The 288358-nt window shown below is 42.9% G+C and overlaps 1 protein-coding gene across 4 annotated transcripts; it reads right to left on the minus strand.

Moving 5' to 3' along the window:
- Positions 1–31800: 31800 nt before the first annotated feature.
- On the minus strand, positions 31801–181653 carry LOC137423023 (uncharacterized). 4 transcript variants are annotated; one of them, XM_078771129.1, is made up of 4 exons: positions 181561–181653; positions 174132–175479; positions 170711–170923; positions 31801–32820 (listed from the first exon to the last, which is right to left on the minus strand). In XM_078771129.1, exons 2-4 carry the CDS (start codon positions 175287–175289, stop codon positions 32458–32460), a joined length of 1734 nt encoding a protein of 577 aa, XP_078627255.1. In that variant the 5' UTR covers positions 175290–175479; positions 181561–181653; the 3' UTR covers positions 31801–32457. The 4 variants fall into 4 exon arrangements, with proteins under 4 accessions (XP_078627255.1, XP_067965912.1, XP_067965903.1 ...); XM_068109811.2 differs by having other exon boundaries at positions 174132–175253; positions 181561–181627; XM_068109802.2 differs by lacking the exon at positions 181561–181653 and adding an exon at positions 181313–181483 and having other exon boundaries at positions 174132–175253.
- Positions 181654–288358: the final 106705 nt, after the last annotated feature.

The raw sequence follows: 288358 nt of genomic DNA on the forward strand, positions 1-288358 counted from the left end.
CTCAATACCCGCTCCACCCCATCATGCATCTCTGCCATCAAATCAAATGGACTCCTCCGACGACCCAGGTACATTCACCGTGGCTCCGGTCGCAAGTTTGTTTATTTGCAATCAGGTCACTCCATCCCCGTCCTCTGGTCGGCTCAGCGCACTCTCACTCTTCGTCCCAGCGCACCTGGTCACAGCAACCCACACGATCGCACCTCTTGCCTACGAACCCTGGCTAAATCACCTGAATTCATCCCTGCTGTTCAAAACAACATCAAGCTCACCCTGTTCAACACCCGGTCCCTCAACAATAAATGCCTCATCCTGAACGAATACATCCTGGATAACAAACTGGACTTTCTCTGTCTCACCGAAACCTGGCAACAACCTCTGGACTACTACACACTCAACCTCACCACACCCAATGGATATTCCTACGTCAATAAACCACGCTCGGAGGGCCGAGGTGGTGGAATTGCCGTTATCCACCGTCAAGACATCAAGACCAACCTCATCTCCATCTCATCTGCTCCATCATTTGAACACCTGGCTTTAAAACTCTCTGGTCACACGCAGTCAGTCATGGCTGTCGTCTACCGCCCTCCCAAACCACACCCATCATTCCTGTCTGACTTCTCCTACTTTCTGACCCAGCTATGTTCCCTCTCCCCCTCAATCCTCCTCCTTGGTGATTTCAATATCCACATGGACTCCACTGACTCCACAATAACCACTGACTTCACTGATTTACTCACCTGCTTTAACCTCACTCAACATGTCGACTTTCCTACCCATATCCGTGGTCACATTTTGGACCTTGTCTGCTCCACTGGATTAAATTTGCACCATCTCTATGGCTCCGACCTCACCCTCTCTGACCACTTAGCCATCACTCTGACCATCAACATCCCCGCCCCAACACCAAGGCATTATCGCACAATCAACTTCCGTAAGCTAAACGCTCTTTCACCTACCTCATTCTCATCCACCCTCTCTGAAAAAATGTCCACTTCTCCCTTCATTGACCTCCACACCCCTTCCGACCTCACTGACTACTACAACCACACTCTCTCCTCCTGCCTTGACCAGCTTGCGCCTGTAAAAACCAAAACAGTTTCTTTCACCCATTCTGCTCCCTGGTTTACCCCTGAACTCCACCTGATGAAAACTCGTGCTCGCCAACTTGAAAGACTCCGCAATAAAACGGGTCTCACAGTTCACTCCCAAGCCTACAAGGACCACATACAACACTACAAAGATGCCCTCTCCCGCGCCCGCTCTGCCTACTACTCTCAAATTATCCACTCTGGCTCCGGAAACCCAAAAGCACTCTTCTCGACAATAAACAAACTCCTCCGCCCCCTGAACACCACCACCCAGTCATTCACAGTAGACAACTGCATCTCCTTCCTCTCTTTCTTCCAACGCAAAATTGACAACATCTACAACAGCTTGACCACCGCCGCACCCGCTCCCCCTCCAACCACCTGCCCCCCCTTGTCCTGCCATCCCCTGTCTCGGTTCTCCCCAATCTCTCCTACTGACCTCTCTGAACTCCTCATAGGAATGAAAACTGCCACCTGCACTCTTGACCCCATCCCCTCCAGCTTTGTCAAAGCCTCCCTCCCTGCTCTCTCTCCACTTATCATTGCAACAATAAACTCCTCCCTGTCTACAGGCATCGTCCCACCTTCCCTCAAAATTGCTGCTGTTACCCCCATTCTAAAAAAACCTGGTCTAAACCCTGACACCCTAAACAACTTCAGACCCATCTCCAACCTACCCTTTCTGTCAAAAGTTTTGGAACGCGCTGTAGCCACTCAACTCAAACATCATCTCTCTGCCAATAACTTGTATGAAACATTCCAATCCGGATTCCGCTCCAACCACAGTACTGAAACTGCTCTCCTCAAAATCACCAACGACCTTCTCCTCTCCTCTGACGCTGGCAACCTCAACATTCTCGTCCTCCTCGACCTCAGCGCTGCCTTTGACACCATCGATCACACTATCCTCCTCACCCGACTTGAATCCACCTTTAACGTCACCGGCACTGCCCTCTCTTGGATTAAATCATACCTCTCTGACAGATGCCAGTTCATCTCCATCAATAACTGCAAATCGCCCACTGCTCCCCTCCCCCAAGGTGTCCCCCAAGGTTCAGTTCTTGGCCCCCTCCTCTTCATCCTTTACCTGTCCCCGCTCGGTCACTTAATCCGCCGTCATGGTCTCCAATTCCACTGCTTCGCCGATGACATCCAGCTTTTCATCTCCACCAAGTCCGTCTCCACCGACACCCACTCTATCCTGACAAACTGCATCACTGAAATAAAATCCTGGCTTCAAATCAACTTCCTCAAGCTTAACTGTGATAAATCTGAAATAATCATCATTGGCCCAAAAACGCTCACAAAATCCACCCATAACTTTGCCCTCAACATCGACGGTATCCCAGTATCCACCTCCCCTCACATCCGGAATCTTGGCGTCATCTTTGACCAAACCCTTTCCTTCGACAAATACACTAAACAGATCACAAAGTCAGCCTTCTTTCACCTGAAAAACATTGCCCGTCTCCGCTCATCCCTCTCCTCCACGGCTGCAGAAACCCTCATCCACGCCTTCATCACCTCCCGTCTGGACTACTGCAATAGCCTCCTCTATGGTTCACCCTCAAAAATCACCAATAAACTCCAATACATTCAGAACTCCGCTGCCCGTCTACTCACTCATTCCCGGACCCGTGACCACATCACCCCCGTCCTTTACAAGCTTCACTGGCTCCCCATCCCCCAGAGAATCCAGTACAAAATCCTCCTCCTGACATACAAAGCCCTCCATAACCTGGCCCCATCCTACCTGGCTGACCTCCTCTCCAGACACACTCCCACCCGCAACCTCCGCTCTGCTGGTACCAACCTCCTGACCCCCTCCATCCGGACCAAATTCAGATCCTGGGGGGACAGGGCCTTCTCCATCGCTGCTCCCACCCTCTGGAACTCACTACCTCACACCATCAGAGACTCCTCCTCACTCACCACATTCAAAACATCACTAAAGACCCACCTGTTCAACGCTGCATTCAACATTCAACCCACAGCATTTAACCCCTGACTATCTCTTCTCCTTCTCCCTCCTTTTGCTTTAAATATTTCCCTATTGATTCTTGTCTTGTCTTTTTGATTCTTGTCTTATATATATGCCGTATATCGCTGCTGTTTGTTTTCTTGATTCTTGTCTTTTTGCAATTGTTGTTTTCATGTATTGTTATGCATTATGTTTTCCACTCTGTCAAAGCGCCTTTGGGCTTCTGGAAAAGCGCTATACAAAATAAATGAATTATTATTATTATTATTATTACAATGCAGAGTCAATCTAGTGGGAAACACATATTTAGCCTACATAGAATAAGGAAATAAACTATTTAAAAAGATATATCGTGGCCTGTGTGTAAGTTTCATGGAATTAACTAGGAGGCCAGCTGCGACCATTATTTACATTACGAGGGTGTTACACACAACAAAACCATACTTTTCACATTCGTTACACTTTCTCAAAATTGTTACACTTCTCGAAACCGTTACACTTCTCAAATTCGTTACAATATATATATATATATATATATATATATATATATATATACATATATATATATATATATATATATATATATATATATATATATATATATATATATATATATATATATATATATATATATAAGGCATATATATATTCCCCGTGCTTCTCCCACGGGCAACTATACGTAGGATGTGGTCGGGTAGGACAAGAGAACAATATATACATCCTATCCGAACAAGGAAAGACAAAGAACATTGTTTACAAGGAAGCACTGCGTAATTAACTACGTGTCTGGTGTGTTGTGATGATTGTGAGAATATCGATTCTGATTTTATGCGTACACTAATACATTTTTGAAACAATCATTTTCTGTAAACATCGCCCTTCTTAAATTATTATACAGGGCTTGGTTTCTGTCCGTGGGGCTTTTTGTCCGGGAGGGCCCAGTGAAGCGGGTGAAGCCTAATATAAGAGAGATGTACTATATAAGAGAGATCTACTATATAAGAGAGATGTCTGTCTGTGTCACCATTTTTCTCAGAGATGGCTGAACGGATCTTTGTCAAACTTTCAGAGGTTCATCAGTGAGTGAGTAGTGAGTAGACAGTAGAAGTGAGTAGAGTAGTAGAAGTGAGTCACACATCAGTGAGTAGACAAAAAAAAAAAAAAAAACGTTATTTATTTTTTTATAAATCGCTCGATGGTGCCTAAGACTTTTTCAATTAATGAAAGTTATATACAAGTACACATTCGCATAAAAAAAAAAAAAAACAATCACCAGACATTTGAATACAAACAAATCAAACAATTCCGGCAGTGTACCAAGTTGGTGGTACGGCTTCTTCTTCTTCCTGATCAGCATAACACTTACCTCAGAAACGTGATGAACGCCACATTCACACACCAGCATATATATGAACCCCCTTCCTCTCCTGCCTCCCCCCTCCCCTGCCTCCCCTTCCCCCCTCCTCTCATCCCCCCCTCCCCTTCCCATCTCTTCCTCCCTCCTCCTCCCCCTCCTCCCATACCTCACCCCCCTTCCCTCCCCCCTCCTCCTCTCCACTCCCCCCCCTCCCCTCCTCCCCTGCCCGGCAACGCCGGGTACTTCTGCTGGTGTATATACATACGTATATACATACACACACATGTACCAAGTTTGACTTAGTTCCCTTCAGCCGTTCTAAGTCTATAAGGGCACCAAAAACCTATTACAAACTATTACTAATATTACAAAAAACCTATTGGGTTTTGACATATTGATGCTGAAATATTATAGTTTCTTCCTTTCATCATAATATATACTTATACCATGTTTGGTCAAAATTCCATCACTGGTTCACAAATTAGCTCAATAACAAATTTTTTACTGAACGGGATATCTGATATTTGACCTCTTGACCCCATAATCTCATCATTCCATCTTTGCGTCATAATACATACTTGTGCCCAGTTTCACTTGGTTCTTTTAAGCCATTCTTATTATCGCGGTAACGAAAACCTATTACAGACTCTGACCTTTGACCTCTTAATACCATAATCTAATGAGTTCATCTTTGCACTGTGGAAGTGTAAAAAAAAACACTCGATCAATATTGAAAGACTATTAATTGAACAAATACCATCAAAGCCTATGTGTTTGAAAGCAAGGATGTTAAACTATAAGCCACTGCAGCTTTTGCTTGGGCCACTCTAATACAAGCCCTTTTGCTTTTATATCTATATAATTAATATAGTAGATTTGATTAGAATTCACTATACATGCATTCATAATATAAGCCTCAGTAAAATAAATATTTTAGTGGAACATTTTTTTTATTAAATAAAGTCCTCCTTGGTGCCAGAGTCTGGCTTGGGATAAACACATGCCTGTTTAGGTTCAACAGTCCTTGAGAGAAGCCATTTTTTTCATTCCAGCAAAAGGACATGTTTTATATGTTTCTTGTAACCTCATCCCTTATTCACGGGTCAAAGTTGTTTGCAAGGGATGAATGCTCTCTGAGCCTGAAGGCGTATCTAAGCCTGGTGTTGGCTTCGTGGTTAGGGTGCCAGCTTGGAATCCGAGGATCCTGGGTTCAAATCCCAATCGATTGCTGAATTAACGCCAGGGGGCTTGACTCAGCCCGTCAACCTTCCGAGGTCAGCAAATTGAGTACCAGCTTGCTGGTAATTCCCTGTCACAAGAGGTGACTAACAGGGTTGGCGGCAGGAAGGGCATCCGGCCGTAAAACATTGCTTCAAAAAAGGGGACCACGGTGCCCAAAAAAGGACAACCCCTGCTCTGCGGGCAAAAATGACCTCGAAAGGCAGTTCCTGAAGGCTTATCTCTCTGTTCACAGTCTTATCATTGTTTACATGCCATACTTTACCAGACACCCTATTCTCCCCCTCCCTGCTTTTCTTTCCGCTATTCCTATATGATACCTTGTTCGAGTGCTGGAAAGCCAGTAAGTGGACCATATGTACTGCTGTTTGGTATTCTGTGTATTGTTTTATTGATCTACTTACTCCATGCACATGTATCAACTAGATGGTATTCATAGAATACTTACCCTGCGGAGTCAACTTGGTAATGAGCCAACTCTTCTGTTTTTGAACGTTTCTTTTTTGTGATCCAATGTGGCTGCCAGACCATGTGAGCGATGACATCATAAATTTATATTCTCTAAATAATTGTTGCATAGATCATGCTCAAAAATTTCAAACTGATCAGACTAAGCGTTGTCCCTGTCAAATTATGACGTCATAATTATGGCACCAATGACGTCATCGTTAACAACACCTACTCCCCATATGGAGTTATTTACAATGAGCCACGTTTCAATTTTTTCCATAGAGCGGTTTTGGAGATATAGAGAGGTGCAATGTTTTTCGGTTTTTCCAAGATGGCGCCTGTAACACATGACATACGACGTCATCATTATCATTAAAATATTCTAAAGGAGGAGGCGATCTTATAGTGAAAATTTCGTGTCCATCAGACCAAGTTGCTGAAATTTTTAAAATAATGATCGGATGGATAAGTGTTGTATTTGTCGAATTATGACGACATAACAAAGGCACGGTTGACATCATCATTAACATATCTTATTCCCCATGGGAAGTCGGTGACAATGAGCCAGGTCTCAATTTTTTAGATGGAATGGTTTCAGAGATATAGAGGTGCGAAGTTTTTCAAATATGGCGCCTGTACCACATGACCTATGACGTCATAATAATTGAAATATTCTACAGGAGGCCCTCCTATGGTGAAAATCTCGTGTCAATCGGACCAAGAATTGCAGAGAAAAAAATTCATACGGATCAAATCAAGCATTGTACTTGTCGAATTATGACTCATAATTAAAGTACCGATGACATCATCATTAACATATCTTATTCCCCAAGCGGAGTACTTGACAATGAGCCATGTTTCAGTTTTTTTCCATGGAGCGGTTTTAGAGATATAGAGGTGCAACCTTTTTCGATTTTTCAAGATGGCGCCTGTACCATGTGACATATGACATCATAATTATAATTTAAAAAATTCCACAGGAGCTGCTCATATTCTGAAAATGACCTGCCAATCGGACTAACAGTTGCAGAGGAAATTTTTTTTTCATAATGATCAGATAAAACATTGCACTTGTCGAATTATGACGTCATAATTAAGGCACCGGTGACATCATCATCAACATATTTTATTCCCCATGGTGAGTACTTGACAATGAGCCATGTTTCCATTGAGCAGTTTGGGAGATATAGAGGTGTAACCTTTTTCCAAGATGGCGCCGGTACCACATGACCTATGACGTCATAATATTCACTACAATATTATGCAGGAGGAGGCCCTCCTATGGTGAAAATTTCATGTCAATCGGACCAACGGTTGCCGAGAAAATGAATTTTTAAAATGCAGACACGGCACACACTTTACTTTACTGAAATGCAGACACGTACGTACGTGCCCGAATGCTTAACCCCGTTTTTTGCTTCGCGAGCGCAGGGTAATACATACTTCATATTCACTATGTGAAGACCTGAATTTTCCGCAACAATTGGCGAGTCAGGCAGCAGATACATCCTGGTGGGACTGGAGGGGACGGCTACAATTGCAGTGACGGTGAATGCGAGAGCTCTCATAGAAGTGAGGTACAGGAACATTTCGAACCCTTGTGATAGGTGTTCGCTCTCACTTACTGTGTGCCTCTTTGGGCCCAAAGGCTAACGTATCTCGAACTAATTGAAGTATTTATTGTGTGGGGAATTGGAATTTGATTGCAATGAATTTCAATCGAGGTTGGAGTCCTGGTCCGAATCAGACGAATGCCACGGTGTACACCCAAATCATATGGTTAGAGTCCAGTCGGCTAAGATATGATAAATGTCTCGGTGTACACCTAAAGGATATTTTAACTGCTCACATGGAGGTGAGGGAATTATGTGTTTGATTTTGATTGAGGTAGAAAGAATAGAGCTCTTGTGTCTTGTGTTTCGTATTTGCATTTGAAGGCGTATTTGCACTTTAATTAATTTGCAGACTGTGTTCAGTGGTGTACTGTGTGAAGTAGTTTCGCCAAGAAAGTGGCATGGGTAACTATCTTGATAAGGGGAGTCAGGTAGGGAGGCCTGTAAGACGTACTTTGTACACTACATGTATGAGAATTATGGACTGGAGTCAATACAGGATGTTGACAAGTGGTGTCAATTGACAGGGAAACACAAAAATGTGTTCCCTAGAGATGGCACTTTTGATACTTTTTGACACTTGGCACTTTTCAACAATCAAATGTGTGCAGCCTCTTTCTAATGGTAGACTCGTGCACTTTGACATCAACTGTGGCAAGAGCTACCTGTAGGTCCCGTGACAACATTCTGGGGTTCTTAGAAACTTCATTCAGCATCTTGCGGTCTGCTCTTGGGCTGAACTTGCTGGGGCAGCCTGGCCTGAACAAGTTGGCAGTTGTTTGGAATCTTCTCCACTTGTAGATGATCTTCCGGACAGTCAAATGATTGATTTCAAATTGTTTGGAGATCATTTTAAATCCCTTCCCAGACTCGAAGGCACCAATAACCTTCTTTCTGAAGGCCTCGGAGAGCTCTTTTGATCTAGGCATGGTGATGCCACACACTTCAACAACAAAGAGCAAACCAAACTAAATGTCTGAGGTTTAAATAAGACAGGTTCCTCCAAGATCCTCTCCAACTATGTTCTAATCAATTGCACCTGCGCTGGTGCACCTGATTCTAATTTTAGGTATTTGAAGTAGTGATAAATGTAGGGGTGTACTTACTTTTTCCACATGCGAAATTTGCATTTATGTTCATTTAAATTATACAATGGACTACAAAATGTAAATGTTTCATGATATTTTTTACATTATATCACCTTTATCTATCAATATTGTTGAAATTAAGATCAAATAGCTGTATGTTGAAATATGTTGAAAAAGTCAAAACTTTACATGGGGTGTACTTACTTTTTCACATGACTGTACTTTCTCAATGATCCTCTCAAAGAAGTTCTGTCACTCAAATGTTTGGGTCTCACTATCTGCCATTATTTTTCCAGGGAAAACCACATTTCCAAGCTGGCCTCCAAAGCCAGTCGCCGACTGGGCATCCTCCGTTGTATGAAGTCCTTTCTGGGCACTTCTGAGCTCCTTACCACATACAAAGCTTTCATCTGCAGCTCAATGGAATAGTGCTCTCCCCTCTGGGCTGGTGCCCCTGCCTCACACCTAGCTCGGCTTCATGCTGTGGAAACCAAAACTTTCAGAATCATTGGCATCTCCCGTGATGAAGCTGATTCTGAGGGCCTATCAATTTATCAGGCAGGTTGGTGGTCTTTCTGTCTTCTACAGACTCCTCTACAGCCTTGCTTCCCCTGCTCTGTCTGTGCTCTGTCCCCCACATATTCCTGTAGGACACACAAGATCTGCCAGCAACCCTCTTCTGGTGAAACTGCCAAAATCAAGACTCTCTGCTGACCTTCATTCTTTCATTCCTTTTTTCTCCCACCTCTGGAACAAACTCCCACACTCTCTTCAATCCCACTCCTCCCTCCATGTCTTTAAACAGCTGTTCACCACCATCTCTTATCTTCCCCCACCCAAAACCTTGATCTTATCTACCCCCCAGTCCTCTTCCTTCCACAGATCTACTGACATCCCTGTTCTCTACTATTGTTGTGCTTGTGTCCTTCCCTCTTTCTCCCCCTCTTATCTCCTGCTCCCTTCATTGTATGTTTTATGTGTCTGTGCATGTTTTCATGTTTAATGTGTTAGCTGATTCTGTATTAAAACAAAACAAAACATGGGAATGGCAGCACCATCAGCTCCACCATGCCCTAAAATGTATCCCCAGCCAGCTATAAATGGGATAAGTTGTGAAGAAGAGACCCCTGCACCTCACAGACGGCCACCTGCTTACTCAAAGGAACGTGCCCACCACATTTAGGATCAGGCAGCGTAACCTCGTGAGGAGGAACCAAGCAATGCTGTTGAAAAGTTCATATAAAGGGGCACCCTACATCTGGCAAATAAAATATTTACTTCTTCATGCAGCTGTATGAATCAAATTGTCACCCCTTTATGTGAACTTTTCTAGAGCATTACTTGTTAAAGTTTGATACTTTAACACTTGTTAAAACTTATTTTGATAAAATAAATAGTTGAAGTAGCTATTCATTGTGCACGACTGCTAGAAAATAAAAATATGGAAGCTGCCACAAAATTCATGCAGCTGCAGTTAGTTACCGATTACCGATCACCATCACTGTGATGATACAAAGTGAGGAGGCTTTCCGAGAATAGTGCAGAATTGCCTACATTGAACACTACACTTTCACCCACAATTTAGAAATGGTTCCCAATGTGGGGGCAACTAGAATGATTGAACATGTTGCCATTGTGTATAAGGGGATCGGTCAGGAGGAAGGCTGAGGTGATTGGCCTGCTTTGGAGGTTCTCTTCCTGTCATGCTGCCTGGACTACTAAAACGTTTACCCGTGGAGACCCATGCGGACCTTCGGGCCAGGACCCTTTGGTAATGTAGGAAATAGATTAACCTTAGGCCGTAACTTAATTATGAAAAGTAGGATATTATTCATGAAAGCAGACTGAAATTAAATGACTACCTTAATTAAATTGAATACTTAAAAGTTGTCCTGGGAGGCCGAAAGGAAAGAATGTGGAAGTGTAAACAAAAAAATACCCGATCAATATTGAAAGACTATTAATTGAACAAATACCATCAAAGCCTATGTGTTTGAAAGCAAGACGGTTAAACAATAATCCACTGCAGCTTTTGCTTGGGCCACTCTAAAACAAGCCCTTTTGCTTTTATATCTCTATAGTTAATATTGTTACAGTTCTCCGCCGCCCTTTTTACCCCTACCAAGGGGGGACTAAGCCCCTTGTTCTTTCTGGGTTTGGCGGAACCGAGAGACTTGAAACGCCTCTTCCGGGCAAACGCAAGGTAGGGTTTCGGGACCAAGTCTCGCTCGTACCTAACTCCCTGCACCGCCATGGAAGCGGGGAAGCAAGCCTCACACGAGCCACGTGTAATTTGGGGTACACCGAGCGGATTGAGTACCACGTGGTCCTTGCAGTCACCGTTAATTATATTGGACCCCGATTCGAGCGGTTCTACTCGTACCACGCTTTGCCAATGAGGAAATCACGAGAACGATCGAATGGAAAAGGAAGAACACAGGTTTAATTATTATTCCCACACGTATGTACAATGATCGGTAGGCAGAGACAGAGCAGCACTTAGTCAGTCTTATTCTTAACCCCCAGAGTCGGTCAAGGTCACACTCACACAGGGAATTGCAGGCAGGTTGATGTTCAGGCCAACCGCGCCGACGTGGTCATCCAGGAATGGTCCCGTCCAGCTCTCCACGGTCCCAGCACGTCCCGCGAAGATGGCAAGCAGGCGGTGGAAGGATCCTCGTAGCGCGTCTCCTGAACAAAAGGCAGCCGATGAGGTAAGAAGGAAAATACGCGTCTCTAAGCGCGGCTGGTGGTTACACAGCACGCTATATCTCGCGCAGCTCAATGCACTGTACGCGGCTCGGCTTCAAGCTCAAACCGAGTGTTGCTTTATATTAGCGCGTATCCTGGTTCAATGCGCGTCTTTCTCCACTCACGTATCTCTCAAAAGTCCTCTTTGGCTCACCGCGCTGCTGAGTTTGCAGCAAGGTGCTGCATAGCAGAGGTGCAAGGCCACAAGACTTGTGGTCCATAAGTGTAATGTGTGCAGCAAAGTGTTTGTGGCAGCAAGGTGCTGCACATGTGCAGCAAAGTTATACAAAAGTATATGGCAGCAAAGTGCTGCACAGTTCGGCTGCACAGATGTAGTAAAGTGCAGCAGGGGTGCTGCACAGGTCGATGGTGCTGCACAGTTCCACCTCCAAAATGGTCCTGGGGTGGGGGGGAGAGACAAAGCATGACCAGCAAACTGTGTCCTTGCACAATTTTGGGGCTGGGTCGTGTGGGTCCACGAGCAGGTCCAACTACCTGCGCACCTCCACCACTGAAGTCGCCACCTGAGCTTACCTGCTCCTGCGACTACCTAACTGGGGAAGGCCCTCCCTGGCTCTTTACCCCCCTGATGCGCTCCTTGGCATTAGGCAACCCGGCTCCTTCCCTTGGATCCTCGGGCCTCACTCAACAACTCACAACTACCCTAACTGGCTCCCAAAGCCTAGCTGCGGCCTCACCTAGCCGACAAACTACCAGTGTCGGAGTGCCCCAATAACCATACTCACCAAGTAAACCACACGCCCAGCCATTTCACTGACTCATGCACCCTCCAAAGCACTACTTTGCCACTACTCGCACCACAGGTGTCAATATCCATACAAATTTCGCCTACGCCCTCTACCTGGTTTTACACTACCCCCCCCCCCGGGCTTTCGCGAATGGGTTCCACTCTTCCCCCCATTCAGTCCTTCGCACCATGCATTCCACACCTTTTATTCCACACCAAGCATTCCACACCACTTATCTCACACACCTCTTCTGTCTTGCACACCTTTTGTGCTCTCATACCAAATATCTGGCACACCTCTTGTGCTCACACTCCTCTTTCCATACACTCCAACACAATTCCACTTGTCTCATCACAATTCCTCACACACACACACAGCATCATCTAGCTACCTCCTTTTCCCCTAAAACTCGTGCTTTCCCGTCATCCCTTTAAACTATGCACTCCCTCGTCGTTATCATCCATCAAATCTCTCTACGCCCCCACTATAGGTACAAATGTCTCTACTTAAATCTCATGTCCTCTACAGTCTGCCTTCTAAATCCCTATCAATTATCCTAGCCCTCCCTTGGCTAGCTTCGGTGCCCCATGGAGGTAACCATCGCTGGCCCCCCATGTGCCTGTTACTGCCATCCCCCTAATCTAATGCTCATAGGCCCTGGTCGTGTGAGGAATGGTTAAACTACCATTCCCCCACGTAGGGTACACTATTTCCATCAGTCCGCTCTACTTGAGCCTCTCCAAGTGGGAATACATCGTCACAGCTCGGCTTCGAAAAGCCGAGCGATCCATGCGGGTGGTTAGTCTACTGTAGGTTGGGTCCATCCGGCATTTTCGATCCAGGGGAGGAGTCATGGATGGGCCGAGGTTCAGGGCTCCATCTCTGCGCGGGGCCTCGTGGTCCCACGCACGATGGCCCAACCGCGCAAGGTCGGAGAATCGCACCCGCAAAGGTGCGTGGCTCCGAACTCTCCTACCTCCCCTTGAACCTCGCCGTTCGCCTTTACCACCACGGCGCGGCACCAACCATACGGGGCGGGGGCCGGCGCGAATCGTGCACGCCGGTCCTTGTGACATGGCCATGGCATCGATCCCCGCTGGTCCCTGCCGCACACAACTCACCGAGGGCTCACGTCGGCTATCCGTCGCGCTAAACGCTACCCCGGTCGGTGTCAATGCTTGAGCCGCGTTCTCACCACTCGCGACCCACTCCGCATTCGCACCCCAAGGCGTCCTCACGCCTTCCATACACTCTGTTACCGCACACTCTCCTTTCACGTCCTCTGGTGTGCATTCTCCATCGCACACCGTACTCGCACCTGCACACCCAGGTGCACTCATACCTTCCACACAATCCGTTACACGCTTTTCTGTTATGTACTCAGTAACACCCACGGGTGTGCACTCTCCTGGTACACACCCAATCCTCACACACTTTTTCTCCATGCACTCGGGTGTGCACTCTTTCGCACACTCTGCAACACACTCTGGTGTGCACTCCTGCACACTCTCTGTAACACACTCTCCCCACACACATTCCGTCATACACTTTTCTCGCTCACACTCACGCTCCGGTGCACACTTTTCTCTCACACGTGCACCAGTCGCCCTTGTACACCGCACAATGGACCTTCCACGACCGCCCGGGTTTCGTCTCTTTCCCAAGCGCGCCAAAACCCTTTTCACGCCAAACACATTCCTACTCATCTTGGGGACCTTCTTCTCCGGCAACACCTGCAAACTTTTATTGGGGTTAGCAAGCACGGCATCACAGTGCAAATGCACTTTGTGCAAATCCCATTTCTTCCCTCTGTGCTATACTTTCCGACTCTGCCGTCTCTTCGGCCCCAATTATTTCTTTATCTAACTCGACGACCGCCGGCGCGCATGAATTTTCCCTGTCCAATTTGGCGGCTGTCGGCTTTTCTACACCCCGTGTCGCGATCTCGATACTCCCGGTCAACTTGCTGTGCTCTGCTCTAGCTCACTCCCCACGCGTTCCTTGCACTGCTTCACCCCGTTGCGTCCCAATGTGACCTCCTCGCTCAACCTGCGCCTTATGTCCTTCCCCATTTCTTTATTTCTTTCTTTGACACCACCCTCATTTTTTCCAATTCCCGGGTGGATTTGTCCCCCATTTCTTTCAATTGGTTCTTTTGGATGTCCATTTTGTTTTCCAACCCCTTTTTCACCTCTTCCAATTCCCGGGTGGATTTGTCCCCCCAATTCTTTCCTTTCCCGGGTGGATTGGTCACTTTGGGCGTCCATTTTTGCAGTCACTTTACCTATTTCTTCTCCCATATACGCCCTGAGTTGCATCATAAAAATGCCCATATCTGTTGGCGCTGTGGGCTCGGCCTTCACTGCCACGTGTGAGGCGCCGCCATTTTCTACCCCTGCTGCCGGCCCCTCTTCAATTCTCCCTTCGTCTACCAGCTCTTCCTGTGGGTCCTGGGTCATCAATTCTTCCTTATCATCTACCCCCACCGGCATTCGACCGCCTTGGCTAGCCATGGTATGAATATAATTTTTGCTTTTAAAAACTAAATTTCGGTCGCTCGCAATTTTGGGGCCAATTTGTCCAAAAAAAATTTGTTAGGGTTCCAAATCCCACTCCCAGACACCAATTGTTACGGTTCTCCGCCACCCTTCTTACCACTACCAAGGAGGGATTACGCCCCTTGTTCTTTCTGGGCTTGACGGAACCGAGACTTGAAACGCCTCTTCCGGGCAAACACAAGGTAGGGATTCGGGACCAAGTCTCGCTCGTACCTAACTCCCTGCCCCGCCACGGAAGCGGGGAAGCAAGCCTTGCACAAGCCATGTGTAATTTGGGGTACACCGAGCGGATTGGGTACCACGTGGTCCGTGCAGTCACCGTTAATTATTGGACCCCGATTCGAGCGGATCTACTCGTACCACGCTTAGCCAATGAGGAAATCACGAGAACGATCGAATGGAAAAGGAAGAACACAGGTTTAATTACTATTCCCACACGTATGTACAATGATCGGTAGGCAGATACACAGAGCAGCACTTAGTCAGTATTATTCTTAACCCCCAGACTTGGGCCCATCACACTCACACAGGGAATTGCAGGCAGGTTGATGTTCAGGCCAACCGCGCTGACGTGGTCGTCCAGGAACGGTCCCGTCCGGCTCTCCACGGTCCCAGCACGTCCCGCGAAGATGGCAAGCAGGCGGTGGAAGGATCCTCGTAGCGCTTCTCCCGAACAAAAGACAGCCGATGAGGTAAGAAGGAAAGTACGCGTCAGCGCGGCTGGCAGTTTCACAGCGCGCTATCACTCGCGCATCTCAATGCACTGTACGCGGCTCGGCTTCAAGCTCAAACCAAGTGTTGCTTTATATTAGCAACTTTATATTTATCCTGGTTCAATGCGCGTCTTTCTCCACTCGCGTATCTCTCAAAAGTCCTCTTCGGCTCACCGCGCAGCTGTAACTCAACTCTCAATGCTCTCATCTTCTCACGCGAGTCCTCTTGCTCACCGCACGCTCTTTCAACTCTCGAGTCCTTTGACGCTCTCCACTCGCAAGTCCTTCTACTCGCAAGTGTTACTGATTCGTCACTTCCGCTGTTGTGGTTTTCACCCACTTGACATATTTCTGATATTATGTATTATTATTATTCTCAAAAGGTTTATTATTCAGGAACAGCTATCTAAAGTTAAAAAGGTTAACTTAAAATGATACAGGAAACCGAACCGGGAGATGAGGAGGTGAAGAGGAAGAGGTGGCGTGAGCAAAGTTGGAGAAGACACGTGACGTCAAGGCTCCATAGCGAGGCTGGTCTACCGAAAGTCGTGAGGGAATTTTAAGTTTCTTGAAGGGACATCCGGCGATAGGAATTATCGCTGGAGTGGAAAATCTGCGTTGTCAGATTTGGGCGCTGAGATTTCGACGAATCCTCACCTAGTCACATCGGCTCAAGTAAGAGCCGTCGGCCATTTTGAACCCCGCGCTTTGGACACATACAAAGGTTTTGCCTTGCGTCATCTTCACCCCAACATCCTACCGTTTGTCGGGGATGTGTGTGTGCGACCGCTTCGTCTTCAATTACGTTGCGGTTCGCTGAGTGAGCGATGAAGGTGCCCCTCTGAAGGGCGCCGTTGTACAGTTTCGGCGGGGGCGATCACCAATGTCAACTGTACGCGATTCTAATATCGACTGGAGAGCGAGATTCGGGCTTCGACTGGATATCGTTTTAGCGACCGCTGGAGCGCATCACATTCACCTTGGGAAAAGTTATAGAGACATTGAGGAGTGTCCTTTTCACTCGCTGGGAGTGCAGTGAGTTCTGACTTTATTGATGGTATATAGAGTGCACTCTTAATTGCCATTTGTTGTACTGTTATTCCTGTGTGATTTTCAATATATCATTTGTTCATTTATAATCATTGGTGTGGTTTCACTATTGATTTCTAACACAGGGTAACATATTTTTCTGCTGTGGCTCCTCTCGGGGTTCGGAGGTGTACCGAGACCAGGAGATCGTAGAGGAACACGTAACAGAAATTGGGGGCTCGTCCAATTGACTCGTGGGCTCGAAATTGGGTCTGCGTCCGGGATATAAAATTTCCTAAATTTAGTCCGGGAAAGAATTCCCTAACATTCCCAGAATTCCCAAACTTGGAACTTTTTCCAACATTCCCAAATTTTTCCAAAAAAAATTAAAAAAATTGGTTTTTTTATAATTTCTTGTGTGAAGGTTAACAGGTGTTACCAATAGTCACCATGGAGTTTGACGCAGAGAAGTTTGCAGTGACCCCTAGTGAGGCACAGTTGAGAGCGTTATTAAAATCGGACCTCTTGGTATTGGCCAGACATTTTAGCTTGGAGGTCCGAGCTAAAATGAAGAAAACAGAGATGCAGACAGTGGTGATACAATATATGGTGGAACTAGGAACATGGAGAGAGGTAGCCTTGGATTGGTTTCCAGAAGAACAAGAAAATGTGGAGCTCCAGAAAGTGGAGATGCAATTGCAGAGCCAAGAAAGGATCAAAGCAGAGGAAAGGAGAGTTGAAAGAGAACTCCAGGAAAGGTTAGAAAAGGAAAAAGCAGAGGAAAGGAGAGCTGCAAGAGAACTTGAGGAAAGAGGAGCAGCACAGGAAAGAGAACTCCAGGAAAGGTTAGAAAAGGAAAAAGCAGAGGAAAGGAGAGCTGCAAGAGAACTCGAGGAAAGGTTAGAAAAGGAAAAAGCAGAGGAAAGGAGAGCTGCAAGAGAACTCAAGGAAAGGTTAGAAAAGGAAAAAGCAGAGGAAAGGAGAGCTGCAAGAGAACTCGAGGAAAGGTTAGAAAAGGAAAAAGCAGAGGAAAGGAGAGCTGCAAGAGAACTCGAGGAAAGGTTAGAGGAGAAAAGAACAGAGGAAAGGAGAGTTGCAAGGGAACTCGAAGCAGAGGAGAAAAAAGCCGAAAGAGAGTTAAGGGCACATTAAATGGCGCTTCAGCAGGAAATTAAAGTCAAGGAGCTGGATTTAATGAGACAACGAGGAGAGGTTCCACCCATGCCGACTGGTTCGACAACTAGTCAAAACACCTGGGATGTTGGCAGACATGTTAGGCTGGTTCCACTCTTCAATGAAAAGGAGGTAGACAAGTTTTTTTAACACTTTGAGAAAGTGGCTCGAATGCTAAAATGGCCGGAGGAGTCCTGGACCATGTTAGTGCAAAGTGTTCTGGTGGGTAAAGCTCAGGATATTTATTCGGCTTTACCGATTGAGCAATGTGCAGATTATGAGATAGTGAAGAAAATCATTCTCAAAGCCTATGAATTGGTCCCTGAAGCTTACCGGCAAAAATTCCGGAATGCCAGGAAGAGGGATAGTGAGACCCATGTGGAGTTGGCCAGAATGAAAGAAACCATGTTTGATCGGTGGTGTGATTCAAGAGGGGTTGGGAAAGACTTCGAACTATTATGACAATTGATCCTGGTGGAGGAATTCCAACAGTGTGTCCACGAGGACATTAAAGTACATCTGGAGGAAAGGAAAGTACCAAAGTTGTATGAGGCAGCAACCATGGCAGATGACTATGCTTTAACACACAGGATGGGGTTCCACAAACCTAACTACTCGCCTAGACTTAGCCAGGGGAGCTATGGTACATCAGGGGCGGAGAACGAAAATTCATGGGTGCGGCCTCGAGATGACTATGAGGACCACTCTGATACCACGACTTCTAGAAATCCGAAGACAACAGTTCCAGGGCAGACTTATCCTCCGGGGGGCTCGAGGCAGACCACAAGGTTCTCCTCCGGGCCTACTTGCGCATTTTGCCATAAACCGGGACACTTGATGTCCTACTGTTATGCTCTGGGAAAGGAAAATCAGGAGCGGAGTTCGACTAGTACAACTCCGAATGCAATGGCAAATGTGAGAAATCGCCCTCAAAAGGGTTACCAACCATTTATTTCAGAGGGGTTTGTGTCCTTGGATGGAGACTCGACTAACCAGAAACCGGTTATGGTCTTGAGGGACACAGGAGCACATCAGTCTTTGATGCTTGAAGGCATTTTGCCATTGTCAGAGGAGACGGCAACTGGTGATAGTGTTCGTTTACAGGGGATTGGTGGCTGTGTTAGAGCTCCACTTCATGTCATCCATTTGGAGTCTGATTTGGTGTCAGGACCGGTCACCGTAGGTTTACAAGCCACTCTTCCTGTAGAGGGAGTATCTTTTGTTATCAGGAATGATTTGGCCGGTGGTCAAGTTTCTGATAACCCGATGTTGGTTGAAAAGCCTAGGAGGAAGTACCCTGAAACTAAGTGTCAGCACACGCAAGTCAGGGATGGAGGCAATATTGGCAAGCTCTTTGTAGGGGGACTGAACTTCAAAACAAAGGAAGATGTTCTGGAGTCTGCTTTCAGCAAATATGGACCGCTTCTGGAAGTGCTGCTGATAAAGGACAGGGAGACACAAAAGTCAAGAGGGTTTGGCTTTGTCACGTTTGAAGACTCAAAGGACGCCAGAGACGCAGGAAAGGATCTGAATAGCAAGGAATTGGAGGGTCGGACCATAACAGTAGGGAAGGCATTTCATAGGTGTCGAGGGGGCTACAGAAGAGGACCACAGAGCAGTAGTTTTGGTGGTGGCCACAATCGATATTATTATGGAGGCTCCCAGAGTTATGGCAGCTCCCGAAGGAAGGATTGTCAGAGTAGTGGCCGAGAAGGAGACCGCTATTCATGTGACTACAGTGACAAGCGGTCCCACTGTAATTATTATGAAAGTTCGGAAAAGTTGAAGCATTGAATGCTGCGGAGCCGCCGAGCCAAGATTCCTACATGGATTAACCGTGAACGCCGCGTTCCTAAAGGCGTCCATGTAGTGAACTTTCCTGCACGGACTAACCGTGAACTCCACGTTCCTAAAGGCGTCCATGTAGTGAATACTTCCAGGCCTCACCACCCAACCACCATGGAACCAGGCTTTCAGCTCGGCCTCCCGGGGAAAAGTGCTGTAGACTTGCTTGACTTTGGATTTTGATCATAGCCCCTTAACCTTCATTCAAAAGAAACTAAAAGTAAAAATCAGAGGGTGCTGAGATGGAGTTTGGCTTTGCAGGGGTTCAATGGGGAAATTGAACATGTAAAGGGCAGGGACAATGTCGTTGCTGATGCTTTGTCCAGAGTGAAATTTTGTTGCTTTATTTTTGAGATGTTGATAATTGTTGCTCACAGGAATTGTTGATTTGGGTTGTGAGTTTATTTTTGTTTGTTTAAAGAGTTTGCATGCAAAGAAAGTTTTCGCTGTGTTCAAACTTTCTTTCTTGAGGGGGGGAGGTGTTACGGATTCATCACTTCCGCTGTTGTGGTTTTAACCCACTTGACATATTTCTGATATTATGTATTATTATTATTCTCAAAAGGTTTATTATTCAGGAACAGCTATCTAAAGTTAAAAAGGTTAACTTAAAGTGATACAGGAAACCGAACCGGGAGACGAGGAGGTGAAGAGGAAGAGGCGGCACGAGCAAAGTTGGAGAAGACGCGTGACGTCAAGGCTCCATAGCGAGGCTGGTCTACCGAAAGTCGTGAGGGAATTTTAAGTTCCTTGAAGGGACATCCGGCGATAGGAATTATCGCTGGAGTGGAACATCTGCGAAGTCAGATTTGGGCGCTGAGATTTAAACGAATCCTCGCCTAGTCGCATCGGCTCAAGTAAGAGCCGTCAGCCATTTTGAACCCCGCGCTTTGGACACCTACAAAGGTTTTGCCTCGCGTCATCTTCACCCCAACATGCTACCGTTTGTCGGGGATGTGTGTGTGTGACCGCTTCGTCTCCAATTACGTTGCGGTTCGCTGAGTGAGCGGTGAAGGTGCCCCTCTGAAGGGCGCCGTTGTACAGTTCCGGCGTGGGCGATCACCATTGTCAACTGTAAGGGATTTGAATATCGACTGGAGAGCGAGATTCGGGCTTCGACTGGATATCGTTTTAGCGACTGCTGGAGCGAATCACATTCGCCTTGGGAAAAGTTATAGAGACATTGAGGAGTGTTCTTTTCACTCGCTGGGAGCACAGTGAGTTCTGACTTTATTGATGGTATATAGAGTGCACTATTAATTGCCATTTGTTGTACCGTTATTTGTGTGATTTTCAATATATTATTTGTTCATTTATAATCATTGGTGTGGTTTCACTATAAATTTCTAACACAGGGTAACATATTTTTCTGCCGTGGCTCCTCTCGGGGTTCGGAGGTGTACCGAGACCAGGAGATCATAGAGGAACACGTAACACAAGTCCTTCTCGCAAGTCATTTGATGCTCAGTCCTTCTCGTGTGAGTCCTCTTGCAAGTCCTTTGATGCTCAGTCCTTCTAGCATGAGTCCTCTCGCAAGTCCTCTTGGGGGGGCTTTGCGCAACCGCTTATATTGGTACGCCCCGAACCTTCTCGAACCTTCCAACCACGCCCTGTGACGCAGTGCTGCCGCCACACCCTCTGAGCCCTGATTGGCAGCTCGCGCTTACCGTCAGCTCCTCTGCCGCCCTCATTCGGCCCCGCCCCGACCCTCCTAGCCGGCCTCATGTTAATTCGCGCCAAAATGAACCAAAGGCAGTGCAAAGGGGCATGAGGCTAGGTAGGCGGGATAGTCAATGAAAGTAGGAGTAGGACCTATTCTACTTACTCTACTCAACGCAGAACTAACATAGGAAAAGGACTAAGCTCACAAATACAAAGAGATAACTACACTATCGTGAGGCTACATGTTGCTTGTGTGACTAACTATGAGGGGGAAATTTTAACCTTTATTATACTGACTGTACAAAACTCAAAACCACAACAATATAGATGATTTGATTAGAATGCATTTTGATTAGAATTCACTATACATGTATTCATATATAAGCCCAAGTAAAATAAATATATTAGTGGAACATTTTAATTAAATAAAGTCCTCCTTGGTGCCAGGGAGTCCGGCTTGGGATAAACACATGCCTGTTTCGGTTCAACAGTCCTTGAGAGAAGCCATTGTTTCATGTAAGCAACAGGACATGTTTATAAATGTTTCCTGTGACCTCTTGCCCCAGTCACCTGGTCAAAGTTGTTTGCAAGGGATGAATTCTCTCTGAGCCTGAAGGCTTATCTCTCTGCTCACAGTCTTATCATTGTCTACATGTCATACTTAGCTTTGAGTTTTACCAGACACCCTATTCTGTTCGAGTGATAGAAAGCTAGTAAGTGGACCATGTGCATTGCTGTTTGGTATTCTGTGTATTGTTTTATTGGTCTACTTACTCCGTGTGCATATTTCAATAAATACTTAATAAAATCTACTACATAAAAGAGATGTCTGTCTGTCTCAGAAATTTTTCACCATTTTTCTCAGAAATGGTTGAACGGATCTTCGACAAACTTTCAGAGGTTCATCAGTAAGTGCCTGCGAGTGTTTTAGGCAAAAAAAAAGAAGAAAAAAAAGATCGTTTGTTTGGAGTTAAAAAATAAATATATAAATATATAAATAAATCCCTCGATAGTGCCGAAGCCTTTTTAAATTCATGACAGTTATATACAAGCACACATTCACATAAATAAATACAAAACAATCACCAGACATTTGAATACAAATAAATCAAACTATTCAGGAATGTTCGAAGTTGGTAGTACGGCTTCTTCTTCTTCCTGATCGGCATCACAGTTTACTCAGAAACGTGATGAACGCCACATTCACCCACCAGCATATAAATGAACCCCCTTCCTCACCTGCCTCACCCCCCATCCCCTCCCCTCTCCTCCCCCCTCCCCTCCATCCCCCTTCCCCCCATCCGTCCCCTTTCCCCGCCCACTCCCCTCCAACCCCCCCTTGCCCCCCTCCCCTGCCCGGCAACACCGGGTACTTCTGCTAGTACTTAATATTCACGACGTGAGGACCTGAATTCTTCCTCAACAGCACCATAATACATACTTGTACCAACTTAGGTCAAAATCACATCACTGGCTCACATGTTATTGCGGGATAAGGATTTTTACCAAACATGACTTCAAACCTTTGACATTGTGACCCCAAAATCTAATCAGTTCATATTTACATAATCATACATACCTGCAGCAAGTTTGATTTATCTTCATTCAGTGATTCTCCAGTAATAAACATATTATAGTGGGGCGGCATAGCTCAATATATATCCACAATCGTTCATTTTTATGATAGAAGCACCAAATTCGGCAGATGTGTTGACAAATATATTTAGAACAAATATGGATATTGGGGCATCAGAAACTCGCCCCCTGGTGGCCATAGCAGCCATTTGATTCATAAACGATTAAAAAATATATAAATACATTTAAATACACATTAAATTAAGAAAAATACAATTAGACACACACACAGTCACTGACACACATTTTCTGCGAAGCTACCCTCCACAGCCACCCCCACCCACCGCTAGCAGGCCAGCCAGCACATGCGTCATGCCACAACCAGTGCAGTCGACTGTCCATCAAGACATGTTAAACATTTTATTTGAACTGCAATAACTATTATATTATATAATCGTTACACATGTTGAACACCATAGGTAAAGTGTTATACATCTGGCCCGGTGTATAAAGAAGTGAATCAGGTGAGCGATCTTAGCTTTCTAGCTAGCTAAATTAGCTTTCTGACTAGCTATAGTATTAGGCCAAGCTAGGCTAGGTTGAGCAATTTTAGCTTACTACAGTAAAACTCGCATAAGTCGGCACTTTTGGGACCAGCATTTTAGTGCCGACTTACGAAAATGACGATGTACGCATTAGTCGTCATTTTGGCGACTTCTGTGTAAGTCGTCAAAATGACCGACTTATGCGTATATCGTCATTTTACGACATTTATCGACCAGAGATTTATCGACATTTATCGACCAGAGTGCATACCCAGCAAAGTCAGCAGCCTTAACCATCGCACAACTGCTTAAGTTTAACAGCGTCAAGCACAGACGGCTTGAAGGATCCACATCTGTCAACGTCAGACATAATGCCACTCAGGAAACACCTGTTCCAATGTATATAGGCCTGATGGTCCATGCCCAAACCAGGAAGAGGGAAGTTGTGGAACGGCTTTCACATCTCGGTGTCAGTATCACATATGACCGTGTGCTTCGTCTGTCAGCCCAGCTAGGAGAAAGTGTCATACAGCAGTACCACAAGGATCAGGTGGTCTGCCCTCCTAAGATGCGTGGTGGCGTCTTCACAACTGCTGCGGTTGATAATATTGACCATAATCCTAGCTCAACTACCTCAAATGAGTCCTTCCATGGCACAGGTATCTCACTCTTTCAACTCCCTGCCTTTGCAGGTCAAGGAGTTGACCGCAGTATTGCGATTGTTGGAGGTTCTGCAGGCAAAAAGACAGTGGGCCATTTGCCAAGCTACTACACAGACGTTCCACATGTTGTCGGTAGCACCACAAAGGCACCTGTACCACCTAGCACTGTGGCATCTTTGAGCAGGGAGAACTCTGACCAGAGCATCAAGGAAGAGTACTGCTGGCTAGAAAATGTGCGGAACATTATAGCACTTCATCTGAAGATGAAGAGAATCAGAGTGTGGACAACATGTCCTGGGCTGCATACCATGCAAGTCACCAGCCTGCCGGGGAGGAAATCATATGCCCAAGTGCGCTACTCCCTCTGTTCCACGAGAGTGCCCACACCATGGCAATGATCAAACACGTGATGGACATAGTCAGAAAGGCTGTTCAACATCTGAATGCTGAGCAGACACCGGTACTAGCATTTGATCAACCCTTGTATGCGATTGCCAAGCAGATCCAGTGGAAGTGGCCAGAGATGTATGGGGAAGACAAGATTGTTGTGATGTTTGGTGGCCTGCATATAGAGATGGCAGCTCTGAAGACCCTGGGTGATTGGTTGAAAGGCAGTGGCTGGGTTGAAGCACTGGTACAAGCGGAGATAACAACAGCAGGCACTGCCGACTCCTTCTTGTGTGCAGCACATGTTACTCGCACCCGACGTGCCCACCAAGTCACAGTGGCTGCATTATACATCCTGCAACATCGGGCCTACAGTAACCGTGACACAGATACAGAAGACGATCCTTTGAGCTTTGACGAATGGTGCCGAAAGAGGGGCGAGAGCTGCCCTCAATTCCAGTACTGGGCAACAGTCATGGAATTGGAGCTGTGTTTACTGGTCTATGTGCGATCCCTGCGTCAGTCCTCTTTCAGCATGTACCTCGATGCTCTGACAGAACTCGTCCCCTGGTTCTTTGCTCTGGACCACACTAACTATGCCCGCTGGATCCCAGTTCATCTCCATGACATGTCTGAACTACCAACAAGACACCCAGATGTTGCCAGAGAATTCAATGCTGGGAATTTCACCATTCAGAAGAGCAACAGGGTCTTCTCAGCAATCCCTATCGACCAAGCACATGAGCAAAATAATGCTTGCATCAAGAGTGATGGAGGGGCAGTAGGTCTTACAGACAACCCTAGTGCCCTTCGGCTGTGGATGGTAGCTGGCCCTGAGGTTGCCACAGTGATTGAGGACTTTGAAGATGCACACCAGCTCATGGGAAGAGGAGATTAGGTGCTCCACCATAACCAGACAGCAAGTGTGCAGAAAGCATTTAAGAAAGACGTCTGCTCCCTCATCAATGTATTGGAAGAACTGGGCAATCCATTTGAAGAGGAGAGCAAAGACCTGCTTGTCCTTGACAGCAAAGACATTGCTGAACCATCGGCAGTGGCGACTGTTAAAAAGGCACAGAAGATTGGTCAACAGCAGTTTCAAGCATTCGCAAAAGAATGTCTTGTGGAGAGAACAAAGCCCATTGATGACCCAATCCACCGCAACCGGTTGACACTGTTTGTTGGCTCAACAAAAAAGATGGCAAGTAAGCAGAAGCAGCAGCTGACCTCAATGTAAAGTGATGTCAAGCTGTTCTCACGACTCTACATTAGCTGTCAAACAAGAGATGGAAACCTGGAAGACTTCTTTCAGCATGAGAACCAAGCATGGCCACCAGCGCTCTCCGATGGAGGAAGATTACGACTTGGGGCCAAGAGTGACCTTCTGAGATGCCTGGAGGACCTGTCTCCAGCTCAGACTAAAGCCCCTGATGCTACTTGTGTAGTTCTTGATGGAGCTGCCATCATTCCGATGATGAGGCCAGCAGGTGCCAAGACATTTGATGAATATGCCCAGCAGATATTCATCCCATACATCTCTTCTCATCTGCGCAGTGTGTCACGCGTGGACCTCGTTTGGGATACTTACAAGGATGACTCCCTGAAAGGCACAGCAAGAGCCAAGCGTGGAAAGGGTGTAAGGAGACGTGTGGTTGGGAAGGCTGCCATACCAGGAAACTGGCAGAACTTTCTGCGGGTTGACAGCAACAAAACTGAACGATTCAGTTTCTTGTCCAGGGTCCTCCTTCAGGTGTTCTGTGAAGAAGACAAGGAAGTTGTCCTCACTGATGGGCAGGGTGTGCTCAGCACACAGCTACTTCAAGATCTCCACACCCTGGCCCCATGCAGCCAGGAAGAGGCTGATAGTCGTATGCTACTGCACGTATCACATGCTGCACAGCATGGCCACCAACAGGTGCTGATTCGGACTGTTGACACTGATGTTGTGGTCTTGGCTGTGTTTGCCGTAAGTCTACTACCATCTGGATGTGAACTCTGGCTAGCATTTGGAACAGGCAAGAGCTTTCGCTACCTGGCAGCCCCCCAAATGGCTGCATGTCTCGGACCAGAGATGTCATGTGCCCTTCCAATGTTTCATGCTTTGACAGGCTGTGACACCGTATCCAGCTTTGCTGGACATGGAAAGAAGGCAGCATGGTCTACATGGAAGTCGCTTCCAGAATTGACAGATGCACTACTGATGCTGGCAAGTGGATCAAACGAGATCCCAGATGATGCAATGAACATTATTGAGAGGTTTGTCATACTTATCTTTGACAGAACAAGCACCTGCACCAAGGTGGACGATGTAAGAAGGAAGCTCTTTCTACGGAAAAACTCAGTGCGGAAAATACCACCTACCCGAGCTGCTCTGGTGGAGCACGTCAAGAGAGCAGTTTACCAGCGTGGTCACATCTGGGGAAAGACACTGCTACCAGACCCTGTGTTGCCATCACCAACTGACTGGGGATGGGTGAAGACAGAAGGATTGTATGAGCCCCACTGGACGACATTACCACAAGCATCAAAATCCTGCTACGAGCTGATCTCTTGTGGCTGCAACAGTGGTTGCAGAATGCGCTGCAAGTGTAAGAAGGCTGCTCTTCAGTGCACAGGCCTCTGCTTCTGTGAAGGAGAATGTGAGAGCTGACCCTAAAATTATCTGACCCAAAAAAACATCAAATGACACGCAGGTGTCCGGAAGAACCACACATTTTGGAATTGCACCCCAGAGACACGGAAAACACTGCAGGTGTTTTTCACACTATAAAAAATTGGTTGAAAATCTGCAAAATGCCCCTTTAATGGCTTCAGTACATTCACTGAACATTGTTAGATATCGTATGTTCAAACTGTTACAGTGTAATTGTTAGTATGTTCACTGAACGTTGTTAAATGGCCTTTGGTAATACAGCTACAGTGTAATCCACTATATCACACCATGTTGTTAGATTTCTTGAATTTAATATTGTCCTACATTGGAATACATTTTTTTTCACTTTAACTGGTCTTTAAATTATATTTGTGGTGCTGAAAACATGGTAATAGCAGCTTGGGGGTGACCAAAGTGTTCTATTCCAGTAACCGCTGGCAGCCATTTTGGAAAATGGCTGCCACTGTCATCAGAATGCCAATCTGCAATGCCCCAATATCCAGATTCATTCAACATATATTAAGCTATAAATGTAGAAAATCTGGCGCTTCTATCACAAAAATGAACGATTTTTTAGCTATGCCGCCTCACTATTACAGACTCTGAACTTTGACCTATTGACACCAAAATCAAATCAGTTAATCTTTACCTCATACATACCTGCACCAAGTTTGACTTAGATCCCTTCAGCTATTCTCAAGTTATCGCCGAAATGAAAACCTATCAAGAACAGATGGACTGACAGACGGATGGACAACCCAAAAACATAATGCCTCTGGTGACTTCGTCGGAGGCATATAAACAGATAATTTGGATTTGTGAGTCGGTGGAGGTGCAATGAAAAAATGTATCCATTTTCATTGTGCAAAAGACATCTTAAATACTTTTTACTACGAATGTTTGGGCGAGCAAGACAACTTCGAGGTACAGTATGGGCACTCGTCTTTGGGCTGTCTCACCTGTGTTCAAATCTAAACGCAGCTATAAACTGTCATCATGGTGTTAACACATGCAGAGCAAGGTAACAATGTGTGCCCCATTCATCGGAAAGACATTAAGCTGGAGGACCCGTCCACAAGCAATAGTCGTTGGTGGACTATGTGTTTTGACGAGTATGCAAGCTACCACCAGCACCCTGAACAAATTACAAATCCAAATCAATCGATAGGGGGAACTGAATCAGCGATTCAGCTGCACCCCAGCAATGCTGCGACATGCAGCATGATGCAGCACATGAAACAAACAAACTATTAATGCTCAACTGTTGGAATCCTTGAAGCTCGATGTTATTTTGGACACTATTTTGTGCATTTTGTTTTTAATTGCTCTTCCCCCTCCTCAAATAACACCTCACTGTGCCTCACCCAATCTCCATCAAACCTTTTGTCCGCCCCATTCTTCCCTTTCTCCAAGCTATTCTGAAATCTCTGACACACCTTCAACAGCTCTCCCTACCTCTTCCTCCTCTTCCACATCTTACCCTACCCCTCCCCCCCCTGTTCTGGACCCAATGCTCCCCCTTCCTCTTCATTAACGGTATGGACCTCAAACATCCGGGGCCTTCGCTCAAACTTGACTGACCTCTCCATACAGGTTGCTTCTGACAAACCAGATGTGATCTGCTTAACAGAAACTTTCCTCCTTCATGATGTCTCTGATGCCTTGGTATCTCTCCCAGGATACTCCCTCCTCCGGTATGATAGACCTGAGCCTCGTCCTGGAGGTGGGGTTGCTATCTTTATAAAAAACTCTCTTCCTCACTCGCCCTCCACTGCCCTCTCTCCACCTCACCCCCAGGAATACCTTTGGCTACGGCTTCCCCTTCGCTCCCACCTTTTGTTCATATGTGTGTTGTACCGTCCACCAATCAGCGATGACTCCATCTACATCTCACTGTCTGATAATATGGACCAACTTCTATCTACCCATCCCAACTCTCTCTTCCTCATATGTGGTGATTTCAATTGTCACCATGCCAGTTGGCTGGGTGTGGGTACCTCTCTCACCAGCCATGGCTCTTCAGCAAAGGACTTCTGCGACTCACTGGGACTGACACAATTTGTCAATTTCCCGACCCGGATCTCAGTCAACGGAGCATCTTCTCTTCTGGATTTGGTTATGACAAACTTCCCTGAAAATGTCTGCTGCTCTTCTTCTGCTCCAATCGGCTCATCTGATCATGTGCTTGTCAAAGTGGACATCTCTCTGACCATTCTCAGAGAGCCTCCTCAGCGTCGACGAGTCTGGCATTTCACTCAGGCCAACTGGCACGGTCTTCAAGCAGCCATCAATCATCTGGACTGGTCTCCCATCTCTACCGCCTCTGACATCAACTCATCCTGGGAATTCTTTCAAAGTAAATTGCTCTCTCTCATGCACAGATTTATACCATCTCGTCTTCAGTTGTCATACCCTTCCTCCCGTCCATGGTACACGGAATCTTGTGGTGAGGCTGTTGCCCTGAAACAACTTGCTTTCGTCTCCTGGAAAGCAAATCCAACGGAAGGAAATCTCATTTCCTTTCACAAAGCCCGAAACAAGTGTGTGTCCACCCTCAGGAGAGCCAGGAAACAATATCTCACCATTCTCAAGACCGAACTCTCTTATCTGTCTCCCTCTTCCAAATCCTGGTGGCGTCTGGTCAAATCTGTTTCTGGTGTTTGTTCCCCCTCCATCCCCTCCCTCACCTCAAACGGCTTAACGGCTGACTCCGCACATGAAAAAGCTGAATGCCTCAACTCTGTGTTTGCCTCTAAATCTTGTGTCCCAAACCCATCCCTCTCTGTACCCACCGTACCCAGTCGTACCCAGCTGCTCCTGGACTCTGTGTCCTTTCCTCCTGACAAGGTGGAAAAGTTTCTGTCAACCCTCGACTCTGATTCTGCAACTGGTCCTGACGGCATCAGCCCACGGGTCCTAAAATCATGTTCTTCTGCTCTTTCACTCCCTCTTTCTGTTCTCTTCACCCTCTCTTTTGCTCAAGGTCATCTGCCATCTACTTGGAAATCAGCCAACATCACCGCTTTGCACAAAAAAGGTGCAAAAACAGATCCCAGCAACTACAGACCAATCAGCCTTCTCCCAATTATCAGCAAAGTCATCGAATCCATCATTGCTTCAGATATTAAATCTTTCCTCTTCTCCAATGGCTTGATCTCTGATCATCAATTTGGTTTCAGACCTGGTCACTCTACTCTGGACATGCTGCTTCTGCTTTCTCAACAATGGATGGAGGTCCTCAACACCAAACAGGAAATTAGAGCTGTCTCCCTTGACATTTCACGTGCCTTCGATACGGTCTGGCACCCTGCTCTGCTCTCCAAACTCTCCTCCTTTGGTATCCATGGAAATCTCCACGCATGGCTGGCAGACTTCCTCTCTGGTCGTAGTCAACGTGTGGCCCTGAATGGGTTTCTCTCATCTCCTCTTCCTGTTCAGGCTGGAGTTCCCCAAGGTAGTGTTCTGGGCCCTGTGCTTTTTCTGGTCTTCATCAATGATCTCTCTGACTCTCTTGAAAATCCTCTCTATCTCTTTGCTGAGGACTCTACTCTCTGTCGCTCCATTCCTCATCCCTCAGATCGGCAGTCTGCAGCCTCCTCACTCTCTGCAGACCTGGACAAAATCACAGACTGGTCAAACAAGTGGAACATGTCTTTCAATCCTGACAAATCTCACACTCTTACAATGTCTCTCCGAAAGGACCGACTGGACAACCCTCCCATCTACTTTCTCAACAATCCTCTCCAAGAAGTTCTGTCGCTCAAGCTTTTGGGTCTCACTATCTGCCATGATCTTTCTTGGGAAAACCACATTTCCAAGCTGGCCTCCAAAGCCAGTCGCCGACTGGGCATCCTCCGTCGTGCGAAGTCCTTCCTTGGCACACCTGAGCTCCTCACCACATACAAGGCTTTCATCCGCAGCTCAATGGAATACTGTTCCCCCCTCTGGGCTGGTGCTCCTGCCTCACACCTTGCTCGGCTTCACGCTGTTGAGGCCAAAGCTTTCAGAATCATTGGAATCTCCTGCGATGTAGTCAACGCCGAGGGCCTTTCACTCACTCACCGCAGGCAGGTTGGTGGTCTTTCTGTCTTCTACCGACTCCTCTCCGGTCTTGCTCCCCCAGCTCTCTCTGTGCTCTGTCCCCCCAATATTCCTTCAGGTCGCACAAGATCTGCCTGCAACCCTCTTATGGTTAAACTGCCAAAGTCTAGGCTCTCTGCTCACCTTCACTCTTTCATTCCCCTTTTTTCCCGCCTCTGGAACAAACTCCCCCACTCCCTTCAATCCCACTCCTCCCTCCAGGTCTTTAAAACAGCTGTTCACCACCATCTCTTATCGTCCCCCATCGAAAACCTTGATCTTTTCTACCCCCGGTAATTCACCCCAGAGTCCTTGCAGTGTTCATATGTTTTAATCCTCTCCCACCTCCCCCCAAATCCTCCCGATGTCCCTGCTCTCAAATGTTGTGTTTGTGTCCTTCCCCCTCTTCCCCCTCTCTTTTGTGTCCTTCCCCCTCTCTCCCCATCTTGTCTGCCGCTCCCTTTGTTTTTTGTGTGTCGGTTTGTCTTTTTGTGTGATTAATGTTAGCTCTTTCACGAGCCTCGATCTTGTATACAAAAAAAAAAAAAAAAAAAAAAAAAAATTAAACGTGACATGTATTTGTCCACTCTTTAAAGAACATTGAACAGGTTTTAATGAAGTAGATGTACTTTAAGAGGAAAATAATGAGCAACAATATCATAAAATTAATACTAATCAGTATTTACATCTGGAAATAAAAATAAGACACCTATCAAAACAATAAACGACTTTTATATAAAGCGGCAACAAAATACTGGAAAAACAAGGAATGGTCAGTGTTTGGAGTAAATAAGATTTTACCATTACCAAAACAAAAATTGGACAAAATTACCATTACCAAAACACAAAAAGGATTTGAATTGTAAACCGCCAAAAATAAATAAAATAAAACTTCAGTTGGAAGGGAAAATATTTTCAATATTTGACGACTAATCATGGTAAATTAATTAACAGTTTCCAAAGTTCAAAGCAAGCAAGGATTACCATTTATACCGGTGGATGTGCGAAACTAGGGTTCCGTCAACCAAAATCATTGCATGCCATACCAAACTATTTTGTGCAATTAACATGGATGACAGCACAAAAATATACAAAAATGACGGAAGAAGAAAAATAAAGCGTAAAACAGAGCCAGAACAGCAAATTCAGTGCAATTTGTTTCTCAATAAGCAACACATAACATCCGAGTGAATAATATTTTCTTCCTCGTTACAAAATAGAAAAAAAAGAAGAAAAATGAAAAGGAAGAAAGCTTATGGCTTTTTACTTTGCACCACAGATGCCAAATCTTTCCTCCACTTCTGCCGTAAACGAATGAAACGTTCACGGTCTTCGTCCAGAAATGGCGTGTGGAAATCTTCGCCGGCAAAATTCTCATCATTCAGCTTTTCATTTCCAAGTGGAGGAATTGCAACAGTGTCATTTTCTATACAGAAAGCAGAGCTTGCCAACTCGTTTGCTTCACCAGAATGTGCCAGTGATTGTTCAGAATGTGTCTTTGCTTTGTTGTCTCCATGGCATGATTCCAATACATCTTCCTTTCGTTTCACTTTGCTTTTTGACTTGGAAGCATTATTTTTCCTTTTTCTTTTAGTGGTCTTACTGCCATTATCAACCTGTACACAAACATGGTAAGCAACGGTGAGTGAAACCACACTTTCTTTTTCAATACAGATGTCTCAGCTAATAGAATAGCAAAATGACAACTATACTATGTGTGAATGTGAAGCGAGGTCAAGGCCGTTTTTTCATGATACGTGAAACACCCTAGATACAATGCATGGGGGAAAACGGATTTTTTGGAACACTGACCGCATTTTCCATCCAATCATCATGTAACTTCGTTTGAAGCTTCGACCTTTTACCATTGCAAACATTTATTATTTCATCAACTTGGTTGTGGGATGGCGTTGAAGGCCATAAAATACAAGTTGAGGAGTCTTCCCTTAGTGTTGGGAAAGGATGTGCACAGAGTACACTCCTCAAGCTTTTCTACATTTGCCACAAGAGATGGTTCGATGCAAAATTTTCTGAGCCTGAACCAGTAAAACCGAGAATTTCACCAGAATTCCAAGTCTATTTTCATCGGAATTGTATGTGTCGTTTCTGAGAAGAAAGCAAATATCTAATTTGGGAGGCAACATCCCTGTAAACCCCCATAGGGCCCGATTTTTTTTAAAGTCGTGAACAAACTTTGGTACATCATGGGTGATGAAGGTTGTGGTGAGGTTTCATCGAAATAGTGTGTAGTTTCAGAGGAAAAAGCAATTTCCTATTATGGGGTCTCCCTTGCATGGTGGATTTGAATTGTAAACCCCCAACGTTAACCACCTTAAACCCCCATGTTAACCGCCTTAAACCTGAAATATTTTTAATGCCATGAACAAACGTTGGTACATCACAAGTGATGAATGGAACGTTGTTGTCAAGTTTCATCGGAATTGTATGCGTGGTTTCTGAAAAGAAAACAAATACCGAAGGGCCGATTTTTTATGCCTCTGCTGACGAAGGCATTATCTTTTCAGGTTGTCCGTCCAGCCGTCCGGCTGTCCGTCCATCCATGATAGGTTTTCGTTACCGCTATAACTTGAGACAAGCTAAAGGGATCTTAGTCAAACCTGGTGCAGGTATGTATAATGAGGTAAATATGAACAGATTTAGATTTTGGGGTCACGGGGTCAAAGGTCAGAGGTCATGTTACATAAAAATAGTTACCGCGATAACTTCTGAACCAGTGATGAGATTCTGACCAAATTAGGTACACTTATGTAGAATGATGTAAAGATGAAATTATTAGATTTTGGGGTCAAGAGATCAAAGTCTGTAAGAGGTCTATAACTTGAGAACGGCTGAAGTGATCTCATTCAAACTTGGTGCAGGCATGTATAATGTTGTAAGGATCAAGTGATTAGATTTTTGGGTCATAGGTCAAAGGTCAAAGTCTGTAATCGGTCTATAACTTGAGAATGGCTGAAGTGATCCAATTCAAATTTGGTGCAGGTACATAAAATGATGTTAAGATTAATAGATTTGATTTTGGGGATCCCGAGATCAAAGGTCATGTCAGGTAAAAATGAGAGAACTTGTGAACAGCTGAAGTCATTTAAATTAAAACTTGGTACAGGTATCTATAATGATGGAAACATGAACTGATTAAATTTTGGGCTAAATAGGTCAATGGTCAGAGGTTATGTCAGGTAAAAATATGCTAACTTGGGAACAGCTGAATAGATTTAAATCAAACTTGATACAAGTATTACAGTGATGGTCGGAGGCATTTCAGTCTATGTCATGACGTCGATGAGTGCCGTTCTACTTTAATGCTGGGAACAAACTTTGGTGCATGACGGGTTATGAAGGTTGTGGACAAGTTTAATCAGAATTGCGTGTGTAGCTTCTGAGAAGAAAGCAAATACATATTTTAGGGGAGGAGTGGGGCATGGGGGTGGTGGGCTGAAGGTCAAACCTGGATCCACTTTGACCCCAGTAGATCCCCTTAGACCACGATTTCTTTCATGCCATGAACAAACTTGAGTTGCAACATACTAAATAGAATTTGTGCCTAGTCTGGTCACAATCCCATCAGCAGTTTCAGAGGAGAAGTTGCAAGTGTTTACGGACTGACAGACGATGCGCCACTGCATAAGCTCCCCAGAACCACGATCCAGGTGAGCGAAAAACTGGAACGGCAATCTTCAACGTCGCAATAATGACCACTATACCTCCACCCACATAATTACATCACGATGCATACTTGTACCAAGTTTGATTTAAATCCCTTCAGCTGTTCTCATGTATCACATTTTTACCCAACATGACCTCTGACCTTTGAAGCCAAAATCAAATCAGTTCATCTTTTTATCCATCACAATACAGTCAAAACTGCCTCAGCAACCATCTTTACCGAGTGACCACCTGCTCATAGCGGCCATTTAAATTCCTCCTCACAGAGACGTGTGTTAAACAACATCGATAAATGCATGTCCAAGAGAAGGTTAAAGAGGTGTTCAATATCGTTTTTTTTTTTTTACAACGAAATGGCCGCCAGTCTACCAGTCGGCCATCTTTGATCAGATCGCAAAATAAAGTAAGTCCAGATATATGCCATCATCCACTATGCTGGTGCCAAGTTTGAACAAAATTGGACCATGCATGTCCGAGAAAATGTTGGAGACATGTTTAAGTAACGAAATGGCCGCTAGTTATCCATCTTGGATCTGATCTCGAAAAAAAATGACGTGCATATGCAAGCCATAATTCAACATGTGTGCCAAGTTTGAACAACATCGGCAAATGCATATCCGAGAAATGGGCGAGTACGTGTTCAACATCAGATATTTTTATGCCACTGCCGACGAAATCGAAGGAGGCATTATGTTTTCAGTTTGACCGTCCAGCTGTCTGCCCATCCTTTCTTGATAGGTTTTTGTTACCGCAATAACTTGAGAACGGCAGAAGGGATCTCAGTCAAACTTGGTGCAGGTATGTCTAATGAGGTAAAGATGAACCGATTCGAATCATTAGATTTTGGGGTCACAACGTCAAAGGCCAAAGGCAAGGTCAGAGTCCATGTTAGGTAAAAATCCTGTTACCACGATAACTTGTGAACCAGTGATGGGATTCTGACCAAAGTTGGAACAATTATGTCTTTCTAGCTGAATGTACCCGGTGTTTCCCAGGTTCTTTTTGAATGAATTTAATCTTCTGTTCATAGGTCTGACGCGAGCCCAGTATCAGTTAGTGCTCAAAGATTCCTTGTTCTTTCTTCTGTCGGGCCCCACGAGAGAGAATTTTGAAAGCATGTGTTGCAATCAGTCAGATATTCCTATTAAGTGCATAAGTTGTACTTCAAGAGAATTTTGAAAGAAGAAGATTTATTGCAAAATGGGCCCAGCCCAGCCAAGGCGGCCTCGACCGGCCTCGCCACCAGGCCTATAACCTTCCCGGGGCCCGTCCCGACATTTTTTGTTTCAGAGGTTTACTCCTATCTTTCACCGTTCAGGAGTAAGCACATGCAGACAAACAAACAAACAAACAAGAAGAAGGCATGCGGAGCACAATACTTGCAAAATCCACCCCCCACCCCCAAGAAAAAAATTCCATTAAAAAAAAAAAAAACACCTTTAGAGGCCATTTTTCCCCGCAAGCGGGGGTTGGCCTTTTTCGGGAACCGTGGTTGTTGTTGTTTTTCGGTCCCCATTTTGAAGCAATGTTTTACGGCCGGATGCCCTTCCTGACGCCAACCCTTTTTGCCGCCTTTAACGACAAACAGGGAATTACCAGTGAACTGGTCCTCAATTAGCCGACCTCGGAAGGATGACAGGCTGAGTCAACCCCCCTGGCGTTAATTCAGCGATCGACCTGGATTCGAACCCAGGATCCTAGGACCCTAAGCTGACACCCTAGCCACTAGCCCAACACCATTGATACAGCAAATTGTCCATTTCATCAAGATTAAAATTGACAATCTTGATCAAAGCTCGGGTCAACAGAAAGCAAAGTGACGATTTTTCAGATGAAAAATGATGATTTTGCAAGGTTGACCTTGAGTTGACCTTTGACCTCAAAAATAGTTTGTTTCACAATCTATTGAGGCAAGATGCAAATGCTGTTCAATTTCAAGTCAATCGGATGAAAATTGAGGATTTTAAAAACTTGGCCTATGTTGACCTTTTGGCCCATGTTGACCTCAAAAATAGTTGGTGGTTGAATTCAGTAACCATACGTGTAAATCCTCTTAGAATTTCAAGTCAATCAAATGAATATTGGTGATTTTAGAAATTCAGCCGATGATGATCTTTTGGCCGATATTCACCTAAAATATAATTTGTGGTTGAATTCAGTGACCAGATATGCAAGTCATCTTCAAATTTCAAGCCAATTGTATGAAAATTGAGGATTTTAGAAATTTGGCCTAAGTTGACCTTAAATATACTTGGTGGTTGAATTCAGTGACCACATATGCAAGTCCTCTTCAAATTTCAAGTCAATCGGATGAAAATTGAGGATTTTAGAAATTTGGCCTATGTTGACCTTTTGGCCTATGTTGACCTTTTGGCCGATGTTGACCTCAAAAATACTTGGTGGTTGAATTCAGTGACCAGATATGCAAGTCCTCTTCAAATTTCAAGTCAATCGGATGAAAATTGAGGATTTTAGAAATTTGGCCTATGTTGACGTTTTGGCCTATGTTGACCTCAAATATACTTGGTGGTTGAATTCAGTGACCAGATATGCAAGTCCTCTTCAAATTTCAAGTCATTCGGATGAAAATTGAGGATTTTAGAAATTCGACCTATGTTTACCTTTTTGCCGATGTTGACCTCAAATATACTTGGTGGTTGAATTCAGTGACCAGATATGCAAGTCCTCTTCAAATTTCAAGTCAATCGGATGAAAATTGAGGATTTTAAAAATTTAGCAAAGTTGGTGACCTTTGGGCTATGTTGACCTTTTTAACTATTGACCCCAAAAACAATAGGCTTCTTGCTTTTGACCAACTCTACCATTTGGTGAAGTTTCGCGAAGATCGGCTTAGAATTGTGACCTGCAGGCCGGTGACAAACAAACAGACAAACAAACAAGAAAACGTCATGCGTAGCACGATACTTGCAAAATACGCCCTCCCCCAAAAGTTTACCATTGATACAGCAAATTGTCCATTTCATGAAGATTTAAATTTACAATCTTGATCAAAGCTCGGGTCAACAGGATGAAAAGTGATGATTTTAGAAATTTGGCCCATGTTGACCTTTTGGCCTATGTTGACCTCAAGAACACTTGGTGGTTGAAGTCAGTGACCAGATATGCAAGTCCTCTTCAAATTTCAAGTCAATTGGATGAAAATTGAGGACTTTAGAAATTTGGCCTATGTTGATCTTTTGGCCTATGTTGACCTCAAATATACTTGGTGGTTGAATTCAGTGACCAATTATGCAAGGCCTCTTCAAATTTCAAGTCAATTGAAAGGATAGGCAATTGAATTGATAGGATAGGATAGGCAGCCGTGAGGAGAATGGCGCGCTGGTTGCGTGAAGACTGCAGTACCTCAGAGATCGCGTTGAGGAGATTTTCCCGCCCGTCTCGATCACCCGATATTTCACATCTCCTCAGGACTCTGCGCTTCGGGCCCCTCCACCCATCCGAAGCGCAGCTTGACTCAGCTGTGAGACGAGGCATCCTTGAGGATAATGGCGCGCTGGTTGCCTGAAGACCACAGTACCTCAGAGATCGCGTTGAGGAGATTTTCCCGCCCGTCTCGATCACCCGATATTTCACATCTCCTCAGGACTCTGCGCTTCGGCCCCTCCACCCATCCCAAGCGCAGCTTAACTCGTTAACAGTTAAAATAAACTTCACGAACGGTTGACTTATTGTGCTTTCAATCGTTTCATGGCCAAATAATTGAGGTGATGAAGCTTGTCCCGAAACCTCGATATGTCAATGCGTTGGACATTTTGTCTCGGGAATGATATTATAACAATACAGGTGATGGACATGACACAAAGTCCCGTGTGGAATGCCGAATACAACAAGGTCCAGATGCGAGACGGACTTTGAACCGTTTAATATCCAGATTTAGTGAATTATCTCATGTTTACAAAAAGTATTCACACACTGGAAGACGTGAAGGTTTGAAAAATTCTGGATGCTTCCAACCAGGTGAAGTCCGATTGGGTGGATCAGTGACGTGGCTGATGTTGCTCTGAACAATCAAAATGGCGATCATCACGTGGTACGAGCAAAGGTAGCTCTATAATACATTAATGACACGTGCTCATGTCAGCAGCACAGACAGGCAAGACGTCGTTATATATGTTAGACATAATCGTTACCTGCCCTGCCATCTCCTTCAACACTCCCGGATGTTTATCCGGCCCCAAAGCTTTATCTTATTTCGTCAACTCCAGGAAACACACCAGGTAATGGGAAAAAACAACGGAATAACTCGTACGGGTCGACAGGATGTCCAGTTTAACGTCCATCCGAGGGACGGTGCACACACTGATGCATCTCCCTACCTGGGAAATACCTTGATTACAGTCTATAGCTCTGTCGGGATTCGAACCCAGGATTGAACAGGTTCGAGGCGCGTGTGCACATCTCTAGGCCATCCTATCAGCCCTTACCTGAGGTACTAAATAAAAAAACTTCTTTATTTAAATATACTAGGGGGCCCGTTGGTCCGTTGTACCAAATTTTCATTGGTCTTTACGGCCTTGTAGCATACCTGCCTTCCGAACTCATGAAGCTCTTTTGGGTTTACACCTGTAAGTTTGAATTCGCTTTAATGCCCTTCTGTTTAGTCCCCTTGACCCACTCCTCCCTCTCACAGATGGATGAAAGGACCGATAACATATACTCCTCGTGGCGGTTTTAAACATCCACGTGGTTTTAAACAACATCCATGCGAACATCCACGTGGTTTAATCACCGACCTGTATGCAAATCACAGATGACCGTGGGGACCTATCACTTGACATGCGAACATACAATATGCACCTGACATGTCAATGCATGTGATGAGGCCTATGTTGACCTTTTGGCCTATGTTGACCTCAAATATACTTGGTGGTTGAATCAGTCACCAGATATGCAAGTCCTCTTCAAATTTCAAGTCAATTGGATGAAAAATGAGGATTTTAGAAATTTGGCCTATGTTGACCTTTTGGCCTATGTTTAGCTTTTGGCCTATGTTCACCAAAAATATAATTTGTGGTTGAATTCAGTGAACAGATATGCAAGTCCTCTTCAAATTTAAAGTCAATTGGATGAAAATTGAGGATTTTAGAAATTTGGCCTATGTTGACCTTTTGGCCTAAGTTGACTTCAAGAATACTTGGTGGTTGAATTCAGTGACCAGATATGCAAGTCCTCTTCAAATTTCAAGTCAATTGGATAAAAATTGAGGATTTTAGAAATTTGGCCTATGTTGACCATTTGGCCTATGTTGACCTCAAAAATACTTGGTGGTTGAATTCAGTGACCAGATATGCAAGTGGTCTTCAAATTTCAAGTCAATCGGACGAAAATTGGGGATTTTAGAAATTTAGCAAATTTGGTGACCTTTGGCCTATGTTGACCTTTTGACCTATTGACCCCAAAACAATTGGCTTCTGGCTTTTCACCAACTCTACCATTTGGGGAAGTTTGGTGAAGATCGGTTGAAAATTGTGACCTGTAGGCCGGTGACAAACAAACAAACAAGAAAACGTCATGCGTAGCATGATACTTGCAAAATACGCCCCCCCCCCACCCCCCCCAAAGTTTTCCAATGATACAGCAAATTGTCCATTTCATGAAGTTTAAAATTTACAATCTTGATCAAAGCTCGGGTCAACAGGATGAAAAGTGATGATTTTTCAGATGAAAAAAGATTTTGGAAGGTTGACCTTCAGTTGACCTTTAACCTTTTGACCTCAAAAATAGTTAGTTTCCCTATTTAGTGACTCAATGTGCAAATGCTGTTCAATTTTCAAGTCAATTCGATGAAAATAGAGGATTTTAGAAATTTGGCCTATGTTGACCTTTTGGCCTATGTTGACCTCAAGAATACTTGGTGGTTGAATTCAGTGACCAGATGTGCAAGTCCTCTCCAAATTTCAAGTCAATTGGATGAAAATTGAGGATTTTAGAAATTTGGCCTATGTTGACCATTTGGCCTATGTTGACTTCAAAAATTCTTGGTGGTTGAATTAAATGACCAGATATGCAAGTGGTCTTCAAATTTCAAGTCAATCGGATGAAAATTGAGGATTTTAGAAATTTAGCAAAGTTGGTGACCTTTGGCCTATGTTGACCTTTTGACCTATTGACCCCAAAAACAATAGGCTTCTGGCATTTGACCAACTCTACCACTTGGTGAAGTTTGGTGAAGATCGGTTGAAAATTGTGACCTGTAGGCCGGTGACAAACAAACAAACAAACAAACAAACAAGAAAACGTCATGCGTAGCACGATACTTGCAAAATACGCCCTCCCCCAAAAGTTTTCAATGTGACATGATGGCCTATGGTGACCTCAAAAATACTTGGTGGTTGAATTCAGTGACCAGATATGCAAGTCCTCTTCAAATTTCATGTCAATTGGATGAAAATTGAGGATTTTAGAAATTTGGCCTATGTTGACCTTTTGGCCTATGTTGACCTCAAAGATACTTGGTGGTTGAATTCACTGACCAGATATGCAAGTCCTCTTCAAATTTCAAGTCAATTGGATGAAAATTGAGGATTTTAGAAATTTGGCCTATGTTGACCTTTTGACCTATGTTCACCTAAAATATAATTTGTGGTTGAATTCAGTGACAAGATATGCAAGTCCTTTTCAAATTTCAAGTCAATTGGATGAAAATTGAGGATTTTAGAAATTTGGCCTATGTTGACCATTTGGCCTATGTTTACCTCAAGAATACTTGGTGGTTGAATTCAATGCAAGTCCTCTCCAAATTTCAAGTCAATTGGATGAAAATTGAGGATTTTAGAAATTTGGCCTATGTTGACCATTTGGCCTATGTTGACCTCAAAAATTCTTGGTGGTTGAATTCAATGACCAGATATGCAAGTGGTCTTCAAATTTCAAGTCAATCGGATGAAAATTGAGGATTTTAGAAATTTAGCAAAGTTGGTGACCTTTGGCCTATGTTGACCTTTTGACCTATTGACCCCCAAAACAATAGCCTTCTGGCATTTGACCAACTCTACCACTTGGTGAAGTTTGGTGAAGATCGGTTGAAAATTGTGACCTGTAGGCCAGTGACAAACAAACAAACAAGCAAACAAACAAACAGACAGACAGTCACAAACACAACCGACCAATATACTTGTAAAATCTTCGATTTTGCAAGTAACAAGAAAACGTCATGCGTAGCATGATACTTGCAAAATACACCCTCCCCCAAAAGTTTTCAATTTGACATGATGGCCTATGGTGACCTCAAAAATACTTGGTGGTTGAATTCAGTGACCAGATATGCAAGTCCTCTTCAAATTTCATGTCAATTGGATGAAAATTGAGGATTTTAGAAATTTGGCCTATGTTGACCTTTTGGCCTATGTTGACCTCAAATATACTTGGTGGTTGAATTCAGTGACCAATTATGCAAGTCCTCTTCAAATTTCAAGTCAATTGAAAGGATAGGCAATTTAATTGATAGGATAGGATAGGCAGCCGTGAGGAGAATGGCGCGCTGGTTGTGTGAAGACTGCAGTACCTCAGAGATCGCGTTGAGGAGATTTTCCCGCCCGTCTCGATCACCCGATATTTCACATCTCCTCAGGACTCTGCGCTTCGGGCCCCTCCACCCATCCGAAGCGCAGCTTGACTCAGCTGTGAGACGAGGCATCCTTGAGGATAATGGCGCGCTGGTTGCGTGAAGACCACAGTACCTCAGCGATCGTGTTGAGGAGATTTTCCCGCCCGTCTCGATCACCCGATATTTCACATCTCCTCAGGACTCTGCGCTTCGGCCCCTCCACCCATCCCAAGCGCAGCTTAACTCGTTAACAGTTAAAATAAACTTCACGAACGGTTGACTTATTGTGCTTTCAATCGTTTCATGGCCAAATAATTGAGGTGATGAAGCTTGTCCCGAAACCTCGATATGTCAATGCGTTGGACATTTTGTCTCGGGAATGATATTATAACAATACAGGTGATGGACATGACACAAAGTCCCGTGTGGAATGCCGAATACAACAAGGTCCAGATGCGAGACGGACTTTGAACCGTTTAATATCCAGATTTAGTGAATTATCTCATGTTTACAAAAAGTATTCACACACTGGAAGACGTGAAGGTTTGAAAAATTCTGGATGCTTCCAACCAGGTGAAGTCCGATTGGGTGGATCAGTGACGTGGCTGATGTTGCTCTGAACAATCAAAATGGCGATCATCACGTGGTACGAGCAAAGGTAGCTCTATAATACATTAATGACACGTGCTCATGTCAGCAGCACAGACAGGCAAGACGTCGTTATATATGTTAGACATAATCGTTACCTGCCCTGCCATCTCCTTCAACACTCCCGGATGTTTATCCGGCCCCAAAGCTTTATCTTATTTCGTCAACTCCAGGAAACACACCAGGTAATGTGAAAAAACAACGGAATAACTCGTACGGGTTGACAGGATGTCCAGTTTAACGTCCATCCGAGGGACGGTGCACACACTGATGCATCTCCCTACCTGGGAAATACCTTGATTACAGTCTATAGCTCTGTCGGGATTCGAACCCAGGATTGAACAGGTTCGAGGCGCGTGTGCACATCTCTAGGCCATCCTATCAGCCCTTACCTGAGGTACTAAATAAAAAAACTTCTTTATTTAAATATACTAGGGGGCCCGTTGGTCCGTTGTACCAAATTTTCATTGGTCTTTACGGCCTTGTAGCATACCTGCCTTGTAGCATACCTGCCTTCCGAACTCATGAAGCTCTTTTGGGTTTACACCTGTAAGTTTGAATTCGCTTTAATGCCCTTCTGTTTAGTCCCCTTGACCCACTCCTCCCTCTCACAGATGGATGAAAGGACCGATAACATATACTCCTCGTGGCGGTTTTAAACATCCACGTGGTTTTAAACAACATCCATGCGAACATCCACGTGGTTTTAAACAACATCCATGCGAACATCCATGTGGTTTAATCACCGACCTGTATGCAAATCACAGATGACCGTGGGGACCTATCACTTGACATGCGAACATACAATATGCACCTGACATGTCAATGCATGTGATGAGGCCTATGTTGACCTTTTGGCCTATGTTGACCTCAAATATACTTGGTGGTTGAATCAGTCACCAGATATGCAAGTCCTCTTCAAATTTCAAGTCAATTGGATGAAAAATGAGGATTTTAGAAATTTGGCCTATGTTGACCTTTTGGCCTATGTTTAGCTTTTGGCCTATGTTCACCAAAAATATAATTTGTGGTTGAATTCAGTGAACAGATATGCAAGTCCTCTTCAAATTTAAAGTCAATTGGATGAAAATTAAGGATTTTAGAAATTTGGCCTATGTTGACCTTTTGGCCTAAGTTGACTTCAAGAATACTTGGTGGTTGAATTCAGTGACCAGATATGCAGGTCCTCTTCAAATTTCAAGTCAATTGGATAAAAATTGAGGATTTTAGAAATTTGGCCTATGTTGACCATTTGGCCTATGTTGACCTCAAAAATACTTGGTGGTTGAATTCAGTGACCAGATATGCAAGTGGTCTTCAAATTTCAAGTCAATCGGACGAAAATTGGGGATTTTAGGAATTTAGCAAATTTGGTGACCTTTGGCCTATGTTGACCTTTTGACCTATTGACCCCAAAACAATTGGCTTCTGGCTTTTCACCAACTCTACCATTTGGGGAAGTTTGGTGAAGATCGGTTGAAAATTGTGACCTGTAGGCCGGTGACAAACAAACAAACAAACAAGAAAACGTCATGCGTAGCATGATACTTGCAAAATACGCCCCCCGCCACCCCCCCCAAAGTTTTCCAATGATACAGCAAATTGTCCATTTCATGAAGTTTAAAATTTACAATCTTGATCAAAGCTCGGGTCAACAGGATGAAAAGTGATGATTTTTCAGATGAAAAAAGATTTTGGAAGGTTGACCTTCAGTTGACCTTTAACCTTTTGACCTCAAAAATAGTTAGTTTCCCTATTTAGTGACTCAATGTGCAAATGCTGTTCAATTTTCAAGTCAATTCGATGAAAATAGAGGATTTTAGAAATTTGGCCTATGTTGACCTTTTGGCCTATGTTGACCTTTTGGCCTATGTTGACCTCAAGAATACTTGGTGGTTGAATTCAGTGACCAGATGTGCAAGTCCTCTCCAAATTTCAAGTCAATTGGATGAAAATTGAGGATTTTAGAAATTTGGCCTATGTTGACCATTTGGCCTATGTTGACTTCAAAAATTCTTGGTGGTTGAATTCAATGACCAGATATGCAAGTGGTCTTCAAATTTCAAGTCAATCGGATGAAAATTGAGGATTTTAGAAATTTAGCAAAGTTGGTGACCTTTGGCCTATGTTGACCTTTTGACCTATTGACCCCAAAAACAATAGGCTTCTGACATTTGACCAACTCTACCACTTGGTGAAGTTTGGTGAAGATCGGTTGAAAATTGTGACCTGTAGGCCGGTGACAAACAAACAAACAAACAAACAAACAAGCAAACGTCATGCGTAGCACGATACTTGCAAAATACGCCCTCCCCCAAAAGTTTTCAATGTGACATGATGGCCTATGGTGACCTCAAAAATACTTGGTGGTTGAATTCAGTGACCAGATATGCAAGTCCTCTTCAAATTTCATGTCAATTGGATGAAAATTGAGGATTTTAGAAATTTGGCCTATGTTGACCTTTTGGCCTATGTTGACCTCAAAGATACTTGGTGGTTGAATTCACTGACCAGATATGCAAGTCCTCTTCAAATTTCAAGTCAATTGGATGAAAATTGAGGATTTTAGAAATTTGGCCTATGTTGACCTTTTGACCTATGTTCACCTAAAATATAATTTGTGGTTGAATTCAGTGACAAGATATGCAAGTCCTTTTCAAATTTCAAGTCAATTGGATGAAAATTGAGGATTTTAGAAATTTGGCCTATGTTGACCATTTGGCCTATGTTTACCTCAAGAATACTTGGTGGTTGAATTCAATGCAAGTCCTCTCCAAATTTCAAGTCAATTGGATGAAAATTGAGGATTTTAGAAATTTGGCCTATGTTGACCATTTGGCCTATGTTGACCTCAAAAATTCTTGGTGGTTGAATTCAATGACCAGATATGCAAGTGGTCTTCAAATTTCAAGTCAATCGGATGAAAATTGAGGATTTTAGAAATTTAGCAAAGTTGGTGACCTTTGGCCTATGTTGACCTTTTGACCTATTGACCCCCAAAACAATAGCCTTCTGGCATTTGACCAACTCTACCACTTGGTGAAGTTTGGTGAAGATCGGTTGAAAATTGTGACCTGTAGGCCAGTGACAAACAAACAAACAAGCAAACAAACAAACAGACAGACAGTCACAAACACAACCGACCAATATACTTGTAAAATCTTCGATTTTGCAAGTAACAAGAAAACGTCATGCGTAGCATGATACTTGCAAAATACACCCTCCCCCAAAAGTTTTCAATTTGACATGATGGCCTATGGTGACCTCAAAAATACTTGGTGGTTGAATTCAGTGACCAGATATGCAAGTCCTCTTCAAATTTCATGTCAATTGGATGAAAATTGAGGATTTTAGAAATTTGGCCTATGTTGACCTTTTGGCCTATGTTGACCTCAAAGATACTTGGTGGTTGAATTCAGTGACCAGATATGCAAGTCCTCTTCAAATTTCAAGTCAATTGGATGAAAATTGAGGATTTTAGAAATTTGGCCTATGTTGACCTTTTGACCTATGTTCACCTCAAATATAATTTGTGGTTGAATTCAGTGACGAGATATGCAAGTCCTTTTCAAATTTCAAGTCAATTGGATGAAAATTGAGGATTTTAGAAATTTGGCCTATGTTGACCATTTGGCCTATGTTGACCTCAAGAATAGTTGGTGGTTGAATTCAATGCAAGTCCTCTCCAAATTTCAAGTCAATTGGATGAAAATTGAGAATTTTAGAAATTTGGCCTATGTTGACCATTTGGCCTATGTTGACCTCAAAATTACTTAGTGGTTGAATTCAGTGACCAGATATGCAAGTGGTCTTCAAATGTCAAGTCAATCGGATGAAAATTGGAGATTTTAGAAATTTAGCAAATTTGGTGACCTTTGGCCTATGTTGACCTTTTGACCTATTGACCCCAAAACAATAGGCTTCTGGCATTTGACCAACTCTACCATTTGGTGACGTTTGGTGAAGATCGGTTGAAAATTGTGACCTGTAGGCCGGTGACAAACAAACAAGCAAACAAACAAGCAAACAAACAAACAGAGTCACAAACACAACCGACCAATATACTTGAAAAATCTTCGATTTTGCAAGTAACAAACAGACAGACAGACAGACAGTCACAAACACAACCGACCAATATACTTGAAAAATCTTCGATTTTGCAAGTAACAAGAAGACGTCATGTGGAGCACGATACGTGCAAAATCCACCCCCCACCCATAAGAAAAAAATTCCATTGATACAGCAAATTGTCCATTTCATCAAGATTAAAATTGACAATCTTGATCAAAGCTCGGGTCAACAGAAATAGTAAGGGCATTTTATGAGATATTTCACAAATCTGTTAACTAAATTGTTACCAAAAAATTTCTTCACCAATATGTTTGTAAAGGTGTGTTAAAATGTTGTGTTAAAATGTTGAAGTTCAACTCCCGTGGGAAACCCAGAAAAAAAGCTGTTGAATTCGGGTACCGAAAAATTATTTTCGAGAATTTTTTTTTTTTTTAATCGGCCCTTAAGTAACTTATGAGGGGTCAAATAAGGGTTTTTCATGATTCTGAGTTGATTGTTAACATTTATATTTCACCACAGACACTCCTTTGTGGAAAAATAATTTCTAAATATATCTCATTTTCTACTTTGCAGGACATAGAGTCTAGCAATATGGATGAAGACGTTACTCCACCTGTGCTCAATTGCTTCATCTGTGCACGCTCGGATACACCAGCTGAAAGGCTCAAACAGGCAACTCCAAAGGGATACTCAACTTTATTGAAACAAGCAGAAACTGTCGAAAATGTTACTGTTGTGGAACGTATGAAGGAGGCTCAAAAGGAAGGAAAACTGAGGTACCACCAGAAGTGTAAAAATGATCTGTACAACAACTTTGTTGCAACCACCAAGAAGTCAGCTCAAGCATCAAAGGCAGAGAAAGAGTCATCAAAGTTGAAGAGAAGACGCACTACTTGTGAGTTCAGTTCATCAACTGGCTGCAGTTCTAGAAGATCACAGTCAGTTGACCTCCTGTATAAGGATGTATGCATTCTTTGCAACCAACCAGCCCAGCTCTACAAAAATAATCCAGCACAAGCTAGAAAGAAATACAGAGTGCCAGATAATTTGACTGCAGATACACTGAAGGCAAGCTTGCTGAAGACAGCACGGAGTCGCGGGGATGACTGGGGCACTGAAGTCACTGGACGCCTGGAAGGGATCAACGACTTGGTAGCAGAAGAAACACTGTACCATTTGCGATGCAAACTTATGTTTGCGAGAGGTGACAGTTTGTCCAAGACTGATGAGGAAGGAAAAAGGAAGAGAGGACAGAGGAGTATTGATGAGGAGCGAGAGGCAGTTTTTATTGAATTCTGCGACTCAGTGTATCCCAGCCGGTGGAACTTGTTGAGCATCCATTTTGACCCAAATCTATGATCAAGTTGTATGGCAAGCCCCATTTGGTGTGGCAATACTCCAGACCGAGGTCGACAGGCCATAATAAAATTCTGCCCCCAAACGGCAACTCTTTCGTCTGTCTTGACAATCGGTCTCAAGAACATCTGAAGGCTTGCAGGAACAAGTGTCAGCTGACTATCGATGTCAGTCATACTGTGTGTGGTGGGGTATGACTTTGGACCTAAATCAATCAAGGCAATATCATTGGATATGAACTTGAGTGCCGTCTTTATGATCCGAGTCTTCTCATGTCCATGGTCAAGATTAGCATGATGCTCTCGCAGAATATTGTCGGTGCCATCTTTGAGACAGAGTACATCTGCCCTTCTTTCCTGTGTTGTGAAATACAAGGTGTCTTCGTATTTCTCTAGAAGTTTTATCTTTAGCCAATGCTTTGAATAAGAAAGGCTCTTCTCTGGTGACTGATCAAACTCCTGCAGCTTTTCATGGACTTGGTCCATGTTCATTACCCCATGCTCTAATTCTGAGTCTAACCATTCGCAGAATTCAATAAAAACTGCCTCTCGCTCCTCATCAATACTCCTCTGTCCTCTCTTCCTTTTTCCTTCCTCATCAGTCTTGGACAAACTGTCACCTCTCGCAAACATAAGTTTGCATCGCAAATGGTACAGTGTTTCTTCTGCTACCAAGTCGTTGATCCCTTCCAGGCGTCCAGTGACTTCAGTGCCCCAGTCATCCCCGCGACTCCGTGCTGTCTTCAGCAAGCTTGCCTGCAGTGTATCTGCAGTCAAATTATCTGGCACTCTGTATTTCTTTCTAGCTTGTGCTGGATTATTTTTGTAGAGCTGGGCTGGTTGGTTGCAAAGAATGCATACATCCTTATACAGGAGGTCAACTGACTGTGATCTTCTAGAACTGCAGCCAGTTGATGAACTGAACTCACAAGTAGTGCGTCTTCTCTTCAACTTTGATGACTCTTTCTCTGCCTTTGATGCTTGAGCTGACTTCTTGGTGGTTGCAACAAAGTTGTTGTACAGATCATTTTTACACTTCTGGTGGTACCTCAGTTTTCCTTCCTTTTGAGCCTCCTTCATACGTTCCACAACAGTAACATTTTCGACAGTTTCTGCTTGTTTCAATAAAGTTGAGTATCCCTTTGGAGTTGCCTGTATGAGCCTTTCAGCTGGTGTATCCGAGCGTGCACAGATGAAGCAATTGAGCACAGGTGGAGTAATGTCTTCATCCATATTGCTGGACTCCATGTCCTGCAAAGTAGAAAATGAGATATATTTAGAAATTATTTTTCCACAAAGGAGTGTCTGTGGTGAAATATAAATGTTAGCAATCAACTCAGAATCATGAAAAACCCTTATTTGACCCCTCATAAGTTACTTAAGGACCGATTTAAAAAAATAAAAATTCTCGAAAATAATTTTTCGGTACCCGAATTCAACAGCTTTTTTTCTGGGTTTCCCACGGGAGTTGACCTTCAACATTTTAACACATGTTATTACACACCTTTACAAACATATTGGTGAAGAAATTTTTTGGTAACAATTTAGTTAACAGATTTTCATATGTTTCCCTTACTAAAAGCAAAATGACGATTTTTCAGATGAAAAATGATGATTTTGCAAGGTTGACCTTGAGTTGACCTTTGACCTCAAAAATAGTTGATTTCACAATCCATTGAGGCAATATGCAAATGCTGTTCAATTTCAAGTCAATCGGATGAAAATTTAGGATTTTAAAAACATGGCCTATGTTGACCTTTTGGCCCATGTTGACCTCAAAAATAGTTGTGTGGTTGAATTCAGTAACCATACGTGTAAATCCTCTTAGAATTTCAAGTCAATCAAATGAATATTGGTGATTTTAGAAATTCAGCCGATGATGATCGTTTGGCCGATATTCACCTAAAATATAATTTGTGGTTGAATTCAGTGACCAGATTTGCAAGTCCTCTTCAAATTTCAAGTCAATCAGATGAAACTTGAGGATTTTAGAAATGTGGCCCATGTTGACCTTTTTGCCTATGTTGACCTCAAAAATACTTGGTGGGTGAATTCAGTCAGCAGATATGCACATGCTGTTCAATTTTCAAGTCAATCGGATGAAAATTGAGGATTTTAGAAATTTGGCCTATGTTGACCTTTTGGCCGATGTTGACCTCAAAAATACTTGGTGATTAAATTCAGTGACCAGATATGCAAGTCCTCTTCAAATTTCAAGTCAATTGGATGAAAATTGAGGATTTTAGAAATTTGGCCTATGTTGACCTTTTGGCCTGTTTACCTAAAATATAATACGTGATTGAATTCAGTGACCAAATATGCAAGTCCTCTTCAAATTTCAGGTCAATTGGATGAAAATTGAGGATTTTAGAAATTTGGCCTTTGTTGACCTTTTGGCCTATGTTGACCTCAAGTATACTTGGTGGTTGAATTCAGTGACCAGATTTGCAAGTCCTCTTCAAATTTCAAGTCAATCAGATGAAAATTGAGGATTTTAGAAATTTGGCCTTTGTTGACCTTTTGGCCTATGTTGACCTCAAGTATACTTGGTGGTTGAATTCAGTGACCAGATATGCAAGTCCTCTTCAAATTTCAAGTCAATTGGAGGAAAATTGAGGATTTTAGAAATTTGGCCTATGTTGACCTTTTAGCCAATGTTGACCTCAAAAATACTTGGTGGGTGAATTCAGTCAGCAGATATGCAAATGCTGTTCAATTTTCAAGTCAATCAGGTGAAAATTGAGGATTTTAGAAATTTGGCCTATGTTGACCTTTTGGCCTGTGTTTACCTAAAATATAATACGTGGTTGAATTCAGTGACCAGATATGCAAGTCCTCTTCAAATTTCAGGTCAAATGGATGAAAATTGAGGATTTTAGAAATTTGGCCTATGTTGACCTTTTGGCCTGCGTTTACCTAAAATATAATACGTGGTTGAATTCAGTGACCAGATATGCAAGTCATCTTCAAATTTCAGGTCAAATGGATGAAAATTGAGGATTTTAGAAATTTGGCCTATGTTGACCTTTTGGCCTATGTTGACCTTTTGGCCTATGTTGACCTTTTGGCCTATGTTGACCTTTTGGCCTATGTTGACCTCAAGAATACTTGGTGGTTGAATTCAGTGACCAGATATGCAAGTCCTCTTCAAATTTCAAGTCAATTGGATGAAAATTGAGGATTTTAGAAATTTGGCCTATTTCGACCTTTTGGCCGATGTTGACCTCAAGAATACTTGGTGGTTGAATTCAGTGACCAGATATGCAAGTCCTCTTCAAATTTCAAGTCAATCGGGTGAAAATTCAGGATTTTAGAAATTTGGCCTGTGTTGACCTTTTGCCTGTGTTTACCTAAAATATAATACGTGGTTGAATTCAGTGACCAGATATGCAAGTCCTCTTCAAATTTCAGGTCAAATGGATGAAAATTGAGGATTTTAGAAATTTGGCCTATGTTGATGTTTTGGCCTATGTTGACTGCAAGTATACCTGGTGGTTGAATTCAGTGACCAGATTTGCAAGTCCTCTTCAAATTTCAAGTCAGATGAAAATTGAGGATTTTAGAAATGTGGCCCATGTTGACCTTTTCGCCAATGTTGACCTCAAAAATACTTGGTGGGTGAATTCAGTCAGCAGATATGCAAATGCTGTTCAATTTTCAAGTCAATCGGATGAAAATTGAGGATTTTAGAAATTTGGCCTATGTTGACCTTTTGGCCTGTGTTTACCTAAAATACAATACGTGGTTGAATTCATTGACCAGATATGCAAGTCATCTTCAAATTTCAGGTCAAATGGATGAAAATTGAGGATTTTAGAAATTTGGCCTATGTTGATCTTTTGGCCTATGTTGACCGCAAGTATACCTGGTGGTTGAATTCAGTGACCAGATTTGCAAGTCCTCTTCAAATTTCAGGTCAATCAGATGAAAATTGAGGATTTTAGAAATGTGGCCCATGTTGACCTTTTCGCCTGTGCTTACCTAAAATATAATACGTGGTTGAATTCAGTGACCAGATATGCAAGTCCTCTTCAAATTTCAAGTCAATTGGATGAAAATTGAGGATTTTAGAAATTTGGCCTATGTTGACCTTTTCGCCTGTGTTTACCGAAAATATAATACGTGGTTGAATTCAGTGACCAGATATGCAAGTCCTCTTCAAATTTCAAGTCAATTGGATGAAAATTTAGGATTTTAGAAATTTGGCCTATGTTGACCTTTTGGCCTGCGTTTACCTAAAATATAATACGTGGTTGAATTCAGTGACCAGATATGCAAGTCATCTTCAAATTTCAAGTCAAATGGATGAAAATTGAGGATTTTAGAAATTTGGCCTATGTTGACCTTTTCGCCTGTTTCCCTAAAATATAATACGTGGTTGAATTCAGTGACCAGATATGCAAGTCCTCTTCAAATTTCAAGTCAATTGGATGAAAATTGAGGATTTTTGAAATTTGGCCTATGTTGACCTTTTGGCCTATGTTGACCTTTTGGCCTATGTTGACCTCAAGAATACTTGGTGGTTTAATTCAGTGACCAGATATGCAAGTCCTCTTCAAATTTCAAGTCAATTGGATGAAAATTGAGGATTTTAGAAATTTGGCCTATGTTGACCTTTTGGCCTGTGATGACCTTTTGGCCTATGTTTACCTAAAATATAATACGTGGTTGAATTCAGTGACCAGATATGCAAGTCCTCTTCAAATTTCAAGTCAATTGGATGAAAATTGAGGATTTTAGAAATTTGGCCTATGTTGACCTTTTGGCCTGTGTTTACCTAAAATATAATAAGTGGTTGAATTCAGTGACCAAATATGCAAGTCCTCTTCAAATTTCAAGTCAATTGGATGAAAATTGAGGATTTTAGAAATTTAGCCTTTGTTGACCTTTTGTCCTATCTTGACCTCAAGTATACTTGGTGGTTGAATTCAGTGACCAGATTTGCAAGTCCTCTTCAAATTTCAAGTCAATCAGATGAAAATTGAGGATTTTAGAAATTTGGCCTTTGTTGACCTTTTGGCCTATGTTGACCTCAAGTATACTTGGTGGTTGAATTCACTGACCAGATATGCAAGTCCTCTTCAAATTTCAAGTCAATTGGATGAAAATTGAGGATTTTAGAAATTTGGCCTATGTTGATCTTTTGGCCTATGTTGACCGCAAGTATACCTGGTGGTTGAATTCAGTGACCAGATTTGCAAGTCCTCTTCAAATTTCAAGTCAGATGAAAATTGAGGATTTTAGAAATGTGGCCCATGTTGACCTTTTCGCCAATGTTGACCTCAAAAATACTTGGTGGGTGAATTCAGTCAGCAGATATGCAAATGCTGTTCAATTTTCAAGTCAATCGGGTGAAAATTGAGGATTTTAGAAATTTGGCCTATGTTGACCTTTTGGCCTGTGTTTACCTAAAATATAATAAGTGGTTGAATTCAGTGACCAGATATGCAAGTCCTCTTCAAATTTCAGGTCAAATGGATGAAAATTGAGGATTTTAGAAATTTGGCCTATGTTGACCTTTTGGCCTGCGTTTACCTAAAATATAATACGTGGTTGAATTCAGTGACCAGATATGCAAGTCATCTTCAAATTTCAGGTCAAATGGATGAAAATTGAGGATTTTAGAAATTTGGCCTATGTTGACCTTTTGGCCTATGTTGACCTTTTGGCCTATGTTGACCTCAAGAATACTTGGTGGTTGAATTCAGTGACCAGATATGCAAGTCCTCTTCAAATTTCAAGTCAATTGGATGAAAATTGAGGATTTTAGAAATTTGGCCTATTTTGACCTTTTGTCCGATGTTGACCTCAAGAATACTTGGTGGTTGAATTCAGTGACCAGATATGCAAGTCCTCTTCAAATTTCAAGTCAATCGGGTGAAAATTCAGGATTTTAGAAATTTGGCCTATGTTGACCTTTTGCCTGTGTTTACCTAAAATATAATACGTGGTTGAATTCAGTGACCAGATATGCAAGTCCTCTTCAAATTTCAGGTCAAATGCATGAAAATTGAGGATTTTAGAAATTTGGCCTATGTTGATGTTTTGGCCTATGTTGACTGCAAGTATACCTGGTGGTTGAATTCAGTGACCAGATTTGCAAGTCCTCTTCAAATTTCAAGTCAGATGAAAATTGAGGATTTTAGAAATGTGGCCCATGTTGACCTTTTAGCCAATGTTGACCTCAAAAATACTTGGTGGGTGAATTCAGTCAGCAGATATGCAAATGCTGTTCATATTTTCACGTCAATCGGATGAAAATTGAGGATTTTAGAAATTTGGCCTATGTTGACCTTTTGGCCTGGTTTACCGAAAATACAATACGTGGTTGAATTCAATGACCAGATATGCAAGTCATCTTCAAATTTCAGGTCAAATGGATGAAAATTGAGGATTTTAGAAATTTGGCCTATGTTGACCGCAAGTATACCTGGTGGTTGAATTCAGTGACCAGATTTGCAAGTCCTATTCAAATTTCACGTCAATCAGATGAAAATTGAGGATTTTAGAAATGTGGCCCATGTTGACCTTTTCGCCTGTGTTTTCCTAAAATATAATACGTGGTTGAATTCAGTGACCAGATATGCAAGTCCTCTTCAAATTTCAGGTCAAATGGATGAAAATTGAGGATTTTAGAAATTTGGCCTATGTTGACCTTTTGGCCTGCGTTTACCTAAAATATAATACGTGGTTGAATTCAGTGACCAGATATGCAAGTCATCTTCAAATTTCAGGTCAAATGGATGAAAATTGAGGCTTTTAGAAATTTGGCCTATGTTGACCTTTTCGCCTGTTTCCCTAAAATATAATACGTGGTTGAATTCAGTGACCAGATATGCAAGTCCTCTTCAAATTTCAAGTCAATTGGATGAAAACTGAGGATTTTTGAAATTTGGCCTATGTTGACCTTTTGGCCTATGTTGACCTTTTGGCCTATGTTGACCTCAAGAATACTTGGTGGTTTAATTCAGTGACCAGATATGCACGTCCTCTTCAAATTTCAAGTCAATTGGATGAAAATTCAGGATTTTAGAAATTTGGCCTATGTTGACCTTTTGGCCTGTGATGACCTTTTGGCCTATGTTTACCTAAAATATAATACGTGGTTGAATTCAGTGACCAGATATGCAAGTCCTTTTCAAATTTCAAGTCAATTGGATGAAAATTGAGTATTTTAGAAATTTGGCCTATGTTGACCTTTTCGCCTGTGTTTCCCTAAAATATAATACGTGGTTGAATTCAGTGACCAGATATGCAAGTCCTCTTCAAATTTCAAGTAAATTGGATGAAAATTGAGGATTTTAGAAATTTGGCCTATGTTGACCTTTTGGCCTATGTTGACCGCAAGTATACCTGGTGGTTGAATTCAGTGACCAGATTTGCAAGTCCTCTTCAAATTTCAAGTCAGATGAAAATTGAGGATTTTAGAAAATTTGGCCCATGTTGACCTTTTCACCAATGTTGACCTCAAAAATACTTGGTGGGTGAATTCAGTCAGCAGATATGCAAATGCTGTTCAATTTTCAAGTCAATCGGGTGAAAATTGAGGATTTTAGAAATTTGGCCTATGTTGACCTTTTGGCCTGTGTTTACCTAAAATATAATACGTGGTTGAATTCAGTGACCAGATATGCAAGTCATCTTCAAATTTCAGGTCAAATGGATGAAAATTGAGGATTTTAGAAATTTGGCCTGTGTTGACCTTTTGGCCTATGTTGACCTTTTGGCCTAAGTTGACCTCAAGAATACTTGGTGGTTGAATTCAGTGACCAGATATGCAAGTCCTCTTCAAATTTCAAGTCAATTGGATGAAAATTGAGGATTTTAGAAATTTGGCCTATTTTGACCTTTTGGCCGATGTTGACCTCAAGAATACTTGGTGGGTGAATTCAGTCAGCAGATATGCAAATGCTGTTCAATTTTCAAGTCAATCGGATGAAAATTGAGGATTTTAGAAATTTGGCCTATGTTGACCTTTTGGCCTGTGTTTACCTAAAATACAATACGTGGTTGAATTCAATGACCAGATATGCAAGTCCTCTTCAAATTTCAAGTCAATTGGATGAAAATTGAGGATTTTAGAAATTTGGCCTATGTTGACCTTTTCGCCTGTGTTTACCGAAAATATAATACGTGGTTGAATTCAGTGACCAGATATGCAAGTCCTCTTCAAATTTCAAGTCAATTGGATGAAAATTTAGGATTTTAGAAATTTGGCCTATGTTGACCTTTTGGCCTGCGTTTACCTAAAATATAATACGTGGTTGAATTCAGTGACCAGATATGCAAGTCATCTTCAAATTTCAGGTCAAATGGATGAAAATTGAGGATTTTAGAAATTTGGCCTATGTTGACCTTTTCGCTTGTTTCCCTAAAATATAATACGTGGTTGAATTCAGTGACCAGATATGCAAGTCCTCTTCAAATTTCAAGTCAATTGGATGAAAATTGAGGATTTTTGAAATTTGGCCTATGTTGACCTTTTGGCCTATGTTGACCTTTTGGCCTATGTTGACCTCAAGAATACTTGGTGGTTTAATTCAGTGACCAGATATGCACGTCCTCTTCAGATTTCAAGTCAATTGGATGAAAATTGAGGATTTTAGAAATTTGGCCTATGTTGACCTTTTGGCCTGTGATGACCTTTTGGCCTATGTTTACCTAAAATATAATACGTGGTTGAATTCAGTGACCAGATATGCAAGTCCTCTTCAAATTTCAAGTCAATTGGATGAAAATTGAGGATTTTAGAAATTTAGCCTTTGTTGACCTTTTGGCCTATGTTGACCTCAAGTATACTTGGTGGTTGAATTCAGTGACCAGATTTGCAAGTCCTCTTCAAATTTCAAGTCAATCAGATGAAAATTGAGGATTTTAGAAATTTGGCCTTTGTTGACCTTTTGGACTATGTTGACCTCAAGTATACTTGGTGGTTGAATTCACTGACCAGATATGCAAGTCCTCTTCAAATTTCAAGTCAATTGGATGAAAATTGAGGATTTTAGAAATTTGGCCTATGTTGATCTTTTGGCCTATGTTGACCGCAAGTATACCTGGTGGTTGAATTCAGTGACCAGATTTGCAAGTCCTCTTCAAATTTCAAGTCAGATGAAAATTGAGGATTTTAGAAATGTGGCCCATGTTGACCTTTTTGCCAATGTTGACCTCAAAAATACTTGGTGGGTGAATTCAGTCAGCAGATATGCAAATGCTGTTCAATTTTCAAGTCAATCGGGTGAAAATTGAGGATTTTAGAAATTTGGCCTATGTTGACCTTTTGGCCTGTGTTTACCTAAAATATAATACGTGGTTGAATTCAGTGACCAGATATGCAAGTCCTCTTCAAATTCGAGGTCAAATGGATGAAAATTGAGGATTTTAGAAATTTGGCCTATGTTGACCTTTTGGCCTGCGTTTACCTAAAATATAATACGTGGTTGAATTCAGTGACCAGATATGCAAGTCATCTTCAAATTTCAGGTCAAATGGATGAAAATTGAGGATTTTAGAAATTTGGCCTATGTTGACCTTTTGGCCTATGTTGACCTTTTGGCCTATGTTGACCTCAAGAATACTTGGTGGTTGAATTCAGTGACCAGATATGCAAGTCCTCTTCAAATTTCAAGTCAATTGGATGAAAATTGAGGATTTTAGAAATTTGGCCTATTTTGACCTTTTGTCCGATGTTGACCTCAAGAATACTTGGTGGTTGAATTCAGTGACCAGATATGCAAGTCCTCTTCAAATTTCAAGTCAATCGGGTGAAAATTCAGGATTTTAGAAATTTGGCCTATGTTGACCTTTTGCCTGTGTTTACCTAAAATATAATACGTGGTTGAATTCAGTGACCAGATATGCAAGTCCTCTTCAAATTTCAGGTCAAATGCATGAAAATTGAGGATTTTAGAAATTTGGCCTATGTTGATGTTTTGGCCAATGTTGACTGCAAGTATACCTGGTGGTTGAATTCAGTGACCAGATTTGCAAGTCCTCTTCAAATTTCAAGTCAGATGAAAATTGAGGATTTTAGAAATGTGGCCCATGTTGACCTTTTAGCCAATGTTGACCTCAAAAATACTTGGTGGGTGAATTCAGTCAGCAGATATGCAAATGCTGTTCATATTTTCAAGTCAATCGGATGAAAATTGAGGATTTTAGAAATTTGGCCTATGTTGACCTTTTGGCCTGGTTTACCTAAAATACAATACGTGGTTGAATTCAATGACCAGATATGCAAGTCATCTTCAAATTTCAGGTCAAATGGATGAAAATTGAGGATTTTAGAAATTTGGCCTATGTTGACCGCAAGTATACCTGGTGGTTGAATTCAGTGACCAGATTTGCAAGTCCTATTCAAATTTCACGTCAATCAGATGAAAATTGAGGATTTTAGAAATGTGGCCCATGTTGACCTTTTCGCCTGTGTTTTCCTAAAATATAATACGTGGTTGAATTCAGTGACCAGATATGCAAGTCCTCTTCAAATTTCAGGTTAAATGGATGAAAATTGAGGATTTTAGAAATTTGGCCTATGTTGACCTTTTGGCCTGCGTTTACCTAAAATATAATACGTGGTTGAATTCAGTGACCAGATATGCAAGTCATCTTCAAATTTCAGGTCAAATGGATGAAAATTGAGGCTTTTAGAAATTTGGCCTATGTTGACCTTTTCGCCTGTTTCCCTAAAATATAATACGTGGTTGAATTCAGTGACCAGATATGCAAGTCCTCTTCAAATTTCAAGTCAATTGGATGAAAACTGAGGATTTTTGAAATTTGGCCTATGTTGACCTTTTGGCCTATGTTGACCTTTTGGCCTATGTTGACCTCAAGAATACTTGGTGGTTTAATTCAGTGACCAGAGTAGTGTAATAATGTTGCTTCTGGGACACCTCCGTTTAACATGGGAAATCCCTATCTAATGTCATTTACCCCCTTGTCTTTTTCAAAAATCATAAACACCTCTATTTCTCCCACCCTCATCTTTATGAACCTTTTGTCTGTAGTACCTATCCTTAATGTTGTTCATTAGACCACTCAAACACTACAAATATTTGTTTTCTCTTATAGACCTATCATCCTTCTTCTACATATCATCTGGCAGATTAATCTTTGACCCACTCAAACATTGACCCATTCACTTCCATATTAATTCTTTCCCTCCCTCATTGCCCCTAAACACCTATATTTCTCTCACCCTGTTCTTTACGAACCTTCTAACCTTTTGACATGTTATCCTTATTCATTAGACCACTTAAACACCTGTGATCCTTCTGACCTCATGGACCTTTTAACCTTTTACTCTTAATATCATCTGGTGAATATAACCCACTCAAACAACGACCCTACAAATATTTGTTTATGCGTGGGAAATAATTTAATTCTCCTACAACTCTCTTCACCATCTAATATATTAACAAAAAATATGTTTGAGTTTGGTTCTTTATTAAGATATTTTAACTGAGCTAAGATAAAATGGTAAACCTCCCTCAATGTTCTTGTTTGAGCGCCTCCAGTGCCACATACCATTTTTTTGGTAAGCTCCGCCCACTTTTTGGTAAACCACGCCCATTTTTTACTAAGCCCCGCCCACTTTTTGTTAAGCCACGCCCACTTTTTACTAAGCCCCGCCCACTTTTGCTAAGCTCCTCCCACTTTTGCTAAGTCCCACCCACTTTATAAACTCTTCAGCATTGTATCATTTCCAGGTAATACATTACATCATTTTCAGGGAATTTCCATCACATCATTTCCAGTTAAGACACGCCCAGGGAATTTCCACAGGAAGACACACCCAGTCCTTATAAAAGGCACCGACCACACAGGCTTTTTCAAACACGCTTTCTGCTTCACTTGAGAATGGACTACTATGCCGAAATGGAATGGGATAACTTTGCTATTCCATGGAGTCCTACTACCTGTGTAGAACTCAACCTTCAGATTGATGAACTGGACTCGAACCTCTTATCAATGGAGGTAAGTTTGTTTATTTATTTATTTATTTATTTAATTTTTTTTTTTTTTTTTTTTTTTTTTTTTTAAGATGAGACTCGTGTAAGAGTTAACAAAGTTTATTTTAATATTCATAGAGCTTGATTTATACAAATAAAAAATATTGTATTAAATTAATACATTGTTATTTTCTTTCACAGGAAATTGTATCTGAGATACGAAATGAAAATTCTGCTTTTAACACAACTTGGGATGAAGTTATTTTTTTGTTTGAAGACATTTTGAACAACCAAGACCCCCAGAACGAGTTCTACCTTGATGACCCAGCCAAAGAGTTATACCTTGGAGATCCACAAAATCCTGAAAAAGAGTTTTACCATGATGATACTTGTTGTGAGTTATCAAAACAAAACCCACTGAACAAGTTCTACCTTGATGAGCCAGAATACAAGTCATACATTGGAGACCCACAAATTTCTGAAAATTGGGAAAGGAGAGTTCTCCCTGATGGTCCGCAGTTATACTATGTGAGACACATCATAGAAACCCTAAAAAATTGGGCAAGGAGAGTTCTCCCTGATGGTCCGCAGTTATACTATGTGAGACACATCATAGAAACCCTAAAAAATTGGGCAAGGAGAGTTCTCCCTGATGGTCCGCAGTTATACTATGTGAGACACATCATAGAAACCCTAAAAAATTGGGCAAGGAGAGTTCTCCCTGATGGTCCGCAGTTATACTATGTGAGACACATCATAGAAACCCTAAAAAATTGGGCAAGGAGAGTTCTCCCTGATGGTCCGCAGTTATACTATGTGAGACACATCATAGAAACCCTAAAAAATTGGGCAAGGAGAGTTCTCCCTGATGGTCCGCAGTTATACTATGTGAGACACATCATAGAAACCCTAAAAAATTGGGAAAGGGAAGTTTTCCCTGATGGTCCGCAGTTATACTATGTGAGACTTATCACGGAAACCCCCAATATTTCTGAAAATTGTGGTTTTACCTTGGGGACTTGGAAAGATGGTTATATTTTTGGAGACTCGGAATGGGGGTTTTGTTTTGATGACTCGGAATGTGATACCTATCTTGGAGGCTCAACAGGAATGTGGTTATACCTTGGGAACTTGGAAAGTTGGTTTTATTTTGGAGACTCTACCTGTGGGGTTCCTCTTGGAGACTCTTTGGATTCTAAAGCAATGAACAATGTTCTTTATTTAATGACGCTTGATTTAAGCAATATCAAGAAAGTTCGAGGAAGAAAATGCTGGAAAATTCTTTCTTCCCATTTCTACTTCTTCAAACTTAAAAGCCTTGAAAGACAGAATTGGAGGAAGAGGAAAAAAAAAAAGAAATACGTATTTAAAAAAGAAGAAAAGAAAGATTATGTTAGGGTTTGGGTGGGATTTTGAATGTGAGGGTTAGGGATGGGGTTGGGTTAGGGTTGGGATTTTGAATGTGAGGGTTAGGGTTGGGGTTGGGTTAGGGATGGGGTTGGGTTAGGGATGGGGTTGGGTTAGGGATGGGTTGGGTTAGGGTTGGGATTTTGAATGTGAGGGTTAGGGTTGGGGTTGGGTTAGGGATGGGATTGGGTTAGGGTTGGGATTTTGAATGTGAGGGTTAGGGATGGGTTGGGTTAGGGATGGGGTTGGGTTAGGGATGGGGTTGGGTTAGGGTTGGGGTTGGGTTAGGGATGGGGTTGGGTTAGGGATGGGGTTGGGTTAGGGATGGGGTTGGGTTAGGGATGGGGTTGGGTTAGGGATGGGGTTGGGTTAGGGATGGGTTGGGTTAGGGATGGGTTTGGGTTAGGGATGGGGTTGGGTTAGGGCTTGGGTTGGGTTAGGGTTTGTATATTATTATGACTCACTCGCACATACACACACACACAAAAGTTAAGCCCCAACTAAAAAGTTGTGGGATTCTGTGTTTGGGGTTCACAGATTTAAAAACGTATCCCCATTATACACACACAAAAGTTAAGCCCCAACTAAAAAGTTGTGGGATTCTGTGTTTGGGGTTCACAGATTTAAAAACGTATCCCCATTATACACACACAAAAGTTAAGCCCCAACTAAAAAGTTGTGGGATTCTGTGTTTGGGGTTCACAGATTAAAAACGTATCCCCATTATACACACACAAAAGTTAAGCCCCAACTAAAAAGTTGTGGGATTCTGTGTTTGGGGTTCACAGATTTAAAAACGTATCCCCATTATACACACACAAAAGTTAAGCCCCAACTAAAAAGTTGTGGGATTCTGTGTTTGGGGTTCACAGATTTAAAAACGTATCCCCATTATACACACACAAAAGTTAAGCCCCAACTAAAAAGTTGTGGGATTCTGTGTTTGGGGTTCACAGATTTAAAAACGTATCCCCATTATACACACACAAAAGTTAAGCCCCAACTAAAAAGTTGTGGGATTCTGTGTTTGGGGTTCACAGATTTAAAAACGTATCCCCATTACATTTTATTTATTTATTTATTATTTTCAAGGGTATTATCTGCTTACTTGTGTTTTTTGTAATTCTTGTGAGTAAAATGAACCCAAGATTTCTTCTCCATTTAAATCATATAATTTGTAGGTCCAAGGGACTGTATCCATTACATCAATGATTTTAAATAATTCACGAGTCCATTTTTGTGTATAACCTTTCTCAAAATGACTTTTCCATTTGTATATTCTTACAATATCACCAACTTTAAACTTGGGCTTTCTCAAATTAATCTCCTTTTCATATTCTAATTTTGTAAATGTTTCTGATGGTTTTGATTGTGTTGATGAATGAACTGTATTATTGTAATTATCTACAATATCCTGAATTAAATACACCCATTTTTGAGAACCGAGTTGTGTGAATTTTTTATATAATTTCTCTTTTAAAGTACGATTAAAACGCTCAATAACAACTGCCTTTCCTTCATTAAAGGTGCTGTATAATTTAATACCCTTCCCCTTAAGAAATTTCATGAATATTTTGTTATAGAACTCTGTTCCCTCATCAGTCCATAACTTCTTTGGTTTCCTTTTATCCCGATCAAATATTAGCTTAAAGGCTAACATTAAAGTATCACCCCTTTTATTTTTTAAAGGGACAACCCAGGCAAATCTACTCCTCAAATCAATAACGGTTAAAGCATACCTGTATCCCCTGTCATTATTCAATTCAATTAAATCAGCGGACCATATGTGGTCAGTGTATTTAGAATAAACCTTCCTTCTTTTAAACTTTGTGATTATAGGTTTGTGTAATTCTTCAGCCAAAAGCTCCTCAGTCTTGATGGCATCATTAGAGCCTAATAGTTTTTTGAGGAATAACCAAGACCAAGTTTCAATTTAGCATTTATCAAATTTCTCACAATAAACCTATCAACTTTCTCTCTCAACGTTGGATTTTGTATCAAAGACAAATTATACAACATTTCGCTGTCGGCTTTATGTTTTTCAGTCAACGTAGTGGTTTTCCCATAAGCAATATCATGCTTCATACACACTTCGTCAACCCTATTTGTAGGTTTAGACCAAGGTTTAGGATTGTCAGCCTCATCTAATCTTTTATCCAAGTTTGTTCCTGGACCACAGAAAGAATACCCTGGAAGGTGTAATTCCCCTGGAATTCCAGTTGTTGTAAATTTACTTCCTGACAGAAACTTTTGTATGTCTCCTCCTCTTTTAGGAGAGATGAATTGGCACTTTTTAGAGCCACATACTTGACATATTCCTTTTTGATAAACTCTATTATTTTTAGCTTTAACATAAGAGATATTTTTAGATTTAGTTTTCTTTTTACATTTGAGACAATAACTCATATTTATTTATCAGAAAAATTCCGACAGAGTATCAAAACCTTTTTGGTTTTCAACATATACATTTCAATCTTTATTTTTAAAACATAAAGAATCCTAAGGAATGCCTTCACTCTCTCCTCCATTTATTTACAAATAAAAACTAACTAAAGTCAATGACACCAACATCATCAATCACATAATCTTTTCCTTCTTCTTCTTCTTCTTCTTCACCACTTTCTCGTTTAAATCTCCTCCCTGAAATTGAAGACATTGACGTTCTTATTTTTGAAACCATTATCTTCATAAGAGTTGTTAATTCTTTAATTTCCTCTTCGGTGCGTTGAGATTGATTTATTTGCTTTAATACACTCAATCTTTTATGAATCTCAGTGATTTCCATCTTTTTATATTTTTCCTCCCTCTCTCTTTGCTCCCTCTCCTCCTCCTCCATTTTCTCCCTCTCCTCCTTCTCCTTTTTCTCCCTTTTCTCCCTTTCCTCCTTCTCCCTTTTCTCCCTTTCCTCCTTCTCCTTTTTCTCCCTCTCCTCCTTCTCCTCCTTTTTCTCCCTCTCCTCCTTCTCCTCCCTCTCCCTTTCCTCCTTCTCCTTTTTCTCTCTTTCCTCCTTCTCTTCTTCAACTCCTTCCTCATCCCTTGCTACCCTTGAGTTTGAACCCCAAAGAATATTATACATATACTCATCTGGGTTTTGAGATATTCTTGTATCTATAATTATTTTTCTCATAATAGGATACCAATAAGATTTGTTGACGATTTCTAAAAGAGTTTTATATTTCATAACTTTGAGAAGTTCATTTTTATTTAATATTTTAAACAAGTCTCTATTTGTGGGTTTAACAATATCAGTATAAGGCCAGTTTTTTATGACAAAATTCCCATGTATATGCTCCAAATCATAAGGTATGTAATACCGAGCACCCTTTTCTTGTAGGTATCCTTGAATACAAAAATTATAATTCTCTTGTAGTCTTCTTCCTGCCATTTATGTATCAGAAATATATGTGAGATTAATATTATGACAGGTAATACCACCCCATCTTCCCACTACCAAATCGGTTTGTATTCCTCGGCTTTCTATCCTTATCTCATTACCTTCCTTCTTTGTCATGCGAACCATCGCTATACTATCATATATTTTTATTTTCTTAAAATCACGTATTTGTTGTTTACTAATTGTACTTCCACATAAATCCTTATCTTCACCAAGTGGATAATATTCTTCTTTACGAGACTGATTTAAATCATGTAGGTCTTCTATGTTTATTGAAAAAGACCAATTATACCCTAAATCAGGCATATCATACCCCCATTTATTAATTCGCATATTAACTAAATGTCCTTCTTTATAAAATTTAATTGTAAGCAGGTAGTTAAATTCAATGAGGAAAGGTGTATGGTCAGTATAACCAGGTGTTGTGGTTGTAAATTTTACTTGTTTCACAAAACGTGCTGTTTTCTTTAAAGATATATATTGTGATAAATCACTGAATCTAATCAAGTCATTCGCATCTGTAGGGTTTGGATAATTGATTAATTTATAAGTATTCTTCATATTAATATTTTTACTTACACTATATTTTTGTCGTTCAGCCTGTGCCTTTGTATAATAATTTGATAAATCAATATCCTGAGAGGATTTTCCAAAGATAGAACCATCTTTTCCAACATAGGTCATTTATATTAGATAAAAAATGATATAAAAATTTTCATTATTGTTGAGTTGAAATAATACATATAAACATAATTGGCCACAACATTTAGAATTAATTTCTTGAACTTGGAATGTTTGATAAACACCATTCTGTAAGAATTGTATTACTTCAACAGGTGGTGGCATACCATAACTATCAAAATAATATTTATCCTGACTATTATGAATACAAACCCAATGAGAACCATTCTGTGTGTCTAAATTCATAATAATATTCTTTGTATTCTTATTTATATGTGTTAATTCATCTCTCATACAAATAACCACATTATCAATTTTTAGTGTTTTACAATACTTAGCTAGTTCTATATTTGACGTTGTATTCTTTCCAAATTGTTTAAACCATTTATCCATTTATTTATGAGAAAGATACAATCCATTACCCCGTTTAGTTAGTTTAACACCCGCTTGAGCGATAGAGGAAAGCATATCTCCAACCAACAATCTAGCTTTATCAGGTAGACTTTCAAGTTTTTGAGCAAAATCTACAATTACACCACTTCCACTAATTTGTTTCTCCAACTCCTTGTTATGTCTTTCCAATTCTTTTTGAGCTTTTAGTTGTGCCTTCCTTTCGTTAGCAGTTTTTACCGCTGCTGAAATACCACCAGTCAATGCTCCCGCCGCACTTAAACCAGCAAATAAAGGAATTAGAAACGGGAGAAATCCTCCTCTTGACTCGTCTATTGAATATTTCTTTAACATAGGTTTCGTCATTTTAATTTTAAGTGATCCAACATCATTTAGTGTTTTTACTTGTGTGTGTGTGAGTAAAACATCAATTCTTACAGCTCCTTTTCTTTGAATTGTATTAACATTAATAATACAAGGCTTTTGATTTTGAATACAAGATGTTAATTTATTAAGATTGATTTGATTAACATATACCCCAACCATTTATTTATGAGAAAAAACCTATGTGATATTAATCATAACACCATTATCTGTATTAATCTGTAATTCTGTTTCCTCCAAAAGCAAACAATATGCATTAACCTCTTCACTCTCCCCTCTTTCAATGTATAGAGAAGTATCCACTCGATTAGACTTTATAGTTTCCTTTTGAGAACTCAGGTCAATTGCGTAGATTGTATAAAGTTTTTGAAACGCAACCATATCCAAAATAGGATCATTATTACCATTACTTTCACACACCTTTTGGTAGGACTTGTAGGCTTCCGCATAATCATTTTTTTCCCAATCAATTTCCAATCTATCTCGCGGATAAAATGTGCCATCAAGAGAAACCCGAAGTTGTTTCACCTTTGCATTATCACTCAGGGCATTATTCTTATTAGTACCGTCCTCTCCATCTGGTTTTTTAAAAATGAGCCAGAGGTATCGTGGCTTTCCTTGAAGAACACCTAAATTCCAAGTGTAGGTAGTGTGTTCCAGTTTAACGTGTTGACATCTTCTTTTAAGGTATGATACATTTAGCGGTTTCTTTGAGTTAAGTCTTCTATTTAACATCTCTTCCGTTTTAAGATTAGGAGTATATTCACTGATATACCAACACAAATCATTAATAACAAATTTATTATTTTCTCCAAAAGCATTTTCATCCCCAAAAAGCAATCTATTTACATTATCATTCCTTTGTAGTTGAAATCTAATTTTAAGCCCATACAAAACTTTATCATAATCACAAAATCCAAATATACCTTTCAGAGGTACTGCTACGGTAAAACTATTCTCAGCTTTTGCGTCATCATTATACATTGACTTCCTTTGACTATAACCAGGGTCTGCGTTTGTACCCGTTGACATATCAGGAATAAAACCCTCAACAGCTCCCTTACCCATTCTATCACTAAACGAATATAGTGTAAATTTCATCATTTCAGATGTAGCAGAGACATAATCAACCGCTTCAACCTCTTGTGTTCCAATATACAGGCGGACACTGTCAAACATTTTCCAGAAGAAATCATTTACGAGTGTAGCATTAGTATTATTCGCAGCCTTAGTGAATTTAAATTTACACAGCAAGAAACTATCAGCTATATTCAAGTAAGTTTGTTGATTATTTATTTCAAAACTTTTTGTTCCGTTTGAATTCCAGTCTGTTCCTGTTATAGCATTTACCTTAAAATAGTCTTCCTTTTTAGTGGAGTTTGAAATGATAATCGTATCATCCAAATCATAGATACTATCAATCGCTTCCATACTTGTATTTATATAGCATTAAAATTGTTGAAACCCTGACCCAAGTATTTTAATGATTTTTTGTCGTTCTTGTGAAGATAGTTGAGTTTTACCTTTTTTTATTTCTTTGATTGCTTGTAATTTATGAGACTCCTTTTGAGCATCTTTTATACTCTTTATAGCACCCGCAACGGAGCCCATGGCAGAAGCAGTTGAACCAATTAGGTCTTTATGTTTAAGGATGGTTGAACCAATACCCATTAGAGTATCAATTATCACATCTCCTTTATTTCGAAATTGATGACCTACACCTCGTTGTCTCTTAGGTTTATAGTATCCTCTACCCACATACCTTGTATAGTCTGGTGAAAGGAACATGCCCTCCCCTGTAATTATTTTATATTTTCCCAACTCGTGTTTTCTCACAATAACCATTATTTATTTATTGAAAAACTTCACGTAGGTGAATTCTGATGGATATAATTTCATCATTAAAGGATATTGTTGCGAATATGGAATTTGGCCTCCATATCCGCTTGTAAATATTCCCCTATTTTCTCCAATACTCCCCAACTTTCCCCAATCCCCCATTCCCTAGTCCCATTGCATGTAAATAACAATCAGTAGAGCCGACCTTCCCCTTATTCCCCCATTAAATGTCGTGCCCAGGTCCACCGCACCACACGTAGACAACTTTCGGACATCTTCCTAGTTATTCTTAATCTATGTCAGTTAAGGCCTCGTTTCCATTAATTATGACTCTTCGTTGCACCAGAATGTGATTATATGGCACCAGTAGTGAGTTTAGGACCTTCCCATACCTCCTCCCATCTTCTTCCCCAAACAACAACAACAACAACAACTACAGCTACAACAACAATAACAACAACTACAACAACAACTACAACAACAATTACAACAACAACAGAAGAGATGGCGGCGGAGCGGGGGAGGATGCGTCCTCACACCGGCTCGATTAGCTCCAGACCATGCGCTCCACGGGGTTACCCCGAAGGGGCTGGCTGTCAGCTCCTCGTCAGGGGCGGAGCCAGTAACCCCCCCCGCACGCACCCAATGAGAAGCAACGTGCCGATTCCACGAGGCGGAGCTAACGAGCCGAGGGCGTGTCACTCCCCGCCGGATATACGCAGCCGCTTGCCGGACGTGAGGAGAGATGCGCCCCCAGCTTGAGACGACAAGACGCCACCTCGAGCGCTGAGAGACCTCCTGCATCTTTTGGGCCGCGCCATCCTGTCCCTGAGCACAAGGTGCACCTTGTGCTGGCCATCGAATACCCGCTTTCCTTGTCATCAATCCCCGTGTGAGTCAGTTTTTGTCCTGTTTCTCTGTGGTCTGTCGGGAATAATATAAGGTTGTGTCTAAGTGCCTGTCTTCCTATGATGTACCTCTCGTCCCTGTAATCTAACCTTCCGCCTTAATATAACCTCCTCCGGAGGTCTTGAGAACTGAACCCCTGGTGTCGTATTGTGTCATTATAACCCAGCCGGGTGTCTTCTCTTTCCTATTGAGCCAGCGTAGCGCGGCTTCGTCGACGTTCGAGTACAATCGGGTAATTTGTGCGGACACGGCGGCCATTCCGCTCGGCCCACCTTAACATCAAAGTCGTGTCTGTAACAATTGGTGTCGAGGAGTGGAATTCGAACCCGGGACTAAATTAGTTAGGCCCAAATTTTGGGAGGGAAAATCGATTCGGAGCGCGTTTCCCGCGCGAAATTATAACGGCGAAATTTCAATTTGTTTTACGAAAATAAAAAAATACAAACCGAATTTTGAAAGTCGCGCTATGGCGGATCAAGACAGCTGGGGTCCGGTAGGGGAGAGTGAAGCAGGGTCGATCCAGGACCAAAATGAGGGACAGGAGGAGAGCGAAGCAGTGAGGGCGGCAGGTTCGCAAAATAGCGCCGTCACGCACGAAGAAGCGGGCGCGCAAAATGGCGCCTCGCTGATCACCGCGCCAGCGACCGTGGCAGCGCCCCCGATGGATTTGAACTTGTTTTTTATACAAATGACGGCCCTTATGGCCCAGTATAATGAAGAAAGGAAAAACAGTATGGAGCAAATGAGGGCTCAGAGTGAGCGATTGGAGGGCCAATTGGGGGTAATGGGAAACCAAATGGGGGTAATGGGAAACGAAATGGGGGTAATGAGGGACGAAGCGAGGGGTACCAGTGAGGGATTAGACAATAATTTTAAGGGATTAGACAATAATTTTAAGGGATTAGACAATAATTTTAAGGGATTAGACATGAAATTTGGGAAATTAGACGATAGATTAGGGGAAATACAGGAGGGGTTAACGGGGGTAGAAAACAGAATGGCCGCTCAAGAGAATCAAATGGAAGGGATGCAAAAAGGGTTAGAGGGGTTAGAAAACACCATGGAAGGCAAATTGAGGGACATGAGGGACCAAGCGGAAAGGGAAGTTAACCAAATGGGGCAGCAGATAGAGGGGGTCAGAATGGGGGTAGAAACCAAACTGGATGCTCACAGGGAGGAAATGGAGCAGATGAGGGTGGCATCTGGGCAGGAGATGCAAGTGATGGGAGAAGAGATCAGAAGAGGAGTGAGTGAGGAGGTCGGAGGAGTGCGCGAGGAGGTGAGGCACTGTGAGGAGCACATGGAAAAGGAGGTGAGAAAGGCGACTGTAAAGTTACAAGGGGGCATAGAGGACCTGACGCAAGAGGTGGAGCAGCTGACGGTGGGACAGACGGAGTTAGTGGAGCAGGTTCAAAGGAACACTGCGGTATTAGGAGGTTTAAAGGCGACACAGAAAGAACTAAAAGATGACTTGGTAGCGACGAAGAGGGAATGCCAGATGGTACGTGAGGGACTGACAACGAGGTTGGACGAGGTGATAGAGGTAATGGAGACGAAGGACCGGCAGGTGAGGACGCACCTGGAAACGGTCAAGGTAGCCTTAGAGGATGAGCTTGAGGAGACGTACCGGGACATAAAAGAGGTGAAGCAGAAACTAGAAGAAGTGGAAGAAGGGATGAGCGAAATTAAGAAGCGACGGAGAGGGGATAACAAAGAGATAAAAGAGGAAGTAAAAGAATTGGTCCAAAGTCTGTGTTTGGATCGTGATGATGTGCTCATTAACCGGATGAGGGATTCGCAGGTGATGGAGGAGAAGCGAAGAGGAAGAGGACCCGGTGTAAGTGGTGACCAATATGGTCGTGCGTATGATGCGCCAGGGGATTTAAGAAGCTTGGGGGTCGAGATAGACCCGGGTGTTCGTGAGAGGCCGTTGGTGAAGTGTGCGACAGGTCTGGTGTGCGAAAAAGGAGGTGTGCGAGAAAGTCCGACTCTGGGGTGTGTGAGGAACAAGTGCGTGCCAAGGAGTGAGGGTGCTGGCGAGAGTGAGTCGGTCGTAGCGCGTGTGCGAGGGGGGCACATGGAAGCGCGGTGTGGTGAGTGTTACAGAGGGTGTAACGGGAGAGTGTGCGCGAGAAAGGTGTGTGACGGACAGGTGCATGGGGAAAGAGTGCGCTGTCAAAGGCAAGGAAGAATGCACACCTGTGGTGAGTGTTACAGAGGGTGTAACGGGAGAGTGTGCGCGAGAAAGGTGTGTAACGGACAGGTGCATGGGGAAAGAGTGCGCTGTCAAGAGTAAGGGTGAGTGCGCTGTCAGGAATGGAGGTGAAAGTAGTGAGAGTGACCAGGAGAGTGAGCTAGTTGTGACAGGTGAGCGAGGATGTACACCTGGGATGGAAGGATGCACACCTGGAATGGTAGAGCGTGAGTGGGAATGCACGCTGGAGTTGGTGGTGAGGCACGTGGTTGGGTGTGCGAATGAGAGCACACCTGTGATTGTCACAGAGGAGGTGACCGAGGAGGGGGCGCGAAGAGGTGTATTGGTGAGGTGTGCGAGCAACGAATGTGTGCCAAAGTGTTCGGTGGTCAGGTGTGTGACCAAGGCTGTGAGTGGAATGGGTGTGCCTGGGTGTGTAAGGAAAGGTACGAGGAGCATGAGCACGGCTGGATGTGTGAGCAAGGAACGGGCTTCGGGGTGTAAGCATGCAGGTGAAGCATCGACATTAAACGGGTTAGAGGTTAGAGCGACTTTTAGCCGAAGCAGGCCCTCGGTGCGTGCCGGGCCTCGCTTTGAACGGCCGCGTCCAGGCTCCACTAGGCGGAGCTGGCAGCCCGATAGAAAGGGTCGTCATGGCGACCACTTTTTGGTGAGACGTGCCGGCAGGTCGAGAGCGGGGCATTGGATGGCTCCGTGCCGAGGTGGTGCGTGGGATCTCGGCACGGGTAAGCCCCCGTCCCTGCACCGAAGGCAGGATGCAGCCAGCCGCTGGCACAAAACAACCAGCATCCATTGCTTGGCTTTACGAAGCCGGGCTTTGGACAGGAATTGGCGCACCGAGAGGTATTAGTGAGTCGACTGGGTGATGAGGTTAGTGTTTTGGACCCAAAATTGGAGAAAAACAAAATTTGATGATTGGCAAGGGATTGGCAGTAGTGATTGGCAGATGATGGGTAGTGATTGGCAAATTTTTAATTTGTTGAAATTTGATGTGCAAAATTGGTAGTGAGAGACCCCCGATGTGGTGGGATGGCATCCCTGCCACCCTTCCCATGTGGGGGGCAAAGGAGCAATAGCTTATGGGGTGTATGGCAGTGAAAACTAGCCCAGGTGGGTTAGGATATTGTGTGTAGGGATCTAGCGAAGATTGACATTAGGTAACGTTAAGTTTAGTTAGTGACTGATACCTGTAGTGGGGACGCAGGTAGATTAGTATGGATGATAATGACGTGGGAGCGCAATAGTTTAAAGGGACGACTGGGAAGCGCAAGTTTCAGAAGGGAGTAGTTAGCTGAGATGATGCCGTGTGTGTGAGAATTGAACAGGTGTGATTGCACAGGTGTGCAACTGGACAGGTGTGTGGAGCAGTGTATGAGTAGTGAGTGTGTGGATCAGCGCGAATGCGCTTGGGGAGAGAAGGGTGCAGGTGGCACCAGGTGTGAGAGCACAGGTGTGCAGGTACAGGTGTGTTGAGAGAGTTGGAGTAAGTGGTACGGAGTGGTGCGAAGGTGTGGATGGGGGAAGAGTGGACCCCTTTCACGAGTACCCGGGGTGGGTAGTGTAAGTGTTAGGTAGAGGGTGCAGGTAAATTGTGGTTGGATATTGGCATTTGTGGTGCGGTTGCAGAATGGTGTTGTGAATGGGTGCATTAGTGTTGTGGAAATGGCTGGGCGTGTAGCCTGTTAGTGTGTGTAGTTGGTTGGGCACTCCACCACTGTGAGGATGTCGGCCAGGTGAGGCCGCAGGTGGGCTCTGGGAGCCGGTAGTTGTGAGTGGGTGCCTGAGGATCCCGGGTGTGGATCGGGCAGCCCAGTGCCAGAGAGGGCACGGAGTGGGGAGAGAGCCAGAGGGCCTTCCCCTGGTAGTTAGGTTAGGGTAAGGAGCAGGTAAGCTCGGAGGCAACTGCAGTGGTGGAGGTGTGCAGGTGGGTAGACCCACTGGGAGAGGTACACGTCGCAGCCCAGAAATTGTACGAGGGCACCGGGAGATGAATCGGGGGAGTGAGACCCCAAATTGAAAAGCACCACAGTTTGGCCAATGGGAATTGGTTTTTAGAACCCATAGTGTAAGAGGGCCAATGGTTTGGCCGGAGAAAGACCCCGGGTAGTGTAAAGTTGTTAAAGTCATTTAGGAGATAGTTAGGATTGATGAACCTGTCGCACCATACGCAGCCACTTGCCTGTGGTGATGATGATGACTCCACACCTGTGTTTTCTTTGTTTTGTGCAGGAAATGAAATTGCTGTGGATTTGTGAGACGCATCACGACGTGGATGAGACATTGGGGTGATTCCATCTCTCCCTCCCTAGGAGGGACTGATGATGAATTGGTAATGGCAAATTTTGATGTTGAGTTGAAAATGGCAAATTTTGATGAGAGTTGAAAATGGCAAATTTGATTGGTTAGGAGGGAGAGAAGACGAATTTGGTTTATGGGAGGAATGGGGAAGACAGTAGGGATGTTTGTCGATTTGTAAAGTAGATGTTTATGGGTAGTGTTGTGTTTTGTGGATACAGTAAGGGGTAAGGGAGGGGCCATGTAGGTTACCTGGTGGGGGGGGGCGTACGATAGGAACGTACCTGTCTCACCTGGTTCCCATGTGCCCCCAGTGTGCATCACCTTACATTGCGTGCACTTTTGCGCCCTTACCACCTTACTCACTTGTCTGCTTCTTTTGTCTCCCACCTCCGAGGATCTGGCTTTGGGGTAGAGAGAGAGGAGAGAGAGGTGCTGGCTGCGCAGTTGTGGGCCTGCACTTTCGCTGTTTGCTGCCGGGATCGATACACCATATGGACCGCAATGTTTGTGGCCACCCACAATGGACCGCAGTTCGTTTGCGGCCAAGCACCACCCGGGGATGGACCTATGGGTCAACGTGGCACCTATGCCATAAAGGTGAACCACTGTTAATTAACACCACTGAAGGCCACACGAAGAGCAAGAGACACCTGCAGGGTTAGGGGTTGTCGCATTTATTTTTAATCATTGAACAATGGTGACTGCACCGATTGGTGGTGGGGTGGTGCTTTTGATGCTGGGAAAGGGTGCTCTGCACGTTATTAAAGGCCGTCGGCCACAGAGCACTCGTGGGTTGGTGTATCGATGCTGGCAAGCGCGCTCTCTCTATGCATAACATCTGCATGTGTCCCTCCAAAAACAGGTCCTGGATCGTAGTGTAAATAGCAGGGTAGTCGTGTAAATAATGCTCCCTACCAGCTGTATGTGTAGTTTGAGAATTCTTTCCGGATTCGGTTATCCTGTGGGTGTGTTTCTGTGAGGAGAAGGGTGCAACGTCGCAGGGGGACATATTTACTCATTTGTGAATATCTGTAAAACTGTCGCACTCAGGGTAGAGTTAATAGTAGAGGGAACTACATTGCGTGCCACACTAAAGTAGGTAAAAATTTATCGGGTCGGGACGCCCCGAGGGTAGAGAAGGGTGCAATGTTGCGAATATGGAATTTGGCCTCCATATCCGCTTGTAAATATTCCCCTATTTTCTCCAATACTCCCCAACTTTCCCCAATCCCCCATTCCCTAGTCCCATTGCATGTAAATAACAATCAGTAGAGCCGACCTTCCCCTTATTCCCCCATTAAATGTCGTGCCCAGGTCCACCGCACCACACGTAGACAACTTTCGGACATCTTCCTAGTTATTCTTAATCTATGTCAGTTAAGGCCTCGTTTCCATTAATTATGACTCTTCGTTGCACCAGAATGTGATTATATGGCACCAGTAGTGAGTTTAGGACCTTCCCATACCTCCTCCCATCTTCTTCCCCAAACAACAACAACAACAACAACTACAGCTACAACAACAATAACAACAACTACAACAACAACTACAACAACAATTACAACAACAACAGAAGAGATGGCGGCGGAGCGGGGGAGGATGCGTCCTCACACCGGCTCGATTAGCTCCAGACCATGCGCTCCACGGGGTTACCCCGAAGGGGCTGGCTGTCAGCTCCTCGTCAGGGGCGGAGCCAGTAACCCCCCCCGCACGCACCCAATGAGAAGCAACGTGCCGATTCCACGAGGCGGAGCTAACGAGCCGAGGGCGTGTCACTCCCCGCCGGATATACGCAGCCGCTTGCCGGACGTGAGGAGAGATGCGCCCCCAGCTTGAGACGACAAGACGCCACCTCGAGCGCTGAGAGACCTCCTGCATCTTTTGGGCCGCGCCATCCTGTCCCTGAGCACAAGGTGCACCTTGTGCTGGCCATCGAATACCCGCTTTCCTTGTCATCAATCCCCGTGTGAGTCAGTTTTTGTCCTGTTTCTCTGTGGTCTGTCGGGAATAATATAAGGTTGTGTCTAAGTGCCTGTCTTCCTATGATGTACCTCTCGTCCCTGTAATCTAACCTTCCGCCTTAATATAACCTCCTCCGGAGGTCTTGAGAACTGAACCCCTGGTGTCGTATTGTGTCATTATAACCCAGCCGGGTGTCTTCTCTTTCCTATTGAGCCAGCGTAGCGCGGCTTCGTCGACGTTCGAGTACAATCGGGTAATTTGTGCGGACACGGCGGCCATTCCGCTCGGCCCACCTTAACATCAAAGTCGTGTCTGTAACAATATCATACGATTATCTTGGTCGGTTATCCTAAAATTTACTCTGTATATGGTTTTTCCTGACACAGGTAAATAGACAAGATTTTTTGGTTCCATATTAAATTTATAACCAATCGGGGTTGAGTATGCACTGAATGAAAATATTGTATTTGTTCTTATTCCATCGTTATAAGCACCATCAATCAAATCACAATGAATTAATACTGAATTTATACCGGAGGATATTTGGATAACATTATCACTGTAAAACGTCCCGTTATTTTCAATCTTTTTTGAAGAGAAACCCAATAGCTCTCTAAACGAATTTTCAATCGTGAAATCAACTTTATAATTATTTTTAAGTTTAATAGTTGATTTTGAAGTGTGTTTTTGAATATCTATTACAATATTTTTTGGTTCATCACCTTTTTCTTTCATAAGGCGAGAGACTTCTGAAGATATTTGAGAAATCTCGTAAGCTCCAGGTGAAACGGTTATAGTTTTATATCCACTTCCTGGATTATAACTAAACTTGTTGTTTTTCTCTGTGATATTAAAAAGGGTATTGTAAGTTTCCATTGACAACAAAGATGCCTCATATGAGGTAAGGGGGTCAAGTTGTAGTGGGTAAGGGAATGAAGCTGTGTAATCGCTCGTTGTGAAATTAAAACTAAGAATTGTGCTTCTCATCTTATTTAATATCTAATAAAATATCTTTGTATTGACATTTATTAATTATTTTCATGTTCATCAACTGATCTAAAATGGCTGAGGATTCATTAAAACAATTGTTGTTTCCAGCCTTCTTACTACCTAACAACAATAATAGCCTATTAACTAATTGTGATGGGTCATTTGGAAGAAAACTAACACCCGAACCAAGCTTACTTAAAGCATCAATAATATGTTTCTCCTTCTCATTCTTCTTACTTTTACCAGCAACAGAAACTCCATAATCAAGTGCATTTAGCAACTCAATATATACCCTATCTTCCTCTCTTTCCATATCAAGTGGTTCCTCAAAATATTTTGAACCGCTGAATCCGGGGTTTGTTAGAAGAAACATTAATCTTGGAGTTAATTTAACATTTGGTTGAGTAGAACTCAAGAACATCAATTCATCATTAAATATCAATACCTTTTCTTCCACAAGATGAAACACTGCTGGTTCTTCTGTTGGAATGAGACCTGCTCTGGTTTTTGAACCCGCCGAATATTCATTGTTTTGAAGAGCTTCCACAACATAATTAGGGGGTTGATTTACCTCCTCAAGTTTCCGAAATAATCCCTCGTCATCATATTCTAATTCACCAAGTTCTTGTTTTGTTATCTGACTAAAATCTTTGAGCATTTGAAGTTTTTTCGGAGTAAATTCTACCGTGGGAACTGTAGGGTGTTGAGTTTTCAAAAGTGGTTTAAAGAATTTCTCTTGTTTTCTTTCAAAGGCTTCTTCACCAGTTAGTTTCTGTCTCCGTTTCTTCTTTATCTCTTCCTGTTGTTTAACAACTTTTGAAACTAATTGTTGATGTTCCTTAAACTTTCTTTCTCTTTCTTCAGTATTCATTTTCTGTCTTTATTTATTGAAAAATATCATTTAGTATCTCATCTTGTTTCACAACAATATATTTATATTTTCCAATCGTGTGTTTCATATAATTTTCAAATTCTTTTTTACTACATAACGTAGAGCAATTATCTCTCCAAAAATTATTTACATCTATTGAATTTAACTTAAATAAAATAAAAGTATTGGCATTGTTTCTTATTGAGCGTCGAGGGAGTTGAAAATATGATTGACTAAGATATATACAATTACAAGAAGAATGTCTCCCTCTTGTATAGTAGCTATCCATTACTGTTTGGTTTCTCTCATTAACACAATCATCAAAGATGACAAGGTTCTTTTTTGATTTATCTAAATCTTGAGGTGAAGGTATATCATCCGTATTATCACTGAGAATACAAGTTATGGGTTTCGATTTTGATTTCTGTGTATCACAAAATAATTGTATTATATCATCAATATTATAATCATTTAGTTTGTTTTGAAGTTTAAATAAACCGATAATGTCTTCCTTTTTAAGACCCGCATTAAAACCCTGTGAGAGTAGTTGATACTCGGGTTGAAAACTTGACTTTGTAAAAATTATTAAATTATCATAATCTAAAAAATTATTACCAAGGAGCATCTTTAAAAGTAAACAGGTTTTTCCACATCCGCTTGAACCAACTATTAGACATCTCAATGAATTTGGAATGTTTTTATGGTTATTAAATTTTATCTTATTTTCCCAAACGGGTAAAAAATCATTCATTTATATATTTGGAAAACAAGTTATCCAACTTTTTTTGAGCTATTTGAGAAACTCTATATTTTATCCTGAGTTCGGGTTTAATTTCAAAATAATCCATTATTTTATTTATATAGTATCTTGTATTAACATTTCCATTAAAATTATTTTGAATAATAAATATCATTAAACCCTTATACATTTCCTCAATACAATTAGTCTCTTCCCTTGAAAGAAATGGTGTATTATCATCACAATACTTAACATTCATCTCTCTTATTAATCTTGTAAAGTAATTCATTTTTGGTTCTAATTTAAAAGAGTTATATATTTTTTTATATTTCTTATTATCATTAATTAAAATTAAATCACAGAAAATACATTGTTTATATGAATCCTCATCATTAAGCCCCACTCTATCACAAGCCGGACAATTCTCTAATTTATCATATGGAGAGTCTGGAAATTCTAAATATCCTTCAGAACTTATCATATTTATGTGGTAAATTTTTACTTAAACTAAACGCAAGTTTATTCATTAATAAATACAATGTTTCAAAGCACAAAAGACAAATTTCAATCAATCTCTACTTCGGTGGAAGATATAGAAAAATATGTCAAAGATGTTAAATTGAACAAAGATAAATATGGAAATTTTTGGGTAAAACCAGTTATGGAAAATAACATGAGCCCCTCTATTTCATTTAAAGGAAGAGCTCTAACTATACCTGGAAAGACATCCATTAAAGTAAATCTAACAAAAGTTTCTCCTCTACTCCTGGCAATTTATTCAAAGCTTGAAAAAGTGATTGACCACGATACTTTGAAAAAGAATGATAAGACCATTAATAATTCTAGAGGAGACATTTGTATTTTCTTTAATAATCCAAAGGGTGTAGATCTAAGTAAAATGAATGATGTTAATATTTCTGGTGAAATGTCATTTCGTTCTATGATAGTTAGAGATTATTTAAAGATAACTTTTGATATAAAAATTGTAGAGATTGAATCTGTTAATGAAAGAAAGTATATAGATATTGATGGGAATATTTTTCTTGCTAATTAAATATGAGTCAATACAGCAGTGAAGATTTTACTATTTCATTGAACTCAGACGATAGTGATGATAGTATTTCATTGAACTTGGACGATGGTGATGATAGTATTTCATTGAACACAGATGATAGTTATGATACTAATAGTTTGTGCTCAAATGATAGTTATGAGAGTAGCTTTATTGATGACTCTGAGTATGATTCTGAGTATTCATGTGATAGTTATGACTTAGATGATTCTGAGTGAAAAAGTGTTTTAGTTTAAGCACAGCGATATATATAAAACGGAGCTGTAAAGCTCAAAAGTGTTTTATTTTAAGCACAGTGATATATATAAAACACCACGTTTTCTCACGCTATAAATATGGTTTATTGTGATACTTGCGAGAAGGAAGTAAAATATTATAAACAACATATTCTCACCGCAAAACATACATACAACATTTTAAACAAACTTTCCCCTCTTCCACCTGAAACAAAACACTGTTCTACATGTAATAAAAATATCCTCAAGAAAGGCTTCAAAATACATCTTAAAACAAATCTACATTTATCAAATTTTATCACAACTAAAAACTCTGATGGAGCATTCAAAGGACATATTAAAATAAGAGTCTTTAACTTCAAACCTCCTGAACCAGAGTCTATAGTTGATGCTGTAGAAATAGTTAAACCTGCTGTTCAAACGTTGATTGAAAAAACACTAAAGGAAATGAAACCACTTAAATTTTATATGGGAGTAAAATTAGAAATGACAAAGGATGAAGGAGTTATAGATGCACCATACATGAGAACTGAGCCACACTTTATATCTTCATATCAAGATTTTAAAACATCAGGAGTCTATGATGAACTTATTAAACAAGAGCAAGATGTGGATAATTCAATCGTAGGAAGTGGATTCAATATAGGAAAAATTATTTACATAGACATTCATATTCTTAAATCAGATCCTCTAAAAGCTTCTTCTTACATTGATTTACCCAGTGTTATCAAAAATAGAAAAGCAGTTATCAATATCAAAAATAAAGACAATAAATGTTTTCTCTGGTCTATTTTAGCACACTTACATCCTCCACATTTTCATGATGAAAGAGTATCTCATTATAAAAAATATGAGAATACATTAAATACGAAAGATCTAAAGTTTCCGATGACTTTAAATGATATTCCTAAATTTGAAAAGATGAATAATTTATCAGTTAATGTTTATGGTCTAACAGAAACAAACAACATTCAGGTTTTAAAGCTTTCTGACAATTGTAAACAAACTCATATTAATCTTCTATATTTTAATTCAGACGAAAATTCACATTATACATACATCAAAGATATTGCTAAATTAATAAAACCACAAGTCTGTAAGAGAACAAATAAAATATATATTTGTTTGCGTTGTCTTAACTTCTTCAATTCACAAGAAAGATTAGATAAACATTCAAATTATTGTGGCGAACATAAATCAACGGTAATCAATATGCCTAAAGAAGGCTCAAAGATCACATTCAAAGATGAAAATAAAAAGATCAAACATCCATTTGTTATATATGCTGATTTTGAAAGTATTTTAGAAAAAATTGATACTGCTTCTCAAGATCCAAAAGAATCATACACAAATAAATATCAAAAACATACTCCTTGTGGTTTTTGTTATTATATCAAATCATCCGTTGGTGATAAATATAACAAGTTAGAGATGTATAGAGGCTCAAATACCCCAGAGGAGTTTGTGAAACGACTAGAAAAAGACTGTGTTCGATTAACCAAGATAATGAGAGAAACCAATAAACCAATGTCCTTAACAAGTAAAGAAAAAAGGGAATTTATAAAAAACAATGTCTGTCATATTTGTGAGGAGAAAATTGGTAAAGGTCTAAAGGTTAGAGACCATTGTCATCTCACTGGTAAATATAGAGGTCCGGCTCATCAAAGTTGTAATATTAATTATCAACTCCCCTCTTTCATTCCTGTCTTTCTTCATAACAACGCTCATTATGATACACATCTATTTATCAAGGAACTCTCAAAGACTTCTGGAAGTATCTCAGCAATTCCAAACACGGATCAGAAATACATTTCATTCACAAAAACAATTCACACATCTCCTATTACTCATATCAGATTTCTTGATACATTTAAATTCATGGCAAGTCCATTGGTTAACTTGGTTCAAAATCTAAAAGAGTTTCCATGTCTTTCAGAGTATTTTTTAGATAAAGATTTTCTAACACAAAAGGGAATTTACCCCTATGACTATATGGACTCATTTGAGAGATTCAATGAAACACAACTTCCTTCAAAAGAAAATTTCTATAACAAATTAAATAATAGTCATATATCTGATAAAGATTATGTACACGCACAAAATGTTTGGGAAAAATATAACATCAAGAATCTTGGCGAGTATCACGATTTGTATCTCAAAACTGATGTGCTTTTATTGGCCGATGTATTTGAAGCCTTTAGATCTGTTTGTCGCATTGGATATGGATTGGATCCTGCTCACTACTACACAGCACCTGGATTGGCCTGGAGTGTGATGTTGAAAATGACAAAACAAGATTTGGATTTGATAACCGATGTTGATATGCTTTTGATGATTGAAAAGGCAAAAAGAGGTGGAATTTCACAAGTCTGCTCGAGTAGATACGCAAAAGCAAATAACAAATATCTTCCAAATTATGATCCAACGAAAGAGAGTTCTTACTTGATGTACTATGACGCGAACAACCTGTATGGCTGGGCAATGTCTCAGGCTCTTCCTTATGGAAAACTTAGATGGGTAAAGGAAAAAGACTACAAAAACGTTTTACAAGATGTATGTATCTCTACACAAAAAGAATTGGATGAAGAAAAAGTTGGTTATTATTTTGAAATTGATTTAAAATATCCAGAGGAACTCCATAACCTACACAAAGATCTCCCATTTGCTTGTGAGAAAGCAAGTCCAAAGAAAGAATGGTTGAGTGATTATCAACGATCGTTTGATATAGGTGAATCAACAGAAAAATTACTTACTACATTATATAACAAGAAAAATTATGTTCTACACCAAAGAAATTTGCGACAATATTTATCAAAAGGTCTAAGAGTAGAGAAGATCCATAGGGTTCTAAAGTTCAATCAAAGTCATTGGTTAAAGGGGTACATTGATTTTAATACACAAAGAAGAACAGAGTCAAAAACAGATTTTGAGAAAGACTTTTATAAATTGATGAATAATGCGGTCTTTGGTAAGACTATGGAGAATGTGAGGAAAAGACAAAATATCAGACTATCAACATCTTGGGAACAAGCATCAAAATTAATTAATAGACCGAGTTTTACTCGAGCTGAGGTCTTTACTGAGAACTTTTGTGCGATCCATTTGATTAAAGAGAGTATTGAAATGAACAAACCTATTTATATTGGAACAACAATTCTTGATTTATCAAAGTCATTAATGTATGATTACTTTTATAATAACTTGAGGAAGAAATATCAAAATGATGTTAATCTACTTTATATGGATACAGATAGTTTTATTTTGAAAATTAATACCAACGATGTTTATTCAGACATGAAAAGAGACATTAATATCTATGACACGAGTAATTACAGTCCAGAGAGTGAGTTGTTCTCTTCTAAAAATAAAAAGGTGATTGGAAAGTTCAAGGATGAATTAGGAGGAAATGTTATGAGTGAATTTGTGGGATTGAGGTCAAAGGCTTATGCTTATAAATACATTGTGAATAACGTTGAAAAGACTGATAAGAAGTTAAAAGGTGTAAAGAAAAATGTTATTAAAGAAACAATAAACTTTAAGGATTATTATAACTGTTTAACAACAAAGAAAGAAGAGTTTAGAAAGATTAATGGAATAAGAAGTTATAAACATCAATTATATTCAGAAGAGATAAATAAGAAAGCATTGGGGGCTTTTGATGATAAGAGGTTTATTTTAGAAAATGGAATTGATAGTCTCCCTTATGGTTATATAAGTATATAAGTGATAAGATATATATATAAGTGATAAGATATATATAAGTGATAAGATATATATAAGTGATAAGTTAAAAAGGGGGGGGGGGGGGGTTGGGGATTTTAACGGGCTACCGCCGCCTTTTTTACTATTATATAAATGATAGAACCAAGTATCAACCAGACTAAAGAGTGGAGGTGTAATCAACCTTGGTATATAAATGGAAAACATAATGAATGTGAAAAATATCAAATAGGTATAATTGAAAAGGCAACTGGTAAAAAAGTTCACAAAACAAATAAGAGAATTAATTTAAATACCGGTGAATTGGGTAAAAAAGATGGAAATATTTTTGAGTGGACGGAAAACTTTGATGGTTGTCAGGAAAATATATACTTTAATTTAAAAATGGTATGTGGCACTGGAGGCGCTCAAGCAAGAACATTGAGGGAGGTTTACCATTTTACCTTAGCTCAGTTAAAATATCTTAATAAAGAACCAAACTCAAACATATTTTTTGTTAATATATTAGATGGTGAAGAGAGTTGTAGGAGAATTAAATTATCTCCCACGCATAAACAAATATTTGTAGGGTCGTTGTTTGAGTGGGTTATATTCACCAGATGATATTAAGAGTAAAAGGTTAAAAGGTCCATGAGGTCAGAAGGATCACAGGTGTTTAAGTGGTCTAATGAATAAGGATAACATGTCAAAAGGTTAGAAGGTTCGTAAAGAACAGGGTGAGAGAAATATAGGTGTTTAGGGGCAATGAGGGAGGGAAAGAATTAATATGGAAGTGAATGGGTCAATGTTTGAGTGGGTCAAAGATTAATCTGCCAGATGATATGTAGAAGAAGGATGATAGGTCTATAAGAGAAAACAAATATTTGTAGTGTTTGAGTGGTCTAATGAACAACATTAAGGATAGGTACTACAGACAAAAGGTTCATAAAGATGAGGGTGGGAGAAATAGAGGTGTTTATGATTTTTGAAAAAGACAAGGGGGTAAATGACATTAGATAGGGATTTCCCATGTTAAACGGAGGTGTCCCAGAAGCAACATTATTACACTACTGACCAGATATGCACGTCCTCTTCAAATTTCAAGTCAATTGGATGAAAATTGAGGATTTTAGAAATTTGGCCTATGTTGACCTTTTGGCCTGTGATGACCTTTTGGCCTATGTTTACCTAAAATATAATACGTGGTTGAATTCAGTGACCAGATATGCAAGTCCTTTTCAAATTTCAAGTCAATTGGATGAAAATTGAGTATTTTAGAAATTTGGCCTATGTTGACCTTTTCACCTGTGTTTCCCTAAAATATAATACGTGGTTGAATTCAGTGACCAGATATGCAAGTCCTCTTCAAATTTCAAGTAAATTGGATGAAAATTGAGGATTTTAGAAATTTGGCCTATGTTGACCTTTTGGCCTATGTTGACCGCAAGTATACCTGGTGGTTGAATTCAGTGACCAGATTTGCAAGTCCTCTTCAAATTTCAAGTCAGATGAAAATTGAGGATTTTAGAAAATTTGGCCCATGTTGACCTTTTAACCAATGTTGACCTCAAAAATACTTGGTGGGTGAATTCAGTCAGCAGATCTGCAAATGCTGTTCAATTTTCAAGTCAATCGGGTGAAAATTGAGGATTTTAGAAATTTGGCCTATGTTGACCTTTTGGCCTGTGTTTACCTAAAATATAATACGTGGTTGAATTCAGTGACCAGATATGCAAGTCCTCTTCAAATTTCAGGTCAAATGGATGAAAATTGAGGATTTTAGAAATTTGGCCTATGTTGACCTTTTGGCCTGCGTTTACCTAAAATATAATACGTGGTTGAATTCAGTGACCAGATATGCAAGTCATCTTCAAATTTCAGGTCAAATGGATGAAAATTGAGGATTTTAGAAATGTGGCCTGTGTTGACCTTTTGGCCTATGTTGACCTTTTGGCCTATGTTGACCTCAAGAATACTTGGTGGTTGAATTCAGTGACCAGATATGCAAGTCCTCTTCAAATTTCAAGTCAATTGGATGAAAATTGAGGATTTTAGAAATTTGGCCTATTTTGACCTTTTGGCCGATGTTGACCTCAAGAATACTTGGTGGGTGAATTCAGTCAGCAGATATGCAAATGCTGTTCAATTTTCAAGTCAATCGGATGAAAATTGAGGATTTTAGAAATTTGGCCTATGTTGACCTTTTGGCCTGTGTTTACCTAAAATACAATACGTGGTTGAATTCAATGACCAGATATGCAAGTCATCTTCAAATTTCAGGTCAAATGGATGAAAATTGAGGATTTTAGAAATTTGGCCTATGTTGACCTTTTGGCCGATGTTGACCTAAAGAATACTTGGTGGTTGAATTCAGTGACCAGATATGCAAGTCCTCTTCAAATTTCAAGTAAATCGGGTGAAAATTCAGGATTTTAGAAATTTGGCCTATGTTGACCTTTTGCCTGTGTTTACCTAAAATATAATACGTGGTTGAATTCAGTGACCAGATATGCAAGTCCTCTTCAAATTTCAGGTCAAATGGATGAAAATTGAGGATTTTAGAAATTTGGCCTATGTTGATGTTTTGGCCTATGTTGACTGCAAGTATACCTGGTGGTTGAATTCAGTGACCAGATTTGCAAGTCCTCTTCAAATTTCAAGTCAGATGAAAATTGAGGATTTTAGAAATGTGGCCCATGTTGGATTTCGCCAATGTTGACCTCAAAAATACTTGGTGGGTGAATTCAGTCAGCAGATATGCAAATGCTGTTCAATTTTCAAGTCAATCGGATGAAAATTGAGGATTTTAGAAATTTGGCCTATGTTGACCTTTTGGCCTGTGTTTACCTAAAATACAATACGTGGTTGAATTCATTGACCAGATATGCAAGTCATCTTCAAATTTCAGGTCAAATGGATGAAAATTGAGGATTTTAGAAATTTGGCCTATGTTGATCTTTTGGCCTATGTTGACCGCAAGTATACCTGGTGGTTGAATTCAGTGACCAGATTTGCAAGTCCTCTTCAAATTTCAAGTCAGATGAAAATTGAGGATTTTAGAAAATTTGGCCCATGTTGACCTTTTAACCAATGTTGACCTCAAAAATACTTGGTGGGTGAATTCAGTCAGCAGATCTGCAAATGCTGTTCAATTTTCAAGTCAATCGGGTGAAAATTGAGGATTTTAGAAATTTGGCCTATGTTGACCTTTTGGCCTGTGTTTACCTAAAATATAATACGTGGTTGAATTCAGTGACCAGATATGCAAGTCCTCTTCAAATTTCAGGTCAAATGGATGAAAATTGAGGATTTTAGAAATTTGGCCTATGTTGACCTTTTGGCCTGCGTTTACCTAAAATATAATACGTGGTTGAATTCAGTGACCAGATATGCAAGTCATCTTCAAATTTCAGGTCAAATGGATGAAAATTGAGGATTTTAGAAATGTGGCCTGTGTTGACCTTTTGGCCTATGTTGACCTTTTGGCCTATGTTGACCTCAAGAATACTTGGTGGTTGAATTCAGTGACCAGATATGCAAGTCCTCTTCAAATTTCAAGTCAATTGGATGAAAATTGAGGATTTTAGAAATTTGGCCTATTTTGACCTTTTGGCCGATGTTGACCTCAAGAATACTTGGTGGGTGAATTCAGTCAGCAGATATGCAAATGCTGTTCAATTTTCAAGTCAATCGGATGAAAATTGAGGATTTTAGAAATTTGGCCTATGTTGACCTTTTGGCCTGTGTTTACCTAAAATACAATACGTGGTTGAATTCAATGACCAGATATGCAAGTCATCTTCAAATTTCAGGTCAAATGGATGAAAATTGAGGATTTTAGAAATTTGGCCTATGTTGACCTTTTGGCCGATGTTGACCTCAAGAATACTTGGTGGTTGAATTCAGTGACCAGATATGCAAGTCCTCTTCAAATTTCAAGTAAATCGGGTGAAAATTCAGGATTTTAGAAATTTGGCCTATGTTGACCTTTTGCCTGTGTTTACCTAAAATATAATACGTGGTTGAATTCAGTGACCAGATATGCAAGTCCTCTTCAAATTTCAGGTCAAATGGATGAAAATTGAGGATTTTAGAAATTTGGCCTATGTTGATGTTTTGGCCTATGTTGACTGCAAGTATACCTGGTGGTTGAATTCAGTGACCAGATTTGCAAGTCCTCTTCAAATTTCAAGTCAGATGAAAATTGAGGATTTTAGAAATGTGGCCCATGTTGGATTTCGCCAATGTTGACCTCAAAAATACTTGGTGGGTGAATTCAGTCAGCAGATATGCAAATGCTGTTCAATTTTCAAGTCAATCGGATGAAAATTGAGGATTTTAGAAATTTGGCCTATGTTGACCTTTTGGCCTGTGTTTACCTAAAATACAATACGTGGTTGAATTCATTGACCAGATATGCAAGTCATCTTCAAATTTCAGGTCAAATGGATGAAAATTGAGGATTTTAGAAATTTGGCCTATGTTGATCTTTTGGCCTATGTTGACCGCAAGTATACCTGGTGGTTGAATTCAGTGACCAGATTTGCAAGTCCTCTTCAAATTTCAGGTCAATCAGATGAAAATTGAGGATTTTAGAAATGTGGCCCATGTTGACCTTTTCGCCTGTGTTTACCTAAAATATAATACGTGGTTGAATTCAGTGACCAGATATGCAAGTCCTCTTCAAATTTCAAGTCAATTGGATGAAAATTGAGGATTTTAGAAATTTGGCCTATGTTGACCTTTTCGCCTGTGTTTACCGAAAATATAATACGTGGTTGAATTCAGTGACCAGATATGCAAGTCCTCTTCAAATTTCAAGTCAATTGGATGAAAATTTAGGATTTTAGAAATTTGGCCTATGTTGACCTTTTGGCCTGCGTTTACCTAAAATATAATACGTGGTTGAATTCAGTGACCAGATATGCAAGTCATATTCAAATTTCAGGTCAAATGGATGAAAATTGAGGATTTTAGAAATTTGGCCGATGTTGACCTCAAGAATACTTGGTGGTTGAATTCAGTGACCAGATATGCAAGTCCTCTTCAAATTTCAAGTCAATTGGATGAAAATTGAGGATTTTAGAAATTTGGCCTATGTTGACCTTTTGGCCTGTGATGACCTTTTGGCCTGTGTTTACCTAAAATACAATACGTGGTTGAATTCAATGACCAGATATGCAAGTCATCTTCAAATTTCAGGTCAAATGGATGAAAATTGAGGATTTTATAAATTTGGCCTATGTTGATCTTTTGGCCTATGTTGACCGCAAGTATACCTGGTGGTTGAATTCAGTGACCAGATTTGCGAGTCCTCTTCAAATTTCAGGTCAATCAGATGAAAATTGAGGATTTTATAAATGTGGCCCATGTTGACCTTTTCGCCTGTGTTTACCTAAAATATAATACGTGGTTGAATTCAGTGACCAGATATGCAAGTCCTCTTCAAATTTCAAGTCAATTGGATGAAAATTGAGGATTTTAGAAATTTGGCCTATGTTGACCTTTTTGCCTGTGTTTACCGAAAATATACTTGGTGGTTGAATTCAGTGACCAGATATGCAAGTCCTCTTCAAATTTCAAGTCAATTGGATGAAAATTTAGGATTTTAGAAATTTGGCCTATGCTGACCTTTTGGCCTATGTTGACCTTTTGGCCTATGTTGACCTCAAGAATACTTGGTGGTTGAATTCAGTGACCAGATATGCAAGTCCTCTTCAAATTTCAAGTCAAATGGATGAAAATTTAGGATTTTAGAAATTTGGCCTATTTTGACCTTTTGGCCGATGTTGACCTCAAGAATACTTGATGGTTGAATTCACTGACCAGATATGCAAGTCCTCTTCAAATTACAAGTCAATCAGATGAAAATTGAGGATTATAGAAATGTGGCCCATGTTGACCTTTTCGCCAATGTTGACCTCAAAAATACTTGGTGGGTGAATTCAGTCTGCAGATATGCAAATGCTGTTCAATTTTCAAGTCAATCGGATGAAAATTGAGGATTTTAGAAATTTGGCCTATGTTGACCTTTTGGCCTGTGTTTCCCTAAAATATAATACGTGGTTGAATTCAGTGACCAGATATGCAAGTCCTCTTCAAATTTCAGGTCAAATGGATGAAAATTGAGGATTTTAGAAATTTGGCCTATGTTGACCTTTTGGCCTGTGTTTACCTAAAATATAATACGTCGTTGAATTCAGTGACCAGATATGCACGTCCTCTTCAAATTGCAGGTCAAATGGATGAAAATTGAGGATTTTAGAAATTTGTCCTATGTTGACCTTTTGGCCTATGTTGACCACAAGTATACCTGGTGGTTGAATTCAGTGACCAGATTTGCAAGTCCTCTTCAAATTTCAAGTCAATCAGATGAAAATTGAGGATTTTAGAAATTTGGCCCTATGTTGACCTTTTGGCCTATGTTGGCCTTTTGGCCCATGTTGACCTCAAAAATACTTGGTGGTTTAATTCAGTGACAAGATCTGCAAGTCCTCTTCAAATTTCAAGTCAATTAGATGAAAATTGAGGATTCTAGAAATTTGGCCTATTTTGACCTTTTGGCCGATGTTGACCTCAAGAATACTTGGTGGTTGAATTCAGTGACCAGATAGGCAAGTCCTCTTCAAATTTCAAGTCAATTCGATGAAAATTGAGGATTTTAGAAATTTGGCCTATGTTGACCTTTTGCCTGTGTTTACCTAAAATATAATACGTGGTTGAATTCAGTGACCAGATATGCAAGTCCTCTTCAAATTTCAAGTCAATTGGAGGAAAATTTAGGATTTTAGAAATTTGGCCTATGTTGACCTTTTGGCCTGGGTTTACCTAAAATATAATACGTGGTTGAATTCAGTGACCAGATATGCAAGTCATCTTCAAATTTCAGGTCAAATGGATGAAAATTGAGGATTTTAGAAATTTGGCCTATGTTGACCTTTTCGCCTGTTTCCCTAAAATATAATACGTGGTTGAATTCAGTGACCAGATATGCAAGTCCTCTTCAAATTTCAAGTCAATTGGATGAAAATTGAGGATTTTAGAAATTTGGCCTATGTTGACCTTTTGGCCTATGTTGACCTTTTGGCCTATGTTGACCTCAAGAATACTTGTTGGTTGAATTCAATGACCAGATATGCAAGTCCTCTTCAAATTTCAAGTCAATTGGATGAAAAGAGGATTTTAGAAATTTGGCCTATGTTGACCTTTTGGCCTGTGATGACCTTTTGGCCTATGTTTACCTAAAATATAATACGTGGTTGAATTCAGTGACCAGATATACAAGTCTCCTTCAAATTTCAAGTCAATTGGATGAAAATTGAGGATTTTAGAAATTTGGCCTATGTTGACATTTTTGCCTGTGTTTCCCTAAAATACAATACGTGGTTGAATTCAGTGACCAGATATGCAAGTCCTCTTCAAATTTCAAGTCAATTGGATGAAAATTGAGGATTTTAGAAATTTGGCCTATGTTGACCTTTTGGCCTATGTTGACCTTTTGGCCGATGTTGACCTCAAAAATACTTGGTGGTTGAATTCAGTGACCAGATATGCAAGTCCTCTTCAAATTTCAAGTCAATTAGATGAAAATTGAGGATTTTAGAAATTTGGCCTATTTTGACCTTTTGGCCGATGTTGACCTCAAGAATACTTGGTGGTTGAATTCAGTGACCAGATATGCAAGTCCTCTTCAAATTTCAAGTCAATTAGATGAAAATTGAGGATTTTAGAAATTTGGCCTATGTTGACCTTTTGGCCTATGTTGACCTCAAAAATACTTGGTGGTTGAATTAATTGACCAGATATGCAAGTCCTCTTCAAATTTCAAGTCAATCAGGTGAAAATTCAGGATTTTAGAAATTTGGCCTATGTTGACCTTTTGCCTGTGTTTACCTAAAATATAATACGTGGTTGAATTCAGTGACCAGATATGCAAGTCCTCTTCAAATTTCAGGTCAAATGGATGAAAATTGACGATTTTAGAAATTTGGCCTATGTTGATCTTTTGGCCTATGTTGACCGCAAGTATACCTGGTGGTTGAATTCAGTGACCAGATTTGCAAGTCCTCTTCAAATTTCAAGTCAGATGAAAATTGAGGATTTTAGAAATGTGGCCCATGTTGACCTTTTCGCCAATGTTGACCTCAAAAATACTTGGTGGATGAATTCAGTCAGCAGATATGCAAATGCTGTTCAATTTTCAAGTCAATCGGATGAAAATTGAGGATTTTAGAAATTTGGCCTTTGTTGACCTTTTGGCCTGTGTTTACCTAAAATATAATTCGTGGTTGAATTCAGTGACCAGATATGCAAGTCCTCTTCAAATTTCAGGTCAAATGGATGAAAATTGAGGATTTTAGGAATTTGGCCTATGTTGACCTTTTCGCCTGTTTACCGAAAATATAATACGTGGTTGAATTCAGTGACCAGATATGCAAGTCCTCTTCAAATTTCAAGTCAATTGGATGAAAATTGAGGATTTTAGAAATTCATTCATTTTTAGAAATTGAGGAATTTAGAGGAAATGACGTCATCATTAACATATTTTATTCCCCATGGAGAGTTCTTTACAATGAGCCATGTCTCAATTTTTTCTGTTCAGCACTTTCGGAGCTATCGAGGTGCAAAGTTTTTCCAAGATGGCGGCCGAACCACGTGACCGATGACGTCATCATTAACATATTTTATTCCCCATGGAGAGTTCTTTCCAATGAGCCATGTCTCAATTTTTTCTATTCAGCACTTTCGGAGATATGGAGGTGCAAAATGTTTCCGTTTTTCCAAGATGGCGGCCGACCACGTGACTGATGACGTCATCATTAACATATTTTATTCCCCATGGAGAGTTGTTTACAATGAGCCATGTCTCAATTTTTTCTATTCAGCACTTTCGGAGATATGGAGGTGCGAGGTTTTTCGGTTTTTCCAAGATGGCGGCCGAACCACGTGACTGCTGACATCATCATTAACATATTTCATTCCCCATGGAGAGTTCTTTACAATGGGCCATGTCTCAATTTTTTCTATTGAGCACTTTCAGAGATATGGAGGTGCAACGTTTTTCGGTTTTTCCAAGATGGCGGCCGAACCACGTGACTGATGACGTCATCATTTGGGCACAACATATTAGAGGGCAATACAAATACGTGTGCAAAGTTTGGCGATTCTACGTGCAACGGTGTAGACGTAGTGCTGCAAACAGACAAACAGACAAACAGACAGATGAAAAATCGGTCAGAGACCGAGGACTTGCCGGAATGTACTTTTTTATCGGCCATTTAGGACAAATAGGGCGGCCGAACCACGTGACCGATGACGTCATAATTAACATATTTTATTCCCCATGGAGAGTTCTTTACAATGAGCCATACCTCAATTTTTTCTATTCAGGACTTTTGGAGATGTGGAGGTGCAGAGTTTTTCGGTTTTTCCAAGATGGCGGCCGAACCACGTGACCGATGACATCATCATTAACATATTTTGTTCCCCATGGAGAGTTCTTTACAATGAGCCATGTCTCAATTTTTTCTATTCAGCACTTTCGGAGATATGGAGGTGCTAAGTTTTTCGGTTTTTCCAAGATGGCGGCCGACCACGTGACTGATGACGTCATCATTAACATATTTTATGCCCCATGGAGAGTTCTTTACAATGAGCCATGTCTCAATTTTTTCTGTTCAGCACTTTTGGAGATATAGTGGTGCAAATTTTTGCCGTTTTTCCAAGATGGCGGCCGACCACGTGACATATGACGTCATCATTAACATATTTTATTCCCCATGGAGAGTTCTTTACAATGAGCCATGTCTCAATTTTTTCTGTTCAGTACTTTCGGAGATATAGAGGTGCAAATTTATTCGGTTTTTCCAAGATGGCGGCCGAACCACGTCACCGATGACGTCATCATTGAGGCACAGTATATTAGAGGGCAAGACCATTATGTGTGCAAAGTTTGGCGATTCTCCGTGCAACGGTGTAGACGCAGTGCTGCAAACAGACAAACAGACAGATGAAAAATCGGTCAGAGACCGAGGACTTGCCGGAATGTACTTTTTTATCGGCCATTTTGGACAAATATGGCGGTCGAAACACGTGAACGATGACGTCATCAATAACATATTTTATTCCCCATGGAGAGTTCTTTACAATGAGCCATGTCTCAATTTTTTCTATTCAGCACTTTTGGAGATATGGTGGTGCAACGTTTTGCCGTTTTTCCAAGATGGCGGCCGAAACACGTGAACGATGACGTCATCATTAACATATTTTATTCCCCATGGAGAGTTCTTTCCAATGAGCCATGTCTCAATTTTTTCTATTCAGCACTTTTGGAGATATGGTGGTGAAACGTTTTGCCGTTTTTCCAAAATGGCGGCCGAAGCACGTGACTGATGACGTCATCATTAACATATTTTATTCCCCATGGAGAGTTCTTTCCAATGAGCCATGTCTCAATTTTTTCTATTCAGCACTTCCGGAGATATGGAGGTGCAACGTTTTTCGGTTTTTGCAAGATGGCGGCCGAAACACGTGACCGATGACGTCATCATTAACATATTTTATTCCCCATGGAGAGTTCTTTCCAATGAGCCATGTCTCAATTTTTTCTATTGAGCACTTTCGGAGATATGGAGGTGCAACGTTTTTCGGTTTTTCCAAGATGGCGACCGAACCACGTGACTGATGACGTCATCATTTATATATTTTATTCCCCATGGAGAGTTCTTTACAATGAGCCATGCCTCAATTTTTTCTATTGAGCACTTTCGGAGATATGGAGGTGCAACGTTTTTCGGTTTTTCCAAGATGGCGGCCAAACCACGTGACTAATGACGTCATCATTTGGGCACAATATATTAGAGGGCAAGACAAATACGTGTGCAAAGTTTGGCGATTCTATGTGCAACGGTGTAGACGTAGTGCTGCAAACAGACAAACAGACAGACAAACAGACAGACAAACAAACGAACAGATCAACATACTTGCCGGAATCTTTTCCGGCAAGTAACAAACAGACAAACAGACAAACAGACAAACAGACAAATGAAAAATCGGTCAGAGACCGAGGACTTGCCGGAATGTACTCTTTTATCGGCCATTTAAGACAAATATGGCGTCCGAACCACGTGATAGATGACGTCATCATTAACATATATTATTCCCCATGGAGAGTTCTTCACAAAGAGCCATGTCTCAACTTTTTCTATTCAGCACTTTTGGAGATATGGAGGTGCTACGTTTTTCGGTTTTTCCAAGATGGCAGCCGAACCACGTGACATATGATGTCATCATTAACATATTTTATTCCCCATGGAGAGTTCTTTACAATGAGCCATGTCTCAATTTTTTCTATTCAGCACTTTCAGAGATATGGAGGTGCACAATTTTTCGGTTTTTCCAAGATGGCGGCCGAACCACGTGACATATGACGTCATCATTAACATATTTTATTCCCCATTGAGAGTTCTTTACAATGAGCCATGTCTCAATTTTTTCCATTCTGCACTTTTGGAGATATAGTGGTGCAAAGTTTTCCCATTTTTCCAAGATGGCGGCCGAACCACGTGACCGATGGCGTCATCATTAACATATTTTATTCCCCATGGAGAGTTCTTTACAATGAGCCATGTCTCAATTTTTTCTGTTCAGCACTTTTGGAGATTTTGTGGTGCAAAGTTTTGCCGTTTTTCCAAGATGGCGGCCGACCACGTGACTGATGACGTCATCATTAACATATTTTATTCCCCATGGAGAGTTCTTTACAATGAGCCATGTCTCAATTATTCTGTTCAGCACTTTTGGAGATATAGTGGTGCAAAGTTTTGCCGTTTTTCCAAGATGGCGGCCGACCACGTGACATATGACGTCATCATTAACATATTTTATTCCCCATGGAGAGTTCTTTCCAATGAGCCATGTCTCAATTTTTTCTGTTCAGCACTTTTGGAGATATAGTGGCGCAACGATTTGCCGTTTTTCCAAGATGGCGACCGAACCACGTGACTGATGACGTCATCATTTACATATTTTATTCCCCATGGAGAGTTCTTTACAATGAGCCATGTCTCAATTTTTTCTGTTCAGCACTTTTGGAGATATAGTGGTGCAAATTTTTGCCGTTTTTCCAAGATGGCGGCCGACCACGTGACATATGACGTCATCATTAACATATTTTATTCCCCATGGAGAGTTCTTTACAATGAGCCATGTCTCAATTTTTTCTGTTCAGTACTTTCGGAGATATAGAGGTGCAAATTTATTCGGTTTTTCCAAGATGGCGGCCGAACCACGTCACTGATGACGTCATCATTGAGGCACAGTATATTAGAGGGCAAGACCATTATGTGTGCAAAGTTTGGCGATTCTCCGTGCAACGGTGTAGACGCAGTGCTGCAAACAGACAAACAGACAGACAAACAGACAGACAAACAGACAGACAGACAAACAAACGAACAGATCAACATACTTGCCGGAAAATTTTTCCGGCAAGTAACAAACGAACAGATCAACATACTTGCCGGAAAATTTTTCCGGCAAGTAATGAAAAATCGGTCAGAGACCGAGGCCTTGCCAGAATTTACTTTTTTATCGGCCATTTAGGACAAATATGGCGGCCGAACCACATGGCCGATGACGTCATCATTAACATATTTTATTCCCCATGGAGAGTTCTTTACAATGAGCCATGTCTCAATTTTTTCTGTTTAGCACTTTTGGAGATATGGTGGTGCAAAGTTTTGCCGTTTTTCCAAGATGGCGGCCGAACCACGTGACTGATGAGGTAATCATTAACATATTTTATTCCCCATGGAGAGTTCTTTACAATGAGCCATGTCTCAATTTTTTCTATTCAGCACTTTCGGAGATATGGAGGTGCAAAGTTTTTCGGATTTTCCAAGATAGCGGCCGAATCACGTGACTGGTGACGTCATCATTAACATATTGTATTCTCCATGGAGAGTTATTTGCAATGAGCCATGTCTCAATTTTTTCTATTCAGTACATTCAGAGATATGGATGTGCAAAGTTTTTCGGTTTTTCCAAGATGGCGGCCGAACCACGTGACTGATGACGTCATCATTAACATATTTTATTCCCCATGGAGAGTTCTTTACAATGAGCCATGTCTCAATTTTTTCTATTCTGCACATTCAGAGATATGGAGGTGCAAAATTTTTCGGTTTTTCCAAGATGGCGGCCGAACCACGTGACATATGACGTCATCATTAACAAATTTTATTGCCCATGGAGAGTTCTTTACAATGAGCCATGTCTCAATTTTTTCTATTCAGCACTTTTGGAGATATGGAGGTGCAAAGTTTTTAGGTTTTTCCAAGATGGCGGCCGAACCACGTGATAGATGACGTCATCAACATGTTTTATTCCCCATGGAGAGTTCTTTACAATGAGCCATGTCTCAATTTTTTCTATTCAGTACTTTCAGAGATATGGAGGTGCAAAGTTTTGCCGTTTTTCCAAGATGGCGGCCGAACCACGTGACCTATGACGTCATCATTAACATATTTTATTCCCCATGGAGAGTTCTTTACAATGAGCCATGTCTCAATTTTTTCTGTTCAGCACTTTTGGAGATATAGTGGTGCAAAGTTTTGCCGTTTTTCCAAGATGGCGACCGACCACGTGACATATGACATCATCATTAACATATTTTATTCCCCATGGAGAGTTCTTTACATTGAGCCATGTCTCAATTTTTCTGTTCTGCACTTTTGGAGATTTCATGGTGCAAAGTGTTTCGGTTTTTCCAAGATGGCGGCCGAACCACATGACTCATGACGCCAGCATTAACATATTTTATTCCCCATGGAGAGTTCTTTACAATGAGACATGTCTCATTTTTTTTTCTGTTCAGCACTTTTGGAGACATAGTAGTGCAAAATTTTGCCGTTTTTCCAAGATGGCGGCCGAACCACGTGACTGATGACGTCATCATTAACATATTTTATTCCCCATGGAGAGTTCTTGACAATGAGCCATGTCTCATTTTTTTCTGTTCAGCACTTTTGGAGATAGAGTGGTGCAAAGTTTTGCCGTTTTTCCAAGATGGCAGCCAAACCACGTGACTGATGACATCATCATTAACATATTTTATTCCCCAGGGAGAGTTCTTTACAATGAGCCATGTCTCAATTTTTTGTGTTCCGTACTTTCGGAGATATGGAGGAGCAAAGTTTTTCGATTTTCCAAGATGGCGGCCGAACCACGTGACCGATGACATCATCAATTGGGCACAGTCTATTCCTGGGCAAGACCAATATGTGTGCAAAGTTTGGCGATTCTGCATGCAACGGTGTAGACGTAGTGCTGCAAACAGACAGACAAACAGACAGACAGACAGATGAAAAATCGGTCAGAGACCGAGGACTTGCCGGAATGTACTTTTTTATCGGCCATTTAGGACAAATAGGGCGGCCGAACCACGTGACCGATGACGTCATAATTAACATATTTTATTCCCCATGGAGAGTTCTTTACAATGAGCCATACCTCAATTTTTTCTATTCAGGACTTTTGGAGATGTGGAGGTGCAGAGTTTTTCGGTTTTTCCAAGATGGCGGCCGAACCACGTGACCGATGACATCATCATTAACATATTTTGTTCCCCATGGAGAGTTCTTTACAATGAGCCATGTCTCAATTTTTTCTATTCAGCACTTTCGGAGATATGGAGGTGCTAAGTTTTTCGGTTTTTCCAAGATGGCGGCCGACCACGTGACTGATGACGTCATCATTAACATATTTTATGCCCCATGGAGAGTTCTTTACAATGAGCCATGTCTCAATTTTTTCTGTTCAGCACTTTTGGAGATATAGTGGTGCAAATTTTTGCCGTTTTTCCAAGATGGCGGCCGACCACGTGACATATGACGTCATCATTAACATATTTTATTCCCCATGGAGAGTTCTTTACAATGAGCCATGTCTCAATTTTTTCTGTTCAGTACTTTCGGAGATATAGAGGTGCAAATTTATTCGGTTTTTCCAAGATGGCGGCCGAACCACGTCACCGATGACGTCATCATTGAGGCACAGTATATTAGAGGGCAAGACCATTATGTGTGCAAAGTTTGGCGATTCTCCGTGCAACGGTGTAGACGCAGTGCTGCAAACAGACAAACAGACAGATGAAAAATCGGTCAGAGACCGAGGACTTGCCGGAATGTACTTTTTTATCGGCCATTTTGGACAAATATGGCGGTCGAAACACGTGAACGATGACGTCATCAATAACATATTTTATTCCCCATGGAGAGTTCTTTACAATGAGCCATGTCTCAATTTTTTCTATTCAGCACTTTTGGAGATATGGTGGTGCAACGTTTTGCCGTTTTTCCAAGATGGCGGCCGAAACACGTGAACGATGACGTCATCATTAACATATTTTATTCCCCATGGAGAGTTCTTTCCAATGAGCCATGTCTCAATTTTTTCTATTCAGCACTTTTGGAGATATGGTGGTGAAACGTTTTGCCGTTTTTCCAAAATGGCGGCCGAAGCACGTGACTGATGACGTCATCATTAACATATTTTATTCCCCATGGAGAGTTCTTTCCAATGAGCCATGTCTCAATTTTTTCTATTCAGAACTTCCGGAGATATGGAGGTGCAACGTTTTTCGGTTTTTGCAAGATGGCGGCCGAAACACGTGACCGATGACGTCATCATTAACATATTTTATTCCCCATGGAGAGTTCTTTCCAATGAGCCATGTCTCAATTTTTTCTATTGAGCACTTTCGGAGATATGGAGGTGCAACGTTTTTCGGTTTTTCCAAGATGGCGACCGAACCACGTGACTGATGACGTCATCATTTATATATTTTATTCCCCATGGAGAGTTCTTTACAATGAGCCATGCCTCAATTTTTTCTATTGAGCACTTTCGGAGATATGGAGGTGCAACGTTTTTCGGTTTTTCCAAGATGGCGGCCAAACCACGTGACTAATGACGTCATCATTTGGGCACAATATATTAGAGGGCAAGACAAATACGTGTGCAAAGTTTGGCGATTCTATGTGCAACGGTGTAGACGTAGTGCTGCAAACAGACAAACAGACAGACAAACAGACAGACAAACAAACGAACAGATCAACATACTTGCCGGAATCTTTTCCGGCAAGTAACAAACAGACAAACAGACAAACAGACAAACAGACAAATGAAAAATCGGTCAGAGACCGAGGACTTGCCGGAATGTACTCTTTTATCGGCCATTTAAGACAAATATGGCGTCCGAACCACGTGATAGATGACGTCATCATTAACATATATTATTCCCCATGGAGAGTTCTTCACAAAGAGCCATGTCTCAACTTTTTCTATTCAGCACTTTTGGAGATATGGAGGTGCTACGTTTTTCGGTTTTTCCAAGATGGCAGCCGAACCACGTGACATATGATGTCATCATTAACATATTTTATTCCCCATGGAGAGTTCTTTACAATGAGCCATGTCTCAATTTTTTCTATTCAGCACTTTCAGAGATATGGAGGTGCACAATTTTTCGGTTTTTCCAAGATGGCGGCCGAACCACGTGACATATGACGTCATCATTAACATATTTTATTCCCCATTGAGAGTTCTTTACAATGAGCCATGTCTCAATTTTTTCCATTCTGCACTTTTGGAGATATAGTGGTGCAAAGTTTTCCCATTTTTCCAAGATGGCGGCCGAACCACGTGACCGATGGCGTCATCATTAACATATTTTATTCCCCATGGAGAGTTCTTTACAATGAGCCATGTCTCAATTTTTTCTGTTCAGCACTTTTGGAGATTTTGTGGTGCAAAGTTTTGCCGTTTTTCCAAGATGGCGGCCGACCACGTGACTGATGACGTCATCATTAACATATTTTATTCCCCATGGAGAGTTCTTTACAATGAGCCATGTCTCAATTATTCTGTTCAGCACTTTTGGAGATATAGTGGTGCAAAGTTTTGCCGTTTTTCCAAGATGGCGGCCGACCACGTGACATATGACGTCATCATTAACATATTTTATTCCCCATGGAGAGTTCTTTCCAATGAGCCATGTCTCAATTTTTTCTGTTCAGCACTTTTGGAGATATAGTGGCGCAACGATTTGCCGTTTTTCCAAGATGGCGACCGAACCACGTGACTGATGACGTCATCATTTACATATTTTATTCCCCATGGAGAGTTCTTTACAATGAGCCATGTCTCAATTTTTTCTGTTCAGCACTTTTGGAGATATAGTGGTGCAAATTTTTGCCGTTTTTCCAAGATGGCGGCCGACCACGTGACATATGACGTCATCATTAACATATTTTATTCCCCATGGAGAGTTCTTTACAATGAGCCATGTCTCAATTTTTTCTGTTCAGTACTTTCGGAGATATAGAGGTGCAAATTTATTCGGTTTTTCCAAGATGGCGGCCGAACCACGTCACTGATGACGTCATCATTGAGGCACAGTATATTAGAGGGCAAGACCATTATGTGTGCAAAGTTTGGCGATTCTCCGTGCAACGGTGTAGACGCAGTGCTGCAAACAGACAAACAGACAGACAAACAGACAGACAAACAGACAGACAGACAAACAAACGAACAGATCAACATACTTGCCGGAAAATTTTTCCGGCAAGTAATGAATGAAAAATCGGTCAGAGACCGAGGACTTGCCGGAATGTACTTTTTTATCGACCATTTAGGATAAATATGGCGGCCGAACCACGTGACTGATGAGGTCATCATTAACATATTTTATTCCCCATGGAGAGTTCTTTACAATGAGCCATGTCTCAATTTTTTGTGTTCCGTACTTTCGGAGATATAGAGGTGCAAAGTTTTTCGGTTTTTCCAAGATGGCGGCCGAACCACGTCACCGATGACGTCATCAATTGGGCACAGTCTATTCCAGGGCAAGACCAATATGTGTGCAAAGTTTGGCGATTCTACGTGCAACGGTGTAGACGCAGTGCTGCAAACAGACAGACAGCCAGACAAATGATTCATTCTTCCCACCAGCTCCTGTCATTCTTCCCACCAGCTCCTATCATTCTTCCCACCAGCTCCTGTCAATCTTCCCACCAGCTCCTGTCATTCTTCCCACCAGCTCCTGTCATTCTTCCCACCAGCTCCTGTCAATCTTCCCACCAGCTCCTGTCATTCTTCCCACCAGCTCCTGTCATTCTTCCCACCAGCTCCTGTCATTCTTCCCACCAGCTCCTGTCATTCTTCCCACCAGCTCCTGTCATTCTTCCCACCAGCTCCTGTCAATCTTCCCACCAGCTCCTGTCAGTCTTCCCACCAGCTCCTGTCAATCTTCCCACCAGCTCCTGTCATTCTTCCCACCAGCTCCTGTCAGTCTTCCCACCAGCTCCTGTCAGTCTTCCCACCAGCTCCTGTCAGTCTTCCCACCAGCTCCTGTCAGTCTTCCCACCAGCTCCTGTCAGTCTTCCCACCAGCTCCTGTCAGTCTTCCCACCAGCTCCTGTCAGTCTTCCCACCAGCTCCTGTCAGTCTTCCCACCAGCTCCTGTCAGTCTTCCTGTAACACCAGATCCTGTAACACCAGATCCATGTCAGCACTTTCAGAGATATGGAGGTGCAAAGTTTTTCGGTTTTTCCGAAATGGCGGCCGACCACGTGACTGATGACGTCATCATTAACATATTTTATTCCCCATGGAGAGTTCTTTACAATGAGCCATGTCTCAATTTTTTCTGTTCAGCACTTTTGGAGATATAGTGGTGCAAATTTTTGCCGTTTTTCCAAGATGGCGGCCGACCACGTGACATATGACGTCATCATTAACATATTTTATTCCCCATGGAGAGTTCTTTACAATGAGCCATGTCTCAATTTTTTCTGTTCAGCACTTTTGGAGATATAGTGGCGCAACGTTTTGCCGTTTTTCCAAGATGGCGCCCGAACCACGTGACTGATGACGTCATCATTTACATATTTTATTCCCCATGGAGAGTTCTTTACAATGAGCCATGTCTCAATTTTTTCTGTTCAGCACTTTTGGAGATATAGTGGTGCAAAGTTTTGCCGTTTTTCCAAGATGGCGGTCGAACCACGTGACCGATGACGTCATCATTAACATATTTTATTCCCCATGGAGAGTTCTTTACAATGGGCCATGTCTCAATTTTTTCTATTGAGCACTTTCAGAGATATGGAGGTGCAACGTTTTTCGGTTTTTCCAAGATGGCGGCCGAACCACGTGACTGATGACGTCATCATTTGGGCACAACATATTAGAGGGCAATACAAATACGTGTGCAAAGTTTGGCGATTCTACGTGCAACGGTGTAGACGTAGTGCTGCAAACAGACAAACAGACAAACAGACAGATGAAAAATCGGTCAGAGACCGAGGACTTGCCGGAATGTACTTTTTTATCGGCCATTTAGGACAAATAGGGCGGCCGAACCACGTGACCGATGACGTCATAATTAACATATTTTATTCCCCATGGAGAGTTCTTTACAATGAGCCATACCTCAATTTTTTCTATTCAGGACTTTTGGAGATGTGGAGGTGCAGAGTTTTTCGGTTTTTCCAAGATGGCGGCCGAACCACGTGACCGATGACATCATCATTAACATATTTTGTTCCCCATGGAGAGTTCTTTACAATGAGCCATGTCTCAATTTTTTCTATTCAGCACTTTCGGAGATATGGAGGTGCTAAGTTTTTCGGTTTTTCCAAGATGGCGGCCGACCACGTGACTGATGACGTCATCATTAACATATTTTATGCCCCATGGAGAGTTCTTTACAATGAGCCATGTCTCAATTTTTTCTGTTCAGCACTTTTGGAGATATAGTGGTGCAAATTTTTGCCGTTTTTCCAAGATGGCGGCCGACCACGTGACATATGACGTCATCATTAACATATTTTATTCCCCATGGAGAGTTCTTTACAATGAGCCATGTCTCAATTTTTTCTGTTCAGTACTTTCGGAGATATAGAGGTGCAAATTTATTCGGTTTTTCCAAGATGGCGGCCGAACCACGTCACCGATGACGTCATCATTGAGGCACAGTATATTAGAGGGCAAGACCATTATGTGTGCAAAGTTTGGCGATTCTCCGTGCAACGGTGTAGACGCAGTGCTGCAAACAGACAAACAGACAGATGAAAAATCGGTCAGAGACCGAGGACTTGCCGGAATGTACTTTTTTATCGGCCATTTTGGACAAATATGGCGGTCGAAACACGTGAACGATGACGTCATCAATAACATATTTTATTCCCCATGGAGAGTTCTTTACAATGAGCCATGTCTCAATTTTTTCTATTCAGCACTTTTGGAGATATGGTGGTGCAACGTTTTGCCGTTTTTCCAAGATGGCGGCCGAAACACGTGAACGATGACGTCATCATTAACATATTTTATTCCCCATGGAGAGTTCTTTCCAATGAGCCATGTCTCAATTTTTTCTATTCAGCACTTTTGGAGATATGGTGGTGAAACGTTTTGCCGTTTTTCCAAAATGGCGGCCGAAGCACGTGACTGATGACGTCATCATTAACATATTTTATTCCCCATGGAGAGTTCTTTCCAATGAGCCATGTCTCAATTTTTTCTATTCAGCACTTCCGGAGATATGGAGGTGCAACGTTTTTCGGTTTTTGCAAGATGGCGGCCGAAACACGTGACCGATGACGTCATCATTAACATATTTTATTCCCCATGGAGAGTTCTTTCCAATGAGCCATGTCTCAATTTTTTCTATTGAGCACTTTCGGAGATATGGAGGTGCAACGTTTTTCGGTTTTTCCAAGATGGCGACCGAACCACGTGACTGATGACGTCATCATTTATATATTTTATTCCCCATGGAGAGTTCTTTACAATGAGCCATGCCTCAATTTTTTCTATTGAGCACTTTCGGAGATATGGAGGTGCAACGTTTTTCGGTTTTTCCAAGATGGCGGCCAAACCACGTGACTAATGACGTCATCATTTGGGCACAATATATTAGAGGGCAAGACAAATACGTGTGCAAAGTTTGGCGATTCTATGTGCAACGGTGTAGACGTAGTGCTGCAAACAGACAAACAGACAGACAAACAGACAGACAAACAAATGAAAAATCGGTCAGAGACCGAGGACTTGCCGGAATGTACTCTTTTATCGGCCATTTAAGACAAATATGGCGGCAGAAGCACTTGACCGATGACGTCATCATTAACATGTTTTATTCCCCATGGAGAGTTCTTTACAATGAGCCATGTCTCAATTTTATCTGTTCAGCACTTTTGGAGATACAGTGGAACAAAGTTTTGCCGTTTTTCCAAGATGGCGGCCGACCACGTGACATATGACGTCATCATTAACATATTTTATTCCCCATGGAGAGTTCTTTACAATGAGCCATGTCTCAATTTTTTCATTTCAGCACTTTCGGAGATGTTGAGGTGCAAAGTTTTCCCATTTTTCCAAGATGGCGGCCGAACCACGTGACCGATGGCGTCATCATTAACATATTTTATTCCCCATGGAGAGTTCTTTACAATGAGCCATGTCTCAATTTTTTCTGTTCAGCACTTTTGGAGATTTTGTGGTGCAAAGTTTTGCCGTTTTTCCAAGATGGCGGCCGACCACGTGACTGATGACGTCATCATTAACATATTTTATTCCCCATGGAGAGTTCTTTACAATGAGCCATGTCTCAATTATTCTGTTCAGCACTTTTGGAGATATAGTGGTGCAAAGTTTTGCCGTTTTTCCAAGATGGCGGCCGACCACGTGACATATGACGTCATCATTAACATATTTTATTCCCCATGGAGAGTTCTTTCCAATGAGCCATGTCTCAATTTTTTCTGTTCAGCACTTTTGGAGATATAGTGGCGCAACGATTTGCCGTTTTTCCAAGATGGCGACCGAACCACGTGACTGATGACGTCATCATTTACATATTTTATTCCCCATGGAGAGTTCTTTACAATGAGCCATGTCTCAATTTTTTCTGTTCAGCACTTTTGGAGATATAGTGGTGCAAATTTTTGCCGTTTTTCCAAGATGGCGGCCGACCACGTGACATATGACGTCATCATTAACATATTTTATTCCCCATGGAGAGTTCTTTACAATGAGCCATGTCTCAATTTTTTCTGTTCAGTACTTTCGGAGATATAGAGGTGCAAATTTATTCGGTTTATCCAAGATGGCGGCCGAACCACGTCACTGATGACGTCATCATTGAGGCACAGTATATTAGAGGGCAAGACCATTATGTGTGCAAAGTTTGGCGATTCTCCGTGCAACGGTGTAGACGCAGTGCTGCAAACAGACAAACAGACAGACAAACAGACAGACAAACAGACAGACAGACAAACAAACGAACAGATCAACATACTTGCCGGAAAATTTTTCCGGCAAGTAATGAAAAATCGGTCAGAGACCGAGGACTTGCCGGAATGTACTTTTTTATCGGCCATTTAGGACAAATAGGGCGGCCGAACCACGTGACCGATGACGTCATCATTAACATATTTTATTCCCCATGGAGAGTTCTTTACAATGAGCCATACCTCAATTTTTTCTATTCAGGACTTTTGGAGATGTGGAGGTGCAGAGTTTTTCGGTTTTTCCAAGATGGCGGCCGAACCACGTGACCGATGACATCATCATTACCATATTTTGTTCCCCATGGAGAGTTCTTTACAATGAGCCATGTCTCAATTTTTTCTATTCAGCACTTTCGGAGATATGGAGGTGCTAATTTTTTCGGTTTTTCCAAGATGGCGGCCGACCACGTGACTGATGACGTCATCATTAACATATTTTATTCCCCATGGAGAGTTCTTTACAATGAGCCATGTCTCAATTTTTTCTGTTCAGCACTTTTGGAGATATAGTGGTGCAAATTTTTGCCGTTTTTCCAAGATGGCGGCCGACCACGTGACATATGACGTCATCATTAACACATTTTATTCCCCATGGAGAGTTCTTTACAATGAGCCATGTCTCAATTTTTTCTGTTCAGTACTTTCGGAGATATAGAGGTGCAAATTTATTCGGTTTTTCCAAGATGGCGGCCGAACCACGTCACCAATGACGTCATCATTGAGGCACAGTATATTAGAGGGCAAGACCATTATGTGTGCAAAGTTTGGCGATTCTCCGTGCAACGGTGTAGACGCAGTGCTGCAAACAGACAAACAGACAGACAAACAGACAAATGAAAAATCGGTCAGAGACCGAGGACTTGCCGGAATGTACTCTTTTATCGGCCATTTAAGACAAATATGGCGTCCGAACCACGTGACCTATGATGTCATTATTAACATATTTTATTCCCCATGGAGAGTTCTTTACAATGAGCCATGTCTCAATTATTTCTGTTCAGCACTTTTGGAGATATAGTGGTGCAAAGTTTTGCCGTTTTTCCAAGATGGCGGCCGACCACGTGACTGATGACGTCATCATTAACATATTTTATTCCCCATGGAGAGTTCTTTACAATGAGCCATGTCTCAATTATTTCTGTTCAGCACTTTTGGAGATATAGTGGTGCAAAGTTTTGCCGTTTTTCCAAGATGGCGCCAGAACCACGTGACTGATGACGTCATCATTTACGTGTTTTATTCCCCATGGAGAGTTCTTTACAATGAGCCATGTCTCAATTTTTTCTGTTCAGTACTTTCGGAGATATAGAGGTGCAAAGTTTTTCGGTTTTTCCAAGATGGCGGCCGAACCACGTCACCGATGACGTCATCAATTGGGCACAGTCTATTCCAGGGCAAGACCAATATGTGTGCAAAGTTTGGCGATTCTCCGTGCAACAGTGTAGACGCAGTGCTGTAAACAGACAGACAAACAGACAAACAGACAAACAGATGAAAAATCGGTCAGAGACCGAGGACTTGCCGGAATGTACTCTTTTATCGGCCATTTAAGACAAATATGGCGTCCGAACCACGTGATAGATGACGTCATCATTAACATATATTATTCCCCATGGAGAGTTCTTCACAAAGAGCCATGTCTCAACTTTTTCTATTCAGCACTTTTGGAGATATGGAGGTGCTACGTTTTTCGGTTTTTCCAAGATGGCAGCCGAACCACGTGACCTATGATGTCATCATTAACATATTTTATTCCCCATGGAGAGTTCTTTACAATGAGCCATGTCTCAATTTTTTCTATTCAGCACTTTCAGAGATATGGAGGTGCACAATTTTTCGGTTTTTCCAAGATGGCGGCCGAACCACGTGACATATGACGTCATCATTAACATATTTTATTCCCCATTGAGAGTTCTTTACAATGAGCCATGTCTCAATTTTTTCCATTCTGCACTTTTGGAGATATAGTGGTGCAAAGTTTTCCCATTTTTCCAAGATGGCGGCCGAACCACGTGACCGATGGCGTCATCATTAACATATTTTATTCCCCATGGAGAGTTCTTTACAATGAGCCATGTCTCAATTTTTTCTGTTCAGCACTTTTGGAGATTTTGTGGTGCAAAGTTTTGCCGTTTTTCCAAGATGGCGGCCGACCACGTGACTGATGACGTCATCATTAACATATTTTATTCCCCATGGAGAGTTCTTTACAATGAGCCATGTCTCAATTATTCTGTTCAGCACTTTTGGAGATATAGTGGTGCAAAGTTTTGCCGTTTTTCCAAGATGGCGGCCGACCACGTGACATATGACGTCATCATTAACATATTTTATTCCCCATGGAGAGTTCTTTCCAATGAGCCATGTCTCAATTTTTTCTGTTCAGCACTTTTGGAGATATAGTGGCGCAACGATTTGCCGTTTTTCCAAGATGGCGACCGAACCACGTGACTGATGACGTCATCATTTACATATTTTATTCCCCATGGAGAGTTCTTTACAATGAGCCATGTCTCAATTTTTTCTGTTCAGCACTTTTGGAGATATAGTGGTGCAAATTTTTGGCGTTTTTCCAAGATGGCGGCCGACCACGTGACATATGACGTCATCATTAACATATTTTATTCCCCATGGAGAGTTCTTTACAATGAGCCATGTCTCAATTTTTTCTGTTCAGTACTTTCGGAGATATAGAGGTGCAAATTTATTCGGTTTTTCCAAGATGGCGGCCGAACCACGTCACTGATGACGTCATCATTGAGGCACAGTATATTAGAGGGCAAGACCATTATGTGTGCAAAGTTTGGCGATTCTCCGTGCAACGGTGTAGACGCAGTGCTGCAAACAGACAAACAGACAGACAAACAGACAGACAAACAGACAGACAGACAAACAAACGAACAGATCAACATACTTGCCGGAAAATTTTTCCGGCAAGTAACAAACGAACAGATCAACATACTTGCCGGAAAATTTTTCCGGCAAGTAACAAACGAACAGATCAACATACTTGCCGGAATCTTTTCCGGCAAGTAACAAACAGACAAACAGACAAACAGACAAACAAACGAACAGATCAACATACTTGCCGGAAAATTTTTCCGGCAAGTAATGAAAAATCGGTCAGAGACCGAGGCCTTGCCAGAATTTACTTTTTTATCGGCCATTTAGGACAAATATGGCGGCCGAACCACATGGCCGATGACGTCATCATTAACATATTTTATTCCCCATGGAGAGTTCTTTACAATGAGCCATGTCTCAATTTTTTCTGTTTAGCACTTTTGGAGATATGGTGGTGCAAAGTTTTGCCGTTTTTCCAAGATGGCGGCCGAACCACGTGACTGATGAGGTAATCATTAACATATTTTATTCCCCATGGAGAGTTCTTTACAATGAGCCATGTCTCAATTTTTTCTATTCAGCACTTTCGGAGATATGGAGGTGCAAAGTTTTTCGGATTTTCCAAGATAGCGGCCGAATCACGTGACTGGTGACGTCATCATTAACATATTGTATTCTCCATGGAGAGTTATTTGCAATGAGCCATGTCTCAATTTTTTCTATTCAGTACATTCAGAGATATGGATGTGCAAAGTTTTTCGGTTTTTCCAAGATGGCGGCCGAACCACGTGACTGATGACGTCATCATTAACATATTTTATTCCCCATGGAGAGTTCTTTACAATGAGCCATGTCTCAATTTTTTCTATTCTGCACATTCAGAGATATGGAGGTGCAAAATTTTTCGGTTTTTCCAAGATGGCGGCCGAACCACGTGACATATGACGTCATCATTAACAAATTTTATTGCCCATGGAGAGTTCTTTACAATGAGCCATGTCTCAATTTTTTCTATTCAGCACTTTTGGAGATATGGAGGTGCAAAGTTTTTAGGTTTTTCCAAGATGGCGGCCGAACCACGTGACAGATGACGTCATCAACATGTTTTATTCCCCATGGAGAGTTCTTTACAATGAGCCATGTCTCAATTTTTTCTATTCAGTACTTTCAGAGATATGGAGGTGCAAAGTTTTGCCGTTTTTCCAAGATGGCGGCCGAACCACGTGACCTATGACGTCATCATTAACATATTTTATTCCCCATGGAGAGTTCTTTACAATGAGCCATGTCTCAATTTTTTCTGTTCAGCACTTTTGGAGATATAGTGGTGCAAAGTTTTGCCGTTTTTCCAAGATGGCGACCGACCACGTGACATATGACATCATCATTAACATATTTTATTCCCCATGGAGAGTTCTTTACATTGAGCCATGTCTCAATTTTTCTGTTCTGCACTTTTGGAGATTTCATGGTGCAAAGTGTTTCGGTTTTTCCAAGATGGCGGCCGAACCACATGACTCATGACGCCAGCATTAACATATTTTATTCCCCATGGAGAGTTCTTTACAATGAGACATGTCTCATTTTTTTTTCTGTTCAGCACTTTTGGAGACATAGTAGTGCAAAATTTTGCCGTTTTTCCAAGATGGCGGCCGAACCACGTGACTGATGACGTCATCATTAACATATTTTATTCCCCATGGAGAGTTCTTGACAATGAGCCATGTCTCATTTTTTTCTGTTCAGCACTTTTGGAGATAGAGTGGTGCAAAGTTTTGCCGTTTTTCCAAGATGGCAGCCAAACCACGTGACTGATGACATCATCATTAACATATTTTATTCCCCAGGGAGAGTTCTTTACAATGAGCCATGTCTCAATTTTTTGTGTTCCGTACTTTCGGAGATATGGAGGAGCAAAGTTTTTCGATTTTCCAAGATGGCGGCCGAACCACGTGACCGATGACATCATCAATTGGGCACAGTCTATTCCTGGGCAAGACCAATATGTGTGCAAAGTTTGGCGATTCTGCATGCAACGGTGTAGACGTAGTGCTGCAAACAGACAGACAAACAGACAGACAGACAGATGAATGAAAAATCGGTCAGAGACCGAGGACTTGCCGGAATGTACTTTTTTATCGACCATTTAGGATAAATATGGCGGCCGAACCACGTGACTGATGAGGTCATCATTAACATATTTTATTCCCCATGGAGAGTTCTTTACAATGAGCCATGTCTCAATTTTTTGTGTTCCGTACTTTCGGAGATATAGAGGTGCAAAGTTTTTCGGTTTTTCCAAGATGGCGGCCGAACCACGTCACCGATGACGTCATCAATTGGGCACAGTCTATTCCAGGGCAAGACCAATATGTGTGCAAAGTTTGGCGATTCTACGTGCAACGGTGTAGACGCAGTGCTGCAAACAGACAGACAGCCAGACAAATGATTCATTCTTCCCACCAGCTCCTGTCATTCTTCCCACCAGCTCCTATCATTCTTCCCACCAGCTCCTGTCAATCTTCCCACCAGCTCCTGTCATTCTTCCCACCAGCTCCTGTCATTCTTCCCACCAGCTCCTGTCAATCTTCCCACCAGCTCCTGTCATTCTTCCCACCAGCTCCTGTCATTCTTCCCACCAGCTCCTGTCATTCTTCCCACCAGCTCCTGTCATTCTTCCCACCAGCTCCTGTCATTCTTCCCACCAGCTCCTGTCAATCTTCCCACCAGCTCCTGTCAGTCTTCCCACCAGCTCCTGTCAATCTTCCCACCAGCTCCTGTCATTCTTCCCACCAGCTCCTGTCAGTCTTCCCACCAGCTCCTGTCAGTCTTCCCACCAGCTCCTGTCAGTCTTCCCACCAGCTCCTGTCAGTCTTCCCACCAGCTCCTGTCAGTCTTCCCACCAGCTCCTGTCAGTCTTCCCACCAGCTCCTGTCAGTCTTCCCACCAGCTCCTGTCAGTCTTCCTGTAACACCAGATCCTGTAACACCAGATCCATGTCAGCACTTTCAGAGATATGGAGGTGCAAAGTTTTTCGGTTTTTCCGAGATGGCGGCCGACCACGTGACTGATGACGTCATCATTAACATATTTTATTCCCCATGGAGAGTTCTTTACAATGAGCCATGTCTCAATTTTTTCTGTTCAGCACTTTTGGAGATATAGTGGTGCAAATTTTTGCCGTTTTTCCAAGATGGCGGCCGACCACGTGACATATGACGTCATCATTAACATATTTTATTCCCCATGGAGAGTTCTTTACAATGAGCCATGTCTCAATTTTTTCTGTTCAGCACTTTTGGAGATATAGTGGCGCAACGTTTTGCCGTTTTTCCAAGATGGCGCCCGAACCACGTGACTGATGACGTCATCATTTACATATTTTATTCCCCATGGAGAGTTCTTTACAATGAGCCATGTCTCAATTTTTTCTGTTCAGCACTTTTGGAGATATAGTGGTGCAAAGTTTTGCCGTTTTTCCAAGATGGCGGTCGAACCACGTGACCGATGACGTCATCATTAACATATTTTATTCCCCATGGAGAATTATTTACAATGAGCCATGTCTCGATTTTGTCTGTTAATTACTTTTGGAGATATAGAGGTGCAACGTTTTTCGGTTTTTCCAAGATGGCGGCCGAACCACGTGACCGATGACGTCATCATTTGGGCACAATATATTAGAGGGCAAGACAAATACGTGTGCAAAGTTTGGCGATTCTACGTGCAACGGTGTAGACGTAGTGCTGCAAACAGACAAACAGACAGACAAACAGACAAACAGACAGATGAAAAATCGGTCAGAGACCGAGGACTTGCCGGAATGTACTCTTTTATCGGCCATTTAAGACAAATATGGCGTCCGAACCACGTGATAGATGACGTCATCATTAACATATATTATTCCCCATGGAGAGTTCTTCACAAAGAGCCATGTCTCAACTTTTTCTATTCAGCACTTTTGGAGATATGGAGGTGCTACGTTTTTCGGTTTTTCCAAGATGGCAGCCGAACCACGTGACCTATGATGTCATCATTAACATATTTTATTCCCCATGGAGAGTTCTTTACAATGAGCCATGTCTCAATTTTTTCTATTCAGCACTTTCAGAGATATGGAGGTGCACAATTTTTCGGTTTTTCCAAGATGGCGGCCGAACCACGTGACATATGACGTCATCATTAACATATTTTATTCCCCATTGAGAGTTCTTTACAATGAGCCATGTCTCAATTTTTTCCATTCTGCACTTTTGGAGATATAGTGGTGCAAAGTTTTCCCATTTTTCCAAGATGGCGGCCGAACCACGTGACCGATGGCGTCATCATTAACATATTTTATTCCCCATGGAGAGTTCTTTACAATGAGCCATGTCTCAATTTTTTCTGTTCAGCACTTTTGGAGATTTTGTGGTGCAAAGTTTTGCCGTTTTTCCAAGATGGCGGCCGACCACGTGACTGATGACGTCATCATTAACATATTTTATTCCCCATGGAGAGTTCTTTACAATGAGCCATGTCTCAATTATTCTGTTCAGCACTTTTGGAGATATAGTGGTGCAAAGTTTTGCCGTTTTTCCAAGATGGCGGCCGACCACGTGACATATGACGTCATCATTAACATATTTTATTCCCCATGGAGAGTTCTTTCCAATGAGCCATGTCTCAATTTTTTCTGTTCAGCACTTTTGGAGATATAGTGGCGCAACGATTTGCCGTTTTTCCAAGATGGCGACCGAACCACGTGACTGATGACGTCATCATTTACATATTTTATTCCCCATGGAGAGTTCTTTACAATGAGCCATGTCTCAATTTTTTCTGTTCAGCACTTTTGGAGATATAGTGGTGCAAATTTTTGCCGTTTTTCCAAGATGGCGGCCGACCACGTGACATATGACGTCATCATTAACATATTTTATTCCCCATGGAGAGTTCTTTACAATGAGCCATGTCTCAATTTTTTCTGTTCAGTACTTTCGGAGATATAGAGGTGCAAATTTATTCGGTTTTTCCAAGATGGCGGCCGAACCACGTCACTGATGACGTCATCATTGAGGCACAGTATATTAGAGGGCAAGACCATTATGTGTGCAAAGTTTGGCGATTCTCCGTGCAACGGTGTAGACGCAGTGCTGCAAACAGACAAACAGACAGACAAACAGACAGACAAACAGACAGACAGACAAATGAAAAATCGGTCAGAGACCGAGGACTTGCCGGAATGTACTCTTTTATCGGCCATTTAAGACAAATATGGCGTCCGAACCACGTGACCTATGATGTCATTATTAACATATTTTATTCCCCATGGAGAGTTCTTTACAATGAGCCATGTCTCAATTATTTCTGTTCAGCACTTTTGGAGATATAGTGGTGCAAAGTTTTGCCGTTTTTCCAAGATGGCGGCCGACCACGTGACTGATGACGTCATCATTAACATATTTTATTCCCCATGGAGAGTTCTTTACAATGAGCCATGTCTCAATTATTTCTGTTCAGCACTTTTGGAGATATAGTGGTGCAAAGTTTTGCCGTTTTTCCAAGATGGCGCCAGAACCACGTGACTGATGACGTCATCATTTACGTGTTTTATTCCCCATGGAGAGTTCTTTACAATGAGCCATGTCTCAATTTTTTCTGTTCAGTACTTTCGGAGATATAGAGGTGCAAAGTTTTTCGGTTTTTCCAAGATGGCGGCCGAACCACGTCACCGATGACGTCATCAATTGGGCACAGTCTATTCCAGGGCAAGACCAATATGTGTGCAAAGTTTGGCGATTCTCCGTGCAACAGTGTAGACGCAGTGCTGTAAACAGACAGACAAACAGACAAACAGACAAACAGATGAAAAATCGGTCAGAGACCGAGGACTTGCCGGAATGTACTCTTTTATCGGCCATTTAAGACAAATATGGCGTCCGAACCACGTGATAGATGACGTCATCATTAACATATATTATTCCCCATGGAGAGTTCTTCACAAAGAGCCATGTCTCAACTTTTTCTATTCAGCACTTTTGGAGATATGGAGGTGCTACGTTTTTCGGTTTTTCCAAGATGGCAGCCGAACCACGTGACCTATGATGTCATCATTAACATATTTTATTCCCCATGGAGAGTTCTTTACAATGAGCCATGTCTCAATTTTTTCTATTCAGCACTTTCAGAGATATGGAGGTGCACAATTTTTCGGTTTTTCCAAGATGGCGGCCGAACCACGTGACATATGACGTCATCATTAACATATTTTATTCCCCATTGAGAGTTCTTTACAATGAGCCATGTCTCAATTTTTTCCATTCTGCACTTTTGGAGATATAGTGGTGCAAAGTTTTCCCATTTTTCCAAGATGGCGGCCGAACCACGTGACCGATGGCGTCATCATTAACATATTTTATTCCCCATGGAGAGTTCTTTACAATGAGCCATGTCTCAATTTTTTCTGTTCAGCACTTTTGGAGATTTTGTGGTGCAAAGTTTTGCCGTTTTTCCAAGATGGCGGCCGACCACGTGACTGATGACGTCATCATTAACATATTTTATTCCCCATGGAGAGTTCTTTACAATGAGCCATGTCTCAATTATTCTGTTCAGCACTTTTGGAGATATAGTGGTGCAAAGTTTTGCCGTTTTTCCAAGATGGCGGCCGACCACGTGACATATGACGTCATCATTAACATATTTTATTCCCCATGGAGAGTTCTTTCCAATGAGCCATGTCTCAATTTTTTCTGTTCAGCACTTTTGGAGATATAGTGGCGCAACGATTTGCCGTTTTTCCAAGATGGCGACCGAACCACGTGACTGATGACGTCATCATTTACATATTTTATTCCCCATGGAGAGTTCTTTACAATGAGCCATGTCTCAATTTTTTCTGTTCAGCACTTTTGGAGATATAGTGGTGCAAATTTTTGGCGTTTTTCCAAGATGGCGGCCGACCACGTGACATATGACGTCATCATTAACATATTTTATTCCCCATGGAGAGTTCTTTACAATGAGCCATGTCTCAATTTTTTCTGTTCAGTACTTTCGGAGATATAGAGGTGCAAATTTATTCGGTTTTTCCAAGATGGCGGCCGAACCACGTCACTGATGACGTCATCATTGAGGCACAGTATATTAGAGGGCAAGACCATTATGTGTGCAAAGTTTGGCGATTCTCCGTGCAACGGTGTAGACGCAGTGCTGCAAACAGACAAACAGACAGACAAACAGACAGACAAACAGACAGACAGACAAACAAACGAACAGATCAACATACTTGCCGGAAAATTTTTCCGGCAAGTAATGAAAAATCGGTCAGAGACCGAGGACTTGCCGGAATGTACTTTTTTATCGGCCATTTAGGACAAATAGGGCGGCCGAACCACGTGACCGATGACGTCATCATTAACATATTTTATTCCCCATGGAGAGTTCTTTACAATGAGCCATACCTCAATTTTTTCTATTCAGGACTTTTGGAGATGTGGAGGTGCAGAGTTTTTCGGTTTTTCCAAGATGGCGGCCGAACCACGTGACCGATGACATCATCATTAACATATTTTGTTCCCCATGGAGAGTTCTTTACAATGAGCCATGTCTCAATTTTTTCTATTCAGCACTTTCGGAGATATGGAGGTGCTAAGTTTTTCGGTTTTTCCAAGATGGCGGCCGACCACGTGACTGATGACGTCATCATTAACATATTTTATTCCCCATGGAGAGTTCTTTACAATGAGCCATGTCTCAATTTTTTCTGTTCAGCACTTTTGGAAATATAGTGGTGCAAATTTTTGCCGTTTTTCCAAGATGGCGGCCGACCACGTGACATATGACATCATCATTAACATATTTTATTCCACATGGAGAGTTCTTTACAATGAGCCATGTCTCAATTTTTTCTGTTCAGCACTTTTGGAGATCTAGTGGTGCAAAGCTTTGCTGTTTTTCCAAGATGGCGGCCGACCACGTGACTGATGACGTCATCATTAACATATTTTATTCCCCATGGAGAGTTCTTTACAATGAGCCATGTCTCAATTTTTTCTGTTCAGTACTTTCGGAGATATAGAGGTGCAAATTTTTTCGGTTTTTCCAAGATGGCGGCCGAACCACGTCACTGATGACGTCATCATTGAGGCACAGTATATTAGAGGGCAAGACCATTATGTGTGCAAAGTTTGGCGATTCTCCGTGCAACGGTGTAGACGCAGTGCTGCAAACAGACAAACAGACAGACAAACAGACAGACAAACAGACAGACAGACAAACAAACGAACAGATCAACATACTTGCCGGAAAATTTTTCCGGCAAGTAACAAACGAACAGATCAACATACTTGCCGGAAAATTTTTCCGGCAAGTAATGAAAAATCGGTCAGAGACCGAAGACTTGCCGGAATGTACTTTTTATCGGCCATTTTGGACAAATATGGCGGCCGAAACACGTGAACGATGACGTCATCATAAACATATTTTATTCCCCATGGAGAGTTCTTTTCAATAAGCCATGTCTCAATTTTTTCTATTCAGCACTTTCGGAGATATGGACGTGCAAAGTTTTTCGGTTTTTCCAAGATGGCGGCCAAACCACGTGACTGATGACATCATCATTAACATATTTTATTCCCCATGGAGATTTCTTTACAATGAGCCATGTCTCAATTTTTTCTATTCAGGACTTTCGGAGATATGGAGGTGCTAAGTTTTTCGGTTTTTCCAAAATGGCGGCCGAACCACGTTATCTATGACGTCATCATTAACATATTTTATTCTCCATGGAGTGTTCTTTACAATGAGCCATGTCTCAATTTTTTCTGTTCAGCACTTTTGGAGATATGGTGGTGCAAATTTTTGACGTTTTTCCAAGATGGCGACCGAACCACGTGACTGATGACGTCATCATTAACATATTTTGTTCCCCATGGAGAGTTCTTTTCAATGAGCCATGTCTCAATTTTTTCTATTCAGCACTTTCGGAGATATGGAGGTGCTAAGTTTTTCGGTTTTTCCAAAATGGCGGCCGAACCACGTTATCTATGACGTCATCATTAACATATTTTATTCTCCATGGAGTGTTCTTTACAATGAGCCATGTCTCAATTTTTTCTGTTCAGCACTTTTGGAGATATAGTGGTGCAAAGTTTTGCCGTTTTTCCAAGATGGCGGCCGAACCACGTGACTGATGACGTCATCGTTTGGGCACAGTATATTAGAGGGCAAGACAAATACGTGTGCAAAGTTTGGCGATTCTACGTGCAACGGTGTGGATGTAGTGCTGCAAACAGACAAACAGACAAACAGACAAACAGACAAACAGACAAACGAACAGATCAACATACTTGCCGGAATCTTTTCCGGCAAGTAACAAACAGACAAACAGACAGACAAACGAACAGATCAACATACTTGCCGGAAAAATTTTTCCGGCAAGTAATGAAAAATCGGTCAGAGACCGAGGACTTGCCGGAATTTACTTTTTTGTCGGCCATTTAGGACAAATATGGCGGCCGAACCATGTGACCGATGACATCATCATTAACATATTTTATTCCCCATGGAGAGTTCGTTACAATGAGCCACGTCTCAATTTTTTCTATTCAGCACTTCCGGAGATATATCGAGGTGCTAAGTTTTTCGGTTTTTCCAAGATGGCGGCCGACCACGTGACTGATGACGTCATCATTAACATATTTTATTCCCCATGGAGAGTTCTTTACAATGAGCCATGTCTCAATTTTTTCTGTTCAGCACTTTTGGAGATATAGTGGTGCAAAGTTTTGCCGTTTTTCCAAGATGGCGGCCGACCACGTGACATATGACGTCATCATTAACATATTTTATTCCCCATGGAGAGTTCTTCACAATGAGCCATGTCTCAATTTTTTCTGTTCAGCACTTTTGGAGTTATAGTGGCGCAACGTTTTGCCGTTTTTCCAAGATGGCGACCGAACCACGTGACTGATGACGTCATCATTTATATATTTTATTCCCCATGGAGAGTTCTTTACAATGAGCCATGTCTCAATTTTTTCTGTTGAGCACTTTCGGAGATATGGAGGTGCAACGTTTTTCGGTTTTTCCAAGATGGCGGCCGAACCACGTCACCGATGACGTCATCATTAACATATTTTATTCCCCATGGAGAGTTCTTTCCAATGAGCCATGTCTCAATTTTTTCTGTTCAGCACTTTTGGAGATATAGTGGTGCAAAGTTTTGCCGTTTTTCCAAGATGGCGGCCGACCACGTGACATATGACGTCATCATTAACATATTTTATTCCCCATGGAGTTCTTTACAATGAGCCATGTCTCAATTTGTTCTGTTCAGCACTTTTGGAGATATAGTGGTGCAAAGTTTTGCCGTTTTTCCAAGATGGCGGCCGACCACGTGACTGATGACATCATCATTAACATATTTTATTCCCCATGGAGAGTGCTTTACAATGAGCCATGTCTCAATTTTTTCTGTTCAGCACTTTTGGAGATATAGTGGTGCAAAGTTTTGCCGTTTTTCCAAGATGGCGGCCGACCACGTGACATATGACGTCATCATTAACATATTTTATTCCCCATGGAGTTCTTTACAATGAGCCATGTCTCAATTTTTTCTGTTCAGCACTTTTGGAGATATCGAGGTGCAAAGTTTTTCCAAGATGGCGGCCGAACAACGTGACCGAGACGTCATCAATTGGGCACAGTCTATTCCAGGGCAAGACCAATATGTGTGCAAAGTTTGGCGATTCTACGTGCAACGGTGTAGACGCAGTGCTGCAAACAGACAGACAGACAGACAAACAGACAAATGAAAAATCGGTCAGAGACCGAGGACTTGCCGGAATGTACTTTTTTATCGGCCATTTAGAACAAATATGGCGGCCGAACTATGTGATACATGACGTCATCATTAACATATTTTATTCCCCATGGAGAGTTCTTTACAATGAGCCATACCTCAATTTTTTCTGTTCAGGACTTTTGGAGATGTGGAGGTGCAGAGTTTTTCGGTTTTTCCAAGATGGCGGCCGACCACGTGACTGATGACGTCATCATTAACATATTTTATTCCCCATGGAGAGTTCTTTACAATGAGCCATGTCTCAATTTTTTCTGTTCAGCACTTTTGGAGTTATAGTGGTGAAAATTTTTGCCGTTTTTCCAAGATGGCGGCCGACCACGTGACATATGACGTCATCATTAACATATTTTATTCCCCATGGAGAGTTCTTTACAATGAGCCAAGTCTCAATTTTTTCTGTTCAGCACTTTTGGAGATATAGTGGCGCAACGTTTTTCGGTTTTTCCAAGATGGCGCCAGAACCACGTGACTGATGACGTCATCATTTACGTATTTTATTCCCCATGGAGAGTTCTTTACAACGAGCCATGTCTCAATTTTTTCTGTTCAGTACTTTCGGAGATATAAAGGTGCAAAGTTTTTCGGTTTTTCCAAGATGGCGGCCGAACCACGTCACCGATGACGTCATCAATTGGGCACAGTCTATTCCAGGGCAAGACCAATATGTGTGCAAAGTTTGGCGATTCTACGTGCAACGGTGTAGACGCAGTGCTGCAAACAGACAGACAGACAGACAGACAGACAGACAAACAGACAAACAGACAGACAAACGAACAGATCAACATACTTGCCGGAAAATTTTTTCCGGCAAGTAACAAACGAACAGATCAACATACTTGCCGGAATCTTTTCCGGCAAGTAACAAACGAACAGATCAACATACTTGCCGGAAAATTTTTTCCGGCAAGTAACAAACGAACAGATCAACATACTTGCCGGAATCTTTTCCGGCAAGTAATGAATGAAAAATCGGTCAGAGACCGAGGACTTGCCGGAATGTACTTTTTTATCGACCATTTAGGATAAATATGGCGGCCGAACCACGTGACTGATGAGGTCATCATTAACATATTTTATTCCCCATGGAGAGTTCTTTACAATGAGCCATGTCTCAATTTTTTGTGTTCCGTACTTTCGGAGATATAGAGGTGCAAAGTTTTTCGGTTTTTCCAAGATGGCGGCCGAACCACGTCACCGATGACGTCATCAATTGGGCACAGTCTATTCCAGGGCAAGACCAATATGTGTGCAAAGTTTGGCGATTCTACGTGCAACGGTGTAGACGCAGTGCTGCAAACAGACAGACAGACAGACAAACAGACAGACAAACAGACAAATGATTCATTCTTCCCACCAGCTCCTGTCATTCTTCCCACCAGCTCCTATCATTCTTCCCACCAGCTCCTGTCAATCTTCCCACCAGCTCCTGTCATTCTTCCCACCAGCTCCTGTCATTCTTCCCACCAGCTCCTGTCATTCTTCCCACCAGCTCCTGTCATTCTTCCCACCAGCTCCTGTCATTCTTCCCACCAGCTCCTGTCATTCTTCCCACCAGCTCCTGTCAATCTTCCCACCAGCTCCTGTCAGTCTTCCCACCAGCTCCTGTCATTCTTCCCACCAGCTCCTGTCAGTCTTCCCACCAGCTCCTGTCAGTCTTCCCACCAGCTCCTGTCAGTCTTCCCACCAGCTCCTGTCAGTCTTCCCACCAGCTCCTGTCAGTCTTCCCACCAGCTCCTGTCAGTCTTCCCACCAGCTCCTGTCAGTCTTCCCACCAGCTCCTGTCAGTCTTCCCACCAGCTCCTGTCAGTCTTCCCACCAGCTCCTGTCAGTCTTCCCACCAGCTCCTGTCAGTCTTCCCACCAGCTCCTGTCAGTCTTCCCACCAGCTCCTGTCAGTCTTCCTGTAACACCAGATCCTGTAACACCAGATCCATGTCAGCACTTTCAGAGATATGGAGGTGCAAAGTTTTTCGGTTTTTCCAAGATGGCGGCCGAACCACGTGACCTATGACGTCATCATTAACATATTTTACTCCACATGGAGAGTTCTTTACAATGAGCCATGTCTCAATTTTTTCTGTTCAGCACTTTTGGAGATATAGTGGCGCAACGTTTTTCGGTTTTTCCAAGATGGCGGCCGAACCACGTGACCTATGACGTCATCATTAACATGTTTTATTCCCAATGGAGAGTTCTTTACAATGAGCCATGTCTCAATTTTTTCTATTCAGTACTTTCGGAGATATGGAGGTGCAAATTTTCTTCGGTTTTTCCAAGATGGCGGCCGAACCACGTGACCTATGACGTCATCATTAACATGTTTTATTCCCAATGGAGTGTTCTTTACAATGATCCATGTCTCAATTTTTTCTGTTCAGCACTTTCGGAGAAAAAGAGGTGCAAAGTTTTTCCAAGATGGCGGCCGAACCACGTCACCGATGACGTCATCAAATGGGCACAGTCTATTCCAGGGCAAGACCAATATGTGTGCAAAGTTTGGTGATTCTACGTGCAACGGTGTAGACGCAGTGCTGCAAACAGACAGACAAACAGATGAAAAATCGGTCAGAGACCGAGGACTTGCCGGAATGTACTTTTTATCGGCCATTTAGAACAAATATGGCGGCCGAACCACGTGACCGATGATATCATCATTAACATATTTTATTCCCCATGGAGAGTTCTTTACAATGAGCCATGTCTCAATTTTTTATATTCAGCACTTTCGGAGATATGGAGGTGCAAAGTTTTTCGGTTTTTCCAAGATGGCGGCCGACCACGTGACATATGACGTCATCATTAACATATTTTATTCCCCATGGAGAGTTCTTACCAATGAGCCATGTCTCAATTTTTTCTGTTCAGCACTTCCGGAGATATGGAGGTGCAAAGTTTTTCGGTTTTTCCAAGATGGCGGCCGACCACGTGACATATGACGTCATCATTAACATATTTTATTCGCCATGGAGAGTTCTTTACAATGAGCCATGTCTCAATTTTTTCTGTTCAGCACTTTTGGAGATATCGTGGTGCAAAGTTTTGCCGTTTTTCCAAGATGGCGGCCGACCACGTGACTGATGACGTCATCATTAACATATTTTATTCCCCATGGAGAGTTCTTTACAATGAGCCATGTCTCAATTTTTTCTGTTCAGCACTTTCGGAGATATGGAGGTGCAAAGTTTTTCGGTTTTTCCAAGATGGCGGCCGAACCACGTGACTGATGACTTCATCAGTAACATATTTTATTCCCCATGGAGAGTTATTTACAATGAGCCATGTCTCAATTTTTTCTGTTCAGCACTTTCGGAGATATGGAGGTGTAAAGTTTTTCGGTTTTTCCAAGATGGCGGCCGAACCACGTCACCGATGACGTCATCATTTGGGCACAGTATATTAGAGGGCAAGACCAATATGTGTGCCAAGTTTGGCGATTCTGCGTGCAACGGTGTAGACGTAGTGCTGCAAACAGACAAACAGACAGACAGACAGACAAACAAACGAACAGATCAACATACTTGCCGGAAAATTTTTCCGGCAAGTAACAAACAGACAAACAAACGAACAGATCAACATACTTGCCGGAAAATTTTTCCGGCAAGTAACAAACGAACAGATCAACATACTTGCCGGAATCTTTTCCGGCAAGTAATGAAAAATCGGTCAGAGACCGAGGACTTGCCGGAATATACTTTTTTATCGGCCATTTAGAACAAATATGGCGGCTGAACCACGTGATAGATGATGTCATCATTAACATATTTTATTCCCCATGGAGAGTTCTTTACAATGAGCCATGTCTCAATTTTTTCCATTCTGCACTTTTGGAGATTTCGTGGTGCAAAGTTTTTCGGTTTTCCCAAGATGGCGGCCGCACCACGTGACCGATGACATCATCATTAACATGTTTTATTCCCCATGGAGAGTTCTTTACAATGAGCCATGTCTCAATTTTTTCTGTTCAGCACTTTTGGAGATATAGTGGTGCAAAGTTTTGCCGTTTTTCCAAGATGGCGGCCGAACCACCTGACTGATGAGGTCATCATTAACATATTTTATTCCCCATGGAGAGTTCTTTACAATGAGCCATGTCTCAATTTTTTCTATTCAGCACTTTCGGAGATATGGAGGTGCATAGTTTTTCGTTTTCCAAGATGGCGGCCGAATCACGTGACCGATGACGTCATCATTAACATATTGTATTCTCCATGGAGAGTTCTTTGCAATGAGCCATGTCTCAATTTTTTCTATTCAGTACATTCAGAGATATGGATGTGCAAAGTTTTTCGGTTTTTCCAAGATGGCGGCCGAACCACGTGACTGATGACGTCATCATTAACATATTTTATTCCACATGGAGAGTTCTTCACAATGAGCCATGTCTCCATTTTTTCTGTTCAGCACTTTTGGAGATATAGTGGTGCAAAGTTTTTCGGTTTTCCCAAGATGGCGGCCGAACCACGTGACTGATGACGTCATCATTAACATATTTTATTCCCCATGGAGAGTTCTTTACAATGAGCCATGTCTCAATTTTTTCTGTTCAGGACTTTCGGAGATATGGAGGTGCAAAAAATTTCGGTTTTTCCAAGATGGCGGCCGAACCACGTGACTGATGACGTCATCATTAACATATTTTATTCCCCATGGAGAGTTCTTTACAATGAGCCATGTCTCAATTTTTTCTGTTCAGGACTTTCGGAGATATGGAGGTGCAAAAATTTTCGTTTTTTCCAAGATGGCGGCCGAACCACGTGACCGATGACGTCATCATTAACATATTTTATTCCCCATGGAGAGTTCTTTACAATGAGCCATGTCTCAATTTTTTCTGTCAGCACTTTGAGATATCGAGGTGCAAAAATTTTCGGTTTTTCCAAGATGGCGGCCGAACCACGTGACCGATGACGTCATCATTTGGGCACAGTATATTAGAGGGCAAGACAAATACGTGTGCAAAGTTTGGTGATTCTACGTGCAACGGTGTAGACGTAGTGCTGCAAACAGACAAACAGACAAACAGACAAACAGATGAAAAATCGGTCAGAGACCGAGGACTTGCCGGAATGTACTCTTTTATCGGCCATTTAAGACAAATATGGCGTCCGAACCACGTGACCTATGATGTCATTATTAACATATTTTATTCCCCATGGAGAGTTCTTTACAATGAGCCATGTCTCAATTTTTTCTATTCAGCACTTTCAGAGATATGGAGGTGCACAATTTTTCGGTTTTTCCAAGATGGCGGCCGAACCACGTGACATATGACGTCATCATTAACATATTTTATTCCCCATTGAGAGTTCTTTGCAATGAGCCATGTCTCAATTTTTTCCATTCTGCACTTTTGGAGATATAGTGGTGCAAAGTTTTCCCATTTTTCCAAGATGGCGGCCGAACCACGTGACCGATGCCGTCATCATTAACATATTTTATTCCCCATGGAGAGTTCTTTACAATGAGCCATGTCTCAATTTTTTCTGTTCAGCACTTTTGGAGATTTTGTGGTGCAAAGTTTTGCCGTTTTTCCAAGATGGCGGCCGACCACGTGACTGATGACGTCATCATTAACATATTTTATTCCCCATGGAGAGTTCTTTACAATGAGCCATGTCTCAATTATTTCTGTTCAGCACTTTTGGAGATATAGTGGTGCAAAGTTTTGCCGTTTTTCCAAGATGGCGGCCGACCACGTGACATATGACGTCATCATTAACATATTTTATTCCCCATGGAGAGTTCTTTCCAATGAGCCATGTCTCAATTTTTTCTGTTCAGCACTTTTGGAGATATAGTGGCGCAACGATTTGCCGTTTTTCCAAGATGGCGACCGAACCACGTGACTGATGACGTCATCATTTACATATTTTATTCCCCATGGAGAGTTCTTTACAATGAGCCATGTCTCAATTTTTTCTGTTCAGTACTTTCGGAGATATAGAGGTGCAAATTTATTCGGTTTTTCCAAGATGGCGGCCGAACCACGTCACCGATGACGTCATCATTGGGGCACAGTATATTAGAGGGCAAGACCATTATGTGTGCAAAGTTTGGCGATTCTCCGTGCAACGGTGTAGACGCAGTGCTGCAAACAGACAAACAGACAAACAGACAAACAGACAAACAGACAAACAAACGAACAGATCAACATACTTGCCGGAAAATTTTTCCGGCAAGTAATGAAAAATTGGTCAGAGACTGAGGACTTGCCGGAATGTACTTTTTTATCGGCCATTTAGGACAAATATGGCGGCCGAACCACGTGACCGATGACGTCATCATTAACATATTTTATTCCCCATGGAGAGTTCTTTACAATGAGCCATGTCTCAATTTTTTCTGTTCAGCACTTTTGGAGATAGTGGCGCAACGTTTTGCCGTTTTTCCAAGATGGCGACCGAACCACGTGACTGATGGCTGAACCACGTGATAGATGACGTCATCATTAACTTATTTTATTCCCCATGGAGAGTTCTTTTCAATGAGCCATGTCTCAATTTTTTCTATTCAGCACTTTCAGAGATATGGAGGTGCCATTTTTTTTCCAAGATGGCGGCCGAACCACGCGACATATGACGTCATCATTAACATATTTTATTCCCCATGGAGAGTTCTTTCCAATGAGTCATGTCTCAATTTTTTCTGTTCAGCACTTTCGGAGATGTTGAGGTGCAAAGTTTTCGGTTTTTCCAAGATGGCGGCCGAACCACGTGACCGATGACGTCATCATTAACATATTTTATTCCCCATGGAGAGTTGTTTCCAATGAGCCATTTCTCAATTTTTTCTATTCAGCACTTCCGGAGATATGGAGGTGCAACGTTTTTCGGTTTTTCCAAGATGGCGGCCGACCCACGTCACCGATGACGTCATCAATTGGGCACAGTCTATTCCAGGGCAAGACCAATATGTGTGCAAAGTTTGGCGATTCTCCATGCAACGGTGTAGACGCAGTGCTGCAAACAGACAGACAAACAGATGAAAAATCTGTCAGAGACCGAGGACTTGCCGGAATGTACTTTTTTATTGGCCATTTAGGACAAATATGGCGGCCGAACCACGTGACCGATGACGTCATCATTAACATATTTTATTCCCCATGGAGAGTTCTTTTCAATGAGCCATGTCTCAATTTTTTCTATTCAGCACTTTCGGAGATGTGGAGGTTTCGGTTTTTCCAAGATGGCGGCCGAACCACGTGACATATGATGTCATCATTAACAAATTTTATTCCCCATGGAGAGGTCTTTACAATGAGCCATGTCTCAATTTTTTCCATTCTGCACTTTTGGAGATATAGTGGTGCAAAGTTTTTGCCGTTTTTCCAAGATGGCGGCGGAACCACGTGACCGATGGCATCATCATTAACATATTTTATTCCCCATGGAGAGGTCTTTACAATGAGCCATGTCTCAATTTTTTCTGTTCAGCACTTTTGGAGATATAGTGGTGCAAAGTTTTGCCGTTTTTCCAAGATGGCGGCCGACCACGTGACATATGACGTCATCATTAACATATTTTATTCCCCATGGAGAGTTCTTTACAATGAGCCATGTCTCAATTTTTTCTGTTCAGCACTTTCGGAGATATGGAGGTGCAAAGTTTTTCGGTTTTTCCAAGATGGCGGCCGAACCACGTGACTGATGACTTCATCAGTAACATATTTTATTCCCCATGGAGAGTTATTTACAATGAGCCATGTCTCAATTTTTTCTGTTCAGCACTTTCGGAGATATGGAGGTGTAAAGTTTTTCGGTTTTTCCAAGATGGCGGCCGAACCACGTCACCGATGACGTCATCATTTGGGCACAGTATATTAGAGGGCAAGACCAATATGTGTGCCAAGTTTGGCGATTCTACGTGCAACGGTGTAGACGTAGTGCTGCAAACAGACAAACAGACAGACAGACAAATGAAAAATCGGTCAGAGACCGAGGACTTGCCGGAATTTACTTTTTTATCGGCCATTTAGGACAAATATGGCGGCTGAACCACGTGACCGATGACGTCATCATTAACATATTTTATTCCCCATGGAGAGGTCTTTACAATGAGCCATGTCTCAATTTTTTCTGTTCAGCAATTTTGGAGATATAGTGGTGCAAAGTTTTGCCGTTTTTCCAAGATGGCGGCCGACCACGTGACATATGACATCATTAACATATTTTATTCCCCATGGAGAGTTTTTTACAATGAGCCATGTCTCAATTTTTTCTGTTCAGCACTTTTGGAGATTTCGTAGTGCAAAGTTTTGCCGTTTTTCCAAGATGGCGGCCGACCACGTGACTGATGACGTCATCATCAACATATTTTATTCCCCATGTGGAGTTCTTTACAATGAGCCATGTCTCAATTTTTTCTGTTCAGCACTTTTGGCGATATAGTGGTGCAAAGTTTTGCCGTTTTTCCAAGATGGCGGCCGACCACGTGACATATGACGTCATCATTAACATATTTTATTCCCCATGGAGAGTTCTTTACAATGAGCCATGTCTCAATTTTTTCTGTTCAGCACTTTTGGAGATTTCGTGGTGCAAAGTTTTGCCGTTTTTCCAAGATGGTGGCCGACCACGTGACTGATGACGTCATCATTAACATCTTTTATTCCCCATGGAGACTTCTTTACAATGAGCCATGTCTCAATTTTTTCTGTTCAGCACTTTTGGAGATATAGTGGTGCAAAGTTTTGCCGTTTTTCCAAGATGGCGGCCGACCACGTGACATGTGACGTCATCATTAACATATTTTATTCCCCATGGAGAGTTCTTTACAATGAGCCATGTCTCAATTTTTTCTGTTCAGCACTTTTGGAGATATAGTGGCGCAACGTTTTGCCGTTTTTCCAAGATGGCGGCCGAACCACGTGACCTATGACGTCAACATTAACATTTTATTCCCCATGGAGAGTTCTTTACAATGAGCCATGTCTCAATTTTTTCTGTTCAGCACTTTTGGAGATATAGCGGTGCAAAGTTTTGCCGTTTTTCCAAGATGGCGGCCGACCACGTGACATATGACATCATCATTAACATATTTTATTCCGCATGGAGAGTTCTTTACAATGAGCCATGTCTCAATTTTTCCTGTTCAGCACTTTTGGAGATTTCGTGGTGCAAAGTTTTGCCGTTTTTCCAAGATGGCGGCCGACCACGTGACTGATGATGTCATCATTAACATATTTTATTCCCCATGGAGAGTTCTTTACAATGAGCCATGTCTCAATTTTTTCTGTTCAGTACTTTCGGAGATATAGAAGTGCAAAGTTTTTCGGTTTTTCCAAGATGGCGGCCGAACCACGTCACCGATGACGTCATCAATTGGGCACAGTCTATTCCAGGGCAAGACCAATATGTGTGCAAAGTTTGGCGATTCTCCGTGCAACGGTGTAGACGCAGTGCTGCAAACAGACAAACAGACAGATGAAAAATCGGTCAGAGACCGAGGACTTGCCGGAATTTACTTTTTTATCGGCCATTTCGGACAAATATGGCGGTCGAACCACGTGACCGATGACGTCATCATTAACATATTTTATTCCCCATGGAGAGTTCTTTACAATGAGCCATGTCTCAATTTTTTCTATTCAGCACTTTCGGAGATGTGGAGGTGCAACGCTTTTCAGTTTTTCCAAGATGGCGGCTGAACCACGTGACCGATGACGTCATCATGAACATATTTTATTCCACATGGAGAGTTCTTTACAATGAGCCATGTCTCAATTTTTTCTGTTCAGCACTTTTGGAAATATAGTGGTGCAAAGTTTTGCCGTTTTTCCAAGATGGCGGCCGACCACGTGACATATGACGTCATCATTAACATATTTTATTCCCCATGGAGAGTTCTTTACAATGAGCCATGTCTCAATTTTTTCTGTTCAGCACTTTTGGAAATATAGTGGTGCAAAGTTTTGCCGTTTTTCCAAGATGGCGGCCGACCACGTGACATATGACGTCATCATTAACATATTTTATTCCCCATGGAGAGTTCTTTACAATGAGCCATGTCTCAATTTTTTCTGTTCAGCACTTTTGGAGATATAGTGGCGCAACGTTTTGCCGTTTTTCCAAGATGGCGACCGAACCACGTGACTGATGACGTCATCATTTACATATTTTATTCCCCATGGAGAGTTCTTTACAATGAGCCATGTCTCAATTTTTTCTGTTCAGTACTTTCGGAGATATAGAGGTGCAAAGTTTTTCGGTTTTTCCAAGATGGCGGCCGAACCACGTCACCGATGACGTCATCAATTGGGCACAGTCTATTCCAGGGCAAGACCAATATGTGTGCAAAGTTTGGCGATTCTACGTGCAACGGTGGAGACGCAGTGCTGCAAACAGACAGACAGACAGACAAACAGACAGACAGACAAACAGACAGACAAACAAACGAACAGATCAACATACTTGCCGGAAAATTTTTCCGGCAAGTAAAAATCGGTCAGAGACCGAGGACTTGCCGGAATGTACTTTTTATCGGCCATTTAGAACAAATATGGCGGCCGAACCACGTGACCGATGATATCATCATTAACATATTTTATTCCCCATGGAGAGTTCTTTACAATGAGCCATGTCTCAAGCTTTTCTGTTCAGAACTTTTGGAGATTTCGAGGTGCAAAGTTTTGCCGTTTTTCCAAGATGGCGGCCGACCACGTGACATATGACGTCATCATTAACATATTTTATTCCCCATGGAGAGTTCTTTACAATGAGCCATGTCTCAATTTTTTCTGTTCAGCACTTTTGGAGATAGTGGCGCAACGTTTTGCCGTTTTTCCAAGATGGCGACCGAACCACGTGACTGATGGCTGAACCACGTGATAGATGACGTCATCATTAACTTATTTTATTCCCCATGGAGAGTTCTTTTCAATGAGCCATGTCTCAATTTTTTCTATTCAGCACTTTCAGAGATATGGAGGTGCCATTTTTTTTCCAAGATGGCGGCCGAACCACGCGACATATGACGTCATCATTAACATATTTTATTCCCCATGGAGAGTTCTTTCCAATGAGTCATGTCTCAATTTTTTCTGTTTAGCACTTTCGGAGATGTTGAGGTGCAAAGTTTTCGGTTTTTCCAAGATGGCGGCCGAACCACGTGACCGATGACGTCATCATTAACATATTTTATTCCCCATGGAGAGTTCTTTCCAATGAGCCATGTCTCAATTTTTTATATTCAGCACTTCCGGAGATATGGAGGTGCAAAGTTTTTCGGTTTTTCCAAGATGGCGGCCGAACCACGTGACTGATGACTTCATCAGTAACATATTTTATTCCCCATGGAGAGTTATTTACAATGAGCCATGTCTCAATTTTTTCTGTTCAGCACTTTCGGAGATATGGAGGTGTAAAGTTTTTCGGTTTTTCCAAGATGGCGGCCGAACCACGTCACCGATGACGTCATCATTTGGGCACAGTATATTAGAGGGCAAGACCAATATGTGTGCCAAGTTTGGCGATTCTACGTGCAACGGTGTAGACGTAGTGCTGCAAACAGACAAACAGACAGACAGACAGACAAATGAAAAATCGGTCAGAGACCGAGGACTTGCCGGAATTTACTTTTTTATCGGCCATTTAGGACAAATATGGCGGCTGAACCACGTGACCGATGACGTCATCATTAACATATTTTATTCCCCATGGAGAGGTCTTTACAATGAGCCATGTCTCAATTTTTTCTGTTCAGCAATTTTGGAGATATAGTGGTGCAAAGTTTTGCCGTTTTTCCAAGATGGCGGCCGACCACGTGACATATGACATCATTAACATATTTTATTCCCCATGGAGAGTTTTTTACAATGAGCCATGTCTCAATTTTTTCTGTTCAGCACTTTTGGAGATTTCGTAGTGCAAAGTTTTGCCGTTTTTCCAAGATGGCGGCCGACCACGTGACTGATGACGTCATCATCAACATATTTTATTCCCCATGTGGAGTTCTTTACAATGAGCCATGTCTCAATTTTTTCTGTTCAGCACTTTTGGCGATATAGTGGTGCAAAGTTTTGCCGTTTTTCCAAGATGGCGGCCGACCACGTGACATATGACGTCATCATTAACATATTTTATTCCCCATGGAGAGTTCTTTACAATGAGCCATGTCTCAATTTTTTCTGTTCAGCACTTTTGGAGATATCGTGGCGCAACGTTTTGCCGTTTTTCCAAGATGGCGACCGAACCACGTGACTGATGACGTCATCATTTACATATTTTATTCCACATGGAGAGTTCTTTACAATGAGCCATGTCTCAATTTTTTCTGTTCAGTACTTTCGGAGATATAGAGGTGCAACGTTTTTTGGTTTTTCCAAGATGGCGGCCGAACCACGTCACCGATTACGTCATCAATTGGGCACAGTCTATTCCAGGGCAAGACCAATATGTGTGCAAAGTTTGGCGATTCTACGTGCAACGGTGTAGACGCAGTGCTGCAAACAGACAGACAGACAGACAAACAGACAAACAGACAAATGAAAAATCGGTCAGAGACCGAGGACTTGCCGGAATTTACTTTTTTATCGGCCATTTAGGACAAATATGGTGGCTGAACCACGTGACCGATGACGTCATCATTAACATATTTTATTCCCCATGGAGAGTTCTTCACAATGAGCCATGTCTCAATTTTTTCTGTTCAGCACTTTCGGAGATATTGAGGTGCAAAGTTTTTCCAAGATGGCGGCCGAACCACGTGACCGATGACGTCATCATTAACATATTTTATTCCCCATGGAGAGTTCTTTCCAATGAGCCATGTCTCAATTTTTTCTATTCAGCACTTTCGGAGATATGGAGGTGCAAAGTTTTTCGGATTTTCCAAGATGGCGGCAGAACCACGTGACAGATGACGTCATCATTAACATATTTTATTCCGCATGGAGAGTTCTTTACAATGAGCCATGTCTCAATTTTTTCTGTTCAGCACTTTTGGAGATATAGTGGCGCAACGTTTTGCCGTTTTTCCAAGATGGCGACCGAACCACGTGACTGATGACGTCATCATTTACATATTTTATTCCCCATGGAGAGTTCTTTACAATGAGCCATGTCTCAATTTTTTCTATTCAGCACTTTCGGAGATGTGGAGGTGCAACGCTTTTCAGTTTTTCCAAGATGGCGGCCGAACCACGTGACCGATGACGTCATCATGAACATATTTTATTCCACATGGAGAGTTCTTTACAATGAGCCATGTCTCAATTTTTTCTGTTCAGCACTTTTGGAAATATAGTGGTGCAAAGTTTTGCCGTTTTTCCAAGATGGCGGCCGACCACGTGACATATGACGTCATCATTAACATATTTTATTCCCCATGGAGAGTTCTTTACAATGAGCCATGTCTCAATTTTTTCTGTTCAGCACTTTTGGAGATATAGTGGCGCAACGTTTTGCCGTTTTTCCAAGATGGCGGCCGACCACGTGACATATGACGTCATCATTTACATATTTTATTCCCCATGGAGAGTTCTTTACAATGAGCCATGTCTCAATTTTTTCTGTTCAGTACTTTCGGAGATATAGAGGTGCAAAGTTTTTCGGCTTTTCCAAGATGGCGGCCGAACCACGTCACCGATGACGTCATCAATTGGGCACAGTCTATTCCAGGGCAAGAACAATATGTGTGCAAAGTTTGGCGATTCCACGTGCAACGGTGTAGACGCAGTGCTGCAAACAGACAGACAGACAAACAGATGAAAAATCGGTCAGAGACCGAGGACTTGCCGGAATGTACTTTTTTATCGGCCATTTAGAACAAATATGGCGGCTGAACCACGTGATAGATGACGTCATCATTAACATATTTTATTCCCCATGGAGAGTTGTTTACAATGAGCCATGTCTCAATTTTTTCTGCTCAGCACTTTTGGAGATATAGAGGTGCAAAGTTTTGCCGTTTTTCCAAGATGGCGGCCGACCACGTGACATATGACGTCATCATTAACATATTTTATTCCCCATGGAGAGTTCTTTACAATGAGCCATGTCTCAATTTTTTCTGTTCAGTACTTTCGGAGATATAGAGGTGCAAAGTTTTTCGGTTTTTCCAAGATGGCGGCCGAACCACGTCACCGATGACGTCATCAATTGGGCACAGTCTATTCCAGGGCAAGACCAATATGTGTGCAAAGTTTGGCGATTCTACGTGCAACGGTGTAGACGCAGTGCTGCAAACAGACAGACAGACAAACAGACAGACAAACAGACAGACAAACAGACAAACAAACGAACAGATCAACATACTTGCCGGAAAATTTTTCCGGCAAGTAACAAACAGACAGACAGACAGACAAACGAACAGATCAACATACTTGCCGGAAAATTTTTTCCGGCAAGTAACAAACGAACAGATCAACATACTTGCCGGAAAATTTTTCCGGCAAGTAACAAACAGACAAACAAATGAAAAATCGGTCAGAGACCGAGGACTTGCCGGAATGTACTTTTTTATTGGCCATTTAGGACAAATATGGCGGCCGAACCACGTGACCGATGACGTCATCATTAACATATTTTATTCCCCATGGAGAGTTCTTTTCAATGAGCCATGTCTCAATTTTTTCTATTCAGCACTTTCGGAGATGTGGAGGTTTCGGTTTTTCCGAGATGGCGGCCGAACCACGTGACATATGATGTCATCATTAACATATTTTATTCCGCATGGAGAGTTCTTGACAATGAGCCATGTCTCAATTTTTTCCATTCTGCACTTTTGGAGATATAGTGGTGCAAAGTTATTGCCGTTTTTCCAAGATGGCGGCCGAACCACGTGACCGATGGCATCATCATTAACATATTTTATTCCCCATGGAGAATTATTTACAATGAGCCATGTCCCAATTTTTTCTATTCAGCACATTCAGAGATATGGAGGTGCAAAATTTTTCGGTTTTTCCAAGATGGCGGCCGAACCACGTGACATATGACATCATCATTAACAAATTTTATTACCCATGGAGAGTTCTTTACAATGAGCCATGTCTCAATTTTTTCTGTTCAGCACTTTTGGAGATATAGCGGTGCAAAGTTTTGCCGTTTTTCCAAGATGGCGGCCGACCACGTGACATATGACATCATCATTAACATATTTTATTCCGCATGGAGAGTTCTTTACAATGAGCCATGTCTCAATTTTTTCTGTTCAGCACTTTTGGAGATTTCGTGGTGCAAAGTTTTGCCGTTTTTCCAAGATGGCGGCCGACCACGTGACTGATGACGTCATCATTAACATATTTTATTCCCCATGGAGAGATCTTTACAATGAGCCATGTCTCAATTTTTTCTGTTCAGCACTTTTGGAGATATAGTGGTGCAAAGTTTTGCCGTTTTTCCAAGATGGCGGCCGACCACGTGACCGATGGCATCATCATTAACATATTTTATTCCCCATGGAGAGTTCTTTACAATGAGCCATGTCTCAATTTTTTCTATTCAGCACATTCAGAGATATGGAGGTGCAAAATTTTTCGGTTTTTCCAAAATGGCGGCCGAACCACGTGACCGATGACGTCATCATTAACAAATTTTATTCCCCATGGAGAGTTCTTTACAATGAGCCATGTCTCAATTTTTTCTGTTCAGCACTTTTGGAGATATAGTGGTGCAAAGTTTTGCCGTTTTTCCAAGATGGCGGCCGACCACGTGACATATGACGTCATCATTAACATATATTATTCCCCATGGAGAGTTCTTTACAATGAGCCATGTCTCAATTTTTTCTGTTCAGCACTTTTGGAGATAGTGGCGCAACGTTTTGCCGTTTTTCCAAGATGGCGACCGAACCACGTGACTGATGACGTCATCATTTACATATTTTATTCCCCATGGAGAGTTCTTTACAATGAGCCATGTCTCAATTTTTTCTGTTCAGTACTTTCGGAGATATAGAGGTGCAAAGTTTTTCGGTTTTTCCAAGATGGCGGCCGAACCACGTCACCGATGACGTCATCAATTGGGCACAGTCTATTCCAGGGCAAGACCAATATGTGTGCAAAGTTTGGCGATTCTACGTGCAACAGTGTAGACGCAGTGCTGCAAACAGACAGACAGACAAACAGACAGACAGACAAACGAACAGATCAACATACTTGCCGGAAAATGAAAAATCGGTCAGAGACCGAGGACTTGCCGGAATGTACTTTTTTATCGGCCATTTAGAACAAATATGGCGGCTGAACCACGTGATAGATGATGTCATCATTAACATATTTTATTCCCCATGGAGAGTTCTTTACAATGAGCCATGTCTCAATTTTTTCCATTCTGCACTTTTGGAGATTTCGTGGTGCAAAGTTTTTCGGTTTTCCCAAGATGGCGGCCGCACCACGTGACCGATGACATCATCATTAACATGTTTTATTCCCCATGGAGAGTTCTTTACAATGAGCCATGTCTCAATTTTTTCTGTTCAGCACTTTTGGAGATATAGTGGTGCAAAGTTTTGCCGTTTTTCCAAGATGGCGGCCGAACCACCTGACTGATGAGGTCATCATTAACATATTTTATTCCCCATGGAGAGTTCTTTACAATGAGCCATGTCTCAATTTTTTCTATTCAGCACTTTCGGAGATATGGAGGTGCATAGTTTTTCGGATTTTCCAAGATGGCGGCCGAATCACGTGACCGATGACGTCATCATTAACATTGTATTCTCCATGGAGAGTTCTTTGCAATGAGCCATGTCTCAATTTTTTCTATTCAGTACATTCAGAGATATGGATGTGCAAAGTTTTTCGGTTTTTCCAAGATGGCGGCCGAACCACGTGACTGATGACGTCATCATTAACATATTTTATTCCACATGGAGAGTTCTTCACAATGAGCCATGTCTCCATTTTTTCTGTTCAGCACTTTTGGAGATATAGTGGTGCAAAGTTTTTCGGTTTTCCCAAGATGGCGGCCGAACCACGTGACTGATGACGTCATCATTAACATATTTTATTCCCCATGGAGAGTTCTTTACAATGAGCCATGTCTCAATTTTTTCTGTCAGCACTTTGAGATATCGAGGTGCAAAAATTTTCGGTTTTTCCAAGATGGCGGCCGAACCACGTGACCGATGACGTCATCATTTGGGCACAGTATATTAGAGGGCAAGACAAATACGTGTGCAAAGTTTGGTGATTCTACGTGCAACGGTGTAGACGTAGTGCTGCAAACAGACAAACAGACAAACAGACAAACAGATGAAAAATTGGTCAGAGACCGAGGACTTGCCGGAATGTACTTTTTTATCGGCCATTTAGGACAAATATGGCGGCCGAACCACGTGACCGATGACGTCATCATTAACATATTTTATTCCCCATGGAGAGTTCTTTACAATGAGCCATGTCTCAATTTTTTCTGTTCAGCACTTTTGGAGATATAGTGGTGCAAAGTTTTGCCGTTTTTCCAAGATGGTGGCCGACCACGTGACATATGACATCATCATTAACATATTTTATTCCCCATGGAGAGTTCTTTACAATGAGCCATGTCTCAATTTTTTCTGTTCAGCACTTTTGGAGATATAGCGGTGCAAAGTTTTGCCGTTTTTCCAAGATGGCGGCCGACCACGTGACGTATGACATCATCATTAACGTATTTTATTCCGCATGGAGAGTTCTTTACAATGAGCCATGTCTCAATTTTTTCTGTTCAGCACTTTTGGAGATTTCGTGGTGCAAAGTTTTGCCGTTTTTCCAAGATGGCGGCCGACCACGTGACTGATGATGTCATCATTAACATATTTTATTCCCCATGGAGAGTTCTTTGCAATGAGCCATGTCTCAATTTTTTCTGTTCAGTACTTTCGGAGATATAGAAGTGCAAAGTTTTTCGGTTTTTCCAAGATGGCGGCCGAACCACGTCACCGATGACGTCATCAATTGGGCACAGTCTATTCCAGGGCAAGACCAATATGTGTGCAAAGTTTGGCGAATCTCCGTGCAACGGTGTAGACGCAGTGCTGCAAACAGACAGACAAACAGACAGACAGACAAACAGACAAACAAACGAACAGATCAACATACTTGCCGGAATCTTTTCCGGCAAGTAACAAACGAACAGATCAACATACTTGCCGGAAATTTTTTCCGGCAAGTAATGAAAAATCGGTCAGAGACCGAGGACTTGCCGGAATGTACTTTTTTATCGGCCATTTAGGACAAATATGGCGGCCGAACCACCTGACCGATGACGTCATCATTAACATATTTTATTCCCCATTGAGAGTTCTTTACAATGAGCCATACCTCAATTTTTTCTATTCAGGACTTTTGGAGATGTGGAGGTGCAGAGTTTTTCGGTTTTTCCAAGATGGCGGCCGAACCACGTGACCGATGACATCATCATTAACATATTTTATTCCCCATGGAGAGTTCTTTACAATGAGCCATGTCTCAATTTTTTCTATTCAGCACTTTCGGAGATATGGAGGTGCTAAGTTTTTCGGTTTTTCCAAGATGGTGGCCGAACACGTGACTGATGACGTCATCATTAACATATTTTATTCCCCATGGAGAGTTCTTTACAATGAGCCATGTCTCAATTTTTTCTGTTCAGCACTTTTGGAGATTTCGTAGTGCAAAGTTTTGCCGTTTTTCCAAGATGGCGGCCGACCACGTGACATATGACGTCATCATCAACATATTTTATTCCCCATGTGGAGTTCTTTACAATGAGCCATGTCTCAATTTTTTCTGTTCAGCACTTTTGGCGATATAGTGGTGCAAAGTTTTGCCGTTTTTCCAAGATGGCGGCCGACCACGTGACATATGACGTCATCATTAACATATTTTATTCCCCATGGAGAGTTCTTTACAATGAGCCATGTCTCAATTTTTTCTGTTCAGCACTTTTGGAGATATCGTGGCGCAACGTTTTGCCGTTTTTCCAAGATGGCGACCGAACCACGTGACTGATGACGTCATCATTTACATATTTTATTCCACATGGAGAGTTCTTTACAATGAGCCATGTCTCAATTTTTTCTGTTCAGTACTTTCGGAGATATAGAGGTGCAACGTTTTTTGGTTTTTCCAAGATGGCGGCCGAACCACGTCACCGATTACGTCATCAATTGGGCACAGTCTATTCCAGGGCAAGACCAATATGTGTGCAAAGTTTGGCGATTCTACGTGCAACGGTGTAGACGCAGTGCTGCAAACAGACAGACAGACAGACAAACAGACAAACAGACAAATGAAAAATCGGTCAGAGACCGAGGACTTGCCGGAATTTACTTTTTTATCGGCCATTTAGGACAAATATGGTGGCTGAACCACGTGACCGATGACGTCATCATTAACATATTTTATTCCCCATGGAGAGTTCTTCACAATGAGCCATGTCTCAATTTTTTCTGTTCAGCACTTTCGGAGATATTGAGGTGCAAAGTTTTTCCAAGATGGCGGCCGAACCACGTGACCGATGACGTCATCATTAACATATTTTATTCCCCATGGAGAGTTCTTTCCAATGAGCCATGTCTCAATTTTTTCTATTCAGCACTTTCGGAGATATGGAGGTGCAAAGTTTTTCGGATTTTCCAAGACGGCGGCAGAACCACGTGACAGATGACGTCATCATTAACATATTTTATTCCGCATGGAGAGTTCTTTACAATGAGCCATGTCTCAATTTTTTCTGTTCAGCACTTTTGGAGATATAGTGGCGCAACGTTTTGCCGTTTTTCCAAGATGGCGACCGAACCACGTGACTGATGACGTCATCATTTACATATTTTATTCCCCATGGAGAGTTCTTTACAATGAGCCATGTCTCAATTTTTTCTATTCAGCACTTTCGGAGATGTGGAGGTGCAACGCTTTTCAGTTTTTCCAAGATGGCGGCCGACCACGTGACATATGACGTCATCATTAACATATTTTATTCCCCATGGAGAGTTCTTTACAATGAGCCATGTCTCAATTTTTTCTGTTCAGCACTTTTGGAGATATAGTGGCGCAACGTTTTGCCGTTTTTCCAAGATGGCGGCCGACCACGTGACATATGACGTCATCATTTACATATTTTATTCCCCATGGAGAGTTCTTTACAATGAGCCATGTCTCAATTTTTTCTGTTCAGTACTTTCGGAGATATAGAGGTGCAAAGTTTTTCGGCTTTTCCAAGATGGCGGCCGAACCACGTCACCGATGACGTCATCAATTGGGCACAGTCTATTCCAGGGCAAGAACAATATGTGTGCAAAGTTTGGCGATTCCACGTGCAACGGTGTAGACGCAGTGCTGCAAACAGACAGACAGACAAACAGATGAAAAATCGGTCAGAGACCGAGGACTTGCCGGAATGTACTTTTTTATCGGCCATTTAGAACAAATATGGCGGCTGAACCACGTGATAGATGACGTCATCATTAACATATTTTATTCCCCATGGAGAGTTGTTTACAATGAGCCATGTCTCAATTTTTTCTGCTCAGCACTTTTGGAGATATAGAGGTGCAAAGTTTTGCCGTTTTTCCAAGATGGCGGCCAACCACGTGACATATGACGTCATCATTAACATATTTTATTCCCCATGGAGAGTTCTTTACAATGAGCCATGTCTCAATTTTTTCTGTTCAGTACTTTCGGAGATATAGAGGTGCAAAGTTTTTCGGTTTTTCCAAGATGGCGGCCGAACCACGTCACCGATGACGTCATCAATTGGGCACAGTCTATTCCAGGGCAAGACCAATATGTGTGCAAAGTTTGGCGATTCTACGTGCAACGGTGTAGACGCAGTGCTGCAAACAGACAGACAGACAAACAGACAGACAAACAGACAAACAAACGAACAGATCAACATACTTGCCGGAAAATTTTTCCGGCAAGTAACAAACAGACAGACAGACAGACAAACGAACAGATCAACATACTTGCCGGAAAATTTTTTCCGGCAAGTAACAAACGAACAGATCAACATACTTGCCGGAAAATTTTTCCGGCAAGTAACAAACAGACAAATGAAAAATCGGTCAGAGACCGAGGACTTGCCGGAATGTACTTTTTTATCGGCCATTTAGGACATATATGGCGGCCGAACCACGTGATAGATGACGTCATCATTAACATATATTATTCCCCATGGAGAGTTCTTTACAATGAGCCATGTCTCAATTTTTTATATTCAGCACTTTCAGAGATATGGAGGTGCAAAATTTTTCGGTTTTTCCAAGATGGCGGCCGAACCACGTGACATATGACGTCATCATTAACATATTTTATTCCCCATGGAGAGTTCTTTACAATGAGCCATGTTTCAATTTTTTCTGTTCATCACTTTTGGAGATATAGTGGTGCAAAGTTTTGCCGTTTTTCCAAGATGGCGGCCGACCACATGACATATGACGTCATCATTAACATATTTTATTCCCCATGGAGAGTTCTTTACAATGAGCCATGTCTCAATTTTTTCTGTTCAGCACTTTTGGAGATATCGTGGTGCAAAGTTTTGCCGTTTTTCCAAGATGGCGGCCGACCACATGACATATGACGTCATCATTAACATATTTTATTCCCCATGGAGAGTTCTTTACAATGAGCCATGTCTCAATTTTTTCTGTTCAGCACTTTTGGAGTTATCGTGGTGCAAAGTTTTGCCGTTTTTCCAAGATGGCGGCCGACCACGTGACTGATGACGTCATCATTCACATGTTTTATTCCCCATGGAGAGTTCTTTACAATGAGCCATGTCTCAATTTTTTCTATTCAGTACTTTCAGAGATATGGAGGTGCAAAGTTTTGCCGTTTTTCCAAGATGGCGGCCGACCACGTGACTGATGACGTCATCATTAACATCTTCTATTCCCCATGGAGAGTTCTTTCCAATGAGCCATGTCTCAATTTTTTCTGTTCAGCACTTTTGGAGATTTCGTGGTGCAAAGTTTTGCCGTTTTTCCAAGATGGCGGCCGACCACGTGACTGATGATGTCATAATTAACATATTTTATTCCCCATGGAGAGTTCTTTACAATGAGCCATGTCTCAATTTTTTCTGTTCAGTACTTTCGGAGATATAGAAGTGCAAAGTTTTTCGGTTTTTCCAAGATGGCGGCCGAACCACGTCACCGATGACGTCATCAATTGGGCACAGTCTATTCCAGGGCAAGACCAATATGTGTGCAAAGTTTGGCGATTCTCCGTGCAACGGTGTAGACGCAGTGCTGCAAACAGACAGACAAACAGATGAAAAATCGGTCAGAGACCGAGGACTTGCCGGAATTTACTTTTTTATCGGCCATTTAGGACAAATATGGCGGCTGAACCACGTGACCGATGACGTCATCATTAACATATTTTATTCCCCATGGAGAGTTCTTTACAATGAGCCATGTCTCAATTTTTTCTGTTCAGCACTTTCGGAGATATGGACGTGCAAAGTTTTTCGGTTTTTCCAAGATGGCGGCCGAACCACCTGACCGATGACGTCATCATTAACATATTTTATTCCCCATGGAGAGTTCTTTACAATGAGCCATGTCTCAATTTTTTCTGTTCAGCACTTTCGGAGATATCGAGTTGCAAACTTTTTCCAAGATGGCGGCCGAACCACGTGACCAATGACGTCATCACTAACATTTTATTCCCCATGGAGAGTTCTTTACAATGAGCTCAATTTTTTCTGTTCAGCACTTTTGGAGATATAGTGGTGCAAAATTTTGCCATTTTCCAAGATGGCGGCCGAACCACGTGACTGATGACGTCATCATTAACATATTTTATTCCCCATGGAGAGTTCTTTACAATGAGCCATGTCTCAATTTTTTCTATTCAGGACTTTTGAGATGTGGAGGTGCAGAGTTTTTCGTTTTTTCCAAGATGGCGGCCGAACCACGTGACCGATGACATCATCATTAACATATTTTATTCCCCATGGAGAGTTCTTTACAATGAGCCATGTCTCAATTTTTTCTATTCAGCACTTTCGGAGATATGGAGGTGCTAAGTTTTTCGGTTTTTCCAAGATGGCGGCCGACCACGTGACTGATTACGTCATCATTAACATATTTTATTCCCCATGGAGAGTTCTTTACAATGAGCCATGTCTCAATTTTTTCTGTTCAGCACTTTTGGAGATATAGTGGTGCAAATTTTTGCCGTTTTTCCAAGATGGCGGCCGACCACGTGACATATGACGTCATCATTAACATATTTTATTCCCCATGGAGAGTTCTTTACAATGAGCCATGTCTCAATTTTTTCTGTACAGTACTTTCGGAGATATAGAGGTGCAAAGTTTTTCGGTTTTTCCAAGATGGCGGCCGAACCACGTCACCGATGACGTCATCATTGAGGCACAGTATATTAGAGGGCAAGACCATTATGTGTGCAAAGTTTGGCGATTCTCCGTGCAACGGTGTAGACGCAGTGCTGCAAACAGACAAACAGACAGATGAAAAATCGGTCAGAGACCGAGGACTTGCCGGAATGTACTCTTTTATCGGCCATTTAAGACAAATATGGCGTCCGAACCACGTGATAGATGACGTCATCATTAACATATATTATTCCCCATGGAGAGTTCTTCACAAAGAGCCATGTCTCAACTTTTTCTATTCAGCACTTTTGGAGATATGGAGGTGCTACGTTTTTCGGTTTTTCCAAGATGGCAGCCGAACCACGTGACCTATGATGTCATCATTAACATATTTTATTCCCCATGGAGAGTTCTTTACAATGAGCCATGTCTCAATTTTTTCTATTCAGCACTTTCAGAGATATGGAGGTGCACAATTTTTCGGTTTTTCCAAGATGGCGGCCGAACCACGTGACATATGACGTCATCATTAACATATTTTATTCCCCATTGAGAGTTCTTTACAATGAGCCATGTCTCAATTTTTTCCATTCTGCACTTTTGGAGATATAGTGGTGCAAAGTTTTCCCATTTTTCCAAGATGGCGGCCGAACCACGTGACCGATGGCGTCATCATTAACATATTTTATTCCCCATGGAGAGTTCTTTACAATGAGCCATGTCTCAATTTTTTCTGTTCAGCACTTTTGGAGATTTTGTGGTGCAAAGTTTTGCCGTTTTTCCAAGATGGCGGCCGACCACGTGACTGATGACGTCATCATTAACATATTTTATTCCCCATGGAGAGTTCTTTACAATGAGCCATGTCTCAATTATTCTGTTCAGCACTTTTGGAGATATAGTGGTGCAAAGTTTTGCCGTTTTTCCAAGATGGCGGCCGACCACGTGACATATGACGTCATCATTAACATATTTTATTCCCCATGGAGAGTTCTTTCCAATGAGCCATGTCTCAATTTTTTCTGTTCAGCACTTTTGGAGATATAGTGGCGCAACGATTTGCCGTTTTTCCAAGATGGCGACCGAACCACGTGACTGATGACGTCATCATTTACATATTTTATTCCCCATGGAGAGTTCTTTACAATGAGCCATGTCTCAATTTTTTCTGTTCAGCACTTTTGGAGATATAGTGGTGCAAATTTTTGCCGTTTTTCCAAGATGGCGGCCGACCACGTGACATATGACGTCATCATTAACATATTTTATTCCCCATGGAGAGTTCTTTACAATGAGCCATGTCTCAATTTTTTCTGTTCAGTACTTTCGGAGATATAGAGGTGCAAATTTATTCGGTTTTTCCAAGATGGCGGCCGAACCACGTCACTGATGACGTCATCATTGAGGCACAGTATATTAGAGGGCAAGACCATTATGTGTGCAAAGTTTGGCGATTCTCCGTGCAACGGTGTAGACGCAGTGCTGCAAACAGACAAACAGACAGACAAACAGACAGACAAACAGACAGACAGACAAACAAACGAACAGATCAACATACTTGCCGGAAAATTTTTCCGGCAAGTAACAAATGAAAAATCGGTCAGAGACCGAGGACTTGCCGGAATGTACTTTTTTATTGGCCATTTAGGACAAATATGGCGGCCGAACCACGTGACCGATGACGTCATCATTAACATATTTTATTCCCCATGGAGAGTTCTTTTCAATGAGCCATGTCTCAATTTTTTCTATTCAGCACTTTCGGAGATGTGGAGGTTTCGGTTTTTCCGAGATGGCGGCCGAACCACGTGACATATGATGTCATCATTAACATATTTTATTCCGCATGGAGAGTTCTTGACAATGAGCCATGTCTCAATTTTTTCCATTCTGCACTTTTGGAGATATAGTGGTGCAAAGTTATTGCCGTTTTTCCAAGATGGCGGCCGAACCACGTGACCGATGGCATCATCATTAACATATTTTATTCCCCATGGAGAATTATTTACAATGAGCCATGTCCCAATTTTTTCTATTCAGCACATTCAGAGATATGGAGGTGCAAAATTTTTCGGTTTTTCCAAGATGGCGGCCGAACCACGTGACATATGACATCATCATTAACAAATTTTATTACCCATGGAGAGTTCTTTACAATGAGCCATGTCTCAATTTTTTCTGTTCAGCACTTTTGGAGATATAGCGGTGCAAAGTTTTGCCGTTTTTCCAAGATGGCGGCCGACCACGTGACATATGACATCATCATTAACATATTTTATTCCGCATGGAGAGTTCTTTACAATGAGCCATGTCTCAATTTTTTCTGTTCAGCACTTTTGGAGATTTCGTGGTGCAAAGTTTTGCCGTTTTTCCAAGATGGCGGCCGACCACGTGACTGATGACGTCATCATTAACATATTTTATTCCCCATGGAGAGATCTTTACAATGAGCCATGTCTCAATTTTTTCTGTTCAGCACTTTTGGAGATATAGTGGTGCAAAGTTTTGCCGTTTTTCCAAGATGGCGGCCGACCACGTGACCGATGGCATCATCATTAACATATTTTATTCCCCATGGAGAGTTCTTTACAATGAGCCATGTCTCAATTTTTTCTATTCAGCACATTCAGAGATATGGAGGTGCAAAATTTTTCGGTTTTTCCAAAATGGCGGCCGAACCACGTGACCGATGACGTCATCATTAACAAATTTTATTCCCCATGGAGAGTTCTTTACAATGAGCCATGTCTCAATTTTTTCTGTTCAGCACTTTTGGAGATATAGTGGTGCAAAGTTTTGCCGTTTTTCCAAGATGGCGGCCGACCACGTGACATATGACGTCATCATTAACATATATTATTCCCCATGGAGAGTTCTTTACAATGAGCCATGTCTCAATTTTTTCTGTTCAGCACTTTTGGAGATAGTGGCGCAACGTTTTGCCGTTTTTCCAAGATGGCGACCGAACCACGTGACTGATGACGTCATCATTTACATATTTTATTCCCCATGGAGAGTTCTTTACAATGAGCCATGTCTCAATTTTTTCTGTTCAGTACTTTCGGAGATATAGAGGTGCAAAGTTTTTCGGTTTTTCCAAGATGGCGGCCGAACCACGTCACCGATGACGTCATCAATTGGGCACAGTCTATTCCAGGGCAAGACCAATATGTGTGCAAAGTTTGGCGATTCTACGTGCAACAGTGTAGACGCAGTGCTGCAAACAGACAGACAGACAAACAGACAGACAAACAGACAAATGAAAAATCGGTCAGAGACCGAGGACTTGCCGGAATGTACTTTTTTATCGGCCATTTAGGACAAATATGGCGGCCGAACCACCTGACCGATGACGTCATCATTAACATATTTTATTCCCCATTGAGAGTTCTTTACAATGAGCCATACCTCAATTTTTTCTATTCAGGACTTTTGGAGATGTGGAGGTGCAGAGTTTTTCGGTTTTTCCAAGATGGCGGCCGAACCACGTGACCGATGACATCATCATTAACATATTTTATTCCCCATGGAGAGTTCTTTACAATGAGCCATGTCTCAATTTTTTCTATTCAGCACTTTCGGAGATATGGAGGTGCTAAGTTTTTCGGTTTTTCCAAGATGGTGGCCGAACACGTGACTGATGACGTCATCATTAACATATTTTATTCCCCATGGAGAGTTCTTTACAATGAGCCATGTCTCAATTTTTTCTGTTCAGCACTTTTGGAGATATAGTGGTGCAAATTTTTGCCGTTTTTCCAAGATGGCGGCCGACCACGTGACATATGACGTCATCATTAACATATTTTATTCCCCATGGAGAGTTCTTTACAATGAGCCATGTCTCAATTTTTTCTGTTCAGCACTTTTGGAGATATAGTGGCGCAACGTTTTGCCGTTTTTCCAAGATGGCGCCCGAACCACGTCACCGATGACGTCATCAATTGGGCACAGTCTATTCCAGGGCAAGACCAATATGTGTGCAAAGTTTGGCGATTCTCTGTGCAACGGTGTAGACGCAGTGCTGCAAACAGACAGACAGACAGACAGACAAACAGACAAACGAACAGATCAACATACTTGCCGGAAAAATTTTTCCGGTAAGTAACGAACAGATCAACATACTTGCCGGAATCTTTTCCGGCAAGTAATGAAAAATCGGTCAGAGACCGAGGACTTGCCGGAATGTACTTTTTTATCGGCCATTTAGAACAAATATGGCGGCTGAACCACGTGATAGATGATGTCATCATTAACATATTTTATTCCCCATGGAGAGTTCTTTACAATGAGCCATGTCTCAATTTTTTCCATTCTGCACTTTTGGAGATTTCGTGGTGCAAAGTTTTTCGGTTTTCCCAAGATGGCGGCCGCACCACGTGACCGATGACATCATCATTAACATGTTTTATTCCCCATGGAGAGTTCTTTACAATGAGCCATGTCTCAATTTTTTCTGTTCAGCACTTTTGGAGATATAGTGGTGCAAAGTTTTGCCGTTTTTCCAAGATGGCGGCCGAACCACCTGACTGATGAGGTCATCATTAACATATTTTATTCCCCATGGAGAGTTCTTTACAATGAGCCATGTCTCAATTTTTTCTATTCAGCACTTTCGGAGATATGGAGGTGCATAGTTTTTCGGATTTTCCAAGATGGCGGCCGAATCACGTGACCGATGACGTCATCATTAACATTGTATTCTCCATGGAGAGTTCTTTGCAATGAGCCATGTCTCAATTTTTTCTATTCAGTACATTCAGAGATATGGATGTGCAAAGTTTTTCGGTTTTTCCAAGATGGCGGCCGAACCACGTGACTGATGACGTCATCATTAACATATTTTATTCCACATGGAGAGTTCTTCACAATGAGCCATGTCTCCATTTTTTCTGTTCAGCACTTTTGGAGATATAGTGGTGCAAAGTTTTTCGGTTTTCCCAAGATGGCGGCCGAACCACGTGACTGATGACGTCATCATTAACATATTTTATTCCCCATGGAGAGTTCTTTACAATGAGCCATGTCTCAATTTTTTCTGTCAGCACTTTGAGATATCGAGGTGCAAAAATTTTCGGTTTTTCCAAGATGGCGGCCGAACCACGTGACCGATGACGTCATCATTTGGGCACAGTATATTAGAGGGCAAGACAAATACGTGTGCAAAGTTTGGTGATTCTACGTGCAACGGTGTAGACGTAGTGCTGCAAACAGACAAACAGACAAACAGACAAACAGATGAAAAATTGGTCAGAGACCGAGGACTTGCCGGAATGTACTTTTTTATCGGCCATTTAGGACAAATATGGCGGCCGAACCACGTGACCGATGACGTCATCATTAACATATTTTATTCCCCATGGAGAGTTCTTTACAATGAGCCATGTCTCAATTTTTTCTGTTCAGCACTTTTGGAGATATAGTGGTGCAAAGTTTTGCCGTTTTTCCAAGATGGTGGCCGACCACGTGACATATGACATCATCATTAACATATTTTATTCCCCATGGAGAGTTCTTTGCAATGAGCCATGTCTCAATTTTTTCTGTTCAGTACTTTCGGAGATATAGAAGTGCAAAGTTTTTCGGTTTTTCCAAGATGGCGGCCGAACCACGTCACCGATGACGTCATCAATTGGGCACAGTCTATTCCAGGGCAAGACCAATATGTGTGCAAAGTTTGGCGAATCTCCGTGCAACGGTGTAGACGCAGTGCTGCAAACAGACAGACAAACAGACAGACAGACAAACAGACAAACAAACGAACAGATCAACATACTTGCCGGAATCTTTTCCGGCAAGTAACAAACGAACAGATCAACATACTTGCCGGAAATTTTTTCCGGCAAGTAATGAAAAATCGGTCAGAGACCGAGGACTTGCCGGAATGTACTTTTTTATCGGCCATTTAGGACAAATATGGCGGCCGAACCACCTGACCGATGACGTCATCATTAACATATTTTATTCCCCATTGAGAGTTCTTTACAATGAGCCATACCTCAATTTTTTCTATTCAGGACTTTTGGAGATGTGGAGGTGCAGAGTTTTTCGGTTTTTCCAAGATGGCGGCCGAACCACGTGACCGATGACATCATCATTAACATATTTTATTCCCCATGGAGAGTTCTTTACAATGAGCCATGTCTCAATTTTTTCTATTCAGCACTTTCGGAGATATGGAGGTGCTAAGTTTTTCGGTTTTTCCAAGATGGTGGCCGAACACGTGACTGATGACGTCATCATTAACATATTTTATTCCCCATGGAGAGTTCTTTACAATGAGCCATGTCTCAATTTTTTCTGTTCAGCACTTTTGGAGATATAGTGGTGCAAATTTTTGCCGTTTTTCCAAGATGGCGGCCGACCACGTGACATATGACGTCATCATTAACATATTTTATTCCCCATGGAGAGTTCTTTACAATGAGCCATGTCTCAATTTTTTCTGTTCAGCACTTTTGGAGATATAGTGGCGCAACGTTTTGCCGTTTTTCCAAGATGGCGCCCGAACCACGTCACCGATGACGTCATCAATTGGGCACAGTCTATTCCAGGGCAAGACCAATATGTGTGCAAAGTTTGGCGATTCTCTGTGCAACGGTGTAGACGCAGTGCTGCAAACAGACAGACAGACAGACAAACAGACAAACGAACAGATCAACATACTTGCCGGAAAAATTTTTCCGGTAAGTAACGAACAGATCAACATACTTGCCGGAATCTTTTCCGGCAAGTAATGAAAAATCGGTCAGAGACCGAGGACTTGCCGGAATGTACTTTTTTATCGGCCATTTAGAACAAATATGGCGGCTGAACCACGTGATAGATGATGTCATCATTAACATATTTTATTCCCCATGGAGAGTTCTTTACAATGAGCCATGTCTCAATTTTTTCCATTCTGCACTTTTGGAGATTTCGTGGTGCAAAGTTTTTCGGTTTTCCCAAGATGGCGGCCGCACCACGTGACCGATGACATCATCATTAACATGTTTTATTCCCCATGGAGAGTTCTTTACAATGAGCCATGTCTCAATTTTTTCTGTTCAGCACTTTTGGAGATATAGTGGTGCAAAGTTTTGCCGTTTTTCCAAGATGGCGGCCGAACCACCTGACTGATGAGGTCATCATTAACATATTTTATTCCCCATGGAGAGTTCTTTACAATGAGCCATGTCTCAATTTTTTCTATTCAGCACTTTCGGAGATATGGAGGTGCATAGTTTTTCGGATTTTCCAAGATGGCGGCCGAATCACGTGACCGATGACGTCATCATTAACATTGTATTCTCCATGGAGAGTTCTTTGCAATGAGCCATGTCTCAATTTTTTCTATTCAGTACATTCAGAGATATGGATGTGCAAAGTTTTTCGGTTTTTCCAAGATGGCGGCCGAACCACGTGACTGATGACGTCATCATTAACATATTTTATTCCACATGGAGAGTTCTTCACAATGAGCCATGTCTCCATTTTTTCTGTTCAGCACTTTTGGAGATATAGTGGTGCAAAGTTTTTCGGTTTTCCCAAGATGGCGGCCGAACCACGTGACTGATGACGTCATCATTAACATATTTTATTCCCCATGGAGAGTTCTTTACAATGAGCCATGTCTCAATTTTTTCTGTCAGCACTTTGAGATATCGAGGTGCAAAAATTTTCGGTTTTTCCAAGATGGCGGCCGAACCACGTGACCGATGACGTCATCATTTGGGCACAGTATATTAGAGGGCAAGACAAATACGTGTGCAAAGTTTGGTGATTCTACGTGCAACGGTGTAGACGTAGTGCTGCAAACAGACAAACAGACAAACAGACAAACAGATGAAAAATTGGTCAGAGACCGAGGACTTGCCGGAATGTACTTTTTTATCGGCCATTTAGGACAAATATGGCGGCCGAACCACGTGACCGATGACGTCATCATTAACATATTTTATTCCCCATGGAGAGTTCTTTACAATGAGCCATGTCTCAATTTTTTCTGTTCAGCACTTTTGGAGATATAGTGGTGCAAAGTTTTGCCGTTTTTCCAAGATGGTGGCCGACCACGTGACATATGACATCATCATTAACATATTTTATTCCCCATGGAGAGTTCTTTACAATGAGCCATGTCTCAATTTTTTCTGTTCAGCACTTTTGGAGATTTCGTGGTGCAAAGTTTTGCCGTTTTTCCAAGATGGCGGCCGACCACGTGACTGATGACGTCATCATTAACATCTTTTATTCCCCATGGAGAGTTCTTTACAATGAGCCATGTCTCAATTTTTTCTGTTCAGCACTTTTGGAGATATAGTGGTGCAAAGTTTTGCCGTTTTTCCAAGATGGCGGCCGACCACGTGACATGTGACGTCATCATTAACATATTTTATTCCCCATGGAGAGTTCTTTACAATGAGCCATGTCTCAATTTTTTCTGTTCAGCACTTTTGGAGATATAGTGGCGCAACGTTTTGCCTTTTTTTCCAAGATGGCGGCCGAACCACGTGACCTATGACGTCAACATTAACATTTTATTCCCCATGGAGAGTTCTTTACAATGAGCCATGTCTCAATTTTTTCTGTTCAGCACTTTTGGAGATATAGCGGTGCAAAGTTTTGCCGTTTTTCCAAGATGGCGGCCGACCACGTGACATATGACATCATCATTAACATATTTTATTCCGCATGGAGAGTTCTTTACAATGAGCCATGTCTCAATTTTTTCTGTTCAGCACTTTTGGAGATTTCGTGGTGCAAAGTTTTGCCGTTTTTCCAAGATGGCGGCCGACCACGTGACTGATGATGTCATCATTAACATATTTTATTCCCCATGGAGAGTTCTTTACAATGAGCCATGTCTCAATTTTTTCTGTTCAGTACTTTCGGAGATATAGAAGTGCAAAGTTTTTCGGTTTTTCCAAGATGGCGGCCGAACCACGTCACCGATGACGTCATCAATTGGGCACAGTCTATTCCAGGGCAAGACCAATATGTGTGCAAAGTTTGGCGATTCTCCGTGCAACGGTGTAGACGCAGTGCTGCAAACAGACAAACAGACAGATGAAAAATCGGTCAGAGACCGAGGACTTGCCGGAATTTACTTTTTTATCGGCCATTTCGGACAAATATGGCGGTCGAACCACGTGACCGATGACGTCATCATTAACATATTTTATTCCCCATGGAGAGTTCTTTACAATGAGCCATGTCTCAATTTTTTCTATTCAGCACTTTCGGAGATGTGGAGGTGCAACGCTTTTCAGTTTTTCCAAGATGGCGGCTGAACCACGTGACCGATGACGTCATCATGAACATATTTTATTCCACATGGAGAGTTCTTTACAATGAGCCATGTCTCAATTTTTTCTGTTCAGCACTTTTGGAAATATAGTGGTGCAAAGTTTTGCCGTTTTTCCAAGATGGCGGCCGACCACGTGACATATGACGTCATCATTAACATATTTTATTCCCCATGGAGAGTTCTTTACAATGAGCCATGTCTCAATTTTTTCTGTTCAGCACTTTTGGAAATATAGTGGTGCAAAGTTTTGCCGTTTTTCCAAGATGGCGGCCGACCACGTGACATATGACGTCATCATTAACATATTTTATTCCCCATGGAGAGTTCTTTACAATGAGCCATGTCTCAATTTTTTCTGTTCAGCACTTTTGGAAATATAGTGGCGCAACGTTTTGCCGTTTTTCCAAGATGGCGACCGAACCACGTGACTGATGGCTGAACCACGTGATAGATGACGTCATCATTAACTTATTTTATTCCCCATGGAGAGTTCTTTTCAATGAGCCATGTCTCAATTTTTTCTATTCAGCACTTTCAGAGATATGGAAGTGCCATTTTTTTTCCAAGATGGCGGCCGAACCACGCGACATATGACGTCATCATTAACATATTTTATTCCCCATGGAGAGTTCTTTCCAATGAGTCATGTCTCAATTTTTTCTGTTCAGCACTTTCGGAGATGTTGAGGTGCAAAGTTTTCGGTTTTTCCAAGATGGCGGCCGAACCACGTGACCGATGACGTCATCATTAACATATTTTATTCCCCATGGAGAGTTCTTTCCAATGAGCCATGTCTCAATTTTTTATATTCAGCACTTCCGGAGATATGGAGGTGCAAAGTTTTTCGGTTTTTCCAAGATGGCGGCCGAACCACGTGACTGATGACGTCATCATTAACATATTTTATTCCCCATGGAGAGTTCTTTCCAATGAGCCATGTCTCAATTTTTTCTATTCAGCACTTCCGGAGATATGGAGGTGCAACGTTTTTCGGTTTTTCCAAGATGGCGGCCGACCCACGTCACCGATGACGTCATCAATTGGGCACAGTCTATTCCAGGGCAAGACCAATATGTGTGCAAAGTTTGGCGATTCTCCGTGCAACGGTGTAGACGCAGTGCTGCAAACAGACAGACAAACAGATGAAAAATCTGTCAGAGACCGAGGACTTGCCGGAATGTACTTTTTTATTGGCCATTTAGGACAAATATGGCGGCCGAACCACGTGACCGATGACGTCATCATTAACATATTTTATTCCCCATGGAGAGTTCTTTTCAATGAGCCATGTCTCAATTTTTTCTATTCAGCACTTTCGGAGATGTGGAGGTTTCGGTTTTTCCAAGATGGCGGCCGAACCACGTGACATATGATGTCATCATTAACAAATTTTATTCCCCATGGAGAGGTCTTTACAATGAGCCATGTCTCAATTTTTTCCATTCTGCACTTTTGGAGATATAGTGGTGCAAAGTTTTTGCCGTTTTTCCAAGATGGCGGCCGAACCACGTGACCGATGGCATCATCATTAACATATTTTATTCCCCATGGAGAGGTCTTTACAATGAGCCATGTCTCAATTTTTTCTGTTCAGCACTTTTGGAGATATAGTGGTGCAAAGTTTTGCCGTTTTTCCAAGATGGCGGCCGACCACGTGACATATGACATCATTAACATATTTTATTCCCCATGGAGAGTTTTTTACAATGAGCCATGTCTCAATTTTTTCTGTTCAGCACTTTTCGAGATTTCGTAGTGCAAAGTTTTGCCGTTTTTCCAAGATGGCGGCCGACCACGTGACTGATGACGTCATCATTAACATATTTTATTCCCCATGTGGAGTTCTTTACAATGAGCCATGTCTCAATTTTTTCTGTTCAGCACTTTTGGCGATATAGTGGTGCAAAGTTTTGCCGTTTTTCCAAGATGGCGGCCGACCACGTGACATATGACGTCATCATTAACATATTTTATTCCCCATGGAGAGTTCTTTACAATGAGCCATGTCTCAATTTTTTCTGTTCAGCACTTTTGGAGATAGCGTGGCGCAACGTTTTGCCGTTTTTCCAAGATGGCGACCGAACCACGTGACTGATGACGTCATCATTTACATATTTTATTCCGCATGGAGAGTTCTTTACAATGAGCCATGTCTCAATTTTTTCTGTTCAGTACTTTCGGAGATATAGAGGTGCAACGTTTTTCAGTTTTTCCAAGATGGCGGCCGAACCACGTCACCGATGACGTCATCAATTGGGCACAGTCTATTCCAGGGCAAGACCAATATGTGTGCAAAGTTTGGCGATTCTACGTGCAACGGTGTAGACGCAGTGCTGCAAACAGACAGACAGACAAACAGACAGACAGACAGACAGACAGACAAACAAACGAACAGATCAACATACTTGCCGGAATCTTTTCCGGCAAGTAACAAACAGACAGACAAACAGACAGACAAACAAACGAACAGATCAACATACTTGCCGGAATCTTTTCCGGCAAGTAACAAATGAAAAATCGGTCAGAGACCGAGGACTTGCCGGAATTTACTTTTTTATCGGCCATTTCGGACAAATATGGCGGTCGAACCACGTGACCGATGACGTCATCATTAACATATTTTATTCCCCATGGAGAGTTCTTTACAATGAGCCATGTCTCAATTTTTTCTATTCAGCACTTTCGGAGATGTGGAGGTGCAACGCTTTTCAGTTTTTCCAAGATGGCGGCCGAACCACGTGACCGATGACGTCATCATGAACATATTTTATTCCACATGGAGAGTTCTTTACAATGAGCCATGTCTCAATTTTTTCTGTTCAGCACTTTTGGAAATATAGTGGTGCAAAGTTTTGCCGTTTTTCCAAGATGGCGGCCGACCACGTGACATATGACGTCATCATTAACATATTTTATTCCCCATGGAGAGTTCTTTACAATGAGCCATGTCTCAATTTTTTCTGTTCAGCACTTTTGGAAATATAGTGGTGCAAAGTTTTGCCGTTTTCCCAAGATGGCGGCCGACCACGTGACATATGACGTCATCATTAACATATTTTATTCCCCATGGAGAATTCTTTACAATGAGCCATGTCTCAATTTTTTCTGTTCAGCACTTTTGGAGATATAGTGGCGCAACGTTTTGCCGTTTTTCCAAGATGGCGACCGAACCACGTGACTGATGACGTCATCATTTACATATTTTATTCCCCATGGAGAGTTCTTTACAATGAGCCATGTCTCAATTTTTTCTGTTCAGTACTTTCGGAGATATAGAGGTGCAAAGTTTTTCGGTTTTTCCAAGATGGCGGCCGAACCACATCACCGATGACGTCATCAATTGGGCACAGTCTATTCCAGGGCAAGACCAATATGTGTGCAAAGTTTGGCGATTCTACGTGCAACGGTGTAGACGCAGTGCTGCAAACAGACAGACAGACAGACAAACAGACAGACAAACAAATGAAAAATCGGTCAGAGACTGAGGACTTGCCGGAATGTACTTTTTTATCGGCCATTTAGAACAAATATGGCGGCCGAACTATGTGATACATGACGTCATCATTAACATATTTTATTCCCCATGGAGAGTTCTTTACAATGAGCCATACCTCAATTTTTTCTGTTCAGGACTTTTGGAGATGTGGAGGTGCAGAGTTTTTCGGTTTTTCAAAGATGGCGGCCGACCACGTGACTGATGACGTCATCATTAACATATTTTATTCCCCATGGAGAGTTCTTTGCAATGAGCCATGTCTCAATTTTTTCTGTTCAGCACTTTTGGAGTTATAGTGGTGAAAATTTTTGCCGTTTTTCCAAGATGGCGGCCGACCACGTGACATATGACGTCATCATTAACATATTTTATTCCCCATGGAGAGTTCTTTACAATGAGCCAAGTCTCAATTTTTTCTGTTCAGCACTTTTGGAGATATAGTGGCGCAACGTTTTTCGGTTTTTCCAAGATGGCGCCAGAACCACGTGACTGATGACGTCATCATTTACGTATTTTATTCCCCATGGAGAGTTCTTTACAACGAGCCATGTCTCAATTTTTTCTGTTCAGTACTTTCGGAGATATAGAGGTGCAAAAATTTTTCGGTTTTTCCAAGATGGCGGCCGAAACACGTCACCGATGACGTCATCAATTGGGCACAGTCTATTCCAGGGCAAGACCAATATGTGTGCAAAGTTTGGCGATTCTACGTGCAACGGTGTAGACGCAGTGCTGCAAACAGACAGACAGACAGACAGACAGACAGACAAACAGACAAACAGACAAACAGACAGACAAACGAACAGATCAACATACTTGCCGGAAAATTTTTTCCGGCAAGTAACAAACAGACAGATCAGAGACCGAGGACTTGCCGGAATGTACTTTTTTATCGGCCATTTAGGACAAATATGGCGGCCGAACCACGTGACCGATGATGTCATCATTAACATATTTTATTCCACGTGGAGAGTTGTTTACAATGAGCCATACCTCAATTTTTTCTATTCAGGACTTTTGGAGATGTGGAGGTGCAGAGTTTTTCGGTTTTTCCAAGATGGCGGCCGAACCACGTGACCGATGACATCATCATTAACATATTTTATTCCTCATGGAGAGTTCTTTACAATGGGCCATGTCTCAATTTTTTCTATTCAGCACTTTCGGAGATATGGAGGTGCATAGTTTTTCGGATTTTCCAAGATGGCGGCCGAATCACGTGACCGATGACGTCATCATTAACATATTGTATTCTCCATGGAGAGTTCTTTGCAATGAGCCATGTCTCAATTTTTTCTATTTAGTACATTCAGAGATATGGATGTGCAAAGTTTTTCGGTTTTTCCAAGATGGCGGCCGAACCACGTGACTGATGACGTCATCATTAACATATTTTATTCCACATGGAGAGTTCTTCACAATGAGCCATGTCTCCATTTTTTCTGTTCAGCACTTTTGGAGATATAGTGGTGCAAAGATTTTCGGTTTTCCCAAGATGGCGGCCGAACCACGTGACTGATGACGTCATCGTTAACATATTTTATTCCCCATGGAGAGTTCTTTACAATGAGCCATGTCTCAATTTTTTCTGTTCAGGACTTTCGGAGATATGGAGGCGCAAAAATTTTCGGTTTTTCCAAGATGGCGGTCGAACCACGTGACTGATGACGTCATCATTATCATATTTTATTCCCCATGGAGAGTTCTTTACAATGAGCCATGTGTCAATTTTTTCTGTCAGCACTTTGAGATATCGAGGTGCAAAAATTTTCGGTTTTTCCAAGATGGCGGCCGAACCACGTGACCAATGACGTCATCATTTGGGCACAGTCTATTCCAGGGCAAGACCAATATGTGTGCAAAGTTTGGCGATTCTCCGTGCAACGGTGTAGACGCAGTGCTGCAAACAGACAGACAAACAGACAAACAGACAGACAGATGAAAAATCGGTCAGAGACCGAGGACTTGCCGGAATGTACTTTTTTATCGGCCATTTAGAACAAATATGGCGGCTGAACCACGTGATAGATGACGTCATATTAACATATTTTATTCCCCATGGAGAGTTCTTTCCAATGGGCCATGTCTCAATTCTTTCTGTTCAGCACTTTTGGAGATATAGTGGTGCAAATTTTTGCCGTTTTTCCAAGATGGCGGCCGACCACGTGACATATGACGTCATCATTAACATATTTTATTCCCCACGGAGAGTTCTTTACAATGAGCCATGTCTCAATTTTTTCTATTCAGGACTTTTGGAGATGTGGAGGTGCAGAGTTTTTCGGTTTTTCCAAGATGGCGGCCGAACCACGTGACCAATGACATCATCATTAACATATTGTATTCCCCATGGAGAGTTCTTTACAATGAGCCATGTCTCAATTTTTTCTATTCAGCACTTTCGGAGATATGGAGGTGCTCGGTTTTTCGGTTTTTCCAAGATGGCGGCCGACCACGTGACTGATGACGTCAGCAATTGGGCACAGTCTATTCCAGGGCAAGACCAATATGTGTGCAAAGTTTGGCAATTCTACGTGCAACGGTGTAGACGCAGTGCTGCAAACAGACAGACAGACAAACAGACAGACAGACAAATGAAAAATCGGTCAGAGACCGAGGACTTGCCGGAATGTACTTTTTTATCCGCCATTTAGGACAAATATGGCGGCCGAACCACGTGACCGATGACGTCATCATTAACATATTTTATTCCCCATGGAGAGTTCTTTACAATGAGCCATGCCTCAATTTTTTCTATTCAGGACTTTTGGAGATGTGGAGGTGCAGAGTTTTTCGGTTTTTCCAAGATGGCGGCCGAACCACGTGACTGATGACGTCATCATTAACATATTTTATTCCCCATGGAGAGTTCTTTACAATGAGCCATGTCTCAATTTTTTCTGTTCAGCACTTTTGGAGATATAGTGGTGCAAAGTTTTGCCGTTTTTCCAAGATGGCGGCCGACCACGTGACATATGACATCATCATTAACATATTTTATTCCCCATGGAGAGTTCTTTACAATGAGCCATGTCTCAATTTTTTCTGTTCAGGACTTTTGGAGATTTTGTGGTGCAAAGTTTTGCCGTTTTTCCAAGATGGTGGCCGACCACGTGACTGATGACGTCATCATTAACATATTTTATTCCCCATGGAGAGTTCTTTACAATGAGCCATGTCTCAATTTTTTCTGTTCAGCACTTTTGGAGATATAGTGGTGCAAAGTTTTTCGGTTTTTCCAAGATGGCGGCCGACCACGTGACATATGACGTCATCATTAACATATTTTATTCCCCATGGAGAGTTCTTTACAATGAGCCAGGTCTCAATTTTTTCTGTTCAGCACTTTTGGAGATATAGTGGCGCAACGTTGTGCCGTTTTTCCAAGATGGCGACCGAACCACGTGACTGATGACGTCATCATTTACATATTTTATTCCCCATGGAGAGTTCTTTACAATGAGCCATGTCTCAATTTTTTCTGTTCAGTACTTTCGGAGATATAGAGGTGCAAAGTTTTTCGGTTTTTCCAAGATGGCGGCCAAACCACGTCACCGATGACGTCATCAATTGGGCACAGTCTATTCCAGGGCAAGACCAATATTTGTGCAAAGTTTGGCGATTCTACGTGCAACGGTGTAGACGCAGTGCTGCAAACAGACAGACAAACAGACAGACAGACAGACAGACAGACAAATGAAAAATCGGTCAGAGACCGAGGACTTGCCGGAATTTACTTTTTTATCGGCAATTTAGGACAAATATGGTGGCTGAACCACATGACCGATGACGTCATCATTAACATATTTTATTCCCCATGGAGAGTTCTTTACAATGAGCCATGTCTCAATTTTTTCTATTCAGCACTTTTGGAGATATAGAGGTGCAAAGTTTTTCGGTTTTTCCAAGATGGCGGCCGAACCACGTGACTGATGACATCATCAGTAACATATTTTATTCCCCATGGAGAGTTCTTTACAATGAGCCATGTCTCAATTTTTTCTGTTCAGCACTTTTGGAGATATAGTGGTGCAAGGTTTTGCCGTTTTTCCAAGATGGCGGCCGAACCACGTGACTGATGAGGTCATCATTAACATATTTTATTCCCCATGGAGAGTTCTTTACAAAGAGCCATGTCTCAATTTTTTCTATTCAGCACTTTCGGAGATATGGAGGTGCAAAGTTTTTCGGATTTTCCAAGATGGCGGCCGAATCACGTGACCGATGACGTCATCATTAACATATTGTATTCTCCATGGAGAGATCTTTGCAATGAGCGATGTCTCAATTTTTTCTATTCAGTACATTCAGAGATATGGATGTGCAAATTTTTTCGGTTTTTCCAAGATGGCGGCCGAACCACGTGACTGATGACGTCATCATTAACATATTTTATTCCCCATGGAGAGTTCTTTACAATGAGCCATGTCTCAATTTTTTCTGTTCAGGACTTTCGGAGATATGGAGGTGCAAAAATTTCCGATTTTTCCAAGATGGCGGCCGAACCACGTGACTGATGACGTCATCATTAACATATTTTATTCCCCATGGAGAGTTCTTTACAATGAGCAATGTCTCAATTTTTTCTGTTCAGCACTTTTGGAGATATAGTGGTGCAAAGTTTTGCCGTTTTTCCAAGATGGCGGCCGACCACGTGACATATGACGTCATCATTAACATATTTTATTCCCCATGGAGCGTTCTTTACAATGAGCCATGTCTCAAATTTTTCTGTTCAGCACTTTTGGAGATATCGTGGTGCAAAGTTTTGCCGTTTTTCCAAGATGGCGGCCGACCATGTGACTGATGACGTCATCATTAACATATTTTATTCCCCATGGAGAGTTCTTTACAATGAGCCATGTCTCAATTTTTTCTGTTCAGGACTTTCGGAGATATGGAGGTGCAAAAATTTTCGGCTTTTCCAAGATGGCGGCCGAACCACGTGACTGATGACGTCATCATTAACATATTTTATTCCCCATGGAGAGGTCTTTACAATGAGCCATGTCTCAATTTTTTCTGTTCAGGACTTTCGGAGATATGGAGGTGCAAAAATTTTCGTTTTTCCCAAGATGGCGGCCGAACCACGTGACCGCTGACGTCATCATTAACATATTTATTACCCATGGAGAGTTCTTTACAATGAGCCATGTCTCAATTTTTTCTGTTCAGCACTTTGAGATATCGAGGTGCAAAAATTTTCGGTTTTTCCAAGATGGCGGCCGAACCACGTGACCGATGACGTCATCATTTGGGCACAGTATATTAAAGGGCAAGACAAATACGTGTGCAAAGTTTAGTGATTCTACGTGCAACGGTGTAGACGTAGTGCTGCAAACAGACAAACAGACAGACAAACAAACGAACAGATCAACATACTTGCCGGAATCTTTTCCGGCAAGTAACAAACGAACAGATCAACATACTTGCCGGAAAATTTTTCCGGCAAGTAACAAACGAACAGATCAACATACTTGCCGGAAAATTTTCCCGGCAAGTAACGAACAGATCAACATACTTGCCGGAAAATTTTTCCGGCAAGTAACAAACAGACAAACGAACAGATCAACATACTTGCCGGAATCATTTCCGGCAAGTAACAAACAAACGAACAGATCAACATACTTGCCGGAATCTTTTCCGGCAAGTAACAAACGAACAGATCAACATACTTGCCAGAATTTTTTCCGGCAAGTAACAAACAAACAGATCAACATGCTTGCCGGGATCTTTTAACAAACAGATGAAAAATCGGTCAGAGACTGAGGACTTGCCGGAATTTACTTTTTTATCGGTCATTTAAGACAAATATGGCGGCCGAACCATGTGACCTATGACGTCATCATTAACATATTTTATTCGCCATGGAGAGTTCTTTGCAATGAGCCATGTCTCAATTTTTTCTATTCAGCACTTTCGGAGATATGGAGGTGCAACATTTTTTTTTTTTTTTTTTTTTTGTATACAAGGTCGAGGCTCGTGAAAGAGCGAACATTAATCACACAGAAAGACAAACCGACACAAAAAACATATAACATAGGGAGCGGTAGACAAGATGGGGAGAGAGGGGGAAGGACACAAACACAACATTTGAGAGCAGGGACCGAGAGACATGGAGACATCGAGAGATCTGAGAGAGGGCGAGGGCTTTGGGGGGGGGGGGCGTGGGAAGGGGGCGGTGGGAGAGGTATAAAACATATGGACACTGCCAGGACTTCCAGGAAAGAAGTTGGAATTTCAAACAAGGTGGATCTGGGGTGAATTAGCGGGGGTAGAAAAGATCAAGGTTTTGGATGGGGGAAGATAAGAGATGGTGGTGAACAGCTGTTTTAAAGACCTGGAGGGAGGAGTGGGATTGAAGGGAGTGAGGGAGTTTGTTCCAGAGGCGGGAGAAAAGAGGAATGAAAGAGTGAAGGTGAGCAGAGAGCCGAGATTTCGGCAGTTTAACCATCAGAGGGTTGCTGGCAGATCTTGTGCGACCTGTAGGAATATTTGGGGGACAGAGCACAGAGAGAGCTGGGGGTGCAAGGCCGGAGAGGAGTCGGTAGAAGACAGAAAGACCACCTACCTGCCTGCGGTGAGTGAGTGAAAGGCCCTCAGAGATAGCTTCATCGCGGGAGATTCCAATAATTCTGAAAGCTTTGGTTTCAACAGCGTGAAGCCGAGCTAGGTGTGAGGCAGGAGCACCGGCCCATAGGGGAGAACAGTATTCCATTGAGCTGCGGATGAAAGCCTTGTATGTGGTGAGGAGCTCAGGTGTGCCGAGGAAGGACTTCGCACGACGGAGGATGCCCAGTCGGCGACTGGCTTTGGAGGCCAGCTTGGAAATGTGGTTTTCCCAAGAAAGATCATGGCAGATAGTGAGACCCAAAATCTTGAGCGACAGAACTTCTTGGAGAGGATTGTTGAGAAAGTAGATGGGAGGGTTGTCCAGTCGATCTTTTCGGAGAGACATAGTAAGAGTGTGAGATTTGTCAGGATTGAAAGACATGTTCCACTTGTTTGACCAGTCTGTGATTTTGTCCAGGTCTTCAGAGAGTGAGGAGGCAGCAGACTGCCGATCTGAGGGAAGAGGAATGGAGCGGCAGAGAGTGGAGTCATCAGCAAAGAGATAGAGAGGATTTTCGAGAGAGTCAGAGAGATCATTGATGAAGACCAGAAAAAGCACGGGGCCCAGAACACTGCCTTGGGGAACTCCAGCCTGAACAGGAAGAGGAGATGAGAGAAACCCATTCAGGGCCACACGTTGACGACGACTAGAGAGGAAGTCCGCCAGCCATGCGTGGAGATTTCCATGGATACCAAAGGAGGAGAGTTTGGTGAGCAGAGCGGGGTGCCAGACCGTGTCGAAGGCACGTGATATGTCGAGGGAGACAGCTCTAATTTCCTGTTTGGCATTGAGGACCTCCATCCATTGTTGAGACAGCAGAAGCAGCATGTCCAGAGTAGAGTGACCTGGTCTGAAACCAAATTGATGATCAGAGATCAAGCCATTGGAGAAGAGGAAAGATTTCATATCCGAAGCAATGATGGATTCGATGACTTTGCTGATAATTGGGAGAAGGCTGATTGGTCTGTAGTTGCTAGGATCTGTTTTTGCACCTTTTTTGTGCAAAGCGGTGATGTTGGCTGATTTCCAAGCAGATGGCAGTTGACCTTGAGCAAAAGAGAGGGTGAAGAGAACAGAGAGAGGGTGAGATAGAGCAGCAGAGCAGGATTTTAGGACCCGTGGGCTGATGCCGTCGGGTCCAGTTGCAGAATCAGAGTCGAGGGTTGACAGAAACTTTTCCACCTTGTCAGGAGGAAAGGACACGGAGTCCAGGAGCAGCAGGGTACGACTGGGTATGGTGGGTACAGAGAGGGATGGGTTTGGGACACAAGATTTAGAGGCAAACACAGAGTTGAGGCATTCAGCTTTTTCACGTGCGGAGTCAGCTGTGTAGCCGTTTGAGGTAAGGGAGGGGATGGAGGGGGAACAAACACCAGAAACGGATTTGACCAGACGCCACCAGGATTTGGAAGAGGGAGACAGATAAGAGAGTTCGGTCTTGAGAACGGAGAGATATTGTTTCCTGGCTCTCCTGAGAGTGGACACACACTTGTTTCGGGCTTTGTGAAAGGAAATGAGATTTCCTTCCGTTGGATTTGCTTTCCAGGAGACGAAGGCAAGTTGTTTCTGGGCAACAGCCTCACCACAAGATTCCGTGTACCATGGACGGGAGGAAGGGTATGACAACTGAAGACGAGATGGGATAAATCTGTGCATGAGAGAGAGCAATTTACTTTGGAAGAATTCCCAGGATGAGTTGATGTCAGAGGTGGTAGAGATGGGAGACCAGTCCAGATGATTGATGGCTGCTTGAAGACCGTGCCAGTTGGCCTGAGTGAAATGCCAGACTCGTCGACGCTGAGCAGGCTCCCTGAGGATGGTCAGAGAGATGTCCACTTTAACAAGGACATGATCAGATGATCCGATCGGAGCAGAAGAAGAGCAGCAGACATTTTCAGGGAAGTTAGTCATAACCAAGTCCAGAAGAGAAGATGTTCCGTTGACTGAGATCCGGGTCGGGAAATTGACAGATTGTGTCAGTCCCAGTGAGTCGCAGAAGTCCTTTGCTGAGGAGCCATGGCTGGTGAGAGAGGTACCCACACCCAGCCAACTGGCATGACGACAGTTGAAATCACCACATATGAGGAAGAGAGAGTTGGGATGAGTAGATAGAAGTTGGTCCATATCATCAGACAGCGAGATGTAGATGGAGTCATCACTGTTTGGTGGACGGTACAACACACATATGAACAAGAGGTGGGAGCGAAGGGGAAGCCGTAGCCAGAGGTATTCCTGGGGGTGAGGTGGAGAGAGTGCAGTGCAGGGCGAGTGAGGAAGAGAGTTTTTGATAAAGATAGCAACCCCGCCTCCAGGACGAGGCTCAGGTCTATCATACCGGAGGAGGGAGTAGCCCGGGAGAGATACTATGGAATCAGAGACATCATAAAGGAGGAAAGTTTCTGTTAAGCAGATCACGTCTGGTTTGACAGAAGCAACCTGTATGGAGAGATCAGTTAAGTTTGAACGAAGGCCCCGGATGTTTGAGGTCCATACCGTTAATGAAGAGGAAGGGGGAGCATCAGATACAGAACAGGGGGGAGGAGGGGTAGGGTAAGATGTGGAAGAGGTGGAAGAGGTAGGGAGAGCTGTTGAAGGTGTGTCAGAGATTTCAGAATAGCTCGGAGAAAGGGAAGGATGGGGCGGACAAAAGGTTTGATGGTGATTGGGTGAGCCACAATGAGGTGTTATTTGAGGAGGGGGAAGAGCGAGGCAGAAGGTTGGGGGAGATGGAGGTGAGAGTTTGAAGGGGGAAGAAGCGGGGAGGACGCTTTGAGGAGGGGGAGTGAGAGGGGGGAAATTGAGAAGCAATGAGGGTGGGGAGATTTGAAGGGGAGGGGTGAGGGGGAAGTTTGGGAGGGAAGGGGCAAGGGGAGGGATTTGAAAGGGATGGGATATGGGGGAGATTTGGAGGGGAGGGGTGAGGCAGGAGTCTAGGAGGGGAGGGGCGAGGGGGCGTCTTGGCGGGGAGGGGTGAGGGGGTCGTTTAGGAGGGAGGGGGCAAGGGGGGAGATTTGAAAGGGATGGGTGATGGGGAAGATTTGGAGGGGAGGGGTGATGGGGAAGATTTGGAGGGGAGGGGTTATGGGGAAGATTTGGAGGGGAGGGGTGAGTTTGGATTTTTGAAAGTGTACGATTTATGGGAAACGAACATTTATTGCAAAATGAGTTGCTTGTGACCTTCGAGTTAAAAATACGTTTAAGGACGCTGGATGGAGGATGGAGTGCAGGAGAGTTTAGGGAATGTAGAAAAAAGGCACTATAGGAGATGGATATTTTTTTGGGGATGAATTGATTTGGTGAGCAAGTCGAAAGCAGCCTTTTAAAGAAGAAGAAGAAAAGGGTGTTATAAAATATGACGGAATACATAACTTGAGGGGAAAGTGTAAACATTGAAGGTTAATGAGTGAAAACTATCTGGGGAAATGGGGGAGAAACACGTGGTCAAAGAACGAACGAACGAATAAGAATGAATAAACGAATGATAACAGAGAAGGGAAATTTTTTTTTTTTTTTTTTTTTGAGTTGAGATTTACACAAGGAAGTAGGCTATGGGTGAAAAGCCTGGGAATACAGAGAACGAAAGTTATTGGATCACAAAAGACGGACCGCTGAGAGAAAAACAAAGCCTCAAGGTTGTACAGTGCACACTGTACAAGGCCTCAAGACACGACACGGCAAACAGACGATCAATTTATGAAAGATAAACACCGAGAAACAACCAAAGTTGCACACAATAACTTCACACACCGAAAGATAAATACAGTTTCGACAAAATACAATTGTGAACAGACTTAACTTCGAAAAACGTGGAGACCGTGTGGAGCTTCGAAAATCCCTGCCGCCGTCTCCAAGATCTCGCGAGGCGATCTCGATTTTTCGGTTTTTCCAAGATGGCGGCCGAACCACGTGACCGATGACGTCATAATTTGGGCACAGTATATTAGAGGGCAAGACAAATACGTGTGCAAAGTTTGGCGATTCTACGTGCAACGGTGTAGACGTAGTGCTGCAAACAGACAAAGAGACAAAAAAATCGGTCAGGGACCGAGGAACTGCCGGAATTTACTCTATCGGCCATTTAGGACAAATATGGCTGCCAAACCACGTGACTGATGACGTCATAATTAACATATTTTATTCCACATGGAGAGTTCTTTACAATGAGCCATGTCTCAATTTTTTCTATTCAGTACCTTCAGAGATATGGAGGTGCAAAGTTTTTAGGTTTTTCCAAGATGGCGGCCGAAACACGTGACTGATGACGTCATCATTAACATATTTTATTCCCCAAGGAGAGTTCTTTACAATGAGCCATGTCTCAATTTTTTCTATTCAGCACTTTCGGAGATATGGAGGTGCAAAGTTTTTCGTTCCCAGATGGAATCTGGAATCCCAGATAACCCAGATGGAATTAAAGGAAGATGGAAAAGATATATGGAAATACTGTTGAATACAGAGAATGAATGGGATGGCAACATAGAGAGTAACCCAGTTTTAGGACCGGCAGAGAAGATAACTGAGAAGGAAGTTGAGGAAGTGAAAAAGCAATGAAGTTTGGAAAAGCGGGAGGGCCGACGGGAGTTGTGGGAGATATGTTGAAGGAAGCAGGAAGTTGGGGTGCGAAGAGAATGACAGAGATCTGTAATCTGGTGGTGAAAGAAGGCCGCATTCCAGTGGATTGGGAAGTGAGTACCCTCGTCCCTCTATACAAGGGGAAAGGTGACCCTCTGGACTGTGGCTCGTATCGAGCGATAAAGTTATTGGAGCATGGAATGAAGGTATTTGAAAGGGTGTTGGAGAGGAGGTTGGGAATAAAGTGAAGATCGACGAAATGCAGTTTGGATTTATGCCAGGAAGAGGAGCGACAGACACGCTTTTCATTGTGAGGCAGTTGCAGGAGTAGTACATGGAGAAGAGGAAGAAGTTTTTTTGGGGGTTTGTTGATCTGGAGAAAGCATTCGATAGGGTTCCACGCAAAGTATTGACATGGGCATTGAGGAAGTTAGGAGTGGAGGGAATGGTTGATCAGAGTAGTGATGGCAATGTACAAAAGAGCGAGCACAGCTGTAAGGACGAAGGACGGGAACAGTGGTGAGTTTGAGGTGAAGGTGGAGTGCATCAGGGGTCGGTACCAAGTCCACGACTATTTGTAGCTGTGATGGAGGTGCTGGCTCAGAACGTAAAGGAGGGTTTACCGTGGGAGTTGTTGTATGCAGATGATCTGGTGTTGATTGCGGAAAGTATGGATGGACTGAAGGAAAAGATGAACAAGTGGAAGGAATGTATGGAGACAAAAGGTCTGAAGGTGAATATCGGAAAGACGAAGGTGATGGCAAGTGGTAAAGCATGTGGTGAGGTGGAAAGAACTGGGAAGTGGCCGTGTGCTGTGTGCAGGAAGGGTGTCGGAGTGAACTCCATTCAATGTACAATGTGCGCCGAGTGGGTTCATCAAAAATGTAGTGGTCTGAGAGGGTCATTTACCAGTGTGGCAGCTACATTCAAATGTAAGGTGTGCACAGAGGGAGCTGCAGATGGAGGAAATGTTGAGTTGGATCTTGGAGACGGCGTGAAGCTGGAAGGTGTGAAAACATTTTGCTACCTTGGAGACATGCTGAATGGAGAAGGTGGATCAGACTCGGCAACGGTTGCTCGAGTGAGATGTGCATGGAAGAAGTTTCGGGAACTGAGTGGCGTGCTGATGAGGAGGAGAGTGTCTCTGAAGCTGAAGGGAAAGGTGTATGCTGCATGTGTGAGAAGTGTTATGATTTATGGGAGCGAGACATGGGTAATGAACGTAGAGCAGCAACGAAGGCTGGAAAGGGTGGAAATGCGAATGGTTCGATGGATGTGCGGAGTATCGTTGAGAGAGAGGAAGACAAATGATGAATTGCGAAAGATTATGGGAATATTGCCTGTGATTGATGCTGTGAAGAGGAACAGGTTGAGATGGTTTGGTCATGTGTTGAGGAAGGATGAAAGTGACTGGTTGAGAAGAGTGATGGAAATGAATGTAGAATGAAGTAGAGGACGGGGAAGACCGAGAAAGACTTGGCTAAAGATGGTGGAAGAAGAAATGCGGGCAAGGGGGTTAAACAAGGAGAGATGCAGAAAATAGGGCAAAATGGAGAAGATTGTCATGGGGACCGCAAGGCTAACCCCCGCTCTTGCAGGGAAAATGGCCTTAAAATGCATGTTGTTGTGTGTTGTTGTTCTTAGACTTGAACCACAACACATCCAAGCACACTTGGTGGTCAAGTCAGCATGCCCAATGGCCATGGAGGCAATGGGCAAGTGTTATGATCAGTGACTAATCCAGTTTTTCTCCTTGAAGGGCATGGTGGCCATGCACGGGTCGAGGGAAGATGTAATCAGCGTTATGCCCCACTCTGTGTCTAGGAACCTGCAAATTTTGGACGTGGAAGTGTCATGATGTGGGGTGGTATTGCTGAAACCTTTCGCACCAACCTGATTCATATCCATGTCAAATCTGACGGCAGATTGTTACAGTAATAAGATCCAACAGCAACATTTGTTTCTAACCCTTCAACAATGGTCCAGGAATCATCTTTATGCATGATAATGCATCCGCTCACAGGGCCAGTCGAACAAGGAACATTATTGTCAATGCCAACTTTAATGTCATGACACCCTGGCCTGCCATCTCAGCAGATTTCAATCCAATTGAATATCTCTGAGATGTCATTGATTGTCGCGTTCGAATCTTGCCATGACCGTCAGTCACAGACCCTTGCTGAGTGGGAACAGGAGCTGATTTGGGCATTCCCCAGGCTGATTTGAGTGCTCATACAGTCAATGAAACAACGGTGCAATGAGGCGGACTGACGGACTGACAGACGGACAGACGGACAGACGGACAGACGGACTGCAAACCTATATTCCCCTCCGGTGTACACCGGTAGGGGACTAATAAACAAACTACTAACTTCTAATCTGGTGGGTGGGTGTGTCTCCAACCCACTCGCAAATATTATCGACTCTTCCATGTTTCCTGCGTCTTCCACTTTGTCAACTCGCATCACTTCACCGACGGGGGACCGAGGCGTAACGCTTGTTTTTTACTGATATATAAATGATAGAACCAAGCAATAACCAAACCAAAGAGTGGAGAAAAACGCAGCCTTGGTATTTAAATGGGAGCATAACGAAAGTGAAAAATATCAAATAAGTCTTATAGAAGAAATAACCAAAAGAAAAGTAAATAACACAAATAGGCGAATACATTTAAGTACAAATAAGTTAGAGGCTCCTCCCAGAGGAGTAAACATCCTTGAATGGACAGAAAATGTTGATGCTTGCCAAGAAAACAATGGGAAAATAATTTACTACAATCTTAAAATGATATGTGGTTCAGGAGGTGCTCAAACGAGGCCATTAAGAGAAGTGTATCATTTCATCTCTGCTCAACAAAGATACTTGTACCAAGAACCAAGTTCCAACATATTGTTTTGTTAATATACTTGATGGTGATGAGTGTTATAAGAAAATTAAATTATTCCCTAAAATAAAACATAAACAACAATTAATTGGTCCACTTTATGAGTATAATCAAATGCAGTCCCCCTCTACCAATTTCCCCTTCCCCCATTTCTCCCTCTCCTGCCCCTCCTAATTCCCCTTCCCCCAATGTTCCCTTCCACCACAAGTCGTAGGAGAATGGGGTGTCTTGAAAGCACCGACCGACAGCGAACGAATGTAGTGAGTGAGAATGAGTGTCAGCGAATGTCTGTTGGTTGGTGCTTCAGGACCCCATTCTCCGACTACTATCATCTGTGTGCCAAGTTTAAACAAGATCGATAAATGCCTGTCCGAGAAATAGTTGAGGACATGTTCAACATTCGGGGGAGGGGGAGAGTGATTTACAACTAAAATGGCCACCACTCGGCCATCTTTTATAGCATCGTGAAACAAAATTATGTGCATATGTATATTATCATGTATTGCCTTAAGTATGAACAAAATCGGTCCATACATGTCCGAGATACGGTTACGAATGGACGCACGCACGGACGAGCAAGACCCAATCCATCAGCCAACGTTTAGTACCAAGTCTAACTGAGTATAATACAGATACATAGTTGGTTTTGCAACAAGGCATTTGTCATCGATTTGTTTGACAATTTAAGCCACCGGCCTATTGTGTTCGGTCATTCAGGCTATCCGAAAATGCAGCCCCATGATTTTGAAATATTCTACATGGCATGGCCTCTGGCCACTTGACAACTCTAACATCGTTGTTTTGCCGACTTAAAACAGCATTACGTTTTAAACGTACTGTACTTTTAGATAACATTCTTCCCTTGATAATATGTTCCTGCACAGAAGAGAAGTCATTGCACAAAATAAACAAAAACATGATCTGTGCTGAAATGGAATTTGATATTTCTCATCGTGCATCAAAAGACATACCAAAATTAAAATATCTGTAATTACCTTCAAAATGCATTCTTCTTTTTCTCCCAAAGGCAAATCTTGTTGCATGCAATCATCAGAGATTTCTTGCTGCAAATTCCCAGTGGGCAAACGGGATAGCTCAACAAAGACCTTTTTTTTCATGGTAACTTCCTTCAACAAGCTTCCATTGGTTGTTGTGACGTATTGTATGCTGCTGCACTCAAAGGTGGATGTTCCAGGATTTTGGGGTTCCTAAAATAAGAAAGAATAATGGTTAAAACAATTGGCAAACTTTCGTCAATAGAAAAGTTTTGAGCAACTCCCATTCAATAAGAGTATACAACAACAACAGGCATTTTAAGGCCATTTTCCCTGCCAGAGCAGGGGTTAGCCTTGCGGTCCCCATGACAATCTTCTCCATTTTGCCCTATTTTCTGCATCTCCCCTCGTTAACCCCCTTGCCCGCATTTCTTATTCGACCATCTTTAGCCAGGTCTTTCTCGGTCTTCCCCATCCTGTACTTCCTTCTACATTCATTTCCATCACTCTTCTCAACCAGTCACTTTCATCCTTCCTCAACACATGACCAAACCATCTCAAACTGTTTCTCTTCACAGCATCCATCACAGGCTCTATTCCCATCATCTTTCGCAATTTGTCATTTGTCTCAACGATACTCCACACATCCACCGAACCATTCGCATTTCCACCCTTTCCAGCCTTCATTGCTGCTCTATGTTCATTACCCATGTCTGGCTCCCATAAATCATAACACTTCTCACACATGCAGCATACACCTTTCCCTTCAGCTTCAACGACACTCCCCTCCTCGTCAGCACGCCAAGCAGTTCCGAAAACTTCTTCCATGCACATCTCACTCTAGTAACCGTTGCCGAGTCTGATCCACCTTCTCCATTCAGCATGTCTCCTAGGTAACAAAATGTTTTCACACCTTCCAACTTCACGCCGTCTCCAAGATCCAACTCAACATTTCCTCCATCTGCAGCTCCCTCTGTGCACACCTTACACTTGAATGTAACTGCCACACTGGTTAATGACCCTCTCAAACCACAACATTTTTGATGAACCCACTCAGCGCACATTGTACATTGAATGGAATTCAATCCGACACCCTTCCTGCACATAGCACCCAGCCACTTCCCAGTTCTTTCGACCTCACCACATGCTTTACCACTTGCCATCACCTTCATTTTTCCGATATTCACCTTCAGACCTTGTGTCTCCATACATTCCTTCCACTTGTTCATCTTCTCCTTCAGTCCATCCATACTTTCTGCAATTAACACCAGATCATCTGCATACAACAACTCCCACGGCAAACCCTCCTTTACATTCCGAGCCAGCACCTCCATCACAGCTACAAATAGTAGTGGACTTAGTACCGACCCCTGATGCACTCCCACCTTCACCTCAAACTCACCACTGTTCCCGTCCTTCGTCCTTACAGCTGTGCACGCTCTTTTGTACATTGCCATCACTACTCTGATCAACCATTCCTCCACTCCTAACTTCCTCAATGCCCATGTCACTACTTCACGTGGAACCCTATTGAATGCTTTCTCCAGATCAACAAACCCAAGAAACAACTTCTTCCTCTTCTCCATGTACTTCTCCTGCAACTGCCTCACAATAAAAAGCACGTGTCTTTCCTCTTCCTGTCATAAATCCAAACTGCATTTCGTCAATCATCACTTTCTTCCTTATCCTCTCTCCAACACCCTTTCCAATACCTTCATTCCATGCTCAAATAACTTTATCGCTCGGTACGAGCCACAGTCCAGAGGGTCACCTTACCCCTTGTATAGAGGGACGAGACTACTCAGTTCCCAATCCACTGGAATGCGGCCTTCTTTCACCACCAGATTACAGATCTCTGTCATTCTCTTCACACCCCAATTTCCCACTGCCTTCAACATATCTCCCACAACTCCCGTCGGCCCTCCCGCTTTGCTACTCTTCATTGCTTTTATCGCTTCCCAACTTCCTTCTTGGTTATCTTCTCTGCCGGTCCTAAAACTGGGTTACTCTCTACGTTGCCATCCCATTCATTCTCTGCATTCAACAGTATTTCCGTATGTCTCTTCCATCTTCCTTTTATTCCATCTGGGTCCACAACGATTTGTCCCACTTCATCCTTCAAGCAACTCACCCCCACCACATCACACCTCTCTTTCGCTATCTGCTTTGCAATCCTGAATACCGCTCTCTGACCCTCTGCCAAATCCAAGCGTACATTCAATAAGAGTATGAGTAACAAAATTTTATTGTCTGACCAGCAGCGTTTTTAGGAAGGTGCTTGCTTTTTCAAATAGCAATTAAAACCTGATTGTCAAGCCTCGGGCAGTCACTCTTGGCAACACATTTCACTAACCTGATGGTGAAAAAGCACTATTTGAGCTTTCTACATTTGAACCATGCTTCGGACGAATCATTACCCCCACAATATTTGGTGTGAGATGCTGCAGGTTGTAATCGGCAAATGTGCTGCGCATATTCGCACGTGTGCTCAGAATGATGGAAGGCATTTTGAAAATCTGTATTGATGGAAATAAACTTGAAAGATCCCTCTATTAATTGGTTTTTGTTTCACTCTGAATGTACATTCATTTCCATACATTGTCGCCGTTCACATGCAGCACGAGGCGGTAGGTCAGCATACTTTCTTGCAGTTGCACGACACTGCAACCGATGCAGTGCTCCTTTGTAGGTTAGAGCAGAAATTTGTAATTTATTTTAGAGTGCCCTGCAGTAGCTCATAAAAGACACCCTGAGATATTCAACGTCCACCAACTAATGCTGGCAAATGTGACACAGAGTTGAACATCCATCCGAGAGTTTTCCTACGAAAGGCCATTTATTTATTCCAAGCTTCGACCTGGTGTTTTGGCAACAAAATTTCCCACATCCAGGATATGAAGGCCAAAACATACTTCACTATACAATAAAAAATGCAGTTTCTGCCACAAAGGATATTATATTAGTGCAAAAATCTTATTTTTCCCTTTGTATTGTTGCCGAAACATCAGATCTGAGCCTTTGCCTTGATGTCAAATTTACTAGCTATGTCAAACTGTGATAATCACAACCACAGCATATTCTTCTCAGATATGAAACAGGCCGGTCACTCAATTCAATCTCTTGCACCAAATATAAAGCAATTCGTTTATTATTTGTAATATAAAGGCCATTTTAAAACGTACAAAATGTTGTGTATATTTGCTACATTTCTCCACAGATGATGTGAGAAATGGGTGTTTTGGACATTCCATATCATTCAATTCCCCAAATATAAACTGAGCATCATGAGTTGCAATTGCAAATTTAACTGCACTGGAAGGACAGTGAGTTGATGTTATGAGAACATCAGCAAAACAAGCTAATTTTGTCCACTGGAATGCTAAAAATGCAAGCAAATTTATAAATAACTTGATATACATACCTTTATTTCGGAATGACTGCATTTATCTTGTGATTCTGGAACATCCTTGTTTACATTTTCATCCTCCTTGGAAAAAGTGTTCACACTTGCATCAAATTGGAAGCTATTGTTGGGAAATAGTCCATGATTGTCCTTTCCCATCAAAAAGAACACCATACCATTCAAAATAATAATTGCATTGTCTTGAAAGTTGTGCACAGCAGGTAAAATGGTGGGAGCAGAGGCTAGAACTTGTGAGGTCATACCAGCTGATGGACTTCTATTGTTTGAAGAGTTTGTGTGCACTGTAGTTGGCGGAGCAGGAATGCTCTTTTGGCCTGAAAAAAGGCCATTTTCACCTTGGATACTTTCAAATTGTAAGTATTCAATATCCAAGATTGAACTTTTCGTCGACTTCTGGATAACATCAATAATCTTTCGCATCAAGCGTTGTGACGTCCCCGAGTCAATCCTCTTGTAAAAGTTGCCAAATGCATCAATCGACGCCCTTTTCTGAGTCTGTTGCATTTCATCATCTTCGTTTTGTTTATGCACTAGTTCATTTTTAAAGGAGGAAGAACCAGGCAGTAATGATGTTGAGGCCACTGTGCTTCCTTGTGTGCTACCTTCATAATGCAAACAAGTCTGAGGATGGATGAAGACGGGACTGATACAAACAAAAGAACTATCATCATTCCTAAATCTATCTGCAACAGAAGCATTTTGATCCCTGCATCTTTGAATCTGCTCTCGGATACTGAGTGGAAGAGCACTTAAAGATGATGTATTCACCTTCACACCATCAGGAATCTTCAGTACATGTCCAGTGTGAAATATAGGGTTGATAACGAATATTGTTTTCAGCTTTTCAGACAATCCAATAATCAAAACATAATGGCTCCTCTTCATGGGATGAGTTTCAGATACAACACATTCATCCATACGCTCTTTTCCTTTCAGCAAGGGTTTCATTTTCAACTTCAAGTCCTCACCACAATTTTTTTTTTTTACTTGGATGTTCAAGACAGCACTTTCATAGGTAGGCAAGCAAGTGTACATGTGATCCAATTCTATTACGCTTGATACTTGGGGTTTGTAACGCCCATAATGATGTTCTTCAAAAATGGCGCCACTGTTCATCACCTGTCCATCAGTTCCAGATGCAGAACAAGATGTCATGTTTGGTGTAAAATAAAAAAAATTAAATGCTGAACTCAACAGTGGATCTATTCAAATCGGGCAGCTCCTCAGAAAATCCTACAGGATAAACATTAATCTTCAGTTCCTCTTCAGACGTTCATGCAAGGTGCTTTTCTTAAAAGAAAACAAATCTTTTAATCTTCTGCCATGTTCTTCCTTGTCTTAAACCCTAAATTGATAAAAAAAAAAAATGTGCAATTGGCAACATATACTGTACATGAAAAACGAGAGAGTTCATAAAACACTTTACCCTGCACAATCTTGAGAGAGAGAAAAATAAAGGATATGAGTGGGGTCTACGAGTGGCAAATTTGATTGGGTGGTACAATGCAGTTATATTTTGTCCAAGTATTGATAAATGGAAGGTTTTTGAAAGTGCCAATAAGGCGAATTGTATTCCACAGTGTTCAAATATATAATTTAATTGAAATAAAAAAATTAAAGATCGCAAAAAAAAAAAAAAAAATTTCAACCGTTTACTGCCGTTGATGCAGCATATATTACACCACCTTATTTAACACGTTACATTAGTTCTCCGTGACTGCTATTTGTGTCATTTATGACATTCTTAAAACTAAGTTTCCTGTTTGGAATGATGTCCAACTTTGTTTGACTGTCAGACAGGCAGACAGAGGGAAAAAAAATATCTCACTGCTCTGTGTGCACGTGCGATTGGGACAAATTCAGAGCCAAAGTACTGTTAAACTACAAGTTTGTTTCTCAATTCATGTTCCAATTCATGTTCAAAATGTAACATTCAATTGAAATAAAGTTGTTTCATGTTCCTCGATCATAAACTGACGTCTGCAGATAGACAAAGTGAAACAATTGCTTAACCCCACATTTTGCTTCAAACACACAGGGTAAAAAGACACACACAGACACCCAAAAACACAGAAGAAAACCAGAACGGCACTCGGTAGAGTGCAATCCTCCACCAGGCTAAACAGTTTATGTTTTGTATCCCACTGATAGGCCGGATCTGGATTCGGACCTGAACCAAAATGGAATCAGCGTGTTCTCGTCACCTACCCAACTCATTCAACAGATTTGTCATAAGTCATCCATAACCTTTTTGAGATATCCTGCTCTATATTGTTTTTGGCCCTATCTATCAATGGTAAAGAATCAATAAAATAAAATAATTATCGTATCCGAATCCATATTCAGATCTTCACCAAATTAATCGCCTCGGTTTGTCGCACAACTAACCTGTCCACCGAGTTTCGTCCAAATCTGTCCATAACGTTTTGAGATATCGTGCTATATAATCGGTTTATTTCGCTCTATTACTCAATGGTGAATAATCACTTTAAAAATTATCTGATCCGGATCAGCATCTAGATCTTCACCAAAATTGAAACAATTCTTCCTTGTCACATACGCAACCTCTCCACCAGCTTTTGTCTGAATCCGTCACATTTTGAGATGTCTTGTTCACAGACAGACAGACAGACAAACAGACAGACAGACAGACGTGAAAACATAACCTCCATCCACCTTGGGTGGCAGAGGAAAAAAAAAAATGGTACTTCCTGTTTATGTTCTCATTTTTTCCACTTCACAAGTGAATCATACGATGGGTTGAAAAGAAAATGTTTGCATTTTAATTTATGCCCAACAAATACATTTTGTTTTTCTGGGACACACCTACTCGTATAATCCTGAGACAAAGTAGACAGAAGCGACGGGGAAGGCTGACACATTATCCAAACATTCAAAAAGGGTGAAGTGGAGTGGAGGGAAGAAATGCCCAAAAGGGGGAGGCAAGTGACGGCCAAAAAGGCAGGGGTGAAAAAAAAAAAGGCCAAAAGGGCGGGGGTTTTGAGGGGTGGGGGAGGGGGTGGTGAGGTGCGGTGGGGCGATAAGATATACATAAGAGTTAAGATATTTAAAAGATAAGTACAAGTGTTAAGATATAAATAAGAGTTTTTTAAAAATGGGTTGGGGGTTTTAATGGGCTTATGCCACCTTTTTTTACTGCTACATAAATGATAGAACCAAGCAATAACCAAACCAAAGAGTGGAGGAAATCACAACCTTGGTATTTAAATGGCAAACATAACGAATGTGATAAATATCAAAAAAAAGTCTTATTGAAGAGATAACCAAGACAAGCCTCAATAAAGCATACCGACTGAGGGGTTCAAAAAGATTTAATGGATGTCAAGAAATCAATGGGAAAATAATCTACTGTGATCTCAAAATGATATGTGGCTCGGGAGGTTCTCAGAGCAGAACATTGAGAGAGAGGTTTATAATTTCATCTCTGCTCAACAATATTTACACCAAGAACTAAATTTCAACATATTCTTTGTTAATATACTTGACGTTGATGAGAGCCATAAGAAAATTAAGCTATTCCCCAAGATAGAACATAAACAAATATTCGTTGGTTCGCTGTTCGAGTATAATCTAAAGATTATAGAGGTGAATGATGCGAAAGACCATCTGTAATAACCAACTCCACCCACAAGCAGGAGAATGTTGGTTTTGAGATAAGACATTGAGCAGGTGAGCGAGGGAGTGTGAGCACAAAGTGTATGCGAGTGGTCCTGCAAAGATGGTCTTGCCTCAGAACCTACATTCTCCTACTACTAAGGGGGGTGACTGTCGTTGGGGAAAGGGGACGACTACCGTTGGGGAAAGGTGACGACTACCGTTGGGGAAAGGGGACGACTACCGTTGGGGAAAGGGGGCGACTACCGTTGGGGAAAGGGGGCGACTACCGTTGGGGAAAGGGGGCGACTACCGTTGGGGAAAGGGGACGACTACCGTTGGGGAAAGGGGACGACTACCGTTGGGGAAAGGGGACGACTACCGTTGGGGAAAGGGGACGACTACCGTTGGGGAAAGGGGACGACTACCGTTGGGGAAAGGGGACGACTACCGTTGGGGAAAGGGGACGACTACCGTTGGGGAAAGGGGACGACTACCGTTGGGGAAAGGGGACGACTACCGTTGGGGAAAGGGAACGACTACCGTTGGGGAAAGGGGACGACTACCGTTGGGGAAAGGGGACGACTACCGTTGGGGAAAGGGGACGACTACCGTTGGGGAAAGGGGACGACTACCGTTGGGGAAAGGGGACGACTACCGTTGGGGAAAGGGGACGACTACCGTTGGGGAAAGGGGACGACTACCGTTGGGGAAAGGGGACGACTACCGTTGGGGAAAGGGGACGACTACCGTTGGGGAAAGGGGACGACTACCGTTGGGGAAAGGGGACGACTACCGTTGGGGAAAGGGGACGACTACCGTTGGGGAAAGGGGACGACTACCGTTGGGGAAAGGGGACGACTATCGTTGGGGAAAGGGGATGACTACCGTTGGGGAAAGGGGATGACTACACTTGGGGAAAGAGGGCAACTGCCGTTGGGGAAAGAGGGTGGCTACTGTTGGGGAAAGCGGACGACTACCATTGGGGAAAGAGGACGACTACCATTGGGGAGAGAGGACGACTACAGTTGGGGAAAGAGGGCAACTGCCGTTGGGGAAAGGGAGGCGAAGGCAGTTGGGGAAAGGGCCGACTACCATTGGGTAAAGAAGAGCACCGAGGTGGGAGGGAAGGGGGTGGCGAAGGCCTTGGCGGCAGGGGTGGAGGGCGCCAACGACCTGGCACTAGGTGGAGGGAGGAGGGGGAGCGACAGCCTTTGGGGAAAGGTAGCAACTGCAGTTGGGGAAAGGTGGTGACTGCAGCTGGGGAAAGGTGGTGACTGCAGCTGGGGAAAGGTGGTGACTGCAGCTGGGGAAAGGTGGTGACTGCAGCTGGGGTAAGGTGGTGACTGCAGCTGGGGTAAGGTGGTGACTGCAGCTGGGGAAAGGTGGTGACTGCAGCTGGGGAAAGGTGGTGACTGCAGCTGGGGAAAGGTGGTGACTGCAGCTGGGGAAAGGTGGTGACTGCAGCTGGGGAAAGGTGGTGACTGCAGCTGGGGAAAGGTGGTGACTGCAGCTGGGGAAAGGTGGTGACTGCAGCTGGGGAAAGGTGGTGACTGCAGCTGGGGAAAGGTGGTGACTGCAGCTGGGGAAAGGTGGTGACTGCAGCTGGGGAAAGGTGGTGACTGCAGCTGGGGAAAGGTGGTGACTGCAGCTGGGGAAAGGTGGTGACTGCAGCTGGGGAAAGGTGGTGACTGCAGCTGGGGAAAGGTGGTGACTGCAGCTGGGGAAAGGTGGTGACTGCAGCTGGGGAAAGGTGGTGACTGCAGCTGGGGAAAGGTGGTGACTGCAGCTGGGGAAAGGTGGTGACTGCAGCTGGGGAAAGGTGGTGACTGCAGCTGGGGAAAGGTGGTGACTGCAGCTGGGGAAAGGTGGTGTCTGCAGCTGGGGAAAGGTGGCAACTGCAGCTGGGGAAAGGTGGCAACTGCAGTTGAGGAAAGGTGGTGACTGCAGTTGAGGAAAGGTGGTGACTGCAGTTGAGGAAAGGTGGTGACTGCAGTTGAGGAAAGGTGGTGACTGCTGTTGAGGAAAGAGGGGCAACGACCATTGAGGAAAGGGGGACGATGGCCTTTGGGGAAAGGGGGCAACTGTCTTTGGGGAAAGGGGAGTCACAGCCTGTGGGGAAAGGGGGCTGGGGAAAGGTGGGAGAAAGGGGAGCGACTACCCTTGGGGAAAGGTGACGACTGCCGTTAGGGAAAGGGGAGTCACAGCCTGTGGGGAAAGGGACCTGGGGAAGGGTCGGGGAAAGGGGGGCGACTGCCGACGGGGAAAGGTGACGACTGCCGTTAGGGAAGGGGTGACAGTCCAGGGGGTGGCAAGGTCCAGGGGAAGGGATGGGCAGTCAAGGGGGAGGGAAGCGCGATCCAGGGGGAGAGAAGCGCGGTCCAGGGGGAGTGAAGCGTGGTCCAGGGGGAGGGAGGGGCGGTCCAGGGGGAGAGAAGGGAGGTCCAGAGGAAGGGAGGGGCAGTCCAAGGTGAGGGAGTGGCAGTCCAGGGGGAGGGGCAGTCCAGGGGGAGGGGGGCAGTCCAGGGGGAGGGGGGCAGTCCAGGGTGAGGGAGGGGCAGTCCAGGGTGAGGATGGGGCAGTCCAGGGTGAGGGAGGCGGTGGTCCAGGGTGAGGGAGGGGTGGTCCAGGGCGAGGGAGGGGTGGTCCAGGGCGAGGGAGGAGTGGTCCTGGGGGAAGGACGGACGGTCCAGGGGGAGGGACGGACGGTCCAGGGGGAGGGACGGACGGTCCAGGGGGGAGGGACGGACGGTACAGGGGGAGGGACGGACGGTCCAGGGGGAGGGACGGACGGTCCAGGGGGAGGGAGGAGCGGTCCATGGGGAGGGACGGATGGTCTGGGGCAGGGGGCGATAGGTCAGGGAGAAAGGGTGGTGACGAGTCGAGGAGAAAGGGAGTGGGGCAGGGAGAATGGGGTCGGCCCAGGAGGAGGGGGGTTTCAGGCCAAGAGAAGGGGGTCAGGGCAGGTAGGCAGATGAGGAGGTTTGAACAATTTACAACCCCTTATTTGAATTACAACACATTTGCTTCCAATTTGAATTATTGGTCAACAAATAAAGTGTCAGTTCCACAAGAGGATATTAATCGGCTGCATCTGAAGATAACAGTATAACTATATTGTGGGTCGAATGTTTTAGTCTATAATATTGTGAAGTATATTTGCCTTTAAAATATAAAAACAGATAAAACTGGTGCGAACTCAAAAATTCCAAGATGCAGCGAAAATATGCAATTATGTAAGTATTCGTAACTAGTCAAACAAGCAAACAACACGACGCGCTTTTCGAGACTATTTGATGTAAATAATGAGGTACTTGTGCCAGATACTGCAGTAAAATATATGCCAAAATTGCAGACAAATTGCCACACTAAACATCGTACATATTTGCAATAGTTCATGTATATTAAACCAAAGCAAATGATTGCGTTGTCTTTCGAGGGAAGGGAAAAAAAATCCTCACAGAAATTCTGAACAAATTTGGATTCCACAAAAGACTGTAAATAAAACCGTTGAAAACTCGCAGAAAACATTTCAAATTCGTCCAAAAAAATCCATTCACTACCTGACACGATAACAAGTTGTTGAATGAAAGGGACACCGATTGTCGGTTAATACTGAAAGAAAGGCGCCATTATCTTGACGAGGTGAGCTGAGCTGAGGTGAGGTGAGGTGAGGAGCCCCTGCGAGTGACGAGGATCTACTGACGTCACGAATGCGCAACGTCGGGAGGCGTGAATCTTATTGAAAATTATATAGGATGTGCATCGGTTGTGAACGGAAGAAATAATGATGATGAAGAAGTGAAATTACCTTTTGTTTCACGTTTCAACGCCAGGAAATCCGCACTCACAACTGTAAGAATAAAAAAAAACGCGGTATTCGTTTTTCACTTCCGGGTCAAACAACGCGGAATTGAGTGCGACGTCACTTCCTGGTGGGCGCCGACATTAATTATTTTTTTCTTTCAAGAAGGGCGAGCACACCTCGTCGGTTCGAACACTTTTTTCACAAAATTGTAAATAGACATTAAGTAAACGCTACATGACTAATTTAATCAACGTCCCACTATAATAACAATAAAAAAGGCTCTTGCTTACAATGACCTTTTCCACGACACCGGAAGTATTTAAAATACTTCGCTTTTTATGAAACATTATTTTGTTAGTCACGTCCATTGTCAAAATAACAAATATTATTATTGTTTGGAAATCTATAATTTTAATTTTATTATTAATCAAATATTTCTATCGTTTATCATTCATTATATCGGATAATTAATTCTATAAAAATTCCTTCGGAGCAACGAGTGAATTTTTCAATTAAATTGGCCTTCACAAGCTTTTATTTGCTTTTGATTGTTATTTTACCTGAACCTTTCATAATTCAGGCTATCTCCGCCAGAGGTGGTGCCTTTCATGTTTGAAAAATAGTGACCAACCTTCCGGAAGTGGTGCACCTATACCTGCTGTAGCCTTTACCCGTGCTTACGTACGCGACGCGTACACGGTGGTGGTGTACCTGTACCTGCTGTAACCTTTAACTCGTGCTTACGTAAGCCTGCTGAAATGAGTAAGTAAAAAAGATCCACAAAATATTAAAATACAAAATCAAGGTGAAGGGGTGCGTATCCTCAAGCCAGAACTTCTTTTTTTTACCATTTGAATTTTTGTCATCAAATTTTCAACAAACCTTTATTATGAGAATATAAAGAAGACACTCGAAATAAGCGTCTAGAACCATCCTTGACCAGGTTGTGGAATGTCGGCCGAGGCCCTCACTTTAAATAATGAATTACCTCTGCTACTGACTATAGATGGTGCGTTACTGTATGTTTTCACCCCTGTTTGTCTGTAAGCAAAATCTCAAAAAGTTATGCACGGGTTCAGATGAAACGTTGTGGATATGTTGGGTATAGGCGGCGGCGCCCGCGGAACTACGTAACTTCCGGTTAGTGGACCCTCCGCGATAACAGTCACGTGATTGGATAGGTTGAAAACAAACCACAAAAGGGCACGTGTTACAGCTTACTTCCGGTAGTTCGCCCTCATCCGTGTGACAAGGACGAATCGATTTTTGAGGAAGATCTCGATGCTATAATTTTTTAAGTGATTCTTGAGCATTGAGAAGTAGGGAAAAAAACGATATATAGAACGATATCTCACAAAGTTATGGACGGGTTCGGCTCTGTTTGACAAGGACAAAGGCTGGGGGGTCCGACGAATTACCCAAATGTAAGTGAATTTACCCAAATGAAAGCACAATGTACCCAAATGTAAGTCGAACTACGTAAAGGAAGTTTATTTTATGCAGTGAAACGTTACAGTGTGCTTCTTGACGTCCAAGAAAACGAACCCTAACCCTAACCCTAACCCTAATTCTGTTCGCATTCGTTTTCTTGTTACACCGTAACGTTTAACTGCATAAAATAACCTTCCTTTACGTAGTACGACTTACATTTGGGTACATTGTACTTTCATTTGGGTAAATTCACTTACATTTGGGTACATTTGGGTAATTCGTCGGAATTATGTCCCCCTGACCTAAACTGAGTTATGTCCCCCTGGCCTAAAATGGCTCCCACCGATCGGGCCGGTAAAATTTGTAAAATTCTGTTGGCATTCGTTTTCTTGGACGTCAAGAAGCACACCGTAATGTTTAACTGCATAAAATAACCTTCCTTTACTTAGTACGACTTACATTTGGGTACATTGTGCTTTCATTTGGGTAAATTCACTTACATTTGGGTAATTCGTCGGACCGAGGCTGGGTATGTGACGAGGACAAATTGATTAGATTTTGATGAAAATCCCGATCCAGATGCGAGAATGTTTTAAGTGATTCTTCACCATTGAGTAATGGTGGAAAAAAGGATATATATTGTTATTACATGTTATCTCAAAAAGTAATGGACGGATTCGGCCAAAACTTGGTGTATAGGTTTGATATGTGACGAGGCCTAATTTATTAGATTCTGGTGAAGATCCGGATCCAGATGCGAGAATGTTTTAAGTGATTCTTCACCATTGAGTGATGGCGGAAAAAACGATATATATTATATTGCATGATATCTCAAAAAGTAATGGAAGGGTTCGGCCAAAACTTGGTGTACAGGTTTGATATGTGACGAGGCCTAATTTATTAGATTCTGGTGAAGATCCGGATCCAGATGTGGGAATGTTTTAAGTGATTCTTCACCATTCAGTGATGGCGGCAAAAACGATATATATTTCCCTGCCACCAGCGATTACGACCGCTGAATGATGGACAACCGGGACGGTTTTTACTTCCGAGGTGAGCAGCCGAAAATGCCAGTTGTTTTGTCGCGCGCGGAATGAAGGAAGGTGAAGCGTTTACCTGACCGTACGGAACACACGGGTCTAATCCGAAACCACAAAGAAACATGACAGTGAAATTCAACAAATACGATTTAATAAAAATAAATGAAGGAATAAAAATATCGAAATAAATGTTGAGGTAAAGTAAATCGTATTTTGAGGGACGTCCACACAGTTTCAAAGACAAACACATCAGGGAAAAGTAATAAAATGAAAATGTTCCTTTTTATAGTGCACTTAGCTCGTCGTCCGAGCACACTGAGCCGTGAAGCGGGCAGTCAAGACGTACTCTTCTCAATTCCTGGCCAGCAAGCACAACGTGTCCCCCAGCTTCCCTGAAGAGCACCACAGCCACCAAAAACCTCCTCACCCAATATTCAAAACCACTCTAAAAGCTCTCCTCAACAGTGCACTCACAGCCAAGCTCACAATTGGCCAAGCAAATATGGCACCCCCCCCCCCCCCCGCCCCCTTTGCTCGTGCAAAAACCAGAGAGGCAGAGAGAGAGAGAGAGACGCACTCTTCTTCTTCCTCTTGAGTGAGAGCCAATCACCGAATGTCCCTCCCAGTTCGCCTGCCCACGACCTCTGGGCTAATCATGTCCCTCAGTGGTGCTGCCTGTTTCCGATGGTCCTTCACAGGCGGGGCTTAGTCCGATCGGCAATGTTCGGGTTCTGTCGGCAGTTGTTGTCGTTAAACGGAGATTTTGTATGGCCGGCTTTGTAAATGTAAAATGTAAAGGGAAAATCACAGAGGGAAATCACATACTGGGGAAAACGAACATTATTCCCTAACTAATTATCACTGCTTCACCCCTCGTGTGAAGACACATAAACAATCTACAGTCTCCCTACTTAAGTACATCGATATTTCCCCTACGTATCCATGGTCCATGCTATAATTATACAGTCCTACCTTTACAATGGGATTCCTTCATCTAACCACATAAACATAACACAGCTCCCACACCCTTCCTCCCACCCCCCCCCCCCCCCCACCAGAACCAAAGCCCCTGCAAGGTTTAATGCAGACATTACCGTTCCAGCCTTTCCACTTGCCGACTCACACCTATTTAGCCTCCAAAATAAATTAGGAGGGGCTGTGGGAAGCGAGCCATAGTGAACGTACCTGTTTTCCTTAACGTTCTACACCCCTTTAGCACAACAATTCAACTATGTCCAAATCTCCTTTGGTTCCTCGCTCTTATCTCCTGGGGGCGGGTAGGAATGGTTAAAAAACACAACAGGTAAACCTACCTTAACGACAAACCTTCTGCAAAAACTCATTAACATTTATACTATTATGTATATTTATTTTCAGTTGCCATGAAACAACTTGCCTTCACCCCATGGAAGGCTAATCCAACTGAAGGCAATCTCAGTTCCTTTCACAAAGCTCGGAACAAGTGTGTCTCTACCCTCAGGAGAGAGAGGAAACAATATCTCTATACTCCCAAGACTGAACTCTCAAACCTGTCTCCCTACAAATCTTGGTGGAGTCTGGTCAAATCTGTTTCTCGTGGTTGTTGTCCCCCGACGCACCGCGGAGCGAAATGGGGACTATGGTTTTCCCCTCAGTCCATGTGTGCGTGCGTCCATGTGTGCGTGCGTCCGTGCGTGCGTCCACGGGCGTACGTGCATCCATGCGTGCGTGCGAACGTGCGTGCGTCTGTGCATGCGTGCGTAAGTGAAGGACCGAATTCTAATTTGGTGTGTGGGTGCAACTCACGTCAAAATCCAAGATGGCCGCTGCCATGTATGTCTGACGCCATGTATGTCTGAACCTTGTGAGCAGAATATCTTGAAAAATAAGTGAAGTACCAACTTCTAATCACGTGTGTGGGTGTATCTAGGCATAAGGAAGAACGCTATTGAAAATTGGGTCGCCACATCAAAATCCAATATGGCCGCCGCCATGTATGTCTGAACCTTGTGAGCAGAATATCTTGAAAAATAAGCGAAGTACCAACTTCTAATCTGGTGTGTGGGTGTATCTAGGCATAAGGAAGAACGCTCTTGAAAATTGGGTCGCCACGTCAAAATTCAAGATGGCCGCCACCATATATATGTCTGAACATTGTGAGCGAAATATCTTGAAACATAAACGAACTACCAACTTCTCATCTGGTGTGTGGGTGTGTCTACGCATAAGGAAGAAGGCAATTGAAAATTGGGTCGCCACGTCAAAATCCAAGATGGCCGCCGCCATGTATGTCTGAACCTTGTGAGCGGAATATCTTGAAAAATAAGCGAAGTACCAACTTATAATCTGGTGTGTGGGTGTATCTAGGCATAAGGAAGAATGCTATTGAGAATTGCGTCGCCACGTCAAAATCCAAGATGGCCGCCGCCATGTATGTCTGAACCTTGTGAGTGGAATATCTTGAAAAATAAGCAAAGAACCAACTTATAATGTAGTGTGTGGGTGTATCTAGGCATAAGGAAGAAGGCTGTTGAAAATTGGGTCGCCACAACAAAATCAAAGATGGCCGCCACCATATATATGTCTGAACTTTGTGAGTGAAATATCTTGAAAAATAAACGAACTACTAACTTCTAAGCTAGTGTGTGGGTGTATCTACACATCTATCTATAATTCCAGTAATCTCTGTGTGTATGCGACCGCTGTTTCTCGACAACTACCGGTCCGATATACTTGAAACTTGCCAGGTATATTGCTGGGGACCCGAGGATGTGCCTTTTCAAGGTTTCATATTAATCGGACAAGTAGTTACCGAGCTATGTCCAAAAAACGATTCGACCAATCAGAGAGCAGCGAGCTACCGAGCTATGGCGATTTAGCCGTTCGCCGTTCGCTTTGGCTTTGCGAATGGACCAAACCATTTCATGTAAATAGAGGGGGGGGGGTTCTACCGTACTCGCAAGCCGTTCGCTTTGGCTTTGCGAATGGACCAAACCATTTCATGTAAATAGAGGGGGGGGATTGTCACCGTACTCGCAAGCCGTTCGCTTTGGCTTTGCGAATGGACCAAACCATTTCATGTAAATAGAGGGGGGGGGGATATAATTTTCGATATATATATAGTACGGGCATGCCCTAGTAAGAAAGAAAGCTATTAAAAATTGGGTCGCCACGTCAAAATCCAAGATGGCCGCCGCCATGTATGTCTAAACCTTGTGAGCAGAATATCTTGAAAAATAAGCGAAGTACCAACTTCTAATCTGGTGTGTGGGTGTATCTAGGCATAAGGAAGAATGCTCTTGAAAATTGGGTCGCCACGTCAAAATCCAAGATGGCCGCCACCATATATATGTCTGAACCTTGTCAGCGAAATATCTTGAAAAATAAACGAACTACTAACTTCTAATCTGGTGTGTGGGTGTATCTACGCATAAGAGAGAACGCTATTGAAAATTGGGTCGCCATGTCAAAATCCAAGATAGCCACCTTGCGTCTTCCACTTTGTCCACTCACATTACTTCACCGATGGGGGACCTAGGCATAACGCTTGTTTCCCTTCCATCCCCTCCCTTACCTCAAATGGCAACACAGCTGACACCGCACGTGAAAAAGCCGAATGCTTCAACCCTGTGTTTGCCTCAAAATATTGTGTCCCGAACCCATCTCTCACTGTACCCACCTTACCCAGTCAAACCCAGCTGCCCCTGGACTATGTGTCCTTCACTCCTGACAAGGTGGAGAAGTTTTTGTCAAACCTCGACTGATTCTGCAACTGGACCAGACAGCATCAGCCCACGGGTCATAAAATCCTGCTCTGCCGCTTTATCTCTCCCTCTGTTCTCTTCACCCTCTCTTTTGCTGAAGGTCATCTGCCATCTGCTTGGAAATCAGCCAACATTACCGCTTTACACAAAAAAGATGCTAAAAAAGATCCTTTCATCGACAGACCAATCAGCCTGCTCCCAATAATCATCAAGGTCATGGAATCAATCATCGCTTCTGACATCAAATCCTTCCTCTTTTCCAATGGCTTGATCTCGTATCATCAATTTCGATTCAGACCAGGTCATTCTACTCTGGACACACTACTTCTTCTGTCTCAACAATGGATGGAGGTCCTCAATGCCAAACAGGAAATCAGAGCTGTCTCCCTTGACATATCACGTGCCTTCGATACGGTCTGGCACCCCGCTCTGCTCACCAAACTCTCCTCCTATGGTATCCATGGAAATCTCCACGCATGGCTTGCGGACTTCCTCTCTGGTCGTAGTCAACGTGTGGCCCTGAATGGATTTCTCTCATCTCCCCTCCTGTTCAGGCTGGAGTTCCCCAAGGCAGTTTTCTGGGCTCTGTGCTTTTTCTGGTCTTTATCATTGATCTCTCTGACTCTCTGGAAAATCCTCTCTATCTCTTTGCTGATGACTCCACTCTCTGCCGCTCCATGCCTCTTCCCTCAGATCGGCGGTCTGCAGCCTCCTCACTCTCTGAAGGCCTGGACAAAATCACAGACTGGTGAAATAAGTGGAACATGTCTTTCAATCCTGACAAATCTCTACACTCTTACTATGTATCTCCGAAAAGACCGATTGGACAACCCTCCCATCTACTTTCTGAACAATCCTATCCAAGAAGGTCTGTCACTTGCTGCCATGATCTTTCCTGGGAAAACCACATTTCAAAGCTGGCCTCCAAAGCCGACTGGGCATCCTCCGTCGTGCGAAGTCCTTCTTTGGCACACATGAGCCCCTCACCACATACAAGGCTTTCATCCGCAGCTTAATGGAATACTGCTCTCCCCTCTGGCCGGGTGCTCCTGCTTCGCACCCAGCTCGGCTTCATGCTGTTGAAACCAAAGCTTTCAGAATCATTGGAATCTCCCACAATTAAGCTAACTCTTCATTGTGGGAGAAGATAATGAAGCTAACTTTCACATTTTAAATTCACACACTTTCACACACTTTTCACACATTCACACACATTCACATTTTAAACCACATTTCAAAGCTGGCCTCAAAAGCCGACTGGGCATCCTCCATCGTGCGAAGTCCTTCTTTGGCACACATGAGCCCCTCACCACATACAAGGCTTTCATCCGCAGCTCAATGGAATACTGCTCTCCCCTCTGGCCTGGTGCTCCTGCTTCGCACCCAGCTCGGCTTCACGCTGTTGAAACCAAAGCTTTCAGAATCATTGGAATCTCCCACAATTAAGCTAACTCTTCATTGTGGGAGAAGATAATGTAGCTAACTTTCACTTACTCACCGCAGGCAGGTTGGTGGTCTTTCCGTCTTCTACCGACTCCTCTCCAGCTTTGCTCCCCCAGCTCTCTCTGGGCTGTCCCCCAAATATTCCTACAGGTCGCACAAGATCTGCCTGCAACCCTCTTATGGTTAAACTGCCAAAATCAAGACTCTCTGCTCACCTTCACTCCTTCATTCCTCTTTTCTCCCTCAACTGGAACAAACTCCCTCACTCTCTTCAATCAACCATCCCACTCCTCCCTCCAAGTCTTTAAAACAGCTTTTCACCACCATCTCTTATCTTCCCCCATCCAAAACCTTGATCTTTTCTACCCCCGCTAATTTCACCCCAAATCCTCTTTTTTGAAATACCAACTTCTTTCCTGGAAGTCCTTGGTGTCCGTGCGTTTTATACCTATCCTGCCTCCCCCCAAGCCATCTCCCTCCCACACAATTCCCGATGTCCCTGCTCTCAAATGTTGTGTTTGTGTGCTTCCCCTTCTCTCCTCATCTTGTCTACCGCTCCCCTTTTTATATACTTTGTTTGCTTGTTTGTTTGATTTGTTTGTTTGATAAATGTTAGCTCTTTCACGAGCCTCGATTCTGTATACAAATTTTTTTTTTTTTTTTTTTAACTCCGAAGGCCTTTCACTCACTCACCGCTGTTGGTGGTCTTTCTGTCTTCTGCTGACTCCTCTCCGGCCTATCTCCCACAGCTCTGTCTGTGCTATGTCCCCCAAATATTCCTACAGGTCGCACAATATCTGCCAGCAACCCTCTTCTTGTGAAACTGCCAAAATCAAGACTCTCTGCTCACCTTCACTCTTTCATTCCTCTTTTCTCCCGCCTCTGGAACAAACTCCCCCACTCTCTTCAATCCCACTCCTCCCTCCAGGTCTTTAAAACAGCTGATCACCACCATCTCTTATCTTCCCCCATCCAAAACCTTGATGTTTTCTACCCCCTTTAATTCACCCCAGATCCACCTTTTTGAAATACCGACCTCTTTCCTGGAAGTCCTAGCATTGTCCATGTGTTCTATACCTCAAAACACCCCCCACCCCCCGCTTCCCATGCCTCCTGCCCCCAAGCCTTGTCCCTCTCACAGATCTCCTGATGTCTTTGTTCTCTACTGTTGTACTTGTGTACTTTCCTCTCTCTCACCATCTTGTGTCCCGCTCCCTTTATTATATATTTTATGTGTCGGTTTTTTTGGGGGGGGATTAATGTTAGCTCTTACACGAGACTCGATCTTGTATTAAAAAAAAAACCCCTTCTAAAGACCACATTCCCCGGTAGATGTTCCAATACCCAACGTTATCTGTGGAGCCATCCCAATTTTCCTAATCCGACATTTTGGCAGGCACATTTTTCATTCATTTCATTTCCATTCATTTCAGTCACATTTTTCAGACATTTTGGTGGAGTCATCCTTTCGGCACAGTCAAATAATATTGATCGAGTCGACCTTCCCCTCACACACACACACACATAACACCAATACCCAAAGCATTCATTCCGACCCTGCAATACCATGGCTTAAATATTATTATAGTGTGATACTCGATTCGGCAGCGCGGAGGTCCCGTACAACCAAGATGGTGGGGGGGCTTCAGGCTGTGGTGCCTGCAGTCCAAAAACATGTCACTCGACTTCACGACTTCTTCCCCTCCCCCCCCCCCCCTCCCTCCTTCAACTATTTTGTCCCTAACAGCCAAACAGCTCCTTTGCTGTGCGTCCCGCCGGAGAGGGTCTCCACACCATCCAGGATTCCATGGCCTCAGGCTCCCTTGGCCTCTCCCGGGTAGCCAGGGGTCTCCATACCCACTGGTCGCCGAACCAGACCCCCCCACCGATAGCTCCCCATTTCCAGACACCACTGGCTGCCAGGGACAAATTACCTCATGGGGGTAATTACCACCACACCTCTAGAGCTTGATCCATTACTGCAGACACACACATCTTCCCCACCCACAAAATCCCAAATGTCATTCCCTCCCCCGCTGCCATAATTCTCAAACACTGGTAATGCAAAAATGGTGTTTGTGTTCCTAACGGCCATGGCCTGCATACATGCCATAATACTTATTCACTCTTGCAAACACAACCCAATCCTTGACTCACAACAGACATCCACAACAGGACAATTTTTTTGGGTTCAAACAGATTCACTTACCGACCATTGGGTCACTCTCACCTGCTCCCATTCCAATTATCCATGTCTTAATTTCCGAGCAAGAACCAAACACTTGGGACTTTACGCCTCATGGCACCTTACCTAAGTGCAGGTCATCGCAGTTTGGTCGGGTCCAAGAGGGTCATCCAACACGCCAAGTTTCCCGCGCATACTTCCAATCCACCCAGGAGCCTCCCAACCCCGTTAGGGGCTCAAACAATCCGCATGGACTATCGGTGGAAGGGTATGCGGACACATCTGAATTTTGAAAACCACATCAGTCACCTGCTGGAGCAGTACCCCAGGGTGAGGTGAGTTTTGGGCACACTCTGCCGCAATTCCTCCTCCCTTCCTCTTCCGGGGCCAGTCGAGCCAAATAAGGTCTCCGGGAAGGAAATGGGGGTAGTGTGCCTGAGCGTCATATCTCAATTTCATATGTGAGGAAGCCAAGCCAATTTGCTTCCTCATAAACTCATGAGCCTTTTCCATGTTCTTCCACAAATTATATGCATAACTCCACAGATGCTCCAACTGGTTCCTCTGGTGACGGTCTCTTCCACAAATATATGGGGACACACATTTCCCGACCGAAAATCAACAAGGCACCGAGTGATCGCATGCTGTGCGGTCTGGTAGGCCATCAACACGAACGGGAGATGCTCGTCCCAATCCTGCTGGTGCTTGGAGGTGAAGAGGGCCAATTGAGTTAACAATGTCCGGTTAAACCTCTCCACCATCCCATCCGATTGGGGCCTAGGAGGGGTCATCCAGGTCTTATTAATTTTGAAGAGCTCGCAAACCGACCGCAGGAGCTCGGACTCAAAGTTCTGGCCCTGGACAGGGTGCAGCTCCATTGGTATGCCAAACTGGGAGAAGAATCCTTCCACTAGAACATGAGCTACCAGCCGGGCTTCCTGGTTGGGCAATGGGTAGGGTAGGCTTCTGGCCATTTTGTGAAATAATCCATTGCCACCATGATGTACTGGTTCCCTCGGCGGGTGGTTGACAGGGCCCAACCCATGGGCGGACTGGCCATAGGGCATTTGGGCAATGCCCGGTGGGCTGGGACCGCTGGATAAAAAATGGGCCGCTGGGCTGGATAAAAAAACTGCTGAAAAAAAATTTGTCACGGAAAACTTCTGGCTCTGCCTCCATCCCCGGGGATTCCCCGCTAAATATCAAAAGTTCAAAAGGTCGCCCCTGACGCCTCATTATAATATTACTAGCAACGGTACCCGCCCAGTAACACGTACCAGAGCAAACAAATCGTTTGCGCAATGGGCTCTCCAATATTCGATGTGTTCACGGTTTGAATTACGTAACGTAATGTTTGTGACGATGTTTGTGACTTTTGTGTTCACGGTAGTGTTTGATGTGACGGTGTGAACGTAATTTTGTAATGTTTTTCGTTTTTATTTTCGTAATCGTAAAATGAACGTTTAATGAGTGTAAGAATAATGTTTAACGATCATTTATAGATGAATGAATGAATTAATGAATGTTATGAATAATGCCATGGCGTCGCGTTGGCAGCAGTGACAATATAAAAATGTTTGCCAAGAACTTCAAAGAGAGAAAAGGAACTTTTATCAGCAATGACGTGTATCCTGAAGTTCTGAGCTGAAGAAGAGGTACCGTACAAAATCATTCCATTTTTTTCCTAAAGAAAAGCGTACAGTTGATGTAAAGTATCTCGACAAACTGCGATCAATTGTCGTACGCGTTTATTCACTCTGCCAATCAAGGCCCGATTCACAGCAGCGCCATCCGAGGTCTGGCATAGGGATACAACCCGGTCCCGGTGTAGGGATACAACGGTGAATATTTGCACTGCATACATGACATCCTCCCCTTTAAGTCCAAAATTACCACGAGCAATACGTGCTAGATTTCCAGAATTGACATTTCAAAAGCAACATTTCCAAAACATGTGAAAATATGTGTGCAAACAGTTATGAGAATAATGAAAATACGTGAAAATAGAACATGTGTCAACGTGAAAAAAAACATCTTCAAAGATTCAACAGGTCGGGTGCTTTTCTCTCACGCATTGAAGGTCGCGGTGTACCAGTGGATACAGAGTCCGAGGTGATTCCTTTGGGTCGCAGTGTACCAGTGGATACAGAGTCCGAGGTGATTCCTTTGGTCTCCACGAAGGGTGTAGCGTTTGCAGAGGTTTTCGGGGCATCCGAGCTGGCTGGAGCGGCCACGACGATCTCCGGCAGTGGCGGGTCGAACTGTTGTCCTGACTGTGACGATGCTACAGGCTCCATCGACTCACAGTGACGGTAGGTTATGTGGTCCTGATGTCGACGAATTTCGCGGCCGTCCTGCAGGCGAATCACACAGGACAGTGGAACTGGCTTCTCGATGATGTCCCCCGGTAGCCAGGTCGCACCTGCACCAAAATTTCGGGCAAACACTGGATCTCCAATGTTGATACATCGACTGTTGGACGTCTTATCGTGCACCAACTTTTGATTAAGCTGGCTCTGATAAACATTTGATGATATGTCTGGTTTGAGATTGTCAAGTGTCGATCTCAAGTGTCGTTTCATCAATAACTCAGACGGAGCTGCACCGGTTGTTGATTGTGGCGTGATACGGTATTTGAACAGGAGACGAGACAGCTTTGTTTCCAGGGTTCCCTCCTGAAGTTTCTGCAATCCGGATTTGATGATTCCCACGGATCGTTCGGCCAAGCCGTTTGAAGCCTGGTGATGTGGGCTGACAAACTTATGTTTGATGCCGTTCCGACGTGAGAACTCGGCAAACTCGGTACTGGAAAAACACGAACCGTTATCACTCACGATCATCCTGGGCAGACCATGAGTGGCGAAACAGTGTCTGAGTCTTTCGATGACAATGGCTGACGTAGTACCACGCGTCACATAGGCATCAATCCATTTTGTGTGCGCGTCCGTAATTATTAGAATCATGCTGCTGTTAATAGGCCCGGCATAATCGAGATGTAGGCGATGCCACGGTTCGCTGGGCCATTCCCAGGGATGCAGTGGTGCTTTCGCAGGTGTATTCCGGGTGCTATGGCAGGGGTAACAATGTCGAACATGATGTTCGATATCAGCATCAAGATTCGGCCACCACACATAGTTTCTGGCGAGTGACTTCATCTTCACAATCCCGGGGTGACAGTCATGGATTTCATCCATGACCCTGGAACACAGATTTTTCGGGATCACGACACGACATCCCCAGAGTAGGCAACCATTTTCCACGCTGAGTTCGTTTTTACGTGCTTTAAAAGCCGCAAAATCTGGGTCACCCTCAGGTAGCAAATTCCATCCAAGCTGTACAGCCTGGACAGTTCTGGACAGAACGGGGTCTCGTCGAGTATGAGTGCGGATCTGGCCGGAATCGACAGCACAATCTTCCAGATGATCCATCAGTGCGATAATGGATCCTGGTGTAGGCGAATTTCGTTTCTGGAGATGGGATGTTCGTTTTTGAAGATGTTTTTTGAGGTGTGCAATGAAGTCTGCGATCGACTGACCTTGCTGCTGTCTGCACATGTAAAAATTAAACCGACACAGGATGACTGAAGGAGATGGGTTGCAATGTTCCTTCAAAGCGGCCTTGAGCTCTGCATACGTGAGCTCCTGGATTGTCCGAGGCCGAATCAGGTTTTTAACGAGTGTGAACGTCTCACCTCCGCAAACGGACAGGAAGACGGCCTTCATCCGGCCTTCGGTCGCGATGCCGTTCGCCTCGAAGTAGAAAGACAACCGCTCAGAATACGTGTCAAAATCCCCCTCATGAGGGTCGAATTCATCGATATGGCCGAAAGAAGTCATGGTCTAGATGTTTATCCTCGTCGCCATGTAAAGTATCTCGACAAACTGCGATCAATTGTCGTACGCGTTTATTCACTCTGCCAATCAAGGCCCGATTCACAGCAGCGCCATCCGAGGTCTGGCGTAGGGATACAACCCGGTCCCGGTGTAGGGATACAACGGTGAATATTTGCACTGCATACATGACAGTTGATATCACTAATCACGATTTGAAACACGATGGAATAATATTTACCGATATGAACAGTGATGTGGTTTTTAAAATTGAAATTCTAAAAATACTGTTTACATTTTGATGATTTGTGTGTGATATTTAACGGATGTTAAAATAAATCGCGCCTCCTAATTGAAGCCCCGCCCTTAGGGCGGGTACCGTTGCTCGTCATATATAATGGCGACTCAACAATTTTTACCGCTTTGCTTTGAAGAACGGGAATGAAGGGGGAGGAGCGTGTTAATATGTCTGGTTGAAGGCTTTGGGTGGTGAGGTGAGGGGGTTTTAAGCCAGATTTTAGTCTTACAGCCGCCATGTTGGTGCTCACTGTCACTGCGATGCGAAGCGAAAGACGCCTCAGAGCTGTTACATTCACAATCGCTATGTCGTATGTACTCCCGATACATGTTTCCTTCGATTGTAAAAACTACCAAATCAACAGTAAAAAGGATTTTGAGCCGATAGGCCAAGTAAGTTTAGATAGGTCTACTGACTACTGATCTAGTATTGATAACAATATCGCGAACTGACTTACGATGCTAAAAAAAAAAAAAAATTCAGCATCTGCATCTGTAACCAACAATGGATAAAGCAAACCAGAAGAGAAGAAAAGGAGGTGCATAGAAGGAACGTGATCTAAAGAAAAAGGAACTGTCAGATTGTGCTTCAAAGTGCAGAAACCTTTTGGATCTGTTCAAGAGTACTAATACTGGGCCTGGTGAAGTCAGTGAACACGGGGATAAGGATACTGAATCGGTAGCTGGACCATCAGCAGCTGAATTGGGAGATGATCAATTGGCAGCTGAATCAGTAGATGACCAATTGGCAGCTGAATCGGCAGAATTGGTGCAAATTGGTGAACACAAACAGGTGCGGTCAGCTGAGAGAGATGTACCTGCTGCAGCTGCTACACCTGCAGAGGAGGGATACCCCTCGATTAACTACTTTAAGAAACCATGTAGAGATGAAGATTGTTTGCTGTTTTGGAATTACCACCCTAATCAAAAAACTGACAACCGAGTGGTCAAGAGGTGTTTCATGCGAAACGATGGTACAAACAGATGGTGGTTGTCATACAACAAGGACAATCATTCTCTTCACTGTTCAGTGTGCTTGGCGTTTTCCAGCACCTCAGACTGGTCCACGTTCATCGAGGGAATGACTGACTGGCGACATGTACATACACGTGTTGAAGAACAGGAACACTCTTCTTTTCATTTGAGATGCTCTACAGCATACCTGGTAGATCGACAACAGTCCAGCGTTTCTCACCTACTCGCACGTAGCCATCATGATGAGGTAAGAAGGACATGACAAGTGATGGAAAGAGTTGTGGATGTGGTCAAACTCATTGGTAAGAGGGGACTGAGCTACAGAGGAAGTAATGAAGAAGCAGCATACACACTTGTCAATGAGGAGATCGACCATGGTACATTTCTGGAAGTTGTAAAACTACTTCGGAAGTATGATTCCTGCACAGCCGATCTTTTCTCTCACGTTGTCCAGAACAGCAAGAAGCAACATGAGAAGGCAAAGAGTTCATGAGGTCGAGGCTCCTTGGTAACTTTGCTGTCTAAAACTACAGTGAATTGTTATCAGTTATCCGGGATAAGATACGTCGGTGGATTTCTGAAGAAGTAACAGACATGTTTGCTGTGGAAATTGATACCACTCAAGACATCTCAACACAAGACCAGTGCTCTGTTGTTCTTAGATATGTTGATAGCACTGGCACTATCCAAGAAAGATTAGTGAGTGTGGTGAAATGTGAGGAATCTACTGGCGAAGCTTTTGTGCAACTTGTTTCTGAAGTCTTGTTAGGACTGAATCTTGGCCTCAAGAACTGTGTTAGAAACTCAACTGATGGTGCAGCAAACATGCAGGGGCGCTACAAAGGCTTCAGTACTCTGCTATCAAAGGAAGCTCCAATGCAGATCCATGTTTGGTGCCACGCACATGTGTTAAATCTCGTTGTGACCGAAGCGACAAGTGTTGTGGTGACCTGCGCATCACTTTTCTCACTACTGAATGACATTGCAGTATTCTTTCGGGAATCTTATCAGCGAATGAACATCTGGAGTCGACACTTCACTACTGTGAAACGAATGGGAACTATCGGAGAAACTAGATGGTGGTCAAAGGATGCCACCTTGATGAAGGTTTTTGGTTCATTCAACAATCCAAACTGGAGCGCTTTTCATGGAAGTTATCACCACTCTTAATGCCATACTTGTTGCTGACCAGATCCAAGCAGCTGTTCAGGCCAAGATGAAGGGATACATTGCCAGTCTCCTGCAGTTTGAAACAATTCTGACTGCACAAGTATATCTGCAAGTATTCTCCTTCGCTACAGCGCTCTCCAAGTATCTACAAACTGTGCAATTGGATCTGCAGACTGTGCACCAGATGGTGGATGAATTGCTAGAGAATATGCAGATGCTACGGGATGACTTCCAAGCTTGTCATGATGCAGCTGCAAAGTTTGTTCAATGGGCTAATGACCAGCTGGATGAAATGGATGTAAATCCTGTTATGGAAGAGTCCCTTCCAATAAAACGGCAAAGACAGCACAAAGGTATTGATGGCGAACTGTCCATAGATGAGGCTACATCAGCTTCTGACCCAGTAAAGAAGTATCGCATTGAAGTGTACAACCGAATAGTGGACACTATTGTGAGCAACATTGAGCAGTGGTTTGACAGATCAGCAACATCAACATTGTATGCTGATCTCTCACTTCTTCACCCAAGGAACTTTGATCAAGTGCCATCGGGAGCTATGGAAGAGCTGCACAAACATTTGCTGAGATTTGATGATGGTGTCACTGCGGAACAGCTACTAAAAGAACTGCGAAGCCTTGGAGAACAATGGTCAACACTTAAACAATCAGTAGCAGATGCTTATACAGTGCAGGAGGACAGTGAATCTGAACAAGACAGGAAGACTCTGCCAAGTACATGTAAGTCATGTAAAGCCTGTCCTCTCTGCTGCTACAAGGTGCTCCTCAAGTTGAACCTCTTCACTGATGTCTACAAGAGCATTGGGCTTGCCTACAAGCTGCTGCTAATGCTGCCTGTGTCACAAGTGGCATGTGAACGGTCTTTCTCTGCTTTGAAGAAAATCAAAAGCCGTCTGCGAAGTACAATGACACAAGAACATCTTGAGGCGTTCATGTTGATGTCTGTGGAAAAAGGGATCTTGGCCAAACTTGACCAAACTTGACCTCTCCTTGGTCAAGTCTTGGTCTCCTTGGCCTCTCCCCCTCCATGGGGCACCGAAGCTAGCCGAGGGAGGGCTAGGATAATGATAGGGAATTAGAAGACTGTAGAGACAAGATTTAAGTAGTGAAACCTGTACTGTAGAGGGGACGTAGGTAGCTTAGATGGTTGATAATGAAACAGGGTGTTTATAATGTAAAGGGACGACGGGGAAGCACGAGTCATAGGGGAAGTAGTTAGATAGATGATGCCGTGTGTGTGAGGAATTGTGTGTTGCGACAAATGGAATTGCGTTTAGGTGTATGGAAAGAGGTGTGAGAGCACAAAAGGTGTGTGAGATACATGGTGTGTGAATAAGTAGTGTGGAATGCTTGGTGTGGAATAGAAGGTGTGGAATGCATGGTGCGAAGGAGTGAATGGGGGGGGAGGTGGAACCCATTCGCAAAAGCCCAGGGCGGGTAGTGTAAAGCCAGGTAGAGGGCAAAGGCAAAATTTGTTTGGATATTGACACCTGTGGTGCGGGTAGTGGAAACGAAGTGTTTTTTTTGTTTTTTTTTGTTTTTTTTGTATACTGAATCGAGGCTCGTGAAAGAGCTAACATTAACTTCACAAACAAATCGACCAGACAAACAAAATACACAAAAGAGCTAGCGGAAGACAAGATGGAGAGAAAAGGGGAAGCACACACACACAACATCCGAGAGCAGGGAGATGTGTGGAAGGGAGAGGGTCCGGGGGGAGGAGGCGTGGGAAGGGGGGGGGAGGGAGAAGTATAAAGCACAAGGAGACCAAGGACTTCCAGGACAAAAGTTGGTATTTCAAAAAGTGGAATTGGGGTGAAATTAGCGGGGGTAGAAAAGATCAAGGTTTTGGATGGGGGAAGATAAGAGATGGTGGTAAACAGCTGTTTTAAAGACTTGGAGGGTGGAGTGGGATTGAAGAGAGTGAGGGAGTTTGTTCCAGAGGCGGGAGAAAAGAGGAATGAAGGAGTGAAGGTGAGCAGAGAGTCTTGATTTTGGCAGTTTAACCAAAAGAGGGTTGCAGGCAGATCTTGTGTGACCTGTAGGAATATTTGCAGGACAGAGCCCAGAGAGAGCTGGGGGGGCAAGGCCAGAGAGGAGTCGGTAGAAGACGGAAAGACCACCAAGTTTTGTTTGTTGGGTGCATGAGTATGTGCATTGGCTGGGCGTGTGGCTTAATTGGTGCGTATGGTTATTGGGGCACTCCGCCACTGGTAGTTTGTCGGCCAGGTGAGGCCGCAGGTAGGCTCTGGAAGCCGGTTAGTTGTAGTGTTGAGTGGGGCCCGAGGATCCAATAGAAGGACCCGGGTTGCCCAATGCCAAGGTGGGCATCAGGGGGTAAAGTGCCAGGAGGGGCCTTCCCCAGTTAGGTAGTCGCAGGAGCAGGTAAGCTCGGGTGGCAACTTCAGTGGCGGAGGTGCACAGGTAGGTAGACCTGCTGGTAGAGCCACATGACCCAGCCCCGAAATTGTGCGAGGGCACAGTATGAAAATTTGTGGGAGTGAGACCCAAATTTTGGAGGGCACCAGGTGGGCAATGGGAATTCGGGTTCTTAGAACCACATAGTTTAAAGAGGCCAATTGGCAGGGTACGACCCCGGGCAGTTTAAGAGAGTTAATGTCAGTAGTGTAGTTAGGATGAGAAATCCCTTCGCACCATCCACAGCCAATCACCGAGGAGGTCGAAGCTCCACACCAGTGCTCTGTAAGCTGTTTGAGTTGTGAGACGCATCACGGCGTAATTAGACATTGTGTTTGTTCCATCCCTTCCTTCCTGGGAGGGATTGGGAGACTAATTCGGAGATAGAGGGGGATATGGGAGACAAGACGTACAGACGGATTGTAAATACAAGGAGTGCTAGGGTAGTGTAGCCGACTGTGGGTGGTACGGACGGTTAGGGACGAGCCTGCTCTGCTCGCTCTTCCGCATCCCTCGCACTGCATTACCTTGATTTTTCTATGTGCCACTGTGTGCTTTCCACTTTGCTTGTTATGCCTTGTATGGGCTACCTCCCCCCACCCCAGGACCATTTTGGAGGTGGAACTGTGCAGCATCATCGACCTGTGCAGCATCCCTACTGCACCTTGCTACATCAGTGCAGCTGAACCTGTGCAGCACTTTGCTGCCATATCCTTTTGCTGCACCTTTGTTGCACCTGTGCAGCACCTTGCTGTCAAACCCTTTGCTGCACCTTATCACACTTATGGACCACAAGGCTTGTGGCCTTGCACCTTTGCTGTGCAGCATTTTGCTGCAAAACCATCTTGCACCTTCGGACCACTTGTTTGAGTGGCATTAACGCCACGCAGTTGGACCACATGGGGGTGGCCCTGCCTGGCAAAGAAAGAAAAAAAGAAATGAAATAAAAGCATTTTTGTGCATTTTATTATGGTGTGCTTGGCCTGAGAAGATGTGTAAGTTTAGATATCCCTGAAGATTAAAAATGGCCTGTATTCCAGTCCGGGAGATAGCCGGTTTGATATATGCACACAGAAGAAGCAAGATGCAAGAAGCAAGCAGCAAGTGCCATGATTTATGAGTGTGATTTTTGCTGTGCTTTCTCTCCCCTCCAATTTTCTCTTCCAAAAAGGGCAGGTCCTGGGTCATAGAATTTTAAATAAAGTGAAGTTATGTGCTTGTAAATATAAGAATGCTGCCCACCGGCTATGTGTTTATTTTGAAATTCCGGAAATACTCGGTTAGTTGTGGGCGTGAATCTGATATGAAGCTACTCAATGCAATAGGAGGGACATATTTAGTGTTTTAAAACTGTCGCATACATGGGTCAGAGTAAATGTTAGGGGGAACCACACCTTGTGTCACATGTAAAAGTAAAGTTAATTTTGCATGTCATTCTCTAACCGGTCGTTCCATTGGTGGTTCCGACTCGGGGACGAGTCTGACGAGGGAGAGGTGGAGTGTTGCGGTTTTGTGTTTTCATAATAAAGGTTAATTTCCCCTCATAGTTAGTTACACTACAGCAGGTAGCCTCGTTTAAGCTCAGTTATTTCTTAGTAAATGTAAGCGTAGACCTTTCCTGTGTTAGTTTTGCGTTGAGTAGGAGAAGGGAAATGAGGTGCTTTACGATGCTTCGATGCTTTTGGTTTTGGCGCGAAATGCCACGAGGCAGGCCTGAACAAGTTGACCAACGCCTAAGGAAGGTGGAGAAGGAGCCAACGGTAAGCGTGAGCCGCCAATCAGGGCTCGAGGGGAGTGACTTACCACTGCGGCAAAAGGCGGGGTTTGGAACATTCGATTCGGGCTAGGGCGGGGCGATATAACCCTGTGCCCAGAGCCCCCGCCTCATTTCAGTTATGAGATGAGCGCAGGGCAAGTCAGATCGAGTTCAGTTATGAGATGAGCGCAGGGCAAGGCCGAATACGTGAGATCCCCGAGGAGCAGATGAGTTGCGCAGCCCATGAGAAGAGTTACGAATCGGAGTTGTGAGAAAACGCATGTGAGTTTGCGTTGTGTCGGGTCATATCGGAGGAACTGAATAACTCAGTGTATACGAACTTTGCCCTGCTCCCCGTGCTCTGCACAGTATTAATTGCGCTGTAAAGACGACCCGCGCCGGGCCACAGACGCATGTATTACCTTCTGCCTGCCTTTGCCGATATACGCACAGCGAGGATTTTCCCGCCTGCCTGCCTTCGCCGGGACACGTGCTGTGACCGCCAGAGGGCCACGCCAGATGAGCTGTTCCTGTAGCGACCGAAGCAGGCGCGTTCGGCGTGCGAACATTCTTCCTTCATCTCCCTGTGTGTGTAAGTGGGCCCATTGTCTGGGTAATAAGTTAAGACTGCTTAAGTTCTGCCCTTTGTCTCTTCTTCTCCCAAATCATTGTAAATAGTGTAATAAATCTGTTCTTCTTTCTGATTCGACCGTCTTGTCTTTTCCATAATTGACTTAGCATGGTATGAATTAGATCGCTCTGATCAGGATCTATAAGAAAGGTAACAGCACCATCCGCTTGGGCGTACGCAATCACGCGTGGTTCGTGCGAGACACGATCCCCGCTTCCGCTGTGGCGTGAGTACTCAAGGTATGTGCGAAATTGTCCCGAGACCCTTTTCCACATCTGCCCGGAAGTGGCGACTCAGTCTCGCGGTTTCGAAGACCCAGAGAGAAAAAGGGGCTTAATCTTCCCTTTGTAAGGGAACGTGCTTTGAAAAACCACAACAGTATTTTATCCTCCAGCAAATGAAAAGGGTGCCCAAAGCGGGATCCTCCCTTTGACTTTCTCGCCAATTCACATTGCCCAATCCAGGTGGGGGTTGTGGCAAAGTTTGTCGGGTCACTCTCGCTGCATATAGGCATGCATCAATTTGGTCATGCTCAACTGAATCCTTGGCTTCTTGCCTGCCACATAATTTCGACTGTAACTCTCAACAGGGCCGCCAACAGAGAGCATCTGCATTGGCATGTGCTTTGCCAGGCCGATGTTGCAGAGTAAAATTGTACTGCTGCAGCTTCTGAAGCCACTTTGCAATTTGTCCCTCTGGTTCTTTAATCAGAAGAAGCCATTGCAAGGAGGCGTGATCTACCCGGTTCACAAACTCCCTCCCATACTGGTAAGGGTGATAGTGTCCAATTGCAGACAGTAGGGCCAATAGTTCTTTGCGAGTAACGCAATAATTTCGTTCGGGCCTCGAAAGCGCCCGACTGTAATATGCAATAACCATCTCAACTCCCTGTTGCATTTGAGACAGCACAGCTCCCAATCCTTCCTGGCTTGCATCCGTATCAAGGATGAAATTGCCATCATCCATCGTGTAGGCCAAAACCTGGGCCTCTACCAGACGTTGTTTCAGGTGAGTGAATGCCTCAATGCAGTTCTCTGACCATACAAATTTAGCTCCTTTCTCTGTCAATTTGTGCAAGGGTCTTGTAATTTCTGCGAAGTTTGCTAAGAGCAGAGCCCCAAAAATCCTCTGACTTCTCTTACATTTTTGGGGGTGGGCCACTCTTTTACCGATTTTACCTTTGTAGGGTCAGTGGCCACGCCACTCTCATTAATCACTTGACCCAGCAAGTCACCTCCCTCCGGAAAATTTCGCACTTACTCAGGTTCAATGTCAACCCGGCTCCCCTTGATCTCAAATTCCTCTGTGTTGAGGTCAGTTCATAATTATACATACAAACTCCCATCGTGTCAAGAATGGCAATGAGGAATGATCACAAAGAGGGAAGGTGCGGAGACGAGACCCAGTAGCCGAATACTCAGTGAATTATGGTTCGAGCTAAAGCGTGAGGACACATCCGGTGGCATTGTTTCACCTGCCTCCCTCAATAATTTGTGTTCCCACATAAATTCCAGGTTGTGTCTGTGTGATTTGTCCTCCTACGAAATGCTGTAATAGAGGGACCATCTTTCCAACACAGCCATTCCTATTAATGATTTGGATCCCATCACCAGGAAAAGTGGTGCCCGACTTCAGAAAGATAAATACTGTTACGTTTATGGGGGCAGAGTTGTGGGGGAGGGGGCGTGGGGTGGGGAGAGGGGAGGAGGGTTTAGAGATAACCTTAGAAGAGATAGAATAGTATGGACTGTGTGTGAGTAGGAAACCAATCTTGATGTTGGGAAGTAGGGACCTGTTCGATTAAGGATTGTGTTTGAATGTGCATGATATGAGGGTCATGTTTGTGATAACATAGATAGGGATTAAAGTTAAGTAAACGTGTGTTAAACCTCATGTAAACATCTACCAAGCATGCCACGAGACATCTCTGTAGAACAGAGTTTGCACCAGCCCATAATAACGAAGCTGAAAGCTATAGGATTCTGTCAGGCAAGGAGAAAGGGGGTGGAGCTATAATCTTCCCATGCAGGGGAGTTGAGCCCAACGCCTGGAGGGGCGGTAGGTTGTCGAGGGAGACGAGGGAGGAGCCAGTAGCTTTCGGTTTGGTGCTAGATCTGGGGAGAGTGGGAACAGATCTGAGGAGAGTTAACAGCTCTGAGAGGATTGCAACAGATCTGAGGAGAGCGGGAACAGCCCTGTGAGGAAACTGCATGAGATCTAAGGAGATCTTGTTGGTTGTGAGGGCACTGAGGAGGATTGGTGAGAACTGAGGAGGATTGGTGAGAACTGAGGAGGATTGGAGAGAACTGTGGAGGATTGGTGAGAACTGAGGAGGATTGGTGAGAACTGAGGAGGATTGGTGAGAACTGAGAAGAATTGGTGAGAATAGAGGAGGATTGGCGAGAACTAAGGAAAATTGTTGAGAACAGAGGAGGATTGGTGAGAACTGAGGAGAATTTAGTGGGAACAGTTCTAAAAGGATTGCGAGAGTCCTGAGAGAAGGGGGTGGAGGCTGGAGGAGTGGGAACAGTACACAGAGGAGCTCGTGATTTTTTTTGTTGAGGAGAATTAGAGCTGCGCTTCGAGGAGCTCGCGGGAGTGAGGAGAATTAACAGTGCGCTGAGGGGCACGCAATTTTGGTGAGGAGAACTGTGGTGTTCTGAGGAGATTGGTCTTGCTGAGAAGCAGGAGAGCTTTAAGGAGGTTGTCCTGCCTGCCTGCTTTGACCCTGGTGCTGTTCTCATCCTCCCCCATTGCCTGTTTATGGTCCAGTTCGTTTCCTCATCATCTCTTCGTCGTCCTGCTGTCTCAGCACCTTGCCCATAATCCTACCCATCCCATCACCTGCCTTGTGCCCATCCTCCCACCTCAGCTGCCACCAGAAATAAGTCACCCTGTTGTGTCCCTCACCCTGTCTGTGCTCCAAAGCGCACAACGGCTTAGCCATGCCTTACCACATGTGGAAGAGTATAATTTCAATAGGAATAAACCTCAATAGGTATTATAATACCACAGCCGGTTGGTTGTAGGTGCAATCGCTTGGCCCCCATCCTTTTAAATGGCCAAACCAATTGCAGTGACAGATTCTCGTCTGTATGCCGAAATCCGAAGTAAAGATCGGTTCGACTTTCTCGGCGGAAAGCGTACGGTCTCTGCAGACAACCCATCGCTAAATTGGTGATTTTTCGGTTGGAAGATTTGACCTCGTGTCCATCTGGCAGTCCACCACTGCAATATTATGATCCGGAAATGCATTTAGATGGAAATTTGTAATACTCCCTGTAATAAGCCGGAGGATATATAGAAGAAGCTTGACTCGATTGAAATCATTCAAGTAGGCTTTAACAGAGCCGCCACTGGGTATGTAGGTGGCCCCCTGCAAACCTCATATGGCGGCCCTTTCTATTGGAGGGCTAATAAGTAATAATATAATGACAGATCTTCAGGCGAAGAATCGATTTATACCTTGGTTCCGGAGGGGTTACTGAAGTACGAGAATGACTAGCTCTGTCTGTCTCTGTCTCTGCATGTATCTGTCTTTCCACACCATCATGGGTTATGTATTGTCATATCTCGCATCTCGGCTACGTCTGTACCGATTTTAACCCAACTCGATAGGACAGTCGTGTGGGTCAACCAGAGTGTGATCTGTGGCCAACAATGAACTAAGTCCAATGTCAGTCGCTGTTCATTATTTGCCAGGTTAGCTTATGTGGGCCTAATGCTGAGCATGTTAAGAATGAAGATAACGCTGACCGACGTCCTAAAGATACTTCCGCCAGATGGAGGAAATGATGTAAAATCGAGTAAATGATTCACAGTAATTTTCATTCGATTTACTTTGAGGTCGTTTGAAAGCTATTTAACAAGTAATAAAAACATAAAATAAAAAAATGAAAAAGGATGTATGGATGTTTATACTGTGATAAAGTATGGAAACAAGAAGAAATTAAAACTGCGAGTAGTGATGCCCCAGGGACCAAGTCGCCCCATTCTGATTGGACAAGTGTGCAACAACGTCCTTGACAGCGGCAGCCTGGACCCAATTATGGAAAGTTTGAACTGAAATGATCCAAAAAATGAAGGAGGTGCATTTTAGAACTTTTTCATGAAATCCAATATGGCCGCAATGCCACATGACCTATGATGTCATCCAGAGGATATACACCAAGTCAAATGGCATACTATAAGTGGTCCAAGTTTCAACTCAATCCATCGAAAAATTAAGGCGGAGATGCATTTTAAAGGTTTTCATGAAGTCTAATTTAGCCGCCTGGTCACGTGATCTCTGACATCAGCAAATTTTGATTATTTTTGTTTTAATTTTTCCTTGCCAGACCATGTGACCGATCAAAAACAAATTTCATATTCAAGTTCGCATTGATACGTAGATGCCACAAAAAATGATTGTGTTAATCGGATTTTTTTTTTTTTTTTACCTCAACGTAGCTGCCAAACCACTTCACCAACGACGTCATCTTATACAACTTTTTTTTGCACCATTGGTAGTCGATCATAACATGACAAGATTCAAATCGATAGCATTTGCAGTTTCAGAGATGAAGATTTTTTAAGTTTTCGCTTAAATCCAAGCTAGTTGCCATGGTGCAAAATCAGAATTCGGAAAAAATATGGCATCAATTCCCATTGGCCCCAACATTCCTGGAAAGATTCAATTTGATCGTTGATCGGAGCAACAGTGCCGACGCTGCAGCCTCCACAAAATTTGGCGGAAAGAATAATAATAAGTCCAATAACAAAAGGAGACCAAGTCTCTTATAGACAAAAGAAGACCAAGTCTCTTATAGACAAAAGGAGCCTAAGTCTCTTATAGACAAAAGGAGACTAAGTCTCTTATAGACAAAAGGAGACGAAGTCTCTTATAGACAAAAGGAGACCAAGTCTCTTATAAACAAAAGGAGCCTAAGTCTCTTATAGACAAAAGGAGACTAAGTCTCTTATAGACAAAAGGAGACGAAGTCTCTTATAGACAAAAGGAGACCAAGTCTCTTATAGACAAAAGAAGACGAAGTCTCTTATAGACAAAAGGAGCCTAAGTCTCTTATAGACAAAAGGAGACTAAGTCTCTTATAGACAAAAGGAGACGAAGTCTCTTATAGACAAAAGGAGACTAAGTCTCTTATAGACAAAAGGAGACTAAGTCTCTTATAGACAAAAGGAGACTAAGTCTCTTATAGACAAAAGGAGACTAAGTCTCTTATAGACAAAAGGAGACGAAGTCTCTTATAGACAAAAGGAGACCAAGTCTCTTATAGACAAAAGGAGACTAAGTCTCTTATAGACAAAAGGAGACGAAGTCTCTTATAGACAAAAGGAGACTAAGTCTCTTATAGACAAAAGGAGACGAAGTCTCTTATAGACAAAAGGAGACTAAATCTCTTATAGACAAAAGGAGACTAAGTCTCTTATAGACAAAAGGAGACCAAGTCTCTTATAGACAAAAGGAGACCAAGTGTCTTATAGACAAAAGGAGACTAAGTCTCTTATAGACAAAAGGAGACTAAGTCTCTTATAGACAAAAGGAGACTAAGTCTCTTATAGACAAAAGGAGACCAAGTCTCTTATAAACAAAAGGAGACTAAGTCTCTTATAGACAAAAGGAGACCAACTCTCTTAGAGACAAAAGGAGACCAAGTCTCTTATAAACAAAAGGAGACTAAGTCTCTTATAGACAAAAGGAGACGAAGTCTCTTATAGACAAAAGGAGACCAAGTCTCTTATAGACAAAAGGAGACGAAGTCTCTTATAGACAAAAGGAGACCAACTCTCTTAGAGACAAAAGGAGACTAAGTCTCTTATAAACAAAAGGAGACTAAGTCTCTTATAGACAAAAGGAGACTAAGTCTCTTATAAACAAAAGGAGACTAAGTCTCTTATAGACAAAAGGAGACTAAGTCTCTTATAGACAAAAGGAGGCTAAGTCAGAGCTGTCTCCCTTGACATATCAAGGGCCTTTGATACGGTCTGGCGCCCAGCTCTGCTCACCAAACTCTCCTCCTATGGTATCCATGGAAATCTCCATGCATGGCTTGCGGACTTCCTCTCTGGTCGTAGTCAACGTGTGGCCCTGAATGGGTTTCTCTCATCTCCCCTTCCTGTTCAGGCTGGAGTTCCCCAAGGAGGTGTGCTGGGCCCTGTGCTTTTTCTGGTCTTTATCAATGATCTCTCTGACTCTCTGGAAGATCCTCTCTATCTCTTTGCTGATGACTCCGCTCTCTGCCGCTCCATTCCTCTTCCCTCAGATCGGCGGTCTGCAGCCTCCTCACTCTCTGGGGACCTGGACGGAATCACAGACTGGTCAAACAGGTGGAACATGTCTTTCAATCCTGCCAAATCTCACTCTCTTACTGTGTCTCTCCGAGGGGATCGACTGGACAACCCTCCCATCTACTTTCTCAACGGTCCTCTCCAGGAAGTTCTGTCACTCGGGCTTTTGGGTCTCACTGTCTGCCATGATCTTTCTTGGGAAAACCCCATTTCCAGGCTGGCCTCCAAGGCCAGTCGCCGACTGGGCGTCCTCCGTCGTGCGAAGTCCTTCCTCGGCACGCCTGGGCTCCTCACCACATGCAAGGCTTTCATCCGCGGCTCGATGGAATACTGTTCTCCCCTATGGGCTGGTGCTCCTGCCTCACACCTGGCTCGGCTTCGCGCTGTTGAATCCAGGGCTTTCAAAATCATTGGAATCTCCCGCGATGAAGCTATCTCTGAGGGCCTTTCGCTCACTCACCGCAGGCAGGTGGGTGGTCTTTCTGTCTTCTACCGACTCCTCTCCGGCCTTGCTCCCCCAGCTCTCTCTGTGCTCTGTCCCCCAAATGTTCCTGCGGGTCGCACGGGATCTGCCAGCAACCCTCTGATGGTTAAACTGCCGAAATCTCGGCTCTCTGCTCGCCTTCACTCTTTCATTCCTCTTTTCTCCCGCCTGTGGAGCAGGCTCCCACACTCCCTTCGGTCCCTCTCCTCCCTCCAGGTCTTTGGGGCGGCTGTTCACCGCCATCTCTTATCTTCCCCCATCCATGGCCTTGATATTTTCTGCCCCCACTAGTTCACCCCAGATCCACCTTGTTTGAAATTCCAACTTATTTCCTGGAAATCCTGGCAGTGTCCATATGTTTATACCTCTCCCACCCCCCCCCCCCTTCACATGCCTCCCCCCCTTCACATGCCTCCCCCCCTTCACATGCCTCCCCCCCAAAGCCCTCTCCCTCCCACAGATCTCTCGATGTCTCCATGTCTCTCGGTCCCTGCTCTCAAATGTTGTGTTTGTGTCCTTCCCCCTCTCTCCCCATCTTGTCTACCGCTCCCGATGTTATTTGTTTTATGTGTCTGTTTGTCTTTCTGTGTGATTAATGTTCGCTCTTTCACGAGCCTCGATCTTGTATACAAAAAAAAAAAAAAAAAAAAAAAAAAAGTCTCTTATAGACAAAAGGAGACCAAGTCTCTTATAAACAAAAGGAGACTAAGTCTCTTATAGGCAAAAGGAGACGAAGTCTCTTATAGACAAAAGGAGACTAAGTCTCTTATAGACAAAAGGAGACCAAGTCTCTTATAAACAAAAGGAGACTAAGTCTCTTATAGACAAAAGGAGACTAAGTCTCTTATAGACAAAAGGAGACTAAGTCTCTTATAAACAAAAGGAGACTAAGTCTCTTATAGACAAAAGGAGACTAAGTCTCTTATAGGCAAAAGGAGACGAAGTCTCTTATAGACAAAAGGAGACTAAGTCTCTTATAGACAAAAGGAGACCAAGTCTCTTATAAACAAAAGGAGACTAAGTCTCTTATAGACAAAAGGAGACTAAGTCTCTTATAGACAAAAGGAGACCAAGTCTCTTATAAACAAAAGGAGACTAAGTCTCTTATAGACAAAAGGAGACTAAGTCTCTTATAGACAAAAGGAGACCAAGTCTCTTATAGACAAAAGGAGACCAACTCTCTTATAGACAAAAGGAGACCAACTCTCTTATAGACAAAAGGAGACCAACTCTCTTATAGACAAAAGGAGACCAACTCTCTTATAGACAAAAGCAGCCCAACTCTCTTACAGACAAAAGCAGCCCAACTCTCTTATAGACAAAAGCAGCCCAACTCTCTTACAGACAAAAGCAGACCAACTCTCTTATAGACAAAAGCAGACCAACTCTCTTATAGACTTGGTACCCTAATGATTGATTATTATACTTGGAAAAACAAAATCAATGTCTGTTTCAAGATAAAGATACAGGTTTCATTTTTAAAAGTCCGTCTATCTTTCTGAATCGGATGAAGATGTTTAATGTATGGTAACAGGAACTATTTAAGCTTTTAGAATAAAGTGTGACGGACACAGAAGGAGCACAACAACAACAACAACAACAACAACAACAACAACAGCAACTCTGCCACGAAAGGTCCGGTTTTCGTGTGCTTCACTCTATTTTTCATCCTCTTTGAGATTTACAGATAGAAATGCCATGTGGTTGTGATGTGCAACATGATGTCTTTGATTAAATCAGTCAGTGAAGTGATAGGAAGCTGGTAGATATGCATGACTACTGTTATTGGAAACGTCTATGTTGCACAACCTGACTTTCAAGATGCTTTAGCTGATATGGAAGGCCCCTCCTTGTGGATGGCCCCCAGCAGTTGGGGCTCCCCGGGCACCTAACGGAGGCTCTGGGCTTTACTGAGCAAGAACTGTACAACCTGTAACAGATGTAAAGATAGGCCTGTCGCATTTGACAAGCATAATAATGCAACAAGCATAAAAATACAACACGCATAATAATTAATAGGCCCACCGAAATTATCACACACGTCCTCAGTAGCCATTTTGAAAATCGTAATGATTATGGGTAATGGGGGGACCCGGAAATACAGTGCATTCAGAAAGTATTCAGACCCCTTCACTTTTTTCACATTTTGTTATGTTGTAGCCTTATGCTGAAATCGTTTAAATTCATTTTTCCCTCATCAATCTACACTCAATACCCCCATCATCACAAAGAGAAAACAGGATTTTAGAAAGTTTTGAAAATTTCTTAAAAAGAAAAAACTGAAATATCACATTGACATAAGTATTCAGACCCTTTGCTATTACACTTGAAATTTAGCTCAGGTGCCTCCCATTTCTCTTGATCATCTTTGAGATGTTTCTACACCTTGATTGGAGTCCACCTGTGGTAAATTCAATTGCTTGTTTTCTTGTGACGTCATCGGAGCACGCGCGCAGGGCACCCTGGGACACCTCGGCCATTTTGATACCCTCTCGAACAACGTCGTCAGCGGATTCACATTAAATAGTTTTTGTTCACGACCAGTCATGCCAATTTGCGGCGTATTTCGTTGTTCAAACAGGCCAGGCGTTAGGCCAGGAGTTAAGTTTTACAAAACGCCCAAACTTCTACTGAATCAGGGTGAGGAAACAAGAAATTTAAGTGAAGAGAGGCGGCGTTTGTGGAAGGCTGCCATCAATCGCAGTGACATCCAAACAGAATCACAGTGGGATCGCACACCTGTCTGCTCCGAGCATTTTGTTAACAGTAAGTAAGAACATGTTTCATTGTATAACCATACAATTACTATAATCATTAATGATATTGAATACAATACATACATTTGAACAAATGGAGGGCACTTAATCAATCAGGTCCATAACATTAACACAAGCAGCTTTAAAAAATACATGTTTGTTTAATATATTAATACCTTGGATCGAATCAAGTGGACGTCATTCAGTTCTTTGTGTAGGATTTGTCGCACCCATCCATCTTGGTACAACCTGTATGCCTCGAGGGATTTATACTTCTTCAACTCATCTTTGGTATAGGCCGATTTGCTGAACAACAGGTAGTTGATCACGTTGATGTGGGTCACCTGAGGCCACTTGCTCACATTCTTCTCAAATTGATCATTTGATGATAGACCATAAGGGTCACACCCAATGACAGAAATCTTCTCTTTGTAACGAACAAGAACGTCCGGGGGGAGCGTCTCTTGGTAGCCAAGGTTGGCACTCGCACTGCTAGCCATACTCAAGCCTGGATCTACCGTATCCTTACATACACTCCAAGTCTGTTCTACAGGTAGTTGGTTGCAGGTTGACCCACTGCCCAGGTGTTCACCAGTTCACTGGTCCACGGCAAACTTAAACCGAATGTTCTGTGTTTGTTGGGCAACAATACGTAATATAAACTAGATGGCACCACACTCCACATGAACGTGACAAAACAAACAAAATTACTTTATAAAACAGACTTTTTGCGATCCGCATTCACCATAAACCAACGCAACAAATCAATATCAGCGCACACGGACAGATTAGCTTGGGTATCAAAATGGCCGCCGCGCAATGCGAGATGGGTAACTGTGACGTCCGTGAAAACAAAGGATTGATTGGACATGATTTGGAAAGGCACACACCTGTCTATATAAGGTCTCACAGCTGACAATGCGTATCAGAGCAAAAAGCAAGCCAGGAGGTCGAAGGAACTGCCTGCAGAGCTCAGAGACAGGATTGCGTCGAGGCACAGATCTGGGGAAGACTACAAAAAAATTCTACTGCATTGAAGGTTCCCAAGAGCACAGTGGCCTCCATAATTCTTAAATGGAAGAAGTTTGGAACAACCAGGACTCTTCTTAGAGCTGGCCTCCTGGCCAAACTGAGCGATCGGGGGAGAAGGGCCTTGGTAAGAGAGGTGACCAAGAACCCGATGGACACTCTGGCTGAGCTGTAGAGATCCTTTGTGGAGATGGGAGAAACTTCCAGAAGGACAACCATCACTGCAACACTCCACCGATCTGGGCTTTATGGCAGAGTGGCCAGGCGGAAGCCTCTCCTCAGTAAAAGACACATGAAAGCCCACTTGGAGTTTGCAAAAAAGCACCTAAAGGACTCTCAGACTGTGAGAAACAAGATTCTGTGGTCTGATGAAACCAAGATTGAACTGTTTGGCCTCAATTCTAAGCGTCATGTCTGGAGGAAACCAGGCACCGCTCATCACCTGCCCAATACCATCCCAATGGTGAAGCATGGTGGTGGCAGCATCATGCTGTGGGGTGTTTTTGAGCAGCAGGGACTGGGGGATTGGGCAGGGTTGAGGGAACAATGAACGGAGCAAAGTACAGAGATATCCTTAATGAAAACCTGAAACAGAGCGCTCAGGACCTCAGACTGGGCCGAAGGTTCACCTTCCAACAGGACAATGACCCGAAGCACAAAGCCAAGACAATGCAGAAGTGGCTTAGGGATAACTCTGTGAAGGTCCTTGAGTGCCCCAGCCAGAGCCCTGACTTGAACCCAATCGAACATCTCTGGAGAGACCTGAAAATGGCTGTCCACCGAAGGTCCCCATCCAACCTGACAGAGCTTGAGAGGACCTGCAGAGACAAATGGCAGAAAATCCCCAAATCCAGGTGTGCACAGCTTGTCGCATCATACCCAAGAAGACTCGAGGCTGTAATCGCTGTCAAAGGTGCTTCAACTAAGTACTGAGTTAACGGTCTGAATACTTCTGTCAATGTGATATTTCAGTTTTTTCTTTTTAAAAAATCTGCAAAACTTTCTAAAATCCTGTTTTCTCTTTGCCATTATGGGGTATTGAGTGTAGATTGATGAGGAAAAAAATGAATTTAAACTATTTCAACATAAGGCTGCAACATAACAAAATGTGAAAAAAGTGAATGGGTCTGAATGCTTTCTGAATGCACTGCATATAGCCCGTGACGCTGTTGTTGTTGTTGTTCAAAGGGGAAGGTCGAGGGCTTGCAGTACACGGGATTTGAACGACAATCTATGACATTCTTTCTCTCTTAAAAGAGGAAACTATTAAGTCCTACAATTCAGGCGATTAGGTGGTTTTCTATCACGCCCCGATCTGCGCAGTACATGTGCATGAGGGACATTCTTCGGAGTGCTTTCAACCTCGAAGAAACCCTCTGCATCTTCATTTCCAGTCCTGAGCTGATTGATAGACGGAACCGCCCAGATTGCGTCCGTGACTAGTTCAGGTGGTTTATGTACGGGAGGATCTCTGCCACCAGAGTTTTTGGACCGCACCACATGGTGCCAGGTCACGCAGAGCCACAGTTGTCTCTTTACCACCAGGGTAACACACATGAGCATACTGAGGGTTTTAGTGGGGCGGCATAGCTCAATATATATCCACAATCGTTCATTTTTGTGATAGAAGCACCAAATTCGGCAGATGTATTGACAAATATATTTAGAACAAATATGGATATTTGGGCATCAGAAACCCGCCCCCTGGTGGCCATAGCAGCCATTTGATTCATAAACGATAAAAAAAAACAAAAAAAACATTTAAATACACATTAAATTAAGAAAAATACAATTAGACACACACTCAGTCACTCACACACATTTTCTCACACTCACATAAGTGCTTGGTGGGCCTCTACAACCGTGTCAGAAAACACAAAACTCAAGAAAAGCAGGGAACCGATGAGGAAAAAATGCTATCAGGAATCGCTTTTTCTGAAGTTGTCATGTACATTGAAGAATCACGTTTTGATGACAGCACTGCACCAGTTTTCAAGCTGGCTGATCTGGCTGATCTGTACAGGTCAAGGATGGAGCAGCTTGGCATTAAGCTTGAATCTAAAGTAAACACCACAAGATTGAAGGAAAGACTTTTGGCTCAGATCCCAGACTTGCAAGCTCAGCCCCAGGGGCGGGATGTTCTCCTTGCATTCTCTGATGACATTGGTGCAGCCCTGACTAAGGCATGTGAATGGGACAGTGACAGTGATGCTGTGTACTTGGGCCATGCTGCAAACATTGTACGTCGCCACATGTTTGAGCTGAAACCCTTCACTGGATTCCATGAAGGCTGCCAAAGAGATTCTGTGCCGAAGCTACTCCTGGCACTGGTAAATATGGTCCTTGAAGGTCCAAGCATCAGAGACCAGAGTGCATATCCAGCAAAGTCAGCAGCCTTAACCATCGCACAACTGCTTAAGTTTAACAGTGTCAAGCACAGGCGGCGTGAAGGATCCACATCTGTCAACGTCAGACACAATGCCACTCAGGAAACACCTGTTCCAATGTATATAGGCCTGATGGTCCATGCCCAAACCAGGAAGAGGGAAGTTGTGGAACGTCTTTCACATCTCGGTGTCAGTATCACATATGACTGTGTGCTTCGTCTGCCAGCCCAGCTAGGAGAAAGTGTCATACAGCAGTACCACAAGGATCAGGTGGTCTACCCTCCTAAGATGCGTGGTGGCGTCTTCACAATTGCTGCGGTTGATAATATTGACCATAATCCTAGCTCAACTACCTCAAAGGAGTCCTTCCATGGCACAGGTATCTCACTCTTTCAACTCCCTGCCTTTGCAGGTCAAGGAGTTGACCGCATTATTGCGATTGTTGGAGGTTCTGCAGGCAAAAAGACAGTGGGCCCTTTGCCAAGCTACTACACAGACGTTCCACCTGTTGTCGGTAGCACCACAAAGGCACCTGTAACACCGAGCACTGTGGCATCTTTGAGCAGGGAGAACTCTGACCAGAGCATCAAGGAAGAGTACTGCTGGCTAGAAAATGTGCGGAACATTATAGCACTTCCATCTGAAGATGAAGAGAATCAGAGTGTGGACAACATGTCCTGGGCTGCATACCATGCAAGTCACCAGCCTGCCGGGGAGGAAATCATATGCCCAATTGCCCTACTCCCTCTGTTCCACGAGAGTGCCCACACCATGGCAATGATCAAACACGTGATGGACATAGTCAGAAAGGCTGTTCAACATCTGAATGCTGAGCAGACACCGGTACTAGCATTTGATCAACCCTTGTATGCGATTGCCAAGCAGATCCAGTGGAAGTGGCCAGAGATGTATGGGGAAGACAAGATTGTTGTGATGTTTGGTGGCCTGCATATAGAGATGGCAGCTCTGAAGACCCTGGGTGATTGGTTGAAAGGCAGTGGCTGGGTTGAAGCACTGGTACAAGCGGAGATAACAACAGCAGGCACTGCCGACTCCTTCTTGCGTGCAGCACATGTTACTCGCACCCGACGTGCCCACCAAGTCACAGTGGATGCATTATACATCCTGCAACATCGGGCCTACAGTAACCGTGACACAGATATGTTACATATTTATGTGAATGTATGTGAATTACCATTCAGGTCTTTGCTTATCCATGTTTAGTAGATGAAGGGTTGTTGTGGTTGGAGGGTCAGGAGCCCTTCTGAAAAGTGTCCGGAAACGGAGTTGACCGGAAACGGAAGAAGAAAAGACACGAGGAAGAAACGCGACGAGGATTCTTTTTCCTCGCCCCGCTCCGAGGAAAGGTGGGATTGATTGAGCCGTGTGGAAAAGCGGCGTTCCCGAGCCCGTCTGGCGAGAGGAGTTACCGGGACGGATACCTGCCCGGTGGACGTCAGACTGTTGTGTGGCCGTGCACCGACCCAGCGTTTGGCACCGTTCGCGACACCGTCTAAAAAGACGCGTACGGGTCGCCCGTTGGGGCCTAACACGCCTTGCAAGCGGCGTGGGGCTTTTGGCTTGCTTTCCCGTACCCGCTTCGCGTGGCCACGAGGGGCTGCAGCCGGGGTGCCGGGTACGATACCTGCCCGGTGGAAACACGTCCACCCGGGGTTCGTTCAACCGCCCGAGTGCGGCGACGCCGACCATCATCTTGGTCAGGAGGGGCCCAGAGACATTGTGCGGGACCGAGACCAAAAGGGGGTCGTGAGTACTCACGGGGACACACACATATAAGATGGCCATCTTAATCATAGGGAATTGATTGTGGATTGGGAATTGTGGATGGTTGTTTATTGTTGATTGCTCGGGGAAAATCTCCGTGGTTGTATCATTGAAATTGTATGGTATCATTACCATTGAAATATATCCTTGAACATCAGTTGTCTCTTGGGTGGAATTCATATGGATTGCGTGGCGAAAGCGCATATATAATATAACTTTCTGGCGAAGTTCCTCTCACGGTCCGGGGGTCACCGAGACCAGGTATTCACCGAGGGGACCACGTAACAGAATTGGGGGCTCGTCCAAATTACGATTCGCAATAGGGTCTACGTCCGGGATTTAAAAGTGTATTTGTATAAAATAATAAAATAATATTTTTATTAATTAAAATTTATTAATTAAGTATTAATTGGTAAATTTTTGGGGAAATTGGGGTAAAGTCTTGGGTGAAGGTTAACAGGTGTTAACGATAGTCACCATGGCGTTTGTGGCACAGAACTTTGCAGTAACACCGAGTGAGGCACAGTTCCGAGTGTTACTAAAGTCGGACCTCTTGAAATTGGCCAAACATTTTAACGTGGAGGTCCGAACTAATTTGAGGAAGGCAGAGTTGCAGGCCACGGTGATACAATCTATGGTGGGATTAGGAACATGGGACGAGTTAGCCTGGGAGTGGCTACCCGAAGAACCAGAAGACGTTGAGCTCCGGAAACTGGAGTTGCAATTACGGAGCCAGGAACGGATCAAAGAAGAAGAAAGGAAAGCAGAAGAGAGGAGAGAAGAGAAACAAGCAGAGGAAAGGAGAGTGGAACGAGAACTCCAGGAAAGGTTAAAAGAAGAAGAAAGGAAAGCAGAAGAGAGGAGAGAAGAGAAACAAGCAGAGGAAAGGAGAGTGGAACGAGAACTCCAGGAAAGGTTAAAAGAAGAAGAAAGGAAAGCAGAAGAGAGGAGAGAAGAGAAACAAGCAGAGGAAAGGAGAGTGGAACGAGAACTCCAGGAAAGGTTAGCAGAAGAAGAAAGGAAAGCAGAAAAGGAAAGATCAGAAGAAGAAAGGAAAGCAGAAGCGAGGAGAGAAGAGAAACAAGCAGAGGAAAGGAGAGTGGAACGAGAACTCCAGGAAAGGTTAGAAGGGAGAAAAGCAGAGGAGAGGAGAGCTGCAAGGGACCTCGAAGCAGAGGAGAGAAAAGCGGAAAGGGAATTAAAGGAACGTGACATGGAGCTTCAGCAAGAAATCAAATTCAAGGAGCTGGAGTTAATGAGAGAACGGGGAGAGGCACCACCCTTGCTGACGGGGTCGACACCTAACCAGAAAACCTGGGATGTGGGCAGACATGTGAGGCTGTTCCACCGTTCAGTGAAAAGGAAGTCGCGAAATTTTTTCCACACTTTGAGAAAGTGGCTCGACAATTAAACTGGCCGGAGGAGGCCTGGACCATACTCGTGCAAAGTGTGCTGGTGGGGAAAGCTCAGGAAATTTATTCGGCGCTACCAATGGACCAATGTGCAGATTATGAGGTACTGAAGAAGCACATCCTCAAAGCCTATGAGTTGGTTCCGGAAGCTTACAGGCAAAAATTCAGGAATGCCAGGAAGAGGGAGAGTGAGACCCATGTGGAGTTTGCCAGAGTGAAAGAAAACATGTTTGATCGGTGGTGTGAGTCAAAAGGAGTCGGGAAAGACTTCGACACATTGCGGGACTTGATCCTGGTGGAGGAATTCCAGCAGTGTGTCCAGGAGGACATCAAAGTGTACCTGCAGGAAAAGAAAGTACCAAAGTTGTGGGACACAGCCACCATGGCAGATGATTATGCCTTAACCCACCGAATAGGGGTCCACGAACCTAACTCCTCACCTAGATCTCCGCAGGGGAGGTGGGGAACAGCAGGTGCGGAGAACGACCATACATGGCGGCGGCCTCGAGATGATTATGGGGACAACTATGATACCCCACCTGTTCGAAATCAGAGGGATGCGGGCCCAAGACAAACTTATTTTTCAGGGGGCCCGAGGCAGACCACGAGTTTTTCCTCCGGGCCTACTTGCGCGTTTTGCAAGAAACCTGGACACTTGATGTCCAGTTGTTACCTCATGAAAAGGGACAACCCAGAGCGGAGTCCGACTATTACAACTCCGAATGCGATGGCTAGCGTAAGAAATCACCATCAAAAGGGTTACCAACCATTTATTTCAGAGGGGTTTGTGTCACTGGATGGAGCCTCGACTAACCGGAGACCGGTTAGGATATTGAGGGACACAGGGGCCCATCAATCTTTAATGCTTGAAGGCATTTTGCCATGGTCCGAGGAGACGGCAACAGGGGATAGTGTTCGTTTACAGGGGATCGGGGGCGGTGTTAGTGCTCCCCTTCATGTCATCCATTTGGAGTCCGATTTGGTGTCAGGACCGGTCACCGTCGGTTTACAAGCCACGCTTCCTGTAGAGGGTGTATCTGTGGTTATCGGGAATGATTTGGCCGGGGGTCAAGTTTATGGTAACCTGAGGGTTGGTAAAGAGCCCAGCAGGGAAAATAACACCACACCAGCTCGGGATGGCGACAAAAGTGCCAAGTTATTTGTAGGGGGACTGAACTTCAAAACAGAGGAAGAAGTTCTGACCTCTGTCTTCAACAGATATGGGCCGCTGGTGGAAGTGCGGTTGGTAAGAGACTGGGAAACGCAACAGTCAAGAGGGTTCGGCTTTGTCACGTTTGCCAGCACAAAAGACGCCAGAGAGGCAGAGAAGAATTGGAATGGCAAGGATTTGGAGGGTCGGACGATAACAGTAGGGAAGGTATTTCGTAGGCGTCGAGAGGTCTACAGGAGAGGACAACTGGGCGGTAGTTTTGGTGGTGGCCGCAATCAATATTATTATGGAGGCTCCCTGAGTTACGGCAGCTCCCGAAGGAAGGATTGTCAAAGTAGTGGCCGAGAAGGAGACCGCTATTCATGGGACTACAGGGACAAGCGGTCCCACCATAATTATTAGGGAAGTTCTGAGAAGTTGAAGCACTGAATGCGGCGGAGCCGCCGAGCCAAGTTTCCTACACGGATTAACCGTGAACGCCATTCCTAAAGGCGTCCATGTAGTGAACTTTCATGCACGGACTAACCGTGAACTCCACGTTCCTCAAGGCGCCCATGTAGAGAACTTTCCTGCACGGACTAACCGTGAACTCCACGTTCCTAAAGGCATCCATGTAGTGAATACTCGGCTTGGCCTCCCGGAAAAAGTGCTATCGAGTGGCTTAACTTTGGATCTTTGATCAACCCCTTAACCTTCCTTCACAAGAAACTGACGGTCAAAGTCAGAGGGTCATGAGATGGAGTTTGATTTGGCAGGGACAATGTCGTTGCTGGTGCTTAGTCCAGAGTGAGTAATCTGGAGGGGTTGTGGTGAAATTTTGGTTGCTTTATTTTTAAGTGATAACTGTGCCCGGGGGGAACTGATAAGGTGGGGGGGTTGAGTTATCTGGTTTGTTTCTCCAAATTGGCCGGCAAAGAAAGTTTTCGCTGGGTTCAAACTTTCTTTCTTGAAGGGGGGGAGTGTTACATATTTATGTGAATGTATGTGAATTACCATTCAGGTCTTTGCTTATCCATGTTTAGTAGATGAAGGGTTGTTGTGGTTGGAGGGTCAGGAGCCCTTCTTAAAAGTGTCCGGAAACGGAAGTGACCGGAAACGGAAGAAGAAAAGACACGAGGAAGAAACGCGACGAGGATTCTTTTTCCTCGCCCCGCTCCGAGGAAAGGTGGGATTGATTGAGCCGTGTGGAAAAGCGGCGTTCCCGAGCCCGTCTGGCGAGAGGAGTTACCGGGACGGATACCTGCCCGGTGGACGTCAAACTGTCGTGTGGCCGTGCACCGACCCAGCGTTTGGCACCGTTCGCGACACCGTCTAAAAAGACGCGTACGGGTCGCCCGTTGGGGCCTAACATGCCTTGCAAGCGGCGTGGGGCTTTTGGCTTGCTTTCCCGTACCCGCTTCGCGTGGCCACGAGGGGCTGCAGCCGGGGTGCCGGGTACGATACCTGCCCGGTGGAAACACGTCCACCCGGGGTTCGTTCAACCACCCGAGTGCGGCGACGCCGACCATCATCTTGGTCAGGAGGGGCCCAGAGACATTGTGCGGGACCGAGACCAAAAGGGGGTCGTGAGTACTCATGGGGACACACACATATAAGATGGCCATCTTAATCATAGGGAATTGATTGTGGATTGGGAATTGTGGATGGTTGTTTATTGTTGATTGCTCGGGGAAAATCTCCGTGGTTGTATCATTGAAATTGTATGGTATCATTACCATTGAAATATATCCTTGAACATCAGTTGTCTCTTGGGTGGAATTCATATGGATTGCGTGGCGAAAGCGCATATATAATATAACTTTCTGGCGAAGTTCCTCTCACGGTCCGGGGGTCACCGAGACCAGGTATTCACCGAGGGGACCACGTAACAGATACAGAAGACGATCCTTTGAGCTTTGACGAATGGTGCCGAAAGAGGGGCGAGAGCTGCCCTCAATTCCAGTACTGGGCAACAGTCATGGAATTGGAGCTGTGTTTACTGGTGCGATCCCTGCGTCAGTCCTCTTTCAGCATGTACCTCGATGCTCTGACAGAACTCGTCCCCTGGTTCTTTGCTCTGGACCACACTAACTATGCCTGCTGGATCCCAGTTCATCTCCATGACATGTCTGAACTACCAACAAGACACCCAGATGTTGCCAGAGAATTCAATGCTGGGAATTTCACCATTCAGAAGAGCAACAGGGTCTTCTCAGCAATCCCTATCGACCAAGCACATGAGCAAAATAATGTTTGCATCAAGAGTGATGGAGGGGCAGTACGTCTTACAGACAACCATAGTGCCCTTCGGCGGTGGATGGTAGCTCTGAGGTTGCCGCAGTGATTGAGGACTTTGAAGATGCACACCAGCTCATGGGAAGAGGAGATGAGGTGCTCCACCATGACCAGACAGCAAGTGTGCAGAAAGCATTTAAGAAAGACGTCTGCTCCCTCATCAATGTATTGGAAGAACTGGGCAATCCATTTGAAGAGGAGAGCAAAGACCTGCTTGTTCTTGACAGCAAAGACATTGCTGAACCATCGGCAGTGGAGACTGTTAAAAAGGCACAGAAGATTGGTCAACAGCAGTTTCAAGCATTCACAAAAGAATGTCTTGTGGAGAGAACAAAGCCCATTGATGACCCAATCCACCGCAACCGGTTGACACTGTTTGTTGGCTCAACAAAAAAGATGGCAACTAAGCAGAAGCAGCAGCTGACCTCAATGAAAAGTGATGTCGAGCTGTTCTCACGACTCTACATTAGCTGTCAAACAAGAGATGGAAACCTGGAAGACTTCTTTCAGCATGAGAACCAAGCATGGCTACCAGCGCTCTCCGATGGAGGAAGATTACAACTTGGGGCCAAGAGTGACCTTCTGACATGCCTGGAGGACCTGTCTCCATCTCAGACTAAAGCCCCTGATGCTACTTGTGTAGTTCTTGATGGAGCTGCCATCATTCAGATGATGAGGCCAGCAGGTGCCAAGACATTTGATGAATATGCCCAGCAGATATTCATCCCATACATCTCTTCTCATCTGCGCAGTGTGAACACGTGTGGACCTCGTTTGGGATACTTACAAGGATGACTCCCTGAAAGGCACAGCAAGAGCCAAGCGTGGAAAGGGTGTAAGGAGACGTGTGGTTGGGAAGGCTGTCATACCAGGAAACTGGCAGAACTTTCTGTGGGTTGACAGCAACAAAACTGAACTATTCAGTTTCTTGTCCAGGGTCCTCCTTCAGGTGTTCTGTGAAGAAGACAAGGAAATTGTCCTCACTGATGGGCAGGGTGTGCTCAGCACACAGCTACTTCAAAATCTCCACACCCTGGCCCCATGCAGCCATGAAGAGGCTGATAGTCATATGCTACTGCACGTATCACATGCTGCACAGCATGGCCACCAACAGGTGCTGATTCGGACTGTTGACACTGATGTTGTGGTCTTGGCTGTGTTTGCCATAAGTCTACTACCATCTGGATGTGAACTCTGGCTAGCATTTGGAATAGGCAAGAGCTTTCGCTACCTGGCAGCCCACCAAATGGCTGCATGTCTCGGACCAGAGATGTCATGTGCCCTTCCAATGTTTCATGCTTTGACAGGCTGTGACACCGTATCCAGCTTTGCTGGACATGGAAAGAAGGCAGCATGGTCTACATGGAAGTCGCTTCCAGAATTGACAGATGCACTACTGATGCTGGCAAGTGGACCAAACGAGATCCCAGATGATGCAATGAACATTATTGAGAGGTTTGTCATACTTCTCTTTGACAGAACAAGCACCTGCACCAAGGTGGACGATGCAAGAAGGAAGCTCTTTCTACGGAAAAACTCAGTGCAGAAAATACCACCTACCCGAGCTGCTCTGGTGGAGCACGTCAAGAGAGCAGTTTACCAGCGTGGTCACATCTGGGGAAAGACACTGCTACCAGACCCTGTGTTGCCATCACCAACTGACTGGGGATGGGTGAAGACAGAAGGATTGTATGAGCCCCACTGGACGACATTACCACAAGCATCAAAATCCTGCTACGAGCTGATCTCTTGTGGCTGCAAGAGTGGTTGCAGAATGCGCTGCAAGTGTAAGAAGGCTGCTCTTCAGTGCACAGGCCTCTGCTTCTGTGAAGGAAAATGTGAGAGCTGACCCTAAAATTCTCTGACCAAAAAAAACATCAAATGACACGCAGGTGTCCGGAAGAACCACACATTTTGGAACTGCACCCCAGAGACACAGAAAACACTGCAGGTGTTTTTCACACTATAAAAAATTGGTTGAAAATCTGCAAAATGCCCCTTTAATGGCTTCAGTACATTCACTGAACATTGTTAGATATCGTATGTTCAAACTGTTACAGTGTAATTGTTAGTATGTTCACTGAACATTGTTAAATGGCCTTTGGTAATACAGCTACAGTGTAATCCACTATATCACACCATGTTGTTAGATTTCTTTAATTTAATATTGTCCTACATTGGAATACATTTTTTTTCACTTTAACTGGTCTTTAAATTATATTTGTGGTGCTGAAAACATGGTAACAGCAGCTTGGGGGTGACCAAAGTGTTCTATTCCAGTAACCGCTGGCAGCCATTTTGGAAAATGGCTGCCACTGTCATCAGAATGCCAATCTGCAATGCCCCAATATCCAGGTTCATTCAACATATATTAAGCTATAAATGTAGAAAATCTGGCGCTTCTATCACAAAAATGAACGATTTTTTTAGCTATGCCGCCTCACTATTTGCCTCAAGCAGTTCCACCTCCTCAATGAGTGGGTCATACTTTGATTGTCGCACATAACGTTTCAAGAGAACAGGTCCTGGTGAGGAAAGCCATGTCGGAATTGAACAGCCACTTATAGACTGACGTTGATAAATTGAATAAACACTCATGTGGAGTAACATTGGTAGCAGTCGAGAGTCGTGAACGTATAAAATGTAACGCGTCTAACAGAACGTCATCCCATGAGGGCTTGATCGGCCTCATGATTTGAGAGCCAGAGTAATATTCTTCCAAATCACACCGTTGTAGCGTTCACACTGGTCGTTCCCTTCGGGATTGTCGGGGGTAGTACGACTGGTCGAGACACCACGAGAGTGTAGAAAGTGCTTCAATTCTGTTGACATAAAGGAACTCCCCCAGTTCCCCAGTCAGAATGTATGTAAGCCAGCATACCAAATATAGCAAAGAGTTGACGAAGACATCTGATCATGGTGCAAGTTGTCATGTCAGGACAAGGAAAGGCGAATGGGAAACCAGAGAACTCATCTATCACAGTAAGCAAGTGTTAGCTGTAGATGATGGTAAGGGCCCCTTGTAAACTACTGTATACTGAGTCTTTCAAAGGGTTGTGTAGCTTTTATCAAATGTGACTGTTGTGGTCGATGAAATCGTGGTTTGCACTCGGCTTCCTAACTAAAAAGGTGCCTGAGATATTGCCCAGATGAGAAAGAAAATAAAAAAGTAATTAATAATGAAAATAAATAAATAATAATGGTAAGATAGTTAAATTGTGAATCAATTGTCTTATACAATACCTAAACCACCACCGTTTCATCCGAATCTGTAACTTTAAAAAAATTAATTCATGAAGTCAGTAATCGGATAAATTAAATAATTAATCGATTAATTGATTAATCAATAAATCAAAAATACCCTTTTCAGTCAAATCACATGGCCATTGTTGTGTCCAAATATCAGCTTCCTAACTCAAAAGGTGCCTGAGATATTGCCCAGATGAGAAAGAAAATAAATAAATAAATAAAATAATTAAATAATTAATCAATTGGCTAATAGAATACCTAAACCACTACACCACCGTTTCATCCAAATCTGTAACTTCAAATGATTTATTAATTAGGTCATTAATCGAATAATAGAATAATTAAATAATAAATCGATTAATTGTTTAATCAATAAATCAGATAATAGGCTTTACAGCCAAATCACTTGGTCATTGTCATGTCCAAATATCAGCTTCCTAACTCAAAAGGTTTCTGAGATAATGCCCAGAAGAGAAAGGAAGTAAATAAGTACTTCATTAATCGATAATAACTAAATAACTCATTCCCGTGTTTGTTCGTTCTTCGACCACGTGTGTCGCCCCAACCATTTTTTCTGTTTTTTTTTCTCCTTCCTTCATATCTCAATCTTCTCCAGCCAAAAGACACCGTTCCAATTCAGTTCTCACCATACTTCTTCAACTTTATCCTTCTTCCTCTGATCCACTTTCACCTATCCTTCAAAAAAACATATTAACCAAGAATTTAAAAAGTAGGCCTCTCCTCCTGTCCTAACATATTGCTTATACACCTCCCTGTTCCTTTGTTCTCTGCTCTCCTTTCTGTCAATCTCCTATCCTTCTGTTCCTGCTTCTGAACCTGTGCTGGAATCCTTAATCCCCCTTAAGAATCCTTCATGCCCTGATTTTGGGAATTTCCCAAGATAGTTTTCACGGCTTAGTTATAAAATGTTTAAACTTTCCCCTGAAGTGTTTTATTCTTGTTTTATTTAATTCAAGTTAATTCAAACAAGTAAATTGTTTAATTCAAGTTGTTTTAAACAACTTACCTTTGCGTCTTGGAAGGCTAATCCAACTGAAGGCAATCTCAGTCCCTTCCAACAAGCTTGGAAAAAGTGTGTGTCTACCCTCAGGAGTGCCAGGAAGCACTATCTCTCCACACTCAAGAATGAACTCTCAAACCTGTCTCCTTCCTCCAAATCCTGGTGGCGTCTGGTCAAATCCGTTTCTGGTGTTTGTTCCCCCTCCATCCCCTCTCTTACCTCAAATGGCTGCACAGTTGACACCGCATGTGACAAAGCCGAATGCATCAACTCTGTGTTTGCCTCAATATCTTGTGTCCCAAACCCATCTCTCTCTGTTCCCACCTTACCCAGTCGAACCCAACTGCTCCTGGACTCTGTGTCCTTCTCTCCTGACAAGGTGGAGAAGTTTTTGTCAAACCTTGACTCTGATTCTGCAACTGGACCATACGGCATCAGCCCACGGGTCCTAAAATCCTGCTCTGCCACTCTATCTCACCCTCTCTCTGTTATTTTCACCCTCTCTTTTGCTCAAGGTCATCTGCCAGCATCTTGAAATCAGCAAACATTACCACTTTACACAAAAAGGTTCTAAAACAGATCCTTGCAACTACAGACCAATCAGCCTGCTCCCAATTATCAGCAAAGTCATGGAATCCATTATTGCTTCGGATATCAAATCCTTCCTCTTCTCCAATGGCTTGATCTCCGATCATCAATTTGGATTCAGACCAGGTCATTCTACTCTGAACATGCTGCTTTTGCTGCCTCTACAATGGATGGAGGTCCTCAATGCCAAACAGGAAATCAGAGCTGTCTCCCTTCACATATCACGTGCCTTCGATACGGTCTGTCTGGCACCCAGCTCTGCTCACCAAACTCTCCTCCTATGGTATCCATGGAAATCTCCATGCATGGCTTGCGGACTTCCTCTCTGGTCGTAGTCAACGTGTGGCCCTGAATGGATTTCTCTCATCTCCCATTCCTGTTCAGGCTGGAGTTCCCCAAGGCAGTTTTCTGGGCCCTGTGCTTTTTCTGGTCTTTATCATTGATCTCTCTGACTCTCTGGAATATCCTCTCTATCTCTTTGCTGATGACTCCACTCTCTGCCGCTCCATTCCTCTTCCCTCAGATTGGCGGTCTGCAGCCTCCTCACTCTCCGAAGGCCTGGACAAAATCACAGACTGGTCAAATAAGTGGAACATGTCTTTCAATCCTGACAAATCTCACACACTTACTATGTATCTCCGAAAAGACCGATTGGACAACCCTCCCATCTACTTTCTCAACAATCCTCTCCAAGAAGTTCTGTTGCTCAAGCTTTTGGGTCTCTCTGCAATGATCTTTACAGGGAAAACCATATTTCGAAGTTGGCCTCCAAAGCCAGTCGCCGACTGGGCATGCTCCGTCGTGCGGAGTCCTTCCTTGGCACACCTGAGCTCCTCACCACATACAAGGCTTTCATCCACAGCTCAATGGAATACTGTTCCCCCCTCCTGGCTGGTGCTCCTGCCTCACACCTAGCTCGGCTAAACGCTGTTGAAACCAAAGCTTTCAGAATCATTGGAATCTCCCACGATGAAGCTATCTCCGAGGGCCTTTCACTCACTCACCACAGGCATGTAGGTGGTCTTTCTGTCTTCTACCGACTCCTCTCTGGCCTTGCTCCCCCAGCTCTATCTGTGCTCTGTCCCCCAAATATTCCTACAGGTCGCACAAGATCTGCCAGCAACCCTCTTATGGTTAAACTGCCGAAATCTAGGCTCTCTGCTCACCTTCACTCCTTCATTCCTCTTTTCTCCCGCCTCTGGAACAAACTCCCACACTCCCTTCAATCCCACTCCTCCCTCCAGGTTTTTAAAACAGCTGTTCACCACCATCTCTTATCTTCCCCCATCCATAACCTTGATCTTTTCTACCCCCGCTAATTCACCCCAGATCCACTTTTTTGGAAATTCCAACTTCTTTCCTGGAAGTCCTTGCAGTGTCCATATGTTTTATACCTCTCCCACCCCTCCCCCCCTTCCCATGCCCCCTCCCCCCCAAAGCCCTCTCCCTCCCACAGATCTCTCGATGTCCCTGCTCTCAAATGTTGTGTTTGTGTCCTTCCCCCTCTCTCCCCATCTTGTCTACCGCTAACCCTTTATTATATGTTGTATGTGTCGGTTTGTCTTTCTGTGTGATTAATGTTCGCTCTTTCATGAGCCTTGATCTTTTATACAAAAAAAATAAATTCTGTTCTATATTATAACACATTTTTCTTCTTCTTCTTTAAAAGGTTGTTTTCGAATTGCTCACCAAATCTCTCAATTTCAAATAAAAATTCCATCTCTTACAACTCTTCCTTCCTACATTCCTTAAACTCACCTGCATTCCACCTCTCCTCCAACGTTTTCAAACGGATCTTTTACTTGAAAATGACAAGAAACTCATTTTGCAACACGCAGTTTTCACTCTGGTTGTTTGTTTGTTACTTGTCGGAAAAGATTCCGGCAAGTATGTTGATGGGTTGGTTTGTTACTTGGCAAAACAAATTAAAATTTTTTGGCAAGAATGTTGATCACTCCGGTTTGTGTGTGTGTGTGTGTGTGTGTGTGTGTTTGTTTGTGTGTGTGTTTGTCAGTCCGCTCACTTATACTTGCCGACAGGACACAATTTTAAACCGATCTTCACGAAACTTTACCAAATGGTAGAGTTCGTGGTCCGACAAAATCCTATATATTTTTGGGGTCAAAAGGTCAAAAGGTCAACGTAAACCATAGGTCAACCACCTTTTTCAAATTTCTAAAATCCTCAATTTTCATCCGATTGACTTGAGATTTGAATAGGATATACATATCGGCAAACTGAATTCAACCACCAACTATTTTTGAGATCAGCATAGGCCAAAAGGTCAACATACTCCTTCATTCCTCTTTTCTCCCGCCTCTGGAACAAACTCCCTCACTCTCTTCAATCCAACTCCACCTTCCAGGTCTTTAAAACAGCTGTTCACCACCATCTCTTATCTTCCCCCATCCAAAACCTTGATTTTTTCTACCCCCGCTAATTTCACCCCAAATCCTACACTTTTGTGAAATACCAACTTCTGTCCTGGAAGTCCTTGGTCTCATTGTGTCTTATACCTCCCCCCCCCCCCTTCCCACGCCTCCTCCCCCCAGGCCCTCTCCCTCCCGCGCTTCTCCCTGCTCTCAGGTGTTGTGTTTGTGTGCTTCCCCTCCTCTCCCCATCTTGTCTTCTGCTCCCTCTTTTTGTATGTTTTGTTTGTCTGGTTGATTTGTTTGTGAAATAAATGTTAGCTCTTTCACGAGCCTCGATTCAGTATACAAAAAATAATCTATCTATAATTCCAGTAATCTCTGTGTGTATGTATGTATGTATGTATGTATGTATGTATGTATGTATGTATGTATGTCTGTGACCGCTGTTTCTCGACAACCACGGGTCCGATATACTTTAAACTTGCCAGGTATATTGCTGGGGACCCGAGGATGTGCCTTTTCAAGGTTTCATATTAATCAGACAAGTAGTTACCGAGCTATGTCCAAAAAACGATTCAACCAATCAGAGAGCAGCGAGCTATCACGTGTGCCGAACGTGCCGAACAGACTCTGCCTCGGACGGCACATTTGAGAGCGTATTCATTTATTTCACGTTGGCAAACTATGTTGGCGTTAAACTATGTTTTAAAACTAATTAAAACTACTATCTATAATTCCACGGGTCCGATAAAAAACACCGTACTCGCAAGCCGTTCGCTTTGGACCAAACCATTTCATGTAAATAGAGGGGGGGGGGGATTGTCACCGTACTCGCAAGCCGTTCGCTTTGGACCAAACCATTTCATGTAAATAGAGGGGGGGGGATATAATTTTAGATGTATATATAGTACGGGCATGCCCTAGTAATAATAATAATCATAGGCCAAAGGTCAACCACTTTTTTTCAAATTTCTAAAATCCTCAATTTTCATCCGATTAACTTAAACTCTGAAGACGGTTTGCATATCAGGTCACTGAATTCAACCACTAATTATTTTTGAAGTCAAAAGGATGCTCCACTGAGTGCCACGCCACTTTGACCTGTTTTGCCAAGTGTCACTCCATGAGTGATTTTTCATCTATCTGTTTGTTACTTGCCGGAAAAGATTCCGGCAAATATGTTGATCGGTTGGTTTGTCTGCCTGTCTGTTTGTCATCATCATGTCTGTTTGTCATTCATCCGATCAAGATGAAATTTATTGAGCATCATCAAGGAATAAATTAGTTTTTGAAAACAAATAATGATGACGTCATCAGTCACGTGGTTCGGCCGCGATATTTGTCCAAAATGGCCAATAAAAAAGTTCATTCCTGCAAGTCCTCGGTCTCTGACCGATTTTTCATTACTTGCCGGAAAAGATTCCGGCAAGTATGTTGATCTGTTCGTTTGTTTGTTACTTGCCGGAAAAAATTTTCCGGCAAGTATGTTGATCTGTTCGTTTGTATTTTTTCCGGCAAGTATGTTGATCTGTTCGTTTGTTACTTGCCGGAAAAATTTTCCGGCAAGTATGTTGATCTGTTCGTTTGTTACTTGCCGGAAAAGATTCCGGCAAGTATGTTGATCTGTTCGTTTGTTTGTCTGTTTGTCTGTCTGTCTGTTTGTCTGTTTGTCTGTCTGTTTGCAGCACTGCGTCTACACCGTTGCACGGAGAATCGCCAAACTTTGCACACATATTGGTCTTGCCCTGGAATAGACTGTGCCCAATTGATGACGTCATCGGTGACGTGGTTCGGCCGCCATCTTGGAAAAACCGAAAAACTTTGCACCTCTATATCTCCGAAAGTGCTGAACAGAAAAAATTGAGACATGGCTCATTGTAAAGAACTCTCCATGGGGAATAAAATATGTTAACGATGACGTCATATGTCACGTGGTCGGCCGCCATCTTGGAAAAACGGCAAAAATTTGCACCACTATATCTCCAAAAGTGCTGAACAGAAAAAATTGAGACATGGCTCATTGTAAAGAACTCTCCATGGGGAATAAAATATGTTAATGATGACGTCATCAGTCACGTGGTCGGCCGCCATCTTGGAAAAACGGCAAAACTTTGCACCACGATATCTCCAAAAGTGCTGAACAGAAAAAATTGAGACATGGCTCATTGTAAAGAACGCTCCATGGGGAATAAAATATGTTAATGATGACGTCATCAGTCACGTGGTCGGCCGCCATCTTGGAAAAACCGAAAAACCTAGCACCTCCATATCTCCGAAAGTGCTGAATAGAAAAAATTGAGACATGGCTCATTGTCAAGAACTCTCCATGTGGAATAAAATATGTTAATGATGACGTCATCGGTCACGTGGTGCGGCCGCCATCTTGGAAAAACGGGAAAAAAATCACCTCCATATCTCCGAAAGTGCTGAATAGAAAAAATTGAGACATGGCTCATTGGAAAGAACTCTCCATGGGGAATAAAATATGTTAATGATGACGTCATCGGTCACGTGGTTCGGCCGCCATCTTGGAAAATCCGAAAAACGTTGCACCTCTATCTCCAAAAGTGCTGAACAGAAAAAATTGAGACATGGCTCATTGGAAAGAACTCTCCAGGGGGAATAAAATATGTTAATGATGATGTCATCGGTCAGGTGGTTCAGCCGCCATATTTGTCCTAAATGGCCAATAAAAAAGTAAATTCCGGCAAGTCCTCGGTCTCTGACCGATTTTTCATTTGTCTGTTTGTCTGTCTGTTTGTCTGTCTGTTTGTCTGTCTGTCTGTTTGCAGCACTGCGTCTACACCGTTGCACGTAGAATCGCCAGACTTTGCACACATATTGGTCTTGCCCTGGAATAGACTGTGCCCAATTGATGACGTCATCGGTGACGTGGTTCGGCCGCCATCTTGGAAAAACCGAAAAACTTTGCACCTCTATATCTCCGAAAGTACTGAACAGAAAAAATTGAGACATGGCTCATTGTAAAGAACTCTCCATGGGGAATAAAATATGTAAATGATGACGTCATCAGTCACGTGGTTTGGTCGCCATCTTGGAAAAACGGCAAAACGTTGTGCCACTATATCTCCAAAAGTGCTGAACAGAAAAAATTGAGACATGGCTCATTGTAAAGAACTCTCCATGGGGAATAAAATATGTTAATGATGACGTCATATGTCACGTGGTCGGCCGCCATCTTGGAAAAACGGCAAAACTTTGCACCACTATATCTCCAAAAGTGCTGAACAGAAAAAATTGAGACATGGCTCATTGTAAAGAACTCTCCATGGGGAATAAAATATGTTGATGATGACGTCATCAGTCACGTGGTCGGCCGCCATCTTGGAAAAACCGAAAAACTCTGCACCTCCACATCTCCAAAAGTCCTGTATAGAAAAAATTGAGGTATGGCTCATTGTAAAGAACTCTCCATGGGGAATAAAATATGTTAATGGTGACGTCATCGGTCACGTGGTTCGGCCGCCATATTTGTCCTAAATGGCCGATAAAAAAGTACAATCCGGCAAGTCCTCGGGCTCTGACCGATTTTTCATCTGTCTGTCTGTCTGTCTGTCTGTTTGTCTGTTTGTCTGTTTGCAGCACTGCGTCTACACCGTTGCACGGAAAATCGCCAAACTTTGCACACATATTCGTCTTGCCCTGGAATAGACTGTGCCCAATTTATGACGTCATCGGTCACGTGTTTCGGCGGCCATCTTGGAAAAACCGAAATAATTTGCACCGCTATATCTCCGAAAGTACTGAACAGAAAAAATTGAGACATGGCTTATTGTGAAGAACTCTCCATGGGGAATAAAATATGTAAATGATGACGTCATAGGTCACGTGGTTCGGCCGCCATCTTGGAAAAACCGAAAAACTTAACACCTCCATATCTCCAAAAGTGCAGAATAGAAAATAAATTGAGACATGGCTTATTGTAAAGAACTCTCCATGGGGAATAAAATATGTTAATGATGACGTCATCGGTCACGTGGTTCGGCCGCCATATTTGTCCTAAATGGCCGATAAAAAAGTACATTCCGGCAAGTCCTCGGTCTCTGACCGATTTTTCATTACTTGCCGGAAAAGATTCCGGCAAGTATGTTGATCTGTTCGTTTGTTTGTCTGTCTGTCTGTCTGTTTGTCTGTCTGTTTGCAGCACTGCGTCTACACCGTTGCACGGAGAATCGCCAAACTTTGCACACATATTGGTCTTGCCCTGGAATAGACTGTGCCCAATTTATGACGTCATCGGTCACGTGGTTCGGCCGCCATCTTGGAAAAACCGAAAAACTTTGCACCTCTATATCTCCGAAAGTACTGAATAGAAAAAATTGAGACATGGCTCATTGTAAATAACTCTCCATGGGGAATAAAATATGTTAATGATGACGTCATCAGTCACGTGGTCGGCCGCCATCTTGGAAAAACGGCAAAACTTTGCACCTCCATATCTCTGAAAGTACTGAATAGAAAAAATTGAGACATGGCTCATTGTAAAGAACTCTCCATGGGGAATAAAATATGTTAATGATGACGTCATCAGTCACGTGGTCGGCCGCCATCTTGGAAAAAAGGCAAAACTTTGCACCACGATATCTCCAAAAGTGCTGAACAGAAAAAATTGAGACATGGCTCATTGTAAAGAACTCTCCATGGGGAATAAAATATGTTAATGATGACGTCATATGTCACGTGGTTCGGCCGCCATCTTGGAAAAACCGAAAAATTTTGCACCTCCATATCTCTGAAAGTGCTGAATAGAAAAAATTGAGACATGACTCATTGTAAAGAACTCTCCATGGGGAATAAAATATGTTAATGATGACATCATAGGTCACGTGGTTCGGCCGCCATCTTGGAAAAACCGAAACACTTTGCACCTCTATATCTCCAAGTGCTGAACAGAAAAAATTGAGACATGGCTCATTGTAAAGAACTCTCCATGGGGAATAAAATATGTTAATGATGACGTCATCGGTCACGTGGTTCGGCCGCCATCTTGGAAAAACGGGAAAACTTTGCACCACTATATCTCCAAAAGTGCAGAATGGAAAAAATTGAGACATGGCTCATTGTAAAGAACTCTCCATGGGGAATAAAATATGTTAATGATGACGTCATATGTCACGTGGTCGGCCGCCATCTTGGAAAAACCGAAAAATTTTGCACCTCCATATCTCTGAATGTGCTGAATAGAAAAAATTTAGACATCGCTCATTGTAAAGAACTCTCCATGGGGAATAAAATATGTTAATGATGATGCCATCGGTCACGTGGTTCGGCCGCCATCTTGGAAAAACGGCAAAAACTTTGCACCACTATATCTCCAAAAGTGCAGAATGGAAAAAACTGAGACATGGCTCATTGTAAAGAACTCTCCATGGGGAATAAAATATGTTAATGATGACGTCATCAGTCACGTGGTTCGGCCGCCATATTTGTCCTAAATGGCCGATAAAAAAGTACATTCCGGCAAGTCCTCGTCTGTTTGTCTGTTTGTTACTTGCCGGAAAAATTTTCCGGCAAGTATGTTGATCTGTTCGTTTGTTACTTGCCGGAAAAATTTTCCGGCAAGTATGTTGATCTGTTCGTTTGTTTGTCTGTTTGTCTGTCTGTCTGTCTGTCTGTCTGTTTGCAGCACTGCGTCTACACTGTTGCATGTAGAATCGCCAAACTTTGCACACATATTGGTCTTGCCCTGGAATAGACTGTGCCCAATTGATGACGTCATCGGTGACGTGGTTCGGCCGCCATCTTGGAAAAACCGAAAAACTTTGCACCTCTATATCTCCGAAAGTACTGTACAGAAAAAATTGAGACATGGCTCATTGTAAAGAACTCTCCATGGGGAATAAAATATGTTAATGATGACGTCATCAGTCACGTGGTCGGCCGCCATCTTGGAAAAACCGAAAAACTTAGCACCTCCATATCTCCGAAAGTGCTGAATAGAAAAAATTGAGACATGGCTCATTGTAAAGAACTCTCCATGGGGAATAAAATATGTTAATGATGACGTCATCGGTCACGTGGTTCAGCCGCCATATTTGTCCTAAATGGCCGATAAAAAAGTACATTCCGGCAAGTCCTCGGTCTCTGACCGATTTTTCATCTGTTTGTCTGTCTGTTTGTCTGTTTGTCTGTTTGCAGCACTGCGTCTACACCGTTGCACGTAGAATCGCCAAACTTTGCACACATATTGGTCTTGCCCTGGAATAGACTGTGCCCAATTGATGACGTCATCGGTGACGTGGTTCGGCCGCCATCTTGGAAAAACCGAAAAACTTTGCACCTCTATATCTCCGAAAGTACTGAACAGAAAAAATTGAGACATGGCTCATTGTAAAGAACTCTCCATGGGGAATAAAATATGGAAATGATGACGTCATATGTCACGTGGTCGGCCGCCATCTTGGAAAAACGGCAAAACTTTGCACCACTATATCTCCAAAAGTGCTGAACAGAAAAAATTGAGACATGGCTCATTGTAAAGAACTCTCCATGGGGAATAAAATATGTTAATGATGACGTCATCAGTCACGTGGTCGGCCGCCATCTTGGAAAAACGGCAAAACTTTGCACCACGAAATCTCCAAAAGTGCTGAACAGAAAAAATTGAGACATGGCTCATTGTAAAGAACTCTCCATGGGGAATAAAATATGTTAATGATGATGTCATATGTCACGTGGTCGGCCGCCATCTTGGAAAAACGGCAAAACTTTGCACCACTATATCTCCAAAAGTGCTGAACAGAAAAAATTGAGACATGGCTCATTGTAAAGAACTCTCCATGGGGAATAAAATATGTTAATGATGACGTCATCGGTCACGTGGTTCGGCCTCCATATTTGTCCTAAATGGCCGATAAAAAAGTACATCCCGGCAAGTCCTCGGTCTCTGACCGATTTTTCATCTGTTTGTTACTTGCCGGAAAAGATTCCGGCAAGTATGTTAATCTGTTCGTTTGTCTGTCTGTCTGTTTGTCTGTCTGTTTGCAGCACTACGTCTACACCATTGCACGTAGAATGGCCAAACTTTGCACACGTATTTGTCTTGCCCAGGAATAGACTGTGCCCAATTGATGACGTCATCGGTCACGTGGTTCGGCCGCCATCTTGGAAAAACCGAAAAACTTAGCACCTCTATATCTCCGAAAGTGCTGAATAGAAAAAATTGAGACGTGGCTCATTGTAAAGAACTCTCCATGGGGAATAAAATATGTTCATGATGACGTCATCGGTCACGTGGTTCGGCCGCAATATTTGTCCAAAATGGCCGACAAAAAAGTACATCCCGGGAAGTCCTCGGTCTCTGACCGATTTTTCATTACTTGCCGGAAAAATTTTCCGGCAAGTATGTTGATCTGTTCGTTTGTTACTTGCCGGAAAAGATTCCGGCAAGTATGTTGATCTGTTCGTTTGTTTGTCTGTCTGTTTGTCTGTCTGTTTGTCTGTTTGCAGCACTACGTCTACACCGTTGCACGTAGAATCGCCAAACTTGGCACACATATTGGTCTTGCCCTCTAATATACTGTGCCCAAATGATGACGTCATCAGTCACGTGGTTCGGCCGCCATCTTGGAAAAACCGAAAAATTTTGCACCTCGATATCTCAAAGTGCTGAACAGAAAAAATTGTGCCATGGCTCATTGTAAAGAACTCTCCATTGGGAATAAAACATGTTAATGATGACGTCATAGGTCACGTGGTTCGGCCGCCATCTTGGAAAAACGGCAAAACTTTGCACCACTATATCTCCAAAAGTGCTGAACAGAAAAAATTGAGACATGGCTCATTGTAAAGAACTCTCCATGCGGAATAAAATATGTTAATGATGACGTCATAGGTCACGTGGTTCGGCCGCCATCTTGGAAAAACGGCAAAACTTTGCACCACTATATCTCCAAAAGTGCTGAACAGAAAAACTTGAGACATGGCTCATTGTAAAGAACTCTCCATGGGGAATAAAATATGTTAATGATGACGTCATAGGTCACGTGGTTCGGCCGCCATCTTGGAAAAACGGCAAAACTTTGCACCACTATATCTCCAAAAGTGCTGAACAGAAAAAATTGAGACATGGCTCATTGTAAAGAACTCTCCATGGGGAATAAAATATGTTAATGATGATGTCATATGTCACGTGGTTCGGCCGCCATCTTGGAAAAACCGGAAAACGTTACACCTCCATATCTCCGAAAGTCCTGAATAGAAAAACTTGGGACGTGGCTCAATGTAAAGAACTCTCCATGGGGAATAAAATATGTTAATGATGACGTCATCAGTCACGTGGTTCGGCCGCCATATTTGTCCTAAATGGCCAATAAAAAAGTACATTCCGGCAAGTCCTCGGTCTCTGACCGATTTTTCATTACTTGCCGGAAAAGATTCCGGCAAGTATGTTGATCTGTTCGTTTGTTTGTCTGTTTGTCTGTCTGTCTGTTTGTCTGTCTGTCTGTTTGCAGCACTGCGTCTACACCGTTGCACGGAGATTCGCCAAACTTTGCACACATATTGGTCTTGCCCTGGAATAGACTGTGCCCAATTGATGACGTCATCGGTGACGTGGTTCGGCCGCCATCTTGGAAAAACCGAAAAACTTTGCACTTCTATATCTCCGAAAGTACTGAACAGAAAAAATTGAGACATGGCTCATTGTAAAGAACTCTCCATGGGGAATAAAATATGTTAATGATGACATCATCAGTCACGTGGTCGGCCGCCATCTTGGAAAAACGGCAAAACTTTGCACCACGAAATCTCCAAAAGTGCTGAACAGAAAAAATTGAGACATGGCTCATTGTAAAGAACTCTCCATGCGGAATAAAATACGTTAATGATGATGTCATACGTCACGTGGTCGGCCGCCATCTTGGAAAAACGGCAAAACTTTGCACTGCTATATCTCCAAAAGTGCTGAACAGAAAAAATTGAGACATGTCTCATTGTAAAGAACTCTCCATGGGTAATAAAATTTGTTAATGATGATGTCATATGTCACGTGGTTCGGCCGCCATCTTGGAAAAACCGAAAAATTTTGCACCTCCATATCTCTGAAAGTGCTGAATAGAAAAAATTGAGACATGGCTCTTTGTAAAGAACTCTCCATGGGGAATAAAATATGTTAATGATGACATCATAGGTCACGTGGTTCGGCCGCCATCTTGGAAAAACCGAAAAACGTAGCACCTCCATATCTCCAAAAGTGCTGAATAGAAAAAGTTGAGACATGGCTCTTTGTAAAGAACTCTCCATGGGGAATAATATATGTTAATGATGACGTCATCTATCACGTGGTTCGGCCGCCATATTTGTCCTAAATGGCCGATAAAAAAGTACATTCCGGCAAGTCCTCGGTCTCTGACCGATTTTTCATTTGTCTGTTTGTCTGTTTGTCTGTTTGTCTGTTTGTCTGTTTGCAGCACTACGTCTACACCGTTGCACGTAGAATCGCCAAACTTGGCACACATATTGGTCTTGCCCTCTAATATACTGTGCCCAAATGATGACGTCATCGGTGACGTGATTCGGCCGCCATCTTGGAAAAACCGAAAAACTTTACACCTCCATATCTCCGAAAGTGCTGAACAGAAAAAATTGAGACATGGCTCATTGTAAATAACTCTCCATGGGGAATAAAATATGTTACTGATGAAGTCATCAGTCACGTGGTTCGGCCGCCATCTTGGAAAAACCGAAAAATTTTGCACCTCCATATCTCCGAAAGTGCTGAACAGAAAAAATTGAGACATGGCTCATTGTAAAGAACTCTCCATGGGGAATAAAATATGTTAATGATGACGTCATCAGTCACGTGGTCGGCCGCCATCTTGGAAAAACGGCAAAACTTTGCACCACGATATCTCCAAAAGTGCTGAACAGAAAAAATTGAGACATGGCTCATTGTAAAGAACTCTCCATGGGGAATAAAATATGTTAATGATGATATCATCGGTCACGTGGTTCGGCCGCCATATTTGTTCTAAATGGCCGATAAAAAGTACATTCCGGCAAGTCCTCGGTCTCTGACCGATTTTTCATCTGTCTGTTTGTCTGTTTGTCTGTTTGCAGCACTACGTCTACACCGTTGCACGTAGAATCACCAAACTTTGCACACGTATTTGTCTTGCCCTCTAATATACTGTGCCCAAATGATGACGTCATCGGTCACGTGGTTCGGCCGCCATCTTGGAAAAACCGAAAAATTTTGCACCTCGATATCTCAAAGTGCTGAACAGAAAAAATTCAGACATGGCTCATTGTAAAGAACTCTCCATGGGGAATAAAATATGTTAATGATGACGTCATCGGTCACGTGGTTCGGCCGCCATCTTGGGAAAAACGAAAATTTTTGCACCTCCATATCTCCGAAAGTCCTGAACAGAAAAAATTGAGACATGGCTCATTGTAAAGAACTCTCCATGGGGAATAAAATTTGTTAATGATGACGTCATCAGTCACGTGGTTCGGCCGCCATCTTTGAAAAATCGGAAATTTTTGCACCTCCATATCTCCGAAAGTCCTGAACAGAAAAAATTGAGACATGGCTCATTGTAAAGAACTCTCCATGGGGAATAAAATATGTTAATGATGACGTCATCAGTCACGTGGTTCGGCCGCCATCTTGGGAAAACCGAAAAACTTTGCACCACTATATCTCCAAAAGTGCTGAACAGAAAAAATGGAGACGTGGCTCATTGTGAAGAACTCTCCATGTGGAATAAAATATGTTAATGATGACGTCATCAGTCACGTGGTTCGGCCGCCATCTTGGAAAAACCGAAAAACTTTGCACATCCATATCTCTGAATGTACTGAATAGAAAAAATTGAGACATGGCTCATTGCAAAGAACTCTCCATGGAGAATACAATATGTTAATGATGACGTCATCGGTCACGTGATTCGGCCGCCATCTTGGAAAATCCGAAAAACTTTGCACCTCCATATCTCCGAAAGTGCTGAATAGAAAAAATTGAGACATGGCTCTTTGTAAAGAACTCTCCATGGGGAATAAAATATGTTAATGATGACCTCATCAGTCACGTGGTTCGGCCGCCATCTTGGAAAAACGGCAAAACTTTGCACCACTATATCTCCAAAAGTGCTGAACAGAAAAAATTGAGACATGGCTCATTGTAAAGAACTCTCCATGGGGAATAAAATATGTTAATGATGACGTCATCGGCCATGTGGTTCGGCCGCCATATTTGTCCTAAATGGCCGATAAAAAAGTAAATTCCGGCAAGTCCTCGGTCTCTGACCGATTTTTCATTACTTGCCGGAAAAATTTTCCGGCAAGTATGTTGATCTGTTCGTTACTTGCCGGAAAAAAATTTCCAGCAAGTATGTTGATCTGTTCGTTTGTTTGTCTGTTTGTCTGTTTGTCTGTCTGTCTGTCTGTCTGTCTGTTTGCAGCACTGCGTCTACACCGTTGCACGTAGAATCGCCAAACTTTGCACACATATTGGTCTTGCCCTGGAATAGACTGTGCCCAATTGATGACGTCATCAGTCACGTGGTTCTGGCGCCATCTTGGAAAAACCGAAAAACGTTGCGCCACTATATCTCCAAAAGTGCTGAACAGAAAAAATTGAGACTTGGCTCATTGTAAAGAACTCTCCATGGGGAATAAAATATGTTAATGATGACGTCAAATGTCACGTGTTCGGCCGCCATCTTGGAAAAACGGCAAAAAATTTCACCACTATATCTCCAAAAGTGCTGAACAGAAAAAATTGAGACATGGCTCATTGTAAAGAACTCTCCATGGGGAATAAAATATGTTAATGATGACGTCATCAGTCACGTGGTCGGCCGCCATCTTGGAAAAACCGAAAAACTCTGCACCTCCACATCTCCAAAAGTCCTGAACAGAAAAAATTGAGGTATGGCTCATTGTAAAGAACTCTCCATGGGGAATAAAATATGTTAATGATGACATCATCGGTCACGTGGTTCGGCCGCCATATTTGTCCTAAATGGCCGATAAAAAAGTACATTCCGGCAAGTCCTCGGTCTCTGACCGATTTTTCATTTGTTTGTTACTTGCCGGAAAAATTTTCCGGCAAGTATGTTGATCTGTTCGTTTGTTTGTTACTTGCCGGAAAAATTTTTCCGGCAAGTATGTTGATCTGTTCGTTTGTCTGTCTGTCTGTCTGTCTGTCTGTCTGTTTGTCTGTTTGTCTGTTTGCAGCACTGCGTCTACACCGTTGCACGGAAAATCGCCAAACTTTGCACACATATTCGTCTTGCCCTGGAATAGACTGTGCCCAATTTATGACGTCATCGGTCACGTGTTTCGGCGGCCATCTTGGAAAAACCGAAATAATTTGCACCGCTATATCTCCGAAAGTACTGAACAGAAAAAATTGAGACATGGCTCATTGTGAAGAACTCTCCATGGGGAATAAAATATGTTAATGATGACGTCATCAGTCACGTGGTCGGCCGCCATCTTGGAAAAACGGCAAAACTTTGCACCTCCATATCTCTGAAAGTACTGAATAGAAAAAATTGAGACATGGCTCATTGTAAAGAACTCTCCATGGGGAATAAAATATGTGATTGATGACGTCATCAGTCACGTGGTCGGCCGCCATCTTGGAAAAACCGAAAAACTCTGCACCTCCACATCTCCAAAAGTCATGAATAGAAAAAATTGAGGTATGGCTCATTGTAAAGAACTCTCTATGGGGAATAAAATATGTTAATGATGACGTCATCGGTCACGTGGTTCGGCCGCCATATTTGTCCTAAATGGCCGATAAAAAAGTACATTCCGGCAAGTCCTCGGTCTCTGACCGATTTTTCATCTGTCTGTCTGTCTGTCTGTCTGTCTGTCTGTTTGTCTGTTTGCAGCACTACGTCTACACCGTTGCACGTAGAATCGCCAAACTTGGCACACATATTGGTCTTGCCCTCTAATATACTGTGCCCAAATGATGACGTCATCGGTGACGTGGTTCGGCCGCCATCTTGGAAAAACCGAAAAACTTTACACCTCCATATCTCCGAAAGTGCTGAACAGAAAAAATTGAGACATGGCTCATTGTAAATAACTCTCCATGGGGAATAAAATATGTTACTGATGAAGTCATCAGTCACGTGGTTCGGCCGCCATCTTGGAAAAACCGAAAAAGTTTGCACCTCCATATCTCCGAAAGTGCTGAACAGAAAAAATTGAGACATGGCTCATTGTAAAGAACTCTCCATGGGGAATAAAATATGTTAATGATGATGTCATATGTCACGTGGTCGGCCGCCATCTTGGAAAAACGGCAAAACTTTTGCACCACTATATCTCCAAAAGTGCTGAACAGAAAAAATTGAGACATGGCTCATTGTAAAGAACTCTCCATGGGGAATAAAATTTGTTAATGATGACGTCATCGGTCACGTGGTTTAGCCGCCATCTTGGAAAAACCTAGCACCTCCATATCTCCGAAAGTGCTGAATAGAAAAAATTGAGACATGACTCATTGTAAAGAACTCTCCATGGGGAATAATATATGTTAATGATGACGTCATCGGTCACATGGTTCGGCCGCCATATTTGTCCTAAATGGCCGATAAAAAAGTACATTCCGGCAAGTCCTCGGTCTCTGACCGATTTTTCATCTGTCTGTCTGTTTGTCTGTTTGCAGCACTACGTCTACACCGTTGCACGTAGAATCGCCAAACTTGGCACACATATTGGTCTTGCCCTCTAATATACTGTGCTCAAATGATGACGTCATCGGTGACGTGGTTCGGCCGCCATCTTGGAAAAACCGAAAAACTTTACACCTCCATATCTCCGAAAGTGCTGAACAGAAAAAATTGAGACATGGCTCATTGTAAATAACTCTCCATGGGGAATAAAATATGTTACTGATGAAGTCATCAGTCACGTGGTTCGGCCGCCATCTTGGAAAAACCGAAAAACTTTGCACCTCCATATCTCCGAAAGTGCTGAACAGAAAAAATTGAGACATGGCTCATTGTAAAGAACTCTCCATGGGGAATAAAATATGTTAATGATGACGTCATCAGTCACGTGGTCGGCCGCCATCTTGGAAAAACGGCAAAACTTTGCACCACGATATCTCCAAAAGTGCTGAACAGAAAAAATTGAGACATGGCTCATTGTAAAGAACTCTCCATGGCGAATAAAATATGTTAATGATGACGTCATATGTCACGTGGTCGGCCGCCATCTTGGAAAAACCGAAAAACTTTGCACCTCCATATCTCCGGAAGTGCTGAACAGAAAAAATTGAGACATGGCTCATTGGTAAGAACTCTCCATGGGGAATAAAATATGTTAATGATGACGTCATATGTCACGTGGTCGGCCGCCATCTTGGAAAAACCGAAAAACTTTGCACCTCCATATCTCCGAAAGTGCTGAATAGAAAAAATTGAGACATGGCTCATTGTAAAGAACTCTCCATGGGGAATAAAATATGTTAATGATGATATCATCGGTCACGTGGTTCGGCCGCCATATTTGTTCTAAATGGCCGATAAAAAGTACATTCCGGCAAGTCCTCGGTCTCTGACCGATTTTTCATTCATTACTTGCCGGAAAAAAATTTCCGTCAAGTATGTTGAACTGTTCGTTTGTCTGTTTGTTACTTGCCGGAAAAATTTTCCGGCAAGTATGTTGATCTGTTCGTTTGTTTGTTACTTGCCGGAAAAGATTCCGGCAAGTATGTTGATCTGTTCGTTTGTTACTTGCCGGAAAATTTTTTCCGGCAAGTATGTTGATCTGTTCGTTTGTCTGTTTGTCTGTCTGTCTGTTTGTCTGTCTGTCTGTCTGTCTGTCTGTCTGTTTGCAGCACTGCGTCTACACAGTTGCACGTAGAATCGCCAAACTTTGCACACATATTGGTCTTGCCCTGGAATAGACTGTGCCCAATTGATGACGTCATCGGTGACGTGGTTCGGCCGCCATCTTGGAAAAACCGAAAAATTTTGCACCTCTATATCTCCGAAAGTACTGAACAGAAAAAATTGACACATGGCTCATTGTAAAGAACTCTCCATGGGGAATAAAATATGTAAATGATGACGTCATCAGTCACGTGGTTCGGGCGCCATCTTGGAAAAACGGCAAAACGTTGTGCCACTATATCTCCAAAAGTGCTGAACAGAAAAAATTGAGACATGGCTCATTGTAAAGAACTCTCCGTGGGGAATAAAATATGTTAATGATGATGTCATATGTCACGTGGTCGGCCGCCATCTTGGGAAAACGGCAAAACTTTGCACCACTATATCTCCAAAAGTGCTGAACAGAAAAAATTGAGACATGGCTCATTGTAAAGAACTCTCCATGGGGAATAAAATATGTTAATGATGACGTCATCAGTCACGTGGTCGGCTGCCATCTTGGAAAAACCGAAAAACCTAGCACCTCCATATCTCCAAAAGTGCTGAATAGAAAAAATTGAGACATGGCTCATTGTAAAGAACTCTCCATGGGGAATAAAATATGTTAATGATGATGTCATCGTTCACGTGGTTCGGCCGCCATCTTGGAAAAACCGAAAAACTGCACCTCCACATCTCCAAAAGTCCTGAATAGAAAAAATTGAGGCATGGCTCATTGTAAAGAACTCTCCATGGGGAATAAAATATGTTAATGATGACGTCATCGGTCACGTGGTTCGGCCGCCATATTTGTCCTAAATGGCCGATAAAAAAGTACATTCCGGCAAGTCCTCGGTCTCTGACCGATTTTTCATTTGTCTGTCTGTCTGTTTGTCTGTCTGTCTGTCTGTCTGTTTGCAGCACTGCGTCTACACCGTTGCACGTAGAATCGCCAAACTTTGCACACATATTGGTCTTGCCCTGGAATAGACTGTGCCCAATTGATGACGTCATCGGTGACGTGGTTCGGCCGCCATCTTGGAAAAACCGAAAAACGTTGCACCTCTATATCTCCGAAAGTGCTGAACAGAAAAAATTGAGACATGGCTCATTGTAAAGAACTCTCCATGGGGAATAAAATATGTTAATGATGACGTCATATGTCACGTGGTCGGCCGCCATCTTGGAAAAACGGCAAAACTTTGCACCACTATATCGCCAAAAGTGCTGAACAGAAAAAATTGAGACATGGCTCATTGTAAAGCACTCCACATGGGGAATAAAATATGTTAATGATGACGTCATCAGTCACGTGGTTCGGTCGCCATCTTGGAAAAACGGCAAAACGTTGCGCCACGATATCTCCAAAAGTGCTGAACAGAAAAAATTGAGACATGGCTCATTGTAAAGAACTCTCCATGGGGAATAAAATATGTTAATGATGACGTCATATGTCACGTGGTCGGCCGCCATCTTGGAAAAACGGCAAAACTTTGCACCACTATATCGCCAAAAGTGCTGAACAGAAAAAATTGAGACATGGCTCATTGTAAAGCACTCCACATGGGGAATAAAATATGTTAATGATGACGTCATCAGTCACGTGGTCGGCCGCCATCTTGGAAAAACGGCAAAACTTTGCACTACGAAATCTCCAAAAGTGCTGAACAGAAAAAATTGAGACATGGCTCATTGTAAAAAACTCTCCATGGGGAATAAAATATGTTAATGATGTCATATGTCACGTGGTCGGCCGCCATCTTGGAAAAACGGCAAAACTTTGCACCACTATATCTCCAAAAGTGCTGAACAGAAAAAATTGAGACATGGCTCATTGTAAAGACCTCTCCATGGGGAATAAAATATGTTAATGATGATGCCATCGGTCACGTGGTTCGGCCGCCATCTTGGAAAAACGGCAAAAACTTTGCACCACTATATCTCCAAAAGTGCAGAATGGAAAAAATTGAGACATGGCTCATTGTGAAGACCTCTCCATGGGGAATAAAATTTGTTAATGATGACATCATATGTCACGTGGTTCGGCCGCCATCTTGGAAAAACCGAAACCTCCACATCTCCGAAAGTGCTGAATAGAAAAAATTGAGACATGGCTCATTGTAAAGAACTCTCCATGGGGAATAAAATATGTTAATGATGACGTCATCGGTCACGTGGTTCGGCCGCCATATTTGTCCTAAATGGCCAATAAAAAAGTACATTCCGGCAATTCCTCGGTCTCTGACCGATTTTTCATTTGTTACTTGCCGGAAAAGATTCCGGCAAGTATGTTGATCTGTTCGTTTGTTTGTCTGTTTGTCTGTTTGTCTGTCTGTTTGTCTGTCTGTCTGTTTGCAGCACTGCGTCTACACTGTTGCATGTAGAATCGCCAAACTTTGCACACATATTGGTCTTGCCCTGGAATAGACTGTGCCCAATTGATGACGTCATCGGTGACGTGGTTCGGCCGCCATCTTGGAAAAACCGAAAAACTTTGCACTTCTATATCTCAGAAAGTACTGAACAGAAAAAAATTGAGACGGCTCATTGTAAAGAACTCTAGATGGGGAATAAAATATGTTAATGATGACGTCATTGGTCACGTGGTTCGGCCGCCATCTTGGAAAAACCGGAAAACTTTCTATATGTAGAATCTTTCGATAAGTAGAATAGCCAAACTTTGCACACTTATTTGTCTTGCCCTCTAATATACTGTGCCCAAATGATGACGTCATCGGTCACGTGGTTCGGCCGCCATCTTGGAAAAAATTTGCACCTCCATATCTCCGAAAGTGCTGAATAGAAAAAATTGAGACATGGCTCATTGTAAAGAACTGTCCCATGGGGAATAAAATATGTTAATGATGACGTCATCAGTCACGTGGCTCGGTCGCCATCTTGGAAAAACGGCAAAACGTTGCGCCACTATATCTCCAAAAGTGCTGAACAGAAAAAATTGAGACATGGCTCATTGTAAAGAACTCTCCATGGGGAATAAAATATGTTAATGATGACGTCATATGTCACGTGGTCGGCCGCCATCTTGGAAAAACCGAAAAACTTAGCACCTCCATATCTCCGAAAGTGCTGAATAGAAAAAATTGAGACGTGGCTCATTGTAAAGAACTCTCCATGGGGGAATAAAATATGTTAATGATGATGTCATCGGTCACGTGGTTCGGCCGCCATCTTGGAAAAACCGAAAAACTCTGCAGCTCCACATCTCCAAAAGTCCTGAATAGAAAAAATTGAGGTATGGCTCATTGTAAAGAACTCTCCATGGGGAATAAAATATGTTAATGCTGACGTCATCGGTCATGTGGTTCGGCCGCCATATTTGTCCTAAATGGCCGATAAAAAAGTACATTCCGGCAAGTCCTCGGTCTCTGACCGATTTTTCATCTGTCTGTTTGTCTGTCTGTCTGTCTGTCTGTCTGTCTGTCTGTCTGTTTGCAGCACTGCGTCTACACTGTTGCACGTAGAATCGCCAAACTTTGCACACATATTGGTCTTGCCCTGGAATAGACTGTGCCCAATTGATGACGTCATCGGTGACGTGGTTCGGCCGCCATCTTGGAAAAACCGAAAAACTTTGCACCTCTATATCTCCGAAAGTACTGAACAGAAAAAATTGAGACATGGCTCGTTGTAAAGAACTCTCCATGGGGAATAAAATACGTAAATGATGACGTCATCAGTCACGTGGTTCTGGCGCCATCTTGGAAAAACCGAAAAACGTTGCGCCACTATATCTCCAAAAGTGCTGAACAGAAAAAATTGAGACTTGGCTCATTGTAAAGAACTCTCCATGGGGAATAAAATATGTTAATGATGACGTCATCAGTCACGTGGTCGGCCGCCATCTTGGAAAAACCGAAAAACTCTGCACCTCCACATCTCCAAAAGTCCTGAACAGAAAAAATTGAGGTATGGCTCATTGTAAAGAACTCTCCATGGGGAATAAAATATGTTAATGATGACGTCATCGGTCACGTGGTTCGGCCGCCATATTTGTCCTAAATGGCCGATAAAAAAGTACATTCCGGCAAGTCCTCGGTCTCTGACCGATTTTTCATCTGTCTGTTTGTTACTTGCCGGAAAAATTTTTCCGGCAAGTATGTTGATCTGTTCGTTTGTTACTTGCCGGAAAAAAATTTCCGGCAAGTATGTTGATCTGTTCGTTTGTCTGTTTGTCTGTCTGTCTGTCTGTCTGTTTGTCTGTCTGTTTGCAGCACTGCGTCTACACCGTTGCACGTAGAATCGCCAAACTTTGCACACATATTGGTCTTGCCCTGTAATAGACTGTGCCCAATTGATGACGTCATCGGTGACGTGGTTCGGCCGCCATCTTGGAAAAACCGAAAAACTTTGCACTTCTATATCTCCGAAAGTACTGAACAGAAAAAATTGAGACATGGCTCATTGTAAAGAACTCTCCATGGGGAATAAAATTTGTAAATGATGACGTCATCAGTCACGTGGTTCGGTCGCCATCTTGGAAAAACGGCAAAACTTTGCACCACGATATCTCCAAAAGTGCTGAACAGAAACAATTGAGACATGGCTCATTGTAAAGAACTCTCCATGGGAAATAAAATATGTTAATGATGACGTCATCCGTCACGTGGTCGGCCGCCATCTTGGAAAAACGGCAAAACTTTGCACCACTATATCTCCAAAAGTGCTGAACAGGAAAAAATCAGACATGGCTCATTATAAAGAACTCCATGGGGAATAAAATATGTTAATGATGACGTCATATGTCACGTGGTTCGGCCGCCATCTTGGAAAAACCGAAAAATTTTGCACCTCCATATCTCCAAAAATGCTCAATATAAAAAATTGAGACATGGCTCATTGTAAAGAACTCTCCATGGGGAATAAAATATGTTCATGATGACATCATCGGTCACGTGGTTCGGCCGCCATATTTGTCCTAAATGGCCGATAAAAAAGTAAATTCCGGCAAGTCCTCGGTCTTTGACCGATTTTTCATCTGTCTGTCTGTCTGTCTGTCTGTCTGTCTGTTTGTCTGTTTGTCTGTTTGCAGCACTGCGTCTACACCGTTGCACGGAAAATCGCCAAACTTTGCACACATATTCGTCTTGCCCTGGAATAGACTGTGCCCAATTTATGACGTCATCGGTCACGTGTTTCGGCGGCCATCTTGGAAAAACCGAAATAATTTGCACCGCTATATCTCCGAAAGTACTGAACAGAAAAAATTGAGACATGGCTCATTGTGAAGAACTCTCCATGGGGAATAAAATGTGTTAATGATGACGTCATCAGTCACGTGGTCGGCCGCCATCTTGGAAAAACGGCAAAACTTTGCACCTCCATATCTCTGAAAGTACTGAATAGAAAAAATTGAGACATGGCTCATTGTAAAGAACTCTCCATGGGGAATAAAATATGTGATTGATGACGTCATCAGTCACGTGGTCGGCCGCCATCTTGGAAAAACCGAAAAACTCTGCACCTCCACATCTCCAAAAGTCCTGAATAGAAAAAATTGAGGTATGGCTCATTGTAAAGAACTCTCCATGGGGAATAAAATATGTTAATGATGACGTCATCGGTCACGTGGTTCGGCCGCCATATTTGTCCTAAATGGCCGATAAAAAAGTACATTCCGGCAAGTCCTCGGTCTCTGACCGATTTTTCATTTGTCTGTCTGTCTGTTTGTCTGTCTGTCTGTTTGCAGCACTGCGTCTACACCGTTGCACGTAGAATTGCCAAACTTTGCACACATATTGGTCTTGCCCTGGAATAGACTGTGCCCAATTGCTGACGTCATCAGTCACGTGGTCGGCCGCCATCTTGGAAAAACCGAAAAACCGAGCACCTCCATATCTCCGAAAGTGCTGAATAGAAAAAATTGAGACATGGCTCATTGTAAAGAACTCTCCATGGGGAATACAATATGTTAATGATGATGTCATTGGTCACGTGGTTCGGCCGCCATCTTGGAAAAACCGAAAAACTCTGCACCTCCACATCTCCAAAAGTCCTGAATAGAAAAAATTGAGACATGGCTCATTGTAAAGAACTCTCCGTGGGGAATAAAATATGTTAATGATGACGTCATATGTCACGTGGTCGGCCGCCATCTTGGAAAAACGGCAAAAATTTGCACCACTATATCTCCAAAAGTGCTGAACAGAAAGAATTGAGACATGGCCCATTGGAAAGAACTCTCCATGGGGAATAAAATATGTTAATATGACGTCATCTATCACGTGGTTCAGCCGCCATATTTGTTCTAAATGGCCGATAAAAAAGTACATTCCGGCAAGTCCTCGGTCTCTGACCGATTTTTCATCTGTATTTCCGGCAAGTATGTTGATCTGTTCGTTTGTCTGTTTGTCTGTCTGTCTGTCTGTCTGTTTGCAGCACTGCGTCTACACCGTTGCACGGAGAATCGCCAAACTTTGCACACATATTCGTCTTGCCCTGGAATAGACTGTGCCCAATTTATGACGTCATCGGTCACGTGTTTCGGCCGCCATCTTGGAAAAACCGAAAAACTTTGCACCTCTATATCTCCGAAAGTGCTGAATAGAAAAAATTGAGACATGGCTCATTGTAAAGAACTCTCCATGGGGAATAAAATATGTTAATGATGATGTCATATGTCACGTGGTCGGCCGCCATCTTGGAAGAACTGCAAAACTTTGCACCACTATATCTCCAAAAGTGCTGAACAGAAAAAATTGAGACAAGGCTCATTGTAAAGAACTCTCCATGGGCAATAAAATATGTTAATGATGACGTCATATGTCACGTGGTCGGCCGCCATCTTGGAAAAACCGAAACATTTTGCACCACTATATCTCCAAAAGTGCTAACAGAAAAAATTGAGACATGGCTCATTGTAAAGAACTCTCCATGCGGAATAAAATATGTTAATGATGATGCCATTGGTCACGTGGTTCGGCCGCCATCTTGGAAAAACGGGAAAACTTTGCACCACTATATCTCCAAAAGTGCAGAATGGAAAAAATTGAGAGATGGCTCATTGTAAAGAACTCTCCATGGGGAATAAAATATGTTAATGATGACGTCATCTATCACGTAGTTCGGCCGCCATATTTGTTCTAAATGGCCGATAAAAAAGTACATTCCGGCAAGTCCTCGGTCTCTGACCGATTTTTCATCTGTTTGTTACTTGCCGGAAAAGATTCCGGCAAGTATGTTGATCTGTTCGTTTGTTACTTGCCGGAAAAATTTTTCCGGCAAGTATGTTGATCTGTTCGTTTGTCTGTCTGTCTGTCTGTCTGTCTGTCTGTTTGTCTGTTTGTCTGTTTGCAGCACTGCGTCTACACCGTTGCACGGAAAATCGCCAAACTTTGCACACATATTCGTCTTGCCCTGGAATAGACTGTGCCCAATTTATGACGTCATCGGTCACGTGTTTCGGCGGCCATCTTGGAAAAACCGAAATAATTTGCACCGCTATATCTCCGAAAGTACTGAACAGAAAAAATTGAGACATGGCTCATTGTGAAGAACTCTCCATGGGGAATAAAATGTGTTAATGATGACGTCATCAGTCACGTGGTCGGCCGCCATCTTGGAAAAACGGCAAAACTTTGCACCTCCATATCTCTGAAAGTACTGAATAGAAAAAATTGAGACATGGCTCATTGTAAAGAACTCTCCATGGGGAATAAAATATGTGATTGATGACGTCATCAGTCACGTGGTCGGCCGCCATCTTGGAAAAACCGAAAAACTCTGCACCTCCACATCTCCAAAAGTCCTGAATAGAAAAAATTGAGGTATGGCTCATTGTAAAGAACTCTCCATGGGGAATAAAATATGTTAATGATGACGTCATCGGTCACGTGGTTCGGCCGCCATATTTGTCCTAAATGGCCGATAAAAAAGTACATTCCGGCAAGTCCTCGGTCTCTGACCGATTTTTCATTTGTCTGTCTGTCTGTTTGTCTGTCTGTCTGTTTGCAGCACTGCGTCTACACCGTTGCACGTAGAATTGCCAAACTTTGCACACATATTGGTCTTGCCCTGGAATAGACTGTGCCCAATTGCTGACGTCATCAGTCACGTGGTCGGCCGCCATCTTGGAAAAACCGAAAAACCGAGCACCTCCATATCTCCGAAAGTGCTGAATAGAAAAAATTGAGACATGGCTCATTGTAAAGAACTCTCCATGGGGAATACAATATGTTAATGATGATGTCATTGGTCACGTGGTTCGGCCGCCATCTTGGAAAAACCGAAAAACTCTGCACCTCCACATCTCCAAAAGTCCTGAATAGAAAAATTGAGGCATGGCTCATTGTAAAGAACTCTCCATGGGGAATAAAATATGTTAATGATGACGTCATCGGTCACGTGGTTCGGCCGCCATCTTGGAAAATGGCAAATTTTGCACCACTATATCTCCAAAAGTGCTGAACAGAAAAAATTGAGCTCATTGTAAAGAACTCTCCATGGGGAATAAAATGTTAGTGATGACGTCATTGGTCACGTGGTTCGGCCGCCATCTTGGAAAAAGTTTGCAACTCTATATCTCCGAAAGTGCTGAACAGAAAAAATTGAGACATGGCTCATTGTAAAGAACTCTCCATGGGGAATAAAATATGTTAATGATGACGTCATCAGTCACGTGGTTCGGCCGCCATCTTGGAAAAACCTAAAAACTTTGCACCTCCATATCTCTGAAAGTACTGAATAGAAAAAATTGAGACATGGCTCATTGTAAAGAACTCTTGATGGGGAATAAAATATGTTAATGATGACGTCATCAGTTACGTAGTTCGGCCGCCATCTTGGAAAAACCGAAAAACCTACCACCTCCATATCTCCCAAAGTGCTGAATAGAAAAAATTGAGATGTGACTCATTGTAAAGAACTCTCCATGGGGAATAAAATATGTTAATGATGACGTCATAGGTAACGTGGTTCGGCCGCCATCTTGGAAAAACCGAAAAACGTTGCACCTCCATATCTCCAAAAATGCTCAATATAAAAAATTGAGACATGGCTCATTGTAAAGAACTCTCCATGGGGAATAAAAACTGTTCATGATGACATCATCGGTCACGTGGTTCGGCCGCCATATTTGTCCTAAATGGCCGATAAAAAAGTAAATTCCGGCAAGTCCTCGGTCTCTGACCGATTTTTCATCTGTCTGTCTGTCTGTCTGTTTGTCTGTTTGTCTGTTTGCAGCACTGCGTCTACACCGTTGCACGGAAAATCGCCAAACTTTGCACACATATTGGTATTGCCCTGGAATAGACTGTGCCCAATTGATGACGTCATCGGTGACGTGGTTCGACCGCCATCTTGGAAAAACCGAAAAACTTTGCACCTCTATATCTCCGAAAGTACTATACAGATAAAATTGAGACATGGCTCATTGTAAAGAACTCTCCATGGGGAATAAAATATGTTAATGATGACGTCATATGTCACGTGGTCGGCCGCCATCTTGGAAAAACGGCAAAACTTTGCACCACTATATCTCCAAAAGTGCTGAACAGAAAAAATTGAGACATGGCTCATTGTAAAGAACTCCATGGGGAATAAAATATGTTAATGATGACGTCATCAGTCACGTGGTCGGCCGCCATCTTGGAAAAACCGAAAAACGTTGCAATTCCACATCTCCAAAAGTCCTGAATAGAAAAAATTGAGACATGGCTCATTGTAAACAACTCTCCACGGGGAATAAAATATGTTAATGATGACATCATCGGTCACGTGGTTAGGCCGCCATATTTGTCCTAAATGGCCAATAAAAAAGTACATTCCGGCAAGTCCTCGGTCTCTGACCGATTTTTCATCTGTTTGTCTGTTTGTCTGTTTGTTACTTGCCGGAAAAATTTTCCGGCAAGTATGTTGATCTGTTCCTTTGTTACTTGCCGGAAAAATTTTCCGGCAAGTATGTTGATCTGTTCGTTTGTTACTTGCCGGAAAAATTTTCCGGCAAGTATGTTGATCTGTTCGTTTGTTTGTCTGTCTGTCTGTTTGTCTGTCTGTTTGTCTGTCTGTTTGTCTGTTTGCAGCACTGCGTCTACACCGTTGCACGGAGAATCGCCAAACTTTGCACACATAATGGTCTTGCCCTCTAATATACTGTGCCTCAATGATGACGTCATCAGTGACGTGGTTCGGCCGCCATCTTGGAAAAACCGAATAAATTTGCACCTCTATATCTCCGAAAGTACTGAACAGAAAAAATTGAGACATGGCTCATTGTAAAGAACTCTCCATGGGGAATAAAATATGTTAATGATGACGTCATATGTCACGTGGTCGGCCGCCATCTTGGAAAAACGGCAAAAATTTGCACCACTATATCTCCAAAAGTGCTGAACAGAAAAAATTGAGACATGGCTCATTGTAAAGAACTCTCCATGGGGAATAAAATATGTAAATGATGACGTCATCAGTCACGTGGTTCGGTCGCCATCTTGGAAAAACGGCAAATCGTTGCGCCACTATATCTCCAAAAGTGCTGAACAGAAAAAATTGAGACATGGCTCATTGGAAAGAACTCTCCATGGGGAATAAAATATGTTAATGATGACGTCATATGTCACGTGGTCGGCCGCCATCTTGGAAAAACGGCAAAACTTTGCACCACTATATCTCCAAAAGTGCTGAACAGAATAATTGAGACATGGCTCATTGTAAAGAACTCTCCATGGGGAATAAAATATGTTAATGATGACGTCATCAGTCACGTGGTCGGCCGCCATCTTGGAAAAACGGCAAAACTTTGCACCACAAAATCTCCAAAAGTGCTGAACAGAAAAAATTGAGACATGGCTCATTGTAAAGAACTCTCCATGGGGAATAAAATATGTTAATGATGACGCCATCGGTCACGTGGTTCGGCCGCCATCTTGGAAAAATGGGAAAACTTTGCACCACTATATCTCCAAAAGTGCAGAATGGAAAAAATTGAGACATGGCTCATTGTAAAGAACTCTCAATGGGGAATAAAATATGTTAATGATGACGTCATATGTCACGTGGTTCGGCCGCCATCTTGGAAAAACCGAAAAATTGTGCACCTCCATATCTCTGAAAGTGCTGAATAGAAAAAATTGAGACATGGCTCATTGTAAAGAACTCTCCATGGGGAATAAAATATGTTAATGATGACATCATAGGTCACGTGGTTCGGCTGCCATCTTGGAAAAACCGAAAAACGTAGCACCTCCATATCTCCAAAAGTGCTGAATAGAAAAAGTTGAGACATGGCTCATTGTAAAGAACTCTCCATGGGGAATAAAATATGTTAATGATGACGTCATCGGTCACGTGGTTCGGCCGCCATATTTGTCCTAAATGGCCAATAAAAAAGTACATTCCGGCAAGTCCTCGGTCTCTGACCGATTTTTCATTACTTGCCGGAAAAATTTTCTGGCAAGTATGTTGATCTGTTCGTTTGTTTGTTACTTGCCGGAAAAGATTCCGGCAAGTATGTTGATCTGTTCGTTTGTTACTTGCCGGAAAAGATTCCGGCAAGTATGTTGATCTGTTCGTTTGTTACTTGCCGGAAAAATTTTCCGGCAAGTATGTTGATCTGTTCGTTTGTTACTTGCCGGAAAAGATTCCGGCAAGTTTGTTGATCTGTTCGTTTGTCTGTTTGTCTGTTTGTCTGTTTGTCTGTTTGCAGCACTGCGTCTACACCGTTGCACGGAGAATCGCCAAACTTTGCACACATATTCGTCTTGCCCTGGAATAGACTGTGCCCAATTTATGACGTCATCGGTCACGTGTTTCGGCCGCCATCTTGGAAAAACCGAAAAACTTTGCACCTCCATATCTCCGGAAGTGCTGAATAGAAAAAATTGAGACATGGCTCATTGGAAAGAACTCTCCATGGGGAATAAAACATGTTAATGATGATGTCATCAGTCACGTGGTTCGGCCGCCATCTTGGAAAAAACGAAAAACTTTGCACCTCCATATCTCTGAAAGTGCTGAATAGAAAAAATTGAGACATGGCTCATTGTCAAGAACTCTCCATGTGGAATAAAATATGTTAATGGTGACGTCATCGGTCACGTGGTTCGGCCGCCATCTTGGAAAAACCGAAAACTTTGCACCTCAACATCTCCGAAAGTGCTGAATTGAAAAAATTGAGACATGGCTCATTGTAAAGAACTCTCCATGGGGAATAAAATATGTTAATGATGACGTCATATGTCACGTGGTCGGCCGCCATCTTGGAAAAACGGCAAAACTTTGCACTACGAAATCTCCAAAAGTGCTGAACAGAAAAAATTGAGACATGGCTCATTGTAAAAAAACTCTCCATGGGGAATAAAATATGTTAATGATGTCATATGTCACGTGGTCGGCCGCCATCTTGGAAAAACGGCAAAAACTTTGCACCACTATATCTCCAAAAGTGCAGAATGGAAAAAATTGAGACATGGCTCATTGTAAAGACCTCTCCATGGGGAATAAAATTTGTTAATGATGACATCATATGTCACGTGGTTCGGCCGCCATCTTGGAAAAACCGAAACCTCCACATCTCCGAAAGTGCTGAATAGAAAAAATTGAGACATGGCTCATTGAAAAGAACTCTCCATGGGGAATAAAATATGTTAATGATGACGTCATCGGTCACGTGGTTCGGCCGCCATATTTGTCCTAAATGGCCAATAAAAAAGTACATTCCGGCAAGTCCTCGGTCTCTGACCGATTTTTCATCTGTTTGTCTGTCTGTTTGTCTGTTTGCAGCACTACGTCTACACCGTTGCACGAAGAATCGCCAATCTTTGCACACGTATTTGTCTTGCCCTCTAATATATTGTGCCCAAATGATGACGTCATCGGTCACGTGGTTCGGCCGCCATCTTGGAAAAACCGAAAAACGTTGCACCTCTATATCTCCAAAAGTAATTAACAGACAAAATCGAGACATGGCTCATTGTAAATAATTCTCCATGGGGAATAAAATATGTTAATGATGACGTCATCGGTCACGTGGTTCGACCGCCATCTTGGAAAAACGGCAAAACTTTGCACCACTATATCTCCAAAAGTGCTGAACAGAAAAAATTGAGACATGGCTCATTGTAAAGAACTCTCCATGGGGAATAAAATATGTAAATGATGACGTCATCAGTCACGTGGTTCGGTCGCCATCTTGGAAAAACGGCAAAACGTTGCGCCACTATATCTCCAAAAGTGCTGAACAGAAAAAATTGAGACATGGCTCATTGTAAAGAACTCTCCATGGGGAATAAAATATGTTAATGATGACGTCATATGTCACGTGGTCGGCCGCCATCTTGGAAAAACGGCAAAAATTTGCACCACTATATCTCCAAAAGTGCTGAACAGAAAAAATTGAGACATGGCTCATTGTAAAGAACTCTCCATGGGGAATAAAATATGTTAATGATGACGTCATCAGTCACGTGGTCGGCCGCCATCTCGGAAAAACCGAAAAACTTAGCACCTCCATATCTCCGAAAGTGCTGAATAGAAAAAATTGAGACATGGCTCATTGTAAAGAACTCTCCATGGGGAATACAATATGTTAATGATGACGTCATCAGTCACGTGGTTCGGCCGCCATCTTGGAAAAACCGAAAAAATTTGCACCGCTACATCTCCGAAAGAACTGAACAGAAAAAATTGAGACATGGCTCATTGTAAAGAACTCTATGGGGAATAAAATATGTTAATGATGACGTCATCAGTCACGTGGTCGGCCGCCATCTTGGAAAAACGGCAAAACTTTGCACCACTATATCTCCAAAAGTGCTGAACAGAAAAAATTGAGACATGGCTCATTGTAAAGAACTCTCCATGGGGAATAAAATATGTTAATGATGATGTCATATGTCACGTGGTCGGCCGCCATCTTGGAAAAACGGCAAAACTTTGCACCACTATATCTCCAAAAGTGCTGAACAGACAAAATTGAGACATGGCTCATTGGAAAGAACTCTCCACGGGGAATAAAATATGTTAATGATGACGTCATCCATCACGTGTTTCAGCCGCCATATTTGTTCTAAATGGCCGATAAAAAAGTACATTCCGGCAAGTCCTCGGTCTCTGACCGATTTTTCATCTGTCTGTTTGTCTGTTTGTCTGTTTGTCTGTCTGTCTGTCTGTCTGTCTGTCTGTCTGTTTGCAGCACTGCGTCTACACCGTTGCACGTAGAATCGCCAAACTTTGCACACATATTGGTCTTGCCCTGGAATAGACTGTGCCCAATTGATGACGTCATCGGTGACGTGGTTCGGCCGCCATCTTGGAAAAACCGAAAAATTTTTGCACCTCTATATCTCCGAAAGTACTGAACAGAAAAAATTGAGACATGGCTCGTTGTAAAGAACTCTCCATGGGGAATAAAATACGTAAATGATGACGTCATCAGTCACGTGGTTCTGGCGCCATCTTGGAAAAACCGAAAAACGTTGCGCCACTATATCTCCAAAAGTGCTGAACAGAAAAAATTGAGACTTGGCTCATTGTAAAGAACTCTCCATGGGGAATAAAATATGTTAATGATGACGTCATATGTCACGTGGTCGGCCGCCATCTTGGAAAAACGGCAAAAATTTTCACCACTATAACTCCAAAAGTGCTGAACAGAAAAAATTGAGACATGGCTCATTGTAAAGAACTCTCCATGGGGAATAAAATATGTTAATGATGACGTCATCAGTCACGTGGTCGGCCGCCATCTTGGAAAAACCGAAAAACTCTGCACCTCCACATCTCCAAAAGTCCTGAACAGAAAAAATTGAGGTATGGCTCATTGTAAAGAACTCTCCATGGGGAATAAAATATGTTAATGATGACGTCATGTATCACATAGTTCGGCCGCCATATTTGTTCTAAATGGCCGATAAAAAAGTACATTCCGGCAAGTCCTCAGTCTCTGACCGATTTTTCATTACTTGCCGGAAAAGATTCCGGCAAGTATGTTGATCTGTTCGTTTGTTTGTCTGTTTGTCTGTCTGTCTGTCTGTTTGCAGCACTGCGTCTACACCGTTGCACGTAGAATCGCCAAACTTTGCACACATATTGGTCTTGCCCTGGAATAGACTGTGCCCAATTTATGACGTCATCGGTCACGTGGTTCGGCCGCCATCTTGGAAAAACCGAAAAACTTTGCACCTCTATATCTCCGAAAGTACTGAATAGAAAAAATTGCGACATGGCTCATTGTAAAGAACTCTCCAATGGGAAGAAAACATGTTAATGATGACGTCATAGGTCACGTGGTTCGGCCGCCATCTTGGAAAAACCGAAAAACTTTGCACCTCTATATCTCCAAAAGTACTGAATAGAAAAAATTGACACATGGCTCATTGTAAAGAACTCTCCATGGGGAATAAAATATGTTAATGATGACGTCATCAGTCACGTGGTCGGCCGCCATCTTGGAAAAACGGCAAAACTTTGCACCTCCATATCTCTGAAAGTACTGAATAGAAAAAATTGAGACATGGCTCATTGTAAAGAACTCTCCATGGGGAATAAAATGTTAATGATGACGTCATATGTCACGTGGTCGGCCGCCATCTTGGAAAAACGGCAAAACTTTGCATCACTATATCTTCAAAAGTGCTGAACAGAAAAAATTGAGACATGGCTCATTGTAAAGAACTCCATGGGGAATAAAATATGTTAATGATGATGTCATATGTCACGTGGTTCGGCCGCCATCTTGGAAAAACCGAAAATTTTTGCACCTCCATATCTCTGAAAGTGCTGAATAGAACAAATTGAGACATGGCTCATTGTAAAGAACTCCACATGGGGAATAAAATAGGTTAATGATGACGTCATAGGTCACGTGGTTCGGCCACCATCTTGGAAAAACCGAAAAACCTAGCACCTCCATATCTCCGAAAGTGCTGAATAGAAAAAATTGAGACATGGCTCATTGTAAAGAACTCTCCATGGGGAATAAAATATGTTAATGATGACGTCATCGGTCACTTGGTTCGGCCGCCATATTTGTCCTAAATGGTCGATAAAAAAGTACATCCCGGCAAGTCCTCGGTCTCTGACCGATTTTTCATCTGTTTGTCTGTCTATCTGTTTGTCTGTCTGTCTGTCTGTTTGCAGCACTGCGTCTACACCGTTGCACGTAGAATCGCCAAACTTTGCACACATATTGGTCTTGCCCTGGAATAGACTGTGCCCAATTGATGACGTCATCGGTGACGTGGTTCGGCCGCCATCTTGGAAAAACCGAAAAAACTTTGCACCTCTATATCTCCGAAAGTACTGAACAGAAAAAATTGACACATGGCTCATTGTAAAGAACTCTCCATGGGGAATAAAATATGTAAATGATGACGTCATCAGTCACGTGGTTCGGGCGCCATCTTGGAAAAACGGCAAAACGTTGCGCCACTATATCTCCAAAAGTGCTGAACAGAAAAAATTGAGACATGGCTCATTGTAAAGAACTCTCCATGGGGAATAAAATATGTTAATGATGATGTCATATGTCACGTGGTCGGCCGCCATTTTGGGAAAACGGCAAAACTTTGCACCACTATCTCCAAAAGTGCTGAACAGAAAAAATTGAGACATGGCTCATTGTAAAGAACTCTCCATGGGGAATAAAATATGTTAATGATGATGTCATCGGTCACGTGGTTCGGCCGCCATCTTGGAAAAACCGAAAAACTGCACCTCCACATCTCCTAAAGTCCTGAATAGAAAAAATTGAGGCATGGCTCATTGTAAAGAACTCTCCATGGGGAATAAAATATGTTAATGATGACGTCATCGGTCACGTGGTTCGGCCGCCATATTTGTCCTAAATGGCCGATAAAAAAGTACATTCCGGCAAGTCCTCGGTCTCTGACCGATTTTTCATTACTTGCCGGAAAATTTTTTCCGGCAAGTATGTTGATCTGTTCGTTTGTCTGTTTGTCTGTCTGTTTGTCTGTTTGTCTGTCTGTCTGTCTGTTTGCAGCACTGCGTCTACACCGTTGCACGTAGAATCGCCAAACTTTGCACACTTATTGGTCTTGCCCTGGAATAGACTGTGCCCAATTGATGACGTCATCGGTGACGTGGTTCGGCCGCCATCTTGGAAAAACCGAAAAACTTTGCACCTCTATATCTCCGAAAGTACTGAACAGAAAAAATTGAGACATGGCTCATTGTAAAGAACTCTCCATGGGGAATAAAATATGTTAATGATGACGTCATATGTCACGTGGTCGGCCGCCATCTTGGAAAAACGGCAAAACTTTGCACCACGAAATCTCCAAAAGTGCTGAACAGAAAAAATTGAGACATGGCTCATTGTAAAGAACTCTCCATGGGGAATAAAATATGTTAATGATGATGTCATATGTCACGTGGTCGGCCGCCATCTTGGAAAAACGGCAAAACTTTGCACCACTATATCTCCAAAAGTGCTGAACAGAAAAAATTGAGACATGGCTCATTACATTGTAACATTGTAAAGAACTCTCCATGGGGAATAAAATATGTTAATGATGATATCATCGGTCACGTGGTTCGGCCGCCATATTTGTTCTAAATGGCCGATAAAAAGTACATTCCGGCAAGTCCTCGGTCTCTGATCTGTTTGTTACTTGCCGGAAAAATTTTCCGGCAAGTATGTTGATCTGTTCGTTTGTCTGTTTGTCTGTTTGTCTGTTTGTCTGTTTGTCTGTTTGCAGCACTGCGTCTACACCGTTGCACGGAGAATCGCCAAACTTTGCACACATATTGGTCTTGCCCTGGAATAGACTGTGCCCAATTGATGACGTCATCGGTGACGTGGTTCGGCCGCCATCTTGGAAAAAGTTTGCAACTCTATATCTCCGAAAGTGCTGAACAGAAAAAATTGAAACATGGCTCATTGTAAAGAACTCTTGATGGGGAATAAAATATGTTAATGATGACGTCATCAGTTACGTTGTTCGGCCGCCATCTTGGAAAAACCGAAAAACCTACCACCTCCATATCTCCCAAAGTGCTGAATAGAAAAAATTGAGATGTGACTCATTGTAAAGAACTCTCCATGGGGAATAAAATATGTTAATGATGACGTCATAGGTAACGTGGTTCGGCCGCCATCTTGGAAAAACCGAAAAACGTTGCACCTCCATATCTCCAAAAATGCTCAATATAAAAAATTGAGACATGGCTCATTGTAAAGAACTCTCCATGGGGAATAAAATATGTTAATGATGACGTCATATGTCACGTGGTCGGCCGCCATCTTGGAAAAACGGCAAAAATTTGCACCACTATATCTCCAAAAGTGCTGAACAGAAAAAATTGAGACATGGCTCATTGTAAAGAACTCTCCATGGGGCATAAAATATGTTAATGATGACGTCATCAGTCACGTGGTCGGCCGCCATCTTGGAAAAACCGAAAAACTTAGCACCTCCATATCTCCGAAAGTGCTGAATAGAAAAAATTGAGACATGGCTCATTGTAAAGAACTCTCCATGGGGAACAAAATATGTTAATGATGATGTCATCGGTCACGTGGTTCGGCCGCCATCTTGGAAAAACCGAAAAACTCTGCACCTCCACATCTCCAAAAGTCCTGAATAGAAAAAATTGAGGTATGTCTCATTGTAAAGAACTCTCCATGGGGAATAAAATATGTTAATTATGACGTCATCGGTCACGTGGTTCGGCCGCCCTATTTGTCCTAAATGGCTGATAAAAAAGTACATTCCGGCAAGTCCTCGGTCTCTGATTTGTCTGTTTGTCTGTTTGTCTGTCTGTTTGTCTGTTTGCAGCACTACGTCTACACCGTTGCACGTAGAATCGCCAAACTTTGCACACGTATTTGTCTTGCCCTCTAATATATTGTGCCCAAATGATGACGTCATCGGTCACGTGGTTCGGCCGCCATCTTGGAAAAACCGAAAAACGTTGCACCTCTATATCTCCAAAAGTAATTAACAGACAAAATCGAGACATGGCTCATTGTAAATAATTCTCCATGGGGAATAAAATATGTTAATGATGACGTCATCGGTCACGTGGTTCGACCGCCATCTTGGAAAAACGGCAAAACTTTGCACCACTATATCTCCAAAAGTGCTGAACAGAAAAAATTGAGACATGGCTCATTGTAAAGAACTCTCCATGGGGAATAAAATATGTAAATGATGACGTCATCAGTCACGTGGTTCGGGCGCCATCTTGTAAAAACGGCAAAACGTTGCGCCACTATATCTCCAAAAGTGCTGAACAGAAAAAATTGAGACATGGCTCATTGTAAAGAACTCTCCATGGGGAATAAAATCTGTTAATGATGACGTCATATGTCACGTGGTCGGCCGCCATCTTGGAAAAACGGCAAAAATTTGCACCACTATATCTCCAAAAGTGCTGAACAGAAAAAATTGAGACATGGCTCATTGTAAAGAACTCTCCATGGGGAATAAAATATGTTAATGATGACGTCATCAGTCACGTGGTCGGCCGCCATCTCGGAAAAACCGAAAAACTTAGCACCTCCATATCTCCGAAAGTGCTGAATAGAAAAAATTGAGACATGGCTCATTGTAAAGAACTCTCCATGGGGAATACAATATGTTAATGATGACGTCATCAGTCACGTGGTTCGGCCGCCATCTTGGAAAAACCGAAAAAATTTGCACCGCTACATCTCCGAAAGAACTGAACAGAAAAAATTGAGACATGGCTCATTGTAAAGAACTCTATGGGGAATAAAATATGTTAATGATGACGTCATCAGTCACGTGGTCGGCCGCCATCTTGGAAAAACGGCAAAACTTTGCACCACTATATCTCCAAAAGTGCTGAACAGAAAAAATTGAGACATGGCTCATTGTAAAGAACTCTCCATGGGGAATAAAATATGTTAATGATGATGTCATATGTCACGTGGTCGGCCGCCATCTTGGAAAAACGGCAAAACTTTGCACCACTATATCTCCAAAAGTGCTGAACAGACAAAATTGAGACATGGCTCATTGGAAAGAACTCTCCACGGGGAATAAAATATGTTAATGATGACGTCATCCATCACGTGTTTCAGCCGCCATATTTGTTCTAAATGGCCGATAAAAAAGTACATTCCGGCAAGTCCTCGGTCTCTGACCGATTTTTCATTTGTCTGTCTGTCTGTCTGTCTGTCTGTCTGTTTGTCTGTTTGCAGCACTACGTCTACACCGTTGCACGTAGAATCGCCAAACTTGGCACACATATTGGTCTTGCCCTCTAATATACTGTGCCCAAATGATGACGTCATCGGTGACGTGGTTCGGCCGCCATCTTGGAAAAACCGAAAAACTTTACACCTCCATATCTCCGAAAGTGCTGAACAGAAAAAATTGAGACATGGCTCATTGTAAATAACTCTCCATGGGGAATAAAATATGTTACTGATGAAGTCATCAGTCACGTGGTTCGGCCGCCATCTTGGAAAAACCGAAAAAGTTTGCACCTCCATATCTCCGAAAGTGCTGAACAGAAAAAATTGAGACATGGCTCATTGTAAAGAACTCTCCATGGGGAATAAAATATGTTAATGATGATGTCATATGTCACGTGGTCGGCCGCCATCTTGGAAAAACGGCAAAACTTTTGCACCACTATATCTCCAAAAGTGCTGAACAGAAAAAATTGAGACATGGCTCATTGTAAAGAACTCTCCATGGGGAATAAAATTTGTTAATGATGACGTCATCGGTCACGTGGTTTAGCCGCCATCTTGGAAAAACCTAGCACCTCCATATCTCCGAAAGTGCTGAATAGAAAAAATTGAGACATGACTCATTGTAAAGAACTCTCCATGGGGAATAATATATGTTAATGATGACGTCATCGGTCACATGGTTCGGCCGCCATATTTGTCCTAAATGGCCGATAAAAAAGTACATTCCGGCAAGTCCTCAGTCTCTGACCGATTTTTCATCTGTTTGTCTGTCTGTTTGCAGCACTGCGTCTACACCGTTGCACGGAGAATCGCCAAACTTTGCACACATATTGGTCTTGCCCTGGAATAGACTGTGCCCAATTGATGACGTCATCGGTGACGTGGTTCGGCCGCCATCTTGGAAAAACCGAAAAACTTGGCACCTCTATATCTCCGAAAGTACTGTACAGAAAAAATTGAGACATGGCTCATTGTAAAGAACTCTCCATGGGGAATAAAATATGTTACTGATGACGTCATATGTCACGTGGTCGGCCGCCATCTTGGAAAAACGGCAAAAATTTGCACCACTATAGCTCCAAAAGTGCTGAACAGAAAAAATTGAGACATGGCTCATTGGAAAGAACTCTCCAGGGGGGAATAAAATATGTTAATGATGACGTCATCGGTCACGTGGTTCTGCCGCCATCTTGGAAAATCCGAAAAACTTTGCACCTCCATATCTCCGAAGGTGCTGAACAGAAAAAATTGAGACATGGCTCATTGGAAAGAACTCTCCGTGGGGAATAAAATATGTTAATGATGACGTCATCGGTCACGTGGTTCGGCCGCCATCTTGGAAAATCCGAAAAACGTTGCACCTCTATCTCCAAAAGTGCTGAACAGAAAAAATTGAGACATGGCTCATTGTAAAGAACTCTCCGTGGGGAATAAAATATGTTAATGATGACGTCATATGTCACGTGGTCGGCCGCCATCTTGGAAAAACGGCAAAAATTTGCACCACTATATCTCCAAAAGTGCTGAACAGAAAGAATTGAGACATGGCCCATTGGAAAGAACTCTCCATGGGGAATAAAATATGTTAATATGACGTCATCTATCACGTGGTTCAGCCGCCATATTTGTTCTAAATGGCCGATAAAAAAGTACATTCCGGCAAGTCCTCGGTCTCTGACCGATTTTTCATCTGTTTGTTACTTGCCGGAAATTTTTTTCCGGCAAGTATGTTGATCTGTTCGTTTGTCTGTTTGTCTGTCTGTCTGTCTGTCTGTTTGCAGCACTGCGTCTACACCGTTGCACGGAGAATCGCCAAACTTTGCACACATATTCGTCTTGCCCTGGAATAGACTGTGCCCAATTTATGACGTCATCGGTCACGTGTTTCGGCCGCCATCTTGGAAAAACCGAAAAACTTTGCACCTCTATATCTCCGAAAGTGCTGAATAGAAAAAATTGAGACATGGCTCATTGTAAAGAACTCTCCATGGGGAATAAAATATGTTAATGATGATGTCATATGTCACGTGGTCGGCCGCCATCTTGGAAGAACTGCAAAACTTTGCACCACTATATCTCCAAAAGTGCTGAACAGAAAAAATTGAGACAAGGCTCATTGTAAAGAACTCTCCATGGGCAATAAAATATGTTAATGATGACGTCATATGTCACGTGGTCGGCCGCCATCTTGGAAAAACCGAAACATTTTGCACCACTATATCTCCAAAAGTGCTAACAGAAAAAATTGAGACATGGCTCATTGTAAAGAACTCTCCATGGGGAATAAAATATGTTAATGATGATGCCATTGGTCACGTGGTTCGGCCGCCATCTTGGAAAAACGGGAAAACTTTGCACCACTATATCTCCAAAAGTGCAGAATGGAAAAAATTGAGAGATGGCTCATTGTAAAGAACTCTCCATGGGGAATAAAATATGTTAATGATGACGTCATCTATCACGTAGTTCGGCCGCCATATTTGTTCTAAATGGCCGATAAAAAAGTACATTCCGGCAAGTCCTCGGTCTCTGACCGATTTTTCATCTGTTTGTTACTTGCCGGAAAAGATTCCGGCAAGTATGTTGATCTGTTCGTTTGTTACTTGCCGGAAAAATTTTTCCGGCAAGTATGTTGATCTGTTCGTTTGTTACTTGCCGGAAAAGATTCCGGCAAGTATGTTGATCTGTTCGTTTGTTTGTCTGTCTGTCTGTCTGTCGGTCTGTCTGTCTGTTTGCAGCACTGCGTCTACACCGTTGCACGTAGAATCGCCAAACTTTGCACACATATTGGTCTTGCCCTGGAATAGACTGTGCCCAATTGATGACGTCATCGGTCACGTGGTTCGGCCGCCATCTTGGAAAAACCGAAAAACGTTGCACCTCTATATCTCCGAAAGTACTGAACAGAAAAAATTGACACATGGCTCATTGTAAAGAACTCCACATGGGGAATAAAATATGTTAATGATGACGTCATCAGTCACGTGGTCGGCCGCCATCTTGGAAAAACGGCAAAATTTTGCACTACGAAATCTCCAAAAGTGCTGAACAGAAAAAATTGAGACATGGCTCATTGTAAAAAACTCTCCATGGGGAATAAAATATGTTAATGATGTCATATGTCACGTGGTCGGCCGCCATCTTGGAAAAACGGCAAAACTTTGCACCACTATATCTCCAAAAGTGCTGAACAGAAAAAATTGAGACATGGCTCATTGTAAAGAACTCTCCATGGGGAATAAAATTTGTTAATGATGACGTCATATGTCACGTGGTTCGGCCGCCATCTTGGAAAAACCGAAATATTTTGCACCTCCATATCTCTGAATGTGCTGAATAGAAAAAATTGAGACATGGCTCATTGTAAAGAACTCTCCATGCGGAATAAAATATGTTAATGATGATGCCATCGGTCACGTGGTTCGGCCGCCATCTTGGAAAAACGGCAAAAAATTTGCACCACTATATCTCCAAAAGTGCAGAATGGAAAAAATTGAGACATGGCTCATTGTAAAGAACTCTCCATGGGGAATAAAATATGTTAATGATGACGTCATCGGTCAGGTGGTTCGGCCGCCATCTTGGAAAAACCGAAAAACTTTGCACCTCCATATCTCCGAAAGTGCTGAACAGAAAAAATTGAGACGTGGCTCATTGTTAATAACTCTCCATGGGGAATAAAAAATGTTAATGATGACGTCATATGTCACGTGGTTCGGCCGCCATCTTGAAAAAACCGAAAAACTTTGCACCACTATATCTCCAAAAGTGCTGAACAGAAAAAATTGAGACATGGCTCAGTGTAAAGAACTCTCCATGGGGAATAAAATATGTTAATGATGACGTCATCAGTCACGTGGTCGGCCGCCATCTTGGAAAAACGGCAAAACTTTGCACCACGAAATCTCCAAAAGTGCTGAACAGAAAAAATTGAGACATGGCTCATGGTAAAGAACTCTCCATGGGGAATAAAATATGTTAATGATGATGTCATGTCACGTGGTCGGCCGCCATCTTGGAAAAACGGCAAAAATTTGCACCACTATATCTCCAAAAGTGCTGAACAGAAAGAATTGAGACATGGCTCATTGTAAAGAACTCTCCATGGGGAATGAAATATGTTAATGATGACGTCATCGGTCACGTGGTTCGGTCGCCATATTTGTCCTAAATGGCCGATAAAAAAGTACATTCCGGCAAGTCCTCGGTCTCTGATTTGTTACTTGCCGGAAGAGATTCCGGCAAGTATGTTGATCTGTTCGTTTGTTACTTGCCGGAAAAAAATTTCCGGCAAGTATGTTGATCTGTTCGTTTGTCTGTTTGTCTGTCTGTCTGTCTGTCTGTTTGTCTGTCTGTTTGCAGCACTGCGTCTACACCGTTGCACGTAGAATCGCCAAACTTTGCACACATATTGGTCTTGCCCTGTAATAGACTGTGCCCAATTGATGACGTCATCGGTGACGTGGTTCGGCCGCCATCTTGGAAAAACCGAAAAACTTTGCACTTCTATATCTCCGAAAGTACTGAACAGAAAAAATTGAGACATGGCTCATTGTAAAGAACTCTCCATGGGGAATAAAATTTGTAAATGATGACGTCATCAGTCACGTGGTTCGGTCGCCATCTTGGAAAAACGGCAAAACTTTGCACCACGATATCTCCAAAAGTGCTGAACAGAAACAATTGAGACATGGCTCATTGTAAAGAACTCTCCATGGGAAATAAAATATGTTAATGATGACGTCATCCGTCACGTGGTCGGCCGCCATCTTGGAAAAACGGCAAAACTTTGCACCACTATATCTCCAAAAGTGCTGAACAGGAAAAAATCAGACATGGCTCATTATAAAGAACTCCATGGGGAATAAAATATGTTAATGATGACGTCATATGTCACGTGGTTCGGCCGCCATCTTGGAAAAACCGAAAAATTTTGCACCTCCATATCTCCAAAAATGCTCAATATAAAAAATTGAGACATGGCTCATTGTAAAGAACTCTCCATGGGGAATAAAATATGTTCATGATGACATCATCGGTCACGTGGTTCGGCCGCCATATTTGTCCTAAATGGCCGATAAAAAAGTAAATTCCGGCAAGTCCTCGGTCTTTGACCGATTTTTCATCTGTCTGTCTGTCTGTCTGTCTGTCTGTCTGTTTGTCTGTTTGTCTGTTTGCAGCACTGCGTCTACACCGTTGCACGGAAAATCGCCAAACTTTGCACACATATTCGTCTTGCCCTGGAATAGACTGTGCCCAATTTATGACGTCATCGGTCACGTGTTTCGGCGGCCATCTTGGAAAAACCGAAATAATTTGCACCGCTATATCTCCGAAAGTACTGAACAGAAAAAATTGAGACATGGCTCATTGTGAAGAACTCTCCATGGGGAATAAAATGTGTTAATGATGACGTCATCAGTCACGTGGTCGGCCGCCATCTTGGAAAAACGGCAAAACTTTGCACCTCCATATCTCTGAAAGTACTGAATAGAAAAAATTGAGACATGGCTCATTGTAAAGAACTCTCCATGGGGAATAAAATATGTGATTGATGACGTCATCAGTCACGTGGTCGGCCGCCATCTTGGAAAAACCGAAAAACTCTGCACCTCCACATCTCCAAAAGTCCTGAATAGAAAAAATTGAGGTATGGCTCATTGTAAAGAACTCTCCATGGGGAATAAAATATGTTAATGATGACGTCATCGGTCACGTGGTTCGGCCGCCATATTTGTCCTAAATGGCCGATAAAAAAGTACATTCCGGCAAGTCCTCGGTCTCTGACCGATTTTTCATTTGTCTGTCTGTCTGTTTGTCTGTCTGTCTGTTTGCAGCACTGCGTCTACACCGTTGCACGTAGAATTGCCAAACTTTGCACACATATTGGTCTTGCCCTGGAATAGACTGTGCCCAATTGCTGACGTCATCAGTCACGTGGTCGGCCGCCATCTTGGAAAAACCGAAAAACCGAGCACCTCCATATCTCCGAAAGTGCTGAATAGAAAAAATTGAGACATGGCTCATTGTAAAGAACTCTCCATGGGGAATACAATATGTTAATGATGATGTCATTGGTCACGTGGTTCGGCCGCCATCTTGGAAAAACCGAAAAACTCTGCACCTCCACATCTCCAAAAGTCCTGAATAGAAAAAATTGAGACATGGCTCATTGTAAAGAACTCTCCGTGGGGAATAAAATATGTTAATGATGACGTCATATGTCACGTGGTCGGCCGCCATCTTGGAAAAACGGCAAAAATTTGCACCACTATATCTCCAAAAGTGCTGAACAGAAAGAATTGAGACATGGCCCATTGGAAAGAACTCTCCATGGGGAATAAAATATGTTAATATGACGTCATCTATCACGTGGTTCAGCCGCCATATTTGTTCTAAATGGCCGATAAAAAAGTACATTCCGGCAAGTCCTCGGTCTCTGACCGATTTTTCATCTGTTTGTTACTTGCCGGAAATTTTTTTCCGGCAAGTATGTTGATCTGTTCGTTTGTCTGTTTGTCTGTCTGTCTGTCTGTCTGTTTGCAGCACTGCGTCTACACCGTTGCACGGAGAATCGCCAAACTTTGCACACATATTCGTCTTGCCCTGGAATAGACTGTGCCCAATTTATGACGTCATCGGTCACGTGTTTCGGCCGCCATCTTGGAAAAACCGAAAAACTTTGCACCTCTATATCTCCGAAAGTGCTGAATAGAAAAAATTGAGACATGGCTCATTGTAAAGAACTCTCCATGGGGAATAAAATATGTTAATGATGATGTCATATGTCACGTGGTCGGCCGCCATCTTGGAAGAACTGCAAAACTTTGCACCACTATATCTCCAAAAGTGCTGAACAGAAAAAATTGAGACAAGGCTCATTGTAAAGAACTCTCCATGGGCAATAAAATTTGTTAATGATGACGTCATATGTCACGTGGTCGGCCGCCATCTTGGAAAAACCGAAACATTTTGCACCACTATATCTCCAAAAGTGCTAACAGAAAAAATTGAGACATGGCTCATTGTAAAGAACTCTCCATGCGGAATAAAATATGTTAATGATGATGCCATTGGTCACGTGGTTCGGCCGCCATCTTGGAAAAACGGGAAAACTTTGCACCACTATATCTCCAAAAGTGCAGAATGGAAAAAATTGAGAGATGGCTCATTGTAAAGAACTCTCCATGGGGAATAAAATATGTTAATGATGACGTCATCTATCACGTAGTTCGGCCGCCATATTTGTTCTAAATGGCCGATAAAAAAGTACATTCCGGCAAGTCCTCGGTCTCTGACCGATTTTTCATCTGTTTGTTACTTGCCGGAAAAGATTCCGGCAAGTATGTTGATCTGTTCGTTTGTTACTTGCCGGAAAAATTTTTCCGGCAAGTATGTTGATCTGTTCGTTTGTCTGTCTGTCTGTCTGTCTGTCTGTCTGTTTGTCTGTTTGTCTGTTTGCAGCACTGCGTCTACACCGTTGCACGGAAAATCGCCAAACTTTGCACACATATTCGTCTTGCCCTGGAATAGACTGTGCCCAATTTATGACGTCATCGGTCACGTGTTTCGGCGGCCATCTTGGAAAAACCGAAATAATTTGCACCGCTATATCTCCGAAAGTACTGAACAGAAAAAATTGAGACATGGCTCATTGTGAAGAACTCTCCATGGGGAATAAAATGTGTTAATGATGACGTCATCAGTCACGTGGTCGGCCGCCATCTTGGAAAAACGGCAAAACTTTGCACCTCCATATCTCTGAAAGTACTGAATAGAAAAAATTGAGACATGGCTCATTGTAAAGAACTCTCCATGGGGAATAAAATATGTGATTGATGACGTCATCAGTCACGTGGTCGGCCGCCATCTTGGAAAAACCGAAAAACTCTGCACCTCCACATCTCCAAAAGTCCTGAATAGAAAAAATTGAGGTATGGCTCATTGTAAAGAACTCTCCATGGGGAATAAAATATGTTAATGATGACGTCATCGGTCACGTGGTTCGGCCGCCATATTTGTCCTAAATGGCCGATAAAAAAGTACATTCCGGCAAGTCCTCGGTCTCTGACCGATTTTTCATTTGTCTGTCTGTCTGTTTGTCTGTCTGTCTGTTTGCAGCACTGCGTCTACACCGTTGCACGTAGAATTGCCAAACTTTGCACACATATTGGTCTTGCCCTGGAATAGACTGTGCCCAATTGCTGACGTCATCAGTCACGTGGTCGGCCGCCATCTTGGAAAAACCGAAAAACCGAGCACCTCCATATCTCCGAAAGTGCTGAATAGAAAAAATTGAGACATGGCTCATTGTAAAGAACTCTCCATGGGGAATACAATATGTTAATGATGATGTCATTGGTCACGTGGTTCGGCCGCCATCTTGGAAAAACCGAAAAACTCTGCACCTCCACATCTCCAAAAGTCCTGAATAGAAAAATTGAGGCATGGCTCATTGTAAAGAACTCTCCATGGGGAATAAAATATGTTAATGATGACGTCATCGGTCACGTGGTTCGGCCGCCATCTTGGAAAATGGCAAATTTTGCACCACTATATCTCCAAAAGTGCTGAACAGAAAAAATTGAGCTCATTGTAAAGAACTCTCCATGGGGAATAAAATGTTAGTGATGACGTCATTGGTCACGTGGTTCGGCCGCCATCTTGGAAAAAGTTTGCAACTCTATATCTCCGAAAGTGCTGAACAGAAAAAATTGAGACATGGCTCATTGTAAAGAACTCTCCATGGGGAATAAAATATGTTAATGATGACGTCATCAGTCACGTGGTTCGGCCGCCATCTTGGAAAAACCTAAAAACTTTGCACCTCCATATCTCTGAAAGTACTGAATAGAAAAAATTGAGACATGGCTCATTGTAAAGAACTCTTGATGGGGAATAAAATATGTTAATGATGACGTCATAGGTAACGTGGTTCGGCCGCCATCTTGGAAAAACCGAAAAACGTTGCACCTCCATATCTCCAAAAATGCTCAATATAAAAAATTGAGACATGGCTCATTGTAAAGAACTCTCCATGGGGAATAAAAACTGTTCATGATGACATCATCGGTCACGTGGTTCGGCCGCCATATTTGTCCTAAATGGCCGATAAAAAAGTAAATTCCGGCAAGTCCTCGGTCTCTGACCGATTTTTCATCTGTCTGTTTGTTACTTGCCGGAAAAGATTCCGGCAAGTATGTTGATCTGTTCGTTTGTTACTTGCCGGAAAATTTTCCGGCAAGTATGTTGATCTGTTCGTTTGTTTGTTACTTGCCGGAAAAATTTTTCCGGCAAGTATGTTGATCTGTTCGTTTGTCTGTCTGTTTGTCTGTCTGTCTGTCTGTCTGTCTGTCTGTCTGTTTGCAGCACTGCGTCTACACCGTTGCACGGCGAATCGCCAAACTTTGCACACATATTGGTCTTGCCCTGGAATAGACTGTGCCCAATTGATGACGTCATCGGTGACGTGGTTCGGCCGCCATCTTGGAAAAACTGAAAAACCTTGCACCTCTATATCTCCGAAAGTACTGAACAGAAAAAATTGAGACATGGCTCATTGTAAAGAACTCTCCATGGGGAATAAAATATGTAAATGATGACGTCATCAGTCACGTGGTTCGGTCGCCATCTTGGAAAAACGGCAAAACGTTGCGCCACTATATCTCCAAAAGTGCTGAACAGAAAAAATTGAGACATGGCTCATTGTAAAGAACTCTCCATGGGGAATAAAATATGTTAATGATGACGTCATATGTCACGTGGTCGGCCGCCATCTTGGAAAAACGGCAAAACTTTGCACCACTATATCTCCAAAAGTGCTGAACAGAAAAAATTGAGACATGGCTCATTGTAAAGAACTCTCCATGGGGAATAAAATATGTTAATGATGACGTCATCAGTCGCGTGGTCGGCCGCCATCTTGGAAAAACCGAAAAACCTAGCACCTCCATATCTCCGAAAGTGCTGAATAGAAAAAATTGAGACATGGCTCATTGTCAAGAACTCTCCATGTGGAATAAAATATGTTAATGATGACGTCATCGGTCACGTGGTGCGGCCGCCATCTTGGAAAAACGGGAAAAAAATTCACCTCCATATCTCCGAAAGTGCTGAATAGAAAAAATTGAGACATGGCTCATTGGAAAGAACTCTCCAGGGGGAATAAAATAAGTTAATGATGACGTCATCGGTCACGTGGTTCGGCCGCCATCTTGGAAAATCCGAAAAACGTTGCACCTCTATCTCCAAAAGTGCTGAACAGAAAAAATTGAGACATGGCTCATTGGAAAGAATTCTCCAGGGGGAATAAAATATGTTAATGATGTCGTCATCGGTCACGTGGTTCGGCCGCCATCTTGGAAAATCCGAAAAACGTTGCACCTCTATCTCCAAAAGTGCTGAACAGAAAAAATTGAGACATGGCTCATTGTAAAGAACTCTCCGTGGGGAATAAAATATGTTAATGATGATGTCATCGGTCAGGTGGTTCAGCCGCCATATTTGTCCTAAATGGCCGATAAAAAAGTAAATTCAGGCAAGTCCTCGGTCTCTGACCGATTTTTCATCTGTTTGTCTGTTTGTCTGTTTGTCTGTTTGCAGCACTACGTCTACACCGTTGCACGTAGAATCGCCAAACTTGGCACACATATTGGTCTTGCCCTCTAATATACTGTGCCCAAATGATGACGTCATCAGTCACGTGGTTCGGCCGCCATCTTGGAAAAACCGAAAAATTTTGCACCTCGATATCTCAAAGTGCTGAACAGAAAAAATTGAGCCATGGCTCATTGTAAAGAACTCTCCATTGGGAATAAAACATGTTAATGATGACGTCATAGGTCACGTGGTTCGGCCGCCATCTTGGAAAAACGGCAAAACTTTGCACCACTATTACTCCAAAAGTGCTGAACAGAAAAAATTGAGACATGGCTCATTGTAAAAAACTCTCCATGGGGAATAAAATATGTTAATGATGACGTCATATGTCACGTGGTTCGGCCGCCATCTTGGAAAAACCGGAAAACGTTACACCTCCATATCTCCGAAAGTCCTGAATAGAAAAACTTGGGACGTGGCTCAATGTAAAGAACTCTCCATGGGGAATAAAATATGTTAATGATGACGTCATCAGTCACGTGGTTCGGCCGCCATATTTGTCCTAAATGGCCAATAAAAAAGTACATTCCGGCAAGTCCTCGGTCTCTGACCGATTTTTCATTTGTCTGTTTGTCTGTTTGTCTGTCTGTCTGTTTGCAGCACTGCGTCTACACCGTTGCACGTAGAATCGCCAAACTTTGCACACATATTGGTCTTGCCCTGGAATAGACTGTGCCCAATTGATGACGTCATCGGTGACGTGGTTCGGCCGCCATCTTGGAAAAACCGAAAAACTTTGCACCTCTATATCTCCGAAAGTACTGAACAGAAAAAATTGAGACATGGCTCATTGTAAAGAACTCTCCATGGGGAATAAAATATGTTAATGATGACGTCATCAGTCACGTGGTCGGCCGCCATCTTGGAAAAACGGCAAAACTTTGCACCACTATATTTCCAAAAGTGCTGAACAGAAAAAATTGAGACATGGCTCATTGTAAAGAACTCTCCATGGGGAATAAAATATGTTAATGATGACGTCATCGGTCACGTGGTTCGGCCGCCATATTTGTCCTAAATGGCCGATAAAAAAGTACATTCCGGCAAGTCCTCGGTCTCTGACCGATTTTTCATCTGTTTGTCTGTCTGTTTGTCTGTCTGTTTGTCTGTCTGTTTGCAGCACTGCGTCTACACCGTTGCACGTAGAATCGCCAAACTTTGCACACATATTGGTCTTGCCCTGGAATAGACTGTGCCCAATTGATGACGTCATCGGTGACGTGGTTCGGCCGCCATCTTGGAAAAACCGAAAAAATTTGCACCTCTATATCTCCGAAAGTACTGAACAGAAAAAATCGAGACATGGCTCATTGTAAAGAACTCTCCATGGGGAATAAAATATGTAAATGATGACGTCATCAGTCACGTGGTTCGGTCGCCATCTTGGAAAAACGGCAAAAAGTTGCGCCACTATATCTCCAAAAGTGCTGAACAGCAAAAATTGAGACATGGCTCATTGTAAAGAACTCTCCATGGGGAATAAAATATGTTAATGATGACGTCATATGTCACGTGGTCGGCCGCCATCTTGGAAAAACGGCAAAACTTTGCACCACTATATCTCCAAAAGTGCTGAACAGAAAAAATTGAGACATGGCTCATTGTAAAGAACTCTCCATGGGGAATAAAATATGTTAACGATGACGTCATAGGTCACGTGGTTCGGCCGCCATCTTGGAAAAACCGAAAAACGTTGCGCCACTATATCTCCAAAAGTGCTGAACAGAAAAAATTGAGACATGGCTCATTGTAAAGAACTCTCCATGGGGAATAAAATATGTTAATGATGACGTCATATGTCACGTGGTCGGCCGCCATCTTGGAAAAACGGCAAAACTTTGCACCACTATATCTCCAAAAGTGCTGAACAGAAAAAATTGAGACATGGCTCATTGTAAAGAACTCTCCATGGGGAATAAAATATGTTAATGATGACGTCATCGGTCACGTGGTTCGGCCGCCATATTTGTCCTCAATGGCCAATAAAAAAGTACATTCCGGCAAGTCCTCGGTCTCTGACCGATTTTTCATTACTTGCCGGAAAAAATTCCGGCAAGTATGTTGATCTGTTCGTTTGTTACTTGCCGGAAACGATTCCGGCAAGTATGTTGATCTGTTCGTTTGTTTGTCTGTTTGTCTGTCTGTTTGTCTGTCTGTTTGTCTGTCTGTTTGCAGCACTGCGTCTACACCGTTGCACGGAGAATCGCCAAACTTTGCACACATATTGGTCTTGCCCTGGAATAGACTGTGCCCAATTGATGACGTCATCGGTGACGTGGTTCGGCCGCCATCTTGGAAAAACCGAAAAACTTTGCACTTCTATATCTCCGAAAGTACTGAACAGAAAAAATTGAGACATGGCTCATTGTAAAGAACTCTCCATGGGGAATAAAATATGTTAATGATGACATCATCAGTCACGTGGTCGGCCACCATCTTGGAAAAACGGCAAAACTTTGCACCACGAAATCTCCAAAAGTGCTGAACAGAAAAAATTGAGACATGGCTCATTGTAAAGAACTCTCGATGGGGAATAAAATATGTTAATGATGACATCATCAGTCACGTGGTCGGCCGCCATCTTGGAAAAACGGCAAAACTTTGCACCACGAAATCTCCAAAAGTGCTGAACAGAAAAAATTGAGACATGGCTCATTGTAAAGAACTCTCCACGGGGAATAAAATATGTTAATGATGACGTCATCAGTCACGTGGTTCGGCCGCCATATTTGTCCTAAATGGCCGATAAAAAAAGTAAATTCCGGCAAGTCCTCGGTCTCTGACCGATTTTTCATTTGTCTGTTTGTCTGTTTGCAGCACTACGTCTACACCGTTGCACGTAGAATCACCAAACTTTGCACACGTATTTGTCTTGCCCTCTAATATACTGTGCCCAAATGATGACGTCATCGGTCACGTGGTTCGGCCGCCATCTTGGAAAAACCGAAAATTTTTGCACCTCGATATCTCAAAGTGCTGAACAGAAAAAATTGAGACATGGCTCATTGTAAAGAACTCTCCATGGGGAATAAATATGTTAATGATGACGTCATCGGTCACGTGGTTCGGCCGCCATCTTGGAAAAACCGAAAATTTTTGCACCTCCATATCTCCGAAAGTCCTGAACAGAAAAAATTGAGACATGGCTCATTGTAAAGAACTCTCCATGGGGAATAAAATATGTTAATGATGACGTCATCAGTCACGTGGTCGGCCGCCATCTTGGAAAAACGGCAAAAATTTGCACCACGATATCTCCAAAAGTGCTGAACAGAAAAAATTGAGACATGGCTCATTGCAAAGAACGCTCCATGGGGAATAAAATATGTTAATGATGACGTCATATGTCACGTGGTCGGCCGCCATCTTGGAAAAACGGCAAAACTTTGCACCACGATATCTCCAAAAGTGCTGAACAGAAAAAATTGAGACATTGCTCATTGTAAAGAACTCTCCATGGGGAATAAAATAGGTTAATGATGACGTCATATGTCACGTGGTTCGGCCGCCATCTTGGAAAAACCGAAAAATTTTGCACCTCCATTTCTCTGAAAGTGCTGAATAGAAAAAATTGAGACATGGCTCATTGTAAAGAACTCTCCATGGGGAATAAAATATGTTACTGATGACGTCATCGGTCACGTGGTTCGGCCGCCATCTTGGAAAAACCGAAAAACTTTGCACCTCCATATCTCCGAAAGTGCTGAATAGAAAAAATTGAGACATGGCTCATTGTAAAGAACTCTCCATGGGGAATAAAATATGTTAATGATGATATCATCGGTCACGTGGTTCGGCCGCCATATTTGTCCTAAATGGCCGATAAAAAGTACATTCCGGCAAGTCCTCGGTCTCTGACCGATTTTTCATCTGTCTGTCTGTCTGTCTGTTTGTCTGTTTGCAGCACTGCGTCTACACCGTTGCACGGAGAATCGCCAAACTTTGCACACATATTGGTCTTGCCCTGGAATAGACTGTGCCCAATTGATGACGTCATCGGTGACGTGGTTCGGCCGCCATCTTGGAAAAACCGAAAAACTTTGCACCTCTATATCTCCGAAAGTACTGAACAGAAAAAATTGAGACATGGCTCATTGTAAAGAACTCTCCATGGGGAATAAAATATGTAAATGATGACGTCATCAGTCACGTGGTTCGGTCGCCATCTTGGAAAAACGGCAAAAAGTTGCGCCACTATATCTCCAAAAGTGCTGAACAGAAAAAATTGAGACATGGCTCATTGTGAAGAACTCTCCATGGGGAATAAAATATGTTAATGATGACGTCATATGTCACGTGGTCGGCCGCCATCTTGGAAAAACGGCAAAACTTTGCACCACTATATCTCCAAAAGTGCTGAACAGAAAAAATTGAGACATGGCTCATTGTAAAGAACTCTCCATGGGGAATAAAATATGTTAATGATGACGTCATCAGTCACGTGGTCGGCCGCCATCTTGGAAAAACGGCAAAACTTTGCACCACGAAATCTCCAAAAGTGCTGAACAGAAAAAATTGAGACATGGCTCATTGTAAAGAACTCTCCATGGGGAATAAAATATGTTAATGATGATGTCATATGTCACGTGGTCGGCCGCCATCTTGGAAAAACGGCAAAACTTTGCACCACTATATCTCCAAAAGTGCTGAACAGAAAAAATTGAGACATGGCTCATTGTAAAGAACTCTCCATGCGGAATTAAAACATATTAATGATGATGTCATCAGTCACGTGGTTCGGCCGCCATGTTGGAAAAACCGAAAAACTTTGCACCTCATATCTCCAAAAGTGCTGAATAGAAAAAATTGAGACATGGCTCATTGTAAAGAACTCTCCATGGGGAATAAAATATGTTAATGATGACGTCATCGGTCACGTGGTTCGGCCGCCATATTTGTCCTAAATGGCCGATAAAAAAGTACATTCCGGCAAGTCCTCGGTCTCTGACCGATTTTTCATCTGTTTGTCTGTTTGCAGCACTGCGTCTACACCGTTGCACGTAGAATCGCCAAACTTTGCACACATATTGGTCTTGCCCTGTAATAGACTGTGCCCAATTGATGACGTCATCGGTGACGTGGTTCGGCCGCCATCTTGGAAAAAGCGAAAAACTTTGCACCTCCATATCTCCGAAAGTACTGAATAGAAAAAATTGAGACATTGCTCATTGAAAAGAACTCTCCATGGGGAATAAAATATGTTAAGGATGACGTCATCAGTCACGTGGTTCGGCCGCCATCTTGGAAAAACCGAAAAACAGCACCTCTGTATCTCCAAAAGTTATGGATAGAAAAAATTGAGACATGGCTCATTGTAAAGAACTCTCCATAGAGAATAAAAGATGTTATTGATGACGTCATCAGTCACGTGGTTCGGCCGCCATCTTGGAAAAACGGAAAAATTTTGCACCTCCATATCTCCGAAAGTACTGAATAGAAAAAATTGAGACATGGCTCATTGCAAAGAACTCTCCATGGAGAATAAAATATGTTAATGATGACGTCATGGGTCACGTGGTTCGGCCGCCATCTTGGAAAAGCCGAAAAACTTTGCACCTCCATATCTCCGAAAGTGCTGAATAGAAAAAATTGAGACATGGCTCATTGTAAAGAACTCTCCATGGGGAATAAAATATGTTCATCAGTAACGTGGTTAGGCCGCCATCTTGGAAAAGCCGAAAAACTTTGCACCTCCATATCTCCGAAAGTGCTGAATAGAAAAAATTGAGACATGGCTCATTGTAAAGAACTCTCCATGGGGAATAAAATATGTTCATGACGTCATCAGTCACGTGGTTAGGCCGCCATCTTGGAAAAACCGAAAAACGTTGCACCTCCATATCTCCGAAAGTGCTCAATAGAAAAAATTGAGACATGGCTCATTGTAAAGAACTCTCCATAGGGAATAAAATATGTTAATGATGACGTCATCGGTCACGTGGTTCGGCCGCCATATTTGTCCTAAATGGCCGATAAAAAAGTACATTCCGGCAAGTCCTCGGTCTCTGACCGATTTTTCATCTGTTTGTCTGTCTGTTTGCAGCACTACGTCCACACCGTTGCACGTAGAATCGCCAAACTTTGCACACGTATTTGTCTTGACCTGGAATAGACTGTGCCCAATTGATGACGTCATCGGTCACGTGGTTCGGCCGCCATCTTGGAAAAACCGAAAAACTTTGCACCTCCATATCTCTGAAAGTGCTGAACAGAAAAAAATTGAGACGGCTCATTGTAAAGAACTCTCCATGGGGCATAAAATGTTAATGTTGACGTCATAGGTCACGTGGTTCGGCCGCCATTTTGGAAAAACCGAAAAATTTTGCACCTCCACATCTCCAAAAGTGCTGAATAGAAAAAATTGAGACATGGCTCATTGTGAAGAACTCTCCATGCGGAATAAAATATGTTAATGATGACGTCATCGGTCACGTGGTTTGGCCGCCACCTTGGAAAAACGGCAAAACTTTGCACCTCCATATCTCTGAAAGTACTGAATAGAAAAAATTGAGACATGGCTCATTGTAAAGAACTCTCCATGTGGAATAAAAAATGTTAATGACGACGTCATCGGTCACGTGGTTCGGCCGCCATCTTGGAAAAGCTTTGCACCTCTATATCTCCGAAAGTGCTGAACAGAAAAAATTGAGACATGGCTCATTGGAAAGAAATGTCCATGGGAAATAAAATATGTTAATGATGACGTCATAGGTCACATGGTTCGGCCGCCATCTTGGAAAAACCGAAAAAAATCGCATCTCCAAAAGTGCTGAATAGAAAAAATTGAGACATGGCTCATTGGAAAGAAATGTCCATGGGGAATAAAATATGTTAATGATGACGTCATCGGTCACGTGGTTCGGCCGCCATATTTGTCCTAAATCCCCAATGAAAAAGTAAATTCCGGCAAGTCCTCGGTCTCTGACCGATTTTTCATCTGTTTGTTACTTGCCGGAAAAGATTCCGGCAAGTATGTTGATCTGTTCGTTTGTCTGTCTGTTTGTGTCTGTTTGCAGCACTACGTCTACACCGTTGCACGTAGAATCGCCAAAGTTTGCACACGTATTTGTCTTGCCCTGGAATAGACTGTGCGCAATTGATGACGTCATCGGTGACGTGGTTCGGCCGCCATCTTGGAAAAACCGAAAAACGATGCACCCCCATATCTCCGAAAGTGAACAGAAAAAATTGAGACATGGCTCATTGTGAAGAACTCTCCATGGGGATAAAATATGTTGATGACATCATCAGTCACGTGTTTCGGCCGCCATCTTGGAAAAACCGAAAAACTTTGCACCTCCATATCTCCGAAAGTGCTGAATAGAAAAAATTGACATGGCTCATTGAAAAGAACTCTCCATGGGGAATAAAATATGTTAATGATGACGTCATCTGTCACGTGGTTCGGCCGCCATCTTGGAAAAAACGAAAAACGTTGCACCTCCAGATCTCCGAAAGTGCTGAATAGAAAAAATTGAGACATGGCTCATTGTAAAGAACTCTCCATGGGGAATAAAATATGTTAATGATGACGTCATCGGTCACGTGGTTCAGCCGCCATATTTGTCCTAAATGTCCGATAAAAAAGTAAATTCCGGCAAGTCCTCGATCTCTGACCGATTTTTCATCTGTCTGTTTGTCTGTCTGTTTGTCTGTCTGTTTGCAGCACTGCGTCTACACCGTTGCACGGAGAATCGCCAAACTTTGCACACATATTGGTCTTGCCCTGGAATAGACTGTGCCCAATTGATGACGTCATCGGTGACGTGGTTCGGCCGCCATCTTGGAAATACCAAAAAACTTTGCACCTCTATATCTCCGAAAGTGCTGAACAGAAAAAATTGAGACATGACTCATTGTAAAGAACTCCCCATGGGGAATAAAATATGTTAATGATGACGTCATCAGTCACGTGGTCGGCTGCCATCTTGGAAAAACGGCAAAACTTTGCACCACTAAATCTCCAAAAGTGCTGAACAGAAAAATTGAGACATGGCTCAATGTAAAGAACTCTCCATGGGGAATAAAATATGTTAATGATGATGTCATATGTCACGTGGTCGGCTGCCATCTTGGAAAAACGGCAAAACTTTGCACCACTATATCTCCAAAAGTGCTGAACAGAAAATATTGAGACATGGCTCATTGTAAAGAACTCTCCATGGGGAATAAAATATGTTAATGATGACGTCATCAGTCACGTGGTCGGCCGCCATCTTGGAAAAACGGCAAAACTTTGCACCACTATATCTCCAAAAGTGCTGAATAGAAAAAATTGAGACATGGCTCATTGCAAAGAACTCTCCATGGGGAATAAAATATGTTAATGATGACGTCATCGGTCACGTGGTTCGGCCGCCATCTTGGAAAAAACGAAAAACTTTGCACCTCCATATCCCCGAAAGTGCTGAATAGAAAAAATTGAGACATGGCTCATTGTAAAGAACTCTCCATGGGGAATCAAATATGTTCATCATGACATCATTGGTCACGTGGTTCGGCTGCCATATTTGTCCTAAATGGCCAATAAAAAAGTACATTCCGGCAAGTCCTCGGTCTCTGACCGATTTTTCATTACTTGCCGGAAAAAATTTTCCGGCAAGTATGTTGATCTGTTCATTTGTTACTTGCCGGAAAAGATTCCGGCAAGTATGTTGATCTGTTCGTTTGTTACTTGCCGGAAAAATTTTTCCGGCAAGTATGTTGATCTGTTCGTTACTTGCCGGAAAAATTTTCCGGCAAGTATGTTGATCTGTTCGTTTGTTTGTCTGTCTGTCTGTTTGTCTGTCTGTTTGTCTGTCTGTTTGTCTGTTTGCAGCACTGCGTCTACACCGTTGCACGGAGAATCGCCAAACTTTGCACACATAATGGTCTTGCCCTCTAATATACTGTGCCCCAATGATGACGTCATCGGTGACGTGGTTCGGCCGCCATCTTGGAAAAACCGAATAAATTTGCACCTCTATATCTCCGAAAGTACTGAACAGAAAAAATTGAGACATGGCTCATTGTAAAGAACTCTCTATGGGGAATAAAATATGTAAATGATGACGTCATCAGTCACGTGGTTCGGTCGCCATCTTGGAAAAACGGCAAATCGTTGCGCCACTATATCTCCAAAAGTGCTGAACAGAAAAAATTGAGACATGGCTCATTGGAAAGAACTCTCCATGGGGAATAAAATATGTTAATGATGACGTCATATGTCACGTGGTCGGCCGCCATCTTGGAAAAACGGCAAAACTTTGCACCACTATATCTCCAAAAGTGCTGAACAGAAATAATTGAGACATGGCTCATTGTAAAGAACTCTCCATGGGGAATAAAATATGTTAATGATGACGTCATCAGTCACGTGGTCGGCCGCCATCTTGGAAAAACGGCAAAACTTTGCACCACAAAATCTCCAAAAGTGCTGAACAGAAAAAATTGAGACATGGCTCATTGTAAAGAACTCTCCATGGGGAATAAAATATGTTAATGATGACGCCATCGGTCACGTGGTTCGGCCGCCATCTTGTAAAAATGGGAAAACTTTGCACCACTATATCTCCAAAAGTGCAGAATGGAAAAAATTGAGACATGGCTCATTGTAAAGAACTCTCAATGGGGAATAAAATATGTTAATGATGACGTCATATGTCACGTGGTTCGGCCGCCATCTTGGAAAAACCGAAAAATTGTGCACCTCCATATCTCTGAAAGTGCTGAATAGAAAAAATTGAGACATGGCTCATTGTAAAGAACTCTCCATGGGGAATAAAATATGTTAATGATGACATCATAGGTCACGTGGTTCGGCTGCCATCTTGGAAAAACCGAAAAACGTAGCACCTCCATATCTCCAAAAGTGCTGAATAGAAAAAGTTGAGACATGGCTCTTTGTGAAGAACTCTCCATGGGGAATAATATATGTTAATGATGACGTCATCTATCACGTGGTTCGGACGCCATATTTGTCTTAAATGGCCGATAAAAGAGTACATTCCGGCAAGTCCTCGGTCTCTGACCGATTTTTCATTTGTCTGTTTGTCTGTTTGTCTGTTTGTCTGTTTGTCTGTCTGTTTGTCTGTTTGCAGCACTGCGTCTACACCGTTGCACGGAGAATCGCCAAACTTTGCACACATAATGGTCTTGCCCTCTAATATACTGTGCCTCAATGATGACGTCATCGGTGACGTGGTTCGGCCGCCATCTTGGAAAAACCGAATAAATTTGCACCTCTATATCTCCGAAAGTACTGAACAGAAAAAATTGAGACATGGCTCATTGTAAAGAACTCTCCATGGGGAATAAAATATGTTAATGATGACGTCATATGTCACGTGGTCGGCCGCCATCTTGGAAAAACGGCAAAAATTTGCACCACTATATCTCCAAAAGTGCTGAACAGAAAAAATTGAGACATGGCTCATTGTAAAGAACTCTCCATGGGGCATAAAATATGTTAATGATGACGTCATCAGTCACGTGGTCGGCCGCCATCTTGGAAAAACCGAAAAACTTAGCACCTCCATATCTCCGAAAGTGCTGAATAGAAAAAATTGAGACATGGCTCATTGTAAAGAACTCTCCATGGGGAACAAAATATGTTAATGATGATGTCATCGGTCACGTGGTTCGGCCGCCATCTTGGAAAAACCGAAAAACTCTGCACCTCCACATCTCCAAAAGTCCTGAATAGAAAAAATTGAGGTATGGCTCATTGTAAAGAACTCTCCATGGGGAATAAAATATGTTAATTATGACGTCATCGGTCACGTGGTTCGGCCGCCCTATTTGTCCTAAATGGCCGATAAAAAAGTACATTCCGGCAAGTCCTCGGTCTCTGACCGATTTTTCATCTGTCTGTTTGTCTGTTTGTCTGTTTGCAGCACTGCGTCTACACCGTTGCACGTAGAATCGCCAAACTTTGCACACATATTGGTCTTGCCCTGGAATAGACTGTGCCCAATTGATGACGTCATCGGTGACGTGGTTCGGCCGCCATCTTGGAAAAAGCGAAAAATTTTGCACCTCTATATCTCCGAAAGTACTGAACAGAAAAAATTGAGACATGGCTCATTGTAAAGAACTCTCCATGGGGAATAAAATATGGAAATGATGACGTCATCAGTCACGTGGTTCGGTCGCCATCTTGGAAAAACGGCAAAACGTTGCGCCACTATATCTCCAAAAGTGCTGAACAGAAAAAATTGAGACATGGCTCATTGTAAAGAACTCTCCATGGGGTATAAAATATGTTAATGATGACGTCATATGTCACGTGGTCGGCCGCCATCTTGGAAAAACGGCAAAACTTTGCACCACTATATCTCCAAAAGTGCTGAACAGAAAAAATTGAGACATGGCTCATTGTAAAGAACTCCATGGGGAATAAAATATGTTAATGATGACGTCATCAGTCACGTGGTCGGCCGCCATCTTGGAAAAACGGCAAAACTTTGCACCACGAAATCTCCAAAAGTGCTGAACAGAAAAAATTGAGACATGGCTCATTGTAAAGAACTCTCCATGGGGAATAAAATATGTTAATGATGATGTCATATGTCACGTGGTCGGCCGCCATCTTGGAAAAACGGCAAAACTTTGCACCACTATATTTCCAAAAGTGCTGTACAGAAAAAATTGAGACATGGCTCATTGTAAAGAACTCTCCATGGGGAATAAAATATGTTAATTATGACGTCATCGGTCACGTGGTTCAGCCGCCATATTTGTCCTAAATGGCCGATAAAAAAGTACATTCCGGCAAGTCCTCGGTCTCTGACCGATTTTTCATTACTTGCCGGAAAAAATTTTCCGGCAAGTATGTTGATCTGTTCGTTTGTCTGTCTGTTTGTCTGTCTGTCTGTCTGTCTGTCTGTCTGTCTGTTTGCAGCACTGCGTCTACACCGTTGCACGTAGAATCGCCAAACTTTGCACACATATTGGTCTTGCCCTGGAATAGACTGTGCCCAATTGATGACGTCATCGGTGACGTGGTTCGGCCGCCATCTTGGAAAAACCGAAAAACTTTGCACCTCTATATCTCCGAAAGTACTGAACAGAAAAAATTGAGACATGGCTCATTGTAAAGAACTCTCCATGGGGAATAAAATATGTTAATGATGACGTCATATGTCACGTGGTCGGCCGCCATCTTGGAAAAACGGCAAAAATTTTCACCACTATAACTCCAAAAGTGCTGAACAGAAAAAATTGAGACATGGCTCATTGTAAAGAACTCTCCATGGGGAATAAAATATGTTAATGATGACGTCATCAGTCACGTGGTCGGCCGCCATCTTGGAAAAACCGAAAAACTCTGCACCTCCACATCTCCAAAAGTCCTGAACAGAAAAAATTGAGGTATGGCTCATTGTAAAGAACTCTCCATGGGGAATAAAATATGTTAATGATGACGTCATGTATCACATAGTTCGGCCGCCATATTTGTTCTAAATGGCCGATAAAAAAGTACATTCCGGCAAGTCCTCGGTCTCTGACCGATTTTTCATCTGTCTGTCTGTCTGTCTGTTTGCAGCACTGCGTCTACACCGTTGCACGTAGAATCGCCAAACTTTGCACACATATTGGTCTTGCCCTGGAATAGACTGTGCCCAATTGATGACGTCATCGGTGACGTGGTTCGGCCGCCATCTTGGAAAAACCGAAAAACTTTGCACCTCTATATCTCCGAAAGTACTGAACAGAAAAAATTGAGACATGGCTCGTTGTAAAGAACTCTCCATGGGGAATAAAATACGTAAATGATGACGTCATCAGTCACGTGGTTCTGGCGCCATCTTGGAAAAACCGAAAAACGTTGCGCCACTATATCTCCAAAAGTGCTGAACAGAAAAAATTGAGACTTGGCTCATTGTAAAGAACTCTCCATGGGGAATAAAATATGTTAATGATGACGTCATATGTCACGTGGTCGGCCGCCATCTTGGAAAAACCGAAAAACTCTGCTCCTCCACATCTCCAAAAGTCTTGAACAGAAAAAATTGAGGTATGGCTCATTGTAAAGAACTCTCCATGGGGAATAAAATATGTTAATGATGACGTCATCGGTCACGTGGTTCGGCCGCCATATTTGTCCTAAATGGCCGATAAAAAAGTACATTCCGGCAAGTCCTCGGTCTCTGACCGATTTTTCATCTGTCTGTCTGTCTGTCTGTTTGCAGCACTGCGTCTACACCGTTGCACGGAGAATCGCCAAACTTTCCACACATATTGGTCTTGCCCTGGAATAGACTGTGCCCAATTGCTGACGTCATCGGTGACGTGGTTCGGCCGCCATCTTGGAAAAACCGAAAAACTTTGCACCTCTATATCTCCGAAAGTACTGGACAGAAAAAATGGAGTCATGGCTCATTGTAAAGAACTCTCCATGGA

This window comes from Myxine glutinosa, chromosome 1, assembly GCF_964187855.1.
Source record: "Myxine glutinosa chromosome 1, kmMyxGlut1.1, whole genome shotgun sequence".
NCBI classification, from domain to species: domain Eukaryota; kingdom Metazoa; phylum Chordata; class Myxini; order Myxiniformes; family Myxinidae; genus Myxine; species Myxine glutinosa.

Excerpts from the sequence above, each read along its gene's own strand:
- LOC137423023 (XM_078771129.1), bottom strand. The coding sequence starts at position 175,289 with ATGACATCTTGTTCTGCATCTGGAACTGATGGACAGGTGATGAACAGT. Across the intron at positions 170,924-174,131 it reads GCAGTCATTCCGAAATAAAG|GAACCCCAAAATCCTGGAAC; the intron begins GTATGTATATCA and ends TTCTTATTTTAG. Across the intron at positions 32,821-170,710 it reads AAGAAGAATGCATTTTGAAG|GTTGATAATGGCAGTAAGAC; the intron begins GTAATTACAGAT and ends GTTTGTGTACAG.